We start from the raw sequence: 288,358 nt of genomic DNA on the forward strand, positions 1-288,358 counted from the left end.
TTGTTTCAGATATAAAGAGGACATGATGTCTGAAACGGCAGAAAGTCATCAGCATAGAGGTGGTACTGGAAACCAAATCTACTGATTGTTTTTCCAATAGGGGATGTGTAGAGTGAAAAGAGTAGAGGACCCAGGACTGATCCCTGGGGAACCCTGACAGCAGGTAGTGGGGCGGGCGGAGGAGAAGAGCCTGGAAACCTCATCCTCCGTTACAGGCTCAAAACCTGAGAGTGATGAAGAGGAGACGTGGCTGGGAATTGGATCAGAATTTTTAGGGGACTGGGAGAGGACTTCATCACGGAGTTGTAGTTTTGCAATAGCTGTAGGCACACTGGTGGGGAACTACTGAGTTAGGAAACAGACTCTAGTTCAGTGTCTCCCAACCAATGTGCCTACAGCTTTTGAAAAACTACAACTCCCAGCATGCACTGACAGCCGAAGGTATGCTAGGAGCTGTAGCTATGCAACAACTGGGGAAGAACAGTTTGGAATCCGTTAAGTAGTGGTTTCCATATTGTAGACCTCCAGATGTTGCAAACTACAAATCCAAGAATGCCCAGACTGTCCTGGCATGCTTGGAGTTGTAGTTCTGCAACATGTGAAGGGCCAGATATTGCAGAACTACACTGCCCAGTATATTTAGCTGTCTGGGCATGCTGGGAATTGTAGTTTTGCAACATCTGGAGGGCTACAGTTTGAAGACCACTGTATAGTGGTCTCCAAACTGTGCCACTTCAAATGTTGCAAAACTACAACTCCCAGCATGCCCAGACAATCAGTGCATGCTAAAAGTTGTAGTTTTGCAACATCTGGAGGACCACAGTTTGGAGACCACTACACAGTGTTGCCTTTGGCTGTCTGGGCATGCTGGGAGTTGTAGTTTTGTAACTTTTAGAAGGCCACAGTGAAGATCACTTACCGGCAATCTTCACTGCAGCCTCCTCCACCACCACACTTTCCGGCCGCACTCCTCCTGCCGCGCACGATGTCGCTGCTACCGCCGCTGCTCCGTGCCGCCGCTGCTCTGCCGGTAAGTCGGCAATGCTACCCCCTCACCGCACTTGTTCCCTCTGCTCTGCCCAAACTTCAATCAGTGGGCAGGGCGGGGGAAATTAACTTTAACCCCCCCGACCCGCCCCCAACTGCCATTGGCCGGTTAGTCCTGCCCGACCAATGGCAGGGGATAGGAGGAGGTGGCACCACTGCCACCTCACTCCTATCTTTTAGCATGGTCAGAGCTGTCTCTGACAGCTCCGATCACTGTTATTTTCCAGGCACCAGTGACCCGATTGGCCCGGAATTGCTGCAAAACGCTTGTCTGAATTGATCGACGATTTGCGGCGATCGCCAACATGGGGGGGTCACAGGACCCCCCTTGGCATTGCCACGGGATGCCTGCTGATAAATATCAGCAGTCATCCTAGTCCAATCACTTCCCGGCGAGCGGTGGTGATCGTAAATAAGTACAGGGACGCGAGGGCGTACCTGTACGCCCTCTGTCCCCAACAGGTTAAGATTTTTTTAATAGAAGTAATTTACAAATCTGTTTAACTTTCTGGCACCAGTTTATTTGAAAATATAATTGTCTTCCACCAGAGTACCCCTTTAAACTGCTACTTCGTGGCGCTATCAAAAAATTGCAGTGTAGCCCCACCTTTATGGCGTAACTTTATTTGTTATTCTTTCACATTTTATGCCACAATTGTGTTTAACTTAAATCAACGGACATCCGGTATATCATCCACCTACGCCGGGAATATTCACATTATATTCAGGGCTTGTTCTCCTCATTAGCCGAAAGTAAAACATCTATCAGCAATGCATTTGTAGTGTGTTGTTGCTTTTGCTCTAACCGTATTACCTTCAGTCTACTGGGACCATAAAGTGCTGGGCTTCTCCTCATTTTCACAATTTTCTTGTTATGATTAGGATTTTAATGCAGAAGTTTAATGTTCGGCGATATTGACAAAGGAAGATGTCTTGCCGCTAACTGCAGTAATTCAAAACACCATTTGATACACAAAGGAGTCGGATAATTAAGAAAACTTTCCACAGAACAGATGAGATAAATGCTGCCTCGTATAAAGTTAAATAAAAGTATTAGAATGTGGAACTGTAATAAAGTTACCTATCACCTTTGTTTCATAATCTGTAATCGTATCCTGCATTTTTATGGAATTTGCTAAAAGGATACAACAATCTGGTGAAACAATATTCAGAATAAATTTGTAATATAGCACAAAAGAAATGGCTTCAAGGGGATCTCTGGGAATATGTAAATATGGTTAAAACAAAAGGGCTCTGGAGCGCTCTCAGAATTCAGCCCCAACAGCTTATCTCAGGAATCACAAAGACGGTACAGGTAGAACTGTTTGTCTAAAGGGAATTAATCATCATGAAATGATATTTAAATCAGCTTTTTATTACGTACATTTATGGTTAAAATTTGTGGGGCTTTCACGTGATTATCTATATTTAAAAAAATTACTGATATATTCCACAATAGCCATACAATAGACAAACATTTCCTATGTTTGCAGTTCATTGTTGGGCTCTGCTGTGTAGATTTGGGCAAGGTCAGCAGAGTCACCTCATTATCATTAGAGAGCAGAGGATGTAATGACATTTCTTTTGCACTGTTGGAGTCCTAAATAAGGCAGGAGAGTAACACTATACACACAGATAATGTTCTGCTTGCCTCTGCCCTGTCCACTCCCGGGACTCAATGGGAGGAATAGTGATCCAGCTCACCCTGAAGACTATTGATACTTTTCTCACAATTAAACCTCATTTATTACCATAAAGCATACACAAACATGATGTACTATCTATACAGACAAGTTAGGGGGTATCCTCTTATCATGACTAGTGAAGTCCTCCAAAAAGTGTGCCTCCAGCTGTTGTAAAACTACAACCCCCCCAGCATGCTTGGACAGCCAAAGGCGGTCCAGGCATGCTAAGATTTGTAGTTTTGCAACAGCATGCTGTTTGGAAAACACTGTGTTTATAACAGGATTAGGTTGGGAAATAGTTCTGCAGAAATTATTTAAAAGGAGTGTTTGGGCCTTTAAAATATTAACTTTTACTTGCATACAAAATATCTTTTAGAAAAATATTCATACTTATGTTTAAATTTCCAATCACTCCAGCATCATAAATTCATTCACAGAAGTATGAAAAAAAATACACTGCTGGTACAACTGCAGATGTGACTGAAGTATATGGGCTACTGCACGGGCAGGACGGTGGCTTTGTGGTTGGCACTGTTGCCAGGGCTCAAGTCCTGCAGAAATGCATGGGAACAGAGTTCCTGCACTTTTTTCACAGCAGGAACACTGATCCCATTAGCAGGAGTCCTGCAGGACAAGTTCATGAGTGGAAATCTTGGGTGAGTTCCCACACTTTGGTTCCCACGACTTGACCACTGACTGTTGCCATTTAGTGTTGGGGTCCTAGGTTTTAATCCGGCTAAAGACATCTGTAAGTAGTTTGTATGTCATCCGCATGTTTGTATTGGATTCCTGTGAGTACTCCAGTGGTCTCCCACACTCCAATACGTACTGATTTGGAATTTAGATTTTGGGGAATCAGTTTGAGTAATTACAAGCCTTGTACAGAATGGCGGAATATGTGGGCGCTATATAAATAAAGGAACTACTGTACAATGAGGTACATTCATACAAACTTAGAAAATAGGTGAAGCATCACTATTGCTTTTCATGACCTCAAAATGGCCATTGTTTTTAAACATCCCCCTGGAGCGACTCAACTTGTCATTTAAGTCTGTAGAATTAAACTTGATGTTTTAACTTGGAGCCGGTGAGTGCCCTTCATCTTTCCTGCACCACTAATTCATTCATGCTTTTGCCAGTCTCTTTTAAAATGGGCTGAAGCTGTGTCATGCCATGACTGCATGTGACTACTCCAGCCGGTCACTAGGTGTTAGTAAGTATGGCACCTGATAAATGTAGCCAGTCACTGGCTGTTCATATAGACAAGCTAGATTCTTATTTCTAGTGGTATAATCCAGTCACTGAGATTGCCAGTGAACCTTCAATTAACGTAAAACATGTTAAAGGAAATCTGTCATCAGTTTCACCTGCACTAACCTGCCAGTAAAGACAAAAAGACAGGTAGTGCAGGTGACACTGATGACAACCATACTTACCTGGTCCTGTTCTATGCTCTGGTTCTCGCACAATATTCCACCATATCTTACTTTCTGGGGTGGACATGGGAGGAGCATGGGAGGAGCTTCGCTGTTTGCTAGCAGTGGGACCCAGCAGAGAAGCAGCAGCGGTGATGTCACAAAGCTCTGCCCATACTTCAAGTCGCCCCCCCCCCTCCCTGAACGGAAGATACGGCGGAGTATTGTGGGAGAATCAGGGCATGGAACAGAACCAGGTAAGTATGGTTGTCATCAGTGTCACCTGAACTACATGTCTGTATTGACAGGTTAGTGCAGGTGACACTGATGACAAATGTCCTTTAAGGTTATTTGACATAGTCTGGAACTGCAGACTTTTTTTTTTCTTTACTGAAACTCTACCAGCCTAGAAAGGCTGTAAGCTTGATAGTAGTTGATGGTAGTTGTAGTTGATAGTAGTGTTTTTGTTGCTATACCTTTGGACTTTTTTTTTCTACAGGAGTTATAAGTGGTAGTGTAAATCATATTTTCAAGTCTCCCCTGGTGCTTTATCTTAGAAATCAGCGAAGTGTCTTCTATGGTACAGCAGGACAGAGGCTGGCGACATTACTAAGCTGAGTCTGCCTGCCCCTGTCTGTAGTACTAGCAGGGAAGAGGATTAGTGGCTTAAAATACCTGGTACTTTATTAGTTTTTTTTTTTTTTTTGTGGGTAACAGGTGACTTGTAATTACCATATATATCAAACATTAACAAATGTCCAATCAGGGGAACTGGATATTCACTTTAAGTACAATCCATTGCTCAACTACTATTCTGCTTACATTGGCAATTGCATTACTGACACTGACCTTCAGCTTAATTACATTTCAGTAATTAAGAAGTAATTAAGTTTATGTGCAGGTAGAATGGTCATGGTGCTAAAACCCATCTGTAAGTGTAATGCACTTGGCTATTAGAATGTCATATAAGCACAAACTGAGGGCTTATTCTACCACATTTTTATTATTAGTGGACATTGAATGGTCATTGCCATTTTATTAAGTTATGTGTCCTATTAAGCACTTTGATCCAGAATGAGGAGGGAAGCCACTTTAGAATCATCGGTGGATAAGTTCTATACCTCTCTCAAAAACCGCAAACATAAACAGTTTGTACGTTATCTTACTGAATTTCGTGAAAAAAAAGAGCATTTATATTTCAGGAAAAGTCCAAAAGTGATTATTCTGGGACTGAGGCATCTACATCAGACCTTGAATTGTCAGACTCTGAGAGAAGGGGTGTTTCGGCACGTCCCTTTCCTTCCCCACAAGGTAGGCAGAACGAAGCCAGGGGTCAGGGAAGAGGAAGATGGGCAAATCGGAGAGGAGCGAGAGGAAGGAGAGGCGAAGGTTCAGTTCAGTTCAGTTCCTTCTCATACCTCCTCATCCTCTTCATCTTCCTCTTTTTATAGTGGAAGGGGACGGCATATAGCCTTCGGGAGAGAATGTATCCCGCAAATGTACAGAAAATCAAGTAATAAATCTGTCCTCTAGATTGCTGTCTTCATCCGAAATTTCTGTTTTATTTAAGGGCCTATGTTTTGTACCCACTACACAGTTTAAGGCATTTGATTGGGTTAAGGATGTAAATCTTTTCATTAGAAAACTTAAATGGAGGAAGTTCTTTAAGAACTGTGACCGGAAAAAATGACAATAGCTAGGAATTTCGGAGGAGGATTTACCACATAAGAATGATTACAGATTTACTTACGGAAAGTGAGAGGGATATGGGAGAGGGCCCATTTACCAAGCTAAAACCCAAAGGTGCAAGAATGCCCCCACCTATGGACTATTTCTAGAGGTGGTGACTTGGGAACTTGAGAAAATTCCCTGGTGGAATGATCAAATACCATCCAATCTTTCAGATAGCGAAATTACTTTATTGAGAACATTGGGGAAGGATTCAAATATAACCATTAAACCATCAGATAAAAGGTGGGAATCTGGTGGTTATGGACACATGTAAATATAGAGAGATGACATTATCACTACTTAGAGATCGTGAGTCATATGGAGTCATTCCTAGAGATCCTACTAGCAAATTTAAGGATGAATTAGAAAAACAATTCATGTGGGGTCTAGATCATGAATTGATCTCAGATCAAGAGTGTTAATTTATGTGTCCAGTTTGCCCCCAGATTCCCACCTTTTATGCACTCCCCAAAATTCTCAAAGGGGTGTCCCCTTTAAAGGGACGTCCCATTGTGTCGGGGGTGGATTGAATTACACCGAATGTTTATGCAATTATTTAGACCAGGTGCTTAGGGAATATGTGTCCTCATTGCCATCATACATTCATGATACTAGTGATCTCTTACAGAAGATAGATGGTATCCAGCTTGATAGTGACATTCTTCTAGCATCAATTGATGTTGAAGCTTTATATAGTTTCATTAGGCACGAGGATGGACTTAGAGCAGATTCATTTTTTCTATAAACAAGGGGAATTCACTTCCGGCCACACAGCGAATACGTCATCCAGCTGCTTGATTTTCTGTTGACCCACAATTATTTTATTTTTGATACTAGGTACTACCACCAGCTCAGGGAACCGCCATGGGGAGCCCAGTGGCTCCCTCATATGCAAATTTAACCCTGGGCTGGTGGGAGAGTACCATTGTTTTTGAGGAAGAGGAAAGCAGCTGGAACCCCCATATTATTTTTTGGGGCAGATGCATAGATGACGTGTTCATTGTGTGGTCCAGAAGCAAAGGCTTATTTAAGAAATTTGTTGATGGTCTTAACTGTAACATCTTGGGTCTGAAATTTACATTTGAAATTAATAAGAACGAATTACCTTTTCTGGATGTTCTTATTAGAAGGGAACTTGCATGTTTTTTTTGGAAAACATCACTTTCAGGAAGCCACAGCAAAGTTTGCTCAGATGGGATAGTTTCCACCCCCAACCCCTAAAAAGGGGAATACCTACGGGGCAATATTTATGGGTCCGTCACAACTGTTTGTCGCTGGAGGGCTTTAATAGACAAGCCCAAGATCTAAGGGATAGATTTACTGAAAGTAGGTACCCCGTAGAGACCCTTACAGCCTCATATAAAATACCCTAGCGTAGAACCCTACTGACCCATAAAAATGTCATTACAAAAGAGGGTGTGGTCAGATTAATTGGCACCTATGACAATCAGGTTGAGAGGGTCAAGAGTGTTTTGAGGAGGCACCGGACCATTTTATGTGGTGATCAGAACCTTACAGAACTCATTCCCCCATACCCAAAAATAACATTTAGGAGGGGGAGGTCAGTTGGAGATGGGTTGGTACACAGCCACTTCCAGGGACCTAAGAGAGAAGGTACCTGGTTAGAGAGGAAACTTGTGGGTACATTTCGGTGTGGTAGGTGTAGAGCGTGCACTAATGTCCAACAGAGCAAGACCTTCAGTAGTGTGGTTAAAGGTAGAGAATAAAGGACCCGTGACTTTGCCAATTGTGATACGGAGGGTGTAATTTGCCTAGGTACATGTCATTGCAGTATACAATATGTAAGCAAGACAAAGAGGGCCTTTAAGAAAAGAATTTGGGAACATATATGTGATATACAGAATAGAAGAGACACCCCTGTATCACAACATATGTGGGAAAGACATGGAGGAGACACTAGTTGTATATCTTTCTGTGTAATAGAGGTAATTTGGAAATCCCCTAGGGTGCGTGGGATAGACGTATCCTACAAAAAGAGTCAAAATGGATCTTTAGAATGCGTTCTATAGTACCTTTGGGCCAAAATGAATGCCTGACATATGGTTGTTTTGTATAGTGTTATCTCCCCTTTCATTATGCCTCTACTGTTTCTGAGTCTGAGTAAACTTTGGTATATGAGAATTAAAACTTTCAAGAACATCATTCTCTATGGCCTTTTTGACCATGACGCTTGATGTTATATCTATGTATAACTCATATGATATATATATATATATATATATATATATATATATATATATATATATATATATTGCGAGAAAACCTTTAATAAAATTTGCTCTAATTTATGTAGCAACTGTAATTATGTCATTTGACTTTTATGATGTCCTATTGGCACATACTGTAATTATAATGAACATTGATTTTTCCCTTTTATTCATTAGTATTTTGTATTTACTTTGCTTTTTTTTTATTTAGTTCATATTTTGATTTCTGTACTCCTGATTGATTGCTCTCCCTATTTCTTGGAATCTATTTTGTTATAACCTCACTATTTCCCCCTTTAGATCGAGACTTCTGTAACTTCTTTACTCACACTGTACTGGATTTGAATTGGTTACTATGGTAATTAGACATGCAGTTATTGAGTGACAGGGTACTGGAAATTACATTAAATAAGGGCAAATGACCAGGCTGCTAGTTCCCCAGAGTTTTTGTGCATGTTTCGATCACAATTGTGCAATTGTGAATGTATTGCGATCTGGCAATAGCATGATTGATCATGCGAGGGGTATTTAACGGAGAGTGAGTGGAATATTTGGCACCTACAGCCTGGATCGGCAGCTGCAATCTGCGATATCTGCATGAATACAGGATTGGGGGTAAGAAATCTTAGCGTTATGTTTTCATGTATACATTTCAGAGTGTTGGTACATTGTTGCCCTGAATCTGATTCTAGATCAGTATGATGGAATTATAATGACAAATGGGGACACCTCAAAACGTTTTTGTGGACGGTCTGTGAACTGGTCAACTGAGTCAACTGGTCAACTGAGACACAGGCACTTTTTTGTAGGTAAGACACACTAAGAGGTGGTGGTTGTAGTGGTTTATATAGAGAAGTTCTTACATAGCAATTATTATATTGTGATTGTTCATAGGTGGAATATGTGATATCTGGGCCATCTACATCTTGTGACTAGTATTAGGAGTATAAGCCATTTCTCTGGTTAAATAGCATCTATCCATTTTTCGAGGGAACATCTATATATCTGCAAACCTTTTTTGAAGTATTAGCGTGTGTCCTTTTATTATTTGGAGAGAGTTATGGTATTGTTATGGTTTTATTTTGGTAATGTATTTTGGTATTTATTTTAAACTAGCTGAATACCCGGCGTTGCCCGGTTTTTCCTTCCTAATCCTTGTTGGGGAGGAAAATAAACAAAGGAGCAAGCTTTTGACTTCATATCCCGTCCTCATATATTGTTGTCATATCCCAACCTCCTATCCCGACCTCCTTTCCCAATCTCCTATCCCGACCTCTTATCCCGACCTCCTATCCTGACCTCCAATCCCGATCTCCTATCCCATCCTCATATCCTGGCCTCCTATCCCGACCTCATATCTCGACCTCCTATCCCGACCTCCTATCCCTTCCTCCTATCCCGTCCTCCTATCCCGACCTCCTATCCCGACCTCCTATCCCATCCATCTATCCCGACCTCCTATCTCGACCTCCTATCCCATTTTCCTATCCCGTCCTCATATCCCGTCCTCCTATCTTTACCTCCTATGCCATCCATCTATCCCGACCTCCTATCTCAACCTCCTATCTTGACCTATTCTGTCCTCCTATCCTGACCTCCTATCCTGACCTCCTATCCCGACCTCCTATCCCGAACTCATATCCCGACCTGTAATATGTGTACCAGGTATTGAAATATCTCCAGCCGTACGGACGTTATGTGGGAACATATATTTTCCATTGATTTGTATGGGACTTTAAACAAAAAGCTTGACCCTCACAAATGGGGGTAGTTAAGGGTTTTAAATTAACTATCCTATATTTTAAGTGGACATATAAGTAACATGTGACCAAGTTTATGGAAATATCTCCAGCCGTTTGGAAGTTATGCAGTAACATGTATTTCCCATAGACTTGTATGGGACTTTTAAACATAAACGCCGCCCCTGGCAAATGGGGGTGAGTAAGGGTTAAGTCACCTATCCTATGTTTGTTGCTGACATATAAGTAACATGTGTGCCAAGTTTCATGTTAATATCTTTAGCCGTTTGGACGTGATGCTGGAACATACATACATACACACATACACACATTGGGGGACATTTATCAATGTTTGCTTATGTATTCCTTTTATCAGTTATTTTTTTCTTTCTATTTTTTTTGCTTATGTGCGACTTATTTATCAAACGCTTTCAGCCTGTTGATAAATTTATTTCACTTAAGCACTTTTTCTTTTTTTCTTTGGTAGTGGCTTTTTCTGCTCCATGTCTGAGCTGGAGTAAATTAAGTAGGTTTTTTCATGCGATGCGACTTTTTTTCGACTTTCGAACTTGATAAATCTCTGACCACTGCAAGTCAAAAATCACTTTTTGTTTTGGTAAGCAAGATTTTTATTTTTTGCTTAGGACACTGAACATGCAAAAAGTCGTAGAAAAAAGAGCGTAGTCGCACGTGCGACTTTTATGCGACAATTTTAAGCAAAAACATATATATATATACTAGCTGAGTACCCGGCGTTGCCCGGTTTTTCCTTCCTAATCCTTGTTGGGGAGGTAAATAAACAAAGTAGGAAGCTTTTGACTTCATATCCCATCCACATATATTGTTGTCATATCCCGTTTTCCTATCCCGACCTCCTATCCCATCCTCATATCCTGTCCTCCTATCCCAACCTCCTATCCCGACCTCCTATCCCATCCTCCTATCCCGTCCTCCTATCCCATCCTCCTATCCCGTCCTCCTATCTCGACCTCCTATCTCGACCTCCTATCCCGTCCTCCTATGTCGACCTCCTATCTCGACCTCCTATCTCGACCTCCTAACTCGACCACCTATCTCGACCACCTATCACGACCTCCTATCCTGACCTCCTATTCCATCCCCTTATCTCGACCTTCTATCTCGACCTCCTATCCCATCCTCCTATCCCGTCCTCCTATCTCGACCTCCTATCCCGACCTCCTATCCCGACCTCCTATCCCGACCTCCTTTCCCGGTCCTCCTATCCCGTCCTCATATCCAGACCTCCTATCCCTACCTCCTATCCCGTCCTCATATCCCTACCCGTAATATGTGTACCAGGTATTGAAATATGTCCAGCCGTACAGAAGTTATGTGGGAACATACATTTTCCATTGATTTGCATGGGACTTTAAACAAAAACCCAGACCCTCACAAATGGGGGTAGTTAAGGGTTAAATTAACTATCCTATATTTTAAGTGGACATATAAGTAACATGTGACCAAGTATTATCGAAATATCTCCAGCCGTTTGGAAGTTATGCAGTAACATATATTTCCCATAGACTTGTATGGGACTTTAAACATAAACCCCACCCCTGGCAAATGGGGGTGAGTAAGGGTTAAATCACCTATCCTATGTTTGTTGTTGACATATAAGTAACGTGTGCCAAGTTTCATGTTAATATCTTTAGCCGTTTGGACGCGATGCTGGAACATACACACAGACATACACACATTGAGTTTTATATATATAGATCACAGAGGAATACTGTTTATCTGGCCTTTATGGTGGGTTTTGCCTTTTTTGACTCCTCCTTTGATATCGTACACTAGTCCATTGATTGTTGGGTGGTAAATCCAAAATAATGTCTGTCTATAGTATACTCTATATTTATCTATTTGTTTAATTATATATTATTATTGTTTATTATTATTATTATTTTTATTTACTTTCTCTCTCTCTCTTGGCTCTCTCTTTATTTTTGTGCTTTGCTTGTTGTGCATATCTGTGCTCCCTCTTTTGCATCTGTCTCTGTATGCTACATGTCCACTACTAACCCACTTCAAGCAATATGTCCAGCTATGTACATGTGATTTGTGGTCAAATAAGTGTCATTTTGACATCTGTCTTGTGCTGATACCGTTGTCGCTTTTGCATTGTTTATTACTGCATGTATTTATTGCTGCTTTTCAATGTATTTCCCCCTCCTGTATATTTATTTTGTTTGTGTTCCCCTGATGAACCACTGTATAACATAAGATACACAGGGTAACGCGTTGGAATATATAGGGGTTCATTTCAGGAGAACTGCTGGTTAATTTATTTGAAGAGTAATTTTTCTATGTATTTGATACTTGATGTAATAGAGTTTTAATGATATTAATAAAGTTTTAGCTCAATGTGGATAGTGGTTTGGTCTAAGCACTTTGTTCCCTTAAAAGTTTTCCTGGCCTGGGCCTCAGCTGTGCTGCAGCTCACTGCTTGGTAGGTGGCCAGGATCGCCGCAGTGCAGGGATACACAGGGAATACTAAATGAGATCGGATCTCAAAGGCCAGATCAACAATCACTCTACATATGTTGGTGGTTACCTTGAGTTATGCTTCGTTGACATCACCATTTTAGCATCCAATTAAAAGACACTAAAATCAGACAAAAAACTGATTCCCTGAAATCAAATACAATCATATTCTAAATAATTGTTTGACATCTGATTTAAAATTGTATCAAAAAATTGTATGGTAGAAAATTGTAATCTTTTCCTACACTTCTTGTTATGTAGCAGGTGTACCAAAATGGTAACCAGGCTCCACAGACTGGTTCAGTGTGTGGGGGAAAGGTTGCTGGGATGCATTATATATAGGACATTGTCTTCTGGGAGGCAGAATCTTGAAGTTTCTGACACTTTCCAGAGTGTTCCAAGGCTACTGCTCATGAGTGAAAAAAAAAATGTGTGTGCGATAAATCTGATAAAATCGCATTCACACGATTCAATACAATTTATATAGACCATAATAGTCTGAAATCAGATACAATTTCAATCCGATTTTGATATCTGGGCAAAAAACGTGGTTAACCAAGATTTTACCCTTGACATAAAATTATGCAAAATTGGGTGTGGATGAAAACTTATGTATTTGTTGGATACGATTACTCAATGAAAGTCAAAGGATGCAACTTGGCATACAGTTTTGAATGATTTGAAGGTAAAAAATTGTGAGAAAAAGTAGGATGGTAAAATCAGGATGTGAACCCACCCTTGTGTAAAGTTTCAGTCTGCAATCTTCATTCCTTCATTTATTGTCAGATACCTGATATGCAGTCTTCAATTTACCCCTAGGTTCAGATTTTTCTCGTGTGTGTGTGTCCTCCCAGTAATACCTTCTGGATGAGAGGTCTGTTTGTTCAGTAGTGTAGATTTTGCTGTGGGTTCTCTGCTTTCTTTATACCCTGTACATAGCCCATGTGATTCTCTTCTGCAATCCACCTTGTATCTGCTTTTCTCCCTATCTACAGCCTGCTTGTGTGAGCGGCCCTCCATGTATTCTCTTTCAGCTCTCTGATCTGTTATGCACCTATTTCTCAACTCTTGTTACGCCTAGCGCTCCGGGTCCCCGCTCCTCCCCGGAGCGCGTACGGCGTCTCTCTCTCCGCAGCGCCCCGGTCGGTCCCGCTGACCGGGAGCGCTGCCCTGTCATGGCCGTTGGGGATGCGATTCGCACAGCGGGACGCGCCCGCTCGCGAATCGCATCCCAGGTCACTTACCCGTTCCCGTCTCCTGCTGTCATGTGCTGGCGCGCGCGGCTCCGCTCTCTAGGGCGCGCGCGCGCCAGCTCCCTGAGATTTAAAGGGCCAGTGCACCAATGATTGGTGCCTGGCCCAATTAGCTTATTGTGTTCACCTGTGCACTTCCCTATATCTAGTCACTTCCCTTGCACTCCCTGGCCGGATCTTGTTGCCTTAGTGCCTAGTGAAAGCGTTCCCTAGTCTGTTCCTAGTCCGTGTTCCTGACCTCCTGCCGTTGCCCCTGACTACGATCCTTGCCGCCTGCCCCCGACCTTCTGCTACGTCCGACCTTGCTTCTGCCTACTCCATTGTACCGCGCCTATCTTCAGCATCTTCAGCAGCCAGAGAGGTAAGCCGTTGCTAGTGGATACGACCTGGTCACTACCGCCGCAGCAAGACCATCCCGCTTTGCGGCGGGCTCTGGTGAAAACCTGTAGTGGCTTAGAACCGGTCCACTAGCGCGGTCCTCGCCATCCCTCTCTGGCACAGGGGATCCACTACCTGCCAGCCGGCATCGTGACAGTAGATCCGGCCATGGATCCCGCTGAAGTTCCTCTGTCAGTGGTCGCTGACCTCACCACGGTGGCCGCCCAGCAAGCCCGACTGATCGCCCTTCTAACCCGTCAGCTGTCGGAAATGTCCACCATTTCGCACCAACTTCAGTCGCAACTTCTCCAGCAATCTTCTCCTCCGCCAGCTCCTGCACCTCCTCCGCAGCGAGTGGCCACTCCTAGCCTCTGCCTGTCCTTGCCGGACAAATTTGATGGGGACTCTAAGTATTGCCGTGGCTTTCTTTCGCAATGTTCCCAGCACTTGGAGATGATGTCGGACCAGTTTCCTACTGAGAGGTCTATGGTGGCTTTCGTAGTCAGCCTTCTGTCTGGAAAAGCCCTGTCATGGGCCGCACCGCTCTGGGACCGCAATGACCCCGTCACTGCCTCTGTACACTCCTTCTTCTCGGAAATTCGAAGTGTCTTTGAGGAACCTGCCCGAGCTTCTTCAGCCGAGATTGCCCTGCTGAACCTGGCCCAGGGTGTTTCTTCCGTTGGCGAGTACGCCATTCAGTTCCGTGCTCTTGCTTACGAGTTGTCCTGGAATAGTGAGGTTCTCTGCGCGACCTTTAAAAAAGGCCTATCCAGCAACATTAAAGATGTTCTGGCCGCACGAGAGACTCCTGCTGACCTACATGAACTCATTCATCTTGCCACTCGCATTGACATGCGTTCTTCCGGATGGCGTCTGGAGCTTCGCCTGGATATGGACTTTGTTCGCACGAAGCGTTTTTTCTCCCCGGCTCCTCTCTCCTCTGGTCCTCTGCAATCTGTTCCTGTGCTTCCCGCCGCGGAGGCTATGCAAGTTGACCGGTCTCGCTTGACACCTCAAGAGAGGACACGATGCCGTATGGAGAACCTCTGCCTGTACTGTGCTAGTACCGAACACTTCCTAAGAGATTGTCCTATCCGTCCTCCCCGCCAGGAAAGACGTACGCTGACTCCGCACAAAGGTGAGACAGTCCTTGATGTCTACTCTGCTTCTCCACGTCTTACTGTGCCTGTGCGGATGTCTGCCTCTGCCTTCTCCTTCTCTACAGTGGCCTTCTTGGATTCCGGATCTGCAGGAAAATTTTTTTTGGCCTCTCTCATCAACAGGTTCTACGTTCCTGTGACCAGTCTCGCCAGACCCCTCTACATCTATTGTTTTTACAATAAAAGATTGGACTGTCTCGTTCGTTTCCACACAGAACCCCTCCTAATTTGCATCGGACCTCATCACGGAAAAATTGAATTTTTTTTCCTCAGGTTCTTTGGCCCCAAGAAGAGGGGGAGACCTAAGGGGGGGGGTACTGTTACGCCTAGCGCTCCGGGTCCCCGCTCCTCCCCGGAGCGCGTACGGCGTCTCTCTCTCCGCAGCGCCCCGGTCGGTCCCGCTGACCGGGAGCGCTGCCCTGTCATGGCCGTTGGGGATGCGATTCGCACAGCGGGACGCGCCCGCTCGCGAATCGCATCCCAGGTCACTTACCCGTTCCCGTCTCCTGCTGTCATGTGCTGGCGCGCGCGGCTCCGCTCTCTAGGGCGCGCGCGCGCCAGCTCCCTGAGATTTAAAGGGCCAGTGCACCAATGATTGGTGCCTGGCCCAATTAGCTTATTGTGTTCACCTGTGCACTTCCCTATATCTAGTCACTTCCCTTGCACTCCCTGGCCGGATCTTGTTGCCTTAGTGCCTAGTGAAAGCGTTCCCTAGTCTGTTCCTAGTCCGTGTTCCTGACCTCCTGCCGTTGCCCCTGACTACGATCCTTGCCGCCTGCCCCCGACCTTCTGCTACGTCCGACCTTGCTTCTGCCTACTCCATTGTACCGCGCCTATCTTCAGCATCTTCAGCAGCCAGAGAGGTAAGCCGTTGCTAGTGGATACGACCTGGTCACTACCGCCGCAGCAAGACCATCCCGCTTTGCGGCGGGCTCTGGTGAAAACCTGTAGTGGCTTAGAACCGGTCCACTAGCGCGGTCCTCGCCATCCCTCTCTGGCACAGGGGATCCACTACCTGCCAGCCGGCATCGTGACAACTCTCTTGTTCCACTCTAATAGGGGATTCCTGTACATTTTTATTTCATGGATTAAACATCATTTCATTATACATTTTACTCTTCCTTTGGATCTTCTTGGGACCTGCTCACTGTCAGGGGTCTTCTTTCATCTTACTGCTTTAGTATCAGATAGAGACATTGCAAAGAGGTAGAAAACATATACAACTCTGAAGGGTTTTAAATATGTCTTTCTTGGCTAAATTGTAGGAATTTTCTAATAAAGAATATTTAGAGAGTTACTTAATTTTATATTCAGGATACAAATAATTTAAACAAATGCAGTGCAGAAGTGTCCAAAGCCTTTAAACCTGCATAGATTTCCATAGCCCATATTGTAAACCTTTTTCTTAACAGCAAGACTTTACTATGTCACATTCTCCCTAGAATATCAATTACGCTACCTCACCTGTCTCCCTATGAACCCAATAACTGTACTGCCACAGATCTCCACTAGATCAATATTGCTAGTACCATAGTTAACAAATAAAACAATGTTTCTGGCTTCCTTCAAAGAAACTTTACTCCCCCAGCGCTGACTGACGGCCATTTCCAAACATTTTAGAAGATAAATAATGGTTTGAAGCTGGGCAAGCATTATACCTTTTTCGAAAAAAAAATATTTCTGCTTCCTCAGCTCTATGTCGGATCTGTCATTCACCCCGTAGTAAGTTTTTATGTTCTACTCTTTTTTTATTTTTCTACTTTTTATATGACAATAAATTCTGGAGCCTATTGTTGGCATCTGTCAGCTTGAAATATTTCAGCCATGCAACAAGACTGAGACCGTAAACACATTTGGCATTTAGAACAATAGGAAGACTATGAAAATATTGATCGTGACATAATATTTTGTGACTTTTTTTAGGAGAATTCGATGGCAGCCAAGGAGTTAACTTGGTTTTCAGTGTGCTACAGTGTGCCAAGACAGGTTTCTCCTGTAATCCTCCCCAGGAGACAAACATCAGATTTATGGAGAACAGCGGACTTGTTATTATTATGGGTTATGAGAAGTCTAGTAAAGGATGCCTTTAAAATCTAACATTTCCTGTTGGCCACTACGTTCACACCAATATTTCCCTTATCTGTCCTCTCACACACTGTCAATAAACTCTTTTCTATAGGAACTGGGGGGATTTCCTGGTAGAAATCGCTCAGGGCAATGGGAGTTTTATAGCTGATTATTCCTTCTTATTATTGACATTGTACAATAGACTTGGCCAGGGCCGGTGCAAAGATTTCTGCCTACACACAAGCGAAGCTCCATTTTGGCACCCCCCCCCCGACCCGGTCGAACTGCCCCCCCCCCTACCTGTGCATGCTGGTAGTTGTAGTTATGCAACAGCTGGAGGCACACTTTTTCATAGAAAAAATTTGCTGCCAGCTATTGCATAACTACAACCCTCAGCAGACACAGACAGCTAAAGGGCATGCTGGGATTTGTAGTTTTGAAGCTATTGGAGACACAGGATGTGGAAAAACTTCCCTATAGGACAAAAAAAAAATTGAAACAACAAAGGCAATAATTGTGAAAAAAAAAAAAAAAATGTCTCCTAATAAAAGCTTAAATCACTCCCCTTACTCCCCATTTAAAAATAAAAAAAAGTAAATGCAAATAAACCAACATATTTGGTATCACCGCATGCATAAATGTCCAATAAATGAAAATATAAGAATTCCCACGGTCAATGGCATAAACCTTTATTTAACCCCTTAAGGATTCAGGGTTTTTCCGTTTTAGCATCCTCAATTTTTCCTCTTTAAAAAATCATAACTCTTTCAATTTTGCACCTAAAAATCTGTATTGTGGCTTATTTTTTGCTCCGCCAATTCTACTTTGTAAGGACATCAGTCATTTTACCCAAAAATCTATGGCGAAATGGGGAATAAAATAATTGTGCCACAAAATTGAAGAAAAAACACTATTTTGTCACTTTTGGGGGCTTCCGTTTCTACGCAGTACATTATTCAGTAAAAATGACACCTTATGTTTATTCTGTATGTCCATGCAGTTAAAATGATACCCTACTTATATAGGTTTGATTTTGTCGTACTTCTGGAAAAAATCCTAACTAGAAAATGTATACGTTTAAAATCGTCATCTTCTGACCCCTATAACTTTTTTATTTTTCCGCGTTCAGGGCGGTATGAGGGCTCATTTTTTTTTGAAGTTTTTATCAGTTTTATCGTTTTTGTATTGATCTGACTTTTTGATAGCTTTTTTTTCATGATATAAAAAGTGACCAAAATTACGCTATTATGGACTTTGGATTTTTTTTGTGCATATGCCATTGACTGTGCAGTTTAATTAGAGGTATTATTTTTATAATATGGACATTTTCACACGTGGCAATACCACATGTTTATTTACACTTTTTTTTATTGCACTGGGGGAGAGGGGGGGTGGGGTGGCCACAGAAAGGTAACCGAGACATCCTTGTGTCCCGAAAAGATCTTTCAGGACACAGGGATGTCCTGCTGAATGTGAGGGGGGTGGGGAATTACAGTATTTATCTGCTTATAACACACACTGGCATATAACACACACCCTCATTTTCACAGGAAAATTTGAGGGGGAAAAAGTTAATGTAAAATAAATGACTATAGCTCTGAACTTTATGCCTCATCATCCCCACCAACTGATCCTCAGTTTGCCCCCCCTCCTTCCTCCCCCTTTTATCAGCCCCTGTGCCATATTTACCCCCCCCCCCGCCTCCTTTCCCGTGTTTTCCCCTGCTCATCATTCTCCCCCCTGCTCATCATTCCCCCCTGCTCATCATTCCCCCCTGCTCATCATTCCCCCCTGCTCATCATTACCCCCCTGCTCATCATTACCCCCCTGCTCATCATTCCCCCCTGCTCATCATTCCCCCCTGCTCATCATTCCCCCCTGCTCATCATTACCCCCTGCTCATCATTCTCCCTCCTGCTCATCATTCCCCCCTGCTCATCATTCCCCCCCTCATCATTCCTCCCCTGCTCATCATCCCCCCCCCTGCTCATCATTCCCCCCTGCTCATCATTCCCCCCTGCTCATCATTCCCCCCCTGCTCATCATTCCCCCCCTGCTCATCATTCCCCCCCTGCTCATCATTCCCCCTCTGCTCATCATTCCCCCTCTGCTCATCATTCCCCCTCTGCTCATCATTCTCCCCCTGCTCATCATTCCGCCCCTCATCATTCCCCCCCCTGCTCATCATTAATCCCCTGCTCATCATTAACCCCCCTGCTCATCATTACCCCCTTCTCATCATTCTCCCCCCCGCTCATCATTACCCCCCCCTTGCTCATCATTACCCCCCTGCTCATTATTACCCCCCTGCTCATTAATACCCCCCCTGCTTATTATTACCCCCCTGCTCATCATTACCCCCCCTGCTCATCATTAACCCCCTGCTCATCATTACCCCCCCTGCTCATCATTAACCCCCTCTGCTCATCATTCCCCCCATGCTCATCATTACCCCCCCTCTGCCTCTCCCCCAGCCCACTCATCATCCTCCCCTGCTCATTGCTCCCCCCTCCTCCTGCTTTTTCTATTTTTCATATTTGCTTACCTGGCCGCGCTCGGCAGGCTCAGGTGATGCGTCGGGTCTTGTGGGCTGTGATGAGTGACATCTCCTGCGGCTCCTCTGCACAGCGTCAGGGACGTCACTCATCATTTCCTGCAGGACACAGTTTTCTTCGTTACACCCCAGCGCTGCAGAAAATGATGAGTGACGTCCCTGACGCCGTGCAGAGGAGCCGCAGGAGACATCACAGCCCACAAGACCCGACGCATCACCTGAGCCTGCCGAGTGCGGCCAGGTAAGGAAATATGAAATATAGAAAAAGCAGGAGGAGTCCGGGCCCACAGGAGCCGCCGCTGGTCACTGTTTTAAAGTGGCCACGGCCGGGCTATCGGGGGGCCCCGATCCGCAACTCAGCAGCCCGCAGGGATGTCCAAAAAAAAAAAAAAGGTTAATTTTTCCGCCCCACCCCCGGCTGCGGACCTGCCCGCCCCTAAGCGGCCACTTGGTCCGCCCGGTGGTTCCGCCGGGCCTGGACTTGGCCAGTCTGCAGATCTGTGGCCTGTGTGTTACTGATCCATATACAAAATCTCTATATAAGCAGTTGTACAGAAGGGTGCCAGTGCAAAGTGGAAAGCTGGGCACCACGGATGGTTTGGCATCCTTGTATTGGGTATAGGGTATTTTAAATTTTTTTCCAATTTATGTTGTATATGTATTGTTACTTAGTCACCGTGCAGCATATTATATTTGCAGTATATATAGGCAGTGTTGCTGTATACCATTGTTTTTTAGCCAGCTCCATAGAAATGATATGTGGCCAACATACCCCAGCTACTGTATGGCATGGTTATTTAAGTTCTGTACAACAATAGGATGTCAACAGAAGGTACCGCATACGCATAGAGCATCATCAAACCTTACAACAACCCTAGCAAAAAAAATTTAGGCAGCACCCGGAGCAGATGGAATCTCCACCCAGAAAATCTCAGAGCAGAGATTCTATAGTGTGAATGGGCCCTAAGGGTATGTTCACACGTACTGTACAAACTTGCAAATTTTATTCTGTGTTCATATTGTTTATATCGATCTTGCAAAGCTGAAAATCTGCAACATAAAATCCAAAGCATAAAAACTGAAACATAAAAGCCAGATCATATAATTTCCGACATAAAATATGCTGTATGAATTCTGCAGCATAAAATCTGTAACAAATTATGCAGCATAATTGATTTTAAAAAAAAGTATGCAAATATTAAATATACAGTATCTAAAAACCTTACACTAGCAAAACCATGCCCGAAAGATCCCCCAGTAAGCAGAGGTGGCACTCCTATCAGGTGAGTTAAGTGACCGTCTTAGGCCTCACACTTGAGGGGGGGCCTCTCAACTGCCTAACTTGCCCCCTATGTAAGTGCCCCCTAAGCCATTCTGCAGTGTCAGTTCAGTCTGGGACACACCTATAGTTAAATACAGTATTATGCTGTTTGACAGAGTGAAAAACCATTGACTCCTCACTCAGTCAATCACTCTTGTGGCTGCGCGCATTATGCAGGCATCCAGAAGAGACCTGAGTGTCTTTCCTCTGCGCAGACCAGAGGAGAACATAGAAGAGAAGCCACGCTACGGACTACGCGGGAGCCAGGTGAGTATCTTTGTTTGTTTTTTGTTTTTGTCAATAGGGGCTGCCACTACTACTAATACTACTGCCTAAAGGGGGCTGCTATTGCTATCTTAAGGGGGTGGCTACTACTATAACTAAAGGGGACTGCTACTAAAGGGGGCTGCTGATACTACTACTACCTAAAAGGGGCTGCTGCTACTACTACTACCACTTATGAAAGAGGACTACTATTGCTATGAATACCACCTAAAGGGGGCTGCTGTTTTTACTACCAAAAGGGGGTGGCTATTACTCTCTAAAGGGAGCTGCTACTACTAATACCTAAAGGGGGCTACGACTTCGTAAAGGGGACTTATACTGCCTAAAGGGGCTGCTACTACTACCTAAAAGGGGCTGCTACTTCAACTAACTAAGGGAGGCTGATACTACTACTAGCTGAAGAAGGCCACTACTACTTGTACCTAAAGGGGGCCAATACTACTACTACTACCTAATGGGGGCTACAATTATTACTACCTACCGTAGTCTACTACTACTACTTCTACTACCATATATGGGGGGCTGCAACTATATACAGGGGACTGCAACTATATACAGGAGACCATTATCTATAGGGAGACCTACCTACTGGGAGTAAACCCTACTTATAGTGGGTTGCTACTTCCTACAGGGGTAAGTATCCACAGGGGACATACCTATAGGTGGTACCTAGCTACTTGGGAGACTTTTGTGTAATGGGAGAAAAAATGTTGAGGGACCTGCCTACCTACTGAAGGGACCTAATTAAGGTGGAGAATCTACCTACTCTTCCCCAATCCACTTATCTACCCACTCTACTGTGTAGGACACTAAGGGGGTTGTTATTATTTTATGGAGGGCTATGGGTGCTGGAAAACTGCCAGTAAGCAAAACAAGACCGCAAGGATCAACGACACCCAATAAGAGCGCAAACAAAATGGGCATTAAAAAATGGCACAAATGGCAAATAAATATAGATCAAGAAGCAACAAAAAAATCCCTTCAATGAAAAAAATAAATACATAATTTTTGTATAAAATATTTATGAACTAAAGACATAAAACATACACAGAAAACCCATTCGTAAATGGAATATATCTATTTTTGAAATAATTTTTTTATTTTTTTAAATAAAATAGCATGAAATAAAGCCCCAAATATTTGGTATATTCCATGAAAGAACACCAGCCTCATTATGCCGGCATAATCCTCCTTTCTTACAATTCCGAATAAGCCCGCGATCAGCGTAGCGATGATAAATTAAATGTGCCGTACTTTTCACGCAAGTCTTAGCATTTTTATTTTAATTTCAGAAACTTTTTTTTTTTTTTTTTTTCAATAAACGCTGCAATCTTCAAAGCGAAGGATTATAGGATGCTGGAGGCGCTATCCTGCTGTAGTAAAGATGGATTTGCTGAGTCTAAACCTATGGTATTTTCTTGCTTAGAAGATACATACAACATAATCATATTATGCATAATGGAGCATAAATGGAACACAGCCAATGTATTGTGCTAATATAAAACCTTCACAATCCCCAAATTGGGTGCTAAAAACATTCCTGCTTACCTTCTCTATCCATGGTACGGTTTTGTTTTGCTTATTGGTATACTTTTATAGCCAATGCTAATTAAAAATCCTCATATGCTATTTATCAGGGGGGTATAAAACTGGATCAGGTAAGAACAATCACATTTTCCATGGCAACCAATCAAAATCCAACCATCATTATATAAGTAACGGAAGCAAATATTTTGCTGTTTATCTGTCTCTTTGGACAAAGAGCAAATAAAGATTTTTCAGTGTATAATGCAAGGGTAGAACTTTTTCGGATATATATATATCCTATCAATTCCTTTTGGTTTTTGATACAAACATTCGGCAGAGATAATGTGCCTCAGCACCGCTTAAGAAGCCATTTAACTTGACAGTGAATAAAACACCTTCCGAACTCCCATTAATGCAGTCCCATGTAAGAAGTTCCAAGAAGTGGTGCATACGTAAGCAAAATAGAAAATCAAACAAATAACTCCATAGATAGAAGTAATGATGAAGCACTCACCGGAAATCTTCAGAATTGCAGTTTCTTTATTTCATGTTCAGGGATACAGCAAACAAGGAGGGAGCGGATGGGAACATGGAGGATGAGAGGCGGTCCGCCTCTCCCCCTCATTGTTCCCGTCCTCCCTCCCTGGTTGCTGTATCCCGGAACATTACATAAAGAAACTGCAATTCTGAAGATTCCCGTGAGTGCTTTGTCATTACTTCTATCTATGGAGCTGTCACGTATTGGCAGGGAACAGTGAAGCCCTAACTCACCCACAGCCACCATCCCTACCTATTCCTATCTGCTCTAAGTGACAAATTGACAACCACGATGACAAACCCTCCCTGCTAAGTGCTGGGGAAGCATTGCCAAAATAATAAAATACAAAAACAGATATAGTAAGATCCCAATCATAGAACAAAAAATACTTGGCAATCATATAATGCAAATGTGAGATTTATTTCATGTGCAATCCAAACTTAGAGATAACGTTTCGGTCAAACATTGACCTTCATCAGATCCAGGATTGCTGTGGAGTTAAGGTACACAGGATGGCCTATAGCCATGGCAATGGCATGTAGGTAAAGAAACCTAGTCGCTATAGTGATCAGACTATGGTTGCTTTACCTACATGCCATTGCCATGGCTATAGGCCATCCTGTGTACCTTAACTCCACAGCAACCCTGGATCTGATGAAGGTCAATGTTTGACCGAAACATTATCTCTACGTTTGGATTGCACATTAAATAAATTTCACATTTTCATTATCTGAGTGCCAAGTTTTTTTGTTTTCTAAAATGCAAAAACAGTAGGAGTCAGGGAACAGCCCGTGGCACACAAACTAACAGAGATACACTAAAACACACACACAGTCAAAGCAATGTCAGCCTGGCCAAGGTCGGTACCAGGAAATAGTGGAGTACAGGAACACAGTGCAAGAGAAGAGTCAAGGGAAAAGCCAAAGATAAATAAATAAGCAGGTATAGAGTAAGCAGGAGGTGTCAGCTAAGGTATAACCTTTCACAGACAATGAACTGATCACTGCTCCTAGCTTATCTACACCTTCCTGATAGGTAGCAGAACTGAGAACCACACCAAGACGACAAAGGTGAGCTCCCAGCAGCTCCAGCCAAACTAGAGTCATTTAACTCTTCATGTACGGCCAGAGCCAAATTTATTTTTTTACCCGTGGATGCAAAATCTGACCTATTCATGTATTTTTTTTTTTTTTTTTTTACACACAGTTTTGCAGCAATTTTTTCAATCGATTTTTGGTAAGACAATGGTCACAAAAACTAGTGGAAAAAGTATGCTGCTATTTTTTACGCAGTGTAAATATAGCCCAAGGTTGGTTTCACACAATGTAAAATTTTCGGCACAGATTTTAATTTATTATACCATTTTTGCAGGAATATGCAACTGCATTTTATTTTGTGGCCCCATTTTTTCTAGAAAAAAGCGGTCAGTAAAATAAAATACACACATTATTTTTGAACTGTGGGAACTCAGCCTAAGAATGAATTTGCATGTGTCAGATCAGTTGCAGAAATGTTTCCATTGAGATGATAGAAATTAAATCTGCCTTATGTGATTGCACCCTTTTAATGCTCACGAGCTGCGGATCTGCAGCAGGTCAGTTGCAGTGTTTCTGCACCAAAGCAATTAAAAGGGGTACTCTATAGAAAAGTTTTCACTTTTACGCCGAGCGCTCCGGGTCCCTGCTCCTCCCCGGAGCGCTCGCGGCGTTCCCCTCTCTGCAGCGCCCCGGTGAGACCCGCTGACCGGGAGCGCTGCACTGACACTGCCTGCAGGGATGCGATTCGCATAGCGGGGTGCGCCCACTCGCGAATCGCATCCCAAGCTACTCACCTGTCCCTGTCCCCGGCTGTCATGTCCTGGCGCGCGCGGCTCCGCTCCTTAGGGCGTGCGCGTCAGCTCTCTAAGATTTAAAGGGCCAGTGCACCAATGATTGGTGCCTGGCCCAATCAGTCTAATTAGCTTCCACCTGCTCCTTGTCCATATAACCTCACTTCCCCTTTCCAGCATTGCCGGATCTTGTTGCCCTTGTGCCTAGAGAAAGCGTTTACTGTGTTTGCCATACCAGTGTTTCCAGACCTCTTGCTATCACCATTGACTACGAACCTTGCCGCCTGCCCTGACCTTCTGCTACGTCTGACCTCGCCTCTGTCTAGTCCTTCTGTCCCACGCCTTCTCAGCAGTCAGCGAGGTTGAGCCGTTGCTGGTGGATACGACCTGGTTGCTACCGCCGCAGCAAGACCATCCCGCTTTGCAGCGGGCTCTGGTGAATACCAGTAGCAACCTAGAACCGGTCCACCGGTACGGTCCACGCCAATCCCTCGCTGACACAGAGGATCCACATCCAGCCTGGCGAATCCTAACATTCACAACAACTGGTGCCAAAAAGTTTTACAGGTTTGTAGATTATTTCTATTTAAAAATCCTAAGCCTTCCAATACATATCAGCTGCTGTATGCTGTATGGGGTAAAACAGTTTTGTACATTGAATTGCCATAATAGTATACACTGAGGTGATGCAAAAGCGACTCATGGATCACATAATGCTCCCCAGTTAAAGGGGTACTCTGCCCCTAGATGTCTGATCATGGGGGTCCAGCCGCTGGGACCCCTGCAATCTAGCCCTATGATCGTGATGTCATACCATGCCCTCTCGTCACGGCACACCCTCTCCATTCATGTTTATGGGAGGGGGCATGCTGCACAGAGTTCACGGTGTTCCCAGAGGCAGAACCCCCGCGATCAGGCATCTTAAGTCCCAAAGGATAGGGAATAAGATGTATAGGGGCAGAGTACCCCTTTAAGGGGTAAAAATTTTTAACATTTTTATAACCAAACAAGAAGCAACCTTATAACTTCTATAGCTGCATGGACTTTCCAGAAGGTTATGGGCAGATTCTCTAGTCCAACCCTTTCTCCCCAGAGGGATAGACCCAAACCAGTTTGTTCTATTCTAACTTTGGGCAGAGTAACATCTCTCCTGCTCTGGTTTGGTAGACATACACCTTGTCCAGAATGTTACTTCGAGTTTAACCCCTTAAGGACCCAACCCATTCTCACCTTAAGGACCAGGGGTTTTTCTGTTTTTGCCCTTTTGTTTTTTCCTCCTTACCTTTAAAAAATCATAACTCTTTCAACTTTGCACCTAAAAATCCATATGATGGCTTGTTTTTTGTGCCACTAATTCAACTTTGCATTGACTTCAGTCATTTTACCCAAAAATCTACAGCGAAACAGAAAAAAAATCATTGTGAGACAAAATTGAAAAAAAAGCCATTTTATAATTTTTGGGGGCTTCTGTTTCTACACCGTACATTTTTCGGTAAAAATGACACCTTATTTTTATTCTGTAGGTCCATAATATTAAAATGAAACCCTACTTAGGTTTGATTTTGTTTTTCTTCTGTAAAAAATCATAACTACATGCAGGAAAATTTATACGTTTAAAATTGTCATCTTCTGACCCCAATAACTTTTTTATTTTTCCACGTATGGGGTGGAGCAGGGTAGCTGATCGCCTGACTGAGCTGCAGGGAAGCGTTTACTTTCCTTTTTAGACGTGGTGATCAACTTTGATCGTCGCGTCTAAAGGGTTAATAACGCGCGGCACAACGATCGGTGCCGCATACTATCAGCCCAGGGTCCCGGCTACCGACCTGGTGTGATGCGGGGTCATGGTGTGACCCTGTTTTAAACACCGGGACCGGGCGAGGGGCATACAGGTTTGTCCTTTGTCCTGAGGGCGCACTACAATGCTCAAAAGAGAAGAAGTCACATTTAGCTTTTGGAAAGCAAATTTACCTGAAATGGTTTTTGGGGGGCATGCCCAATTTAGGAAGCCCCTATGGTGCCAGAACAGCAAAAGAAACACATGACATACTATTTTGGAAACGACACTCCTCAAGGAACGTAACAAGGGGTACAGTGAGCCTTAACACCCCAGAAGTGTTTGACGACTTTTGATGATTTTTTTTTCTCGCTAAAATGCTGCCTCAACACATTTTTGCAAGGGGTAATAGGAGAAAATGCCCCCCCCCCCATAATTTGTAACCTCATCTCTTCTGAGTATGGAAATACCCCATGTTTAGATGTCAATTGCTCTGCTGGCACACTACAATGCTCAGAAGAGGAGTCACATTTGCAAATTTTGCAGAAATGGGGGGATGTCGCATTTAGGAAGCGCCTATGGTGCCAGAACAGCCGTTTACACTGCCGATCACCATCTAACTCCCGGTCATCGGGTCACATGTGTCCCATATGACCGGAATTGCCGCAAATCGCAGATGTGAATTCACCGGAGATGAGGGGTTGTCTGAGGACCCCCCTGGGCATTGTCACGGGGTGCCTGCTGAATGATTTCAGCAGGCATCCCGGTCCGGTCCACGCCCGGAGTGCGGCAGGGACCTGAATTCCCATTGGCGTACAGGTAAGCCCTGGGTCCTTAATGGGCTAAGTTTATTTCAGCTCTATCCTGTCCTGTATACTGTGCATGTTAAACTTAAGTCACTAGTCATGTACCAGTTGCAATCTCCATCACCTGAGACACATCCGGGCCACGTTTGCAGTGATCACATCTCTACAAAGAGTTTGGAGGATTTTGCCTAAAAGGTTCCCTCCAGTCCACTCTGAAGGCATTGGGCACACGTTTTCAGCTCCAAGAACATAGTAACATAGTTCATAAGGTTGAAAAAAGACCAGAGTCCATCAAGTTCAACCTATATCCCTAATAAGTCCCTACTGAGTTGATCCAGAGGAAGGCAAAACATCCTCATATTACAGTAAAGAACCCCCGTCTGTGCTTATGTAGAAACCCTCTTTCCTCTAGACGTAGAGAATGCCCCCTTGTTATAGGTACAGTTCAGGGTATAAATAGATCATGGTAGAGATCTCTGTACTGCTATATTTATACATAGTTATTAAGTCTCCCCTAAGCCTTCTTCTTTTTTCTAAACTAAATTTTCTCTAGTACTGATAATCTTTCTGGGTACTGTAGTCCTCCCATTCCCTGTATTACCCTGGTTGCCCGTTTTTGAACCTTCTCCAGCTCCACTATATATATCCACTCTCCAGCTCCACTATATCTTTCTTGCACACTGGTGCCCAGTATTGTGGGAAGGAGTATTGTTTAGCCAGAGGAGAAGAAAAAGTGAACAAGGACCCCTTAGCATACACTAATCTCTTCAATGACCTTTAGTCAGAGTTAGTGCTGTGTGGCTCAACATGCCAAGTAGAGTTCAAACTATTTGGACTGTATCCTGTATCTAGAATTTCACTAGAAACCTCACTTACAAGTGCAAAAAGCCCACCAGAGACTTTATAGTCAGTACACCTGCTGTAAAAGCAACTCTTATAGAAACAGTAACCAACTTCTCACTCATCTGATTTTTACTCTGTGCAAAAAAAGACTGTATTTTACTTGGATTTGCACAAACTATTCAGTAAGTAGTTTTAACATTATCCAACCCCTTACCCACCCAATTTGGAGAAATGCCCCTATTGATGGACAAGTGATGTGTACAATACTGAGTGGTGCAGCTAGATATGTTTGGTGGCCTTCACCCCCCTGGATGTGTGCCCCTGGCAGGGGCTGGGTTTTCCAGACTGTAGGTAGGCGGTGTCTGCCTAGTGGCTGCACAGGCTGTGGCTGGAACTTACCCATATATTTATCCTACTGTCAACAGCACATAGGGGGAGGCTCCTGCTGCAGCCATTCGCCACACAGCAATGACAATGAGTGGCAGTAGTAGGGGAATTGCAATTTCAACATTTAGCATTTCTAAAATGTTTTACTTGACTTCCCTTTGCCTCGAGGTTGGTGTTTTAATAATTTCCATCAATAGCTAAAGATTCACAAATGTATTCCCGAACTAAGAGCAAAAAACGGGGCCATCAATCTGTTCATGAAATAGTTAAAGATTTACAAATGAATTTAGGAAATGCAAACTAGAATGTTTTCAGATAAGAGCGCTTATCCCTCAAAGAGACAAAAAAATATGCATTAACCTTTTATGGAGAAGATTTACGTGAAAGTCTGCCATGAAGGTGTTGATATACGACTGCGGATTTATTGAGTTGTTTAGTCGTTGTTTAATAAATATCCAGGGAAGTTTTGGTGGATAACTTGATTCTTGTGAGATATTTTGACCTTCTTTGTTTTGTTATCTATTACACAGGAACCATGGGGATTAAAATGTATAGATTTTTTTAAGCGCATTCATTATCAAAGAGCATCAATTTGGTAGTTGTGGCAGTTCTATTAACTGTTTAGAGAAGGGTCTATTTGTTCTTACGGTACAAGTCTTCAAGATGCCAAGATTTAGTTTTTTTTCTGGGATATACATGCAGGACATATTTACCTTGTCTGAACGTCCTTCTATATGTTACATTTAGAGCAAATTACAAAAGCAAGACACCATAAATGTGATCGGAAAGTTTAATATCTATTTACTTATCAGCTGTCACCTTTAGCTGAATTATACTGGAGTGTTACAGAAGCACTTCAGGTTTTTTTTTCTTTACATATATCATGCACACTAGTCATACAGTGCCATTTGTTTTATTCCAGCTCAGTTGTATTCATGTGTTTTATTACTCAAATGTGGTCATGTGATCACAAGTCTGACTCTCCAAATCTTCCAGTGCCTAATAGTTACAGCAGGATGTCGGACTCTGACTTCCTGTGGACTACAAGATGGCATCATCATCTACCAGATCCCTCCTTCTAGCTCCCAGACCCCTCTATCTGCTATCTCAATGGGTTCAGGCTATATACCTCTCCTGAGTTTGTATTTACACATAGCATTTCTTGCTGCTTTTTTTTCTTCATGGCAAAAATGCAGATTGATTTACAATTCTGCAAAACATGGTAAAAAAAACATGTAATTTTGGAAATTACTGCAAAGATCTGGTAAAATATAGTAAACATTTGTGGGGGGAAATGCAGTAAAATTCCAATGTGAGAACACAGCCTAAATGTCACGATGCCGGCTGGCAGGAGGTGGATCCTCTGTGCCAGAGAGGGATAGCGAGGACCGTGCTAGTGGACCGGTTCTAAGACACTACAGGTTTTCACCAGAGCCCGCCGCAAAGCGGGATGGTCTTGCTGCGGCGGTAGTGACCAGGTCGTATCCACTAGCAACGGCTCACCTCTCTGGCTGCTGAAGATACAGAAGATAGGCGAGGTACAAGGGAGTAGGCAGTAGCAAGGTCGGACGTAGCAGAAGGTCGGGGGCAGGCGGCAAGGTTCGTAGTCAAGGGAGATAGCAAGGTACTGGTACACAGGGTATAAACACACAAAGAACGCTTTCACTGGCACTAAGGCAACAAGATCCGGCAAGGGAGTGCAGGGGAAGTGACTAGATATAGGGAAGTGCACAGGAGGGAGCCAATTAAGCTAATTGGGAAGATTGGGCCAGGCACCATCATTGGTGCACTGGCCCTTTAAATCGCAGAGACCCGGCGCGCGCGCGCCCTAGGGAGCGGGGCCGCGCGCGCCGGGACAGGACCGAGGGAGAGCGAGTCAGGTACGGGGACCGGGGTGCGCATCGCGAGCGGGCGCTACCCGCATCGCGAATCGCACCCCGGCTGAAGGCGGGACCGCAGCGCACCCGGTCAGTGGATCTGACCGGGGCGCTGCAACAACGAAGATGAGGCGAGCGCTCCGGGGAGGAACGGGGACCCGGAGCGCTCGGCGTAACAGTACCCCCCCCCTTGGGTCTCCCCCTCTTCTTGGGGCCAAAGAACCTGAGAAGGAAAAACTCAATTTTTTCGTGATGAGGTCCGATGCAAATTAGGAGGGGTTCTGTGTGGAAACGTACGAGACAGTCCAATCTTTTATTGTAAAAACAATAGATGTAGAGGGGTCTGGCGAGACTGGTCACAGGAACGTAGAACCTGTTGATGAGAGAGGCCAAAAAAAATTTTCCTGCAGATCCGGAATCCAAGAAGAGCATAGTAGAGAAGGAGAAGGTAGAGGCAGATATCCGCACAGGCACAGTAAGGCGTGGAGAAGCAGAGTTGACATCAAGAACTGTGTCACCTTTGTGCGGAGTCAGCGTACGTCTTTCCAGGCGGGGAGGACGGATAGGACAATCCTTCAGGAAGAGTTCGGTACCGGCATAGTACAGGCAAAGATTCTCCATGCGGCGTAGTGTCCTCTCTTGAGGTGTCAAGCAAGACCGGTCAACTTGCATAGCCTCCGCGGCGGGAAGCACAGGAACAGATTGCAGAGGACCAGAGGGGAGAGGAGCCGGAGAGAAAAAACGCTTCGTGCGAACAAAGTCCATATCCAGGCGGAGCTCCAGACGCCATCCGGAAGAACGCATGTCAATGCGAGTGGCAAGGTGAATGAGTTCATGTAGGTCAGCAGGAGTCTCTCGTGCGGCCAGAACATCTTTAATGTTGCTGGATAGGCCTTTTTTAAAGGTCGCGCAGAGAACCTCACTATTCCAAGACAACTCGTAAGCAAGAGTACGGAACTGAATGGCGTACTCGCCAACGGAAGAAACACCCTGGGCCAGGTTCAGCAGGGCAATCTCGGCTGAAGAAGCTCGGGCAGGTTCCTCAAAGACACTTCGAATTTCCGAGAAGAAGGAGTGTACAGAGGCAGTGACGGGGTCATTGCGGTCCCAGAGCGGTGTGGCCCATGACAGGGCTTTTCCAGACAGAAGGCTGACTACGAAAGCCACCTTAGACCTTTCAGTAGGAAACAGGTCCGACATCATCTCCAAGTGCAGAGAACATTGCGAAAGGAAGCCACGACAAAACTTAGAGTCCCCATTAAATTTGTCCGGCAAAGACAGGCGGAGGCTAGGAGTGGCCACTCGCTGCGGAAGGGGTGCAGGAGCTGGCGGAGGAGATGATTGCTGGTGAAGTTGCGACTGAAGTTGGTGCACAATGGTGGACATTTCTGACATCTGGTGGGTTAGATGGGCGATCTGTCGGGCTTGCTGGGCGACCACCGTGGTGATATCAGAGGCAACTGGCAGGGGAACCTCAGCGGGATCCATGGCCGGATCTACTGTCACGATGCCGGCTGGCAGGAGGTGGATCCTCTGTGCCAGAGAGGGATAGCGAGGACCGTGCTAGTGGACCGGTTCTAAGACACTACAGGTTTTCACCAGAGCCCGCCGCAAAGCGGGATGGTCTTGCTGCGGCGGTAGTGACCAGGTCGTATCCACTAGCAACGGCTCACCTCTCTGGCTGCTGAAGATACAGAAGATAGGCGAGGTACAAGGGAGTAGGCAGTAGCAAGGTCGGACGTAGCAGAAGGTCGGGGGCAGGCGGCAAGGTTCGTAGTCAAGGGAGATAGCAAGGTACTGGTACACAGGGTATAAACACACAAAGAACGCTTTCACTGGCACTAAGGCAACAAGATCCGGCAAGGGAGTGCAGGGGAAGTGACTAGATATAGGGAAGTGCACAGGAGGGAGCCAATTAAGCTAATTGGGAAGATTGGGCCAGGCACCATCATTGGTGCACTGGCCCTTTAAATCGCAGAGACCCGGCGCGCGCGCGCCCTAGGGAGCGGGGCCGCGCGCGCCGGGACAGGACCGAGGGAGAGCGAGTCAGGTACGGGGACCGGGGTGCGCATCGCGAGCGGGCGCTACCCGCATCGCGAATCGCACCCCGGCTGAAGGCGGGACCGCAGCGCACCCGGTCAGTGGATCTGACCGGGGCGCTGCAACAACGAAGATGAGGCGAGCGCTCCGGGGAGGAACGGGGACCCGGAGCGCTCGGCGTAACACTAAAGACTTCAAATTTTCATAAAACACCTCAATTTTGATCATAGGCAAAAAATAAATTATTCGTGGCAATATTTGAAAAAAAAAAAAAAAAAACATGCAGTAAGAAAATGCATCAAAAATTTACAGTGTGAACCGATACCAACCCACTTATGAGTCTAATGAATTCACCAGTAGTGTTGAGCAGCATAGGCCATATTCGAATTCGCAATATTTCGCGAATATGTGGACGAATATTCGTTATATATTTGCTAAATTCGCATATTCGGAATATTCGCATTAAATTATCGCATATGTGAAAATTTGCATATGCGAACATTTGCATATGCAAAATTTTGCATAAATGAAAATTTGCATGTGCGAAAAGTTAGCATATGCGAACATTTTCATAAGCGAAATTCGCATATGCGAAAATTTGCATATGCTAATTTTCCCATATGCAAAAATTCATACGCCAGTCTCACACAGTAGTATTAGAGCCTTCCTTAGACCACACAAGCTGGAAGCAGAGAGGGATGATCACTGTGATGTGTACTGTGGAAAAAAAAATTAACTATATTCGTAATTACGAATATTTAGTGCTATTTTCGTGAATATTCGCGAATTCGCAAATATGCGATATTCGCAAATAAAATTTGCATTGCAAATATTCGTGAGCAACACTATTCACCAGGAGGATCTTTAGCACTAGCAGCTTGATGAGATGACCAGCGGCAGTAGTCAAAAGCCCCAGTCCCAAGACAGAGGACTCATGGGTAATGCAGGCTGCATTACAGAACCCACATCACTGAGCATTTGTAAACCAAAATGGAGCCTATCACGTGCATGCCACATGAGCAAAAAGAGGCAGGCAGAAGGCATACTCAAAAGTCCACATTATAACAATATTCTTTAATAAAAGCCTATGCTGTATTATAAAAGTGTGTATATGTGTGTGTGTATATATATATATATATATATATATATATATATATATATATATATATATATATATATATATAGAAGTTGTAGGAAAACAGCACATCCAAAAAAAATTATATTAAATGTATTATGGTGCTCGCAGGTCCAGACCCGGGTCAGGGATCCATTTTAGATAAAAAGAGAATATCCACAGCACACATCCAATGGTGAAAAAATCAAGAGTGGTTTATTCCATCAAACAGAGTGTCCAGAACAACGTTTCAACCAGCTCTCCTGGTCTTTTTCAAGCTCAGTATATCTAGTGTCACACACATCTTATATAGGGGCATTCATCAAATGCCATCAATAACAATAATCATACAATTAGTGTAAAATTATACAAAATTACTCATATAAAAAATAACAACGTGCATACATTGTGTATATAAATATTAAATATAGGAAAAACGTGCAAAAATTACATGGATATTATTCATGATCACAGCCAATAGTGCTACATTACTTAATTGGACATTATTATATAAAACATAACGCCCAGGTGATGGTTAAAAACAATTAAAAACAAAATATACAGTGTCTATGGGAGCGCTCACTCACCGGTACATGATTAGGTGTTCCTGGCTTGTAAACATTACAAATGCGCATGTCTGTCGCACTATCTAACAAATTCGTCTCATCGGCGTCACGTCACATCCGGCCGGGGCCACCAATGCCGGAAGTGCATCATCCATCGTCATGGCAACAAACCAACTGCATACTGCGCCTGCGTGCAGTGTAGTATACTAATCCGGCGCACGCGCACATCGCCTACATATGCGCGGCAGCCATTTAACTTAAGGGAAAAGTTTCCATATATGAATACCGTGCGTTCATGAGCGCACGGCGGGCATATTAGAGACTGGCAAATCTGCCCTTACTCCGCTGTTAGCCATAATCAGGGTATAGAAGCAACATGAGAAGGTAAGGTAAGTATATTGGCTCGGTACCCGGCACAATGAAGTGTCGGATGCCCAGACATATACCCGGCATCTCAACGGTCACCATCAATCAAGTGGATATCCGGAGAGGTCAGGTTTACACTACCTCAACCCAATGACCCTCACGGTCACTACAAATTCAAAGTATTAACCCCTAGGCATATGAGCAGAATTGTGCATGGACCAAATGAAAAAATAAATAAATAATAAATAAAATAAAAAAACATTCTAGTTGCCATGACACAGATGTGCACCACCCAGATTGAGGCTCATCCTCATGAATGTGACAACACCTCGATGATGTAAGTATCAACAATTTTATTAATGAGCAATATTACATCATAAATATATATCTTCCACTGTACTATCCGGTGAGTGAGGAAGTCTCCACATCAGTACACTATAAAAGGAACAAGAAAAAAATTGTTAATCAGAATATTAACACATTCATATTTATAAATCATACTGAGTATACTCAAACTGATGTACGAGGACATGGGCTACATCCTAAGGTACCTATTTCCCCACAATCCTAGAAGATATTTTAAAATCCACATTTAGACCCTTTGGTTTCAAACAATCCAGTTCAAAAATCCATTTCAGTTCACGGCGCTTCAATAATGCCTGTCTATCCCCTCCTCTCTTTAGTGGTGGGATATGATCCACAATCATGAATTTCAGTTCACTTTCACTATGTCCCAAGTTCAAAAAATGTTTTGGTACCGGGAGATCCATTTTCTTTTTTCGAATAGTGTACCGATGTTGGTTTATCCGAGTTTTTATGTCCCATGTGGTCTCACCTACATAGATAAGACCACATGGGCACCAAAGTACATAAATTACATATGAGGAGTTACAATTAAGATAGTACCTGATAGGATACTCAAGGTGTGTAATAGGGTGTTGGAATTTTTCACCTTTCACTAGATATTTACAGTTGACACACACTCTACACGGAAAGCAACCCTTTCTGTCCACCGAGATCTATTTTTGTGTTCCCCCAGTCTTTTTTGAAATATCAGCCACCACGAGTTTGTCTCTGAGATTTGTTGTCCTCCTATATGACATCAAAGGAGGAAGAACAAATTCAGGGACATTCTCATATCCACTTAGTAAATGCCAATGCTTGCGCAAAACTTTTGCTATCATTGGTGACAGGTCATTATATGTACTTACAAATGCTATCCGTCTGCTTTGTGTCCTTATAGGTCCTTGTCCGTCTCTGCCAATTGTCACTCTCCGTCTCTGTCTCTCTAAAAGTTCATGTGGATATCCTCTTTGTCTGAAATTAAAGGTCATCCGGTCAAGAGCTTTGTGCAATTTATCAGGGGTGTCAGTAATCCTTCTTGCCCGCAGCATTTGGCTGTAAGGCAAGGAGTTGACCATAGCCCTTGGGTGGCAACTATCATACCTGAGTATGGTATTCCTGTCTGTGTCCTTGGTAAATAAGTCAGTTGTTAAATGTCCATTTTCTACTGTCACCAAAACGTCTAGGAAGCTGACCGATTGAGATGAATGTGTCAGGGTGAAACTGATGTCCGATAGTCTGCTGTTTAAATAACCCTGAAAAGATAACAAATCTGTTAAATTACCAGTCCAGATAATAAAAATATCATCTATGTACCTCCACCACTCCAGTAAATATCTGGAGTGGGGAGATACATAGACGAACTGTTCCTCAAAATTCCTCATGTAAATATTGGCGTATGTGGGGGCAACATTGCTCCCCATAGCGGTTCCCTTCCGCTGTAAATACAGTTTACCGTCAAACGAAAAATAATTGTTATATAATACCAATTTTAACAATGAGATGACAAAGTCAATTTTCTCACCAGGAAAGCAGGCATCAATCAAACTCCTAGTCACTGCCTCCACACCCCCATCATGCTGGATGGAGGTGTAGAGGCTCACTACATCAAAAGATGCTATGATACAATTATCGGGTATCTCCAGACATTCAATTTTCTGTAGAAAGTCAGAGGTGTCTCTAATGTACGATTTAGCCCCAACTGCAAAGGGTCTCAGTAGTTTATCCAGAAACATCGAGATCTTTGAAGTGATAGAATTGCACCCCGATACTATGGGGCGACCCGGGGGATTAGTAAGATCTTTATGTACTTTAGGCAATAAATATAGTTGAGGTGTCACAGGAAACAACACTACCAGGTATTTGGCCAACTCCTCATCAATGAGCCCTGTACTGAGGCTCCTGTCTATAACCATATTAATTTTTTTCTCAATCTCATTTTTCGGATCTCTAGATAAACATTCATATACTGTCAGGTCCTGTAGCTGTCTCTCCGCTTCCCTAACGTACTGAGACCTGTCCATGACCACGACCGCACCGCCCTTGTCTGCCGGTTTTACGATGCGGTCGCGGTCACGGACAAGCTCAGTCAGGGAATCCATTTCTCCCCTAGTCATATTCGGATGTTTTAATTTGTTACAATTAGACCTTAACTTAAAGAAATCACGTTTCACACAATCAAGGTAAGTATCAATTGCATGAGTTTCAATGTTTGGTGAGAAATCACTCACGTTTTTTAACCCGAACTCCTGTAACTTCATGGTTCTGCTGGAGGGAAGAGGGAGAGATCCAGAGACATCATTGGCAGGGGCAGACAATTCAGATACATCAGACATTGGCAAATTTTTTGAAAACCACACTTTCAATTTAAGTTTACGTATAAACTGTAAAAAATCAAGTTCAAGCTGAAACCAATCAAAAGACACACTTGGGCAAAAACTTAAACCTTTTTGTAAAAGTCTAGTTTGGTCATCAGATAATGTTCTGGAAGAAATATTAATCACTGTGTTCATTTCTTCCGGGTTTGTCTGTTCTGGGGAGTCACTACATATCTCTTGTTCCTTGTTTTTAAATTTTCTGTTATGTTTTCTGCCACCCCGCCTACGGCATCTCCTTGGGGATTGCTCTGTCCTAAAAAATTAGGTGCCTGGGTTTCCTCGGTGTTGTTTCTACGTTCCTTAGGTGCACTATTACTCCTGTGCAGTGGTGTTTCTTCCGGATTTTTCCTCCTGAATCTTCTCTGATTAGTAAATGAGGAACCCCAGTTATAGACTTTACCCGATGTATAGTCCTGTTGGTCGCGGTGCCATTTACGTTTTTTAGTGTCCTCCAACTCAACTCGGTATTTAGACAAAAAGTCCTTTTGCTTCTCCAGAGTGCTAGCAAAGTCCATATCAGGTAAATTATCCCTAAGTGTCGATTCCAACTGTGACACAGATTCCTTGATTTTAACCACATCCTGGTGAAGAAACTCCATTTGTAGCAACATGAGGTCCAATGCATATTTATTTGATATGGCCTCAAATCGATTACGGTATTCATTCTCATGCACATATGCACTATATGCACTATATGCACTATATGGAACCTTTTCCCTTAAGTTAAATGGCTGCCGCGCATATGTAGGCGATGTGCGCGTGCGCCGGATTAGTATACTACACTGCACGCAGGCGCAGTATGCAGTTGGTTTGTTGCCATGACGATGGATGATGCACTTCCGGCATTGGTGGCCCCGGCCGGATGTGACGTGACGCCGATGAGACGAATTTGTTAGATAGTGCGACAGACATGCGCATTTGTAATGTTTACAAGCCAGGAACACCTAATCATGTACCGGTGAGTGAGCGCTCCCATAGACACTGTATATTTTGTTTTTAATTGTTTTTAACCATCACCTGGGCGTTATGTTTTATATAATAATGTCCAATTAAGTAATGTAGCACTATTGGCTGTGATCATGAATAATATCCATGTAATTTTTGCACGTTTTTCCTATATTTAATATTTATATACACAATGTATGCACGTTGTTATTTTTTATATGAGTAATTTTGTGCCCCCCAAATCACTGATGTAGCATTTGTTAGAAGCACATGGGGCAAAGCATAATATTGTACATTCCCCCAGCCTGTGAATATAAGAGAATCTAAAAATATAAGACAAAGCGCTCCATAGTGCAATTAAAAACAGGGGCATAAAGGTGAAGGAGATAATATCAAACCGCTCACCCTGAAATGTTGTGCAACCCCATACACAACAGTGGTAATGCGTGTAATAGAGAAGTCCGCTGCCCTCTGGCTAGATGAGATATATAAATCAAGGAGCGCAGAAACAACTCACAGTGTAGTCGATGGTGGAGATAAAACCTTTATTCCCAAAACGCAATGCATTTCACTGTGATTGCCCAGCTTCTTCAGGCATGACAAACAGGAGTAGGGTGCTCGTTTATAAAGGTAAGTATTAACCTCTTCAGTGCCAGAATATGGAACCGAAGGTAAAAATAACAAGTAAATCTCTCTCTCTCTCTCTCTCTCTCTCTCTCTCTCTAAAACACATAACATATAATACAAATACACAAAAAAAATAAAAATAAAATAAAAATACATAAAAAACGCATATTACAATGCACAAAATGAATATAGCCATATAGTCACAATTGTGCAGTATACAATTAACAAACATTCTCTATGGTCTCATTCGTGCCCTGCGGTGTCAATGTTGCTAGTTTGAATATCCAGAATGATTCACGGTTTATGAGCTGTTGATATCGATTCAGAGTCCCCTCATGTATATTTTCAAGAATGATAAGTTGTAAACAGGTAATATCATTTTTATGAATTTGCGAAATATGTCTCAAAACACTATGTAAGAAATAACTATTTTTAATATTTGACCTATTATGCTTACACATGCGTGAATGAACCGTGTGTCCAACATATTGTAGACCACCACACAAATATATACCACCACACAATAACTGGATAATACCGCCATACTGTACTGAATATAACCACTATATACAGACCAGTATACTATAAAGAGTCTGTATACAATAAAAGTGATTATATACAGGACCATATGGTGGTAGATATCAGCTGTACACAGGATGTATATACCATATAAGTGATTGCAGTTACATTTTGGGACTCACAAGTACGTCTTTTCTGATCAGCGGCGTCCTCTTTCCTTTTCTTCTTCGTCCGGTTAAGACCGCCATGCGGATCTCTTAACATCTGCAGGAAAAACATGTCAGACTTTGCATTTTTTCAGTGCCCTCCCCTCCTCTACAATCTTTCCATCTATAGATCCACAAACTGTAATAATACCCTCCTTGGTGTCCATGCACAGTAAAAGGGCAGGTAGGTAGTTAGCCAGGTAATCCCCTCTTTCCCATAGTTATATACAGAGTTACACCCCCTCTTTCCCATAGGCATATGCAGAGTTACACCCCCCTCTTTCCCATAGGTATATGCAGAGCTACACCCCCACCCCCTCTTTCCCATAAGTATATGCAGAGCTACCCCCCCCTCTTTCCCATAAGTATATGCAGGGCTACACCCCCTCTCCCTCCCTTTCCCATAGGTATATGCAGAGCACCCCCCTCTCCCTCCCTTTCCCATAGGTATATGCAGAGCATCCCCCCTCTCCCTCCCATTCCCATAGGTGTATGCAGAGCACCCCCTCTCCCTCCCTTTCCCATAGGTATATGCAGAGCACCCCCCTCTCCCTCCCTTTCCCATAGGTATATGCAGAGCATCCCCCCTCTCCCTCCCATTCCCATAGGTGTATGCAGAGCACCCCCCTCCCTCCCTTTCCCATAGGTATATGCAGAGCACCCCCCTCTCCCTCCCTTTCCCATAGGTATATGCAGAGCACCCCCCTCCCTCCCTTTCCCTAAGGTATATGTCGAGCACACCCCTCTCCCTCCTTTTCCCATAGGTATATGCAGAGCACCCCCCTCTCCCTCCCTTTCCCATAGGTATATGCAGAGCACCCCCCCTCTCCCTCCCTTTCCCATAGGTATATGCAGAGCACCCCCCCTCTCCCTCCCTTTCCCATAGGTATATGCAGAGCACCACCTCCTCTCCCTCCCTTTCCCATAGGTATATGCAGAGCACCCTCCCCCTCTCTCTCCCTTTCCCATAGGTATATGCAGAGCACTTCCCCCTCCCTTACCCATAGGTATATGCAGAGCACCCCCCCTCTCCCTCCCTTTCCCATAGGTATATGCAGAGCACTCCCCCTCCCTTTCCCATAGGTGTATGCAGAGCACCCCCCCTCTCCCTCCCTTTCCCATAGGTATATGCAGAGCACCCTCCCTCTCCCTCCCTTTCCCATAGGTATATGCAGAGCACCCCTCTCCCTTTCCCATAGATATATGCAGAGCACCCCCCCTTCCCTATAGGTATAGACAGGGTTAAGAAAAAAAAAAAGGATGCTCACCTGATTTCCCACGCAGCGATCTCCTCAGCTGGGGCCTTCTCCCCTCCACAGTACAGGCGCCGGATGAGTGACTACATCGGCGCCTGTACTGCATGCTGCGTGGGGGCGGAGGTCACGTCTCCTCTGTGTAGCTGCAGATGCGGCTCACACAGAGGAGACACCTTCTCCTGTATGTGCGTGTATCGCGCATACAGGAGAATGTAGCGCTGTCTGCTGGGGATCTGGGATGGGTGTCCCAGATCCTCAGTAGTTGCGGCGGAACACAGAACATGTGGTCACCCTAGCCTTCATTCACGTCTCTGGGAGCAGGCGTGATGGCTAGACATGAATGGAGGGGGCGTGGCGTGACATCACGAACAGACGCGGACGCTGCTGGCCAGGAGATCACAGGGGTCCCCATTGGTGGGACCCCAGCTATCTAACATCATATCCCCTATGCTTTGGATAGGGGATAAGATGTTTCAAACGGAGTACCCCTTTAAAATTGGTCTCAGCATACTTGGATTTTATTCCTTGTATACTGGTTTTAATTGTTAACTGTATGACTTTTATTTAAAGCAGTGTTTCCCAACCAGGGTGCCTCCAGCTGTTGTGAAACTACAACTCCCAGCATGCCCGGACAGACGAGGGCTGTCTGGGTATGCTGGGAGTTGTAGTTTCACAACAGCTGGAGGCACCCTGGTTAGGAAACACTGTTTTTGAGATTTTATACATAGAGAAATGTCTTATAGCTATGCTGCCTATAATATTTAGGCTACGTACTTAACCCACTGAAAAATAGTAAAAAAACGGATGCGGCTCAATTGATACTAAATGACACTGGCCAGACTGAGCAACCCAACACCTATACTCATTATGTAAAAATGCAAGGAAAATAAAATAATAATATGTTGGAGCTCAAAAGTCTATAGATATTGGGATAATAATTTATTTAATATGTATAAAATAAAATACATAACTAGGTGGTTCACAGGGCCCTTGTGAAACCACCCCTTAAAATAGCCACAAATAAAATCACATGAATATTGCACTGTGTAGGTATTAAATACAGCCAATGTCAGGATCCGGACTGGCAGGAGGTAGCAGTAGCTGGTGGTGAATCCGCTGTGTCAGAGAGGTGATGACATGGGCCGTACCAGGAGAACGGAGTCTAAGGGGTTACTGGTTTTCACCAGAGCCCGCGGCAAAGCGGGATGGTCTTGCTGCGGCATGTAACCCCCAGGTCGTTCCACCCAGTAGCGATTCAACCTCTCTGGCTGCTGAGATAAGGCAAAGTACAAGAGGATCAGGCACAGGCGAAGTCAGACATAGCAAATGGTCAGGGCAGGCAGCAACGGTTCACAGGCGGTAGTCAGTAGCAATGGGTTCGGCAACAGGCAGGGTAACACAGGAACAAGGAACGCTTTCACTCAGGCACAAGGCAACAAAGATCCGGCAGGAGGCTGTGGGAGGAGATGGGACTTATAGGCAGTGCACAGGTGCTGGCCTAATTAAGTCAAAGCAGAAACCTTTAACCCTAAATAAACCACTTTGGACCAGGCACCAATCACTGGTGCACTGGCCCTTTAAATTTAAGAGTCCCGGCACACGCGTGCCCTATAGAGCGGGGACGCGCTTGCCGAGACCGCGTGACCGGAGCGCTGCCTGGGGACATACGCTGTGAGCGCACCGAGGCAAGCAGGGTGCCCGGAGTGCTCAGCGTAACAGCCAATATTAGAATACCACCAATTATAGTCACTAGTTAGTGGAATTAGATACAATAGTCTATGATAGCTGAGCTGGTCTTATACGGAATGACTGGAGTAACTTTTATGATTCCACAATAAAGTGCATAACTCCAGATAATTGTATTAAATCCAAGTAAATGTCTGTAACAGTTCCAGGCTTGGAAATAAGGTGCAATGAGTGTCTATATATGTCTTATCCTTATATCGCACAATCTGGCATAGATAAATATCCAAACAGACAAGGTGTTGTACAGGGCGATATCTGCCTGATAATATTGTCCGACACAGCGCCAAGTAGATTATATTCAACTCACCCTCCGGAGGATCAATAGATCTAGTGCTGCGCACCTCTCACCTCGTGGGGGCTCCGTGTCTGTGAGTAGATAGTTCCAGGTGATTGACAACAGCTCAGTAGAGGTGGGTAATCGTGGTAGTGAGAAAATATCAAGATATAGGTGGTATTACTAGACTTAGTATACACTGCTAGAAACTGTACGCGTTTCAGAACCAGTCATAGGTTCCTTCTTCAGAAGTAGTTATAATAGTTATGGTATAACTACTGCTGAAGAAGGAACCTATGACTGGTTCTGAAAAGCGTCCAGTTTCTAGCAGTGTATACTAAGTCTAATAATACCACCTATAGCTTGATATTTTCTCGCTACCACGAATATCCACTTCTACTGAGCTGTTGTCAATCACCTGGAACCATCCTCTATCATCAGAGTGATCGGAGCGCATCATTGAGCATCATTCTGCATTATCCTCCGTCATCATAGTGATCCGAGCGCACGCTCGGCATGCACGAGGATGCTAGCCCAGTGCTGCTAGCGAAGTCTTCACGCTATCTACAACTGACATACACTGAGAACGCGAGCATACGGGGATCGCTAATCCAGCCGGCCGCACCGCCAACATCTACAGATACACAGCGCAACTATCTACTCACAGACACCCGGGGCCCCCATGAGGTGAGAGGTGCACAGCACCAGATCTATTGATCCTCCAGAGGGTGAGTTGAATACAATCTACATATCGCTGTGTCGGACAATATTATAACTAAGAGATATTGGGCAGATCTGTTTGGATATTTATCTGTGCCAGAATGTGCGATATAAGGATAAGACATATAAACAGATAGGGGGAGATTTATCAAAACTTGTGCAGAGAAAAATTTGACCAGATGCCCATAGAAACCAATCAGATCGCTTCTTTCATTTTTCACAAGCCTCTTTAACAATTAAAGAAGCGATCTGATTGGTTGCTATGGGCAACTGGTCAACTTTCCTCTGCACAGGTTTTGATAAATCTCCCTCATAGACACTCATTGCACCTTATTTCCAAGCCTGGAACTGTTACAGATATTTACTTGGATGTAATACAATTATCTGGAGTTATGCACTTTATTGTGGAATCATAAAAGTTACTCCAGTCATTTCGTATAAGACCAGCTCAGCTATCATAGACTGTTGTAGCTAATCCCACTATATGACTATAATTGGGGGTATTCTACGTATTGGCTGTATTTAATACCAACACAGTGCAATATTCATGTGATTTTATTTGAGGCTATTTTAAGGGGTGCTCTCACAAGGGCCCTGTGAACCACCTATTAATGTATGTTATTTTATACATATTAAAAACATTATTATCACAATATCTATAGACTTTAAGCTCCAACATATTATTATGTTACGTACTTTACCCACTACAGATTTGATTCTGTGCATTCAATCAGCATAAACCATACCCTTATACATTCACTTTCTTATGGGTGGGGGGCTGAAGGGTGGGTCCCAGAAATGATTTCCCAATGGTACATCAGTCTAACACTTCTTAGCCTTATTACCGCAATACCTGACAGCACCATAGACATTGGTGGCACTGTTTCTGGGGGGAAAAAATATAATTTTTTTTCTAATTCAGTGACTTTGAAAACGACAGCAAAAATGCACCAGCTAAACAGGCAGTGATGACTATAGCGCAAATGTAGCCCTAATAAAAGACATGAATGCTCCTTTAATTCCCTGGAAGGCTGGAATTGTATTTTTCTTTCAATACTGGATTTCAAAGCAATGCAATCCCGGGCCATGTGAGGTCAGCATTGACTGTCTCAGATCTTGTTCTTGGGGACAATGTATTACGCAGGTTAGGTCACAAAGACTCAAAATCGTTATGTTAAAACAATGTGAATTACCCAGAGGCCTGAAATCCAGCCAAACTGGTTCAATTATTCCTTAAACAACCAAGTCAATAAAACTTTAGTGAGTTATCACATTAAAGGGGTATGGTTAAATAGACTGTACACTATTGATCTCGCCTGGTCAGCTTTTTACATCCATAGTAGATTTTTGTTTGCTTGACTTAAACCTGATTTCCTGTAATAAGATACAACCTCAGCGGAAAGTCACTTTCTTGTGTCACTTGTAGTTCCCCTTTAATGCATTCATCAGCTTTCTTCCATTAGATGAGTTGGGGATGAAGTAACAAATGTCCTCCAGCCCTGTTGCCTGAGGCTATGTTCACACAGCGGAATTTCTGCAGCAGAGTCCAATTAATTTCAGGGGGATTCTGCTGCACAGTGCGCTTGGCGGAAATATCTGCCACTGAAATCCCGATTACAGCTTCTAAGAAACATTGAACTGGTTCATAGTTTACGTGGATTCCGCCCCAAAATGCATAGCCGTCTATGGAGACAGCACATTTCAGAGCAGTCCTAGCGCCGCCGAAACAAGCAAATGTGTGGAATTTCTGTCGGTGTTTTCCGGAGGGACATTCCACACATTTTCGGTTATGTGAACATAGCCTAAAGTGGATGGAATTCCTCTCTAACTCAGGCTATGTTTACTTGACAAAAAATGTGCGGAATGCACACGCAGAAAACCTCTGGGGACATTCCTCACATTTGAATAATCCGGCGGGGGCTAGGACCTATCTCATAGAAGGCAATGCATTTCCGAGCGAAATCCGGAAAATAAATAGACAAGTCTATTCTTGTGGCAGATGCCAGAATCGGCATTTCCACAGCAGAATCACAGGCCACAGAAAATTCCAATGTATGAGCAGTGGAGTAGAATCCCATAGAAATCAATGGGACTCTGCTGCAGCAGAATGTCCATGCGGAATATTCCTGTGTGAACATACCCTCATAAGAAGACTCCAGTATTATAAGTTGCACATGGTAGGTTGGTGCTAGCTGCAGGAAGTATGGCAATGCAGGTAAACACTGAAAAGGCTTCTGCACTCATTGCAGTTGATTAATGGGATTCCCGGAATATGACCCCTGTCGATCCTGTAATACTGAAGTGCATGCACTGACTGGTGTCTGGTAGCAACCCCTACAGTACAACTGGTTAACTTTTCCTCTACACAGGTTTTGATAAATCTCCCCCTGTGTGTACTGTACAGGACCCTGAAGAAGCTGTTGTCCTCTATATAGACAGTGATTCACAGCTCCCAGCATCTCTTTATTACTTTTATATATAAGAACTTGCTTTTTCTGTATTGGTTATCTATTTATTTGTCATTAATCCTGTTTTTCCATTTTTTGCATGACATTTTGGGGCTTCAGAACCAATTACCAGGTTTACATATAGTTATGGTTTCAACATACAATGATTTCAACATACAATGGTCATCCTGGAACCAATTAAAGGGGTATTCCAGGACTTTTTTTTATTTGACTATGCTACGGGGGCTGTAAAGTTAGTGTAGTTCATAATATAGTGTCTGTACCTGTGTGTGATGGTTTTCTCACAATTCTTCTGTGATTTTCACCCCAATATTTATTTTTAACAGCATACAAAATGACTGTTGTCTCAGATTTTTCCCAGGTTGCAATGTGGCCGAGACCTGACTCACTAGTCAGCAGTCGCACAAACATTGCAGCTGATTAATGGGATTCCGGGAATATGACCCCTGTCGATCCAATATTGGTGGGCTGTCCTGAGGCTAGATAATACCTTTACTGAATATTTTTATTCTTATACAATGATCCCTCAACTTACAAAGGCCTCAGGTTACAATATTTTCAGCATACAATGGTCTTTTTTGGACCGTCATAACTTGATACCAGACTTAACATACAATGCTACAGATCTGTGAAACGTGTCAATGGCTGGAAGATCTGACCAATCAGAATGGACATTTTACTGGTAAAACCCCTGTAATACTGAAGTGCATGCACTGACTGGTGTCTGGTAGCACCCCCTACAGTACAGGGAGGTATTACATGTTCTGTACTACTTTTTACCTGTGCCAGTGTTAGCTGCTCCATTTTCCTTTTTCGGGACACAGTGGGCGAGATTTATTTAAACCAGTAATGAGAAAAAGTTAACCAGTTGCCCATAGCAACAGGCCTCTTCAAAAATAAAAGAAGTGATCTGATTGGTTGCTATGGGCAACTGGTTAACTTTTCCTCAACACAGGTTTTGATAAATCTCCCCCTGTGTGTACTGTACAGGACCCTGAAGAAGCTGTTGTCCTCTATATAGACAGTGATTCAAAGCTCCCAGCATCTCTTTATTACTTTTATATATAAGAACTTGCTTTTTCTGTATTGGTTATCTATTTATTTGTCATTAATCCTGTTTTTCCACTTTTGCATGACATTTTGGGGCTTCAGAACCAATTGCCAGGTTTACATATAGTTATGGTTTCAACATACAATGATTTCAACATACAATGGTCATCCTGGAACCAATTAAAGGGGTATTCCAGGACTTTTTTTTATTTGACTATGCTACGGGGGCTGTAAAATTAGTGTAGTTCATAATATGGTGTCTGTACCTGTGTGTGATGGTTTTCTTACAATTCTTCTGTGATTTTCACCCCAATATTTATTTTTAACAGCATACAAAATGACTGTTGTCTCAGATTTTTCCCAGGTTGCAATGTGGCCGAGACCTGACTCACTAGTCAGCTGATGACAGGGAGCCTGTCTGCCTCAATGGGTGGAGGGATCGCTTGGTGGGAGAGAGATCAATCTGCAACTAATGCAACAGCTGTAGGCACCGTCACTGAAAACCACAGGTCTTTTGAATGGGTGCAGCTCATTTATGTTTCAATGGGTGGGATGGCTGATGTGTGGGAGGGTGGAAAATTTAATTATGGGATTTGTAGGCAAAAAGAAAGAAACTCAAACAGAAAATACCAATTCACAAAAAACTAGCCACAGTGTTATGGTAATCTCACAACATAGCCATTTAGATCCAAGACAAGTGCAGACCCTTCCTAAGCATGTCCATTACTGTCTGCCAGATACGTACTAAAATCACTTTATGGTGGATAACCCCTTTAATGTTGTAACTTGAGAGACCCCTGTATTAGGCCGAAATAATCTTTAATATAAATGTGCAGCATTGCATACCACATTGAATATTCTAGATAGGTTTTCTATTCTGGGCTAATTCACTTCCCAAAATATCTTTCTCATAGTCAGGGCTCTTTATTCATAATACAGAGCTCTAAACCTTCTGCGGAGACATAGCGTTAAATGATAAAACTCGCTCTGCCTGCAGCCACCACTAGGGGATTGTCCCTGCATAGCAGTTAAACATTGAACTCACTCACCTTCCTCTACAGGCAGCCAGAATTTTTTAAGGTGAAATATATCATGTATTTATTTCGTAGCCTTTTATTTTTACTTTTTGGTAGTGCGTAAAAAAAAGAAACAGTCCAGTGTTTCCTTAGAATAAAATATATACAAATGTTGAGATTTCTAGTCTGGAGCATAATGCAGGATTAATGCAAGTGAATTGTCTGAGAAATGTCAATAGACCAGTGTTTGCCCAACCAGGGTGCATCCAGCTGTTGCAAAACTAAAACTCCCAGCATGCCCTCACAGCCAAAGGCTGGGAGTTGTAGTTTTGATAGTTAAAGAGTAGTGTTGCTCGCGAATATTCGCAATTCGAATATTATTCGCGAATATCGCATATTCGCGAATTCGCGAATTTCGCGAATATAGCGCTATATATTCGTAATTACGAATATTCGTTTTTTTTTTTTTTTTTTCTTCACAGTACACATCACAGTGATCACCCCTCTCTGCTTCCAGCTTGTATGGTGTGAAGAAGGCTGTAATACTACTGTATGAGACTGGCGTGCAAAACTTCGCATATGCGCAAATTAGCATATGCTAATATTCGCATATGCGAAAATAAAACTAGAATGTAACGAATATGCGAATATTCGCGAATATATGACGAATATTCGTCCATATATTCGCGAATATTCGCGAATTCGAATATAGCCTATGCCGCTCAACACTATTAAAGAGTACCTGTCACCACAAAAACTTTTTATATTTTGTTAACCAAAGTATTAGAAACAACTTTGTAATAACATGTGATTAAGAAAAATGTATCTTTATGTGTTTTTTACTTTTAAAAACTGACCACTAGGGGTCTCCCTACATGTCCTGGCTCATAGAGTTCGCGGTCTCTCAGTGCACCCGGGACACTGAAGAGCACAGTGCAGCTACCTGCCTGTCATACATTGAACACTGCCCCCCCCCCCCCCCCCCTGAAGACTAGTGTTGCTCGCGAATATTCGCAATTCGAATATTATTCGCGAATATCGCATATTCGCGAAATCGCGAATTTCGCGAATATAGCGCTATATATTCGTAATTACGAATATTCGTTTTTTTTGTTTTTTTTTTCTTCACAGTACACATCACAGTGATCACCCCTCTCTGCTTCCAGCTTGTGTGGTGTAAAGAAGGCTGTAATACTACTGTGTGAGACTGGCGTTCGAAAATTTGCATACACGAAAATTAGCATATGCTAATTTTCGCATATGCGAATTTTTACATATGTTAATTTTCGCATACGTGTATTTTCGCATACGCGAAAATAAAACGGAAATATAACGAATATTCGCGAATATATGACGAATATTCGTCCATATATTCGCGAATATTCGCGAAATCCAATATGGCCTATGCCGCTCAACACTACTGAAGACAAGCCGGCAGCGCTGTGCACAGTAAATTGTAAATTACTTCCATTAAAAAATCTTAATCCTTCTAGTACTTATCAGCTGTTGTATACTACAGAGGAAGTTCTTTTCTTTTTTAATTTCCTTTCTGTCTGACCACATTGCTCTCTGCTGACACCTCTGTCTATTTTAAGAACTGTCCAGAGTAGGAGAAAATACCCATAGCAAACTTCTCCTGGTCCGGACAGTTCCTGACATGGACAGAGGTGTCAGCAGAGAGCACTGTGGTCAGACAGAAAGGAAATTCAAAAATGAAAGAATTTCCTCTGGAGCATTCAGCAGCTGATAAGTACTGGAAGGATTAAGATTTTTTAATATAAATCATTTACAAATCTGGTTAACTTTCTGACACTAGTTGATTTAAAAGAAAATGTTTTCCAGTGGAGTATCCTTTTAAATGTAACAAATTAGTAAAACTGGTTAAAAGGGGCAAATATTGTTTGACAGCACCGCAGGCACATGTTATTTAGCAAAGCTGAAAAAAGACACATTTCCATCAAGATCAAACAAGGAAGTGAAGGGAAGGGGTATGGGTGAACAAAACGTTTATTCTTTTTGTGATCTGACAGTCTGCATACAGTAGCTGGAATATTGGCTAGACGACTATAAGAATTATTTGGCAATGAATGGGTGCAAGTCTGTCCGTAGGCGACATTCTGCTTGAAAATGCAAAGACCGCAATACCGGCATCTGCAATTAATTTGAGATCCAGATTTAAATAGGAGCAGACAATAGCTGCTAATATGGGTTCCCCTCAGCTATCTGGCAGCAGCGCTAATTTATTGTTACCCAAGTGCTACAGCAGAAGTACAATCACCGCACGGATGTCTCACTCTTCTGTCGAATAGTATCTTCTTATTAATCTGAAAACTATTTTAGTTGTCGACTGATGTTGCGTCCCTTCCCCCCACAATGCTCGTAGTAATGCATATTTATCAAGGTGCTCCCAGTTGTAGAAATAGGTCACCGGTATTTGTTCATTTAAATAGTTTCGAAATAGGACACGTTTACTAAATATAACACAATCGTCTGTATATGTTTCAGATATATATCTCCAAAACAAAATGACTTTATTACAGTGATTTTCTAGGGAGGGTCCTCTGCATCTGTAACTGCTTAAGAACCCTGGACTTATGTATTAAATGTAGTGTGATAATGCAACAAGTTATTTAGGCTTAAATGGACACTGTCAGATTCAAAAACATTTTATATGTTGTACATCTTGGCAAAACATTCACCTTTCTAATATACTTCATAAGAATATGTTATCTCCTTTTTATAGAAATCATAGCTTATAAAAAAAGACCACTAGGGGTCCCCATACCATCCAGAATATAATCCTGTCTGGTTGCATCATTATCTTTGTCCCAGCTGAAGCACAGGCTGGGACAAAGTCGAGGAAGTACACTTCTCTGTGCTCACTCCTGTTCTATCAGACTGCAACATGAAAACAGAGAGGAGGGGTTACAGAGAAGCCTGCAGTGATTGGATTAAGATACCAAGCACAGCACAGCAGACTCATGGAGAAAGATGAGTCATTCACAGTGAGGACACACCCCCTCCAACTTAAAGAATGGCAAACCAAGTGAGCAACAGATAGAAGGTATTTATGAGAGAAATATAGGTGCTAGACACATAAAATATGTATATATGTTTTTCACACCAATTTTCTTTAGCCATAGGTTATTAGAAGGATCATTCACTTTTCGCCCATCACCTGAGCAAAGGGGTTCCTCCTAGGTTCCTATTTTATGTAAAGGTATACGTGTTCTAAGGGTATTTCGTTCCTGACAGTGTGTTATTCTCTGCTGCCTGTTCTGTTCTCCTGACCATGCTAAATATTGACAGAACTCTGTCTGCCCTGACCTTGGCCTCTTTATTGTCATGTAGGGCAGGGAAAAGGGCACCCTGAGCTTACCCTAAACCCCTTTCCCTTCCAATTGTGTAATCACAACTAGTCGACTCTCCCTATACTGAACTAAATGCAGTGGTGTAGCAAGTCAAAACAGCAAACGGAACAGTAAAAGGTCAGGGAAAATCAGGTCAGATAGCAAAGTGTAAAAGGCAAAAACTTAAGATAAAGTCAGAAAGGGATAGCACAAACAAACATGAAATCAAATCAACAGGCCGGTCTGAGCCTGAGATAGCATGACAGTACCAAATCAGATGACAAAAGTCAAATGGCATCTGGTCAAGTATACATTAAATAGCAAAGCTGGAAAAATACAAACGATGTTGCTGAATGAGACAAACAAACAAATACAAGCACTGAATAGCAGGCTGACTGGCAATTTATTTGCACCTGAGAAGGGTGTGAATGCAGGGAGCAGATGTGATAGGCTCAAAGCCACGCTCCCTGTTAGGACTGGGCATTGCCAGGTTGAACATGAGGCTATAATCAAACACCAGAAAACTTAACCCTTCGGGCAGAACCAGATAACCCATTTATTAAAGGGGTTATCCAGGAATTGAAAAAACAGATCTATTTTCTTTCAAAGACCGTTTCCTGTCTGTCTCCACTTTGGGTGGGGTATTAAAACTTGGCTCGATTCACATCAGTGGAACTGAGCTGCAGAACCACACTCAACCTTGAGACACACAGGGAGCGGTCTTTGAAAGAAATTATCTCTGTTTTTCGATTCCTGGATAACTTCTTTAAACTCCACCTGCCCAGACCTCCACTTGGCTACAATATTATCTACTCCTTTGGCAATATGCTTGGATAAAGATTGTTATTACTGTATCTGTGGTGTGCAGGTTTCCATATTTGAGTAGTCTGTTCTCTTATTTATTTTGTACTCTGAGGGTATCGACTCAGGTGTTCCCTGCAGCAAAGTCCAGATCCCTGTACCAGGGAACCCATTTTCCACCAGATAAACTTTGTGTCATGTTCTTCATAAAAATATCTTACTATTTTGTCTTCACAACATCTTTTTAGTATTATTTGTCACTATGATTACAGATTTCATACAGATCTTCAGTAGTTTTATCCTGTAGTTCCATCTGTCCCATAAACAACATCATGAAAAGTTAGACACAGTGGTATTTCATTAGGTCAAGAAACTTAAAGGGGCTGTCTGATGATGAAACCTACTTTCCACTGTCTAATAAATTACCCTATATTGGTAAATAAAGTTACTCTTCTATCTTTTTGTGGTCTTGTATGCCTTTCTTCTGCATGTAATGCAAACTGTCTGCTCTATTGTCTTCATTAGCTCAATGTTCTGTCTGCCATACATCCTGTAACCATTGGCCACCAGCACTTCCTCCTAGGGGATATCATGGCACTGCCACATAAAACACCAAGAAACTTATCCAAATGGTGTAAAATAATAACTAACAATTTGTAAGAATTACAGTACAACATGTTTCAAAGCAGGTCCAGCTTCTTCCTCAGGTCCCTGAGGAAGAAGTCAAGGGAGTGCCTGTGTTCTCTTTGTTGTCTGCAGTACATCCTGTAATGGACTTCCTTCCCTTTGTACACTCTAGCCAGGATGTCAGCAAACTCTGTTTCACTTACTTTATGTGGAAGGGGTTATAGTCTAGAAGGGGAAGTGTGAGGGTGCTAGAGTTGGCTGAATTCCTAACTGGGGTGTACTCAGGAACAGACAGTCTGTTACAGGATGTTCCTCAGACCAGAAGTTGGGCTTTAAAAGCAATTTGCATTAAAAGCAAAAGGAATGCATGAAAAACCAAAGAAAGGTAGTTGAATAATTTTATTCACCAATATATGTTAATTTATGAGACAGATGAAAATAGGTTTCATTGTCAGGCAACACCTTCTAATGCCCTAAATACTCTGCGATTCTGCAAGCATTCTGACAAGCTCATGCTACCTCTAAGCAGGAAATGGCATAGTTATTTTAAAGACCCCTTTTTTATTCTGTGAATTAGTTAATTAATAAGATAACATTGAATAACTAATACAATATTTGACTGTTTTTTTTTGGCAGTGTAGGTGTTAATATATTTTTTCCATTTAATCAATTCTGCCACCCTTGTAATTTGCCTTTCAGAGGATGCTAAAGTAATTTGTTTCTGTTGCCTTTGGGGCATAAACAATCTGTATTCATGAGTGGAGGGAACCAAAGCAAGAGAAAAGCAAGTAAAATAATTTTTTTAGGAAAAGTGTTGACAATTACAGAGTTTCAGACTGAAGCGAAGGCTCTGAGGGGTGGAATGTTTGTAATGGCTTTACATAGATGCCAGGGCATTTTTGGTCTTCAGCAAATACAGCAAAGAAATGTATCAAGTAGAGAATCTGTATGCTGTTACTCTCTCAAACACATTATTGATCTGTATTCAATTGATAGATATTATCTCTTGATTATTAGTATCGTGGTAGTACACCTGTCTTTATTGGAAGAGGTATTCCCATCATATAGTTATATGGCATAGCTTTAGAATAGTTCAAGTGAGCCCCCTGTTACATAGTTAGTACGGTTGAAAAAAGACATATGTCCATCAAGTTCAACCAGGGGATTGAAGGGTAGGGGTGTGGCGCGATATTGGGGAAGGGATGGGATTTTATATTTCTTCATAAGCATTAATGTTATTTTGTTCCAGGAATGTATCTAACCCTGTCTTAATGCTGTTAATTTTTCCTGCTGTGACCAGTTCCTGAGGTAGACTGTTCCATAAGTTCACAGTTCTGATGGTAAAGAAGGCGTGTCGCCCCTTGAGACTAAACCTTTTCTTTTCCAGACAGAGGGAGTGCCCCCTCGTCCTTTGGGGGGGGGGGGGGTTTAACCTGGAACAGTTTTTCTCCATATTTTTTGTATGGGCCACTAATATACTTATATACATTTATCATATCCCCCCTTAAACGTCTCTTCTCAAGACTAAACAATTGTAACTCCTTTAATCGCTCCTCATAACTAAGATGTTCCATGCCCCATATTAGTTTAGTCGCGCGTCTCTGCACCCTTTCCAGCTCCACAGTGTCCTTTTTATGGACAGGTGGCCAAAACTGAACAGCATATTCCAGGTGAGGCCGTACCAATGCTTTATAAAGGGGGAGTGTTATGTCCCTGTCCCTCGAGTCGATGCCTCTTTTTATACATGACAATATCCTGCCGGCTTTGGAAGCAGCAGCCTGACATTGCATGCTATTCTGAAGTCTGTGATCTACAAGTACACCCAGATCCTTCTCTACCAGTGACTCTGTCAGTTTAATCCCCCCTAAGAGATACGACGCATGCAGGCTATTAGTACCCAGATGCATAACTTTACATTTATCCACATTGAACCGCATTTACCAAGTGGATGCCCAGACACTTAGTCTATCCAAGTCATCTTGTAACCTATACACATCCTCTATAGACTGTACCGTGCTAGAAAGCTTGGTGTCATCTGCAAAGATAGAAACAGAGCTGTTAATGCCATCCTCTATATCATTGATAAATAAATTAAACAGCTGCCCAGTACTGAACCTTGGGGTACACCACTAATAACCGGGGACCAATCAGAGTACGAATCATTGACCACCACTCTCTGGGTATGATCAATGAGCCAGTGTTCAATCCAGTTACAAACTAAAATTTCCAAACCCAAAGACCTTAACTTACCTGTCAGACGTCTATGAGGGACAGTATCAAACGCTTTAGCAAAATCCAGAAGCACTATATCCACAGCCATTCCTCTGTCAAGGCTTCAACGCACATCTTCATAAAAGCAAATTAGATTGGTTTGACAACATCTATCCTTAGTAAACCCATGCTGGCTATCACTTATAATACAATTATCCCCTATGTATTCCTGTATGTAATCCCTTATAAGTCCTTCAAACAATTTACCCACAATGCACGATAAACTTACCGGTCTATAGTTTCCTGGTGAAGACCTAGAGCCCTTCTTGAAGATTGGCACCACATTAGCCTTGCGCCAGTCCCTTGGCACAATACCAGACACCAGTGAATCTCTAAATATCATGAACAGGGGTACAGATTTTACTGAACTTACCTCTCTAAGAACTCTTGGGTGTAGTCTATCCGGCACTGGAGATTTGCTTACATTTATATTACTTAACTTACCTTGTACCATCTCTACATTAAGCCAGTTCAGTACATTACATGATGTGTTACCAACACTGACCTGGCCAATGTCAGCTCCTTCTTCTTCCATAGTATATACAGAACTAAAGAACCCATTCAGTAGCTCTGCTTTCTCTTTATCGCCTGTGACAACCTCCCCATTATCATTATTAAGGGGTCCTACATGCTCTGTCCTTGTTTTTTTTTTGCATTTATATATCTAAAAAAATATTTAGGATTAGTTTTGCTTTCTTTTGCCACCTGTCTCTCATTTTGAATTTTTGCTGTTTTTATTACATTTTTAGAGATTTTATTAAGCTCATTGTACTGTTTAAATGTTAAAGCTGACCCATCAGATTTGTATTTTTTTAAAGCAATTTTTTGTTGTTTATTGCTCTTTTAACATCATTTATCAGCCATGTAGGATTTAGTTTTAATCGTTTATATTTGTTCCCCTTTGGTATATATTTAGCTGTATAGTTATTTAGAGTTGATTTAAAGATGTCCCATTTACCTTCTGTATCAGTATTTGACAACACCTCCCCCCAGTCTATGTCCTGTGGTGCAGCTCTCAGCCCAGGGAAGTTTGCCTTTTTAAAGTTATATGTTTTTGCTTTCACCGCCTGTCTTTGTTTTCTACATTTTAAGTCAAAAGTAACTATATTGTGGTCGCTATTACCAAGGTTTTTTTTCGCACAGTTACATTACCAACCAGCTCTGCGTTGTTGGAAATGATCAGAACCAACAAGGCATCACTTCTTGTTGGGTCCTTCACAAACTGGCCCATAAAATTATCCTGCAATAAATTTAGCAATTTTTGCCCCTTTGTAGTTTTAGCCAACCCCGGACCCCAATCTATATCTGGATAATTAACATCTCCCATTATTACCACTGTACCTGCCCGGGCGGCCCTCTCTATTTGTTTATGCAGCCGACCTTCTATCTCTTCAGTGATATTAGGGGGTCTGTAGATTACACCAAATATTATTTTTTCAGTATTACCCTCCTTTTGTAATTCTACCCACAATGATTCCACATCCTCAGAATCATCACACACTATGGCATCGTTCACACTGACTTTCATACCACTTGTTACATACAGACTCCACCACCTTTTCTGTGCATTCTATCTTTGCAAAACAATGTAAACCCCTGCAGATTGACAGCCCAGTCATGCGAGGAGTCCAGCCATGTCTCAATGACCCCAACTATATCAATATGTTCCTCCAGTATCAAGGCCTCAAGCTCCCCCATTTTATTTGCTAGGCTTCTGGCATTTGTGAACATACACTTTACATTTCCATCCTTTATGTTATTGGGGTTAATGGGATTCAAGGGTGCAAGTTTTATTTTCCTATGAAGCCTATTCCTATTAACTATTCTAACCCCTCCCTCCGCTCCACCCCAGGTACATTTATAATTCCCACCTCTCTATCTACACTATCTTCCCCCTCTTTATTGTAGGTTCCCTCCCCCCAAGTCCCTAGTTTAAACACTCCTCCACCCTTGTAGCCATCTTCTCCCCAAGCACAGCTGCACACTCCCCATTGAGGTGCAGCCTGTCCCTACGGTAGAGCCGGTAACCGACAGTGAAGTCGGCCCAGTTCTCCATGAACTCAAACCCCTCCTTCCTACACCAGCTTCTGAGCCACTTGTTTATCTCCCTAATCTCCCGCTGCCTCTCTGGTGTGGCTCGTGGTACTGGCAGTATTTCAGAAAATACTAGCTTGGAGGTCCTTGCCTTAACTTGCTGCCTAAGTCCCTGAAATTATTTTTAAGGACTCTCCATCTACCTCTTACTTTGTCATTGGTGCCAATATGTACCATGACTGCTGGGTCCTCTCCAGCCCCGCCCAGCAACCTGTCAACCCGATCCGTGATGTGCCAAACTCGAGCACCAGGAAGACAACACACTGTTCGGCGGTCTTTGTGACAGATCGCCCTGTCTGTCCACCTAATAATTGAGTCCCCCACCACTAGTACCTGTCTGGCCTGCCCTGCACTCCTCCCTCCCTCCTTACTGGAGCAGACACCCCCCTGGTGGTCAGAGGCAGTATCCTGTTGCAGTTCTGCTAGCTGCTCTGTAATGACATCCCTCTCATCTGCCAAGCGGCCAAACTTGTTGGGGTGTGCCAGTTCAGGACTATCCTCCCTGACACTTTTCCCCCCACCCCGCTTTCTAACTGTAGCCCAGCTAGCTGCCTGACTGTCCTGCACCTCTCTCCCACTATCCTCCCCCACCTCTACCCCAGAGAGTACTTGCTCAGTGAGTAGGAGACTCCTCTCTGGGTTGTCAATGCATTTCAGTATTGCCAGTTGCTCCTCTAGATCCAGGATCTGGGCTTCCAAATGAACAACTCGCTCACATCTCACACAGCAGTATGCACCCTCGAACTGCCTCTCAAGGATTGCATACATTGAACAGGATGTACACTGGACTGCATTTTCCAACATAGAGGCCATCTAGTTATGGGGATTTCACAAATGTATAGGCAAAAACAGACAGTCAAAATTATACTTCAAATTTTTTGTAGACCTTTTGGGTTCAGAAATTAACACTCACAGCGATCTCAACCTCCTGCTTTCAAACTCCTGTTTTTAAAACTCCTCTTTCAAGCCCCCTCTTACAAAGCAACACTCAGAAAGAGCAAGCTCAGTAAGAGTCCCAAGCTAAGATTTCTACACCTGTGCCCACTCTAAAAATAGATTTTTAAAAATAGATTTAAAAAAGGAACAGATGCCCCTTCAGCACTTATTCTGCACAGAGGCCTCCAACATAGTGAAGAAAAAGGGAATAAAAAGGGTACACCCAGTCAGGATATTAAATTGTCACTTTAAAGGGGTTATCCACCATTGGATGATTTTAGTATTTACCTGCCAGAAAGTAATGGGCATGGTAAGGAAGGATCTGTGCTTGTCTTGGTGCTAAATGACTGTGTTGTGAGTCCACTATAATGCTGCTGATTTATTGTTGTAAAATGGCTGTTTCCTGTTGGAGTTCCCCCCCTTCACCTACAAGTCCAAGGATCCCTTGTTTGTAAGTGTGAGGTCACTTTTCTCCCTCCTACATATCAGCCATCCCACCCATTGCAGTACAGCTGCAGCCCTGTGGAGAATAATCTCCCCACCCATCCAACAGTCGCTCCAGCCATTGAAGCAGACAGGCACCCTTTCAACACCTGACTAGTGATGTAAAGTCTCGGGCTGCACTGCAATCTGGGAAAAACCCAAGACAGTATTCATTTTGTATTCTGTTAATAAACATCGGGGCAAAGATTACATGATACACAGGTACAGACACTATATTATGAACTACACTAACTTTACAGTCCCTGTAGCATAGTCCTATAAAGAAAAAATCCATAAATTTCCCTTAAATAAAATTTTGATGTATCCTAGAGACATGTCAAAAGTTTTGACTAGAACAAGTAGGGAGCAAAGTGGTTGACTGAGAACCCCCTCTCTGTCTGTGGGACCAAGACGATCCCATAGACTTGCATTATGAGTCTCAGTCACATGGTGTAGAGCTGGGGCAGAACACACTTAGCGCACATTTCTACTGGCTCTAGCGATTGTCTTTACGACATATCAAAAGTTTTTTGAAATGACAGTGCCCATTTAAATGGGCACTGTCATGAAATATAATAATTGATATGTTGTAGTACTTAAGTACATATACTTTAATTTATGTAGTACTTTAATAATGTAGTACTTAAGTACATATACTTTAATTTAAAAAAAGTGATTTTAAATCAGTTTAAAATCACTTTTAAATTTGGCCACTAGGGGTCGAATGCATTCTGCAGTGACGTCACTACAGAATTTTGACTCATTGAAGACTGGCAACGAGTCGAAATTCAGTCACTGCGGTGCTCGCTCCCGCCTGTCAACAAGACAGGCGGGAGCGAGCGCTTTGCAGGAAGTGGATGTGCGCAGGCTCCCGGGGACAAGCTAAAGTATTATATGGGGGGGGGGGGGGGTTTGAGTGTTCACCTATACAGTATGCCTCCAGTTTCCCCACTACAACTCCCAGCATGCCCTGACAGCAGACAGATGTCAGGACAAGCTGGGAGTTGTAGTGGGGAAACAGCTGGAGGGACACAGAATAGGTGAACTAAGGGGGGTGGGGAGGGGGATTGGGTTGAGCGGAGCGGCGGGGCTGGGGGGTTGCGGGCTGCTGTCACTGTTCTTTTGCCGGGGGGGGGTTGTGGGCTGCTGTGACTGTTCTTCTGACGGGAAGTGGGTTGAGCAGCGCGACGGGGCCGGGGGGGGTTGCGGGCTGCTGTCACAGTTCTTTTGCTGGGGGGGGGGGGGGGGGTTGTGGGCTGCTGTGACTGTTCTTCTGCCGGGGAGTGGGTTGAGCGGTGCGACGGGCCGGGGGGGGTTGCGGGCTGTGCGGCGGGGAGCGGTATGTGCGGCCATCACAGATACGGTGTTCATCTATACAGGGTGCCTCCAGTTGTTTCCCCACTACAACTCCCAGCATGCCCTCACAGCCAATAGATGTCAGGGCAAGCTGGGAGTTGCAGTGGGGAAACAGCTGGAGGCACCCTGTATAGGTGAACTACGGGTGGAAGTGTCGGCCCCAGCAGGCATCAGTGACATGGTGCCTGCTGGGGAAGTCTACCTGGTAGTGAGCACACTGCCAGGCAGACAAAAGGCATTTTTAATATGTAAAAAAAAATAAAAATTTAAGGCAGGGAGGGGGTTAGGGATAGATGGGTAATAGGCAGGGACAGAAAAAGTGATGGTGGGAGCTACCCTTTAAGTAAAATGAAAAAAAGGAACTGTATACAGTCACAAGTGAAGAAAAGTCAATTTTTGGGGGTATAGCCAAGACATGATGCCCCAACTGAGCTTTTTAAATTCATAACTGGAGAAATAAAAATGGTTATTTAATAAGTTGCCAACCACCATCATCTCCAGGAAAGGTACAGTATGCACCTATCAGCTACTTTCAGCTGCTGTATCTAACAGTGTCTGCAGCTCTCACCATCCAAAATTCTGGTCACATTGCATTATAGACATAAAAGGAGTATTCCACGAAAAAACTATATATATATATATATATATATATATATATATATATATATATATATATATATATATGTATATATATCAACTGGCTCCAGAAAGTTAGACAGATTTGTAAATCACTTCTATTATAAAATCTTAATCCTTCCAATAATTATCAGCTGCTGAAGTTGTTGTTCTTTTCTGTCTGGCACAGTGCTCTCTGCTGACATCTCTGCACAGAGTAGAAGAAGTTTGCTATGGGGATTTGCTTCTACTCTGGACAGTTTCCGAGACAGGTGCCATCAGAGAGCACTTAGACAGAAAAGAACAACTCAACTTCAGCAGGTCATAATTACTGAAAGGATTAATATTTTGTAATAGAAGTAATTTATAAATCTGTTCAACTTTCTGGAGCCAGTTGAGATATATATATATATATATATATATATATATATATATATATATATATATACCGTATTTATCGGCGTATAACACGCACTTTTAAGGCAAAATTTTTTAGCCTAAAGTCTATGTGCGTGTTATACGCTGATACACCCACAGGAAAGGCAGGGGGAGAGAGGCCGTCGCTGCCTGCTTCTCTCCCCCTGCCTTCCCTGGGGTCTAGAGCCCTGCTGCCGGCCCTTCTCTCCCCCTGGCTATCGGCGCCGCTGCCCATTCTGTCCCCCTGACTATCGGTGCCGGCGTCCCACTGCCGGCGCCGATAGCCAGGGGGTGAGAAGCGGCGCCGACAGCCAGGGGGAGAGAAGGAGCAGCGGCACCCATTGCCGGCACCGCTGCCCCGTTGCCTCCCCCCATCCCCGGTGGCATAATTACCTGGGTCGGGTCCGCGCTGCTGCAGGCCTCCGGCGTGCGTCCCCTGCGTCATTGCTATGCACGGCACGGCGCACTGACGTCATGCGCCGCGCCGTGCAGCGCATAGCAACGACGCAGGGGACGCGCGCCGGAGGCCTGCAGCAGCGCGGACCCGACCCAGGTGATTATGCCACCGGGGATGGGGGGAGGCAACGGGGCAGCGGCGCCGGCAATGGGTGCCGCTGCCCCTTCTCTCCCCCTGGCTGTCGGCGCCGCTTCTCTCCCCCTGGCTATCGGCGCCGGGGCGCCGGCACCGATAGTCAGGGGACAGAACGGGCAGCGGCGCCGATAGCCAGGGGGAGAGAAGGGCCGGCAGCAGGGCTCTAGACCCCAGGAAAGGCAGGGGGAGAGAAGCGGGCAGCGACGGCCTCTCTCCCCCTGCCTTTCCTGGGGGTATATCGGGGTATACACGCGCAGACACGCACCCTCATTTTACCATGGATATTTGGGTAAAAAACTTTTTTTACCCAAATATCCTTGGTAAAATGAGGGTGCGTGTTATAGGCCGGTGCGTGGTATACCCTGATAAATACGGTATATATATTTTTATAACCATTTGTCTTTTTCTATTTGGGGTTGGTGTTTATTTGTAGGTTATGTAATTTTATATGTCAGGATAATAAGAAGCGTTTGTATTGATCTTCTGAAAAGCAGTGACAGGCTAACCAGATAATGGCTGCCACCATATAATGCAATATGTATGTGTTTGTGGTGGATCTCATTTATTCTTGTCAAATATTAAAACAGCCAAACACGTATAGAGAAAATAGAGAATAATACAGAAATATGCAGCTAAGATGGATGTTTATTTCAATGATTAGAGGGGTTATCCAGGAAAAAAAACTTATATATATATATATATATATATATATATATATATATATATATATATATTCTTTATTCTAATTATAATTTAATACAAAGCAATATAAAATATGATAAACGTAAGGAGGAGAAGCAGTTATACAGATACATTAACTGACACTGACATTACTGTCCATAAGGCCCAGGTAAGAACCCTAAGGATCACTTATAAAGCTTCTTAGTAGTGCATGGGCAGCTGAGATAATTTATTTAAGAATGCATGAGGTTGGTAGAACAGATACACTAATAAAGTGAACATAAAGTGCTAGTGCAATAAATAGTATATGTAGTGTATGTAAATAGTGTATATCAACCAAACAATTATATAAAGTACTAGTGCATGTCCATGTAAACAGTCAAATGCAGCATATAAAGTTAAAGGGGTACTCCGGTGTCAGGAACTGTCCAAAGCAGGAGAAAATCCCCATAGCAAACATATGCTGCTCTGTAGAGTTCCTAAAATGGACAGAGTGTCAGCAGAGAGCACTGTCATCATGACAGAAAAGAAATCCAAAAATAAAAGAATTTCCTCTGTAGTATACAGCCGCTAATAAGTACTGGAAGGAGTTAGAATTTTTTATAGAAGTAATTTACAAAGCTGTTTAACTTTCTGGCATCAGTTGATTTAAAAAAATTAAGTTTTCCACTGGAGTACCCCTTTAAAAGAGTAGTGTAGTGAAAAATAACTTATTCCCAATACAAAATATAGGGGATAAGTTATAGATCACGGGGCCCCTACCGTTGGGACCCCCCGCGATATTCTGAACAGGGCCCCGGCAGTCTGCTGGAAGGGGGTGTGCCGACCCCCTCACGGAGTGGCAGACGAAATATCCCCTCCATGTATCCCATAGAGATACATGAAGGGGGTGTGTCGGCTGCGGCTTTCTGCGGGGGTCAGAGCAGCCACTTCTGGCAGACTGCCAGGGCCCCGTTCAGGAGATTAAAGGAGTATCCAAAGAATAAGGGATAAGTTATAGGTTGCGGGGGTCTGACTGCTGGGACCCCTTGTGATCTATAACTTATCCTCTATGCTTTGGATAAGGTTTAAGTTATTTTTCACTGCACTACTCCTTTAATGCGACCCAGCTGACATGCTGCACATGCTATGCTTGTAAACAATATGTATCACAGGTACAAATAACATAAATGTATGCAACCAGATATGTGAAAAACTTTGGCACTACCACCTACTCATGAATGTAATACACACAAACCTACATGCCAAAAACTAAACCTTGATATCCCAACATACAGTAGACTAGGATAAGAATACAAGTCCAAAAATACAAAGTTTAGCACATGAACGGAGCACTCACCATACCCAGATAGTCTTGAGAATTTGTTGTCTTTATTTTAGTTCATGGTACTACTGACAAACAAACTGTCACGATGCCGGCTGGCAGGTAGTGGATCCTCTGTGCCAGAGAGGGATTGGCGTGGACCGTGCTAGAGGATCGGTTCTAAGTCACTACTGGTTTTCACCAGAGCCCGCCGCAAAGCGGGATGGTCTTGCTGCGGCGGTAGTGACCAGGTCGTATCCCCTAGCAACGGCTCAACCTCTCTGGCTGCTGAAGATAGGCGCGGTACAAGGGAGTAGACAGAAGCAAGGTCGGACGTAGCAGAAGGTCGGGGCAGGCAGCAAGGATCGTAGTCAGGGGCAACGGCAGGAGGTCTGGAACACAGGCTAGGAACACACAAGGAAACGCTTTCACTGGCACTAAGGCAACAAGATCCGGCGAGGGAGTGAAGGGGAAGTGAGGTGATATAGGGAAGTGCACAGGTGTAAACACTAATTGGAACCACTGCGCCAATCAGCGGCGCAGTGGCCCTTTAAATCGCAAAGACCCGGCGCGCGCGCGCCCTAGGGAGCGGGGCCGCGCGCGCCGGGACAGAACTGACGGAGAGCGAGTCAGGTACGGGAGCCGGGGTGCGCATCGCGAGCGGGCGCTACCCGCATCGCGAATCGCATCCCGGCCAGAGGCGGTATCGCAGCGCCCCGGGTCCGTGGAACCGACCGGAGCGCTGCAGTGAGAGGAGTGTAGCGAGCGCTCCGGGGAGGAGCGGGGACCCGGAGCGCTCGGCGTAACAGTACCCCCCCCCTTGGGTCTCCCCCTCTTCTTGGAGCCTGAGAACCTGAGGACCAGACTTTTGTCCAGGATATTGTCCTCAGGTTCCCAGGACCTCTCTTCTGGACCACAACCCTCCCAATCCACTAAAAAGAAGGTTTTCCCTCTGACCTTTTTAGATGCTAAAATTTCTTTGACGGAGAAGATGTCCGAGGAGCCGGAGACAGGAGTGGGGGGAACAGATTTGGGAGAGAAACGGTTAATGATAAGTGGTTTAAGAAGAGAAACATGAAAGGCATTAGGAATACGAAGAGAAGGAGGAAGAAGAAGTTTGTAAGAGACAGGATTAATCTGGCGCAAAATCTTGAAAGGACCAAGATAGCGTGGTCCCAACTTATAGCTAGGGACACGGAAGCGGACATATTTGGCGGAGAGCCATACCTTGTCTCCAGGGGAAAAAATGGGAGGAGCTCTTCTTTTCTTATCCGCGAATCTCTTCATGCGTGAAGAAGCCTGTAAGAGAGAATTTTGGGTCTCTCTCCATATGATGGAGAGATCACGAGAAATTTCATCCACAGCGGGCAGACCAGAGGGCAAGGGGGTAGGGAGGGGGGGAAGAGGGTGACGGCCGTACACCACGAAAAACGGGGATTTGGAGGAAGATTCAGAGATTCTGAAATTATACGAGAATTCGGCCCAAGGTAGAAGATCTGCCCAGTCATCCTGGCGGGAGGAAACAAAATGTCGTAAATAGTCACCCAAGATCTGGTTAATTCTTTCTACTTGTCCATTGGATTGAGGATGGTATGCAGAAGAAAAATTTAATTTAATCTTGAGTTGTTTACAGAGAGCCCTCCAGAATTTAGACACAAATTGGACGCCTCTATCCGAGACGATCTGCGTAGGCAACCCGTGAAGACGAAAAATGTGTACAAAAAATTGTTTAGCCAACTGAGGCGCTGAAGGAAGACCAGGAAGAGGGATGAAATGTGCCATTTTGGAGAATCGATCAACGACCACCCAAATAACAGTGTTGCCATGGGATGGGGGTAAGTCAGTAATAAAATCCATACCAATCAGAGACCAAGGTTGTTCGGGAACAGGCAGAGGAAGAAGAAAACCAGCGGGCTTCTGGCGAGGAGTCTTATCCCGGGCACAGATAGTGCAGGCTCGCACAAAGTCCACCACATCAGTCTCTAGAGTCGGCCACCAATAGAAGCCACAATGGTAGAAAAATGTGGAATAAATTGCCTGTAATAATTGGCGAACCCCAAAAAACGTTGGATGGCACGGAGTCCGGAGGGGCGTGGCCAATCTAAGACGGCAGAGAGTTTATCTGGATCCATTTGTAGTCCCTGGCCAGAGACCAAGTATCCTAGAAAAGGAAGAGATTGGCATTCAAACAGACATTTCTCAATTTTAGCATAGAGTTGATTGTCACGAAGTCTCTGAAGAACCATACGGACATGCTGGCGGTGTTCTTCTAGATTGGCCGAAAAAATTAGGATATCATCAAGATATACAACAACACAGGAGTATAACAGATCACGAAAAATTTCATTAACAAAGTCTTGGAAGACAGCAGGGGCGTTGCACAGGCCAAAGGGCATGACCAGATACTCAAAGTGTCCATCTCTGGTGTTAAATGCTGTTTTCCACTCATCCCCCTCTCTGATGCGGATGAGGTTATAGGCGCCTCTTAAGTCCAATTTAGTAAAGATGTGGGCACCTTGGAGGCGATCAAAGAGTTCAGAGATGAGGGGTAAGGGGTAGCGGTTCTTAACCGTGATTTTATTAAGTCCGCGGTAGTCAATGCAAGGACGTAGAGAGCCATCTTTTTTGGACACAAAGAAAAATCCGGCTCCGGCAGGAGAGGAGGATTTACGGATAAAGCCCTTTTTTAGATTCTCCTGGACGTATTCAGACATGGCAAGAGTCTCTGGGGCAGAGAGAGGATAAATTCTGCCCCGGGGTGGAGTAGTGCCCGGGAGGAGGTCGATAGGACAATCATAAGGCCTGTGAGGAGGTAGAGTCTCCGCTTGTTTTTTGCAGAAAACATCCGCGAAGTCCATATAGGCCTTAGGGAGACCGGTTACTGGAGGAAGCACAGAGTTACGGCAAGGGTTACTGGGAACCGGTTTTAGACAGTCCTTGGAACAAGAGGGCCCCCAACTCTTGATCTCCCCAGTGGACCAATCCAGGGTTGGGGAATGAAGTTGAAGCCAGGGAAGTCCAAGGAGAATTTCCGAGGTGCAATTGGGGAGGACCAAAAGTTCAATCCTCTCGTGATGAGATCCGATGCTCATTAGAAGGGGCTCCGTGCGGAAACGTATGGAACAGTCCAATCTTTCATTGTTTATACAATTGATGTAAAGGGGTCTGGTGAGACTGGTCACTGGGATGTTGAACCTGTTGACGAGAGAGGCCAAAATAAAATTTCCTGCAGATCCAGAGTCCAAGAAGGCCACAGAAGAGAAGGAGAAGGCAGAGGCAGACATCCGCACAGGCACAGTAAGACGTGGAGAAGCAGAGTGGACATCAAGGATTGTCTCACCTTTGTGCGGAGTCAGGGTACGTCTTTCCAGGCGGGGAGGGCGGATAGGACAATCCCTCAGGAAGTGTTCGGTACTAGCACAGTACAGGCAGAGGTTCTCCATGCGGCGTCGTGTCCTCTCTTGAGATGTCAGGCGAGACCGGTCGACCTGCATAGCCTCCACGGCGGGAGGCACAGGAACAGATTGCAGGGAACCAGAGGAGAGAGGAGCCGAGGAGAAGAAACGCCTCGTGCGAACAGAGTCCATATCTTGGCGGAGCTCCTGACGCCTTTCGGAAAAACGCATGTCAATGCGAGTGGCTAGGTGAATAAGTTCATGAAGATTAGCAGGCATTTCTCGTGCGGCCAGAACATCTTTAATGTTGCTGGATAGGCCTTTTTTAAAGGTCGCGCAGAGGGCCTCATTGTTCCAGGATAATTCAGAAGCAAGAGTACGGAATTGTACGGCATACTCGCCAACGGAAGAATTACCCTGGACCAGGTTCAACAGGGCAGTCTCAGCAGAAGAGGCTCGGGCAGGTTCCTCAAAGACACTTCGAATTTCCGAGAAGAAGGAGTGTACAGAGGCAGTGACGGGGTCATTGCGGTCCCAGAGCGGTGTGGCCCAAGCCAGGGCTTTTCCAGACAGCAGGCTGACTACGAAAGCCACCTTAGACCTTTCAGTGGGGAACTGGTCCGACATCATCTCCAAGTGTAATGAACATTGGGAAAGGAAGCCACGGCAAAGCTTAGAGTCCCCATCAAATTTATCCGGCAAGGATAGTCGTAGTCCAGAAGCGGCCACTCGCTGCGGAGGAGGTACAGGAGCTGGCGGAGGAGATGGTTGCTGGAGCTGTGGTAGTAACTGTTGTAGCATAACAGTCAGTTGAGACAGCTGTTGGCCTTGTTGCGCAATCTGTTGTGACTGCTGGGCGACCACCGTGGTGAGGTCAGCGACAACTGGCAGAGGAACTTCAGCGGGATCCATGGCCGGATCTACTGTCACGATGCCGGCTGGCAGGTAGTGGATCCTCTGTGCCAGAGAGGGATTGGCGTGGACCGTGCTAGAGGATCGGTTCTAAGTCACTACTGGTTTTCACCAGAGCCCGCCGCAAAGCGGGATGGTCTTGCTGCGGCGGTAGTGACCAGGTCGTATCCCCTAGCAACGGCTCAACCTCTCTGGCTGCTGAAGATAGGCGCGGTACAAGGGAGTAGACAGAAGCAAGGTCGGACGTAGCAGAAGGTCGGGGCAGGCAGCAAGGATCGTAGTCAGGGGCAACGGCAGGAGGTCTGGAACACAGGCTAGGAACACACAAGGAAACGCTTTCACTGGCACTAAGGCAACAAGATCCGGCGAGGGAGTGAAGGGGAAGTGAGGTGATATAGGGAAGTGCACAGGTGTAAACACTAATTGGAACCACTGCGCCAATCAGCGGCGCAGTGGCCCTTTAAATCGCAAAGACCCGGCGCGCGCGCGCCCTAGGGAGCGGGGCCGCGCGCGCCGGGACAGAACTGACGGAGAGCGAGTCAGGTACGGGAGCCGGGGTGCGCATCGCGAGCGGGCGCTACCCGCATCGCGAATCGCATCCCGGCCAGAGGCGGTATCGCAGCGCCCCGGGTCCGTGGAACCGACCGGAGCGCTGCAGTGAGAGGAGTGTAGCGAGCGCTCCGGGGAGGAGCGGGGACCCGGAGCGCTCGGCGTAACACAAACAGTGGAGGTTCATGTATGGGAGTGATGATACAGTGGAGGTGTGGGAGGCCTTCACAAGGGCAACAGGCCTGAGGAGGCGCTGTGAGGCATGAAACATTAAAGAGGTACTTCCCTGGCCAGCATTCGGAACTAAATGTCCCGAATGCTGTTTGCGTACTGCGGGGGTCGGCCACACACCCTCAATGCAAGTCTAAGGGAGGGAACGTGACGTTTGTCATGCCCCCTCCCCTAGACTTGCATTGAGGGGGAGGGGCCGTGACATCATGAGGAGCGTGGCCAACCCCCGCAGCGCGAAAACAGCGTTTGGAACATTTAGTTCCTAATGCTGGCCAGTGGAGTACCCTTTTAAGGTGATCTAACATAAAGGTGATCTAAAATGTAAACAGAGTACAAATATATCAGGACCCTGCACATTTCAGAGACCCTTCATCACGGAGGTGGAGTCATGCATGCTCACAAACATTTATATATATGGATCCAGCCAATGACCAAACTAAACAGCTTCTGTGAAGTGGCAAGCTTGTGGCTGTGTAGAGTTGGAAATATCATGGGGGTAAACCAACGTTCGGAAAATGGGTGATCTGAGTACTTTGTGCATGCGCTAGAGAATCCATTGGCGAACAAACAGAAAATAAGAGTGCTGGTGACTGAACCAACCAATAAGGGTGGCTGAGCATGTCATTACTGACATGATGGATGGGAAGAGATCTTGACTATCTGAGCCTGCATACAGTAAGTGTCTAGTCTCACACACACTTTTTGACTGTACGAGCACAAATTTACACAAACACTATACAAGTCAATATACAGTGGAAAGTCTTCCCAGCAGAGGAGACACAACAGTAATTAATTTACTGAGTCTGTAAAGTACTAAAAAAAAAACACACAAGTAAAAAAAAAATTATAGCAAAAACACTCCCCCACAACCCTGGTTAACCATTTTATAAACGAAAAAAAAAAAAACACTTATCATCATTGTAGTCCATCGAATCAGAAGTAGTTCTCCACATTTCTGCATCTGAACTGAGAAGAGAAAAAAAACACAAAAAATGGGTTAGTACATTCAGCCGTTGCTAAACTAAGACCCCTAGCATTCACAGACAGTCAAAGGCTGAGTTGTAGTTTTACAACAGGTGGTGGCTCCCTGTTTGGGAAACACTGGCATAAGGGCTCTGTTCAAATTTTTAACATGCTTTTTTTTTTTTATATGTAAAAGACATTCTTAAAATGCAAGATATGAATGGAGCCTGACTTAACACCTCCTTTCCTGTCCAACATCTTCCTGTGTAGCTCCATCTCTAGTGATGTTATCACTAAAAGCGGGGCTACATAGGACTAGGCCAGAGCAGAAACAGGGGTGGGCAAGTGGACTTCTGATCACAGTATACAACCATTTATATTAATAGTTGTATACTGCATACCCCCAAGGAGTTAATTGGCTGGTCTAGTTAATTGCCGGGCCCGGGCATAGTGCTCAGCTCAGAAATTGGTTACAGTAAAATGGCGATCTATGGAAATCTCTGGTTTACTGTATGTTATCCAAAAAGTTAAGTTGTGCTGCATAGCAGCACAACTTATCTCTTTCATCGCTGAGCCTGCGCATAGCGCTCAGCCCAGCAAGCAGTTACAGTATGTTCCTATTAGACAAGAGTATAAATCCTACAAAAACCTGTGGCATTATATTATTTTGATATCAAGTTTTACCATTCTGTTTATTTTTTAGGATGTATACTATTAGGCAAGAGGTATTCAATGTAATTCCTGCCAAGCCTGACCTTTACCTGCAGCTGTATATCCCCTGGCACAGTTCAGCTCCACTAGGAGCCGGAACTCCCATCAGTATACTGACAGACGTCCAGGCTCCAGTATACAGCGGCGCGCTATGCATGGCTGTATATTGTACAGCCCGGCGGAGGTAAGTAGTTATGCTACTCCTTCCTACTTAACTCTGTAGATACTGCCACCTGGTGTTTCTTGCAGCAAAGTCCCAGCATGTTGCATTTTTTGGAAATGTCCTGTGATCCCAAAGGAAGGCAAAAAACATACAAGCTTAAAACATAAAGTAGGCTTGGCATTTCATAATTCCCTATTGACTTTCTATTGACGGCAACAGTTTTGCTTTGTTTATTTTTTTATATTTTTTTTTTCAAAGGCTTGAATATCCTTTTAATAAAAGTTACTCAATAAATTATGTGTCCCAAAAAAGTGCCATTAAAAATACAACTCATCCTGCAAAAAAACAAAAAAAAAACTAAAAACTAAGGACAAGCCCTTATCCAGCTACTTCAATGAATGGATATTAGCATAGAGGAAATTTGACATCTAAGCAGCTTTGTCCTTCCACCAATTATTCGTCCAAATCCTTTACCCGTCAATCAGATTTAAGCAAATCCACAACAAGGATTTGTACTGAATTAATACGAGTCCATTCTGATTTCTAAAAAAGTTGGTTGATGCCCCTTGTTCCCAACCTTCCCCTGAGTGTTCTACATTATTACTTTTTATAACACTTGAGAGGAAATTTCCAAGATAATATTGCTGCTCCGGCCATAACTAAACACTGTATATTAGTCTTTGAAAGAAAAGCAATATGTTGTCTGTTTCCTAAGAAGCATCATTATTTTCTTTTTCTGTTAATATATTTAGCAATGATAACACCTTTGTGACTAATATAAAAAAGAAGTTTGTACCTTAAAGCAAAAGCCGAAAGACTATCATATAATAGTGGAATGGAGGAGCTGACAGCAGATATATCTCCGGACTTGCCTTGAGCTATTGATTTAATTTGACTTCTTAGGAACACTGTGGTTATCTCTACTGGAGTTTCATTGCAGAAGGTTCTCGGCTAAACATTGGTGTTCCATCTGAATATTGCAATGTCAGAGAGATCTGCTGGATACATAGGTGGGAGTTTGGGAACTTTCCTGTTGATGTTAAAATGTCTATAAAAGGAGCAAAAGTTTGAGCAGTAAATATATCTGCACAAATATGAGTTAATTGAGTTCCTATAGCTCTATACCAGTAGTCTCCAAACTATGGCCCTCCAGCTGTTGTAAAACTCCAACTTCCAACATGTCAAGATAGCCAACTGACCTGTCCATGCCGACCGGTATGGTGCTGTTATTTGGAAAAAGTTAGTTCTGTCTTTCTATTCCTAGATAACCCCTTTAAAGGGGCACTCTAGCATTTAAAGGGGTGGAAAAACTTTTTTTTTTTTTTTTTTATTCAACTGGTGCCAGAAAGTTAAACCAATTTGTAAATTACTTCTATTACTTCTATTAAAAATTCTTATTCCTTCCAGTACTTATTAGCTGCTGAATACTACAGAGGAAATTATTTTCTTTTTGGAACACAGTGCTCTCTGCTGACATCACGAGCACAGTGCTCTCTGCTGACATCACTGTCCATTTTAGGAACTGTCATGAGCAGCATATGTTTCCTATGGGGATTTTCTCCTACTCTGGACAGTTCTTAAAATGGACAGAGATGTCAGCAGAGAGTACTGTGTTCCAAAAAGAAAAGAATTTCCTCTGTAGTATTCAGCAGCTAAAAAGTACTGGAAGGATTAAGATTTTTTAATAGAAGTAATTTACAAATCTGTTTAACTTTCTGGCTCCAGTTGATTTAAAAGAAGAAAAAAAGTTTTCCACCGGAGTACCCCTTTAACCTCTTAAGGACCCAGGGCGTATGGATATGCCTTCACACCCTGGGCCTTAAGGACCCAGGGCGTATCCATACGCCCTGGTGTTTTCCGGTCCCTGCCGCGCACCGGGCAGAGATCGGAAGTGGATGCCTGCTGAAATGCTTCAGCAGGCATCCAGGGCAAACGCCGAGGGGGGCCATGTAGGCCCCCCATGTCGGCGATCGCCACAAATCGCAAGGGAAATCACCCTTGCGATCTGCGGCGATACAGGGCTGATCGGCCGACTGCCCAGTAATTTAGCATGATCCCGGTTGTCACAGACAGCCAGGACCATGCTGGAGGCTAGGAGCGATGTGGCAAGCCTTCCACCTCCTCCTATCCCCTGCGATCTGTCGGTTAGCTAACCGACCAATCGCAAGGGGGGGGGGGGCGGTTACTTCCTCCCGCCCTGCCCGGTCCCTGGAAGTACGGAGAGGACGGGAGGAAGACCGGAGGATGCGGCGGGGGACGGGGGAGTGCTGGGGCCCGGCCCCGGTACTTACCTTGTCCCTGAAGACCCGGATCCCGGCGATGAAGGCGGCAGCGGCGGCGACAGGTGAGTTCCTCTTCAGCCGCGGTAGGGCCCTTTACAGCAATGCACTTCGCCGTAAAGCGACATGCATTGCTGTAATGGGACCCTGTATACTACAACTCCCAGCATGCTCAGACAGCCCTTGGTGTATGCTGGGAGTTGCAGTTTTACAACATCTGGATGTCCACAGTTTGGAGACCACTGTGCCCTTCCAGATGTTGCAAAACTACACATCCTCAGCATGCCCTTACTGTCCAGGCATGCTGGGAGTTGTAGTTCTGTAACATCTGGCCCTTCAGATGTTGCAGAATTACAACTCCCAGCATGCCTGGACAATTTTGGCATACTGGAAGTTGTAGTTTTGCAACATTTGGAAGGGCACAGATTGGGAACCACTGTATTAGTGGTCTGCAAACTGTAGTCCTCCAGGTGTTGCAAAACTACAACTCAAAGCATGCTGGGAGTTGTATTTCGGCAACATCTGGCTCTAAAGATTTTGCCGAACTACTACTTCCAGCATGCCTGAGAATGCTTGGGATTAGTGGTTTTGCAACAACTGGAGGCACACTGGTTGGGAAACATTGTCTGTTTCCTAACTCAGTGTTTCCCAACCCATGCGCCTCCAGCTGTTGCAAAACTATAACTACCAGCATGCACTGATAGACTGTGCATGCTGGGAGTTGTAGTTTTGCAACAGCAGGAGGTCCCCCCCCCTGTGAATGTACAGGGTACATTCACATGGGCAGGGGGCTTACAGTGAGTATCAGGCTGCAAGTGTGCGATGCAGCAAATTTTGCGCGGCAGCTCAAACTCGCAGCTGGAAACTCGCTGTAATTCCCCGCCCGTGTGACTGTACCCTAAAAACACTACACTACACTAACACAAAATAAAATAAAAAGTAAAAAACACTACATATACACATACCCCTACACAGCCCCCCTCCCCTCCCCAATAAAAATGAAAAACGTCTGGTACGCCACTGTTTCCAAAATGGAGCCTCCAGCTGTTGCAAAACAACAACTCCCAGTATTGCCGGACAGCCGTTGACTGTCCAAGCATGCTGGGAGTTTTGCAACAGCTGGAGGCACCCTGTTTGGGAATCACTGGCGTAGAAAACCCCTACGTCCACCCCTATGCAAATCCCTAATTCAGGCCTCAAATGCACATGGCGCTCTCAATTTGGAGCCCTGTCGTATTTCAAGGCAACAGTTTAGGGCCACATATGGGGTATCGCCGTACTCGGGAGAAATTGCCTAACAAATTTTGGGGGGCTTTTTCTCCTTTCACTCCTTATGAAAATGTGAAGTTGGGGTCTACACCAGCATGTTAGTGTAAAAAAAAAATTGTTTACACTAACATACTGGTGTTGCCCTATACTTTTCATTTTGACAAGAGGTAAAAGGGAAAAAAGCCCCCCAAAATTTGTAATGCAATTTCTCCCGAGTACGGAGATACCCCATATGTGGCCACAGAGTGCTCTGGGGGCGCACAACAAGGCCCAGAAGGGAGAGTGCACCATGTACATTTGAGGTGATTTGCACAGGGGTGGCTGATTGTTACAGCGGTTTTGACAAACGCAAAAAAAACAAAACCCCACATGTGACCCCATTTTGGAAACTACACCCCTCACGGAATGTAAGGAGGGGTGCAGTGAGAATTTACACCCCACTGGTGTCTGATAGATCTTGGGAACAGTGGGCTGTGCAAACTAAAAATGTCGTTCAGCCCACTGTTCCAAAGATCTGACAGACACCAGTGGGGGTAAATGCTCACTGTACCCGTTGTACGTTCCTCAAGGGGTCTAGTTTCCAAAATGGTTTGCCATGTGGGTGTTATTTTGCTGTCCTGGTACCATAGGGGCTTCCTAAATGCGACATGCCCCCCTAAGCAAAATTTGCTCTCAAAAAGCCAAATATGACTCCTTCTTTTCTGAGCATTGTAGTTCGCCCATAGTGCACTTCAGGTCAACTTATGGGGTACCTCCATACTCAGAAGAGATGGGGTTTCAAATTTTGGGGGGTATTTTTTGCTATTAACCCTTGCAAAAATGTAAAATTTGGGGGGAAACACACTTTTTAGTGATTTTTTTTTTTTTATGTATGCAAAAGTCGTGAAACCCCTGTGGGGTATTAAGGCTCACTTTATTCATTGTTACGTTCCTCAAGGGGTCTAGTTTCCAAAATGGTATGCCATGTGTTTTTTTTTGCTGTTCTGGCACCGTAGGGGCTTCCTAAATGCGACACGCCCCCGAGCAAAATTTGCTCTCAAAAAGCCAAATATGACTCCTTCTCTTCTGAGCATTGTAGTTCGCCCGTAGTGCACTTCAGGTCAACTTATGTGGTACCTCCATACTCAGAAGAGATGGGGTTACAAATTTTGGGGGGTATTTTCTGCTATTAACCCTTGCAAAAATGTGAAATTTGGGAGGAAACACACATTTTAGTGAAATTTTATTTTATTTTTTTACATATGCAAAAGTCGTGAAACACATGTGGGGTATTAAGGCTCACTTAATTCCTTGTTAAGTTCCTCAAGGGGTCTTGTTTCCAAAATGGTATGGCATGTGGTTTATTTTTGCTGTTCTGGCACCATAGGGGCTTCCTAAATGCAACATGCCCCCGAAAAACCATTTCAGAGAAACGTACTCTACAAAATCCCCTTGTCACTCCTTCCCTTCTGAGCCCTCTACTGCGCCCGCCGAACACTTTACATAGACATATGAGGTATGTGCTTACTCGAGAGAAATTGGGCTACAAACATAAGTATATATTTCCTCCTTTTACCCCTTGTAAAAATTCAAAATTGGGTCTACAAAACATGCGAGTGTAAAAAATGAAGATTGTGAATTTTCTCCTTCATTTTGCTGCTATTCCTGTGAAACACCTAAAGGGTTAAAAGGTGAAAGAATGTCATTTTGAATACTTTGGTGGGTCGCAGTTTTTATTATGGGGTCATTTGTGGGATATTTCTAAGATGAAGACCCTTCAAATCCACTTCAAACCTGAACTGGTCCCTGAAAAATTGTGAGTTTGGAAATTTTGTGAAAAATTGGAAAATTGCTGCTGAACTTTGAAGCCCTCTGGTGTCTTCCAAAAGTAAAAACATGTCAATTTTATGATGCAAACATAACGTAGACATATTGTATATGTGAATGAAAAAAATATTTTGAATATCCATTTTCCTTACAAGCAGAGAGCTTCAAAGTTAGAAAAATGCAACATTTTCAAATTTTTCATAAAATTTGGGGATTTTTCACCAAGAAAGGATGCAAGTTACCAAAAAAATTTACCACTATGTTAAAGTAGAATATGTCACGAAAAAACAGTCTCGCAATCAGAATGATAACTAAAAGCATTCCAGAGTTATTAATGTTTAAAGTGACAGTGGTCAGATGTTCAAAAAATGGCCGGGTCCTAAGGTGTAAAATGGCTGGGTCCTTAAGAGGTTAAAAATAGAAAAGAGCTTTCAGCTTGTCCTCAGTGTAAAGAGCCCGCCTTGTCCTCGGTGTACAGAGCCCTGCTTGTCCTCAATGTACAGAGCCCTGCTTGTCCTCAGTGTACAGAGCCCTGCTTGTCCTCAGTGCACAGAGCCCTGCTTGTCCTCAGTACACAGACCCCTGCTTGTCCTCAGTGCACAGAGCCCTGCTTGTCCTCAGTGTACAGAGCCCTGCTTGTCCTCAGTGCTCACAGCCCTGCTTGTCCTCAGTGTACAGAGCTCTGCTTGTCCTCAGTGTACAGAGCCCTGCTTGTCCTCAGTGCACAGAGCCCTGCTTGTCCTCAGTGCACCAAGCCCTGCTTGTCCTCAGTGTACAGAGCCCTGCTTGTCCTCCGTGTACAGGGCCCTGCTTGTACTCAGTGTACAGAGCCCTGCTTGTCCTCAGTGTGTGGAGCCCTGCTTGTCCTCAATGTACAGAGCCCCGCTTGTCCTCAGTGTACAGAGCCCCGCTTGTCCTCAGTGTACAGAGCCCTGCTTGTCCTCAGTGTACAGAGCCCTGCTTGTCCTCAGTGTACAGATCCCTGCTTGCCCTCAGTGTACAGAGCCCTGCTTGACCTCGGTGTACAGAGCCCTGCCTGTCCTCGGTGTACAGAGCCCTGCTTGTCCTCGGTGTACAGATCCTGGCTTGTCCTATGTGCCCAGAGCCCTGCTTGTCCTCAGTGTACAGAGCCCTGCTTGTCCTCAGTGTATAGAGCCTTACTTGTTCTCGCTGTACAGAGCCCTGCTTGTCCTCGGTGTACAGAAAAGTGTGCTTATATAGCACTGTTTCTCAACCAGTGTGCAAATCTACAACTCCCAGCCTTTGGCTGTCTGGGCATGCTGGGAGTTGTAGTTTTGCAACAGCTGGAGGAAAACTGGTTGGGTAACATGGGCATATAATGTGAGTGTGAATGTCCCCCTTGTGTGTTGGCCCCATTTCCAAGTTAGTGATTGTGTATTATCCGGGCTGGTCTTGAAACCAGAAAGATGATTATGACCATGTGACTGCGGTCCTGACCGCGTGATGTGACCGTCAATGCTAGGGTTAATGCGCATGTTGCTCTGGCTCAGCTTGAGTATCGGAGCTGGACCAATGCGATAGGAGGGAGGACATGACGTCAACACTATGTTTGTCCAGACAGGATATGTCCTGTGTCCTATGCCCTGTGTGTCCAGACAGGATATGACCGCAGACGCCACTGCCAAGTCCCCATGTGCGATAGAGCCTGCATGAATGTACGACTCTTTGTCACTCTGGTTGAACATACAGAGGACCGGACGCATCATCGGTAAGTACCATCCTCTCCCTCTCCATTAAAGAGTACCTGTCTCCAAACTAAGCTTTTACTATATTGTTCCTTATGTAATTATAGGACATTTGCTCTTTACTTGCTGTTAAAATAGTCAACCTTTATATGTTTTAATGTGATTGAAAAAATGGCCAATAGGCCCTGTGCAAGTCAAACTGTTAGTTTGGTCTCCTCCTGGCCTGGCAGGAGACCAAACTCAGGAAGTGCGTGCGAGGCATGGTGAGGCACAGCTCTTGCTGGCTTCAGAGACATTGCGCCTGCTGGGGAACGCCCACTTTTTCTTGCCGGGAGCACACACTATGTGAGCAAAGGGAAAGGTATGATACAGAGCTTTTTAAAGCTTGGAAAAAACTTTTTAAGGGCAGGAGGGGTGTTAGGAGTAGTTAGGGAATATAATCTGAGTAAGTTTAGAAAATATGGTTTGATGACAGGTTCTCTTTAATGGTGCATGCAAGTATTGGCCACACTACCTATGTATTATTTGTTTTTGGCGCTGTGAGCGTACTGAGCTGTGAGCGTTTACTGACTAATAAAAGTTATGTTTTATGCACTCCCCTTTGATAGTTCATACTTTTATATGTCCTGATCTCTCTGAATCCCCACCACTTTTCCAATCCCCCTTCACCTCTCCAAACACCTAACACCTTTTTCAACACACACACATATACAGTATATGTGTGCATATTGTTTTCATGTATTTACTAGATAGACACAGGTGAGTGCAGTAGGGCTATTATAGGTAGACACAGGTGAGTTAGATAGACACAGGTAAGTGCAGTAGGGCTAAAGTATATATTTTGGTTTTTAAAAGTATTTAGTGTTTAGATTCTGCTTTTTGAATCAACTCCTTAACGACACACTATGTACATTTATGATGTGATCTCGCTAACAGACTTTGATGTGAGCTCAGGAGCTGAGCTTGCTTCAAAGCTGGTGAGTAATTGCTGATATCAGTATCCAGGACTCACCGCTAATGCTGGACATCAGCAATCACCCCGATGTCCAGCATTAACACTTTTAGGGTAGGGTCACATGTAACGAATCCACAGTATATTTTGTGCTGCGGATCTGGCGATGACGCCCATAGAGTGAGCCCTATGCCTGTTCCCATGTGCCCTCTTGTAGCAGCAAAGAGTACACACACAGGGATCTGTGTGACTGTTGTAAACGCATGAGCAGTTTACTCACAGACATCGCAGCTGCTCTTCGGCTCCCTGAGCTAGGCAAAGAGTGGTGGCGATGTCTGAGTGTAAACTGTTCATGTGGCAGTTTACTACAATCGCACAGATCCCTGTGTGTGCACTCATTGCAGCGGTTTGTTCCTACGAGCGGACACAAGGCAGGGTGCTTACTCTAGGGTTGGTCATCAGCGGATCCGTTACATGTGACCCTTCCCTAAATTCTGCAATCAAAGTTGATGGTAGCAACTAAAAGTGCAAAATGAGAATTCAGGTAGAAGAAACAGACATGGTCGCACATCTACAATCTTGTTGTTACGCCGAGCGCTCCGGGTCCCCGCTCCTCCCCGGAGCGCTCGCTACACTCCTCTCACTGCAGCGCTCCGGTCGGTTCCACGGACCCGGGGCGCTGCGATACCGCCTCTGGCCGGGATGCGATTCGCGATGCGGGTAGCGCCCGCTCGCGATGCGCACCCCGGCTCCCGTACCTGACTCGCTCTCCGTCAGTTCTGTCCCGGCGCGCGCGGCCCCGCTCCCTAGGGCGCGCGCGCGCCGGGTCTTTGCGATTTAAAGGGCCACTGCGCCGCTGATTGGCGCAGTGGTTCCAATTAGTGTTTACACCTGTGCACTTCCCTATATCACCTCACTTCCCCTTCACTCCCTCGCCGGATCTTGTTGCCATCGTGCCAGTGAAAGCGTTTCCTTGTGTGTTCCTAGCCTGTGTTCCAGACCTCCTGCCGTTGCCCCTGACTACGATCCTTGCTGCCTGCCCCGACCTTCTGCTACGTCCGACCTTGCTTCTGTCTACTCCCTTGTACCGCGCCTATCTTCAGCAGCCAGAGAGGTTGAGCCGTTGCTAGGGGATACGACCTGGTCACTACCGCCGCAGCAAGACCATCCCGCTTTGCGGCGGGCTCTGGTGAAAACCAGTAGTGACTTAGAACCGATCCTCTAGCACGGTCCACGCCAATCCCTCTCTGGCACAGAGGATCCACTACCTGCCAGCCGGCATCGTGACAGTAGATCCGGCCATGGATCCCGCTGAAGTTCCTCTGCCAGTTGTCGCTGACCTCACCACGGTGGTCGCCCAGCAGTCACAACAGATAGCGCAACAAGGCCAACAGCTGTCTCAACTGACTGTTATGCTACAACAGTTACTACCACAGCTCCAGCAATCATCTCCTCCGCCAGCTCCTGCACCTCCTCCGCAGCGAGTGGCCGCTTCTGGACTACGACTATCCTTGCCGGATAAATTTGATGGGGACTCAAAGTTTTGCCGTGGCTTTCTTTCCCAATGTTCATTACACTTGGAGATGATGTCGGACCAGTTCCCCACTGAAAGGTCTAAGGTGGCTTTCGTAGTCAGCCTGCTGTCTGGAAAAGCCCTGTCTTGGGCCACACCGCTCTGGGACCGCAATGACCCCGTCACTGCCTCCGTACACTCCTTCTTCTCGGAAATCCGAAGTGTCTTTGAGGAACCTGCCCGAGCCTCCTCTGCTGAGACTGCCCTGTTGAACCTGGTCCAGGGTAATTCTTCCGTTGGCGAGTATGCCGTACAATTCCGTACTCTTGCTTCTGAATTATCCTGGAACAATGAGGCCCTCTGCGCGACCTTTAAAAAAGGCCTATCCAGCAACATTAAAGATGTTCTGGCCGCACGAGAAATGCCTGCTAATCTTCATGAACTTATTCACCTTGCCACTCGCATTGACATGCGTTTTTCCGAAAGGCGTCAGGAGCTCCGCCAAGATATGGACTCTGTTCGCACGAGGCGTTTCTTCTCCTCGGCTCCTCTCTCCTCTGGTTCCCTGCAATCTGTTCCTGTGCCTCCCGCCGTGGAGGCTATGCAGGTCGACCGGTCTCGCCTGACACCTCAAGAGAGGACACGACGCCGCATGGAGAACCTCTGCCTGTACTGTGCTAGTACCGAACACTTCCTGAGGGATTGTCCTATCCGCCCTCCCCGCCTGGAAAGACGTACGCTGACTCCGCACAAAGGTGAGACAATCCTTGATGTCTACTCTGCTTCTCCACGTCTTACTGTGCCTGTGCGGATGTCTGCCCCTGCCTTCTCCTTCTCTTCTGTGGCCTTCTTGGACTCTGGATCTGCAGGAAATTTTATTTTGGCCTCTCTCGTCAACAGGTTCAACATCCCAGTGACCAGTCTCGCCAGACCCCTTTACATCAATTGTATAAACAATGAAAGATTGGACTGTTCCATACGTTTCCGCACGGAGCCCCTTCTAATGAGCATCGGATCTCATCACGAGAGGATTGAACTTTTGGTCCTCCCCAATTGCACCTCGGAAATTCTCCTTGGACTTCCCTGGCTTCAACTTCACTCCCCAACCCTGGATTGGTCCACTGGGGAGATCAAGAGTTGGGGGCCCTCTTGTTCCAAGGACTGTCTAAAACCGGTTCCCAGTAACCCTTGCCGTGACTCTGTGGTTCCTCCAGTAACCGGTCTCCCTAAGGCCTATATGGACTTCGCGGATGTTTTCTGCAAAAAACAAGCGGAGACTCTACCTCCTCACAGGCCTTATGATTGTCCTATCGACCTCCTCCCGGGCACTACTCCACCCCGGGGCAGAATTTATCCTCTCTCTGCCCCAGAGACTCTTGCCATGTCTGAATACGTCCAGGAGAATCTAAAAAAGGGCTTTATCCGTAAATCCTCCTCTCCTGCCGGAGCCGGATTTTTCTTTGTGTCCAAAAAAGATGGCTCCCTACGTCCTTGCATTGACTACCGCGGTCTTAATAAAATCACGGTTAAGAACCGCTACCCCTTACCCCTCATCTCTGAACTCTTTGATCGCCTCCAAGGTGCCCACATCTTTACTAAATTGGACTTAAGAGGCGCCTATAACCTCATCCGCATCAGAGAGGGGGATGAGTGGAAAACAGCATTTAACACCAGAGATGGACACTTTGAGTATCTGGTCATGCCCTTTGGCCTGTGCAACGCCCCTGCTGTCTTCCAAGACTTTGTTAATGAAATTTTTCGTGATCTGTTATACTCCTGTGTTGTTGTATATCTAGATGATATCCTAATTTTTTCGGCCAATCTAGAAGAACACCGCCAGCATGTCCGTATGGTTCTTCAGAGACTTCGTGACAATCAACTCTATGCTAAAATTGAGAAATGTCTGTTTGAATGCCAATCTCTTCCTTTTTTAGGATACTTGGTCTCTGGCCAGGGACTACAAATGGACCCAGATAAACTCTCAGCCGTCTTAGATTGGCCACGCCCCTCCGGACTCCGTGCCATCCAACGTTTTTTGGGGTTCGCCAATTATTACAGGCAATTTATTCCACATTTTTCTACCATTGTGGCTCCTATTGTGGCTTTAACCAAAAAAAATGCCGATCCCAAGTCTTGGCCTCCTCTAGCGGAAGACACCTTTAAACGACTCAAGTCTGCCTTTTCTTCGGCTCCCGTGCTCTCCAGACCTGACCCATCTAAACCCTTCCTATTGGAGGTTGATGCCTCCTCAGTGGGAGCTGGAGCTGTCCTTCTACAAAAAAACTCTTCCGGGCATGCTGTTACTTGTGGTTTTTTTTCTAGGACCTTCTCTCCGGCGGAGAGGAACTACTCCATCGGGGATCGAGAGCTTCTAGCCATTAAATTAGCACTTGAGGAATGGAGGCATCTGCTGGAGGGATCAAGATTTCCAGTTATTATTTACACCGATCACAAGAACCTCTCCTACCTCCAGTCTGCCCAACGGCTGAATCCTCGTCAGGCCAGGTGGTCTCTGTTCTTTGCCCGATTTAATTTTGAAATTCACTTTCGGCCTGCTGATAAGAACATTAGGGCCGATGCTCTCTCTCGTTCCTCAGATGTTTCTGAAATTGAACTCTCTCCTCAACACATCATTCCTCCTGACTGCCTGATTTCCACTTCTCCAGCCTCCATCAGGCAAACTCCTCCAGGAAAGACCTTTGTTTCTCCACGCCAACGCCTCGGAATCCTCAAATGGGGTCACTCCTCCCATCTCGCAGGTCATGCGGGCATCAAGAAATCTGTGCAACTCATCTCTCGCTTCTATTGGTGGCCGACTCTAGAGACTGATGTGGTGGACTTTGTGCGAGCCTGTACTATCTGTGCCCGGGATAAGACTCCTCGCCAGAAGCCCGCTGGTTTTCTTCTTCCTCTGCCTGTCCCCGAACAACCTTGGTCTCTGATTGGTATGGATTTTATTACTGACTTACCCCCATCCCATGGCAACACTGTTATTTGGGTGGTCGTTGATCGATTCTCCAAAATGGCACATTTCATCCCTCTTCCTGGTCTTCCTTCAGCGCCTCAGTTGGCTAAACAATTTTTTGTACACATTTTTCGTCTTCACGGGTTGCCTACGCAGATCGTCTCGGATAGAGGCGTCCAATTTGTGTCTAAATTCTGGAGGGCTCTCTGTAAACAACTCAAGATTAAATTAAATTTTTCTTCTGCATACCATCCTCAATCCAATGGACAAGTAGAAAGAATTAACCAGATCTTGGGTGACTATTTACGACATTTTGTTTCCTCCCGCCAGGATGACTGGGCAGATCTTCTACCTTGGGCCGAATTCTCGTATAATTTCAGAATCTCTGAATCTTCCTCCAAATCCCCGTTTTTCGTGGTGTACGGCCGTCACCCTCTTCCCCCCCTCCCTACCCCCTTGCCCTCTGGTCTGCCCGCTGTGGATGAAATTTCTCGTGATCTTTCCTTCATATGGAGAGAGACCCAAAATTCTCTCTTACAGGCTTCTTCACGCATGAAGAGATTCGCGGATAAGAAAAGAAGAGCTCCTCCCATTTTTTCCCCTGGAGACAAGGTATGGCTCTCCGCTAAATATGTCCGCTTCCGTGTCCCTAGCTATAAGTTGGGACCACGCTATCTTGGTCCTTTCAAGATTTTGCGCCAGATTAATCCTGTCTCTTACAAACTTCTTCTTCCTCCTTCTCTTCGTATTCCTAATGCCTTTCATGTTTCTCTTCTTAAACCACTTATCATTAACCGTTTCTCTCCCAAATCTGTTCCCCCCACTCCTGTCTCCGGCTCCTCGGACATCTTCTCCGTCAAAGAAATCTTAGCATCTAAAAAGGTCAGAGGGAAAACCTTCTTTTTAGTGGATTGGGAGGGTTGTGGTCCAGAAGAGAGGTCCTGGGAACCTGAGGACAATATCCTGGACAAAAGTCTGGTCCTCAGGTTCTCAGGCTCCAAGAAGAGGGGGAGACCCAAGGGGGGGGGTACTGTTACGCCGAGCGCTCCGGGTCCCCGCTCCTCCCCGGAGCGCTCGCTACACTCCTCTCACTGCAGCGCTCCGGTCGGTTCCACGGACCCGGGGCGCTGCGATACCGCCTCTGGCCGGGATGCGATTCGCGATGCGGGTAGCGCCCGCTCGCGATGCGCACCCCGGCTCCCGTACCTGACTCGCTCTCCGTCAGTTCTGTCCCGGCGCGCGCGGCCCCGCTCCCTAGGGCGCGCGCGCGCCGGGTCTTTGCGATTTAAAGGGCCACTGCGCCGCTGATTGGCGCAGTGGTTCCAATTAGTGTTTACACCTGTGCACTTCCCTATATCACCTCACTTCCCCTTCACTCCCTCGCCGGATCTTGTTGCCATCGTGCCAGTGAAAGCGTTTCCTTGTGTGTTCCTAGCCTGTGTTCCAGACCTCCTGCCGTTGCCCCTGACTACGATCCTTGCTGCCTGCCCCGACCTTCTGCTACGTCCGACCTTGCTTCTGTCTACTCCCTTGTACCGCGCCTATCTTCAGCAGCCAGAGAGGTTGAGCCGTTGCTAGGGGATACGACCTGGTCACTACCGCCGCAGCAAGACCATCCCGCTTTGCGGCGGGCTCTGGTGAAAACCAGTAGTGACTTAGAACCGATCCTCTAGCACGGTCCACGCCAATCCCTCTCTGGCACAGAGGATCCACTACCTGCCAGCCGGCATCGTGACACTTGTATAATGATCTTATTGCTTCTCAGCATAATTTCAAAAACTAACAGGTTGTTAGTATACGTTTTGATCAAAAAGTACAAAGCCCACTCGCCACGTCAAGGCCACCTAATTAGAGTGGGTCCCTAACATCCCTAGCATAAAATGGTGTAGCACTGGGCAGCGACCACCACCGCCGCGACACCAGTGCCCACAGGGGGAACAACCCACTGGCAGAGCGGCCCCAACACCACTCAAACCAGTCTATGGGTCGCACCTCCCCACAGACACGGCGCCACGGCAGCAACAGAGGCCGCACAGCACCACACCAGTGTGAACAGGGTGCTACAGCTCACTTACCGTGCTCTCCCAGTCAGACTGGGAGGCTGCTAGGAAAGAAACGGGCCTTGTGTAGCTAACTACTACTTATATAGGGTTGGGCTGAGGGGGTGGGGAAGAGTGCAGACACATGTTCAAACAAAAAAAAAGAGGGGATAGAAAACACAATGTGAATTCAGGTAGAAGAAACAGACATGGTCGCACATCTACAATCTTGTATAATGATCTAATTGCTTCTCAGCATAATTTCAAAAACTAACAGGTTGTTAGTATGCATTTTGATCAAAAAGTACAAAGCCCATTCGCCACGTCAAGGCCACCTATTTAGAGTGGGTCCCTAATGTCCCTAGCATAAAATGGCGTAGCACTGGGTGGCGACCACCACCGCCGCGAAGCCAGTGCCCACAGGGGGAACGACCCACTGGCAGAGCGTCCCCAATGCCACTCCAACCATTCTATGGGTCGCACCTCCCCACAGACACGGCGCCACGGCAGCAACAGACCCCGCACAGCACCACACCAGTGTGAACAGGGTGCTACAGCTAACTTACCATGCTCTCCTAGTCAGACTGGGAGGCTGCTAGGAAACAAATGGGCCTTGTGTAGCTAACTACTACTTATATAGGGTTGGGCTAAGGGGGTGGGGAAGAGTGCAGACACATGTTCAAACAAAAAAAAAGAGGGGATAGAAAACACAATGTGAATTCAGGTAGAAGAAACAGACATGGTCGCACATCTACAATCTTGTATAATGATCGTTCCACCTGTGGGCACTGGTGTCGCGGCAGTGGTGGTCATTGCCCAGTGTTACGCCATTTTATGCTAGGGACGTTGGGGACCCACTCTAATTAGGTGGCCTTGACGTGGCGAGTGGGCTTGTAACATTTGATCAAAATGTATACTAACGACCTGTTAGTTTTTGAATTTATGCTAAGAAGCAATTAGATCAAATTACAATTTGTAGATGTGCGACCATGTCTGTTTCTTCTACCTAAATTCACATTGTGTTTTCTATCCCCTCCTTTTTTTTTTGTTTTACCATGTGTCTGCACTCTGCCCCGCCCCCTCAGCCCAACCCTATATAAGTAGTAGTTAGCTACACAAGGGCCTTTTCTTTCCTAGCAGCCTCCCAGTCTGACTGGGAGTGCATGGTAAGTGATCTTTTACACCCTGTTCACACTGGTGTGGTGCTCTGCGGCGTCCGTTGCTGCCGTGGCACCGTGTCTGTGGGGAGGTGCGACCCATGGACTGGTTTGAGTGGCATTGGGGCCGCTCTGCCAGTGGGTCGTTCCCCCTGTGGGCACTGGTGTCACGGGGGTGTTGGTCGTTGCCCAGTGCTACGCCATTTTATGCTAGGGACGTTAGGGACCCACTCTAATTAGTTGACCTTGACATGGTGAGCGGGCTTGTACCTTTTGATCAAAATGTATACTAGCAACCTGTTAGTTTTTGAATTTATGCTGAGAAGCAATTAGATCAAATTACAATATGTAGATGTGTGACCATGTCTGTTTCTTCTACCTGAATATAAAAGTGCAAAATATTGGTGCTGGTGGGTTGTGGGGGTTGATTTGGACCTCCATGGGGGGATGCGGGTCCCATTCAGGTGACATGACTGCCAGAGTATATTATCTCAGGAATTGTATGGTGTTTACAAAAAAAAAAATGTTAATAATGGGAAGTGCCTTTTTTTTTTTTTTTACTTGACCCCCTGCCCCAAAAAAAGGTCTGTGCACGACGCTGCAGGGCTTTCTGGACTGAGGTTCAGTGACACACCCCTGGCTCACAAAGCAGGCTGATTGACAGCCCAGGAGCATGCACAGAGCCCTGCTTGTCTGTCTACACTTCCTGTATTTTGTCTCTGCACAGAGACACACAGGCAATAGTTGTAGGGACATGATAACAAAGTTTTTTAACCAATGTACAAAAATTCATATAATGCTATTATCTACATTATATAAAAAGTTTTTACAAATGACAAGTACACTTTTTATGGTAACATGTGAAATTACTGAAAATGCTATGAATTTATATATTCTGGTTCAATACTTTTTTATTGAAATTTTCACATTGTATGATAATAAACAACAAGCATAAGATACATGTAAAGAATGGCACATGACATGCATATTGTCTAACAAGGATATGTCCAGCTCTGGACGGACATGTGAAATGCCATCAAGAGAGATCATGAAATCTATGATCACATAGTATGGTGCCAATCAAGTATCTTCGCTGGAAATCAAAGAACAATAACTAGAAAACTGTCATGTAACTGAATGGGGGATGGGTGGTTGGGTAAAGTAGGAGGAGGGTGGGAAGGGAAGGAGCAGAGAGGAAATGTACAGGTAAGGCGAGCATCTGCACAATTTTGCTATGCTAAATATGTCAAGGAGCGTATGAAGTATATGGTGTCGGACTCTTCAATGTTGTGGGTTACTACAAAACAAGGACGTGTAGTTCCGAGGATCATTATGGCACAGGCTGGGCGAAAGTAGACCGCACCCAAGGCTCCCACATTTTTTCCATAGAGGGGATTGCCCCAGTGTTATAGGCCATTGCTCTCTCGCAAGCGTAAGAATGATTTAACGTTGAGCTAAGTTCTTTGATAGTCGGGGGTACAGGAGATTTCCAGTGGCGAGTTATAATTAATTTGGCTAAGACTAAGATTTTACAGACTATGTTTCTAAATTGAGGTGGAATGGAATGGAGATCCAACAACAGCAATGCTGTGGCTGAGGTCAGGGAGAAATCGGAGCCCAGTATACTACCCACCATCGCCCGAACCTGTTGCCAGTACCTTTCCAGTATGGGGCAAGCCCACAATACATGCAATATAGTTCCTTTGATGCCACATCCCCTCCAGCACTCCTGTGGGGAGTCCGGATATATGAGATGTAGCCTATCAGGAGTAAGATACCATCTATATTGTGATTTAAGATAGGCTTCTTGATGAAGTACCGATGGAAGGGCCCTTTTTGCCCATTTTCCAGCAGTTAACCATTCCTGATCTGTGATTGACCTGGATAAATCTTTTTCCCAAGACTTAAAGGGGGTGTAGGTATTCATTGGTTTATCGGATTCTAGTATATGCATTAGTGAGCGAAGTCCTTTTTGTTGGACCCCCAGTATGGAAAAGGCCTCCATGGAGTAAAGCCATGTGTAATCATTTCTGGTATGTAAAAAATGCCTTATTTGTAGGAATTTGTAAAAGTCAGATTGAGGGAGGTTGTAAGTTCGTGTGAGGTCTGTGAAGGACAGTAAAGTTTTATTACGATATAGCTGATGTATTGTAGTGATGCCAGCTGAGTCCCAATTGCGTATGTCTAGATCTTTTATGGCAATTGATAAAAGACGCAATGGCGTTGTGTGGGGGCTAGTAGATCGACGTTTCCCAGCCGTACTATGTAAGTATTCCCAACAATGTAAGCCTGCCTTAGTTACTGGAGAGATGTTGTTTGGTAAGGCTAAGTTCCATACCCTGAGATACAGTAATGAGGCTGCAACTCCCTGGCCAAAGAAAGAGCTCTCCACCTGCATCCAAGGAGTGTCTGGTATACCCCTGAGGAAGGGTCTAAGCTGTGATATCAGAGTAGCTACATAATAGTGATATATGTGCGGAAGTCCCGCCCCACCCCGGTCTCTGTGTTTTGTCATTAGGGTCATTGAGACTCTTTTCCGCTTGTTTGCCCATATAAATGTAAGTAACATGCTGTTAAGGCGGCGAAAAAATGCACGTGGAATGGGAATGGGTAGGGAACGGTATAGATAGAGCAGTTTGGGCAATGTGAGCATTTTAAAAGCGGCTATTCTACCAAGCCAGGACATCTCTATTTTATTCAGGGCATCCAGTTCCTCCCCGAAGGTTTTTATAAATGGGAGATAGTTGTGTGAGTACAAAGAGTTAAAGGTAGGTGTAATCTGTACTCCCAAATAATTGATGCTGTCTGTTCTCCAGTCCAATGGATATGCACCCCTAAGAGAGAGCGCTAGTGTTGTGTCAAGCCGGAGTGGTAGAACTTGGGTCTTGCTCGCATTCAATTTATAATAAGATACTGTGCTGTAGCGTGATATGATGTCCATTATTGCTGGTATAGATGTGGATGGGTCAGTTACTGATAATAGGACATCATCCGCATACATAGACACTAAATGTTGTCGTCCCTGTATGTCAATGCCTGAAATCAATGGGTTAGCTTTTAGCGCCAGGGCCAGGGGCTCAATACATAGAATAAACATTAGTGGCGACAGTGGGCATCCCTGGCGAGTACCGTTCCCCAATGAGAAACTAGCTGACAGTGTGCCGTTTGTAAATACTTTGGCGTTCGGTTGTGAATACAGTGCCCGTATAGCGGACAGTATAAGTCCACTGAAACCCATTCGTCCCAGATCCGAGAAGGAGAAAGACCAGTTCAGGCGGTCAAACGCCTTCTCGGCATCTAACGCCAAAAGGACCGCTGGAGTCGATGTATTTGTTACGCCTAGCGCTCCGGGTCCCCGCTCCTCCCCGGAGCGCGTACGGCGTCTCTCTCTCCGCAGCGCCCCGGTCGGTCCCGCTGACCGGGAGCGCTGCCCTGTCATGGCCGTTGGGGATGCGATTCGCACAGCGGGACGCGCCCGCTCGCGAATCGCATCCCAGGTCACTTACCCGTTCCCGTCTCCTGCTGTCATGTGCTGGCACGCGCGGCTCCGCTCTCTAGGGCGCGCGCGCGCCAGCTCCCTGAGATTTAAAGGGCCAGTGCACCAATGATTGGTGCCTGGCCCAATTAGCGTAATTGGCTCCCACCTGGTCCCTGACTATATCTAACCTCCTCCCTTGCACTTCCTTGCCGGATCTTGTTGCACTTGTGCCTAGTGAAAGCGTTCCCTTGTCTGTTCCTAGTCCGTGTTCCTGACCTCCTGCCGTTGCCCCTGACTACGATCCTTGCCGCCTGCCCCCGACCTTCTGCTACGTCCGACCTTGCTTCTGCCTACTCCCTTGTACCTCGCCTATCTTCAGCATCTTCAGCAGCCAGAGAGGTAAGCCGTTGCTAGTGGATACGACCTGGTCACTACCGCCGCAGCAAGACCATCCCGCTTTGCGGCGGGCTCTGGTGAAAACCTGTAGTGGCTTAGAACCGGTCCACTAGCGCGGTCCTCTCCATCCCTCTCTGGCACAGAGGATCCACTACCTGCCAGCCGGCATCGTGACAGTAGATCCGGCCATGGATCCCGCTGAAGTTCCTCTGTCAGTTGTCGCTGACCTAACCACGGTGGCCGCCCAGCAAGCCCGACAGATCGCCCTTCTAACCCGTCAGCTGTCGGAAATGTCCACCATTTCGCACCAACTTCAGTCGCAACTTCTCCAGCAATCTTCTCCTCCGCCAGCTCCTGCACCTCCTCCGCAGCGAGTGGCCACTCCTAGCCTCTGCCTGTCCTTGCCGGACAAATTTGATGGGGACTCTAAGTATTGCCGTGGCTTTCTTTCGCAATGTTCCCAGCACTTGGAGATGATGTCGGACCAGTTTCCTACTGAAAGGTCTAAGGTGGCTTTCGTGTTCTGCCTTCTGTCTGGAAAAGCCCTGTCATGGGCCGCACCGCTCTGGGACCGCAATGACCCCGTCACTGCCTCTGTACACTCCTTCTTCTCGGAAATTCGAAGTGTCTTTGAGGAACCTGCCCGAGCTTCTTCAGCCGAGATTGCCCTGCTGAACCTGGCCCAGGGTGTTTCTTCCGTTGGCGAGTACGCCATTCAGTTCCGTGCTCTTGCTTACGAGTTGTCCTGGAATAGTGAGGTTCTCTGCGCGACCTTTAAAAAAGGCCTACCCAGCAACATTAAAGATGTTCTGGCCGCACGAGAGACTCCTGCTGACCTACATGAACTCATTCATCTTGCCACTCGCATTGACATGCGTTCTTCCGGATGGCGTCTGGAGCTTCGCCTGGATATGGACTTTGTTCGCACGAAGCGTTTTTTCTCCCCGGCTCCTCTCTCCTCTGGTCCTCTGCAATCTGTTCCTGTGCTTCCCGCCGCGGAGGCTATGCAAGTTGACCGGTCTCTCTTGACACCTCAAGAGAGGACACGACGCCGCATGGAGAATCTTTGCCTGTACTATGCCGGTACCGAACACTTCCTGAAGGATTGTCCTATCCGTCCTCCCCGCCTGGAAAGACGTACGCTGACTCCGCACAAAGGTGACACAGTTCTTGATGTCAACTCTGCTTCTCCACGCCTTACTGTGCCTGTGCGGATATCTGCCTCTACCTTCTCCTTCTCTACTATGCTCTTCTTGGATTCCGGATCTGCAGGAAAATTTTTTTTGGCCTCTCTCATCAACAGGTTCTACGTTCCTGTGACCAGTCTCGCCAGACCCCTCTACATCTATTGTTTTTACAATAAAAGATTGGACTGTCTCGTACGTTTCCACACAGAACCCCTCCTAATTTGCATCGGACCTCATCACGGAAAAATTGAGTTTTTTTTCCTCAGGTTCTTTGGCCCCAAGAAGAGGGGGAGACCTAAGGGGGGGGGTACTGTTACGCCTAGCGCTCCGGGTCCCCGCTCCTCCCCGGAGCGCGTACGGCGTCTCTCTCTCCGCAGCGCCCCGGTCGGTCCCGCTGACCGGGAGCGCTGCCCTGTCATGGCCGTTGGGGATGCGATTCGCACAGCGGGACGCGCCCGCTCGCGAATCGCATCCCAGGTCACTTACCCGTTCCCGTCTCCTGCTGTCATGTGCTGGCGCGCGCGGCTCCGCTCTCTAGGGCGCGCGCGCGCCAGCTCCCTGAGATTTAAAGGGCCAGTGCACCAATGATTGGTGCCTGGCCCAATTAGCGTAATTGGCTCCCACCTGGTCCCTGACTATATCTAACCTCCTCCCTTGCACTTCCTTGCCGGATCTTGTTGCACTTGTGCCTAGTGAAAGCGTTCCCTTGTCTGTTCCTAGTCCGTGTTCCTGACCTCCTGCCGTTGCCCCTGACTACGATCCTTGCCGCCTGCCCCCGACCTTCTGCTACGTCCGACCTTGCTTCTGCCTACTCCCTTGTACCTCGCCTATCTTCAGCATCTTCAGCAGCCAGAGAGGTAAGCCGTTGCTAGTGGATACGACCTGGTCACTACCGCCGCAGCAAGACCATCCCGCTTTGCGGCGGGCTCTGGTGAAAACCTGTAGTGGCTTAGAACCGGTCCACTAGCGCGGTCCTCTCCATCCCTCTCTGGCACAGAGGATCCACTACCTGCCAGCCGGCATCGTGACAGTATTGTCTAGATGATGTAAGATGTTGATCAGGCGTCTTGTGTTGTCATAGGCCTGACGGCCTCTAATGAAGCCTACCTGATCTGAAGAGACCAAGACAGGCAGCAAGGGAGCTATTCGGGACGCTGGGATAGAAGCATAAAGTTTTATGTCCACATTTAACAGCGAAATTGGGCGAAAATTACAGGGTTTATCTGGTGGCTTCCCCGGTTTTGGAAGGGTAATTATTAACGCCTCCTGGTTTTCCCTGGGCATGTGGCCCAGCGTCATGCTATCATTAAAAAAAGGGGTCGCAAACGGCACCAGAGTGGGAGAAAAGGTTTTGTAGTAAAGGGCTGTCAACCCGTCTGGACCGGGGGATTTTCCGGAAGGCAGGTTCTTAATGGCCATAGTAAGTTCCCCTTCTGAGATGGGTTGGTTTAGTTTAGCAAGTTGGGTGTGGGATAGAGCAGGTAGTTGGAGAACATCTAAGAAGGCATCAATTTCTTCAGATGTGGGGGTGTGCGTATCAGAATCTAGTGTAAGATTATATAAGTTTGCATAATACTCCATAAAGCCCTGCGCAATTTCATGTGGGGAGTATATTTTATGGGACGAGGAAGGGTTCCAAATGTAATGAATTCTAGATTTAGCATGCTTTTTTTTAAGTTTATTAGCAAAGACTTTCCCTGTTTTATTGTCGAAGGTATAAAATTGCGCTTTTAGTTTTTGGGATTGTCTGGCATATGAGTCAAACAATAGGGTATGGATAGCTATTCTAATCTGTTTAAGTTCATTTGCCAACTCCGTCGTCGGAGAAAGCATATTTTTAGTTTCTACCTGTTTTTGTTTCTCCAGCAGGGTGTTTAGTTGCTCATTTCTGTCTTTTTTAACCATATGTCCTAATTTGATAAAGGAGCCTCTTATTACTGCTTTGTGGGCGTTCCATATTGTGCTGTGTGAAACATCAGTAGTGGCATTTAACGAAAAATATTGGTTTAAATCTGTTTCTAATGTGGCTTTATGCGCTGGGTGTCTCATCAGAAATTCATTGCTACGCCACAAATATGTGGGCGAGCTTGTGACATGTTCCTCTATAGAAAGAGTTATGGGAGTGTGATCAGACCACTTCATACATTCAATAGTAGAGGATTTAATACAGTCTAAAATAGATCTGCTGACTAGAAACAGGTCTATTCTCGAATAACTATTAGTAGGTGTGGAATGGAACGTGAAGTCCCGTTCGCCAGGGTGTAGGAGTCGCCATACATCATAGAGATGTTCGGTGTGTATCATATCCCGAATGGAGAATGGGCGCTCTCTACCCAAGGAGGACACATCTTCATGGACATCAGGCACAGCATTAAAATCTCCTGCGACTACCACGTGACCCTGAGCATGTGTGTAGACTATGCGAAATAGCTTCCGCAAGAATTTCAGCTGACCTCTGTTGGGTGCATATAAGGATACAATGGTATATAGTACATTGTTAATGCGACATGTCAGAATAATATATCTTCCCTGCGGGTCTATTATTTCCTTCAAAGGAGTGAAGGCTAGAGTGTCTCTAATTGCTATAAAGGTGCCCCTAGACTTAGAATGAAAGTGTGAGAAATAGGTATGAGGGAAAGATCTATGTTTCAGCCTAAAAGCATCTTCCCTTAACAAATGCGTCTCTTGAACACACAGTATATCACAAGACTGAGCCTTAGCTTCCGACCACAAGTAACTACGTTTCTGTGGGACATTAAGACCATTCACATTAATGGACAAAACCTTAACAGTCATGTCGAGTTCATGGTCTGCTTGTAAACAAAGTCCATCAGTCCTCCACGCCTTGTCATATTTGATTGAAGAGTCTTCTGCAATTTGAAGAAAGAGCCGTACCTGTAAAAGAAAAGGTGAAAGGGGAAAGGGGGAAAAAGAGGGAAGGGGGTAACAAACAAGGAGAACAAACACATCCCAGGTCGTGTAGTGCCTGAGAGACGGTCCATTACAGGAAAAGGAGATGAACTACAGCTGTCATCCAGTGGTGGGGTGAAAGAAAAAGTTCACTGTAAGCAGAACTCGATGGGTGAGACCGAACCATTCCGTGCAGTCTTCAAGTGCGACCCTTTTTGTTGGAATCTGCGGATTGCCAAGGAGGGTGGGCTTTAGATGGAGATGGGCGCTCCATTTGTCGTGGCAGTTGTACTTCTATGTTCCAGGTTGCCAGTTGTTTAACTCCTTCCTCTACAGAGCAGATAACATGAAGTTTTCCATTCTTGTGGATCAAGAGGCGTGTGGGAAAACCCCATTTGTAGAGGATGCGATTGTCTCGTAGCGCTGAAGTTATCGGGGCCAGGTTACGTCGAATCTGTAAAGTGGCAGCTGACAGATCCGTAAACAGCGCAATTTTCCGGTATTGCTCAGGTATGTTGTTGCGGTCTCTGGATTTCACCATCAGGGCTTCCTTTACATGGAAGAAATGCACCCGAGCAAGTACGTCCCTCGGGACTTCCACAGCCAGGTGGCTGGGCTTTGGGACTCTGTGGGCCCTATCTAGTAGCAGTTCTGTGGTGGGTATATCAGGCAGATAGGCTTTCATTAAGGACAACAGATAATTAGAGATGTCTTTGGGTGCAATGTCCTCTGGCACACCCCGGAACTTTATGTTATTCCTTCTCGATCTATCTTCAATGTCCGCTATTTTAGCCCGGAGCGCAGTCACATCAGCCTCCAAATCATAATGGGAGTCTATGAGATCATTGTGCGATTTCACCAGAACCGCCATTTTTGATTCTGTGTGTTCTACCCTGTTCTCAACTTCTGTGATAGCAGAGCGTATGGGTTGTAAAGTATGGAGGAGGTTATTAGATATAGAGGTGTTCAGCAGGAGTAACATGCGTTTCAGCGACAGCTCCGTGACTGGAACATCCGACGCTGGGACAGTATTAAAGAAAGTCTCACCTTCTATGCGGAAGGCCTCCATCAGGGGGTTTTGGTCCTCTTCGCCTCCCGAAGCCTCCAGGCGCGGTCTCTGCTTGAGTGGGCTGTTAGATGCAGAGGACGGAGAGGAGGGAGCCGAGGCGCCATGTCGGTGTGGCAGGTCTGCCTGTGATGAGGGAAGGGCTCCGGAGGAAGTGCGTTTTTTCTGCTCCCCTTCGTCTGCCACCGGAGGCAGAGAGGAACTACGCCTGAGAGAAGCTGGTGAGTTGTGTAGATCTGCTCTCGTAAGCGGTCCCCTGTGTGGGCGGCCGCGTGGAGGGAGCGAGCCATCGCCATCTTGCAAAGCCTCTGGCTGAGGCGGTGCATAAAAGTCAGTCAGTTTGCGAGGTTTGTGATTCATTCTACCCTTCTTCCTTGTAGACATCCTGTACATCAGATGTTTAGGGACCCGAGAGTAGAAATTGGGTGTTGATTCTCCCACCTTGTCGGGTATAAGTCGCTTTTTCCGTCGCTTACTGCCGGAGCTCTTAGTTCAGGCAGCCACCATGCTCTGCGGCCAGACCACGCCCCCTGAATTTATATATTCATTTTGTCAGATACTGTACTTCAATATACTATAAGGGCTTATTACAAAAAGTTTACTTCCTTTCGGTGGACAGGAATCTTGGCGCGTCACCAGGACCAGAAGTCACCGAAGATTGCCAGAGAGCTGTCGTGTAATTGTAATTAATTAATGTCATTTATTAATAAGCTTCCTTATATGTGCAATTTGGCTGCAAATGTACAAACAACATTGCTTCCAGACTTGTCAAGAATGTCTAGGAATAAACTTTATATGAAGTGTTATTTTAGAGTGCCAGTGTATATGTAATACTAGATATTCATCAGGTTAACAATATTTGTTTAGAATTTTCTTACTGTTGATCTTATTAGCTCCCCAAATTATATACAGTGAATATTACTAGATAATAATATACCCAAAATGCACACTTTATTAGAGATATCCGCAGCTTTTCTAAATAGAAATTGGACACAGACCTTATGACAAAGTGTTTTACTTACTATGTGTATGTAAATTCATCAGTGACACAGCCAAGCTCACAACAATGCTCAGTGTGAACTCTGTCCATCCCATTGGTGGTGGTTTTGAAAACACAACTGTCTACTGAAATTCTCCCATTGGTCCCAATGATATAATTACATCCAAAATATAAAGAGGAACACAAAGGGGAGAGCACACCTATCAATAGCTAATATTCATAGAGAAAATAGGTAGAATACATACAAGCCATCACGATCCGGGATCCAGCAATGTACCAACCAACAACACCTGCTGGGTGCACGCAATTCAGATTGAAGAATCAATGTAATATAAACATAAGAAAACGACAGCATTCACTCACCGCTCAGTATGTGTCTATGAATCTAGAAGTCTGGGGTCACAGAGAGGCATCCAGAGATGTGCCGAAGCGCTCAGAGGCCTCTGAGTGCTTCGGCACGTCTCTGAATGCCTCTCTGTGCCTCCGGACTTCTGGATTCATAGACATGTTGTTATGGAGCTGGATGTGGATCCTCTAACCTGTGGGACTGATGACTCATACTGTATCGGGGAGCGGAGTCTAAGGTGCCGCCGGTCTTCACCAGAGCCCGTAACAAGGCAGGATGGGCTTGCTGTGGCCCGCGACACCCAGGTCGCTACCCCGGCTCGACCACACAGGTAGCTGGGCAAGGCAAGGTACCGAAGGATAAGGCAGTAGCCTAGTCAAACGTAGCAGAAGGTCAAGGTAGGCGGCAAAGGTGCATAGGGTGAAGTCATAGTAACGTAGGGTGAAGGTCTGGATACACGGGTAAGGCAAACAGGCAATATGGAACGCTCATCTCAGTCTAGGGGCACTGAAGATCCGGCAGGGAAGTGTGGGAGGTGCAGGGACTTTATAATGTAGTGCCAGGTACAACAACTAATTATGGGCACACTGGCGATTTAAATTTCAGAGCTCTGGGGTGCGCGCCCTAGGAGACAGAGATGGGCGCGCCGGAGCTCAGATACAGAGGAGGAGGCGGCAGGGGAGCGTAGTGAGTGACTGGCTGGGATGCGAATCCCAGCCCCGCCAGCATACGTGGACACGAGAACATTGCGCTCACGGCCGGAGCTTGCTGCCGGAGCACAGAGTGTAACAGTACCCCTTTTGGTCTCCCCTCCTCTTGTGGTTCAGAAATGTTTTGAAAAGGTCTTGGTCCAAAATATTGTCCTGTGGTTTCCAAGACCTCTCCTCCGGACCGAATACTTCCCTATCGACAAGAAAGACGCATTTTCCTCTGACCAGCTTGGAGTCTACGATTTCCTGAACAGCAAAAACATCAGAGGTACCAGAGATGGAGGAAGGCGAGATGTCCTTTTGAAAAAAACGATTGTGGATCAAGAGGGAGACATGGAAGGAATTTGGGATCCAGAGAGAGGAGGACAGATGGAGGGAATAAGCCACAGGATTAAGTAGTTTTTTTAATTTTTTATAGGGACCCAAAAAGCATGGACCCAGTTCATAAGAGGGTACCTTAAAGTGGATATTTGGAGGATATCCACACTTTGTCCCCAGGAGAGAACTCGGGAGGAGGGTGTTTTTTCCTGTCCACTTGCGACTTCATACGAGTCGTGGCATAAAGAAGGGAGTGACGAGTCTTCTGCCAGATGGAGGCAAAATTCTGCACCAGTTCGTCAGCCATAGGTATTCCGGAAGAAGAAGAAGACAAGGAAAGAGGAGAACGAGAATGAAGTGCATAGACCACAAAAGAAGGGTGAAGTCCACGTGGATTCTGAATCCCTATGGTTGTAAGAAAATTCGGCCCAGGGTAGTAAATCGGCCCAGTCGTCCTGGCGAGCAGAGACAAAATGGCGAAGATAGTCCTCCAGGACCTGGTTCATCCTTTCGACCTGACCATTGGATTAAGGGAGTAAGCCGAGGAGAAGTCCAATTTAACTTGGAGACGAGAGCAGAAAGCCCTCCAGAACTTGGAGACGAACTGGACACCCCAAACCAAGACAATATGAGTAGGCAATCCATGTAGATGGAAGATATGACCAAGGAATAGCTTGGCAAGCTGTGGTGCATATGGTAAACCTAGCAAGGGCACAAAATGAGCCATTTTAGAAAATCGGTCCACAACAACCCAGATGACCGTATTGCCGCCAGAAGAAGGAAGGTCAGTAATAAAGTCCATTGCTATGCCGGTCCAGGGCAGCTCAGGAACTGGCAAAGGATGTAGTAGACCAGCAGGCTTGGCATGAGGGGTCTTTTCCAGGGCACAGACTGAACAGGAACGAACGAAGTTAATGACATCTTGTTTTAGAGTTGGCCACCAATACTGTCGGGAGATGAGTTGCAAGGACTTACAAATACCGGCATGACCGGCCAACAGAGAGGAATGACCCCATTTCAAGTCTCGAATAGTGTTGCTCACGAATATTCGCAATTCGAATATTATTTGCGAATATGGCATATTCGCGAATTCGCGAATTTCGCGAATATAGCGCTATATATTCGTAATTACGAATATTCGTTGTTTTGTTGTTTTTTTTTTTCACAGTACACATCACAGTGATCACCCCTCTCTGCTTCCAGCTTGTGTGGTGTAAAGAAGGCTGTAATACTACTGTGTGAGACTGGCGTGCGAAAATTCGCATATGCTAATTTTCGCATATGCGAATTTTCGCGTATGCTGATTTTGTATATTCTAATATTCACATATCTTCATTTTCGCATACGCGAAGTTTCACATATGCGAAAATAAAACGAGAATATAACGAATATGCGAATATTCGCGAATATATGACGAATATTCGTCCATATATTCGCGAATATTCGCGAATTCGAATATGGCCTATGCCGCTCAACACTAGTCTCGAAGTCTTAGGTGGCGAGTAGCGTAGGTCTTCCCAGGAGGCAGATGTTGAAGACTTGCTGGTGCTGCGGTCGATAGCCTGTCTTCTTTCTTCACTAGAAAAAGATTGCTCATATAACCTGGGGTTTGGGTATGAACTTGAATAATTGCAGATAGTTCCTTGATTTCTTTGTCCACAAGAATTTTGTCTTGAAAAGAAAAATGCATTGGTTGAGGAGGATGAGATTGAATTGGAGGAAGAACCAAATCTATCTTAAAACCTAGAACAGTATTTAAAATCCAGGAATCTGAAGTTGTCATAGCCCAAGCTTGGAAAAAATTAGCTATCCTTCCTTCTAATTGATTATGTGAAAAAAACAACTGTATACTTACCTGTTGGAGGTCTGGATCTAGTGTATCCTTGATGTCCATGAGCCCTCCAGGGTCTTCCTCTGGTAGGGAACAAGGGGGAGGGTTGGAGGGGAAAGGAAGTAGTGGGAAATCTATAGAGACGGGGAGGGGCACGGGAATGATTTCCTTCTTGAAGCTGACGGCTGGGAAATTTGCCCCTTCTTTTCCCAGCCCTGGAAAAAGCATGTGGTTGAAAAACTTTTTCCAACGAGGACTGCACCTTTTCCAAAGACGGGAATAACCCCACATATTTGTTTATCTCCTTGATAAACACCTCTCCAAAAAGAAGTCTGTCTGTAGGGGGATTAACATCTGTAGATGCCAAATGTACCAACTGGGGGTCAAGTTTTAGTACTGTTTTCTCTCGGTACAAATGGAAGCGTTAATACTTTCAAATATACAAACGGCTCTTTGAGCCCAACCTCTTAATATGGAAATATCAACTGGAGTGCCTGAGGCGATGGATTTCTTTGAAAGGTCCAAAATCTTTGTAATCGGACCTAGAAGATCCAAAAAACAATCTTGTATAGTTTTAAAGGAGCGATCAACCCTTTTCTTTGGGTTTTTCCCAGATTTGTTTAAAGGGGTATTCCGGGCAAAAACATCTTATCCCCTATGCAAAGGATAGGGGATAAGATGTCTGATCGCGGGGGGCCCACCGCTGGGACCCCCGCAAGCTCCCTGCAGCAGGCCGGAATACCCCTTTAAATACTTCACTAATGTAGGATCAACTTTAGGTGTTTGGGCAATTTTATTAGGTAAAGTTGTCCTAGGGCATTCAGCGTGGAGTTTACTCCTAGTAGCCCTGTCTAAAGGTTTTTTTTTACTATAGAGACACATATTTTGTTACCTGAGGGTGGGGTACCCACTCCCCTGATCTAGGATGCTTTATGTGTCCAGGATCGAAATATGATACCCCAGAACTGTCAAGAATAACCGATCTTTGATCCTCAGAATCCATAACGAAATCATTGATATATCCTCATATTCTGAACTGTCTCCTTGATCAATCTACTCCGAAGAGGAATGGCTTGGGGATTCAATGAAAGAGTCTGGTTTTGCCCTATGGGAGACATATTTTGCTATGGTGTCAGATATTGAGGACATAGTGGTCCGAACTGCAGATTGGACTGACTTATTAACTGATTCATCACCATTGACTGGATGAGAGATTCATCCACATATCCAAACTGAGGGGTATCAGTCATTTTAGTGGTATTTTCATCTGCCATTTTTTGTATATATATGTATATACAATATATGCAAATAGTAATGTAAATGAATTAAGTAGCCAAAATATTTATTAATTATTGAAAATATCACCCAATGAGGTAATAAAATAAGTATGTATGCCCAATAAGGTGAATATAAGGTAAGGAAGGTACAGATAGGAAAACTGTAGAGAGAAATAAAAAATGTTTATGAGAATAAAGATATCACAAAGGTTCAGTAGATGCTTCACAATCCCTAGATTCTAATCTAATAGATCATCTCAGAGGTAGAACATGCTATTTAGAGAGCGGCCCAGTAGCTCCATGTAATTCTAGGCAACTGCAAAGGGATCATGTCCGCCAGGGCCAATATTCCTTCAAAATAATTTTAACAACAATAATTTTAAAATGACAATTTGCTGTGGTTCCGAAGGCCAAAGGAGGTCTATTGTGCTGCTTGATTAATGTCTTTAAGATGACTGTTCACTGTACAATAATAATCATACTAAAATCATTTGTATGGCAGGGCTTAAACATGAATGTTATTTATCTATTAAGGGGAATGGAGAAGTAGAGATAAGGGAACAGAACTTGACGAACCTAGGTTCGGTCCAAACTTTGCCAAAAGTTCAGTTTGGCACAAACTCAAACCTCAAGCTGTTAATTTCATGGGCCAAAATAGTGTCAGTCACTTGGCAGTGTTAGAGGTTACGCCGTGGCCAGACTTGCTGGCCACGAGCGCAACCCTGTTCTGTCTCCCGGTACCGGCGGCGCTGCTGTCCACATGTCGGGATACAGTCGCGGGTGTCCACGGGCCCGTAACTTACCTTTCCATGCTCCTAATCCCTCTGTCTGCTGGTGTGCGCTTCCTAGGGCTCGTGCGCCAGCTCTCAGAAATTTTAAGGGCCAGTACGCCCTTAATTGGTTGCTAATTACTGAAATTATAAGTGTCAGCACTTCCTCTATTGCCTTGCCGGATCTCTGTACCATCATTGCCTTAGAGAAAGTGTTCACTTGTGTCTTGCCTTGCCATGTATCTGACCCCATTGCTTCGTATCCGGTCCTTGCTCCTGTGCCGCCTGCCTTCTGACCTTTTGCTACATAACCCGACCTTGCTACAGTGCCGCTAGCCCTGACCTCCTGCCTCTCCTGTCTACGAGTTGTCTCATCCTTTCTGTGCCACGTTGGACGTTTCGGCAGCCTGTGTGGATGAGTTGTATCAGGGGAAGTGACCTGGGTGCCACTTGCTGCAGCAAGTCCATCCCTCTTTGCGTCGGGCTTTGGTGAATACCAGCGGCACCTTAGACTCCGCTCCCTGGTACAGCCCACGCCATCATCCACAGAGGTCCAGCGGATCCCCTTCTCCACCTCCAGCTGTTACAGGCAGAAAGTAAAAGTCGGAAGGATCACATTATATATACTGTATATTAGTGTGAGCGAAAATTTGCTTCCATATTGGTTTTCAGTTTTGAATAAAGGCCTAGCGGTGCTTGTAATTGTTGTTGTGTCATGCTGTCTAAAAGGGCTTCTAACCACATAATGTTGCTTTTTTAGTGTCTCTTTATCCATTTTTTTTGATCATGTTATAAAATATGTGCAACTATTCCTCTGTTCTCAGGACTTTATAAGCTGGCATGGTCCTTCGAGAGACACTGACAGCTCTTAATTTCCTATTTAGGTTAGGATGGAGCTATCTTAGCTTTATCTAAGCTATCTACACTGCTCAAAAAATAAAGGGAACACTTAGATAACACAAGATGTGAATGAATGAATGAATGAACTAACCGTATGAAATATTTTCATCTTTACATAGTTGAATGTGCTGGCAACAAAATCACACACATCAATTGAAATCAAATGTATCTGAGTATGGAGTTACACTCAAAATCAAAGTGGAAAACCACACTACAGGCTAATCCAACTTTGATGTAATGTCCTTAAAACAAGTCAAAATGAGGCTTAGTAGTGTGTGTGGCATCCACTTGCCCGTATCACCTTCCTACAACACCTGGGCATGCTCCTGATGATTTGGTGGATGGTCTCCTGAGGGATGTCTTCCCAGACCTGGACTAAAGCATCCGTCAACTCCTGGACAGTCTGTGGTGCAACGTGGCGTTGGTGGATGTAGCAAGACACGATGTCCCAGATGTGCTCAATCGGGTTCAGGTCTGGATACGGGCGGGCCAGTCCATAGCATCAATGCCTTCCTCTTGCAGGAACTGCTGACACACTCCAGTCACATGAGGTCTAGCATTGTCTTGCATTAGGAGGAACCCAGGGCCAACCACACCAGCATATGATCTCACAAGGGGTCTGAGGAGCTCATCTCGGTACCTAATGGCAGTCAGGGTACCTCTGGCAAGCACATGGGGTGGCATTTCTTTCGCCCCCCAAAGAAATGCCACCCCACGCCATTACTGACCTATCACCAAACCAGTGAAGCTGGAGGATGTTGTAGGCAGCAGAATGTTCTCCACGGCGTCTCCAGACTCTGTCACGTCTGTCACATGTGCTCAGTGTGAATCTGCTTTCATCTGTGAAGAGCACAGGGCGCCAGTGGCGAATTTGCCAATTCTCTGGCAAATGCTAAACGTCCTGCACGGTGTTGGGCTGTAAGCACAACCCCCACCTGTGGACGTTGGGCCCTCATACAACCCACATGGAGTCTGTTTTTCACAGTTTAAGTGGACACATGCACATTTGTGGCCTGCTGGAGGTCATTTTGCAGGGCTCTGGCAGTGCTCCTCCTGCTCCTGGTCCTGCTGCTGGGTTGTTGCCCTCCTACGCCCTCCTCCACGTCTCCTGATGTACTGGCCTGTCTCCTGGTAGCGCCTCTATGCTCTGGACACTACGTTGACAAACACAGCAAACCTTCTTGCCCCAGCTCGCATTGATGTGCCATCCTGGATGAGCTGCACTACCTGAGCCACTTGTGGGGGTTGTAGACTCTGTCTTGGGCTACCACTAGAGAGAAAGCACCACCAGCATTCAAAAGTGACCAAAACATCAGCCAGGAAGCATAGGAACTGAGAAGTGGTCTGTGGTCATCGTCTGCAGAACCACTCCTTTATTGGGGGTGTCTTGCTGTTGTCTGTTCCATTTGCACAACAGCATGTGAAATTGATTGTCAATCAGTGTTGCTTCCTGTGTGGACAGTGTGATTTCACAGACGTATGATTGACTTGGAGTTACATTTTGTATTTTAAGTTTCCCCTTTATTTTTTTGAGCAGTGTATCTATGCATCTATTTTTCTCTCAGCAGGGAGGAAGTAAAGGGCTGCAGTAATTTAAGTATTTTCCTACTTTGACCTATACTGAAATAAATTAAGTATACAGCTTGCAAGTAAATAAAGCTACCAAGGACCAAAATGCAGTTATACTTGGTTTTCCACTATTCCAAACTCCTGGGCCCGCACTGTGAAGGAAACTTGAACAGAACCATGTTGCAGTACACTCTTCTGAAATACGCTTCAACTGTTTTTGGGTTCTGTTCTAACTTTTAATAAGTCACCTTTTTAAAAGGGATGTAGGGGATTACAAAAACATAACTATTGCATCAACAGTGACACACCTGTCCACAGGCTCTGTATGGTATTGCAATTCACTTGATTCACTTCAGCTGAATGGAATTTCAGTACCAAACAAAACCTGGGCAGTCCAGTGCACTTTCACTACTATTACATCATCACAGAAAAGCAAGTGCTGCGCTGTAACTTATCAGAGAAGTAAAGGAAAGGAAGCCCTGAGTGTACTACTGGTAACCAGCCGATATTCTGCTTCCTGAAATGGAGACCGTGAAAAACAGCTGTGCACCATGGTGGGGAGGGACTATCAGAGGCTCAAAAACAGCAGTCTATCACATTGGACAGTAAATGTAAGAAAACTATTCTTTTTTTTTAATCAACATGTACACTTTTAAAGGAAAGCGGTCATCCTGTTTACCCACATTAAGCCCAATACACTGGGTTATAATGCGGGTGAACAGGAGACCGCAGGGTCAGTGAGTTAACCATATACCTTCAGTCCGGCACGGTGTCCCTCCAAAGGTCCACTTCAATCTTCAGTGAATTGCACCCTTGGGGTGGGCGCGCTCGGTGAATTTGAATATTCATGATCACTGGTCATGTGAGCGCTCAGTGGGCGGCGGGCCCGCCTCGAGTGCACAAATTACCGAAGATAGAACAGACCTTCACAGGGACACCGCGCCAGACTTAAGGTATGTATTTGACTCACTGACCCTGCATCGGTCTCCTGTTGACCCACACTATAACGCAGTGTATTAGATTTAGTGTAGGTGAACAGGATGACCGTTTTCCTTAAATTTTTGGGCAGAACGATGACCCTGCTTATCGCTGTTTCTTGTGCCTCCAGGGTCCAGCTTTCAAATCTGACCAATCACAACATCTGTATGGACTTTGCGTGTTCTCCCTGTGTTTGTATAGGTTTCCTACCACACTCGCATACTGATAGGTTAAAGAAGTACTGACAGGTTAAAGAAGTACTCCGGGATAGAGTTTTTTTTTTTTTTTTCTTACCAACATTTCCATTCTGTCAAGTGTAAAAAAAATAAACATCTACTTACCTCTTGCTGCTCCCCCGGTGCCTTTGTTTTCCTTCTGCAGGCCCTAAGTGCACTCCCCTCGCGGGTTCCCTGTGCTTAATACATCATGATGCGGCTTAACGAATCGTGTTGTTTTGTTTTAGCCAGTGACTGGCTGAGTAGCAATTCAATGTATTGAGCCCAGGCACGTCTTCTTTCTGGTGGCAGAGCTCAATACGTTACTATGCTGCTTAGTCAATCACTGGCCGGTACAGGTTTTTGCTACATCCAGCGAATAGCTGAGCCACAGAGTGACCTATTGACCACAGGGAACCTGTAACAGGAGCGCAGCGGTCTCACAGCAAAATAATGGAGGCACTGGAGGCACCGGCAGGGGGTAATTAGATGTTTATTTTTTTTTTTTATACCTGACAGAATGGGCATGTTGGTAAAAAAATAAAAAATAAAACATATCCCGATGAAATCCCTTAATTTGAAACTTAGACTCTCAATACGGACAGGGAACAATGTGAGTAATGATACTCTCTGTACAGTGCTGTGGAGTATGTTGGTGATAAACAAATAAAATAAATTGCTCTATAACCGTAGTGCGATACAAACCAGTGATACATATTTTGGCTGCTTTGTTCTCCATTATGAGCCGTCTGCATTTTTACGCCCTAACAGTATCTAAAGCTAACTTTATTCTAGAATATAATTTTCCTCTAAATCATAACACCATAGAAATCTGAAGCTGTGCTTATCATAGCCTCCGCTTCAAAAATAATTTCCTTCCCTCAGTTATCTGATTTATAATACATTTGTTCCTTTCCCAAAAGTAATGCTTTCTCTTTTAAGACAAATAACCAAATTTCTACCCTGGGCTCCACAAGTGTAACATTTTTCAAGCAATTTCATTCAATCTGATTCAGCTTCGCTGCTTCTATCAGATTTGATTGAACCTACAATATTCTTTGACTTGCAGATATACATGTAAATATTTATTGGAAGACATTGAGGGGGCGATTTATTGCAATGACTGGAATGAGAGCAAAAAGAGACTCATGGAGCTGCCATTGTCAGGAATTATTTCTGTTTATAGTCATAAACTCCAAATACCAAACAGGTGGGATCTTTTTTCTTCCTTTTTTTCCATTAGACATATGTATGTTTGTTTATACTTTGAATTACAAAGTGCTCAGGTAGTTCCAGTAGGATGAACTAAACTCCAATTATTATTCGACATGCTGTGCATTGAAACAAATTTGTTTAGTAATATTATTTTCCGCTTTTTGTGTTTGTACAGCAACTCAGCCTTGAATTGTCATTTGTATTTGCACATTTATTATATATTAAACGATAGTAATTTGAAGCAAATCGTACATGTAAATTTCCTTTGTGCCAGCTTGGGAAACATGTTGGACTTCATGTACTAAGACCGTCACAGTAGCTTTGTTTTTCAGTCTATTCTAATCATAGTTTAGCTTTAATTTTCAAAACTCCACTAATAGAATAAACCATAGAAAATTCCGTAGTATGTATAAAATGAAAACAATAGGAGGCTGCTGCATTGTATTTTCAACTCATAGTGTGAATAAATCCTTAATCTGTTCAGGACATTGGGCATTGGGCAATTAAATTTGCCGGTAGCTCAGTGGAGCTCATGGAACCTGCGGCATGATTGCAGGTGTACCATGGGCTTAAATGGCGGAGGAAGGTCCCCTTACCTGCCTCCTGCCACCGATTGCCGTTCCACTGATGTAGCTTGGTTTAGTCAGGCTATATCAGTGGATCACCGATCATAGACATAACATTGTACAGTGAATGCAATCTAATGATTACATGTAAAAGCCCCCTATGGGGACTTTAAAAAGTGTAAAAATAAAAAATGTTTGTTAAATTACATTAAAAAAATTATAAAAAATAAACATATTTTATATTATGAAAGTGTGTATAATTGTCCAAACTATTAAAATATATTGTTTCTGATCCTGAACGGTAAACGGCATAAATGTTAAAAAAAAATACCAAACCCCAAAACTCCTGATTTTTAATCACATGATTGAGAAAAAAAATTAATCAAAAAGTCCCATCAAAACAGAAATGGTACTGCTAAAAACTACAGATCAAGGCACAAATGAGCCCTCATACATCCCATGCATCCTATTTTTTTTAAAGTAGTACAATAATTCATAAAACTATGTAAATTGAGCATCATTATGATCGCATTGACCTACAGAATAAAGATAATGAATCATTTTTACATAAAGAGTGCTGCGTAAAAATCAATCCCCCAAAAGTAGCAAAATTGCAGTTTTCTTAAAAATTTTCTCTCACACATAATAGTTTTTGGGTTGTGCGGTACATTTTATGGTAAAATTAAAGATTGTATCACAAAGAGCAATGGGTTGTGTAAAAAAACAAGTCCTCATATGGGTCTGTAGGTGAAAAAAGAGTTATGGATTTTAAAAGGGGGGGGGGGATAAAAAAACAAATGAAAATTGGCTATATCCTTAAGGCCAAAATGGGCTATATCCTTAAGGCGTTAAAGGGGTTGAGTCATGAAGATGACCTCTCTCAGAAGCAAGCAACCCCAATCAGCTGATTGCCAAAGGTCTGGCTCCCACAATCCCTGGTGATCAGCCGTCATTGCTGAAAAAGCTAAGGCTGGCTAAGTGGCTGTCCACTTCAGGGAAAATCTACAGTACAGTCTAGAATGGCTGACCTTGTAGCACAAAACCAATTAAGTTCTTTAGTTTCATGTACATATGAAAAGGGCATTTGAACAGAGGTTAACCTCTCCTTTAAAGGGGTATTCTGGTGCTGTACAAAAATGTTTTATTGCCTTGGCCCTGGAAAAAAAAAACTATACTTGCCTACCCCCAGTCCTCCACAGGTCCAGTCCAGTCCCCCACAGGTCCAGTCGACACTACATTTTTTTTTTTTACAGTGCCATAATACCCCTTTAACCTCTTGGAGAAGCAGGGCATATGCATACACACGCCATCCACGAACCTTAAGGACTCAGGGCATACCTGTACTCTCTGAGCATTTCCAGTCCCCGCCACTCGCCGGGCAGGGACCGGACTGGGATGCCTGCTGAAATCATTCAATAGGCATCCCGGCACATTGCTGAGGGGGATCTTGAGGACCGGCGATTTGCTGCAATTCAGTTCCCCGCCGGGCAGAGATTGGAGCCGGATGCCTGCTGAAATCATTCTGCGGCTATTCCGGGTCATGGGAGTCACATGAGACCCCATGACCCGGAAAAGGATGTTGATCAGTGGTGTAATATACACCACTAATCATCATCTGTACTGTACTGGGAGGTGGCAATGTTGCCACTCCCCATCCCCTCCATACAGATGTGATTGGACGGTCGTATTGACCGAACCAATCACAATGTATGAGAAGGGGGAGGAAAGCAGGAGCATGTTGCTCTGCTCGGATCAGCACCATTTTATATCTGGTGCTGATCAGGATGGACCCCCGTGCTGCATCTTCCCCCCTAAGAGTGTTCTTAGTGCCCCCTGGGCAGGGACAGAGTTAGGTGGTAAAAAATAGATGTATTTTTTTATTTATTTTTTTAAGTGTACCATACTGTAGGTGCATGTGTGCTGTGTGACCCGGGCCCTACTGGGTTGCTGCAGTCTGCGCCAGGGATTTCTTTTTTTTTTTTTTTTTTTTACTAAACGTGTGGCTGGGCCCTCTTAGCTATAAAAAAGCTGTCCACCACCATTAGCTAAAGCCCACCCGCCGCTGATCAGTCCCATAGTACTGATCAGTGTTTTTTTTGTGTGTGTGTGTGTGTGGTGCAGGCGCTTTTTCGGGTTATAGCAGCTTTTTTTTTGTAAATTTTTTTTTTCCACCTATAGGCGGTCTGTACCATCAGCAGCAGGCCTGTGCTGTGTGGACAGACTGTACCTCTGTGTGTGGCCTGCCCCATCGCTGTCACTGATTTATCACTGATCAGCATTTTTGGGGGGTTCAGGCGGGTTCCGTTTTTTTCAGGGTTAAGCATTTTTTCATTTTATTTTTGGGTTATTTTGTGTGGCGGTCTGTACGTGCCACCAGCCACTGTTCTGGGCTGAGTGTGCGGAGCCCCCACTGACGCTCCCTGCCGCCACCAAGCACTAATCAGTGTGTACACCACTGATTAGGCAAACGCTTTTTTTTGGCGCAGGGCTTTTTTTTGCGCTAAAAGTCTATTTTTTTTTTAAAGATTTTTTTCCTTTTTAGTTTATATTTTTTCTGTTAGAGCAGGTTTAATTAAGTAAGGGAGGGTTAGGGAGGTAGTCTCGCACCACACACACACATACACAAATAAAGTTTTCCCCACACACACATACACACACCCCATCCCCATTAGAACAGGGAATTGGCCCACAGGGCATTTTCAGCGGAGGAGGTATATGCCATACTTGCCTATGACACTGAAAGCACCACAGAGAACTAGGAAGACCCCAGCTTCCTTGTTTCTTCCACATCCTCCTCATCATCTTCTGATGATGATCCACCAAGGCAGCAGAGATGCCGCCACGCGGGGCAGCAAACCTCCTCTGCTCTTGACCCTGTGCCCCATGCTAGCATTAGACCCCCTGGCGCTCATACTAGTCAAGCACCCCAGCTAAGTTTACTGGCTCCTTGTAGCGGTGAATTTGTCTGGACTGAGCCAGCGGACCACAAGCCTGTGATTCCTGAGTTTGTTGGCAACTCAGGAATCAAGATTGACATCATTGGGTTTACTGAAATGGACTATTTTAATTTTTTTCAGTGACGACTTTGTCAATCTGATGATTGACCAGATGAACCTGTACGCCCAACAGTTCGTCACCGCAAACCCGGGCTCCTTTTTAGCTAGGCCCAGTGGCTGGTTCCCATTCAGTGCAGCCGAAATGAGGACCTTTTGGTACCTCGTGCAGCAAATGGGCCTAGTTAAAAAAAAAACAAAGGTCAGTCAGTACTGGAGTGGGGACGTCCTCTACCAGACCCCACTCTACAGTATGTCCATGACCCATCCCCGGTTCAAGGCCATTCGGAAATGTTTGCATTATGTCCCCCCCCCCCCCCCCCGAACTGATCCCGAGTATGACCGCCTGTATAAAATCAGGCCAGTCATCAATCACTTCTGGGCTAAAGTTTGGTAGCTATTGATGAGTCTCTAATCAGCTTTAAGGGGAGACTCAGCTTCCGGCAATACATCCGAACCAAGGGAGCGTGGTATGGCGTGATGATGTATAAACTTTGCGAGAGTACCTCAGGGTACACTTGCAAGTTTATAGTGTATGAGGGACAAGATTCCTGTTTTGAACCACCAGAATGTCCCCCCTCTTCACCCTCGCCACCAGATCCACAGTCGCTTGTGGGACAGTCCGGAAGAATCAAAGGCCTACCTTCCTATCCACTGCAGACTCCAATCCCCCATGCCTTTTCCCATGAAAACCTATTGCTGGTCCGGTATAAGGACAAGAGGGATGCCCTTATGCTGTCCACAATTCATGGGAACGGTAGCACCCCTTCCTCTGTGCAAGGTACCGTGGGACTGGTCCTCAAGCCCCATTGTATTCTGGACTACAATCAGTATATGGGAGGAGTTGATCTTTCTGATCAAGTCCTCAAGCCATATAATGACATGTGCAAAACACGGGCATGGTACAAAAAAGTTGCGGTCTACATGGTACAGGTTGCCATGTATAACTCTTTTGTACTGTCCCAGCATGGTGGCAACATAGAGACATTCCTGGAGTTCCAAGAGGAAGTTCTAAAGGCCCTCATATTTGGTGACCTCCAAGGAGCGGGTCAGAGCATCTCTGGAACTTCGGTTCCGCGGATCGTCCCCAGCAAACAATTTTCAGGTGAGGTCCCCCACAATTGGGAAGAAGGAACCATGTGTCGCAAGAGGGGGATTCGGAAGGACACCACCACTCAATGCAACACTTGCCCCGATCATCCGGGCCTCTGCATTAAGGATTGCTTTAGGGAGTATCACACTTCCATGAAGCACTATATTTTAATCCTTTTTCCCTGATTTTAATTCCCCAGAATTAGACTCCAATGTACCAGCCCAGAGTACATTGTATTCCAAATTTTAAAACCAACCCCCCCCCCCAAACAAAAAAACTATTTCCCAATACCCCTGATAATGTCTTCCCCTGTCTCCCCCCCCCCCCCCCCAAAAAAAAAAAAAAGAGTCATGGAACACAGAGTCAACAGCATTGGGGATTTGCAGTTGCCTCAATTGCGCAGCGTTCTCTCTGCACCTGAGTGGGGTGCGCATTTGAGGTAACAGAATAGGGACGTCCACACACATCACATTCCAAGAATGATGATTCAGAGCAAAGGGTTTGGGGCGGGCATCATTTTCACTTTTGGCTATACTCTGGGTCATCATTCTGGGAATATAATTGGCATATCAGTACTAAAATTGCAATGTATGTACTGTTAGGTCCAGAAGAAACATCATCCCCAAATGCCAAGAGTTCTCTCATGAGCTCTGTCGTATTTCCAGGTGACAATTCGGAGCCATATGTTAGTTGTTCACAGAATGATGAAGCAGAGCATAGGTTGAAAGTTGCAATTTTCAAAAGCTACCCTTCATCCATTCCTGGCAAATAAATTTAGGAAATACCCGTGCGTTCAAAATGTTCTCTTTACCCCTATACTCATTTCTCGGGTGGTGTACTTTTTGTAATGGTGTCTCATGTGGGTGTTTCATTTTTGTATTTTCCTCTGTATGTAACTATCAGCTACTGATATGCCATAGGCCTCAAATGCAAACAGACCTCTATGACTTCTGGGCCTTTTTGTGCACCCACCTAGCATGTTAAGCCCTATGCGGATTTATTTCCAAAAAAGCGCTCCAAAATTTGTAACCCAATTTCTCCCATTACCCCTTGTGAAAACATTAAAAATTGGGTAACCCCAGAATTTTGGTGTAAAAATATAAAATTTTTCAATTTACAGACCACTGTTCAAAAAACCTGTGAGGTGTAAGTACTCACTGTACCTCTTGTTACCTTCCTTGAGGGGTGAAGTTTCAAAATAGTTTTTTTTAGATTTTATGTCAGAACCTCAACCATTGCAGTGCAAAGCACCACAATAGGCCTCAAATCTCATCGGTGCTGTCTTATTCCTAAGCCCTGTTTTGCACCCACATAGTGCTTTTCCACCTTGTATTCCTTATTCCCTTATTCTGGAGAAATTGGGTTACAAATTTTGTGGAGCTTTTTTTCCCCTAATACTTGTGAAACTAAACTAAACCAGCAATTTGGTGTTAAAAATGCCTTAAATTTTGCTTACCTGAAAATTTCAATTCCTGGAGTCCGTAGGCAGCACAGTATGGGTTAAACTTGTTTCAACGAACTTGTCAGAAGAGATAAACAGCATATATTTAAAGCATTAGCATAATTAACAACCCCCTCCTTACCCAATAAATAGCCTCTAGAAACCACAGACCACAGAATAGTTTTATAGCATGCTTTATTAGGGTGGGAAGCCTGTGTTGCCTACGGACTCCAGGAATTGAAATTTTCAGGTAAGCAAAATTTAAGGCATTCCTGGACGACCTACAGCAGCACAGTATGGGACCTAAGTAGCAAAAAAAATAAAGGGAGGGTATTACTTCTTGAACGCTTCTTCCAACACTGTTTTACCTAGGGCTGGACAACTGGAGAAATCCAACCGATAGTGTTGCATGGAGTTGCCCAGGTTGCCGCTCTGCATATCTCCTATAGTGACACATAAGACACCTCCGCCCAGGAAGCTGCGACTGCTCTTGTAGAATGCACCTTTATGTCCTTTTGAGGATCCAGCCCCTCCAACTGGAAACAGAAATTGATTGTCTTCTTTATCCAGTTGGTAATAGTAGACTTGGCTGCTTTGGCACCCCTTGATTTCTTCCCAAACTGCACAAACAGGTGCTCAAAACACCTAAATGCCTGTGTTCTAGCGATGTAAACTAAGACTGATCTCCTTACATCTAGTTTGGATATTCCTTCATCCTCCAAGAGGGCCGGTAGGATGATCTCCTGTTGTAGGTCATTCACTGAATGCACTTTAGGCACAAACCCTGGTAACATGCGTAGCACCAAAGCGTCCCCCAAGTCTCTAAAATAAAGTTCCCGATATGATAATGCCTGACGCAATGGCAACTAAGAAACATGCATTCCAGGTAAGAAACTTTAAATCGATGCTCTCCACAGGCTCAAACGGGTCTGACGCCAAACATTTTAATACTTTAGAGAGATCCCAAGATGGAATAGGTTTATCCATCTTTGGGCACAGGTTCTTGACTCGCTTAAAAAATCTCTTAACCAACGGATCACTAGAGAATTTTACCTTCAGTGTAGATTGCTTGAGGCCTTTGTGTATTCCTTGCTGAAGAAAGTTCAGGATCATTGGCACCGTGATCTCCTGATCTGAGTACATAGATTTGAATAACCTCCAGACTCTAGTATAACACTTCTTCGTACCTGGCTTACTGGAACTAGCCAAAGTCGCAATAACTTCTTTAGTAAGCCCTTTCTCTTTTTGTGAATTGAATTCACCTTCCATGCCGTTAGATTGAGGAATTCTAGATCTTCGGCAGATGAGTTCCCTGATTATTGAAAACCAGGCCCTCCTTGGCCAGAAGGGTAGAATCAGTATTGCTTGAGGCTTTTCTTTCTTGTCCTTCCACAATGTTCTTTGAATCAGCGCTGGAGGAGGAAATGCATATATGAACATCTTTCCCCAAGATATTGATAGGCCGTCTATGTGAAGTGGCTTGTCCATTGGTGACAGGGAACAAAAGTCTGGACCTTTGTGTTCTGCCTTGTGGCAAACACATTCAGTTCTGGTACTCCAAACCTCTTTGTTATCTCCCAGAACACCTCCTGACTCAGCTCCCATTCTCCCGGATGCAAGGTCCTTCTGCTCAACATATCCGCTTTCACATTCAGAGATCCCTTTAGATTAATGGCTGACAGATTCCTGACATTGTTTTCTGCTGACAGGAAAATCCTTGAACATTGCCTCATGAGACCTCGTGCCTCCCTGCTTGTTTAAGTAAAAAACTGTAGGGAGGTTGTCTGATCTCACTAAAACCTCCTTGAAAAAAAAACATAACATATTAAGTGTACAAATCCAGCACACCTTACCTCGTCCTGCAAGTCAGAAGAGAAAAACTCTGTGGTCTGTGGTTTCTAGAGGCTATTTATGGGGTAAGGAGGGGCTTGTTAATTATGCTAATGCTTTAATTATATGCTGTTTATCTCTTCTGACAAGTTCGGGGAAACAAGTTTAACCCATACTGTGCTGCCGAAGGATGTCCAGGAATTAATTATTTAACATTTTCGGCCAACTGTTCAAACTGTCCAACTATTCAAAAAACATGTGGGGGGTTTCTGCTGTTCTTGCACAATGGGGGCTTTGTAAACACACATGTCCCCCCGACTTCAATTCCAACAAACTTTTTACTCCAAAAGCCCTATGGTGCTCCTTCTATTCTGACCATTACAATGCGCCAGAGCACAGAGCACATTACATCCGCATATGGGGTATTTTCTTTCTCAGGCAAAATTGCACTACAAATTTTGGGGGTCTTTTGCCCTATTACCACATGTGAAAATGAAGCATTTGGAGTAACACTGTCAATATTGTGCGAAAAATCTAATTTTTCACTTTTACAGCCCACTGTTCAAAGGTACTCACTGTAACCCTTGTTATGTTCCTGAAGGGGTGTAGTTTCCAAAATAGTGTAATATGCTGGGGGTTTCTTCTGTTCTGGCTCCATGGGAGGTTCATAAATGCACATGGCTCCGACATTAATTCTAGCAAAATTCTCTCTTCAAAAGTCCAATGACTTCCTTCTGTCCTGAGACCTGTAGTGCGCCAGAAGAGGACTTAACGTCCACATATGGGGCCTTTTCTTAAACGGAAGAAATTGTGCTTCAAATTTTGGGGTCCATTTTCTCCTATTACACCATGTGAAAATGAAAAATTTGGAGTAACACCATCATTTTATTGTTAAAAATCAAAATTTTCACTTATACGGCCGCTGTTCAAAAAACCTGTGAGGTGTGAGGTGTGAGGCATATACCTCTTTTATATATTAGTAGTCAAGTAGAAGCAGTGGCACTCCAAGCTGGTGAAATAAAGTGATGTCTTTATTTACTCCAAAGTGAGCTCACTTTGGAGTAAATAAAGACATCACTTTATTTCACCAGCTTGGAGTGCCACTGCTTCTACTTGACTACTTCACTTTCGATCTCTGACCCAGATCAACAGCAGTCAGGCACCCGTTCACTTTTATCGCAGGAGTGCTGCTTCCCTCCTCTACTACCTCTATTATATATTAACTATACTTATTTTATTTTATTTATTTTTGTATTTATTTTTATTTACTTTATTTGATCTTGTCTACTATTTTTTGCCTTCTGCAATATTTATGCTATTACCTTGATTTTATTGTATAATTGCTAACTCACAAGGGCCCTGTGAGATTGGCATACACTATATATATTTAATAAATTTATAAATTATTTTAACCAAATATTCAAGACCCTGAGCCTCAATATCTATTTTCATGGTTTATTAAATCAGTTATGGTTCCTTTGATTGCTCCACAGTGTAGGGGTTGGCACTCCGTCTCGGTAGGTGTGTATAGCAACGTGTCCGATGTTCATTATGTAACAGTGATTTGTGTTTTTTCCTTTTGCGGGACATCTTGGAGGGTCTTAGACTTCAATTTTAGAAAAATTCTCTCTCCAAAAGTCCAATGGCATTCTGTTCCGAGACCTGTAGTGCACCAGCAGAGCACTTAACGTCCACATATGAGGTGTTTTCTTAATCGGGAGAAATTGGGCTTCAAATTTTGGGGTCCATTTTCTCCTACTACCACTTGTGAAAAAGAAAAATTTGGGGTAGCACCATCATTTTAGTGTTAAAAATCAAATTTTCACGTCCAACTTCAACGCAAAGTTGTCAAACACCTGTGAGGTGTTAAGGCTCACTATACCCCTTGTTACATTCCTTGAGGGATGTAGTTTCCCAAATAGTGTGCCATGTGTTTTTTTTTCCCGCTGTTCTGGTACCCTGGGAACTTGCAAAATGCAACATGCCCCCAAAAAAACATTTCAGCAAAATTCTCGTTCAAAAAGCCGAATTTTGCTCCTTGTCTTCTGAGCATTGTAGTGTGCCAGCCGAGCAATAAACGTCTACATATGGGGCATTTTCTTAAGCAGGAGAAGTAGGGCTTAAAATTTTGGGGTCCATTTTCTCCTATTATCCCTTGTGAAAAAGAAAAATTTGGGGTAACACCATCATTTTAGTGTTAAAAATCAAATTTCCATTTTCACGTCTACCTTCAACGCAAAGTCGTTAAACACCTGTGAGGTGTTAAGGCTCATTATACCCCTTGTTACGTTCCTTGAGGGATATAGTTTCCAAAATAGTATGCCATGTGTTTTTTTTTTTTTGCTTTTCTGACACCATGGTTCATAAATGCAACATGGCCCCCAAAACCCATGACAGCAAAATTTGTTTAAAAAAATCCCACAGTTGCTCTTTCCCTCTTGAGCCATGTTCTGAGCCCACAGAGCACTTTATGTCAACATATGAGGTATTTCCACACTCGATAGAAATTGGGCTACAAATTTTGGGGGGGCTTTTTCTCCTTATACCACTTTCAAAAATGGGGCTACATGAACATGTTAGTGTAAAAAATGCAGATTTAGATTTTTCACCTCCACTTTGATGCTATTCTTGTGAAACATCTAAAGTGTTAATAAACTTTCTAAATATCATTTTGAATACTTTTAGGGGTGTAGTTTCTATAATGTGGTCATTTATGGGGGATTTCTCACAGAAAGGCCCTTCAAATGCACTTCAAACTTAACTGGCCCCTGAAAAATTCAGATTTTGAAATTTTTGTGAAAATTTGGAAAATTGCTGCTATATCTTGAAGCCCTCTAATGTCTTCAAAAAGTAAAAACATGTCAACTTTATGATGCCAACATAAAGTAGACATATTGTATTTGTGAATCAATATAAAATGTACCGTATATACTCGAGTATAAGCCGAGTTTTTCAGCACGATTTTTCGTGCTGAAAACACCCCCCTCGGCTTATACTCGAGTGAACTCCCCCACCCGCAGTGGTCTTCAACCTGCGGACTTCCAGAGGTTTCAAAACTACAACTCCCAGCAAGCCAGGGCAGCCATCGGCTGTCCGGGCTTGCTGGGAGTTGTAGTTTTGAAACCTCCGGAGGTCCGCAGGTTGAAGACCACTGCGGCCTTCAACATCATCCAGCCCCCTCTCACCCCCTTTAGTTCTGAGTACTCACCTCCGCTCGGCGCTGGTCCGGTCCTGCAGGGCTGTCCGGTAAGGAGGTGGTCCGGTGAGGAGGTGGTCCGGGCTGCTATCTTCACCGGGGAGGCCTCTTCTAAGCGCTTCGGGCCCGGCCTCAGAATAGTCACGTTGCCTTGACAACCACGCAGATGCGTCGTTGTCAAGGCAACGGCTCTATTCCGGGCCGGAAGCGCGGAGAAGAGGCGCCCCCGGTGAAGATAGCAGCCCGGACCACCTCCTCACCGGACCACCTCCTTACCGGACAGCCCTGCAGGACCGGACCAGCGCCGAGCGGAGGTGAGTACTCAGAACTAAAGGGGGTGAGAGGGGGCTGGATGATGTTGAAGGCCGCAGTGGTCTTCAACCTGCGGACCTCCGGAGGTTTCAAAACTACAACTCCCAGCAAGCCCGGACAGCCGATGGCTGCCCGGGCTTGCTGGGAGTTGTAGTTTTGAAACCTCTGGAGGTCCGCATGTTGAAGGCCGCAGTGGTCTTCAACCTGCAGACCTCCGGAGGTTTCAAAACTACAACTCCCAGCAAGCCCGGACAGCCGATGGCTGCCCGGGCTTGCTGGGAGTTGTAGTTTTGAAACCTCTGGAGGTCCGCATGTTGAAGGCCGCAGTGGTCTTCAACCTGCGGACCTCCGGAGGTTTCAAAACTACAACTCCCAGCAAGCCCGGACAGCCGATGGCTGCCCGGGCTTGCTGGGAGTTGTAGTTTTGAAACCTCTGGAGGTCCGCAGGTTGAAGACCACTGAGGGCGAATGATGAGAAGAGGATGATGAAGGGGGGGGGGGGGTGTGGGGATGATGAAGGGGGGTGGGGATGATGAAGGGGGGGGGTGTGGGATGATTACAAGGGGATGATGAAGGGGGGATGTGTGGGATGATAAGGGGATGTGTGGGATGATGACAAGGGGATGATGAAGGGGGGATGTGTGGGATGATAAGGGGATGTGTGGGATGATGACAAGGGGATGATGAAGGGGGGATGTGTGGGATGATGACAAGGGGATGATGAAGGGGGGATGTGTGGGATAAGGGGATGTGTGGGATGATGACAAGGGGATGATGAAGGGGGGATGTGTGGGATAAGGGGATGTGTGGGATGATGACAAGGGGATGATGAAGGGGGGATGTGTGGGATAAGGGGATGTGTGGGATGATGACAAGGGGATGATGAAGGGGGGATGTGTGGGATAAGGGGATGTGTGGGATGATGACAAGGGGATGATGAAGGGGGGATGTGTGGGATAAGGGGATGTGTGGGATGATGACAAGGGGATGATGAAGGGGGGATGTGTGGGATGATGACAAGGGGATGATGAAAGGGGGATGTGTGGGATGATAAGGGGATGTGTGGGATGATGACAAGGGGATGATGAAGGGGGGATGTGTGGGATGATAAGGGGATGTGTGGGATGATGACAAGGGGATGATGAAGGGGGGATGTGTGGGATGATGACAAGGGGATGATGAGGATGTTAATGACGGGTCTGGATGATGACAGGGGGGGATGAGGTATTTCCCACCCTAGGCTTATACTCGAGTCAATAACTTTTCCTGGGATTTTGGGTTGAAATTAGGGGTCTCGGCTTATACTCGGGTCGGCTTATACTCGAGTATATACGGTATTTGGAATATCCATTTTCAAAGTTATAAAAATGCAAAATTTTCAAAATTTTCATGAAATTTGGGATTTTTCACCAAGAAAGGATGCAATGAGAACGAAAATTTACCACTATGTTAAAGTAGAATATGTCACGAAACAGAGTTATTAATGCATAAAGTGACAGTGGTCAGAATTGCAAAAAAGGGCTGAGTCCTTGAGGTGAAAATAGGAATCCCTAAGGGGTTAAAGGGGTAATCCAGTTGTGAAAAACGTATCCCCTATCCTATGGATAGGGGATATGTTTCAGATAGTGGGGGTCCGACCGCTGTGGCCCCCCGCGATCTCTCTGTACGGGGCCCCAGCTTGTTGGACAGACAGCGCGTGTTGACCACCGCATAAAGAGGACACCAACACGCCCCCTCAATACAACTCTATGGCAGAGCCAGAGATTGCCGAAGGCAGCGCTCCGGCTCTGCCATAGAGTTGTATTGAGGGGGCGTGTCAGCCGCCTCTTCATGCGGTGGTACACACGCCCCCTTCCCGCGGGCTGTCGAGGCCCCGTACAGGAGATCGTGGGAGCCTCAGCGGTCGGACCCCCCGCGATCTGAAACTTATCCCCTATCCTTAGGATAGGGATACGTTTTTCTACACTGGATATCTCCTTTAAGCAGTATTTATAGGACATGTGTCTATTTTTTAGTGCTTTTTGTAGGGAACCAGGAAGCAAGCTGGCATTATGCCAGCATATGTAATTTAATTTAATATGTAAGTTAATTCAATTAACTTTTTTTACCTTTCCCTGAACCCTTTTCGGAGATTTTGTGACCTGTAGACATTTTTTTCAGAGTAAACCTAACTCTTTGAACAACATCTCTGAACAAGAGAAAAGGCCCCCGACTTCTGTCAATGATTTACCTGAAGCAAAAAAGGACATGTCTAACTTTTTGGAAATCTCTTAGTGAACTGATTCCCTCCTGTCTAGTTATCATAGACTTGCATTTAGGGGGCATGGCAGTGACGTCACAAGGGGGCATGCCGTGACATCACGAGCCTCCAACCCGCATCGCCAGTCATCTGGCAGGGATCATAGTTTGCTCCGTGCACCGGATATTTGGGGTGCCGCAGCTGAGATCGCGAGGGTCCCTAGCAGCGCCGATCAGACATCTTATCCCCTATCCTTTGAATAGGGAATAAGATGTCTAGGGACAGAGTACCCCTTTAAGTACTAGTAGAACGAAAATAAGTTTCATGGTTTATTTGGGGTGCTGTAGGGAACAAATATGCTAAGCTTTTATTCCTAGCTGTAATCAAGAAGAGGCAGAAGTGCATGTAGCGGTCAACATACAGGGTTATAATCTATTCAGGAAGGATGGGACAAAACGGAAAGGGGGAGGAGTTTGTGTTTATGTAAAGTCCAGTCTGAAGGCCGCACTGCGGGAGGATATACTGTATGGGAGGGAAATGATGTGAAGTCATTATGGGTAGAAATATTTGGAGATAAAAAAAAATCTGATAGGGGTTTGCTATAAGCCACCAAACATAATGGAAGAGGCAGAAGATCAATTACTGAGGCAAATAAACAAGGCAGCAAATCAGAATGAGGTGGTAATAATGGGGGACTTTAACTATCCTGATATAAACTGGGAGACTGAGACCTGTGAATCTCATAAAGGAAACAGGTTTCTGACTATAGCTAAAGACAATTATCTGTCCAAAATGGTGCAGGGCCTGACCAGAGGGGGCAGCCTATTAGACTTATTATTAACCAACAGACCTGACAGAGTAACTAATGTGCAAGTAGAAGGACACCTGGGAAATAGTGATCATAATATAATACATTATAACTTGTTCTTCAATAAGGGAATCTCTCGAGGGGCCATAAAAACAATGAACTTTAGTAAGGTAAAGTTTGATCAACTCAGATAAGCCCTTAACAATATAAAATGGGATAATGTCCTCAAAAATACTGACACTAAATGACAAAAATAAAGCATTTAAACTACTAAAACAAGAGAGCAGTGAAGGAAAATGTAAAATATGTAAAAAAAAAAACTGATAAAAGCCGCAAAAAATAGAGACAGAAAGACTCTTTGCCAAAGAGAGTAAAACTAACCCCAAAATGTTCTTTAACTATATAAATAGGGAAAAGGTCAAAAAAGAAAGTGTTGGCCTTTTAACCCCTTAACGACCAAGGACGTATATTCACGTCCTTGCCCGGCTCCCGCGATATAACGCGAGGTCACGCATGTCATATCGGGTTGGTCCCGGCATGTAACTGAAGCTGGGACCCGGGGCTAATACCCCACGGCTGCGATCGCAGTGCCGCGCGCTATTAACCCTTTAGACACGGCGTTCAACTTTTAGCTTTCACTAAAACAAAAGTGAAAGCTTCCCGGCTGCTCAGTGGGGCTGATCGGGACCATTAGTGCGCCCATTAGTAAAGTAACACCTGTGGCTCATTGATAAATTCCTCCACCTCCCACACTTCCCTGCCGGATATTTGTTGCCCTAATGCCTGAGAGAAAGTGTTCCTGTGTATTGCCTTGCCTTGTATCATACCCTTTGCTCTGTGACCTAACCTTGCTCCTTTGCCACCTGCCTACTGACCATTTGCCCCTGACCTTCTGCTATCCTGACCACGAGTTGCCATATCCTACCTTTGCCTCGAATTTTTTAGCCACCTGTGCAGTCGAGCCTGGCCAGAGGTAGCGACCTGCGTGCCGCCTGCCCCAGCAAGTCCATCCCGCTTTGCGACGGGCTCTGGTGAAAACCAGCGGCACCTTAGACTCCACTCGCTGGTACGGTCCGTGTCATCCGCCACACAGGTCCAGCGGATCCACATCCACCGGTGTTCCTGTCTGCTGAAACGTGAGTGTTACACAGAGTAGGTTCAACACTGATGAATGTAAGGTTATGCACATAGGGAGGAAAAATCAGGGCTAGGATTATGTATTAAATGGGAGAACACTTGGGACGAACTTAGGGGTCATAGTTAAAAATAACTTAGGGGTCATAGTTAAGAGTAAATTTAGCTGTAGTGACCAGTGTCGGGCAGCTGCTGCCATGGCAAATAAAATCATGGGGTGCATCAATAGGGGCATAGATGCCCACGACAAGGAAATAATTCTACCACTGTACAAATCACTAGTCAGACCACACATGAAATATTGTGTACAGTACTGGGCACCATTGTAACAAGAAAGATATAGTGGAGCTGGAGAGGGTTCAAAGATGGGCAACCAGATTAATGAGGGGGAAGGGAGGACTACAGTACCCAGAAAGATTATCAGAATTAAGGTTATTTAGTATATAAAAAAGAAGCCCTAGGGGCGACCTAATAACTATGTATAAATATATCAGGGGACCGTGCAGAGATCTCTCCCATGATCTATTGATACCCAGGACTGTATCTTTAACTAGGGGCATCCTCTACATCTTGAGGAAAGAAGGTTTCTACATCAGCACAGACAGGGGTTCTTAACTGTAAGAGCAGTGAGACTGTGGGATTCTCTGGCTGAGGAGGTGGCCATGGTGAACTCTGTAAAAGAGTTCAAAAGGGGTCTGGATGCATTTTTGGAGAGTAATAACATTGCTGGTTATGTATACTAGATTTATAGGGACAGAACATTGATCCAGGGATTTATTCTGATGCCATATTTGGAGTCGGGAAGGAATTGTTACCTCTAGTATGAGGGGTTTTTGCCTTCCTCTGGATCAACTCAGTAGGGACTCATTAGGGATATAGGTTGAACTTGATGGACTCTGCTCTTTTTTCAACCTTATGAACTAGGTTACTATGTACTATGTAGATTAATAACATGCTGCCCTTTAATACATAATACATAAGTGACAAAGTCTGGAATATATATAGAAATTATTTATCATTGATTAGGCACAATACCAAAATCAGGCACAGACCTGATTCAAGTTCTATCAGCTCTGTGTTTTACTGGGCCCAATATGTTCTTAAAAAATTGCAAAAAAAAATCTGTGCATCTTATAGGATGCCGATTAGCGCAACAAAAAGTGAGACCCAGGTAGTATGGGGGTAGTCATGATAGTATAGTTACAAGTTTTTTTTTACCAAAGTGGTCTTCTCCTCAGTCTGACCTGTGAAGTTTCAAAAAGTAAACTTGTTCCTCTTACTGCTTGGAAACTTACTGGTGCCTCTGTCAAAGAGTGTACGTACCATAGTGGCAGACCATGAGTCTACTATGGGGCCCTTTTAGAGAGAGAGGGGCCCTATCCTGGTTGGTCCGATTCATTTTTCTATCAATAACAAACTGCAGAACTCCTCTCTCCAGGAAACTGCTTGTCACCAAATTAATGGAGGGGGTCATTAAATACAGACAAGGCCTTTCTGTCCTGGGGAAAACGCAGACCCCATAACAGGTGGACCATTTAGATTTTTGTTATGTGGCCCCCATTTCTTCCATGTAGGCCGCTGCTCCAACCAGTCAAGCTGTCATCTTCCTTATATTTATGTTTGATTTATGTCTTTCCTTGAAGAATCCTGGAAATCTGTCATGACAGACTTTATCCCATGTCCACCTTTGACCATGAATACTTCATCTTATTCTGAAGCCTCTGTTCTTTAGAGAATTAAGAATTTATTACAACGGGCCGATTTTTCAGATGACACACTACACAGTCTCAAAAGGCTCCAAGAGAATTACTAAGATATACACGACTTGCATATCATAGTGGTCATCTCCACTGGAGACCACAATAAGCAGACTAGCAAGTGAAGAAATGAAGCCAGGGAAGTTAGATTATATATATATATATATATATATATATATATATATATATATATATGATACACTGCACACAGTAATATCCTGACCCCTGAAGATATAGAAAGTAAAACATACATCAACCTTAAAAGTTATGGCCGTTTAGCAATATTTGTTACCTTCTGTTATTGCTTTCCATTATAAAAGATAAAATTTGGCTTTCTAACTCAAAAGATGCAATTTCTGATAGGGCACGAAAGCTATTACATGGTGTCACTTCTAACTAAGTAACAAAACTACTCTTATTCTCACTTTCCCAGACTTCTACAGGAAAGAATAGGAATAGTCTTATTTCACCAGCTGAAGAATCTGCCATCCCTCCTCAACAGATCTCTTTTTCAGCACCGAACTATTAATCCATTTCACTTCAAGATGGAGGAGTATTAAACACACAAGGATGCTGCCAGCCAAGAGCAAACATTTTTGGCTGCAGACAATTGTCTGGGAAAAATAGTCCCATAATAGCGGAAAGATAAAACAAAATCCACTCCATGGCACCTGATATTGGTTAGACCTCTCCAGAATATTTATTAACCCGGCCTTGGTACGTGTTTCCAACTTTTGTTGCACAACAACAGATTAAAGAGATTTGTCTAAATATCCGACTTGTGTCAGGACACGATATACCTCCAGTGATTGTATCCCGTGAGAAGATGTAAAAGGGTTGTAGGAGATAGTCGGTGCGTCTGACTGCTTAAAACTAGATAATATCTCTTTTTATGTAACAAGGTTCATATCTACAGTGTCCACTATCTTGGAATGGTGCCCAGGAAAGACAGATGCTCATACAATGATGGGACAGCCTGTGGATCATGTTAAAAACATCACTGAATTTATCTTACCCAGGCTGAGCTATGTCATTGGCCCTCATTTACTAATGCAAACCCGACATGTTTTGTCTGGCTGTGCGCCAGATTCTGTCGCATTGCGCCAGAAATTCTGTCTGTGCCAAATTGTGCGCCAGAATTTGTGCCAGAATTGAAAAAACCCCGACTAACTGTTACGCCGAGCGCTCCGGGTCCCCGCTCCTCCCCGGAGCGCTCGCTACACTCTCCTCACTGCAGCGCTCCGGTCAGATCCACTGACCCGGGGCGCTGCGATACCGCCTCCAGCCGGGATGCGATTCGCGATGCGGGTAGCGCCCGCTCGCGATGCGCACCCCGGCTCCCGTACCTGACTCGCTCTCCGTCGGTCCTGTCCCGGCGCGCGCGGCCCCGCTCCCTAGGGCGCGCGCGCGCCGGGTCTTTGCGATTTAAAGGGCCACTGCGCCGCTGATTGGCGCAGTGGTTCCAATTAGTGTGTTCACCTGTGCACTTCCCTATATCACCTCACTTCCCCTGCACTCCCTTGCCGGATCTTGTTGCCATCGTGCCAGTGAAAGCGTTTCCTTGTGTGTTCCTAGCCTGTGTTCCAGACCTCCTGCCGTTGCCCCTGACTACGATCCTTGCTGCCTGCCCCGACCTTCTGCTACGTCCGACCTTGCTTCTGTCTACTCCCTTGTACCGCGCCTATCTTCAGCAGCCAGAGAGGTTGAGCCGTTGCTAGTGGATACGACCTGGTCACTACCGCCGCAGCAAGACCATCCCGCTTTGCGGCGGGCTCTGGTGAAAACCAGTAGTGACTTAGAACCGATCCGCTAGCACGGTCCACGCCAATCCCTCTCCGGCACAGAGGATCCACTACCTGCCAGCCGGCATCGTGACAGTAGATCCGGCCATGGATCCCGCTGAAGTTCCTCTGCCAGTTGTCGCTGACCTCACCACGGTGGTCGCCCAGCAGTCACAACAGATAGCGCAACAAGGCCAACAGCTGTCTCAACTGACCGTGATGCTACAGCAGCTACTACCACAGCTTCAGCAATCATCTCCTCCGCCAGCTCCTGCACCTCCTCCGCAGCGAGTGGCCGCTTCTGGTCTACGACTATCCTTGCCGGATAAATTTGATGGGGACTCTAAGTTTTGCCGTGGCTTTCTTTCCCAATGTTCCCTGCACTTGGAGATGATGTCGGACCAGTTTCCCACTGAAAGGTCTAAGGTGGCTTTCGTAGTCAGCCTTCTGTCTGGAAAAGCCCTGTCTTGGGCCACACCGCTCTGGGACCGCAATGACCCCGTCACTGCCTCTGTACACTCCTTCTTCTCGGAAATTCGAAGTGTCTTTGAGGAACCTGCCCGAGCCTCTTCTGCTGAGACTGCCCTGTTGAACCTGGTCCAGGGTAATTCTTCCGTTGGCGAGTATGCCGTACAATTCCGTACTCTTGCTTCAGAATTATCCTGGAATAATGAGGCCCTCTGCGCGACCTTTAAAAAAGGCCTATCCAGCAACATTAAAGATGTTCTGGCCGCACGAGAAATCCCTGCTAATCTACATGAACTCATTCACCTAGCCACTCGCATTGACATGCGTTTTTCCGAAAGGCGTCAGGAGCTCCGCCAGGATATGGACTCTGTTCGCACGAGGCGTTTTTTCTCCCCGGCTCCTCTCTCCTCTGGTCCCCTGCAATCTGTTCCTGTGCCTCCCGCCGTGGAGGCTATGCAGGTCGACCGGTCTTGCCTGACACCTCAAGAGAGGACACGACGCCGCATGGAGAATCTCTGCCTGTACTGTGCCAGTACCGAACACTTCCTGAAGGATTGTCCTATCCGTCCTCCCCGCCTGGAAAGACGTACGCTGACTCCGCACAAAGGTGAGACAGTCCTTGATGTCTATTCTGCTTCTCCACGTCTTACTGTGCCTGTGCGGATATCTGCCTCTGCCTTCTCCTTCTCTACTATGGCCTTCTTGGACTCCGGATCTGCAGGAAATTTTATTTTGGCCTCTCTCGTCAACAGGTTCAACATCCCGGTGACCAGTCTCCCCAGACCCCTCTACATCAATTGTGTAAACAATGAAAGATTGGACTGTACCATACGTTTCCGCACGGAGCCCCTTCTAATGTGCATTGGATCTCATCACGAGAGGATTGAACTTTTGGTCCTCCCCAATTGCACTTCCGAAATTCTCCTTGGACTTCCCTGGCTTCAACTTCATTCCCCAACCCTGGATTGGTCCACTGGGGAGATCAAGAGTTGGGGGCCCTCTTGTTCCAAGGACTGCCTAAAACCGGTTCCCAGTAACCCTTGCCGTGACTCTGTGGTTCCTCCTGTAACCGGTCTCCCTAAGGCCTATATGGACTTTGCGGATGTTTTTTGCAAAAAACAAGCTGAGACTCTACCTCCTCACAGGCCTTATGATTGTCCCATCGACCTCCTCCCGGGCACTACTCCACCCCGGGGCAGAATTTATCCTCTGTCCGCCCCAGAGACTCTTGCCATGTCTGAATACGTCCAGGAAAATTTAAAAAAGGGCTTTATCCGTAAATCCTCCTCTCCTGCCGGAGCCGGATTTTTCTTTGTGTCCAAAAAAGATGGCTCTCTACGTCCTTGCATTGACTACCGCGGTCTTAATAAAATCACGGTTAAGAACCGCTACCCCCTACCCCTCATCTCTGAACTCTTTGATCGCCTCCAAGGTGCCCACATCTTTACCAAACTGGACTTAAGAGGTGCTTATAATCTCATCCGCATCAGAGAGGGGGATGAATGGAAAACGGCATTTAACACTAGAGATGGACACTTTGAGTATTTGGTCATGCCCTTTGGCCTGTGCAACGCCCCTGCCGTCTTCCAAGACTTTGTTAATGAAATTTTTCGTGATCTCCTATACTCCTGTGTTGTTGTATATCTGGACGATATCCTGATTTTTTCTGCCAATCTAGAAGAACACCGCCAGCATGTCCGTATGGTTCTTCAGAGACTTCGTGACAATCAACTCTATGCCAAAATAGAGAAATGTCTGTTTGAATGCCAATCTCTTCCTTTCCTAGGATACTTGGTCTCTGGCCAGGGACTACAAATGGATCCAGACAAACTCTCTGCCGTCTTAGATTGGCCACGCCCCTCCGGACTCCGTGCTATCCAACGTTTTTTGGGGTTCGCCAATTATTACAGGCAATTTATTCCACATTTTTCTACCGTTGTGGCTCCTATCGTGGCTTTAACCAAAAAAAATGCCGATCCCAAGTCTTGGCCTCCTCAAGCGGAAGACGCCTTTAAACGGCTCAAGTCTGCCTTTTCTTCGGCTCCTGTGCTCTCCAGACCTGACCCATCTAAACCCTTCCTATTGGAGGTTGATGCCTCCTCGGTGGGAGCTGGAGCTGTCCTTCTACAAAAAAATTCTTCCGGGCATGCTGTTACTTGTGGTTTTTTTTCTAGGACCTTCTCTCCGGCGGAGAGGAACTACTCCATCGGGGATCGAGAGCTTCTAGCCATTAAATTAGCACTTGAGGAATGGAGGCATCTGCTGGAGGGATCAAGATTTCCAGTTATTATTTACACCGATCACAAGAACCTCTCCTACCTCCAGTCTGCCCAACGGCTGAATCCTCGCCAGGCCAGGTGGTCTCTGTTCTTTGCCCGATTTAATTTTGAAATTCACTTTCGGCCTGCCGATAAGAACATTAGGGCCGATGCTCTCTCTCGTTCCTCGGATGCTTCTGAAGTTGAACTCTCTCCGCAACACATCATTCCTTCTGACTGCCTGATTTCCACTTCTCCAGCCTCCATCAGGCAAACTCCTCCAGGAAAGACCTTCGTTTCTCCACGCCAACGCCTCGGAATCCTCAAATGGGGTCACTCCTCCCATCTCGCAGGTCATGCAGGCATCAAGAAATCTGTGCAACTCATCTCTCGCTTCTATTGGTGGCCGACTCTGGAGACGGATGTTGTGGACTTTGTGCGAGCCTGCACTATCTGTGCCCGGGATAAGACTCCTCGCCAGAAGCCCGCTGGTTTTCTTCATCCTCTGCCTCTCCCCGAACAGCCTTGGTCTCTGATTGGTATGGATTTTATTACTGACTTACCCCCTTCCCGTGGCAACACTGTTATTTGGGTGGTCGTTGATCGATTCTCCAAAATGGCACATTTCATCCCTCTTCCTGGTCTTCCTTCAGCGCCTCAGTTGGCTAAACAATTTTTTGTACACATTTTTCGTCTTCACGGGTTGCCTACGCAGATCGTCTCGGATAGAGGCGTCCAATTCGTGTCTAAATTCTGGAGGGCTCTCTGTAAACAACTCAAGATTAAATTAAACTTTTCTTCTGCATATCATCCTCAATCCAATGGACAAGTAGAAAGAATTAACCAGGTCTTGGGTGATTATTTACGACATTTTGTTTCCTCCCGCCAGGATGACTGGGCAGATCTTCTACCATGGGCTGAATTCTCGTATAACTTCAGAGTCTCTGAATCTTCCTCCAAATCCCCATTTTTCGTGGTGTACGGCCGTCACGCTCTTCCCCCCCTCCCTACCCCCTTGCCCTCTGGTCTGCCCGCTGTGGATGAAATTTCTCGTGATCTTTCCATCATATGGAGAGAGACCCAAAATTCTCTCTTACAGGCTTCATCACGCATGAAGAAGTTCGCGGATAAGAAAAGAAGAGCTCCTCCCATTTTTTCTCCTGGAGACAAGGTATGGCTCTCCGCTAAATATGTCCGCTTCCGTGTCCCTAGCTACAAGTTGGGACCACGCTATCTTGGTCCTTTCAAAATTTTGTGCCAGATTAATCCTGTCTCTTACAAACTTCTTCTTCCTCCTTCTCTTCGTATTCCTAATGCCTTTCACGTTTCTCTTCTTAAACCACTTATCATCAACCGTTTCTCTCCCAAATCTGTTCCCCCCACTCCTGTTTCCGGCTCCTCGGACATCTTCTCCGTCAAAGAGATTCTGGCATCCAAAAAGGTCAGAGGGAAAACTTTTTTTTTAGTTGATTGGGAGGGTTGTGGTCCAGAAGAGAGATCCTGGGAACCTGAGGACAATATCCTAGACAAAAGTCTGCTCCTCAGGTTCTCAGGCTCTAAGAAGAGGGGGAGACCCAAGGGGGGGGGTACTGTTACGCCGAGCGCTCCGGGTCCCCGCTCCTCCCCGGAGCGCTCGCTACACTCTCCTCACTGCAGCGCTCCGGTCAGATCCACTGACCCGGGGCGCTGCGATACCGCCTCCAGCCGGGATGCGATTCGCGATGCGCACCCCGGCTCCCGTACCTGACTCGCTCTCCGTCGGTCCTGTCCCGGCGCGTGCGGCCCCGCTCCCTAGGGCGCGCGCGCGCCGGGTCTTTGCGATTTAAAGGGCCACTGCGCCGCTGATTGGCGCAGTGGTTCCAATTAGTGTGTTCACCTGTGCACTTCCCTATATCACCTCACTTCCCCTGCACTCCCTTGCCGGATCTTGTTGCCATCGTGCCAGTGAAAGCGTTTCCTTGTGTGTTCCTAGCCTGTGTTCCAGACCTCCTGCCGTTGCCCCTGACTACGATCCTTGCTGCCTGCCCCGACCTTCTGCTACGTCCGACCTTGCTTCTGTCTACTCCCTTGTACCGCGCCTATCTTCAGCAGCCAGAGAGGTTGAGCCGTTGCTAGTGGATACGACCTGGTCACTACCGCCGCAGCAAGACCATCCCGCTTTGCGGCGGGCTCTGGTGAAAACCAGTAGTGACTTAGAACCGATCCACTAGCACGGTCCACGCCAATCCCTCTCCGGCACAGAGGATCCACTACCTGCCAGCCGGCATCGTGACAGTAACTCTCCATTTTGCTAAGAAAACCTGAAAAAGGGCATGGCTGCCATGAAAAGGGGGTGTGGTCTGAGAAAAGGGGCGTGTTCACGACATTTTCCCGAAAACCCAACATATTTACTAAGGTTTCCACAGAAAGCAGAAAGCAAAGTGTAGGGAAAGGGGAAAATGTAGGGAAACCTTAGTAATTACCATGGAAAAAATTTTTTAGGAAATTAAAACCCACAAAGAAACCTACACTCCATTGTCTAGAAACAGTTTCTATTGTCTAGCAGCAAATTTTTGGTAATTGTCTAACAACACATTTCAACCATAAAACTCAAGGTTTTTGCGTAGCAACTGGTTTCAGATCACTATCAATGCACAAAGTATAGGTTATAGCCTAGCAACAGTTTCTGGACAATTGTCTAGCAACAAATCCAGGCCATTGTCTAGCAACATATTCCAGGTTATTGCCTAGCAACTAGTTCCAGATTATTGTTTAGCAACAGATTCCAGGTTATTACCTAGCAACAGATTCCCAGTTATTGCCTAGAAACAGATTCCATGTTATTGCCTACTAACTACTGACAACAGGTTCCAGACAATAGGAGCAAGAAAAGATTTGTGTAAAATAATTCATGTGTGTCACAGAAGAATATAGGATGGCACCACTAGGCATTCAACGACAATCAGCTCATGGGTTGGACAACGGTTTATAGCCCGGCAGAAGTTCAACGTAATATTAGAGTCTTCGGTGGTTCTAGGACGTAAAAGAGGATAGACCTGAGCGCATATAGTGTAGTGAAGCAATACAATGTCTCCTGCACTTACCGCTCAACTGCTGACTCGAAGCTCCTAAATGGAGGATACCAGTGGACCAGGTATGCAGGCATTCATGGATGCTTAGAGGCAACCTGCACCTCTGAGCGTCCACGAATGCCTGCATACCTGGTCCACCGGTATCCTCCATATAGGAGCTTCGAGTCAGCAGTTGAGCGGTAAGTGCAGGAAACATTGTATTGCTTCACTACACTATATGCATAAAATATTTAATTTTTTCATACAATTGTTGACTGACAACTCATGTGGGGCACAATCACATACAAAACCAAAGTTTAATATTATTGATACAGGACATATACAACGTAAAATCATATGACAAGGCTATATACATAAGCTCAAAAACCGCAGGAATCTCAGATTTTTGTACTGGAAAAGAAAAATGCCCAAAACATCAGTAACTTGCAAATGAAGAATTCTAAAGCTTTCCTATTACTTAGAAAAACAATTGACAGGTGAGATAGAAACATCAAAAGTTATAATTGCATAGGGTCTGAGTGTTCAGACTGCAATCAATCCACGGCTAAATGCAATCTCTGTCCAGCTGTCCAGTGGCTAGCCAGGAAGTGAAGTGTGCTACGGCGCTAATGTATTTGACCTTGTTCTTCATTCTCATGTTGTACCTGTTCTATGTAGTGGCAGAGGGAATTTGGCTTTGTGCTCCACAGGAGCTGTCACCCATTGTGTAGGAATGCAACATTTTGCTCACATATATTTTTTTAGCACCTGTTGCTATGCAGTTGGCTAGAAACCGTTGCTAGGCAATGACTTGGAACTTGTTGCTAGCCAATGATCTGCACTCAGTTGCTCGGCAATACCCTCAAATATGTTCCTAGGCAATAACTGGAAATCTGCGAGATAGAGCCGTCCGGCACTGCGGCAAGCAGGAAGAACAAAGTTCAGGGATGCTATAGTATATTGCTCATGAAGGTTGTGGCAGTACTCTGGCACAAAGTAAAGTTCATATTTCAAATGCAGCTTCAAGAGAAGAATAGGCAACTCATCACTCAGTATCTTCAGTCTTCTTTATTATAAAAAATACATGTGTGGTGAGCCACTGGGTGTGATGTGAGGTGTAAGGGGCAGATGGTGTTGCCCAGGGGTAAATGGTATGAAAGGACAACTGCAGCACAATATACACTTATCCCCTATCTACAAGATAGGGGATAAGTGTTTGATTGCGGGGGGTCCAACCGCTGGGACCCCCCTCGATCTCCCTAACGGGGCGCCGCCATTAGAGCTCATAGTGAGCGCTAAGGCGCGTAGCGTCGACCTAGAGGTCGACGGTGACGCCCCGTCTCCTCCCCGTCCCAATACAGTTCTATGGGGGAGACGGGGAGGCAGGAACACTGCCTCCCCGCCTCTCCCATAGAGATGTATGGAGGGGGCGTGCTGGCCGCAACATCATGCTGCGGCTGGCATGCCCCCTGCACGGGAGAGCCACGGCATAGCCGCGGCCCCGTACAGGAGATCACAGGGGGTCTCAGCGGTCAGACCCCCCCCCGATCAAACACTTATCCCCTATCCTGTGGATAGGGGATAAGTGTTAATTATGCTGCAGATGTCCTTTAACCCCTTTGTGTTTGTGACGCCAGGGCGTAGTTTGCCTATGTAACCACCTAAAGGTAATACCAATAGTCCTAGGTTAGGCAGGGGCAAATACTAGTCCAAGGCCAGGTTAATGGTAGCTTTTACTGGGGTTAGACAGGTGTTATAGTCTATACAGTTCAGCCAGGATCCCAGAGAGGTGACCAGTAGTGTTGGGCGCGAATATTCGCTTGTTGAATTTTTATCGCGAATATCGCAAATTTGCGAATTCGTGAATATTGCTAATATATTCGCTATATATTCAAAATTGCGAATATTTGCTTTTTTTCACTCATTCGCATTTTCACATATGCGCATTTTCGCATATTCCTTCTTGTAACTTGTGGGCCAATTAGAATGATGCAAATACACTAGTTAGAGGTTATCAACAACATCCCTAGGAACCAATAGTAAAGTTGCCCACCCCCTCACTGTTTTCTTCCTCGAATATGCGAATATAACGAATATGCGAAATTCGCAAATATAGGACGAATATTCGTCTATATATTCATGAAATATCGCAAATTCGAATATAGCCAATGCAGTTCATCACTGGTGACCAGTAACACAGGGGACCTCGCAGCTTGCTGGGACTTGCAGTGACTGGAGAGACTATAGGTGCAGGCCACGCTGACTACAATTGACTTGACTTGACTGAAGATGATGAGAGCAGATAAAGATGACTTGACTTACTGCAATTTAGGTTGAGGCCTCCAGATGTGCTGGACACTGGCTCTGAGACGTCTGGACTGGATTTGACCTCAGCAGAACGTGAAACACAAGAGAGAGATTGTAGTACCTCCCCCTCTTATGAAGGGGGGCTGAGCAAGGAGCCCATAGGCCAACTGCAGGTCACCTGGTCAACTGGTGCTCTCTGGGTAACAAAACATATGACTTAAACATGTGACAAACATTATCATGTGACTAACAATCATTTGACCCACTTCAAAGGTCCTTTGCACTTAATATACAACCTATACACATTATGGGGGAACACAGCAGGAGAGCCCTGAGGGCGTACAGGGACTCAACCTGACAGGACTGTAGGAACATATCCCGTACTGAGACATCACACATGCATGGGAGAGGGATAAGTGCCGGGGGGTACAGACAAGGCAACAGGCTCTGTTTCACACTGGCAAGGGCTTTTTCCGGCCAATAGTGCTGTTCCGCATTAGTGTTACAGATATACAGGTAAGTGAACTAGGAAAACCATCACAAACAATTACACCTACACACGTGATATCTGACATCAAGTATGGGCATTGTTGGAAGCTAAAAACATACTGCTATGCCCGTTCTGTCGTTAAACCCTAAATGGCCTGTAGCATAGGTTCTAATAATCCAATGCGTTTCTCTCTGTAGAAGTTTTTTTTATCTACGCGTTCACCGACTTTTGCTTCTTCTTTTTCTAATCCTATGAACTGCAGGACCTCCAGGTTATTATCATGTGCATTATTTACGTGGGACATTAGGCGAGGTGCTCCATGTTTCTTAGTGTGAATGGAAATAAAATGCACCCTGATTCACACAAATAAATGGTGGCTAGTCTTTCCCACGTAATAGAAACCCCATGGATAGAATATAACATAAACAATATTCTTAGAACGGCATGTAATTCATTCATTCACTGTGTGATAAATGGGTCCTATTCTTAAGTTTCTTGTTGCCATATTGTATTTACAAAAATTACAGTTTTTACATTAGAAATTTTCTTTAGGTATTAAGTCACCTAACCATTTGAGTTCAGAGTTTAGGTTTCTTTATGTCCTGTTCTCTTGAGCATGGCGCCCATGGTCTTATTGCGTTTGTATGTTATCAGCGGTTTTCTACTGGCAATGTTTTTGAGGTCTTCATCGGCTTCAATTATATACCAATTCTGTCTGATGGCTACTTCTATAGTCTATAGTTCTATTCATTGGGGAATTTTCAAAGACAAAGGTAAAATGTCTTTCATAGCCCTTTGTTTAGGTTTTGAACTTAGAAGATCATTTATCTCTTTCTTATTGGCCCTCTGTCTACTTTTTTGATTAGTGTCTAGGTATGATCTCTTTTTTTTTTTTTAGCACCTATTTCATAGTTACATAGTTACATAGTTAGTACGGTCGAAAAAAGACATATGGCAAGAAACCGTTGCTAGGTCATGACTTGAAACCTGTTGCTAGGCAATGATCTGCACTCAGTCGCTCAGCAATACCCTGAAATATGTTGCAACCGTATGGACCTACAGAATAAAGATAAGGTGTCAATTTTACCGAAAACTGCACTTCGTAGAAACAGAAGCCTCTAAAAATTACAAAATGGCGTGTTTTTTTTCAATTTTGCCCCACAAATAATTGTTTTCTGATTTTGCCGTAGATTTTGTGGTGAAATGATTAATGGTGGTACAAAGTAAAATTGTTATGCAAAAAAACAGAAGAGTTGGGTTCAGCTCTTGAAGCATAAAATGACTTACTTGTGTTCCTCTGTGTCATGTCGGAATACACTAAGTCATTTTATACTTCAAGAGCTGGATCCGACTCTTCTGTTTTTCTGCATTGCTATGCTGGTGCCATCCAGCACCTGGATCCATGCTCCATCTGTCCTGGGCGGGGAGGGCTGGACTCACTTCCTTTGTCTTAAAGTCAGTATTGGGAGAGATAAAAAGAGAAAACAGGGGGCGCTCCCTTGTAGTGTATATCAGCTTTGGTGTGACCCTCCACCACACCAAAATGATATACTCACCTAATTTGGTGTTTTAGCTCTGTGCCATGGCTCGTAGGGGTCATGGCTCACAGAGGTAGGTATGAGTAAGAGTCGGGTAGGTATAAAGATGGCTGCCGCACTCAGACTGGTGGTCTTAAAACGGATAGACTCAGACCAACGCAGGACAATTAAAAAAATTTTTTTGACAATACAGATGACGCGTTTCGGCACACATAAAGTGCCTTCGTCAGGTCCAAATAGCACTTCTCATGGATGATAGAATTTTAGGGTGTCGGTAGGGATCTTGTGTGTACGCAGTGTGGCGCCAAAATGCATCGTCCGTAATGTCAAAAAATCATTGGCTGAGGCAGGTCACCCCTGTGGTCAGTGATTTGCTGAAAAGGAAGATCTGAGCAGCAAAGACAGCACTGTCAGAATGGCATTGGCAAGGGAACAGCAGCAAGTGAGTATATGTGTATTTAAATTCCCCCCAACTACCATACTAATCACTAATACCCTCTGCCACTCTCCACTGCTTCCAGAATGCTAAAGTTAGGCATCACTTATCACTATATCCATGGTTATAAGTCTTGCTGCTAGAGGGGCTGGTTAACTATTCATAGCATCAGGAAGCCCAACCTATCAAGTCTGGCCTAGGTCTTATGCTTGTTTAGCCATTATACAGCATATTTGAGTGTGTCAGAGGCATGTCAGGGTTCTTAGTGTACCACAAGCCCCGAGCTTGATTATATGTACCGTTACTGGCAATAAAGTGAAGATGTTATGCATCGGGTGAGTATTCCTTTATTTGTGGGTGGTCTTCAGTTTATGCCTCTGTTTGCTGATTCTGTACTTCATTGTCTCCTGGATCATACCTTGGATCATACACTGTTAGTTCTTTGACTGCTAATTCTGCTCATACATGACCTCCTGACTTCTGACTCTTGGATAGTTCCCAGTTAACCCTCTGGCTGCCAATCAACTAATTTGTGACCTCCAGGTATTGACCCGGTTAGTCAACTACACTTGTCCTTTTCTTTTAATTTCTGTCCTCCCTGCCCCATGGTTGGGGTGGGTACTCCAAGAAGGAGAGACAAGTGCTATGTGAACAAAAAACAGTTAAAACTAATTATAGCATCCTTGGGGTTGTTGTAGTGATAAAAGGAAAAAGGTGTGAGCCTGGTAATATGTTGCCTTCAGGAGACACATCACAGCCAGTGTGCACAGCGCTTGGAGCATCAGGGTTTTCTGAATCCATGCACTTGGAACTAAGTATTGTGGGAAATAAAACACTTGACACTTTCAAGAAAAGCTCCAGAAGTGTAAGACATCTCGTGAACATCCCCGGAATGTAATTACATTGATTGCAGTTTGTGCTCTTAGGCAATGGCTTGATTACCAATATGACATAACAGTGACAAATGTGTCTGCGACTAAAGTACAAAGTACAAATGAAGATCACATATCTGCAACTCTGAGACAAAGGAAATTCTCTGCACACATTACCCTGCAAATCAGTGGAAGAATAGCACAGTAATTGGCTGATGAGAAAAAGAATGTATATACTTGATGCCCAGGCAATGCTACCTTTACAGAAGCAAAACTGGAACAAATCCATAGATTTTCTGAAACTATGCACCCTGCATAAATGTAAAAGGTGCTACTACTTGGGATATTTCTTACCTTCATAATATGAAACAACAGTGATCATGTGCTCGTTTAAATAACCACTCTGGGTTTGTTCTTTTTTTTCCCATATCATTCACACTCACCATTATTATTCCTACAGTGCCATTTTTTTTATTCCAGCACATCTGCATCCATGTGTTATACTATTCTAATTTGGTCACCAGTCTCACTCTCCAAATCTTTCAGTGCCTAATGGTAATAACAGGATGTCAGACTCTGACTTATTGTGGACTACAGGATGACATCATCCCCTACCAGATTCCTTCTACTAGCTCACAGAACCCTCCTCATCCCTCCAAGCTCCATCTGCTCTCTCTCTGTTAGATCAAGATATATAGTACACTCCCCCTAAGGCTATGTTCCCACATTGCGTTTCTTGCTCCTGTTCTTCTGTTTCTGTTGTGATTTTTCCCAAATCATGGGAAAAATTGTACTGCAGTTGTGCAAAATATGGTATAAATGTGTAATGTTTACCATGTCCAGCCATGCTGGGAGTTGCACGTTTGCAATAGCTTGAGGCACCCTGGTTAGGAAACAATGTTTTTGACATTGAAAGAGTGTCAAGCAGTTGCAGGATGGGATTAGTCAGGACAACTATTCCTAACAGCCTGTGCTGTCCAGACTGTATGGAATAGTTAAAGGGGTATTCCGGCCAAATACATCTTATCCCCTATCCAAAGGATAGGGGATAAGATGTGTGATCGTGGGGGGCCTGCCGCTGGGACCTCCCGCGATCCCCGTGCAGCCCCCGCATTCTATATTGGGCTGCTGCTCTAGTCTCGGAAACATTGTGCTTCCGGGACTGGAGACATGATGGCCATCACGACCCCTCCCATTGACATGAATGGAGGGGTAGTGGTGTGAGGTCATGATGGGTCGTGGCGTGACGTCATGTCTCCAGTCCCGGAAACACAGAGGTTTCCGAAACTGGAGCAGCAGCCAGGCATAGAATGTGGGTGCTGCACGGAGATTGTGGGGGGTTCCAGCAGTGGGCCCCCCCGTGATCAGACATCTTATGCCCATCCTTTTGATAGGGGATAAGATGTCTTTGGCTGGAATTCCCCTTTAACCAGTACTCTCCAAACCTTTCTACAGAGTTTACCCAAGACTAACAGTAAGACAGAATGTAAGTGAGAGATCAGAATACACTGGCTTTAATGAACGCCTTGAGTCAATTGAGTCTTTAAAAGATGTTGCCTTAATGTATAATGTTTTCGAAGAACTGTCCATCCTTTCATTACAGCTACAAATAAGAGCTCACACAGTTCCTCAACCAGACAAATGTATTAGTCTATCTGTTCCCATTCCACTCACGATGATGGACAAACCAGCCCTAGACTAGCCTTGCCAATAATTTGGAAGCTAGGTGCTTTTTAACAAAGTAGCATCAAAAAACATTCAGCTTCCCGTGACTGTTCTGATATGATAAAACACTAACAGCCTCTCAGGATACAGAAGCATTGACAGAAGAGATGGAAAATAGAACAGACCAAAAAAAAAAAAAGAAAAAAGAAAGCACAAACTGCACCAATATATCCAATATTACAATACATATTTTATTCATAAATAGCAAAGTAGCTTAGATCAACACAATATGTAGACAAATTATGGGACACACAAAGACATGATAGGCTATGTTTATGTTCATACAGCAGAAATTCCATTGTAACAGAATGCTTTTGTTTTCAATGGGATTCAGCTGCACCGTGCAAACTGCAGATACATCTGCCGAGGAAATTCGGATTTCGGCCTCCACAGAAAGAATTAATATGTCAATTTATCTCTGTGGAATTTACATTGCCGTCTATGGAGACAGCACATTTCTGAGCTCGAAAATGCATTGCCATCTATGGAGACAGTACATTTCTGAGCGGTCCTAGCACCAGCATGCCCTGTCCGTGTACGCTGTCTCCGGAATGTCTGCCCAGAAATTTACCATGGAGTTTTACCTTAGAGTTAGTGTCCCATCCCTCCCGCTGAGTCATGAACAGTAGGGTAAAAGTATCAAACAAATACTCACCATAACACAAGTAAATAAATATCACGAGGAAGAGCGTATGAAGTAAAAAAATATATACAATAAAAAATATACAATGCACCATGAAGACTAGACCATAGAAACCCCATCAGGTTGTTATGGTCTATTCTGATACACACCTAATAGGGCAAGTGGTATCTAAATATATTTAGACCAATCACAATACAAAAATGCTCATCTAGAAAAAAAATCAAGCGACCTGTGTACCTCTTAAATAGTGTTGAGCGGCATAGGCCATATTCGAATTCGCGAATATTCGCGAATATATGGACGAATATTCGTCATATTCGCGAATATTCGCATATTCGTAATGTTCTCGTTTTATTTTCGCATATGCGAATATTCACGTGTGCGAAAATTAACATATACGAAAATTTGCATATACAAAAATTAACATAAGCTACAATTCGCATATGCGAAAATTCGCACACCAGTCTCACACAGTAGTATTAGAGCCTTCTTACACCAGCTTATAAGCTTATAAGCAGAGAGGGATGATCACTGTGATGTGTACTGTGAAGAAAAAAAAAACGAATATTCGTAATTACGAATATATAGCGCTATATTCGCGAATATTCGCGAATTCGCGAATATGCGATATTCGCGAATAAAATTCGAATTGCGAATATTCGCGAGCAACACTACTCTTAAACCATACAAGAGGCATGGTGTGCGAAAACATAGGAACCCCTGTAAATGATATGCGTCCTCATGGTGGCCGCACCTAATATAATTAATCACCAAGTGGTGCCTGCACATATACACACCCCTACAAGGGATCCAATGCGTACATGCTGTCACCACATAGTGGTGCAGATGCGTCAGCATTCAGGAGATATAGCTTTTCATCACTCTCTGGCACATTCACACAAAGGCGCATAGAAGACATTGGTATTCCTGGTCTCACCGCCACATTTCTGCTATAATACATGGAAACTATGGAGATGACTTGGCTTAAAGGAGTACTGCAGCCATAGACACTTATCCCTCAGGAGAGGGGATATGTGTCTTATCGCAAGTAGTCCGATCACTGCGAACTCTTGTACGGGGACCCCGCATTACTGTGGTTCTGTGCGGCTAATGCGCATGTCCTCGACCTCACTGTCACTGTTGACTACAAGCCCCCACCGTACAGCAATATGGGAGAGGAGGGGATGCACGAATGCTGCATCTCCGCCTCTCTCATAGAGATACTACATGGAAGAGCCATGTGTCCCCTCCCCTCCCCCCCCTCCCCCCCCGCAAGGGGATATGTTTCTAAGTTTCTATGGCTGCAGATCTCTTTTAATGGTGGGGAGGGATCAAAGATCCTAGTCTTCAATTTCACATAGAGGAGTAAGGGGATGTTCCTTCTGCAACCATCTGTTTTACAGCCAGACATGAAACGACTGAGCCCTTGAAACACATAGAACAGATTTCTTAATAAACTATAGAGACAAAGGGTTATCCAACCTTTTAAAATGGATGGCCTACCCACAGGATAGGTCATCAGTTTTAGATAGGCAGGGGTCCACCTCCCAGTACTCTGGCTGCAGCCTCCTTAATATTTACCCACTTGTAAATATTCTATTCTATTCTGTTCTTTTAGTAGTGGTGTGCAAGGTACTGCAACATTATCCCAATCAAAAAGCTCATCGGTGGGGGTGTCAGGAGTCAGATCTTCACAGATATATGGGCTCCTTCCCACCACTGTTGTGCTCCAGTAAATGGAGCTCCATTGACCAGTGCATGTCCTATTTTGTTTCTCCACTCAACACCGATAAAATACCAAATTTCGGACAGACCCCATTCAGGTCAATGGGATCAGTCAGGACCCAGTGGTATCAGTTGTGCTCTGACCCACTCTGGGTCCATGTTACATTTGTCAGAATCCTTGGACCATTCTCGGTTTTGGCCATGGTTTTTGTATGCCCCAACAAGAATGAAAAAAATGGACATGTTTGTCCTCACTGTGTTACAGAGCTGGATGTGGATCCTCAAACCTGTGTGGCTGATGACTCGGACTGTATTGGGGAGCGGAGTCCAAGGTGCCACTGGTCTTCACCAGAGCCTGCCGCAAGGCAGGATGGGCTTGCTGTGGTAAGTAACGCCCAGGTCGCTACCCCCGACACGGCTCGACCACACAGGAAGCTGGACAAGGTGAGGTACCGAAGGATAAGGCAGTAGCATAGTCAGACGTAGCAGAAGGTCAAGGCAGGAGGCAAAGGTGCAAAGTCTATAACGTAGCGGGAAGGTCTGGATACACGGATAAGGCAAACAGGCAATATGGAACGCTTAATTTCAGGCTAGGGGCAATGAAGATTCGGTAGGGAAGTGGGGGAGGTGCAGGAATTTTAAAATGTAGTTGTTGGTGCAACAGTAATTATGGGCATACTGGCCCTTTAAATTTCAGCTGAGACACAGAGGAGGAGGCGGCAGCGGAGCGTGGTGAATGTCGGGCTGGTATTCGCATGCGTCCGCGCTCCGCTATGCAAATCCCAGCCCCGCTGGCAGACGGGGACACAGGGACTTGCGGCTGGAGTGCAGAGTGTAACACACTGGAATCCTCTATGTTTGGTATATATGTGATAGTCTGGGGATGTAGGGTATACGGGGTGTTGCGGTTCTGTATAATAAAGGGCACTGTTAACCCTTGTCACTCTGGACGCCAGGGTGAGGGTTAAAACTCTGAAGTGATGCTGGGCCTATCGCCACCCTTCCCAAGAGCGATAGGTGAGTGTAAAATAAATGGATTGTCCACAACAGTGCTGAATTTAAAACTTGCAGGAACTTTACTGAAGATTTTCTGTACATGCAGTAACGGTAACAGTCCAGATAACAGAGTCTATATAGACAGCACAGCAGTGACTGACAGTTGCTTAGGACCGGAAAGTTCTCTTAAGATTAGGAGGATTGTACTTGAATAGATCCGCTGGATTTAGGGGTTGGATTAGGTCCAGAGGTGTTGGGGAATTGTAAGAACTATCCATCTCTAGCACAAGCCTAGGCCGCAAGGCTTTGGCCTAGTAATTGTCTTGTAAGCTGCGGAGGTCCTACCTCGTCCATAGTCAGCAACCCAAGAGAGATGCTGCTTGCTTGGCAGCACAGGAATAAGAGAGCGATTAATGGCTGCAGCTCCCTTATATGGGCAGGGGCTGAGCCGTTTTTGGATTGGTCCATACAGCTGTCACTCACCGTTACAATGGATTGTGGGTGATCACCTGACTAGAACCACCAAAGGTCCTTTAGAAAAACCATAGAGTTCTGTGACCCGGTCACATGACCCGCAGGTCCTGCGACGCTACAACAAGTGAGTAACACATATACATATATTTGCATAGATAATTTTTATAAATATGAAGTTACTAAGGGGTGACTAGGGGTTAGTTCCGGAAGCGAACCCCGACAGTCCTAGGGACTCTAACTTTGGGGACTAATAACTAAGGCACAGTATGAAATACGGTGCCGGGACGCCACATATACTATGGATTCCATATACTCTGTCTTTATGGAATAAAATACCAGGCACCAACACAATAGTAGACTGAACCCAGGAAATAATTGAGCACATAAATCAAGTGATAATCTAAGCATCAATGATATGATGTATCTTCTTCATTTTTCATTAGTCAGATGATTCATCTTTACCTGTAAGAGTTCCTGATCGCCCCAGCTCAGGATGACAGCAGAGAAGACATAGCACAGTTTGGAAATTGAATGTCAGAAGCACTTACAATGTAGATGTCTCATTGTTGTAATTGCTTTCTGTCATCATTTTATGAGTTACACATTTCATAAACAATAAAACTGGAAAGGTAAAAATTTCCAGTGATTGCTGCTTTAATTTATCATAGTATTAAAAAATCTCAAAATCTCAGTTGTTTTATATGTTGAGTTGCTGGGAGGCATTGTGAAGTTTCCATGTAAAGGCGACCAAATTCTGTGTTTGTTCAGCACAAGGGTTCAAGAACCCAAAGGACACTGGTAGGAGAAATGTTATGAGGTGTTAGAGTTGTATGCTCCAATATTGCAAAAGTTTCTACTGTTTTGAAGAATAAGGAGGGAAATAAGCGGCCATTACTAGAACGTAACAAAGTCAGAAATGGGGATCCCATCTGGATGGCAGTAAACTAAATTACTATAATGCCAATGGCAGTATTACTAATTTTACTTGAGCAAAAACCAAAGGATACATAGTCAGGCCATATATCAGATCTTCAACACATAGGAATCCATGTAGTTCAGCTACACAGCAAAACTATATGTTTTTTCCCATCAAACAAAATATTTTTAAACTAAAGAAGCTCTGTGCTTCGATAACTGCTGCTATTACTGTGGTTGTGGTTACACCCATAGTTATGGCTTTACTGTAAAGGTACCTGTAAAGGTACCGTCCCACATGGGACAAATATTTGTTCAGCCAACAGCTATCTCTCCCAATCCCCCCATGAGCACATGAATATCCTGCTCGACCAAGTGTTCCTGTGCTCTGAATGGAGAGGGAGAGGTAAGTCACTGCCAGACAGCACACGCAACGGTTTATCCTTTCACACACAAAACAATTGTGCGGTTGACATCCAACATGCCCGATCCTTCTTACCCCCAACATAATATGCTAGGAGAGAGTTTTGGGGATCCCATTCTCATTAGACAGTTGTTCAATGCCACCAAAATTTGCAAGTTCAGCTGAATTTTTACTGTTGGGCTTGGTAAAGGCTCTATAGGGCATTTGCAACATTGGGGAGAAGCTCAAAACAGAGGGGAACAGCTCTTCATAGAGTACAATTGTTTATGGTAAAAAATAAATAAAAGCAATAATATAAATGTGGTGTTGATTACACTCACCTTATAATGTTGTACTAAGAGCACAATACCTATATATGCATAAAAATCATCAGCTGCTGGCAGCCATCTGCCCCTCCAGGCACTTGGTTATGCTCCACTTGTGACGTTACAGCCATGCCCCCTAAATGCAAGTCTATAGGAGGTGGCACTGCCCCCGATGCTCTAAACAAATGCCAGGTGCACCAGGGAGCTCAGACATCTTATCCCCTATCCTTTGGATAGGGGATAAGATGTCCAGGGGTGGAGTACCGCTTTAAGGCTATAATGCCCAGTTAGGTAGTTCCCACATTATGCAGGTATATCACACCAGTATTCAGCTAGTACCTACAATACTCCAGTAGCCCCCACAATAGGCAAATAGTACCTACCCAGTAGGCAGCCCCCCCCCCCCCATTAGGCAAACAGTCCCCATAGTGGGCAGGTAGCCCTCCCACACAAAATAGCAGCCAGCTGGGTCTTTCATCCTTTGCTCTGGTGCTGGTGGAGTAACATCACTGCCTGTGCCAGAGAACATGTAATTCTCTACATCCAGCATAGATCACAGTCAAAGCTGTCTTCAGCCTACACCATCAGCTTGGAGGAGCTCGTTGAGGTGGAGATTCGGGACAAGACTTCTGAATTCCCCAGCTAGTAAGCGGGGATTATAAAGTGGGCGGTTTGAATGACTACCCAATCCACTCCCATTATATTCTGTGGTGTCAGCTGGACTGGGAGGGGGGGACTATTTGATTCCTTACTGCCCCCCCCCCCCCCCCCAAATTCCCTGAGCCCTATATTAGTGGTGTAACCTGCCTATGTGATACACCACTGGTTTTGGGGGGAAAGTAAAGTTCCAGGACAACTTATATGAATGTCTGCTCTTTCTGGGGATTTTGCATCCAACTGACAACAGGTCTGATTGATGACTTATGGAATATGGATGCAGAGATGTGGCTGTAATATGTTATGTATGGAGGAGCATTTAGTACAGTTAAAAGGATGTTGGCATATACATTATTGTACAGCCCAGGTGTTATAAAGGATGCTTTGCCTATTCACCAAACCTTTACATATACAGTATTAGTAGGCATTTCAGTAGTAATTTGAGCTACTTTATGGGGGTAGTTGGAGTATATTTTGCCATGCTTGTCTCTAGATAGAGACTTTGCTAAGCCTCTATGGTTGATGTACAGAGTTGAAAAGCATCCATACTTCATTAAAGGGGTACTCTGGTGGAAAACATTTATTTATTTTTAAAGAGTTCCTATCATCAACTAAACTTTCCCAAACCCCCCCCCCCCCCCCCTCCCACCAGCTGTCCCTGACTCTCTGACACTATCCTTGTTTTTTTTTCTGCTCAAAACACCCTATAAATACCTTATTTCCTTTGAGCACTGCTGCTCATTCTGCCAGCTGTCTGTGAGAGAGGAAGGGGGAGGAGCCTGGCAGGCATGACGTCACATGAAGCCTGACTGGGCTATCTTCCGCCCTTCCTCCTCCATGCTGTGTTCCCTCTCGGGAGCACGCATAGAGGCTCAGCAGAAAGCAGGCATGGCAGCTCTGAATCTCCTCCTCTCCGTTATGAACTGCACGTGCCATATAGAGAATAGGAAGATCTTTCCGACTAGCAGAACAGCGATACACTGACTCAGGGCCAGCACGCACCGGCTCTCCTTGTAAGGGGGCGGAGCCTGAAGACGCGGCTGGCTGGCCGTGTCAGGAGCGTGCCCTGCTGTAGCACGAGCACAACGCTCCCTCCCGCCTGTCGGATTGACAGGCAGGGAGCTGCGCTGAGCTCGTCACGTGTCTAGGCTGCAGTCTGAGATTTCGGACTCATGCCAGAAACCTATACAAAGGCTTGCGGCCAGGACTGGTAGGGAGTAGTGTTGAACGGCATAGGCCATATTCGAATTTGCGATATTTCGCGAATATATGGATGAATATTCATCATATATTCGCTAAATTCGCCTATTCGTAATATTCGCATGTTTATTTTCGCATATGCGAAGATTCGCATATGTGAAGATTCATAAATGCGAAGATTCGCATATATACGAAAATTTATGAACTTTATAGCAAATATACTAGTGTAATTTGATAGAAGCAGCAGAAGGGAGGGATCAATATTCGTACATGCGAATATTCGCATATGCAAATATTTGCCCAGGGGTCTCACACAGTAGTATTAGAGCCTTCTTTAGACCACACAAGCTGGAAGCAGAGAGGGGTGATCACTGTGATGTGTACTGTGAAGAAGAAAAAAAAAAGCGAATATTCGTAATTTCGAATATATAGTGCTATATTCGCGAATATTCGCAAATTCGCGCATATGCGATATTCGCGAATAAAATTCAAACTGCGTATATTCGCGAGCAACACTAGTAGGGAGACAATTTTATTAAACAGTAAAAATAAATAAAAGAAGCATATTTTTTTTATGACAACCAATTGGAAACTTATTCATAATGCATTCATCTATAATAGTGTATATAAAAAGTTTGTTTGATAAAAGGTACTCTTTAATCAACTGGTGCCAGAAAGTAAAACGGGCGCCTCTTGAGAAAGGAATCATCCGAAACACGTGTCGAGGTGCAGGATTATCACTGGGAAGCCGTCAGCATGTCACAATTAGGTATTGTATTGATTTGAGTCATTATAATCATGTGCTGACTAGACTTAATACTGCTAGATTTCAATTGGCATTACTGATCACTATATATATCCTGGTGATATCCTGCTTAGCTTTGTGTTGGGGGGTTTTTTAAGGGTGGGTTATTTTATGGGTGTTTTTCTACCTATTTTTGTATATGTAATAAAGAATTATATTTTTGACTATATCTTTGGGCTAATTTTGTAGGTTATTGATTAAATTATTAGCCGCGTTGGGCTTGTAGGTAATATAGATTTGTAAATTACTTCTATTTAAAAATCTTAATCCTTCCAGTACTTGTCAGCTGCTGTATTCTACAGAGGAAGTTGTGTAATTCTTTTCTGTCTGACCACATTGCTCTCTGCTGACACCTCTGTCCATGTCAGGAACTGTCCAGAGTAGGAGCAAATCCCCATAGCAAGCCTATCCTGTCGACCATATATCTTTTTGGTAAGTTGATACTTCACAAAGGTCATCATGACATTTAAGCAAATGAAAAATGTATATATATATATATATATATATATATATATAGATAGATAGATAGATAGATAGATAGATATTTTTTTTCTTTGTAAATTAAATTCCACATTCAGTAAATTTGTCATATGTGCCAACTCTCAGCAGCCAGTGCGTTTTCGTTTGCCTTACTTTACATTCAATATTTGCATTCCTTATTTTACATTAATGATTGCTTATGCTTGCCAAGAATGCCTCAGATCCTAAGTATGCGTCATGCTGACAGCCAGCTATACGCGGTGTATGTGATCTCCCTTTATTATAATGTTGTTGTAAGCACTTGATACAGAATGCTCATTCAATCTCTATTTGATCTGGCTCACGCTGTTCCGAGAATGGACAATTCCCCGTTCTTTATGTTTACTATTGCAAAGGTACTAACTTCAATGCTTCATGTTCTGCAGGTGGGTAAATTAACAAACTCACAAAGGGAAGCGTGCCCGCGAAATGATGGATGTGCTTTTTTCTGTAATATCAGGGCTTGAGAATATAAAAGGTTCTTTATCGTTTTGTCTTTAAATGCTTTCAAGATGCTGTCTCTTACATAAACAATACATGAACAATTGTGGTGTGGCAGTACCCGTGTTCCAGCTGCAATCTATAAGATACTGTTGTGTGGCTGTGAGAGAAACTTTCTGCAAACCACATAAACATGTTTGGGGTACTGAAGGTTTATATGCAAAGGTTTTTGTGTGCATTTAAACACATTATTTGCATACAGTGAGATATTACAAGAGGTGTACGGGTTAAAGGGGTACTCGGCCCCTAGACATCTTATCCCCTTTGCAAAGGATAGGGGATAAGATGTCTGATCTCGGGGATCCCACCACTGGAACCCCCGTGATCTCTGTGCAGAACCTGACGTTTCTTTAGAATGCTGGGTGCGAGCGACGGGGGGTTGTGATGTCACGGCTACGCCCCTCGTGATGTCACACCACGCCCCCTCAGTGCAAGTCCCATAGGGCCGTGGTCATGATGTCACGGCCGCCCGCTCCAAGCGTTCAGAACTAAATGTTCCGAACGCTGTGGCAGCGGAGTACCCCATTAAAAGTAGCATTTTTGTATCAGATGAATGATGCCTTGGTCACAGAAGTCCCTAGTTTGGCCTCCGCTCCCAGACGAGGTGGACCCAAACCACTAAGTGCCTGTTCTAGGTCTGGCTTTTGCCAGAACAACATCTTTTAGCCCTGCTCTTGCTAGACATACTGTACCCACTGCAAGATTTTCACCAGGGTTAGCTCCGGCATCGTCCTTTGCCGCAGCCAAAAGGACACATTTTTCTTCATTTACCAGGAAAGCAACAGTTTCTTCATGCCAGTCTGGATCCTCGCCAGCTTTATTAGACAGGTTGCAGGACATAAAAACCAATCCAGAACAAGCATGTCCCATGCAACCTTAGTTGCTGTTCAGACACATTTGCCTTTGCCCAAAGCCTTATCACAGTCCTCCTATGCTTTACTCCTCAGGTGACCTCTCCACCTGTCCCTTGCACTGGACACAAGGCTTTATGCAGGCGTGGGCACCACACACACCAATCACAGACTAGACTAGGGCATTCCATGCTGATCCTAGTTCTCTGATTGGATAATTACATTGCGTCCAAGGGTGGACTACCAAGGTTCCATATTGCCAAACTGCACAGTAACTGCAGCAATCAATATGATGCTTGCAAAAATAATAAAAGTACAGTAAAGCACTCTGCAGGGACCCCACAGACAAAAGACACAGAATGCACCATATAACACTTGTTAGTTCTAGTCTTTTAAGGAGGTGACAGTGGGTAAAGTGGGCATTCTACACTTGTCCACTTATACTAAGGACCATGACCTGCTCATCTTTAAGATCAGTAGAGTACTAGGAGATTTAGGGGGGACACAGACAACAGAGGGACCCAGTTTTCTGTGAAGGCAAGCTTTTTAATATGAGGCACGGTCTGCAGTAAAAAATAACAAAGAGGCCCTATCCTCCACTACTGCTGGTTTCCCAATGCGGTCCTATACATACTAGTTCCAGTTCTGGCCACTTACATTGTGAAGAAGTCTGAGGAGGCCTAAGGAAAAGAAAACTTTTTTTTTTTTTTTTTTTTTTTCTTAAAAACTTTATTTATAAATTTTCATATAACAAGAACAACAGCAAGGTCCTCAATGTATGATGTATAAAACAAGGAATGAGAGACCACCAAAACAGTCATAATCATAATACACATATCATAATACACAAATCAGAGTGAGATACATCGTGCATATACGATTAGCTAATCCACGACCCTAATTGAGGTCGAAGTCGGAAAAGAAAACTTTTAACTCTACAGCCATGGAAATTTCAGGAATCTCGCTCAGGTGAAGTTCAAGCCTTGGGGTAAGCAAAATGCTCAGGGGAAATGTGTTCTTCCGACAGTCAGTGTAGAGTCTCTAGTTCAGCGTGGGTAAAAGTAGATCCCGGCACAGATGCACTGTTCCGGGATCTACTTTTACCTACATTGATCTACTTCGATCCAGGAGCACCCCTAGTACCAGTGCCGACCTCCTCTTTACTCTTCTAGTTCAGCGTGGACTGTCATTAATCTCAAGTTTGAAGTTTCAGCAACTACAAGTCCCTGCAGGGCGAAAGGTTTCCTGGGCTCATTCTGCACTTCCCTCTGCATAAATCTGTACTGTGAAGGCTGTAACAACATCTCTGCCTCGGTAAAGATAGTCTTCCTTAACCTTGCATCGCGCCTTGCCCAAGAGAACTATCTTAAACTCGGAACGTGTAGGTTAACATTGCCCTGGCGTCAAATTTTGCATCTCAACCACATTCCACCCGTGGCACCAAAGTAATACTGACCAAAATATAGAACAGAAATACTCTGTGTGCACATAGCCTCAAGGTGACATTGGGGCTCCTTATTTGTGGGAGCCCCTGTGTAATTGCACAGGTTGCACATATGGTTTGTTCTTGTCTCATAGCAGTCCTTGACTAACAAAACACTTTCTCACTTATGTTTCCAAATTTTCAGAAAGACACTTCACCAGCTCTTATTTAGGATGTTTTTTTTGTTGAGAACACTTTAGTGCAGGAACGAGGGAAAGTTATGCTAATTCAGAACATTTTGCATACGAAAATATTACTGGCATGAATTAAAATAGAGGGGCTGACTGAATAATCACTTGGCATTTGAGCTTTCTGATTTATCGCCACTTCTTTTATAGGGCATAATAAAATATGAACGATGGATGGTTTAGGGAAACCAATTTAAATTCCAAACTGAAATGTAAGTAGTACAAAAGTTAAAAGGCGTTCGGTGATATTATAAAGAAGGCATGGTAGTTCAGCACATAGGATTTTTTCCTTAAAGGGGCCATATGACTTGTGCTGCGCTACAGGATTAGAAATGGTTTTCTGTCTCCCTAAGGGTATGTTCACAAAACGGAATTCCTAGGGAATTTCTTCACACAGAAATGCACTCCGGAAATCTAGTGAACATTTGCGCGAATAAGTCTTCCACAGACCCATTCACACTGTGGAATTTGAGAGGCAGAGAATTCCTACTGATAGAGGATTTCGGCGTGGGCCACCAGATGGAATCTCTGCTTTTTTCCATCAAATGTCAAAAATCAATCGCAACATTTCTGTTCTCTCATGGAACCGTTCTCAAGAGAACAGACATATTTCTTTTTTTATTTCAAAATTGATGGATTAAACGCACTGTAATAATTTTACATATTTTTACAGTTCTATCTCCTATCTAGCTATCCATTTATCTATCTATCTATCTATCTCATATCTATCTATCTCATATCTATCTATCCATAGGCGTGCGCACGGGGTGTGCCAGGTATGCACAGGCACACCCTAATCACAGTGGCCGCGGCCCGCTGCTGCAGGACTTTTTTTTTTTTCTCACTACTAAACCCCAGCCCCACCGGACATCCCCAGACCGAAATCCCCCATGTGTGATCTGTCTGATAAAATATGTATCTAATCCCCCAGTGTGTGATCTTTCTAATGAGCTGTGTATCTAATCCCCCCATGTGTGATCTGTCTGCTAACCTGTGTATCTAAACCCTCCATGTGTGATACTGTTTGCTGAGCTGTGTATCTAATCTTCCATGTGTGATCTGTCTGCTAAACTGTGTATCTAAACCCCCCATAAGTGATACTGTTTGAGCTGTTTATCTAATCCCCCTTGTGTGCTCTGTCTGATGAGCTGTGTGTCTAATCCTCCCATGTGTGATACTGTTTGTTGAGCCCCTATATCTAATTCCCCCATGTGTGATCTGTCTCATGAGCTGTGTATCTAATCCTCCCATGTGTGATCTGTCTGATGAGCAGTGTATCTTATCCTCCCATGTGTGATACTGTTTGCTGAGACCTTGTATCTAATCCCCCCCATGTGTGATACTGTTTGCTGAGACCTTGTATCTAATCCCCCCCATGTGTTATACTGTTTGCTGAGCCCCTGTATCTAATCCCCATGTGTGATTTGAGCTGTGTATTTAATCCCTTTATGTTTGATATTGTCTGCTGAGCTGTGTATCTAATCCCCCTATGTCTGATACTGGTTGCTTAGCCCCTGTATCTAATCCTATAATGTGTGATACTGTCTCTATCTAATACTGTTACACTGTCTGCTGAACAGTGTGTCACCCCAGTAGTAAGGAGATTACATGAGGAGGAGGTTTGTTACAGTGTGTCACCCCAGTAGTAAGGAGATTACATGAGGAGGTTTGTTACAGTGTGTCACCCCAGTAGTAAGGTGATTACATGAGGAGGAGTTTGTTACACTGTGTCACCCCAGTAGTAAGGAGATTACATGAGGAGGGGGTTTGTTACAGTGTCACCCCAGTAGTAAGGAAATTACATGAGGATGAGGTTTGTTACAGTGTGTCACCCCAGTAGTAAGGAGATTATATGAGGAGGGGGTTTGTTACAGTGTCACCCCAGTAGTAAGGAGATTACATGAGGAGAAGGTTTGTTACAGTGTGTCACCCCAGTAGTAAGGAGATTACATGAGATGGAGGTTTGTTACAGTGTGTCACCCCAGTAGTAAGGAGATTACATAAGGAGGAGGTTTGTTACAGTGTGTCACCCCAGTAGCAAAGAGATTACATGAGATGGAGGTTTGTTACAGTGTGTCACCCCAGTAGTAAGGAGATTACATGAGGAGGAGGTTTGTTGCAGTGTATCACCCCAGTGGTAAGGAGATTACATGAGATGGAGGTTTGTTACAGTGTGTCACCCCAGTAGTAAGGAGATTACATAAGGAGGAGGTTTGTTACAGTATGTCACCCCAGTAGTAAAGAGATTGCATGAGATGGAGGTTTGTTACAGTGTGTCACCCCAGTAGTAAGGTGATTACATGAGGAGGAGGTTTGTTACAGTGTGTCACCCCAGTAGTAAGGAGATTACATGAGGAGGAGGTTTGTTACAGTGTGTCACCCCAGTAGTAAGGAGATTACATGAGGAGGAGGTTTGTTACAGTGTGTCACCCCAGTAGTAAGGAGATTACATGAGGAGGAGGTTTTTTACAGTGTGTCACCCCAGTAGTAAGGAGATTACATGAGGAGGTTTGTTACAGTGTGTCACCCCAGTAGTAAGGAGATTACATGAGGAGGGGGTTTGTTACAGTGTGTCACCCCAGTAGTAAGGTTGGGCGTGTCAAAGGGCGGAGCCAATGTGTGGAGTCAAGGGGGCGGCAATATTAGCTTTCGCCTAGGGTGCCAAAAGCCCTTGCACCAGCCCTGATCATGTATGGTTGTGACTGTCTATTATATGTAGGCTCACAGCTAAGGACTACATCCCCATCATGTGTGATTGTCTATTATATGTAGGCTACATATAATAGACAGCCACAATCATACATGATTGGAATGTAGTCCTGAGCTGTGAGCCTACATATAATAGACAGTCACAATCATACATGGCAAAACCTAATTTTGACAACACTTTGGCTCCACCCATTGAACCCCTTGGCAAATATAAGATCAGGGGTAGAATTAGTCCCGTAAGCCTCATGGTAAATTCTAGACTTGTCCTCCTCCCTACAATTATAACTATACTGCACCTAATGTGGGGGAACTATATTGCACCTAATGTGGGGGAACTGTACTGCACCTTATGTGGGGGAACTATATTGCACCTAATGTGGGGGAACTGTACTGCACCTAATGTGGGGAACTATACTGCACCTAATGTGGGGGAACTATACTGCCAACCTAATGTGGGGGAACTGTACTGCACCTAATGTGGGGGAACTGTACTGCACCTAATGTGGGGTAACTATACTGCCAACCTAATGTGGGGGAACTGTACTACTAACCTAATGTGGGGGAACTATACTGCCAACCTAATGTGGGGGAACTGTACTACTAACCTAATGTGGGGATACTATACTGCACCTAATGTGGGGGAACTATACTGCTAACCTAATGTGGGGAAACTATGCTGCCAACCTAATGTAAATACAAAAATATAAAATTGTACTATTCTGATCCCTATAGCACTTTTATTTTTCTGTATATGGGGATGTATGAGGGTTATTTTTAGCGCTGTGATTAGATATTTTTTATGGTATTTGGAGTGACCAAAAATGTGCTATATCTGATTAGTGCACTATTACGACTTTTGGGACCCCACTTCTGATTTTGCCCAGGGCCATGCTAAGCCTAAAACTGGCCCTGGATCCAATCCTCCTACACTATGCAAGCAGGAGTGTGTGTGTGTGTATGTATGTATATATATATATATATATATATATATATATATACACACACACATACATAAACACACACGCGTGCGCGGAGTGAGTTTGTGCTTTAGGGTGCACATGCTAATGCAATAGGCTGCGCACGCCTATGTATCTATCTATCTATCTCCTATCTATCCATTTGTCTATCTATCTATCTCATATCTATCTCCTATCTATCTATCTCATATCTATCTATCTATCTATCTGCATAAGTAATCTTGCCACAGCACACAAAAATTGGTGAAAAAAAAGTCCAAGTGTTTATTCCACGGCAATAAACACAGTAGCGCTGATTTACTAAGCGTGTTGTGCAGTTTTCTTTGTGGGTTTTAATTCTCTACAATAATTTTGTTGAATCTGTTGGTTTTTTCTCAGCTGAAATCCACCACGTTTTCTGAGAAAACCGTAGTAAATCTGTTGAATTTTTGTGAAAAATGTCTGGGACACGCCCCCTTTTCTTGATAATCACGCCCCTTTTCAGGTTTTCCCAGTAAAATGGAGAGTTGGTCGAGTTTTTTTTTTTCATTTCTGGCGCAATGAGAAAGAATTCTTGGCGCAATTGTCGCAAAACTTGACAAAACATGTCAGGTTTCCAGGGCCAGTGTCTCACAGCAAGCTATGTTTCGACCGGCTCACCCAGTCTTTTTCAGGACTGCTTGAAAAAGACTGGATTAGCCGGTCAAATTTTTTCACCAATTTTTGTGTGCTGTGGGAAGATTCCTTTTGCTGTGTGAAGTAGAAGGGCCCTAACCCTGGCTCTAGAACCAATGTGTACCAATTACACCTAGTCAAAGGAAAATGGATATGCTGTTTTTCTACTATCTATCTCCTATCCTTTATCTAGTGAGCTCCTATCCACAGTACCTATCTTCTATTTATCTATCATCTATTGCATACATATCTATCTATGTATCTCTCTATCATCTATCTATCTCATATCTTTCTAGTCACAGTATTTATCTATCTGCAGTATTTATTTATTTGTTTATTTATTTATCTATATAAATAGACATAAATTTATCTATAAATAAATAAATGCAGCACACCAAGCAGATAAAATCAAAGGTGGTGGTTTATTCCATAATGTGAAGACAATGTTTCAGTAGCCTCACGCTACTTATTTCAATCTAGATACCTATTTATCTATTTTTCTTTCTTTCTCTCCCTCCATCCTTTCTTCTTCTTTCCTTCTTCACTCTTTATGTTCTGTCTTTCTTCCTTCCTTCCAAGAAAGCATTTACATAAAAATATAATGACAAACAGAGGAAGATGAAGAGGTTAATATGATTGATGATGAAGAGTAATTCCTTTTTGGTTCCATGACTCTTCAACTCAGCTAAATTTAGCCGGGACTGGATCACATAAAGTTCCATTGAATATTTTCGCTTGAAGTTTACATTTATTAAACTTGACACCGTTACTAAAGAACCAATTTTCCATAATTAACAGTTACACATTGTTCCAGCCATCTGCTTGATACATTTTCCCTCTTATTGAGCTTTCACCTTTAGTAGATGGCACCAAAGCCGTTTTAAGTTCATAAAATTCTTTTTGTGGTAAGTAGCTTGGGAATTGTTTGATGTCACCGAATGAAAGCTGTGGAAGCTTTTATATATTATGCATGTGCAGATAATTTTGGTTGTATAAACTAGACTATTTCATTTTTATCTTTTTCATCTCTTTGATACTGAACTTCGCAGAGACTTTTTGCCTTTAAAAGGGCACTATAACAACAAAATAAAATGCAAAAATGACTAGCACCATTAACCGTGATAGCCTTCTCTATCTGGAATGAAAAGCTAGGTGTGTACATCTTATTCCTATAACTCTATGCTAGCACTTTCTGCTTTGGTAGATAAAATACCACTTTTTGGGTGGTCCTGTAAAAGAGGTTTTACTGTGTATAATATGGACATATTATAGAAAACGATAAAAAAAAGTAAAATTAAATGATAATAATAATAGTTCTGAAAACGATAAAAAAAGTAAAATAAAATGATAATAGTTCCTGTTGTAATTATGCTAATCATAATAATAATAACCCACTTATGAGTCTAATGAGTTCACCTGTGTAATCTACAGCACCAGCAGCAGCCTATTTAGGTTATCAGGTGCAGTAATCAAACTCCACACCCTCAGCCAGAGGATTTATAAGAAATAAGACACAGGAGATTCAATTAAAGCTGGCACTACTAGGATGCAGGTTGAGTGAGCAGGTAGCATCCACAATGCAGTCTTATCAACAGTTGGAAGCCGCATATAGGTAGAGTGGTGCTACGCTTCTCAAATAGACAGAACAGTCCCAAACATACACGGTGTGCAGTAGAATAGATGAGAGGCACTCAATACTAACTTTAATTACCTTTATTTGTGGCAAAACAGGGGAGGAGCAAGCAGACACGTTCCATAGAAACAGCAAAGACGTTTCACAAAGGCTTCTTCCGGCTCTCTGTGGAGAGCGGGAAGAAGCCGTTGTGAAACGTTGTTGCTCTTTCTATGAAACGTACCTGCTCGTTCTCCCCCTGTTTTGTCACAAATAAAGTTAATTAAAGTGAGTATTGAGTGCCTCTCATCTATTCTACTGCACACCATGATTTATAGGAAATGTATACAGCATTAAGCTGAAAATGAAATCACTTCAGTGATGGAATTGCATACCAACATGGAGACAATCTTGTGCCTGCTGCATCGGTTAAAACACGTAAGCGGAAGGCATACACATTATTATCTACTAATAGCCTATGCTGAACTATATAAGTAAAGAATATAAAAAATAATACAAATTCGAAATGCTTCTATAAGTATATGGAAATCCTGGAAATCTCATGTGATCATTGCAGATGGACAGAGCTGTGAAGTAAAATAAAAGTCCAACTTGTCTCCGTGTCATCTACAGGATGAAAACCAACGTGCTTTATTTTGTTGATCGCTGGGATCTATACATAAAATTTTATTATTTCCGGATTTATTTTCTTAATCTTTCTCTGAAACCTCAGCGCACCCTTCATTTTCCGGTACAATGAATTGAGTAAATCTTAGACCATGTATAGCGGCTGCGTGACTCTCCTGGAAATGTCACAAGCCTGTAGGAATAAATATGTTTCTGACATTTCATGCTTTATTGTCTTATTAGAAAACGTTCAAGATGAATAATGTGCTATCCGTTTTTGAATATCTTTGTTACGCTTCAGTAGTAAAGGGTCCAATAAGACGTTGCAGTAAGGCAGAGAGCTTGGAGTCATTACAACATCCTCATCACAAACACACACAACGGAGGGGGACATATTCCGGCATGATGGCAAATTAAAAATGCTATATGAACTGGTAAAATCATAATGTCTCATAAATCCTAAGCAAGAGCATAATAAAGTTATCTCGGGCGCTTTTGGAAAATGTATGATACCCCCTTATTCTGTGGAAGCAAAGACATGTATAGGAAGATAATAACACACATGATACCCATATACACACACCAATATTTATTTCCCAATGCCGCCATATACAGAGATCTCAGACACTAGGGGTAATTTCATAGGAAACCAATTAAAGAGTTTTTTTTTTTTCAGGCATAGCAAAAAATTTAAAGGGGCAGGCACTCAAATGTCAGAGTCCCAGTGACTGGACCAAGCATTCAACCAATCACTGACCTAAACAGTCAAACAATCAATGGCCTCCTCAACAGTCAACCAATCACTGACCTCAACAGTCAACCAATCACTGACTTCAACAGTCAACCAATCACTGGCCTCAACAGTCCACCAATCACTGGCCTCAAAAGTCAACCAATCACTGACCTCAATGGTCAACCAATCAATGACCTCAACAGTCAATCAATCTATGGCCTCAACAGTCAACCGATCACTAGCCTCAAGAGTCAACCAATCACTGGCCTCAATGGTCAATCAATCAATGGCCTCAACAGTCAACCAATAACTGGCCTCAACAGTCAATCAATCAATGGCCTCAACAGTCAAAAAATCACTGACCTCAGCAGTCAATCAATCAATGGCCTCAACAGTCAACCAATCACTGACCTCAATGGTCAACCAATCACTGACCTCAAGAAATTCCCAACACAGATAAGCATGACTGGTCACTGTCACAGATATAATACTGCCAAGGGTTCTCCTGTAGTACCCAGGATCAGCACAGCCTGTATTACCTTGGTGTCCTGCTATGGTGCTCACAAGTGAATCACAGAATGAATATGTGCTTGCATAAAGAACTTGGATTGGAGCACTCAATCAACCAATCAGTCAACCAATCACTGACCTCAACAGTCAACCAATCACTGGCCTCAACTGTCAATTAATCAATGGCCTCAACAGTCAACCAATCACTGACCTCAACAGTCAGCAATTCATTGGCCTCAACAGTCAACCAATCACTGACCTCAACAGTCAACCAAATCACTGACCTCAACATTCAACCAATCACTGGCCTCAACAGTCAACCAATCACTGACCTCAACTGTCAACCAATCACTGACCTCAACAGTCAACCAATCACTGACCTCAACAGTCAACCGATCACTGACCTCAACAGTCAGTCAATCAATAGTTTCAACAGTCAACCAATCACTGGTCTCAATGGTCATGTGCAACAAAAAATACATGTAACTGCTGACTGGCTGCAGCATCCCTTGTACAGTGACATCACCAGGGCACTTCCGCAGGGTTCTTTGGAGTAGCTCCCTACCCCCTAGCAATTCTTTGTTAAATTCTAAAAAACCCTTTAAAGTATATGCTGCTTGTCACAAACTCTGATTCTTCCATCAGCATGGTATAATGGATATTTGGTTTTGGAGGAAAGCAACTGTGGCTTCAGCTATGCACACAGATGTAAACATTGCCTTAGTGAATCTGTATATATAAAACTCAATGGGACTCATTTACTAAGAGTGTCGGGTTTTTACTAGTGGGAAAAGTTGTTTCAGACTTGCAGGATCCCTCTCTATTTACTATTGGGAAAAGTCGGGAACATTTTCTGACCAGCTTTTTCTAAGTTGATATTTCCAGCCATTTACCTACCGGATTTTCTGGTCGGGTTGTGAAACTACGCCCCTTTTTCGGGTCGACAACGCCCCCTTTGTGACAGACCACCCCACTTTTTGGCTTTTCACAGTGCAATGTCGGGTTTGTTGGATTTTCCAAGCGCACACTGTCGCACACTGGCGCAGACATGTCTCAGATACTCTGTGCCAAAATAACCAGGCAAAAACTGGTCAGTTTCAGCTCAGTAAATGAGGCCCAATGTGTGTGTATGACTGTGTGTGTGTGTGTATGTTCCAGCATCACATCCAAACGGCTAAAGATATTAACATAAAACTTGGCACACATGTTACCTATATGTCAACAACAAACATAGGATAGGTGATTTAACCCTTACTCACTCCTATTTGCCAGGGTCTGGGTTTTTGTTTAAAGTCCCATACAAGTCTATGGGAAATATATGTTACTACATAACTTCCAAACGGCTGGAAATATCAATAATACTTGGTCACGTGTTACTTATATGTCCACTTAAAATAGAGGATAGTTAATTTAACCCTTAACTACCCCCATTTGTGAGGGTCGGGTTTTTGTATAAAGTCCCATGCAAATCAATGGGAAATGTATGTTCCTACATAACTTCCGTATCCTATATTTCAATAATACCTGGTACACATATTACTTATATGTCAAATAAAAAGATATGATAGTTAAATTAACCCCTACCTACACCCTTACATAAAAGATGGGTTTTTGTTTCAATTCTCATGCGAGTATATGGGACTTCCAGTACCTTACTCCACAAGCACCGCTCTGCATCTCCTGGTGAATGTGTTAATCTGGTTTGAAAGCAACACCCCATCTCACAAAGAGAGGAGGCCGGGATAGGAGGTCGAGATAGGAGGATGGGATATGAGGTTGGGATATGAGGATGGGATATGAGGTCAAGATAGGACAACGGGATAAGAGGTCAGCATATGAGGACGGGATATGAGGTCGCGATAGGAGGTTGGAATAGGAGGTCGGGATAGGAGGTCGAGATATGAGGTTAGGATATGAGGACAGGATATGAGGTCGAGATAGGAGGACGGGATATGAGGTCGAGATAAGAGGTTGAGATATGAGGTCGGGATATGTGGACGGGATATGAGGTCAAGATATGAGGAGGGGATATGAGGACGGGATAGGAGGTCGGGATAGGAGGTCAGGATATGAGGTTGCGATATGAGGACAGGATATGAGGACACGATAGGAGGTCGGGATATGAAGTCGAGATATGAGGACAGGATATGAGGAAGGGATATGAGGACAGGATAGGAGGTGGAGATATGAGGTCGGGATATGAGGACAGGATATGAGGTCAAGATATGAGGAGGGGATATGAGGACGGGATAGGAGGTCGGGATAGGAGGTCAGGATATGAGGTTGAGATATGAGGACAGGATATGAGGACACGATAGGAGGTCGGGATATGAGGTCGAGATATGAGTACAGATATGAGGAAGGGATATGAGGACAGGATAGGAGGTTGGGATATGATGTTGAGATATGAGGACAGGATATGGGGACAGGATGTGGGGTTGGGATATGACAACAATATATGGGGATGGGATATGAAGTCAAAAACTTCCTCCTTTGTTGATTTTCCACCCCAACAAGGATGAGGAAGGAAAAACTCGGCAACGCCGGGTACTCAGCTAGTATATTAATAAATAAACCAGGAGCTGCATTATTATCCCTCTTTTTCATCACTCAGCTATGTAAATCCCCATTGTACAACACTTGATCAATGTTATTAGCTCATTTACACAAACGTCTGTTGACTCCTGGTTAAACTTTCCCTTCTGATCATTTATCACATGCATTTACCTTGTATGCTCATGCATATCTTATAATATACAAATACATAACATTTACATAATGGATGCTGTGAAAATATGTATTATTTACCCATTCTTCAACATGCACCATGACTAAGGCGGGTCATACAGCTCCTATCATCTGTCAGGAAACACTCAGGAGGCCCCTATTCACCCCCATAGTTGGCCACTCCAGAATAAGCAGGTGGCTGGCATTAAGTTAATATATATGTCCAACTTATCCTGCTTATATTGCAACTTATATTGCTTTTTTTTACGTTCACGCCGTTCACCGTACAGTATCATTAGCATTTTCATTTAATAGTTGGGATATTTATGCATGCGGCGATACCAAATATGTATATAAAATATATTATTTACACTTTTTGGGGGTGAAATAGGGAAAATGGGACAATTTAAATTTTTATTGGGGGAGGGGGTTTTTCATTTTTTTTTACTTTTATTTTTACACTTTAATAGTCCCCATAGGGGACTATTTATAGCAATCATTCGATTGCTAATACTGTTAAGTGCTATGTACAGGACATAGCACTGATCAACATTATCGGTGATCTTCTGCTCTGGTCTGCTCGATGGCAGACCAGAGCAGAAGACCACGGGAGACGGCCGGAGCAAGGTGAGGGGACGTCCGCCATGCTGGATGATCGGATCGCTGCGGCAGCGCTGCGGGCGATCCGATCATCCATTTAAAGAACTGCGATGCTGCAGATGCCGTGATCTGTATTGATCACGGCAATCGCGGATGTCCACCATTACGGGCGGGTCCCTGGCTGCTATCAGCAGCCGGGACCTGCTGCGCATGACGCGAGCATCGCTCTGATGCTCGCGGTTATGCATAGGATGCAAATGTAGATCCTGGTGCGTTAAGTACCAGCTCACCAGGACGTACATTTACATCCTGCGTCATTAAGGGGTTAAAAACAGCCGAAACTCTTGTATTTTCCATAAAATAATTTTTTTTAGAATTAACTATTCTTCTGTTATCCTTCTTGGAAATGTATGCATGAGTTGATAACAGGGCGCTACCATTCCTCCCAGTCAGTGGGGTATCAAAATCGGTGTATTAATTTCCTGTCTGGTTTGCGACAATTTCATCTTCCAGATGTCTGTAAACATAAGGCGCCTCCACAGTTCATCCCCAATCGTTGCTGTACACAATCCTGGTTCACTGAGTTTCCTCATTCACTCTTGCTTAGCACCATAGCAGTGCACAGTGAGCTGCAAGCTCTGCCAGTACGGGGAGGATCAGAAGAAGAAGTCTTATTTGGATATTACTTTCTACGACTCATTGAGATTTCTCCTGATTACAAAACAAAGGTTTTCAAGCATACAGAAAGAGAGGATTGGAAAATGAAAATGTTCCTACTTAAAATGTGTGGGATGAAATGCAGACACACTAATACATGGTTCTGACTTACTGAAGCAGCAAGTTGGCAAATAGATAATTTAGTAGCATGTAAATGAGGCATGGTGTAATCTAATCAGAAAAATGCATTATCACTTATTACAGACATCAGCTCAGGGGACGCACCTTAGTGTGCTCCATATACCGTTTTTAGTTGTAGGTATTGAATTTTGCATGTGGTGAAGTTAATGCTACACCCTGTTTCAAATTATTATGCAAAATCTATTTAAGTGTCACAAAGATTAAACATTTTGTTTTTCAGTTTAACTCATGGATGGCATTGTGTCTCAGGGCTCTTTTGATGACTGAAAACAATCTCGGACACCTGTGATAGTTAGATTGCCAGGTGAGCCCAATTTAAGGAAAAACTACTAAAGGTGGGTGTTCCACATTATTAAGCAGAGCACAATTTTCAAGCAATATGGGGAAGAAAAAGGCTCTCTCTGCTGCCGAAAAGAGTGAAATAGTTCAATGCCTTGGACGAGGTATGGAAACATTAGACATTTAACAAAAACTTAAGCATGATCATCACACTATTAAGAGATTTGTGGCTGATTCAGAGCACAGATGGGTTTTTGCAGATAGAGGCACATTGAGGAAGATTTCTGCCAGATCCATGCATCGGATCAAGAGAGCAGCTGTCATGTCTGCATTGGCCTGTGTTCACACACAGTATTAGTTTGCTTGTGTGTGAACAGTTTTATGTTCCCTGGTCAGGGAAAAGTTAGTAGCCTTTCACTTGCTAGCCAATAGCTCCTAGGGTGTGTCTATTTAAAGTCAGCCCAGCCTAGCCTCAGGCTGGTGATACTTCATTATATCCTGACTTGCTAAGATGCTGGACATGCTGCATGGAGCTCTTGGTAAAACACTCTTTGTTTTTGAGCTTTTAATCTACTATCTTTGTTTTAGCATGCACTTTGTATTTTCTGGTTTTAGCCATGGTTAGGTGGCATGCTTATAGTAGATTTTAATCTGTGTTTGTATAGTTGGTTTTAGGATTTGTATATCTTTTCTGCTATGTGTCTGTTCACAGTGTTTTCTCTTGTATCCGTTTATATGAAGTTTTGTGTTTTATATTTCTATTTTCCTACTGGGTCAGCTTCTGACCACACTGTGGAGTGTGCCGCTGGCCAGTAGTCTATTTGGATTTATTATTAATGGCTACTCCTCAAGTGGAGAGGAGTTTCCAGTTTGTGTGTCCAGTGTGAACAGTGTCCTATGTTAGATCCCTGTTACCGCTCCATGGGGACTCCGTGTCTACTGGAGGTGTTCGGAGGGATTGCTATTCCTGTCTTGTGTTCAGTGTGAACAGTGTTCTATAATTATATCCTGTTGTATCCGTTTTTCTGAGTTGTAACATGGCATCCCTGTTACCTGTCCATGGGGACTCCATGTCTACTGGTGGTGTTTGGAGAGGTTGCGATAATTCCTGTTTACCTGTCCATGGAGACTCAGAGGGTATTGTTATTCCTGTGTCTACCGGAGGTTTTTCTTGGAGATTAAGCTTATTCCTGTTTTGTTCTGGAGTATGTTCAGATTTATCCATTTTCCTGTCTGGTGTTTGGAACTCTATATGTTTATTAGTTCTTTATTCAGATCTTTGGAGTTCTGTTCATGACCGCTTATCTATAGTGTCCTCTGTTTATGACCACTGAGTCCTCTGTTCATGTCCACTGATATAGTGTTCTCTGTGCTAACTCTCAGATCTATGTCCTCTGAACTTTATACTATAGAGTGCTATGTTCCTGTTATTTTTCTGGTTTGTGACTGACTATTTATTAGTATGTGTTTTTATTAGGCCCCTGCACTTTAGTTCAGGGAGGGACCGGTGCCCAGTTGTTGATCCACTGGTTAGGGTGGATGGGCAAGTAGGCAGGGAGAGCGGTTTTAGGGTCAGTTTAGGGCTCACTCTCCCTGTCCCCTGGTTGGTCCCTGACAGCAGCTGCTAAAATACCATTACATAGCAGCAAACAGATATTTGATGCTGCTGGTGCCTCTGGAGTCCTACTGACATCAAGGTATAGAGTCCTCCACAGTCTTGCATCTATGTATAAACCTTCTATTCAGCCACCACCAACCAGATGGAGGGAGTAGGGGATTGTTGGCGGACGGCCACTCTGTTACAACAAGGCTGGGACATCAGCAAGGCGGTGGTGGAGTCTTGTTTTGGACCGGAATCAAGGATAGGGAGCTGGTCGGCACCTTTAGGGTTCCCTAAGGTGTAAAGATGACCTCTGCAAAATATGTGGAGTTTCTGACTCACCACTTTCTTCCCTGGTACAGAAGGAGGAACTATGCTTTCCGTAATAAAGTCATCTTCATGCATGACAATGCCCCATTTCATGCTGCAAAGAATACTTTTGCATCAATGGCTGCTATGGGGATAAAAGGAAAGAAAGTCATGGTGTGGCCTCCATCCTTCCCTGACCTCAATCCTATTGAGAACCTTTGGAGCATCCTTAAGCAAAAAATCTATGAGGGTGGGAGGCAGTTTACATCCAAACAGCAGCTCTGGGAGGATATTCTGACATCTTGCAAACAAATTCATGCAGAAACTGTTCAAAAACTCACAAGTTCAATGGATGCAAGACTTGTGAATTTGCTATCAAATAAGGGGTCCTATGTTAAAATGTAACATGACCTGTTAAAATGTTGTTAAAAGTTTGATTGAAATTGCTTTTGATTTCAGTAAATATGCTGCAAACACGACAAAAATGAAAATTTTCAGTTCTTTACAACCTATAACGTGTTTTGAAACTTACTGTGCGTCATAATTTGGAACAGGTTGATAACATGAGAATTATGCTGAGTTTTACCGTATTTATCGGCGTATAACACGCACTTTAAAAACTTAAATTTAAGGCAAAAAGCCTGCCTGCATGTTATACGCTGATAAATCTTCTGGTCACTGATTTAAAGCGGTCACAGCAGCTTGTTAAGTATTAGCAGCATGGCCGCGGCCACTTTATAAATCAGTGATCAGCGGCGTCTCCTCCCCGCTCTGGAAAACTTTCACTTGTTTTCTCTCGCACTATCCACAGGTACTGGTCCGGATGTGCCCTACCTTTTAATCAGCGCCTCCCGCACTATCCACCACACCAGTACCTGTGGATAGTGCGGGAGAAAACAAGTGACCGTTTTACTCTTCATTTTCCCTACCTCCCCCCTCCCTCATCATTCCTTTTCCTGCTTTTCATAGTTTTTTTTATTTTCCTTACCTGGCTGCACTTTGGCAGGTCAGGTCAGGCAGGGGGGGGGGACGGGGGGGGTCTTGCGGGCTGCGGTCAGTGAAGCAGATGAGTGACGTCCTCTGCCGGCTTCTCTGCGCGGCATCAGTGACGTCACTTTTAATTTCCTGTAGTCGCCGCCGAAAATTGACACCCCTGATACCGTGCCGGGAGAGGACGTCACTTATCTGCTTCACTGACTGCAGCCCGCAAGACCCCCCGCCTGACCCCACCTGCTTAAGTGCAGCCAGGTAAGGAAAGGGGAAGAGTGGTCTTCAAAATGCGGACCTCCAGATGTTGCAAAACTACAACTCCCAGCATGCTGGGAGTTGTAGTTTTGCAACATCTGGAGGTCTGCAGGTTGAAGACCACTCATAGAAGGAACATGATGGGGGGATGATGAGACAGGGAGAAATGATGAGAGGGGGGGATGATGGGGGACAAGATGAGACAGGGGGAAATGATGAGGGAGCGAATGATGGGGGACATGATGAGACAGGGGGAAATGATGAGGGAGGGAATGATGGGGGACATGATGAGACAGGGGGAAATGATGAGGGGGGAATGATGGGGGGATGATGAGACAGGGGGGAATGATGGGGGACATGATGAGACAGGGGGAAATGATGAGGGAGGAATTATGGGGGACATGATAAGACAGGGGGAAATGATGAGGGGGAAAATGATGGGGGCATGATGAGACAGGGTTGGGGATGATGAGGGGGGAATGATGGGGGACATGATGAGACAGGGTGGGGGGATGATGAGACAGGGTGGGGAATGATGGGGGACATGATGAGACAGGGTGGGGGGATAATGATGGGGGACATGATGAGACAGGGTGGGGGGGGGGTTAATGAGACAGGGGGAAATGATGCCGGGGAAATGATGGGGGGCATGATGAGACAGGGTGGGGGATGATGAGACGGGGGGAAATGATGGTGGGGGAGGCACTAAATGCTTAATGTCTGTATGGCTAGTGGTGGTCTATGACAGGGGGAAATGATGAGTCATGGGGGGTGGCGATGAGAGGGGTAAATGTGGCATAGGGACTGATAAAAGGGAAGGAATGATGTGGCACTGGAGGGGACAGGACCAAACTGAGGTGCAGAGGAAAACGAAGTTCGGGGGATGATGTGGCATTTAGTCCAAGTCATTTATTTTACATTTAATTTTTTTTACTTAAATTTCCCTGTTAAAATGGGGGTGCGTGTTATACGCCAGTGCGTGTTATATGCCAATAAATACGGTATTTACATCAATTATTTAGGTAAATGATAAAAATAATAATTTGCATAATAATTTGGAACAGGGTGTATCATTGTACTAGTCCCTCTGGTACTATTGAACAGTATGGAGAACTTTGAAAACTGAAATACAAAACTGATATAAAACATGTATGGAAAAATCTACTCTGAGAATTAGTGCTGAATAGAAACAAAACTAAGACCGATGCAATATGGTGACTGCAGACAAAAGAGGACGCCTTGTTTCCAAAGTTGTGATTATAAGAAGCCATTTTATGCATACAAAATAAAAATTTACAACAAAGCATATTTGCTAAGGACACACTATGGACACACTATTTTTTCAGCGGAATACACTCGGAAATGCATTGTTATCTATAGACATTGCATTTCTGAGCTGTTCTTGTGCTGGCTTGTTTTGCCCATTCCAGATGAAATCGCCGCTCAGAATGTCTCCAGGCAAAGATTCTGAAGTATGAATGAGTCCTAATAGTCTTCATTAAAAATCCCCTATTTTCAGTATGCAGCTCTCATGTAGAATCATGTTTCTCCATAGTAACAGACTACAAACTCTAAGTTGTCTGATCTTGCACTCATGTGTAAATCTCTTCAATCTGCCATCTCTCCTTCTTCAGTCTATAAACAGGAGAAGATAAAGTGATGAAAGAAATATATAGCTGCAAAACCAGACTCCAAAAATTAAAGGTTACTGTCACCATCCTGCACCTTTCCACCTGAGAATGTGTCAGTATCCTGCTGTATCCAGACAGAGAATAGAAGGCCATGAATAGGTGAAGCACCAGCTTGTCAGATGAAAAAAAAAAAAGTTGGGAAACCTATATTGGACCTGCATCTATCAGACACATAGGGAATATACTTTGGCTACACCTAGAGATGAATAAATTAATTCAGAACTCATTAAATTTGTCCCAAATTTCCCTCAAAATGTTTGGAATTAATGTTGAGCAAATTACACAGAGGTAATCCAGTCAAAGGCCAAGAGGTAAGCGACAATGCTGTCTGCATAGCCACCTGACCCAGCGAATGTGTACAGCTGCTCACTGTACTGTACAGGAGCAGAGCCTTTGATAGGAGTCAATGGTTCTGTACATACTTTCCATGCCACCCTATGCCAATAGAGCATTGCATCATAAAAAGTGCTACAGGAGCAGGGACTCCTTTCAATTGAGAGTCCCTGTTCCTGTAGAGTGAGTCACCTGGAGGTAAGGAGTGATGCTGTATGCATCATTACTTATACTCACTACTACATTTGCTGGGTCACTCAGTACAGGAAGGACTCCTGACCCTGTATTCAAATTGAAATTAAAACCAACAATCGGATTCAGAATGAATTCCAGAAGAGTCACTGATCTCTAGACACGCCATAAGCGTCTGAGATGGAAAAATGCATTACCTTTGGATTTTGTAAGGTCATCTCTGACTTTTATATGTGTAGCCGAATGATGGTTGGTGTAAAATGCAAGATGTCTTCTTGTGTGTGACCAATTCAAATGACACAAGCCAGAGCCAAAGGTATACAGGTGAATACGAATCTGACTGCCAAAATTACATATCAGAAAATTGTGAAGCTAGAGAACCCCTTGAAAATCTTGGTAATTTATTTTGTGAATCCTGTTTACTTGTAGAGATATAGAAGGTGTAAAGTATTGGTTGTAATCATTTATTTATTACACTACATATTCCCTGTGACTACCCCATGGTCTGACAGACAGTGATCAGATATCTGCCCAGACTGATTACCACTTGACAGATCCATTTTGCTGTAATGAAATACTATTTGGCCCATGAGAAATTGTGAAATCAGTGGAAAAGGACATTGAATTGTACCAATGAACATTAGTAGCTAAAATCTCAACAACTCAGAAATTCAATTTTCCAACAATTGAGTTATATGACATAATAAGAGTGGAAGCATTCCTTCAAGAATGAATGAACGACATAGAGTGCCTTAAACTGTGGCTCTTCAGCTTCTGCACAACTACAACTCCCATCATGTTCAGACAGCCTTTGGCCTTTGATTGTGAGGACATGATGAGATTGCAGTTTTACAACAAGTAGAGGAGTGTACATGGGTGGCAGAGGGGTGTAGAGGAGTGTACATGGGTGACAGAGGGGTGTAAAGGGGTGTACATGGGTGGCAGAGGGGTGTACATGGGTGACAGTGGGGTGTAGAAGACTGTACATGGATGATAGGGGGCGTCGGGGGTGACAGGGGTGGACAGGAGTGACAAGGCGGTAACAGGGGTGAAAAAGGCACAGCGGGGTGAACATGGGTGACAAGTATGTGGTCAGAGGGGTGGACAATGGGGGGCTGAACATGGGTGACAAAGGGATGGACAGGGATGACAGAGGGGTGGACATGGGAGACGGGGTCAGAGGGGTGGACAAGAGTGACAAGCGGTTAAAAGAGTGACAAAGAAGGGTGGACTGGGGTGACAGAGGGATGAATAGACATAGGTGACAGAGGTGCAGACTGAGGGGTTGTCAGAGAGGTGGACAGGGGGGGTGAAAATGAGTGACAGGGGGATGGACAGGGGTGACAGAGGGGTAGCCAAGGTGGACATGGATGACAGGAGGGTGGACAAATATGACAAGGGGGATAAATGAGGGGGGACAGAGGGGTGAATAGGGGGGTGGGCATGGGTGACAGGGGGTAGGCTGTGGGGTGAACATGGGTGACAGGGATGGACAGGGGGTGGACAAGGTGGACATGGATGACAGAAGGATAAACAAGGGTGGGGGGAGGATGGACATGGGTGAGAGGGGGGAGGGACATGGGTGAGAGGGGGGATGGACAAGGGTGAGAGGTGCTGATGGACATGGGTTAGAGGGAGGGGACGGACATGGGTGAGAGGGGGGCTGGACACGGGTGAGGGGGGATGGACATGGGTGGAAGTGGGGATGGACATGGGTAGGAGGGGGGATGGACATGGGTGAGAGGGTGATGGACATGGGGACATGGGTAAGAGGGGAGTATGGACATGGGTGAGAGGGGGGATGGACATGGGTGGGAGGGGGGATGGACATGCTACAGTACCTTAAGCAAGCCATTTTTCTTCCCCGTTCTTCCCCTCTCTGTCAGGGCACCGATTCACTACACCGCAGGGGGGAGGGGGACGCTGGGGCAGGGGTCACTACACCGGCCTGGCGCAGCTTCCGCATACTTGCCCTCTCTGGCAGGCTACTCACTGGGACACAAAGGGGAGGGGAAGCTAAGGGAAGCTGGGGTACGTTGGGGGACGAACGCACTGCGCACACAAATTTCCCTCCCCCTGCGGCACCGGGGAGGGAAATAAAAAAAGAACCCAGTTGGGAATCACTGAACTTCAGACTTACAGCTTGGGGAACCCTCTGCAATGTCCAGGAACATTACTACAGGAGTGCAAAGTGCAATAGCATTTAGGCCCTGGTGCCTCAGAATGTCCAAATGTCAGTCACTTAGTCCCAATAATGTCAATGGACTGGAACTGCAATGTAACATTTAACTTGTGGAAGGGGTGTGACACAGTTTTTGGGAAAAAGCTGAAATTGTTTTTTTTAAACCCAATTTAAGGGTGTCTGAATTCTGATCTGCTTTATCTGTGCCTTACCTAAACCTATTTCCTGACTCTGCCTCTCTTTGTTTTTCCTTTGTACCTTGCTGACCTCCTGTGTCTGACCTAGACTGTTGACAACCCCTGTACTCTGATCAAGCCTGCACCACCTGGCTACATCTAAGCTATTCAGATTTGCTATAACAAAAACCCAGCTCTGCTACTCTGAATTCTGCATTGTTGCACTATTACTATGTTCCGTTTGCTCCTCCTGCCTGTATCCCCAGTGCTTGGTACCGGAGTGTTCTGGCCTGCATGCCAGCGGCCATTTAACCATGACTACTCTTGCATTTGCAACTTGGCATCTTCCCTGCAGCTAAATTCCAGCCTCCTCATTCTGAAGCGGGATAGAGGGGAAAAAATATAGGAATACTTAGGGCCCATTCACATTATGGAATAGCCAGGCAGACATTGAAAGCGCAGCAGGTCCATCTAATTCAATAATTGATAGCAGACATGGTCCATCTCTTTCTTTTGGAGTACAGAATTAAAATTTCTGCAGCGGGAAAGGAAGTTCAGCAGAGTGCACTATGCAGCAGAATCTCATAGAAAACAATGGAAGGTTACTGCCCCAGAATTTCCAAGAGGAAATGCACAGAAATTACATAGTGTGAACACTCCCAAGTTTGACGTAAAGCCAAACCAGTAGGCGGCATAGCAGGTCCACACTGGTTGGGGCACTATAAACACAAAGGCATCGCTGCTACATACAAAGACACCAGAATTATAAACAGCACGTGGGTAGGGGACCCTATTGCAGACTTTGCATTTGGGCCAAGTCATCATGTCTTACAATAACTTCTGACAACAATGTGTGTCACTCTAGTAACTGGATAGCGTTGTTATGACTTAATCGTAGACATCTGACAATGCAATGAAAAGCCACCTAAAACCTCCATCAGGTTTTCACTTCTGTTCATTGGTTAAATGTCTACAAGTTTTGTCATAAAGCAGTCTCCTGCCTAAGGGTAACCTAAGGGAAGATAAAAGTGAACACTTCACATACTCATTTACATGCCCAAAACCATCAATGTAAAAGCCTTCAGTGCTGCACAGTGTGTGATTTCAGGTGTCTGAGAGCAGGCTCTGCGGGGCATACCAATGAGCCCTGAAGAGATTCCACTCTCTTCAGGGCTCTTCACACTCTTCCCTTTAATCTTAACCTGACAGAGGACAGCTGCTATCCTTCTTTTGAGAATGCAACTAGATGCACTGAAAGATACCTCCAGGTTTTGCTAGGATATTAAAAACTATTCCACCATTAAGTTGGTTCTGGACACATCATTACAGCTGGCAGCTGCTTGGATCTGATCAATACTGTTCTTACTTTTGCAGTGATTCTAATTGTTATATTTGTTCCCTGAATGCAAAATAAAGCAGCTTTTTAAATAGTCTTCATTAAAAATGTCCTACCATTTTGCAGCTGTAGAGTCTGTGTAAGTCATTATCTATGTCTCATGCAAAGGTAAAAGAAAAAAAAAACATTAGAAGGATATTCTGCCATCTGCTTATTAGTGTAGAGGGTTACACTCAGCAGTGTGGAGAGTTGGGAGAGCATACATGGAGGGCAGCTCACACAGGCTGTACATAGGGAAGAAAGCACACAAAAGGCAGTTTACAGGCAGAGGGTTACATGGGCTGCACTCTGATTATTAGGGAAGGGGGTTGTACACAGCAGTGTGAAGAGTTGGAAGAGCTTATATGGAGGGCAGCTCATGAAGATTGTAGATAGGGAAAGCTCACAAAAGGCAGTTTACAGGAGGAAATTTACATGGGCTGTTCTCTGATTATTAGGGGAGGGGGTTGTAAACAATAGTGAGGGGAGATGGGAGAGCATACATATAGTACAGCTCATGCAAGCTGTAGATGAGGAAGAAAGCACACAAAAGGCAGTTTACAATGAAAATTTTACATGGGCTGTCCTCTGATTATTAGAGGAGGGAGTTGTACACAATAGTGTGAAGAGTTGGGAGAGAATACATGTTGTCATGACCGACTAGGTAGACAGAAAGAGTGAGCCCTAAGCTGTCCCTAGTAACACTTTCCCTGCATACTTGCCCAAACACCCTAAGTGGTGAATCGACAACTTGGAGCTGGTCCTTACCTGCACTACAGTGCAGTGGCGTAAAAACAAATAATATACATAGTTGGTAACAGGCCAGAACAGAAACAGAAAACTACCAGACAACCAGATATAAAAGACAGGATACTAATACTAACAAGGCAGAATATAGTGTATTAACAAACAGTTCATAAACCAGATACTAGATAAACGGCAGACATGATAAAATGAACAAGACAAGGTATGCAACAAGAATACAGCAGAAACCAGGAATTGCAGGGGATGAGCAGATGAACTGAAAGCTAGAACACTAAAGAGATCATAAACATAGGACACTGTTCACACTGGGTCAAGAACAAACAAACTGGACACCCCACTCCACAAATGGAGTAGCCATTATTAACCCCTCAACGACGCAGGACGTAAATGTACATCCTAGTGAGGTGGTACTTAACGCACCAGGACGTACATTTACGTCCTAGGCATAACCGCGAGCATCGGAGCAATGCCCGGATCATGCGCATCAGGTCCCGGCTGCTGATCGCAGCCAGGGACCCGCCCGTAATGGCGGACATCCCCGATCCCGCGGATGTCCGCCATTAACCCCTCAGATGCCGTGATCAATACAGATCGCGGTCACTAAAATGGATGATTGGATCGCCCGCAGCGCTGCCGTGGTGATCCGATCATCCCACACGGCAGACGAAGGTCTCCTCACCTGGCTCTGCTGCCTTCCCGGTGTCTTCTGGTCTGATCTGCCTTCCCGCAGACCAGAGCAGAAGATGACCGATAACAATGATCAGTGCTATGTCCTATACATAGCACTGAACAGGATTAGCAATCAAATCATTGCTATAAATAGTCCCCTATGGGGACTATTAAAGTGTAAAAGTAAAAGTAAAAAAAAGTAAAAAACTAAAGTAAAAAAATGTGAAAAACCCCCTCCCCCCAATAAAAACGTAAATTGTCCCATTTTCCCTATTTGACCCCCAAAAATTGTTACAAAAATATTTTCTATACATATTTGGTATCGCCGCGTGCGTAAATATCTTATCTATTAAAATAAAATGTTAATGATACCATACGGTGAACGGCGTGAATATAAAAATAAAAAAAGTCCAAAATAGATGCATTTTTATAACATTTTATAAAAAAAATTATAAAAAAATGAATTAAAAGTTCTATATAAGCAAATATGGTATCAATAAAAATTACAGATCACGGCGCAAAAAATGAGCCCTCATACCGCCGCTTATATGGAAAAATGAAAAAGTTATAGGTCTTTAAAATAGGGGGATTTTAAACGTACTAATTTGGTTAAAAAGTTTGCGAGTTTTTTTAAGTGCAACAGTAATAGAAAAGTATGTTATCATGGATATCATTTTAATCGTACTGACCCAAAGAATAAAGAATACATGTCATTTTTACCGTAAATTGTACGGCATGAAAACGAGACCTTCCAAAATTTGCTAAATTGTGGTTTTCTTTTTAATTTCACCACACAAATAGTATTTTTTTGGTTGCGCCATATATTTTATGGTAAAGTGAGTGATGGCATTACAATGGACAAATGGTTATGCAAAAAACAAGCCCTCATACTAGTCTGTGGATGAAAATATAAGAGTTATGAATTTTTGAAGGCGAGGAGGAAAAAACTAAAACGTAAAAATAAAATTGTCTGCCTCCTTAAGGCCCAAATGGGCTGCGTCCTTAAGGGGTTAATGAAGCCAAAAAGACTACTGGCCAGTGGGAACACTCCACCTTGGAATCAGGATGCTGACCCAGTAGGAAACAGAAATATAATACATGAAACACTAGACCAGAACCAGATGAGTCTAAATAGACTCCAGGATACCATACAGGAATTATACATACAGAGCACAGGTAAAACTAGACTAACACAGTGTGAACACAGATTAACCAGAACGGACATACTAATCCTGAAACCGACAAATGTAACAGACTAAAATCTATAATAAACAAAACTATTTAACCATGGTTAAAATTCAGACAAAATCACAAGATAAATAACGTATATACTCAAGTATAAGCCGACCCGAATATAAGCCGAGGCCCCTAATTTCACCCCAAAATCCCTGGAAAAGTTATTGTCTCAAGTATAAGCCTAGGGTGGGAAATACATCATCCCCCCTGTCATCATCCAGACCCCCGTCATTAACACTCTCATCATCATCATCCCCACTTCATCATCACCACCTGTCATAATCCCCCCTTCATCATTACCCTGTCATCATCCCACACCCCCCTTCATCATCCCCTTGTCATCATCCCACACCCCCCTTCTTCATCCCACACCCCCCTTCATCATCCCCTTGTCATCATCCCACACCCCCCTTCATCATCCCACACCCCCCTTCATCATCCCCTTGTCATCATCCCACACCCCCCTTCATCATCCCCTTGTCATCATCCCACACCCCCCTTCATCATCCCCTTGTCATCATCCCCTCCCCCCCTTCATCATCCCCTTGTCATCACCCCACACCCCCCTTCATCATCCCCTTGTCATCATCCCCTTGTCATCATCCCCACCCCCCTTCATCATCCCCTTGTCATCATCCCACCCCCCCTTCATCATCCCCTTGTCATAATCCCACAGCCCCCCTTCATCATCCCCTTGTCATAATCCCACACCCCCCCTTCATCATCCCCTTGTCATCATCCCACACCCCCCCTTCATCATCACCACATGTCATCAGCCACCCCCCCCCCTTCATCATCACCGCTTGTCAATGTCTGATACAGTGGTCTTCAACCTGCGGACCTCCAGATGTTTCAAAACTTCGGGCCCGGAATAGAGGTGTTGCCATGACGACGACGCAGAGGGACGTTGGTAATGAACGTCCCTCTGCGTCGTCATCAAGGCAACGTGACTATTCCGGGGCCGGGCCCGAAGCGCGGAGAAGAGGCCCCCAGTGAAGATGGCAGCCCGGAACCACTATCCCACTGGACGACCTCCCCACCGGACAGTCCTGCAGCACCGGACCAGCGTACCCTAACGTCCCACCGAGCGGAGGTGAGTACAGAACTAAAGAGGGTGAGAGGGGGGGGGCTGGATGATGTCCAAGGCCGCAGTGGTCTTCAATCTGCGGACCTCCAGAGGTTTCAAAACTACAACTCCCAGCAAGCCCGGACAGCCGATGGCTGCCCGGGCTTGCTGGGAGTTGTAGTTTTGAAACATCTGGAGGTCCGCAGGTTGAAGACCACTGAGGGCGGAGAGTTCACTCGAGTATAAGCCAAGGGGGGTGTTTTCAGCACGAAAAATCGTGCTGAAAAACTCGGCTTATACTCGAGTATATACAGTACATGGTGAATGCTCAAGCAGACATAGTCAGAGTATTGCACAAACAGACATCATAGTAGCATTGTTGCACAAAATAACCAGCAGCTAGAATGCAGGAAAACTCTGGTTAAAATAGACACACCCGGAATCTCATTCGTTCAGAGCATTAACTATTCCCTATCCAGGGAGAATAGCAAACTGCTCTGAACATCCTAGTGTGTGAATACACACCTAAACAGAAAAATACTAAAGTAAATAAACAGACATTACACATGTAGTGCAACTCTCGCAGGCTACAGATAGGGAAGAAAGCACACAAAAGGCAATTAAAAGAGGGAGGCTTACATGGCTGCTCTCTGATTTTTAGAGGAGGGGATTGTACTCAGCAGTGTGGAGAGTTGGGAGAGCATACATAGATGTAGATAGGGAAGAAAGCACACAAAAGGCAGTTTACAGGGGAGGGTTTACAAGGGCTGTGTACAACTATAGAAACAAAGCAGAGCACTCTCAGCAAACTGTAGATACAGACCGTACATCCAGCATGTATTACCGGGAGGAAACGTCCATATGAAAAGAATCTGAACCTTAAGGGTTTCAAATTGAATTAAACAATGAGGATTGCAGACACAAGTTAAGTTCAAGATTTTTAACTAACCTCTAAGACGGAGCAGTGGCGTAGCGACCAGGGTGCGAGGGGGGGGGGTGCAGGCAGCACCGGGTGACACCAGCTTGATGGGGTGACACCATGATGCTAAGCCCCGCCCCCGGTCTTCAGATAGCTGCGTTCACGCTACAACACCCTCCCCCCAGTCTTTCGCTGCACCCGTCCGCCTGTCCGGTTTGCTGATAGCAAACCACCCCCATCTTCAGCTGCGCCCGGCCGCCAGCACCCCATTACCACCCCACCACAGGACGTCAGTGATGTCACTTGTCAGGCCGCCGCCGGAGAGAGGAGGCGTTGCACAGTCCAGGTAAGTGTGTCTGTGTGTCTGTCTGTGTCTCTGTTTCTGTCTTTGTGTTACTGTGTGTGTGTGTGTTTGTGTCTGTGTGTCGGGGGGTGACTATGCTACCCAATGTGGGGAAACTGCTACCTAATGTGGGAAAACTGCTACCTAAAGTGGGAAAACTGCCACCTAATGTGGGGAAACTGCTGCCTAATGTGGGGAAACTGCAACCTAATGTGGAGAAACTGCTATCTAATGTGGGGAAACTATGCTACCTAATCTGGGGATTCTACGCTACCTAATGTGGGGAATCTATGCTACCTAATGTGGTGAAACGATGCTATCTAATTTGAGGAATCTACGCTACCTAATGTGGGGAAACTGCTACCTACCTAATATGGGGGAACTGCTACCTTATGTGGGGAAACTGCTACCTAATGTGGGGAAACTGCAACCTAATGTGGAGAAACTGCTATCTAATGTGGGGAAACTATGCTACCTAATGTGGGGATTCTACGCTACCTAATGTGGGGAATCTATGCTACCTAATGTGGTGAAACGCTGCTATCTAATTTGAGGAATCTACGCTACCTAATGTGGGGAAACTGCTACCTACCTAATATGGGGGAACTGCTGCCTACCTAATGCTACCCCCAAACCCCCGACAGTGGCACCCTCATCATCCACCAGCAACCTCCCCAGCAGTAGCACCCCCATCAGCAGATCCTACTAGTGGATGATGGGGTTGCTACTGCCAAGAGGATGATCCTGCTGATGGAAGATGGGGTGCTACTTCCACCAGCAACTTCCCCCTGGCAGAAGCACCCCCATCATCCACCAGCAACACCATTAATCCCCACCTCCCGTGGTAATAGCAACAGCCAACGGAGGATGAGGGGTGCTACTGCTGTTTTGGTATTGTACTCAGAGGGTGCACTGTATGGCAAGGTTATATTTTGAGATGAGCGAATCGAAGCTGATGAACCCGAATTTGTTACGAATTTCATGAAATATTCTATTTGCAGCGAATGCGAATATCGCCATGATTCGATCGCATGAAACTCCATTTACTGTGGTCCAGGCTCCAGGGCATATAAAAAGGCGGATCCACATGTCAGTACATGGGGCAAGGAACGCTAGGAAGGCTGGAAGGCAAGGTGGGAAGGGAAGTAGGCGGGATGACCCTGAATCACATGAAGGATGCAGCCTATCAGCAGCCAGTCACCACAGTGATGTCACAGCCCTATATATTCGGCAGCCATTTTGCAGCTCGTCATATCATTCATTACAATGCATAGAGATAGGACGGACATCGCTGTGTGTGTTACACAGAAAAGCTCAGCGTTTCATATCCTAGTCACATCAGCGTTCTGGTGGACAGAGAGCAGAGTTTTTTCACTGAAAAGGATTTTGACTGCAGCGATAAGCCTCCCAGTTACTTTCTTCAGCATTGTATTACAGAGAGGGACAGAGAGCTGTGCCTCATACATTTCAACAAGCTGCTTCAACTTCATAAACCTTAGCAGAGGAGGCAGGAATAATTTTTCAGCCCAATTCCGTATCTTTGTTCCACAACAAATCATCTGCTGGTTATACTAGTCTGTAGACAGTATAATACCCAGCAGTCCATTCCTAATAGTCTTTGACAGAGTGAAATGTTGTGTTTAGTACACACCTTTTTTGTGCTGCAGCACTGTTTGGTGTTGTGCAAAAAGACTTTTTTTTTGCGTACTGCATCACATTTTTCAACCCTCATAAGTGCATATCACATATGTATATCTAAGTTGTGTTCTATTTTGTACCTGTTAATCTGTCAAGGGCCTACATACTGTGAAAGTCCAGGCAAAAGTAATCCCCAGCTGGTGTTTTACTAAAATATGTTTTTTTAAGCATACTGTACCACATTTTTCTGCCCTCATAAGTGCATACCACATACCTACAATCTAAGTGGTGTACTATTTTATGCCTGTTAATCTGTCAAGGGCATACATACTGTGAAAGGACAGCCAAAAGTATTCACTGGCTGGTGGTTTACTCAAATTATTTTTGAAGCGTACAGTAGTGCATTTTTCTGCCCTCAAAAGTGCATACCACATACCTACATCTAAGTAGTTTACTATTTTGTACCTGTTAATCTATCAAGAGCCTAGATATTGTGAAAGTCCAGGCAAAAGTAATCACCAGCTGGTGTTTTACTAAAATATGTTTTTTTAAGCATAATGTACCGCATTTTTCTGCCCTCATAAGCGCATACCACATACCTACATCTAATTGGTGTACTATTTTATGCCTGTTAATCTGTCAAGGGCATACATACTGTGAAAGGACAGCCACAAGTAATCACCGGCTGGTGTATTACTGCAATACGTTTATTAAGAGAACTGTAGTGCATTTTTTTGCCCTCATAAGTGCATACCACATACCTACATCTAAATAGTGTACTATTTTAAACATGTTAATCTGTCAAGGGCCTAGATACTGTGAAAAGACTTCCAAAAGTGCACACCTGCTGCTGTTCTAGACAAATACTGTTTTAAGAGTAGTGAAGAGTATTGTATTCCGTGAACCCTATGTCAGGCAGAGAAGTGCCATAATGCACAGAGGAGTGAAAGAGGCCTAAATTCATCAGGCAGAGGTCGCAACTAGTGGCAGCAGGAGTCGCAGCGAGAGGCCTGAGCTCTCGGTATCAGCTAGCGATCGTGTCTCGACCGGCAACCCATCTGCCATCATCGATTGATTAACACGGTCATCCACTTCATCACAAGTGACATCTGATACCCCTAGTCAACAGTCAATGAGTTTCTCAGACATAACCCTCAATTGGCATGGCCCAGGAGCAGTCCCTGCCCTCCCATTGCCTCTGTCCTATGCTGTGCCCTCCCCTACAGAAGTATCTTATGCTGTGGGTTCAGCTCCACTATTCACTGAGCACAATCTAATAGAGGACAGTCAGCAGCTACTGCCCAGCCAACAAGTAAAGGAGAAATCCGCCGCTTCTTCTGCTAGGCGGGAAAGTAGTCATGAGGAGAGTGACGTGGGAGGCGGTGTTGCCAGGGTTCAGGGTCCTGAAGCAGACACTATTGAGGAACCTGAGGAGGATATCAGTGAGGTGCAAACACTTGTTGATGATAATGAAGCCGATCAAAATTGGGAGCAGGGTCCAGAAGGGGCTTCATCATCATCAGGAGAAGAGAGTTGAAGGTTGCCCATGGGGCAGCAAGGTGGTAGCATGGTTGGCAGTCAGCATGGGTGCAGAAGTGGAAATTCTGGAGCCAAAAGTGCCCAGGGGAGACCACCTTTTTCACAGCAGCCTACCTTCTGGGGAGGTAGTGGAACACAGGTTCCTGGAGACAGCGGCAGTATCAGTCAAGTGGTGCAGACTGTTGGTGGGAAAATAAGCTACTCGGCGGTGTGGCAGTTTTTCATCAAGTATCCACAGTAGGTTCACATAGCCACATGCAAGATATGTCGGCAGAATGTGAAGCATCACCAGGGTCAAAATGTTGGCACCACAGCTGTTAGGAATCAAGGCAGGTGGACAGCAGGAGGTGGATCCTCAGGGCCTGTGTGGATGTAGACATGAGCCGTGCCAGGGAGCGGAGTCTAAGGTGACGCTGGTTTTCACCAGAGCCCGCCACAAAGCGGCATGGTCTTGCTGAGGCAGGCGGCATTCCAGGTCGCTATCCCCGGCATGACTCGTCCACACAGGTATCTGGGGGGTGGCGTGGCACGGAAGGACACTGGCAGGACGTGACAGATGGCAGAAGGTCAGGGCAGGTACACAGGTACAGGTTAGGTAGGGAAACGGAACAGGTACACAGTAGCGAGACACAGGACTTCACTATGGCATAAACAACCAAAGATCCAGTAGGGAAGCAAGGGAGGAGCAGGAATATATGGACCATGGGACAGGTGTAAACACTTTAATTAATTGGGCACTGGTCCTTTAAGAAACAGAGCTCCAGAAGGCGGAGGCACGCGCACCGGAGTTACGAGGACAGGGACACAGTGAGGCAGTGGCTGAGGGAGGTGAGTGATGGGCTGGGATTCGCATGCGGGCACGTCCCGCGATGTGGATCCCAGCCCCGCCGGCAACAGAGACATGACAGCGCGATCATGGCCAGCGTGTCAGAGCGGCTTTTACAATGGCCCTGCGTCAAAATATGCTTCACCACCAAAAAGCGGCCTGGGAGAACAGTGGCTCCGATGTAGTGGTCCAGCCTGCTGCATCACCCAGTGACATGCCGCTCCCTCTTTCAGCAAGCCAAGGCTCCACCACCTCAGCAGAAGGCAGCTGTGTGTCATACTCTCCTTCTGTTGCTCCAGATGCTCCTGCTCCTCCTACTTTTAGTCAGCCATTTCGCCAACAAGCCATCAGCGAAGCCATGTCCAAGAGACAACAGTATGCGCCCACACAGTATGGCACAGAAGCTGAATGTGCTCCTGTCTAAGTTGCTGGTGCTGCAGTCCCTCCCTTTTCAAGTGGTGGACTCTGCACCTTTCAGAGAACTGATGGCTTGTGTCAAGCTGAGGTGGAGAGTGCCAAGCCATCATTTCTTTGTGAAGAAGGCAGTACCAGCCCTGCACAATTTTGTAGAAGAGAAGGTAGTCCAGTCCTTGAGCCTGTCGGTGTGTACCAAAGTGCACAGCAGCGCCAATATCTGGAGCTGTAACTATAGTCAGGGACAATACATGTCCTTTACAGCTCACTGGGTGAATGTGGTTCCTGCAGTGGCGTAGCGTGGGTTGTCAGCACCCGGGCAAGGCAAGTAATTTGCGCCCCCTAACCCGTTGATTTTAGCACTCGAGTCTCTTCCACTAGATTAGTTAAAGAAACCCTTACCCCCTAAGCACATGTATTGTTTACCTCTGAATTACTATACCTCTGAAATGCAAAACACTCTGTGCCCCTCACTTATAGTAATAATGCCCCATTCTGTGCCTCCACATATAATAATTATAACCCGTCTTGTTCCCCCCACATAATAATAATAATGTCCTCTGTCCTGTGCCCCTCACATATAATGCCCCCTGTCCAGCCCCCTCAGGGGGCATTATATGTGAGGGGCACAGGACATTGGGCATTATATGTGGAGGCACAGGACAGCCCCCCTGTTATGTGCCCATATAATGCACATATAATGCCCCCCTGACATATGTGCCTGACTTATAATGCCCCCTGTCCTTTGCCCCTCACATATAATGCCCCATGTCCTGTGCCCCTCACATATAATGCCCCCTGAGGGGGCAGGACAGGGGGCATTATATGTGAGGGGCACAGGACATGGGGTATTATATATGAGGGGCACATGACAGGGGGGCATTATATGTGAGGGGCACAGGACATGGGGCATTATAAGAGGGGCATTGTATGTGAGGGGCACATGTCAGGGGGCATTATATGTGGGGGCACATGACGGGGGGATTATATGTGGGGGGCACATGACAGGGGGGCATTATATGTGAGGGGCACATGACAGGGGGCATTATATGTGAGGGGCACAGGACAGCGGGTATAATAAGTGATGGGCACATGACTTTGGGTATTATAAGTAAGCGGCAAATGTCAGGGGGGCATTATATGCGCATTATATGGGCACATGACAGGGGGCCCCTGTCATGTGCCCCCACATATATTGCCCCCTGACATGTGGCCCTCACATATAATGCCCCCCTGTCATGTGACCTCACATATAATGCCCCATGTCCTGTGCTCCTCACATATAATGCCCCCCTGACATGTGCCCCTCACATATAATGCCCCCTGATGGGGCAGGACAGGGGGCATTATATGTGAATGGCACATGTCAGGGGGGGGCATTATATGTGATGGGCACAGGACATGGGGTATTATATATGAGGGGAACATGACAGGGGGGGTCCTGTCATGTGCCCCCACATATAATGCTCCCCTGACATGTGCCCCTTACTCATCATTTGCCCCTCTCACTTATAATTTGCTCCCCCCTCCCCTTTCTCACGCCCGTCACCTTTCTCCCACGCTGTGGCTGCTCCATTCCTGCAGTCAGTGAGAGCCACGGGGATGTGATCTATGGTCACCACCGCGATGATGTGATGTCATCGCGCCGGCCAGCCGTGATTGGCTCTCACTGACTGCAGGAATGGAGCAGCTGCAGCGTGTGATAGCAAGGTGACAGGCGTGAGAAAGGTTTGGTGGAGCGGGACAGCCGACAGCTCCCGCTCCACCATGCAATAGTTCAGGAAGAGGGGCAACAATCTCGGGGGGGGGTGAGGGAATTTCCCCGTTGCGCCCCCCCCCCCCCCCCCCCTGGATCCACCACTGCCTCCACAGTGGGCGGCGACCCGGCGGAGCGGATCGGATTAGCACAGCCAGCACTGCAGAGAGAGTGAGTGAGCCAGGCAGGGGCAGAGAGCTGTGAGTGCGAGCGCGCCCCCCCAGATGTTGCGCCCGATGCGGCCGGCCCCCCCTGCACCCCCCACGCTACGCCTCTGAGTTCCTGCACAGCCACAACACCAACTTGGACAGGTCACGCCGCGTCCTCCTCCACGCTCTCAGGCCATTGGTCCTGTGACAGTGTGCGACTCTGCCTCCTCATCCTCCACCGTGTCCTCAGCTTCCACTGCCCAGACAAGACTCAGTGGCCCTTCAGCATACCATGTGTGCAGGGCACAGCGGTATCACACTGTTCTTCACATGGTTTGCCTTGGCGAAAAAGTCACACTGGGGAAGAACTGCTAAAAGTAATTCCTAAAGAAATCAGATCACTCCATGAAAACTGGAAATGGGAACCATGGTGACTGACAACAGGACGAACATCTTGCATGCATTGCGACTGGGAAGGCTGAGCCATGTGTCCTGCATAGCACACGTGTTCAATCTGGTTGTGAAGCAGTTCCTGAAGTGTTCCCCTCATTTGCAAGACATGCTAACAATGGGAAGGAAACTTTGCATGCACTTCAGCCACTCTTACACCGCAAAGCACACCCTCCTTGAGCTGCAGCGTCAGAACGCTATCCACACGTTGGAATTCCACCCTCCATATGTTGGACCAACTGTACAAACAGAGAAAAGCCATCACCGATATCTTGATGATCCAAGCAGATAGGGGTACTCCCCTGTGTAACTTCAATGTGAACCAGTGGCAGCTCATACATGACACCTGCCGTTTGCTCAGTCCCTTTGAGGAAGCCACATTATTAGTGAGTTGCCAGGATTACGGGATGAATAACATCATTCCACTGCTTCATTTCTTACAACATGTGTTGGAAATGATGGCTGGTCAGGGCACTGGAGACGTGGCACCTACATCTCACGGCCACATGAGCCCTGGAGGAGGAGGGGAGGGGCACAGTGGAGCACAGTTTAGGTGGAGATGGAGGCAGGGAGTTCCTCCCAGTCACTTGCACAAATGGCACGATGCATGCTCGCTTGCGTAGTGACAGCCGAATTGTCACCATTCGGCAGCGGGATGACTTCTGGATCACCACCTTATTGAACCCTCGCTACCGCCACAAAATAGGGGCCTTTTTTACACCCACTGAGAGGAAGGACAAAGTGACCTACTACAGAGGCATCCTATGTAGTCAGTTGGCCAATGCCTATCGGCGCCATCGTCCATCCTATCGCAGGTCTGAATCGGGGGGCCCCCTGCACTCACCTTCCACTGCCATGGCTGCTGGGGAGGGGTGGGGTGGCAGGAGCAGTACCAGTTCTATCAATAGCAGCCTGAGTCTACAGTCACTGATGAGTAGCTTTCTTCCCCGCATGGTGAAGCAACTCATCAGCAGCAGGTACACCTGGAGCAGGACCTGAACCAGCAGGCGGTTGCATACCTTGACATGCCCATGCCAACACACCTTGAAGATCCGCTGGACTTCTGGGCAGCCAAACTTGATTTGTGGTCGCAACTAGCAGAGTTTGCCCTGGAAAAGCTTTCCTGCCCGGCCAGTAGTGTGCCATCAGAGCTGGTGTTTAGTGCGGCAGGAGCCATAGTCACCCCAAGAAGAACTCGTCTGTCCAAGAAAAATGTTGAGAGACTGACCTTTGTGAAGATAAGTCAGGCATGGATCAGCCAGGATTTCCAACCACCAATGCCTCAGATGCATCAAAATAGATTGACCATGGTGCCACACCAACACTTCACAAATATGGATAGTGCCAAACAGATTTAAGGCAGTTAAGGCGCTGTTCCCCAGTAACAAACATTCCTCCGCATCAGACCTTTATTCATCCACCTTCGTCAACGGGTGCTGGTATTGCCACCCACCGCACCACTCTGTCACCGGGTCACTTTCAGGACTCCTGATGTTGCTGCTGCCACCTCCAGGCTGTCTCATTCAACCACTATATGGTCTCTTCTCATGCTTCAGCCAACTCCAGGCTGTGTCATTCAGCCACTATATGGTCTCCTCATGCTTGAGCCACCTTCAGGCTGTGCCATTCATCCAATATATGGTTTACTGATGCTTCAGTCAGCTCCAGTCTGTGTTATTAAGCAACTACATGGTTTAGTGATGCTGCTGGGCCTAGGACATTACCTAAATATGTTTATGGTAGCACTAGGTACCATACATCTTCAAAGGAAATTTCAAAATTCATATTTTATTCTTAGACATTGTGAGGCCCTATTGTCTCCTCATCTGCTGCCAACTCCAGGCTGTGCTATTCAGCCACTATATGATCTCCTCATGCTTCAGCCAACTCCAGGCTGTGCCATTCAGCCATTACAGTGGTCCCTCAACATACGATGGCAATTCGTTCCAAACGACCCATCATTTGTCGAATCCATCGTATGTTGAGGGATCCGTGCAATGTAAAGTATAGGAAGTTATACTCACCTGTCCCCGCCGCTCCAGACCGCGTCCCCACAGCTTCCTATGCTGTCCCAGGGGCTCCCGATGCTGTCCCGCTGCTCCAGTGTCTTCTTCGGGATCCTCCGGCTTCTTCCGCATCTTCTGCAGGGTTCGAGCCTCGCTTTCTGGTGACGTTATTACGCTGCTGTGCCGGCACAGCGTGCGCACTGACGTAATAACGACGCCGGAAAGCGAGGCATGGACCCTGGAGAAGATACAGAAGATGCCGGAGGATCGCGAAGTGGACCCGGAGCAGCGGGGATATGTAAGTGAACCTGTCCGGGATGCTTAAACTGCTATCCGACAGCAGCTTAAGCATTTTGCGCTGTCGGATAGCAGATAATGCGAAGGCCCCGACATATAAAAGCATTGTATGTCATGCTGACATCGACATGCGATGGCCTCTGAGAGGCCATCATATGTCGATTTTATCATATGTCGGGGCCATCGCATGTCGGGGGGTTACTGTATATGGTCTCTTCTCATGCTTCAGCAAACTCCAGGCTTTGTCATTCAGCCAATATATGGTTTACTGATAATGAAAAAAGAAGGGGGGGGGGGTATCCAGCTCCCAAGAAAAAAATAGTAAAAAATTTTAAGTCCAAAATGTATTGATCCATGTTAAAAGCGTTAGAAAAACACCCAGTGAAGGTAAAAACCCCTACTCCAATATACTATGGTTTACTGATGCTGCTTGGCCCGGGTCTGACTAGCTACCCTGAATCCTCAAATTGAATTTCAGAATTCATCTTTTAATCTTAGGGATTGTGAAGCCCTAGTGTCTGCTCATGCTGCTACCAACTCCAGGCTTTGCCATTAAGACACTATATGGTCTCCTCATGCTTCAGTAAACTCCAGGCTGTGTCATTCAGCCAATATATGGTTTACTGATGCTGCTGGGCCTGGGTCTGGGCCTAAAAGTTTTTTATGGTAGCACTAGCTACCCTAAATCTTCAATTTAAATTTAAAAATTCATCTTTTAAGCTTAGGGACTGTGAAGCCCTAGTGTCTACTCATGCTGCTGCCAACTCCAGGCTGTGCTATTCAGACACTATATGGTCTCCTCATGCTGCCAACACCTCCATGCTGTGTCATTCAGCCACTATATGGTCTCCTCATGCTTCAGCCACATCAAAGCTGTGTCATTCAGCCACTATATGGTCTCCTCATTCTGCCAACACCTCCACGCTGTGTCATTCAGCCACTATATGGTCTCCTCATGCTTCCAACACCTCCACGTTGTGTCATTAAGCCACTGTATGGTCTCCTCATGCTGCAAACACCTCCACGCTGTGTCATTCAGCCACTATATGGTCTCCTCATGCTTCCAACACCTCCACGTTGTGTCATTAAGCCACTGTATGGTCTCCTCATGCTGCAAACACCTCCACGCTGTGTCATTCAGCCACTATATGGTCTCCTCATGCTGCCAACACCTCTACGCTGTGTCATTCAGCCACTATATGGTCTCCTCATGCTTCAGCCACATCAAAGCTGTGTCATTCAGCCACTATATGGTCTCCTTATGCTGCCAACACCTCCGCGCTGTGTCATTCAGCCAATATATTGTCTCCTCATTCTGCCAACAGCTCCACGCTGTGTCATTCAGCCACTATATGGTCTTCTCATGCTACATCCACATCGAAGCTGTGCCATTCAGCCACTATATGGTCTCCTCATGCTTCCAACACCTCCACGTTGTGTCATTTAGCCACTGTATGGTCTCCTCATGCTGCAAACACCTCCACGCTGTGTCATTCAGCCACTATATGGTCTCCTCATGCTGCCAACACCTCCACGCTGTGTCATTCAACCACTATATGGTCTCCTCATACTGATGCCACCTCCAGGCTCTGTCATTGTCCCACTCTGCGGCAGTGATTCTAAAAGCGATACCTGTAATCTGCATGTCATTCTGAATAACAGTATCATTTCACTACCCCAGCACACTTCATATATGTGTTAGAACAAAGCAAAGTTTTCTACACCCCTATTGAGGCTCTCTGTAGGCCAGAAATAGTCGTTTTTAATATAGATTCGCCGCAAATAAATTTGTATCAAACCAAATTTTTTTGAAAAATTTGGAGAATTGGACGAATCAAATTTTTCTAACATTCGCTCATCTCTAGTTATATTCAGAGGGCGGAGTGTGAGGTAATATATTCAGAAGGTACAGTGTGTGGTAGTATTATATTTGGAGAGCACAGTGTATGGTAGTGTTGTATTTAGAGGGTATGGTGTGTGGCACGTTAATTTTCAGAGAGTTCAGTGTGTGTTGGTATTATATTCAGAAGGTACAGTGTGTGGTAGTATTATATTCAAAATGTATAGTGTGTAGTAGTATTATATTCAGAAGGTACAGTGTGCTGTAGTATTGTATTCAGAGGTTACAGTGTGTCATAGTATTATATTCAGTGGATTCAGTGTGTGGTAGTATTATATTCAGTGGGTACGGCGTGTAACAGTATTATATTTAATGGGTACAGTATGTGGCAGATTTATATTCAGAGGGTACAGTATGTGGCAGATTTATATTCAGAGGGTACAGTTTGGGGAAGGTTTATATTCAAAGAGTGCAGTGTATAGTAGTATTATATTTAGAGGATACAGTGTCTGGCAGGTTTATAATAATAATTGTTTTCACATAGAGGATCAGAGAGAAGATTTAGCAGGAACAAGTCCTGGCGGTATGTTCCATCTGAATTAGATAAGGAAAGACTATAGAGAAGACGTCACCTGTTGTCTTTGATATAATGGTGTATTCTCCTCACTGTGTCATATCAGAGCTGGAATCACTTGTAAGTACTGCAATTATGATGAGTGAAACTACAGCACCCCGAATAACCTTACCACTGCTTAAATGGGTACTCTGCTGAAAAACATATTTTTTTTATCAACTGGTGCCAGAAAGTTAAACAGACTTGTAAATTACTTCTATTTAAAAATCTTAATCCTTTCATTCCTTATCAGCAGCTGTATGCTCCACAGGAAGTTCTTTTCTTTTTTAATGTCCTCTCTCTGACCACAGTGCTCTCTGCTGACACTTCTGTCCATTTTAGGAGCTGTAGATAGTCGGAGCAAATTCCCATAGCAAACCTCTCCTGCTCTGGACAGTTCCTGACATGGACAGAGGTGTCAGCAGAGAGCACTGTGGTCAGACTAGAAAGAAAATTCAAAAAGAAAAGAACTTCCTGTGGAGCATGCAGAAGCTGATAAATACTGGAAGGATTAAGATTTTTAAATAGAAGTAATTTACAAATTGTTTAACTTTCTGGCACCAGTTGATTTAAAAGAAACTGTTTTCAAGTGGAGTTCCCCTTTAAGGCATCCTGGGAACTGTAGTTTTTAATGGTGAAAACTTCTTTAGCACTTTCCCATTCTGTGACAATTGGTATATTTGTATATTAGATTATTATACTGGAGTTTTTCACAATGCGCTTCACCAGTGGCGTCTGTCACAACAGGCTAAAAACCTACTTTGGGGGAGGGGGGGGGGGTGAGAGGTAGGTATGGGGTGACATCATTTTCCACTGCATCGGGTGACACCAACCATAGCAACACCACTGATTGGGAGTTCAGAAATTGATTTTTCTGTAAAATAATCTTAGCAATTTCGACAAACAATTGTTTAATCTGAATAGATCTGAAATTCTGTGCAGAATTACTTTAAAACCATATATCAATATAGTTGTTTTCCAACCAGTGTGCCTCTAGCTGTTGCCAAACTACAACTCCCAGCATGCCCGGACAGCCAAAGGCTGTTTGGGCATGCTGTGAGTTGTAGTTTGGCAACAGCTGGAGGCACACTGGTTGGAAAACACTAGTTTACAGTCTCTCACCTCTTGCCATGGGTATTTCTCTGCTTGTGCATGCTGGTTATACTTCTGCCCCCTTGTGTACTTTGATGAACAAACACATACATCTTTATGTGCACAAAGAGGGACATTTATCAATGTTTGCTTATGTATTCTTTTTTTTTTTTTGTTTTTTTTGTCATTTTTTCCTTACTTTTTTTTTTTAGCTTATATGTGACTTATTTATCAACTGGTTTCAGCCTCTTGATAATTTTCTTTCACGTAAGCAATTTTTCCTTTTTTACTTTGGTAGTAGCTTTTTCTGCTCCATGTTTGAGCTGGAGTAAATTTAGTAAATTTTTAACTCTGTTGCGACTTTTTTTTGCGCAGTTGCGACTGTCGCAGTTAATAAATACCTGACTACCCGTAGTCCATTTTAAAATTATTACTACGTAGTAAATTTTTGGAAAACTTGCTTTTCTCACTTTCCAGTCAAAATGTCGCACGAAAAATCGCGTAGTTGCAGTTGCGACAATTTTGCGACAATTATAGTAAAGAAAACCTGACTAAACCCGTTGATAAATGTCCATAAAAGTGAATATTATGCAGTTTGTGTGATCTTTTTCAATATTTTATCAGCTTTTATACAAAAAATGTTTGTTTTAATTCCTGATTTTTCACAGACAATATAGGTAATTAAACATTTTGGGTGAAATATTTTTAACAATACAGTATACACACAGTATGGTCTTTTTTTCTTTCAGATACACTGAGGCAATATATAAATATCACCTAAGTGCACAAAAAGGCAATATATAGAGATGCACTGTTTGCAGCCAGTCTCTGCTCTTGCTAATAGATAAGGATTTTAAAGGGGTTATCCAGGAAAAAACTTATATATATATATATATATATATATATATATATATATATATATATATATATATATATATATAGATATCTCAACTGGCTCCAGAAAGTTAAACAGATTTGTAAATTTCTTCTATTAAAAATCTTAATCCTTTCAGTACTTATGAGCTGCGGAAGTTGAGTTGTTCTTTTCTGTCTAAGTGCTCTCTGATGACACATGTCTCGGGAACCACCCGGTTTAGAAGCAAATCCCCATAGCAAACCACTTCTACTCTGTGCAGTTCCTGAGACAAGCAGAGATGTCAGCAGAGAGCATTGTTGCCAGACAGAAAACAACAACTTAACTTCAGCAGCTAATATTTATTGAAAGGATTAAGATTTTTTTAATGGAAGTAATTTACAAATCTTATAGCAAAAATATTTACCTAAAACCTCAAGTAAAGTGGACTGGGCACTGGTGTCGCGGCGGTGGTGGTCGCCGGCCAGTGCTACGTCATTTTATGCTAGGGACGTTAGGGACCCACTCTAAATAGGTGGCCTTGACGTGGTGAGTGGGCTTGTACTTTTTGATCAAAAATGTATACTAACAACCTGTTAGTTTTTGATATTATGCTGAGAAGCAATCAGATCATTATACAAGATTGTAGATGTGCGACCATGTCTGTTTCTTGTACCCGAATTCACAAAGTGTATAATATTTTTTTTAATTAATGGAACAGACCGTGCTTCAATTAACAGTTATATTTATTAAAATATCACAATAATAATAAAAAATGGTAATAGTAACAAGATCCCCTCACAGGGCCCTATGGGGGGGATCTAACAATGTAATAAAAATTATCTAAAATAATTTCTGATGCCACTAATAGATTATACTGTGCTATCTCAAAGAAGATAGAAAAGATGGCAACTCACTGGAAAATCGTGCGGCTTTATTCTCAAGACACAGGGTACAGCAGGTACACAAAGAGCAACGTTTCACCGATTGGCTTCTTCCGGCTCACTGGTATGACGTGGTGCCGACACGCTAGATATACATCCGCAGCAGTCGGCACCATGACAACCAAGATACACAAACCTACGGCGCATGCGCCAGCAGGCGCTGAGACCGTAGTGTCTAATTGGCGCGTGCGTATTAAAGACACTCATGTCATTCTTATCATTAAGTCCAGCCGGACCGATGGCGTCAGTTCTCAGGATCCAGGTGGATTCTCTCTGGAGCAAGCGTTTGTGGCGATCGAAACCATCTTTAGTTGCTTTAATCACCTCCAGTCCTGAGAAAGACAATACATCAGTATTACCTGCGTGCATTGTTCTCACATGCTCAATTAGTCTGGTACACCCTTTACCTGTGCGAACGGAGCGAAAATGCTCCTGAATCCTGGTGTACATACATCGGATGATTTTATCGATGTAAAACCTCCCACAGATACATTCGAGCAAATACACTACAAAATTAGTTTTACAGGTAATAAATTGTGTGACATTCCACTCAATACCTCCTACTCTACAACATTTACTCTCCTTATTATATTGGCACATAGAACAGTGTTTGCATCTAAAATTAAGTCTGGGTAAAGTCCTTTCTAGCCAATTCTTATCGTCTTCTACCAATCGGGTGCAGCTAAGCTGGTTACACGTGCACGTCCGACGGTAGGAGAAAAGAGGCTGTCTCTTCGCTATTAAACCCAAATCGGTATCATTTTCAATTAAGTGCCAATGCCTCCTGATAGCAGTTTGGATTGTATCATTCATCGAGGAATGCTGAAATGAAAAAATAAACTTCTTATGGCGCTTTTCTAATCTCTTCTTAGAGGATAGAAGTTGGTTTTGACTGAGGGCCCTAGCTTTGTTTAGTGCCTTATCTATCTCTTTAGGGGGATAACCTCTCTGAACTAGGCGTATAGATAATTTGCGTGCCTGTAATTCAAAACCCTGGTCTTCACTATTAAGTCGTCTAAGACGAACAAATTGCCCATATGGTAGAGCTTTCTTGACGTGAGGGGGGTGGTGACTCTCGTAATGGAGCAACGAATTGGTTGCGGTTATTTTCCTAAAACCTGTAGTGGTAAGTCCATTCGGTGTCACCATCACCCTCACGTCAAGGAAGTCCAGGGACTGATCTCCAAATACAGAAGTAAATCTCATATTCATTTTTAAATCACTGTTCAAGTATTCCACAAATTCTGTAAATTGCAATGGGGATCCCGACCAAACAATGAACATATCGTCTATATAGCGGAGAAGAGTCACTATCTGACCAGAAAAAGGATTACGGCCAGAAAAAATATATCTCCTCTCAAATGCTGCCAAAAAAAGGCTAGCGAAAGAAACTGCGGCCGGAGTCCACATTGCAACAACAGAATCCTGGCGGTACCACACATCCTGGAATCTAAATGCATTATGTGATAGAATATACTGCATTCCCTCACAAATAAAGTCCACTAGCGCCTGAGGCTTGTTCAATTCTTGTAGAAATTGACCCAACACCCGGACCCCCTCTTCTTCTTCATCCGGGTGTAGAGACTCTCCACATCTATAGATGCTAGATGGAAACCATCCTGCCAATTGATATTCTGTACTGCTCTAAGAAATTCACTTGAGTCTTTTAAATATGTAGGCATTTGTTTAAGCATTGGGGAGATAAGCCAGTCTATATACCTGGACAGGTTCTCGGTCACTGAGCCAACCCCCGAGACGATCGGACGGCCCGGGGGGTGGCTCAGCGACTTGTGAACCTTAGGGAGGTAATACCAATATGGCTTGCGTGGATACCTAGGCGAAAGCTTATCAGCTGTATTAAAAGAAATAGCTCCCTTTTCCACAAATTTACGCAGGAAAGACTGAAGTAGACCTTGATATTTCACTGTCGGATCTGACTTAAGAGGTGTATAGACCTCTTGATCGTGGAGCTGGCGAAGGGCCTCAGTAATATACTGATCCCTCGCCAGCACCACGATATTACCTCCTTTGTCTGCTCTAAGAAAAACCAATTGTCTTTGGTTTTTGAGCCATTTCAAGGCTTGTTGCTCACTCGTTGATATATTCTTGGCAGTAGCAGGATAAATAAGGGAGCGCACTTCATTAGTGACTAATTTAGAAAATATTTCTGTAACACCACCCATAACCTGGGGGGGACAGAAAGTAGATGGATTACCCCCTACAAATGGCTCTACCCCTGTAATATCATCTGGATTTTCGTCAAACAGGTATGGATCATTCAGGCTACACAATAACATGGCATTATCCTCTATATCTTGTGTTAAACCAGTAAAGATACTAAAGCCCAGTGGGCCAATAGTGATGGGAACCTCACGAAGTCTTTTAGAAGGAGCATATGTCTCTTTTTTTGCAAAATGTTTGAACAGGTCTATTTTACGTATTGACTTAAATAAGTCCACTTGGAAATCAGAAAAATCAAAGTCTTCAGGCAAGCAAAAATTAAGTCCCCGAGATAATAGGCATAGACAGTCAGTGGATAACTCAGTCCCGGATAGATTAATTACATTTTCAATATTAGGCTTACCCGGCAGCGTCATTGCCTCCAGGTCACTTGCTTCCTCTTGAAACCTCCCCGTCCTTGATGTTGGTTTCTTGCGGCGCCCCAGCCTTGTCCTCCGCCTAAAGGGGAGGTACCTGATGCTTGGGGTCTCGCGGAAGCACTGTGATCATCGGAGATGCTGGAATCTGAATCTGTAGTCCAGAAGTCCTGTGGCTTTCTACGGGGCTGGCGGGTGCGTCTCCTCTGTTGTCTACGACTGCCCCAGTCGAAAATCTGTCTGCATTCATAATCTGACTTGTCCCTGATAAATGTATCGCGTTTGCGATCTTTAATTTCCACCTGTGCTACCAGGAGTTTTTTATCAAATTTTTTAGAAAAGTTAGAGTATTGTTCATCATTAAACCGAGTACGTAACTCGTTTTTCGCTTTGTTTAGTAGAGTGGTAGTAGTATCGTGTTCCACAATATTACGTTTTAAAATCAGCCGGACTAGGTTCAGAGAATGTTGCTGATGGGCTTCCTTCCATTCCAGGAGAAAGGCCTCGTCCTCCAAGAACTGTGAGGGCTCTTTATAAACGCGCAGGCCTCTTGGAACTCTCTGGCAGTCAGTATAGGATTTCAAGGAGTTAACTGACCAAAAGAGGCAGACCTCCTTTTCAGCCAGCAAGATGACCCGGGCTTCCAGTGCCTTTGTACTCAGCAATTGTAATTCATCCTTACTGTCCACTGACATAAAAAATGCACCTGCATCAGTACGTCCTAATTGAAGTGCTGTATCAGTGTCCTGTGTATCAGTCCCTTCCATCTTTGTGGGACTAGATTGCATAACACACAGTGTGCGCTCCGCGGTGTGCTCAAGCTTCAGCAAACAAGCAGAATCAGGCAATAGAGAATACAGCTGGCACTAATACCGCTAATGAGCGGAACAACTGTCATACAGATGCTGATCCACTTCTTAGGGACGATAAATGCACTGTCTTGAATCCCGCATCCAGTGGTGCTCCGTCCAACAGACCAACAGGCAGTAATATCACAAAGAAGATAGAAAAGACGGCAACTCACTGGAAAATCGTGCGGCTTTATTCTCAAGACACAGGGTACAACAGGTACACAAAGAGCAACGTTTCACCGATTGGCTTCTTCCGGCTCACTGGTATGACGTGGTGCCGACGCGCTAGATATACGTCCGCAGCAGTCGCCACCATCTTTAGTTGCTTTAATCACCTCCAGTCCTGAGAAAGACAATACATCAGTATTACCTGCGTGCATTGTTCTCACATGCTCAATTAATCTGGTACACCCTTTACCTGTGCGAACGGAGCGAAAATGCTCCTGAATCCTGGTGTACATACATCAGATGGTTTTACCGATGTAAAACCTCCCACAGATACATTCGAGCAAATACACTACAAAATTAGTTTTACAGGTAATAAATTGTGTGACATTCCACTCAATACCTCCTACTCTACAAAATTTACTCTCCTTATTATATTGGCACATAGAACAGTGTTTGCATCTAAAATTACCTCTGGGTAAAGTCCTTTCTAGCCAATTCTTATCGTCTTCTACCAATCGGGTGCAGCTAAGCTGGTTACCCAGCGTGCACGTCCGACGGTAGGAGAAAAGAGGCTGTCTCTTGGCTATTAAACCCAAATCGGTATCATTTTCAATTAAGTGCCAATGCCTCCTGATAGCAGTTTGGATTGTATCATTCATCGAGGAATGCTGAAATGAAAAAATAAACTTCTTATGGCACTTTTCTAATCTCTTCTTAGAGGATAGAAGTTGGTTTTGACTGTGGGCCCCAGCTTTGTTTAGTGCCTTATCTATCTCTTTAGGGGGATAACCTCTCTGAACTAGGCGTATAGATAATTTGCGTGCCTGTAATTCAAAACCCTGGTCTTCACTATTAAGTCGTCTAAGACGAACAAATTGCCCATATGGTAGAGCTTTCTTGACGTGAGGGGGGTGGTGACTCTCGTAATGGAGCAACGAATGTTTTAATGTTTTGTATTCTGTTTCATTTCACCTTACTATATTTATATTTTTATTGATATCACTTATTTTTTATCTTGGACGCAGTAGCGTTAATACGCACGCGCCAATTAGACACTACGGTGTCAGTAGGTTTGTGTATCTTGGTTGTCATGGTGCCGACTGCTGCGGACGTATATCTAGCGCGTCGGCACCACGTCATACCAGTGAGCCGGAAGAAGCCAATCGGTGAAACGTTGCTCTTTGTGTACCTGCTGTACAGTGAGTTGCCGTCTTTTCTATCTTCTTTGTGATATTACTGCCTGTTGGTCTGTTGGACGGAGCACCGCTGGATGCGGGATTCAAGACAGTGCATTTATCGTCCCTAAGAAGTGGATCAGCATCTGTATGACAGTTGTTCCGCTCATTAGCGGTATAAGTGCCAGCTGTGTTCTCTATTGCCAGATTATACTGTGCGTTCACTTAATAGATATCATATGTATATATCCGACAATAGATAATTCACTGTACAATGATGAAGGATAACAGTTAATGTATAACAATGCTGCAGTGCTATTTTTAAATGAAGATAGAAATATGAAATAATGTTGCAATATTGTCCTCTAATAAAGGAAATATAGCAGAGTTGCGGTATCCTCTGAACAAACATTGTTGTTAGTCCCAGCAGAGTATATAAAGAATAAATAAAAGTTTATAGGCTGTTTGCGCTGATAGTTGGACTGACTGTGATTATGGAAGTTAAATGTTGCCGGTGTTGATGGCAGCTGGTCCAGACTGCCCCGGATCTGTTGTAAAAGCTGCCCGTCTGTATGCAGAGGATTTAAACAGCGCTCTCGATGTAAAAGTTATGCGCTCACCGGTATTCTGATGGAAATCAGTCCACGTTTGTGCCGGGTCTGATGGAAGACTGTGAGCCGGTTCACCGACACGCTGTAGCGCCTCAGCCTCGGGAATTCAGCGTGTGACATCATTGGAAACATTGGAAACATTGGAGCAAAGGCCTCACTGGAATAGAGATGGAGCAGGGGCCGTGGATATTGTCAACCGCATATGGATCGTCTGAGAGGTACAACTGCAACTGCCGGATTAGATGTTGGTACAACAATCGCACATGTAGGTGGCATCAATCACCTAGACGCCTTTCAGGGTGCTTAAATGTCGACCCTTTCTTCAGTAGGAATATAAGTTTCTGGGAATCGACTGCCTTTTATTTAGCACGGAATCAAATTGAAAAGGAAACTTGGAAAGCATGTAATGGATTAAATCAAATATGGCAAATAGAAGACTGTTCACATATCTTAGAACTACAACAATAGTTGTCTCTAGTGACTTTAGTGACTACAGAGAATACATATAATCATCATAAAGAATATATAAATATTAATGGAAAAAATAAGGGGAATATAGATGAATCATAAATACACCAAATAAGAATAGAAAAAATAAAATTAAAATAATGATATAAGGAATGTATGGAGATAAATAGGAAATACTGATAATACTAGATATAGAAAAAATGAAAATAAAAATATGAGTAGAGAATAAAAATAAAAATGAAAATAAAAATAAAATAATGTAAAGATAAAAAATAATAAATAATAGTAATAATACAAATAGAATTAAAAATAAAAATGAAAATAAAAATAAAATAAAGAATAATAAAAAATAAAGAATAAAAGATAGAAATAAGAATAATAATAAATGAAAATAGTAAATGAAAACAGAAAATTAAAAAAATTGTGGAACGTAATAAAGTGTGCGGAAAGTGGATGTTTAAAGTTTTTATTTTTAATGTTGTTAAGATGTTCTGTGATTGTCATTTCTAATGGTCTTTTGGTGCGCCCTATGTAATGTTTTTTACAACCGCATTCAATCAGGTAGATAGCCCCCTTCATACTACACGTGATTAACTCATTTATTCTCCACTTAAATGAATTTGTGTGTGAATGTACTACATTAAGTTTTTTCTGAGTTGGTGGTTTAACTGTAGGAGCTATTGTTATCCCCAAATTTGGGGCTCTAGTGAAAACTATAGGTGGGTGAATTGGTAAGGCCCAGCCTATGTCACGGTCTTGTTTGATTATCCGCCAATGCTTGTTGAATATTTTTTCTACCTTTTTATGAGAGTTGTTGTATGGGATTACTATTCTAATATTGGATTGATCACTGGCCTCTTTTTCTTTTACTTCAAAAAAATATTTTCTATCCAATTGTTTAACATAGTCTAATGACTCTTTTAAAAGCGAATCAGGGTAGTCCTTTTCTTTAAATTGATTAATCAGAGATGTCACTTGCTCTAAAAAATTCTCATTAAGCGTGCAATTTCTTTTCAGTCGGCAGAATTGTCCACTAGGGACATTGGCTAAACATCTTGATAGATGTAACTGTTCTTTGCAGTAGGTTTTTGATAAGTATTACAGATTAGTCTACCCTGGTCCACCTTTATTTCTAAATCCAGAAAGTTAATAGATTCCTGACTGATAGTGGACGTGAAGTGAAGAATAACAAAATTAGTGTTAAGGTGAGAAATAAAAGATTGTAATTCAACAGTGCTCTCATCTCAAATCAAAATAATGTCGTCTATGTACCGCTTCCAAAGCATCAGGCTTGCGCCAAGATGGGGTAAGATTTTTAGCTCCTCCCATGCTGCCATAAATAAATTGGCGTAGCTTGGCGCAAACCTGGTGCCCATGGCGGTACCAACTAACTGTAAATAAAAATCCCCCTCAAAATTAAAATAGTTGTGCATCAAAATAAAATAAATAGCCTCCGTGATAAAAATTATTTGTGATGGTTTAATGTGACCTTTTTTCAATTTTTTTTTAACTGATTTAATCCCTACATCATGCTGTATAATCGTGTAAAGTGAAGAAACATCAAGTGTTGCTGATACATAATTTTCAGACCAAGTAAATCCCTCAATTAGTGATATGACTTGTGTGGTATCTCTCAAATAGGAGTGAGTCTTTTTTACAAAGGGCTGCAAAAACCTATCCACATACTGGGATAGGTTCGAGGTTATTGAACCTGTCCCTGACACAATTGGACGCCCAGGGGGTTTATTAAGACATTTGGGTGTTTTAGGGAGACAGTAGAAGACGGGAAGGCGCTCAGGAGTACCAATGATGAATTTATGTTCTCCCTCATTGATAATCCCGTCCTCCACTGCCCCCCTACATAGTGTTTGTAATTGTTCACTATATGTAACAGTGGGGTCCTGTTTTAATTTTTAATAAGTTACTGTATCTTCTAATTGCCGCAAACACTCTGTATTATAATCTATCGTGTTAAGGATCACCACCCCACCCCCCTTATCAGCGGGGCGGATCGTGATCCCCTCCACTGTTTGGAGTTCTATGATGGCCTGTCTTTTTCTGTATGTTAAGTTATCTTTTTGATGAGATGGATTTTTGATTTTTCTAAGGTCTTCTTCTACTATTTTTTTGAAAGTAGTAACTTCTGAACAACACAGAAAGAAAAACATTATATATATATAATGACTTAAAGAAGTGCAAAATAATATTTTCACTGAAAAACACCCTTTATATTAAAATTTAACTTTTATTCTCTACTATTAAAATTGTTCAAAGAAAAAAGCCCCGTGTATATATAATCAATTATGATACTCAAGATAAAGGTAACATATCTCCATCAAATGTACAAAGAGTGTGTGGAGTCCCCAGTCCAACATAAATGGAGCAATGGACTGGTAGGAACCCAACACACAATTTCCAGCTATACACCAAAAACCATTCAAATGCACCCACAAATAATAAATGCTATTTGAAGAAAAATCAACTCTCAACGCGTTTCACCCCTCTATTATCGGGGATCCTCAGGAGAGACACCGGACATATACAGTATATTAATGCAAAATGACAGATTAAAACGTAAGCGTCAGTGGGGACAGTACCCCAAACATGTATTAGCTGCGCTCGGTGCAAATAAAGATAAACGGACGCTCCCATAATGGAGCACTCACGAGACCCCGCGTCTATGATGATCGGATGGAGCCTCCATTCTGGAGGATTTAACTCTAGTTTTGAATTGTTTGGATTTTTGTAGGGAGCGGATTTGACCATGACTACCGCCTTGTACAATTCAGAGGCGCTGGCCACGGTCGACCCCGCTACCACAATCAGCACCATTGTTCTGTTATGTTGCTTGATTTTGATATCTTTTGTTACTGTTGTTTTTATTTACTGTTTTTATTTACTATTTTCATTTATTATTATTATTATCTTTTATTATTTATTTTTTATTATTCTTTGTTTTATTTTTATTTTTTATTTCTATTTTTATTATTACTATTATTTACTATTTTTTATCTTTATTTTTTTTAGTTTTATTTTCATTTTTATTTTCTACTCATGTTTTTATTTAAATTTTTTCTATATCTAGTATTATCAGTATTTCCTATTTATCTCCATACATTCCTTATATCATTATTTTAATTAAATTTTTTCTATTCTTATTTGGTGTGTTTATGATTCATCTATATTCCTCTTATTTTTTCCATTAATATTTATATATTCTTTATGATGATTATATGTATTCTCTGTAGTCACTAGAGACAACCGTTATTGTTGTAGTTCTAAGAGATGTGAACAGTCTTCTATTTGCCATATTTGATTTAATCCATTACATGTTTTCCAAGTTTCCTTTTCAATTTCATTCCGTGCTAAATAAAAGGCAGTCGATTCCCAGAAACTTATATTCCTACTGAAGAAAGGGTCGACATTTAAGCACCCTGAAACACGTCTAGGTGATTGATGCCACCTACCTGTGCGGTTGTGACCGAAAAAGACTTTCCTCAAGGGCTCAAAATAGAATAATATTATATAGGTAGGATAGGGGATTTATTATTCACTAAAAGAGCAACTAAGACAACAACCTACAGGTGTGGAAGACCACACAACAAAAGGGTGAATATACCCCAGTTAGAAGTAACTTATGACAAGTATGATCATGTATAAAAATTATTTTATTGAAATATATAGTTTAAAAAATACATATATGTATATCTGAAATCACAGAATCAATTCATAAAAGGTAGTATAAAAATAAAGAATATATATATACATATATATATATATATATATATATATATATATATATATATATATATATAAAAGAATAAAGTATAAGGTGGATACTGGGGTGAGAAAGCCTGTATGCCAATAGAATAGGTGAAGAGATAAAAAAGTTTCTTGGGAAGTCACGATGCTAGTAGTGAGCTGCAATTAATGATTATAAATAAGTAAATTGATGATAATAAATAAATTAATATCTACAGGGGTTGCATGCACAAGGTGAGGGAAAGAAAGGGGGGAAGGGCGTAGTGCAGGATATGCGCAAACAAAATGTGCGATACTTGTGGAATTAAATACCACACAGTGGCCGGTGAGGACAAAAAAATATATGTGATAAAATTATTAATTAATAACCAAGGCAGAAAACAAATAAGTAAAGCATAACACTCAAGTGAGTTACAACAAGTGCAAAAAATTAACCGTGCAAATAAAGTGGGCAAGGACCTGAACATGCAACCCAAAGAAAAGAATAGTATTACCTGGGTCACACAGTATGGTGCTAACAATAAGCAATAACAACCAACAGGCAAATAGCAGCAATAATATGGATAGCAGCAGATAGATAGCAGCAAGTTTGAGTAGTGACTAGCAGCAAAGAGTGATATACAAAGAAAAAAACGTTTGGTATAGGCTGGCACAGGACTCACCCCAGTCCACCTCCACAACTCCGACGCATTTCGCTGGAAGCGGCTTTGTCAAGGAGTGAGGTGGACTGGGATAGCCTCGCTATAAGTAGTATATGTGTGCCAATGGGGAGTGAGGAACGCACCTGTTACGAGACACTAGGTGATGTAAACCGGAAGTGGCGTCAGGTCATGAGCGGATCAGCTCATGTAAATGAGACCGGGATCTCGCGAGAGGAGGGCCGTGTAAGCCGTCCTCGCCTGGGGTACACTACTGCGCATGTTTGCCGGCTCAACTCCCATACAGGGAGCCGAAAACGCGCAAGGATGGAGCTATTGGCGCAGTCCACACAAACATGGCCGTATGCTATGATATTGCGCATGTGCGCCGGACCCGGTCCCTAGAGGCAAAAATGCCTGTGGCCTCACTAAGATGGCTGAATGCCGACAATGAAATAAGGGAATGAAGTGATGTGTAAAAAATAATTAAAAAATAATACTTACTGAGGGGAAATGGTAGGATCTAAATTGGATCGACCATATGGGATATATGTAATACAGAAAATGTGTAAGGATATGTGTGTGCGTGGGAATAAACAACATTGTGCAAAGTGGTGAAAGGGCAGGAAGAAAATGAAGGGAAGGAGAAGGAGGGGAGGTGTGAATGGGAATTATATAATGTGATAAACCAGGTGTGCGGATATGCAATAGGATTTAAAATTAATAATTTTATCACATATATTTGTTTGTCCTCACCGGCCACTGTGTGGTATTTAATTCCACAAGTATCGCACATTTTTTTGCGCATATTCTGCACGACGCCCTTCCCCCCCTTTCTTGCCCTCACCTTGTGCATACAACACCTGTAGATATTAATTTATTTATTATCATCAATTTACTTATTTATAATCATTAATTGCAGCTCACTACTAGCATCGTGACTTCCCAAGAAACTTTTTTATCTCTTCACCTATTCTATTGGCATACAGGCTTTCTCACCCCAGTATCCACCTTATACTTTATTCATATATATATATATATATATATATATATATATATATATATATATATATATATATATATTCTTTATTTTTATACTACCTTTTATGAATTGATTCTGTGATTTCAGATATACATATATGTATTTTTTAAACTATATATTTCAATAAAATCATTTTTAAACATGATCATACTTGTCATAAGTTACTTCTAACTGGGGTATATTCACCATTTTGTTGTGTGGTCTTCCACACCTGTAGGTTGCTACCTGTGCGGTTGTTGTACCAACATCTAATCCGGCAGTTGCAGTTGTACCTCTCAGACGATCCATATGCGGTTGACAATATCCACGGCCCCTGCTTCATCTCTATTCCAGTGAGGCCTTTGCTCCAGCAGAGTTTCCAGTCACACGTCACACGCTGAATTCACGAGGCTGAGGCGCTACAGCGTGTCGGTGAACCGGCTCACAGTCTTCCATCAGACCTGGCACAAATGTGGACTGATTTCCATCAGAATACAGGTGAGCGCATAACTTTTACATCGAGAGCGCTGTTTAAATCCTGTGCATACAGACGGGCAGCTTTTTCAACAGGTCCGGGGCAGTCCGGACCAGCTGCCATCACCACCGGCAACATTTAACTTCCATAACCACAGTCAGTGCTTGCCAGCGCAGACATCTATCAGCGCAAACAGCCTATAAACTTTTATTTATTCTTTATATACTCTGCTGGGACTAACAACACTGTTTGTTCAGAGGATACCGCAACTCTGCTATATTTCCTTCATTTAAAAATAGCACTGCAGCATTGTTATACATTAACTGTTATCCTTCATCATTTTACAGTGAATTATCTATTGTCGGATATATACATATGATATCTATTAAGTGAACGCACAGTATAATCTATTAGTGGCATCAGAAATTATTTTAGATAATTTTTATTACATTGTTAGATCCCCCCATAGGGCCCTGTGAGGGGATCTTGTTACTATTACCATTTTCTATTATTATTGTGATATTTTAATAAATATAACTGTTAATTGAAGCACGGTCTGTTCCATTAGTTTTAAAAAAATGTATACACTTTCCTTGAGGTTTTGGGTAAATATTTTTGCTATAAAATACTTTTCCTTTGCACCTAGGGTATAGGTGCTCACCCAAGTCAACCTCGGATTAGTGTATTAATTGTGAGCTGCACTTATCCTCCTTTTTCTTTAATTTACAAATCTGTTTAACTTTCTGGAGCCAGTTAATATAAAAATAAAAGTTTTTTTCCTGGAATTCCCCTTTAAATTCCAACAAGTGCTTAAAGCGCAACGGTCATGCACCAGCGCTGGGACCGCTGTGTGATTGACACACAGGTCCCAGCGTATGAGCCCCTTATCTTTCATATGTAAGCGCCAACATTTCTTTACAGAGTGTGAGCATTCACTTCAACTGTCTGTCGCCTCTGTGCGTATGGACAGTGCCCATCCATCTTCTCTTACTTCATCCCGTGCGGGAGACACGCTGGGCGCTTTTGTATTCCCATGAGGAAGAGAGTACTCACTCTCTGCCTCCAGTATTGCCCGGGCGCATGGAGGTGTCAGACAGAGCACTTGCTCTGTAATGTCGGTCGGCACTCACATAGGAACTGTCATGAGGTTTGGGGCATATAACCTAACCACAGTGTGTGTATGGTGTGTAAAATATGTCTCCAGCCTTACTTTGATCCCTCTTATTATGGCTTTTATTAGCTCAAAAAACACTTTTATGTGCAGCCACTGAAAGTCTGATAGGAGTGGCGGCCGCAGGGCATAGTGAACCCCTGGCCACGCCTATCAGACTGTTAGTGGCTGTAGATAAAAGTGTTTTTTGAGCTCATAAAAGCCGTAATAATTGGGATCAAAGTAAGCCTGGAGACATATTTTACACACCATACACACACTGTGGTTAGGTTACATGCCCCAAACCACATAACAGTTGTTCTTTAACCCCTTAAGGACTCAGCGTTTTTCCGTTTTTGCATTTTTATTTTTTCCTCATCACCTTCTAAAAATCATAAAGCTTTCAATTTTGCACCTAAAAATCCATATGATGGCTTATGTTTGCGCCACCAATTCTAATTTGCAATTACATTAGTCATTTTACCCAAAAATCCACGGCGAAACTGAAAAAAAATCATTGTGCGACAAAATTGAAGAAAAAATTTCATTTTGCAACTTTTGGGGGTTTCCGTTTCTACGCAGTACATTTTTCGGTAAAAAAATCACCTTATCTTTATTCTGTAGGTCCATACGGTTAAAATGATACCCTACTTATATAGGTTGGATAATGTCGTACTTCGGAAAAAAAAATCATAACTACATGCAGGAAAATTCTCATCTTCTAACCCCTATAACTTTTTTATTTTTCCGCATACGGGCTGATATGAGGACTAATTTTTTGCGCCGTGTTCTGAAGTTTTTATGGGTACCATTTTTATATTGAACAGACTTTTTGATCGCTTTTTATTCATTTTTTCATGATATAAAAAGTGACCAAAAATACACTATTTTTTTGTGCGCACACCATTGACCGTGCAATTTAATTAATGATATATTTTTATAGTTCGGACATTTTCGTGATACCACATATGTTTATTTTTATTTACACAGTTCTTTTTTATGGGAAAAGGGGGGTGATTCTAACTTTTAATAGGGAAGGGGTTAAATGACCTTTGTTAACTTTTTTTTTCATTTTTTTTTTTGCAGTGTTATAGCTCCCATAGGGAGCTATAACACTGCACACACTGATCTCCTATGCTGATCCCTGCAAAGCCATAGCTTTGCAGGGATCAGTCAGATAGGGGCTTGATTGCTCAAGCCTGTAGCTCAGGCTTGGAGCAATCCCCGATCGGACGCCGCGGAGAAAGATAAGGAGACCTCTGCCTGCGTCCCAGCTGATCGGAACATCGCGATTTTATCGTGATGTCCCGATCAGCCCGACTGAGCTGCCGGAAACCGTTTACTTTCGTTTTCAGACGCGGCAGTCAACTTTGATCGCCGCATCTGAAGGGTTAACAGCACGCGGCACAACGATCGATGCCGCTCGCTGTTAGCCCAGGGTCCCGGCTATCGCTAGCAGCCGGGACCGACCCGGTGTGATGCAGGGTCACGGCGTGAACCAGTTTTTCACACCGGGACCGGGCTTAGGGTGTACAGGTACGCCCTAAGTCCTTAAGAGGTTAAAGGAACTGTCCAGAGTAGTAACAAATCCCCATAGCAGTACCTGACATGGACAGAGGTGACAGCAGAGAGCACTGTGGTCAGAATGGAAAGAACTACACAACTTCCTATGGAGCATACAGCAGCTGATGCGTACTGGAAGGATTAAGATTTTTTTACAGAAATCATTTTCAAATCTGTTTAATTTTCTGCCACCAGTTGATTTGAAAAAAAAAAAAAAAAAATGGTTTTCCACTGGAGTACCCCATTAACCCCTTATCCTGGCATGTCTTCATGCCAGGATGCCCAAGCAATTTTATTTTATTTTTTCCATTGTAGCCTTCTAGGTCCTGTAACTTTTTATTTTTCAGTCCATAAGGGCCTTGTTTTTTGAGATACAAATTGCAATTTTTAATACCAACCTTTTAGGGTTCATATATCTTTTTGGTTAATTTTTATTAACTCTTTTTTTTGTGCTGGTGAAATGACAAAAAAATGGTTTTGTCATTCATATTTTGCATTTTTAATTTAGGCTGTTCACCATACGGTAATAAAATAAATACCATTATAGCTTTAGTCTGTGGGTCAGTACAATTACAATAGTACCATATTTACACAGGTTTTTTGTTGTTGTTGTTTTTTTCATCCTACGGTACTATTTTACATAGTTACATGGTACGGCTGAAAACAGACAGGTCGATCAAGTTTAAGGCAAGAGGGTTTAGTGAATGAGATTAAATATTTTTGCATATGCATTAATGTTATTTTGTTCTAGGAATGTATCTAAGCCAGTTTTGATGCTTTCAACTGTTCCTGCTGTGACCAGTTCCTGAGGTAGACTATTCCATAAATTCACAGTTCTCATGGTAAAGAAGACTTGTCACCCTTGGAGACTAAATCTTTTTTTCTCCAGATGGATGGAGTGCCCTTTTGTATGGGCCATTTATATACTTAAATAAGTTGATCATATCTCCACTTAAATGTCTCTTCTCAAAATTAAACAAAATGTAATTAATTTATGTTGCCATCTAGTTTTACACACTCAGTATCAGTAATGGTATTCATTGAGTTATTGAGGCTACTAGGGAAGAGCGAATCGAATCTGAAGAATTCAAATTCTTTATGCATTTCAAGACCAATATATTCATAACGAATGGGAATATCGCTGCAATTTGATCGTGCAAATCTCTTCATTGAACTCCATTTAGTGCGGTCCAGGCTCCAGGTGCCAGGCATCAAAAATGGTGGATCCACATGTGAGGACATAAGGCAAGGAATCCTTCAGCCACTATATGGTCTCCTCATGCTGCCGCCACCTCCACTCTGTGTTATTCAGCCAATATATGGTCTCCTCATGCTGCTGCCACCTCCAGGCTGGATCATTCAGCCACTATATGGTCTCCTCATGCTGCCGCCACCTCCACACTGTGTCATTCAGCCTCTATATGGTCTCCTCATGCTGCCGTTAACGCCAGGCTGTGTCATTCAGCCACTATATGGTCTCCTCATGCTGCCGCCAACTCGAGGCTGTGTCATTCAGCCACTATATGGTCTCCTCATGCTTCCACCACCTCCAGGCTGCATCACTGTTCCACCATGTGGTCTCCTTATGCTGCTGGCAGATTAAATAGAACTTTTAGGTTCATCTATTTAAAATCTTCAATTTAAATATTAAAAAATATATTTATCTTTTCAATTGTGACGCCCTATGGTCTTGTCAGGCTGTTGCCACCTTCTGGCTGGGTCATTCAGCCACTATATGGTCTCCTCATGCAGCCGCCACCTCCACGCTGTGTCATTAAGCCAATTTATGGTCTCCTCATGCTACTGCCACCTCCAGGCTGGATCATTCAGCCACTATATGGTCTCCTCATGCTGCCGCCAACTCCAGGCTGTGTCATTAAGTCACTATATGGTCTCCTCTTGCTTCCACCAATTCCAGTCTGTGTCATTCAGCCACTATATGGTCTCCTCATGCTGCAGCCACCTCCAGGCTGTGTCATCGTGCCGCCATGTGGTCTCCTCATGCTGCTTGCACATTAAATAAAACTTTTTAGGTTCATCTATTTGAAATCTTCAATCTAAATGTAAAAAAATATCTTTAATCTTTTCAATCATGAGGCCCTATGGTCTCGACAGGCTGTTGCCACCTCCAGGCTAGGTCATTCAGCCACTTTTTGGTCTCCTCATGCTGCCGCCACCTCCACGCTGTGTCATTCAGCCACTATATGGTCTCCTCATGCTTCCGCCACCTCTACGCTGTGTCTTTCAGCCACTATATGGTCTCCTCATGCTGCCGCCACCTCCATGCTGTGTCATTCAGCCACTATATGGTCTCCTCATACTGATGCCACCTTCAGGCTCTGTCATTGTGCCGCTCTGCGACAGAGATTCTAATAGTGATGCATCTAATATGCATGTCATACTGAATAACAGTGTTATTTCACTAACCCAAAGAGTGTTACAGCAAGGCAAAGTATATTACACCCCTATTGAGGCTCTCTGTAGTCCAGAAATAGCCGTTTTTAATATAGATTCACCGCAAATAAATTCAGACCACACCAAATTTTTTGGGAAAATTCAGCGAATCGGGCGAATCAAATTTTTCAAAAATGTGCTCATCTCTAGAGGCTACATTTGTTTTCCCACTGGTTTGTAACACATGGATCTCCTTATCCCCTGCTCTTTACCACCCCCCACAGGTCTCCTCTTCACCCACCATTATACCCTGACAACTCTCTAACCTATCAATCCTCTGTCTGTTTAATTGGCTTCTTTGCCATCCCTTTACTTTCCTAGTTTAAATTTAATTATCTGCAGAATACATCTTGTACCCCAATGAAAAGACAGACCAGTGCTCTAAAAACCCAAAACCTTCTCCCTTACACCAAGTCATACCTGTAACTCCCTAAACTCCCACTGTCTTTCCTGCAATGCGTATGACAAAGGTAGTATTCTAGAGAATATGACCTTAGAGGTCCCTTCAGCTTGGCACCTAATACTTTAAAATTATTATTTAAGGACCTCCACCCACCATGTATTATGTTGTTGGTTCCCACATTGACCAAGACCGATGGGTCATCCCCAGCCCAACCCCCCCCCCCCCCAAAGTAATTGGTGTACCAGTTCCACCACATGCTGAACCCTGGCAACAGGGAGACATCAAAACAATTGGTTGAGGCTGTCTGCGCAATAAATTATTCTATCCGTCTTCCTGATTATAGAATCCCCTACAACTAGTAGCTGTCTCTGCCTACCTGCATTACCAACCCCCACAGTACTTGTTGGAATATTTGCTCTGGCTGTTAGAGAGACCAGTATCTACTAGGGTTGCCATTTCTGATACTAACCCCTTAAGGACCAAGCCAATTTCAACGTTAAGGACCAGGCCAATTTTATTTTTGAGTTTTCATTCTTTCCTCCTTGCCTTCTAAAATAAAATAACTCTTTTATATTTCCATATACAGACCCATATAAGGGCTTGTTTTTTGTGTGACCAATTGTTCTTTGTAATGACACCTCATTTTACCATAAAATGTGCGGCAATCCCCAAAAATTATTTTTTTTAGGGAGGAAATTTTAATGAAAACCACAATTTTGCACATTTTGGAGGGTTTTGTTTTCACACTGTATACTTTACGGTAAAAAATGACGTTTTCTTTATTCTGTGGATCAATACAATTAAAATGATTTTTTTTTTAAATGATAAAAGAAATCTCAAGCTTTTTGTACAAAATAAGTATGTTTAAAATCATGATCTGTACTTTTTATTGATACCACATTCGCATATATGAAGCTTTTAAATCACTTTTCTTTTTTTTTTTATAAAATGTGACAAAAAAGCAGCAATTTTTGACATTTTTTTTTTCACCGTTCACCATCTGGGATCATTTACATTATATTTGGTATTACAATTACGAATGCGGCAATACCAAATATGTTTATTACATTTTTTTTTACACTTTTTGGGGTAAAATGGGAAAAAGGGACAACTTCCATCTATAGCAATCACTTGATTGCTAATACTATTCATTGTTATGCATAGGGCATAGCACTGATCAGTATTATCAGCAATCTTCTGCTCTGGTCTGCTCAATCTCAGACCAGGGCAGAAGACCCCTGGAGACGGCCGGAGGCAGGTGAGGGGACCTCCAGCCACAACTTTAGGTAATAGGATCCCCGCGGCAATGTGTGCATTGCCGCAGATGCCACAATCTGTATTGATTATGGCATCTGAGGGGTTAATGGCAGACATCAGCGCAATCACTGATGTCTGCCATTACCAGCGGGTCCCCGGCTGCTGATAGCAGCCGGGACCTGCAGTGCATGACGCGAGCACCACTCCGATGCTCCAGGTTATGTACAGCATGTAAATGTACGTCCTGGTGTGCAAAGTACCTCCGCACCAGGACATACATTTACGTCCGTGGTCGTTAAGGGGCTAAGGCCCTTGCATCATCATCCAACTTGGCAATTTTTCATGGGAGTGCAGAAGTGGCCTTATTTTTCTTTGAACCCTTTTAAGTCCCTCTTACTACATTAACCCAGCTCCTTACTTTGTCCTTTTGATTAATTTATCTACCTTACATGTATACCCCCTAACTGCTTGCTCTGTAAGCAGTATGCTCTTTTCAAGATTGTCAATAGTGTTGCTTTTGCTTCTTCCGATCTCTAATAAGAGCTTCCAGGTGGGCAACATGCCACAGACCACTGTGCTGCTGCTCCAGTGGTGTATACATAGGTAATACATTGATCTGTATGAGCCATCTAATAATGGCCCATATATGTCCCCCATGAGGACTAATGAACTGTAAAAAAAAATAAATAAATACATAAGGATAGTGTTAAACCCTATATAAATTAAACCATTTCATATTTAAAAGAAAACTCATAACATATATATATATATATATATATATATATATATATATATATTATAATTGCCCCTGCTACTTTTGTCCTTGGCCCCAGTGTGCCCCCCCAATATGAAAGCCAGAGACGTCTCTGCCCCACTAATTTCTTATCCTATCAAAACTAGCCAGCCCGATTACACAGAGTGATGTCGGCCTGTTGGGCAGATAGTCAGTGTTGGGCAGATAGCCCTAACACTGGACAAGCCTTGTAAAGGGTTAATGAAATGTATGTGTGCAGATACTTTCCAATTCAGCCTCACCCAATACACCCAGAAGAGTACATTGCTTTCCCGAGCTCCCTCCTCACGCCGTACATGTTTACAAATTTAATCAAATCTCTTTTACAAAATGTGCAAAGAGCAGATTTGTATTAAAATAGTATTTTCAGATCAGCATGTTAGTAATTCCTTTGAATTACCGCAGTGTGTTATCTGTCTCATTTGAAGGCTGCACAGAAGGAAGATTTAACACTTGTTTCTATTCATATAGTAAATTTAATGGAGGATATAATGATGCCCCTAAAGATGTATCAGAGAAGTTTGGCATCCAATATTTGCTTGGAATCTGCTCACTCACCATATGCTGAAACTATGTAAAGCTGGAATTATCCTGGGGTTAATTTAAATCTATTTGCATTACTTCTTAATAAGGGGAAAATAACTGGTGAATTGTCAGCCTTTTCATAGGCAGTCTGGTCTAGAATGATGAAAAGATTTTCATACTTGCTCAGTGCACCTTTGTACAAGCAGAACGTTGGACCTGCTGCTTTCATAGTTCCACATGAAACATTGCTACGAGATAAAAGACTGCCAAGATTGAAAGATTGGGTGATGTTCCTCTTTTCAGCCTTCGATTCCAAAATGACCATGAAAATAAGTAACAACAAATGCGCCAAGAAGGGCAGAGGACACAAGATGTTTGTGATCAGGAAAATTGTGAAGGCCTTTGATTCCTATGCTCTGCCCAAACTGTATGTGAAGCTGCCCTACTCAGTTAGCTGCGGCATTGACAGCAAGGTGGACATAAACGGCTCCCGTCATGCTTGTAAAGATTTTATGACATCTTAAAGGTTAAGGCCTGCAGGTGCACCTCAAAAGTTTCCCCCAAAAATATAGGAAGATATATCTCGTCCGATAAACTGGCTAAGTTGGGTGTCCATTGATTTCAAAAGTGGCCCCTGTCATACAGTATAATTGTCATGTATGGACAGGGAAGAGGGAAGCCCTAAACTCACCCGCTCCCACTTGCCCTGCCTACTTGAACACACGCCATCGGCAAGGGGTCCACAACCACGGTGACAGTCCCTGTGTCATGTCTGTCACAGCTATTCGTTTGGTTGTGTGTGAACAGTTTTATGTTCCCTGGTCAAGGAATAGTTAATAGCCTTTTGCTTGCTAGCCAAAAGCTCCTTGGGTGTGTCTATTTAAAGAAAAGCCTAGCCTCTCGGCTGGTGATTTACTTCATTCTGACTTGCTAAGATGCTGGACATGCTGCATGGAGCTCTTTGTGACAGACTCTTTATTTGAGCTTTTATTCTACAGGGTGGGCAATTTATATGGATACACCTTAATAAAATGGGAATGGTTGGTGATATTAACTTTCTGTTTGTGGCACATTAGTATATGTGAAGCTGGCATGTTCCCTGAGTTTTTCCAGCAAGATGGTGCACCACCACATTATGGGTGTCAGGTCCAAGCATTTCTAGATGAACAGTTACCTGGAAAGTGGATTGGTATTCGTGGGCCAGTTGAATGGCCCCCAAGGTCTCCCGATCTGACCCCCTTAGACTTTTATCTTTTGGGTCATCTGAAGGCAATTGTCTATGCTGTGAAGATACGAGATGTGCAGCATCTGAAACAATGGATACTCGAAGCCTGTGCTAGCATCCTGCGTTGTTGCTATCAATGTGTGAAGAGTGGGAGAAGAGGGTTGCATTGACAATCCAACACAATGGGCAGCACATTGAACACATTTTATAAGTGATCAGAAACTTGTAAATAACTCATGAAAGAATAATGTTACGTTAAAACCAAGCACATCATTGTTTTTCTTGTGAAATTCCCAATAAGTTTGATGTGTCACATGACCCTCTTCCTATTGAAAAAACAAAAGTTGGATTCAAAATGGCCGACTTCAAAATGGCCGCCATGGTCATCACACATCTTGAAAAGCCCCCCTCCCCTACCTATACTAATTTGACAGAGAGAGGAAGTTAATATCACCAACCATTCCCATTTTATTAAGGTATATCCATATAAATGGCCCACCCTGTACTATTTTGCTTTAGCATGCACTTTGTATTTTCTAGTTTTTAGCCTATGTTATGGGGCATGCTCTTAGTAGATTTTAAGCTGTGTTTGTTTAGGATTTGTATGTTCTTTTTGGTATGTGTCTCTTCACACTGTGTTTTCTCTTGTATCCATTCATATGAAGTTCTGTGTTTTATATTTCTGTTTTCCTACTGGGTCAGCTTCTGACCACACTGTGAGTGTGCCGCTGTCCATTAGTATATTTGGATTTATTATTAATGGCTACTTCCTTAGTGGACTGGAGTGTCCAGTCTTGTGTCAAGTGTGAACAGTGTTCTATGTTAGATCCCTGTTACCGCTCCATGGGGACTCTACTGGAGGTGTATGGAGGGATTGCTATTCCTGTCTTGTGTTCAGTGTGAATAGTGCTCTATATTTATATCCTGTGTATTTAGGCATCCCTGTTACTTGTCCATAGGGTCTCAGAGGGCATTGTTATTCCTGCGTCTACTAGAGGTGTTCTGAAGGGATTGTGATTATTCCCATCTTGTGTTCAGTGTGAACCGTGTTCTACAAATATATGCTGTGTATCTAGACATCCCTGTTACCTGTCCATAGGGACTTCGTGTCTACTGGAGGTTTTATGTGGGATTGCAAATATTCCTGTTTAGCGATAGATCCTGTTTACTTGTCTGTGGGGACTCAGAGGGTATTGTTATTCCTGTGTCTACCGGAGGTTTTTCTTGGGGATAAAGCTTATTCCTGTTTTGTTCTGGAGTATGTTCAGACTTATCCATTTTCCTGTCTGGTGTTTTGAACTCTATATGTTTATTAGTTCTTTATTCAGATCTTTGGAGTTCTTACCGCTTATCTATAGTGTCCTCTGTTCATGACCACTGAGTCCTCTGTTCATGTCCACTGATATAGTGTTCTCTGTACAAACTCACTGATCTGTGTCCTCTGAACTTTATACTATAGAGTTCTATGTTCCTGTTGTGTTTCTGGTTTGTGACCGACTATTTATTAGTATGTGTTTTTAGTAGGCCCCTGCACTTTAGCTCAGGGTGGAACCGTCACCCAGTTGTCGATCCACTGTTTAGGGTGGATCGGCAAGTAGGCAGAGAGAGCGGTTTTAGGGTCAGTTTAGGGCTCACTCTCCCTGTCCCCTGGTTGGTCCCTGACACCCTACCTGAATAAGTGCAGAGAGTCAAACATCAACAAAATAAACTATAATACAGATAGAGGTTGGGACACTGTATGGAAACAAACACACTAACAGAAATAATAACTAAACATACACACACAATAAGTCACAGTCCACACGCCGAGTCAGTACCAAGAGATAACAGAAATGCAAAATCGCAGAAACAGGAGAGGAGTCAGAGAGAGGAGCCAAAGGGCCAAATATGCCAGAAATTAAATACAATACAAACGCTAGCTAGGAGTATGAGCTGTATCGCAGGCTAGGCCTGGATGAATACTGAGGGTTTAAAAGCCAACGAGGTCACCTGACCATTCAAAGAAAAAGGCGTTTACACAATAAACAAAAAAGAAGGTTGCAGCAGCACTCTTGGTCAAAAAATGGAGGCTCTTAGCACACTTTTTGATCAAAACGTGTCCCCCATCCACCACGCGGAGGTGGCCCCTTGTCGGCTGGGACCATAACATGCTTTTCCACAGTAACCAGAATAACAAAAGACCTCAGTGCAAATTAACCCTTCAAGTTCTTACAGTTCCCCCCCCCCCCCCTTTAAAAGGGGCCACTGGACCCTTAACCACCTGAGAATACAAAGGTCTTGACTTGGAGATAGATGGACCATCAATGTCCTCATCTGTATCCTCATCCTCCAAACCACACCACTCATTAGTGTCCTCACAGTCATTTTCCAGAATCTCACTTCTTCCCTCTGACCGCAAGTCCGCATGAGTGCTTTTGACAATCTCATTGCCCATGGTGCCACACGTGGACTCAGCCAGAGGTTGATGCAAAACAGGCTTTACAATACTTTTAAATGTTAAATCAGGTTGTATACTAGATGGAACAATGCTCCCCAGAAGAACTTTGCCAGACGTAGCCCTCTGAGAGGCATGACATACCTGTGCGCCCAAGTGGCCTCCACGATTACCACTTGGGCGTGGACGCTTGACACAGGAGGCGATGAAGAGTGTATTCTCCCCACAGTAAAAACACAGGCCATTTAGTTGGCGAAATCTTCTGCGCTTCTCCGAGGTACGAATAGACCCTAGGTTCCTCCTCAAGCACAAGTTGGTTATTAGTCAGGAAAAGAATCAAGCAAAAGAGGAGGATTAGAGGAAAATGACGGACGGACAGCTAACGTCAAGGGTGTTAGGGGAGGGGTAAGTCACCAGCATGTCTTTTAAGGTGTCAGATAATTCCAGTCTAAACTGACAAACCAAAGCTGGGGTGTTCCACCGAGAAGCCACACACCACTTTCTAAAGTCTATACAATACTTCTCATCAGGTTTTGATTTATTGTATGCAGCTGAGATTCAGCATATGCAGCACAGTCTTTATATAAGTGGTGAATATTTTTGTTGACATATACTTTTTAACTCCAAAATATTGTGAAAAAATTGAAAATTTCTGACTTTTTTAAATTATTTTTTTATGGTGTTCACTGTGGGGTAAAAGTGATGTTTTATTTATTCTGTGGGTCGGTACGATTATGGCAATACCCATTTTTATATACCTTTTTATGTTCTTTTTCCACTTTTTTCCCTTTTTTGTGTTATCATTTTCCCACAGCTGTAACTTTTTTACTTTTCATCCAACGCCATTGAGTAAGGGCTTATTTTATGTGGGACAAGCTGTACTTTTTATTGGTATCATTTTTGCGATATATGCTATCTTTTCATCTTTTTTATTCCGCTATTTGTACCAAAATTCATGAATTCTGCGCTTTAATAGTAAATGTCATTATGGACATGGCAATACCTAGTATGTATATGTTTTGTGTATTTTTTATGATAATACAGGGCTTTTATTGGGAAAGGGGCATTTTTTTTTTTTTACACTTTATACTTTTATTGAACTTTTTATTATTATTTTTCACTTTTTAAAGGTTATACTATGCTGCAATACAGTTTTACTGCAGCACAGTATGACCTGATTAGCTGTACAGACAACAGCCTGTGGCTGGATCTCGCAGACTTCCGTAGCAGGCAGACAGGATGTCATCATCTGACCTCCTGCTGCCATAGAAACCAATGGCGACCCGTGATCGTATCGCGGTGCAACTGTTGGTGAACAGGGGGAGCACCCTCCCCCAGTCAACACCATAGATGCTGTGATCAAGATTGATCACAGCATCTATGGGGTTAATGCTGCCGGGACCGGCCCAATCGCGGCTCTGGCAGCTTTGGCGGACCCCAGCTGTGATTGACAGCCATGTCCTACTGCTGATCTCCTGAGCTGCACGCAGCAAAGCAGGAGATTTTCAGGTGGCATGTATACATCCCAGCGTGCAAACATGTCAGATGCTGGGACATATGCATACGTCCTATAGTGGGAAGAGGTTAAAAGAGTTGTCCAAGCTCGTCATCTTGCTTTTTTTGGCCATCTCCTGCCTCCTACTCCTATCTCCTATTCATTCTCCTACCGAGCTGCACCTTTGCCTCTATAGCCATGACACAACTAGTACAAAGCAGGAAATTCAGTCATTAGAGTAATAAGCGTTTGGGTTCCAATAGAGTATATAGCAGGGCGCTATGCATCACTGTTTACTATACTGCAGATACAGGTGAGCATTGATGTTGGGCATCACTACTTAACTACTTACACTTTTGGGCCGGGCACGCTGCATCTGACCAATAAAAATAAAAAAATAAAAACTAGAAAAATGAAGCCTAATTTAAAGGGGAACTCCGGTGAAAAACTTTTTTTTTTTTTTAAATCAACTGGTGCCAGAAAGTTAAACAGATTTGTAAATTACTTCTATTAAAAAAATATTAATCCTTCCTGTACTTATTAGCTGCTGAATACTACAGTGGGAATTATTTTCCGTTTGAAACACAGAGCTGTCTGCTGACATCATGATCACAGTGCTCTCTGCTGACATCTCTGTCCATTTTATGAACTGTCCAGGTTAGAAGAAAATCCCCATAGCAAAAATATGCTGGTCAAGACAGTTCCTAAAATGGACAGAGATGTCAGCAGAGAGCACTGTGCATGTGATGTCAGCAGACAGTTCTGTGTTTCAAAAAGAAAAGAATTTCCGCTGTAGTATTCAGCCAAACGCTTATTACTCTAATGACTGAATTTCCTGCTTTGTACTAGTTGTGTCATGGCTAGAGAAGTAATTAACAAATCTGTTTAACTTAATGGCACCAGTTGTTTTTCACCGGAGTACCCCTTTAACCCCTTAAGGACCAGGGTTTTTCCGTTTTTGCATTTTCGTTTTTTTCCTCCTTGCCTTTAAAAAATCATAACTCTTTCAATTTTGCACCTAAAAATCCATATTATCGCTTATTTTTTGCGCTACCAATTCTACTTTGTAATGACATCAGTAATTTTGCCCAAAAATCTACGGTGAAACGGAAAAAAAAAAAATCATTGTGAGACAAAATTGAAAACAAAAACGCCATTTTGTAATTTTGGGGGCTTCCGTTTCTACGTAGTACATTTTTCGGTAGAAATGACACCTTATAATTATTCTGTAGGTCCATACGATTAAAATGATACCCTACTTGTATAGGTTTGATTTTGTCGTACTTCTGGAAAAAATCATTACTACATGCAGGAAAATTAATACGTTTAAAATTGTCATCTTCTGACCCCTATAACTTTTTTATTTTTCCGTGTATGGGGCGGTATGAGGGCTAATTTTTTGCGCCGTGATCTGAAGTTTTTAGCGGTACTATTTTTGCATTGATAGGACTTATTGATCGCTTTTTATTCATTTTTTCATGATATAAAAAGTGACCAAAAATGCACTATTTTGGAATTTGGAATTTTTTTGCGCGCACGCCATTGACCGAGCGGTTTAATTAATGATATATCTTTATAATTTGGACATTTCTGCATGCGGCGATACCATATATGTTTATTTTTATTCACACTGTGTTTTTTTATGGGAAAAGGGGGGTGATTCAAACTTTTAACAGGGGAGGAGTTAAATGATCTTTATTCACTTTTTTTTCACTTTTTTTTTTTGCAATGTTATAGCTCCCATAGAGACCTATAACGCTGCACACACTGATCTTTTACATTGATCACTGGTTTTTCATAGGAAACCAGTGATCGATGATTCTGCCGCTTGACTGCTCATGCCTGGATCTCAGGCACTCAGCAGTCATTCGGCGATCGGACAGCGAGGAGGCAGGTAGAGATCCTCCAGCTGTCTTGTAAGCTGTTCGGGATGCCGCGATTTCGCAGCGGCTATCCCGAACAGCTTCCTGAGCTAACCGGCATGCTTTCACTTTCACTTTAGACGCGGCGTTCAACTTTGAACGCCGCGTCTAAAGGGTTAATTGCGTGCGGCACTGCGATCAATGCCGCGCGCTATTAGCCGTGGGTCCCGGCTGTGGCCCCGCGTTATAGATCGAGAGCGGACTCATGACGTAAGGTTACGTTATTGGTTCTGAACAGGTTAAAATGTAGCCTAAGGGTAGGGTCACACATGCCTTTTTTGCTGCCTATTTTCTGCAGCTGATTTTGATACCAGTTGACTTCAATGGGTAGGAAAATACACAGCAACATAAGGCACGTGTGACCTGAGCCTTAGTCTGTCACATAGAATTTGCTTGGAGAATGGTGCAGTTTTTGTGTCAGTTTTTCATTTATTATTTTGAGCCAGAAGTGCATTGAAAACGAATGGTAAATATAAAGGAAGGATTTGCTTGATCCAATTCTAACTTTGGCTCAAATGGGTTATCCACCATCAGGTGATTTTAGTACATAGTACAGTAGTGGACATGCTCAGGAAGGATCTGTGCTTGTCTTGGGGCTATATTGCTAAGATTAACATAACACTGTGGCTATTTTTTTGTGAACTGGCTGTTGGAGTTTGTTCCCTCAAACTGCAAGTCCCATGTTTTCTTGTTTGTAAATGTGAGGTCACCTTTCTCCCTCCCACACATTAGCCACCCCACCAATTGAAACACACCTGTGATCCTTTCCATGCAATAGACCAGTGTTTTCTGACCAAGTTGCCTCCAGCTGTTGAAAAACTACAATTCTTGCAGAATGATCTTCCTCCCACCCAGCGGTTGCTCCACCCATTGAAGCAAAGACAGGCTCCCTCTGAACACCTGACTAGTGATGTAATGTCTCAGGCCGCACTGCAACCTGGAAAACCTGAGACTACACTCATTTCGTATATTGCTAAAAATAAACATTGGGGCAAAAATCACAGAAGAATTGCGAGACCACCATGAAACACAGGTACAGACACTATATTATGAACTTAACTAACTTTACTGCCCCTGTAGCATAGTCAAATAAAAAAAATCCTGGAATACCCCTTTAGGGGAAGGTTTTCACATTTGTATTTTGCTGCCAATTTTCTGCTGATGATTTTCCAACCTACTGAAGTCAATGAGTAGGAAAATTATCAGCACAAAATATGCAGCAAAATACACACATGTGAATGTACCTTAAAAAAAAAAAGAAGAAAAAAAGAAAAAATCTTATACACTGTATTGTGTGACACCAGCTATAATATTGTATATGAAAACTGCCTTAAGATGTTCTTATGTTTGGCAGCACAATTAGGGAAGGAATGGCATGCTGTGTAGATCAGGGTCCTCGCTACAATTGTTTCCAAATAAAAAGGGTTGTTAAGGCTTAATTGGAAATAAAAAAAGAAAACTGTTCAAATAGACTAAAGAATCATGCAGAGCGAGAAGGGTCAGAGTCCCCCAATGTGAATGGCTCCTTGAAATATAAGAATGCCGGTCCTGAAGTGGCCGTCATCTCCCTGTCACATAATTAAAGATACATCAAGGTTTACAAGCCGCTGCTTCCAAACAGCATGATTTAATATCAGCGCACTGCTTCTGTCTCCCTGTCTCATAAAATATGGCAAACTTGCAATTCCTCTGTGAAAAAAAAAGAATCCAAGACAATGTGACTGTAACATAATACAAAACATGTAGTATTGCCACTTTTTCTTCTTCTAGATAACAGATAAGTTAATAAGGGGAATTTTTACATGAAATAATAACTAGCAAGAAATGTATTAAAGGGGTTATTTTATTTTAGAAAACCCATTTTGAAACACTTTTGTGTTTAAAGGGGTATTCTGTTTTTTTTTTTTTTTTTTTTTATTTGACTATGCTACAGGGACTGTAAAGTTAGTGTAGTTCACAATATAGTGTCTATACCTGGGTTTGATGGCTGGTCTCGCAAATCTTATGTGTTCATCTTTAACCGCATACAAAATGAGTATTGTCTCTGGCTTTTCCAGGTTGCAGTGGGGCCCTAGACATTACATCACTAGTCAGGTTTTAATGGCAGTGCTTCAATGGGTGGAGCGACCGCAGGGTGGGAGGGAGATCATTCTCCACATGCTGCATGGAACTGTAGTCTCAAGCACGGCACACATGGACGGGAGCCTAGCTGTGCTGCAATGGGTGGGGTGGCTGATGTGTGGGAAGTACAAAAGTAACCTCACACTTACAAACAAGGGATTCTTGGAGTTGGAGGGAGAGAACTCCAATAGGAAATAAAGAATATAGTGGTATACAGACCTCGAGGTATATATTGGTATACAGACCACAAGGTATATACTAAATATATTAACAACGGATTGTGCAAAAACAGTTAAAATAATATTACGTTGTGCAAATAATAATAATAATAAAAAAAAAAATAATAATAATGTGGCAGTCACCAATGGTGTAGGAAATTGTGGACAGTTATAACGTTTTGTAATCCATAGAAATGCTTTGTAATCCACAGAGATACTTTTACAAATGTCGGGTATACTTCAAGTATATTGGTAGTGTTGCAGTCCACTGAAGTCTAGCAAAATAGTAGCAAATAAAATGCAAGTATGTACCAGCTCACCTTCAGCTGGCGTGAACTACGCCCAAGTAAGATGCAGGAAAGAAAGGAATGTCCAGCGCTTGACTCGGGGAACAGGAACTTTTAATTAGAATCCACAGGAGAACATACAAGAACACAAATGCGTGTGACGCGTTTCGGCTTGTTGTCACCAAGCCTTAGTGTATGACTAAGGCTTGGTGACAACAAGCCGAAACGCGTCACACGCATTTGTATTCCTGTATGTTCTCCTGTGTATTATAATTAAAAGTTCCTGTTCCCCGAGTCAAGCGCTGGACATTCCTTTCTTTCCAGTAGCAAATAAAGTATCAAATACATGCCGATGCTTCTGCACCACTCACCGCTCCGCTGTGTGCAGGAAACCTGGGATGGAAGCCCCTATTTCGCTGGGCTCCGTATCGCAGACTGGCTCGGCTTGGCGGCCGGCTCAGTGTGGATGTCTGCGTGGCAAGTCCAAGGATTTCCCAATTCTGATGGCAAGAACGATGAGGTGTTTGGCTGGTGAGTGGAAGCAGGTGCAGATTAGCAGTGCTGAAGGCGTCGTCCTTGTGTTGGAGAGCGCACGTATGCACAGTGGTCCCGAAAGCAACTGTTGCAAATGTTAGGATGGTGTTAGGCTTCCAATGGTGATCTGAATGCTGGGGGTGGATAAGCTAGACGTGTTTCGGGAGTGACCCCTTTTTCAATGGCTGAAAAACAGCTATTGAAAAAGGGGTCACTCCCGAAACGCATCTAGATTATCCACCCCCAGCATTCAGATCACCACTGGAAGCCTAACACCATCCTACCATTTGTAACAGCTGAAATCCCTTGCTTTCGGGACCACCGTGCATACGTGCGCTTTCCAACACAAGGACGACGCCTTCAGCATTGCTAATCTGCACCTGCATCCACTCACCAGCCACACACCGCATCCTTGTTGCCATCAGAATTGGGAAATCCTTGGACTTGACACGCAGACATCCACACTGAGCCGGCCGCCAAGCCGAGCCAGTCTGCGATACGGAGCCCAGCGAAATAGGAGCTTCCATCCCAGGTTTCCTGCACACAGCGGAGCGGTGAGTGGCGCAGAAGCACCGGCATATATTTGATACTTTATTTGCTACTATTTTGCTAAACTTCAGTGGACTGCAACACTACCAATACACTTGAAGTATACCCGACATTTGTAAAAGTATCTGTGGATTACAAAGCATTTCTATGGATTACAAAATGTTATAACTGTCCACAATTTCCTACACCATTGGTGACTGCCACATTATTATTTTTTATTTATTTACTTATTTTATTTTATTATTCTTTGCACAACGTAATATTATTTTAACTGTTTTTGCACAATCCATTGTTAATATATTTAGTAGATCCATAGCAAGGGCCCTGCTAGGAATACTATATTTTACATTAATTTTACTCATATCATCTACTGCTAGTCTATTTGCACATACACACCTACCTCACATCTCAATTCTAATATTCATCTAATACAATTTTATTTAATATATACCTAGAGGTCTGTATACCACTATATTCTTTATTCCCTTTCTGGCACGTAGGGTTATGTGTAACACGGAAACCTCGGTACATATTAGCACAGTGTGAGCCCCCCAAACTTTTGTTTTCTTCCAATAGGAAATAGCCATTTCGTTCAGCAAACAAAATGTTCCAAATGCTTAGTGCCGGCGCCGGGAGCTTGTGACGTCATAGCCCCACCCCTCATGATGTCATGCCACGCCCCCTCAATGCAAGTCTATCTGAGGGGGCGTTACAGCCGGCATGGCCCCTCCCATAGACTTGCATTGAAGGGGAGAGGCGAGATTTGATGTCATGAGGGGGCGGGGCTATGACATCATGAGCACCCAGCGCCGGTGCTGGGGGTAAAATAGGAAAAAACGGACGATTTACTTTTTTATTGGGGGAGGGGATTTTTCACTTTTTTTTTACTTTTACTTTTACATTCTTTTACATTTTTTTTTACACTTGAATAGTCCCCATAGGGGACTATTCATAGCAATACCATGATTGCTAATACTGATCTGTTCTATGTATAGGACATAGAACAGATCAGTGTTTTCGGTCATCTTCTGCTCTGGTCTGCTCGATCACAGACCAGAGCAGGAGACACCGGGAGCCGCACGGAGGAAGGAGAGGGGACCTCCGTGCGGCGTTATGAATGATCGGATCCCCGCAGCAGCGCTGCGGGCGATCCGATCATTCATTCAAATCGCGCACTGCCGCAGATGCCGGGATCTGTATTGATCCCGGCACCTGAGGGGTTAATGGCGGACGCCCGCGAGATCACGGGCGTCGGCCATTGCCGGCGGGTCCCTGGCTGCGATCAGCAGCCGGGATCAGCCGCGCATGACACGGGCATCGCTCCGATGCCCGCGGTTATGCTTAGGACGTAAATGTACGTCCTGGTGTGTTAAGTACCACCGCACCAGGACGTACATTTACGTCCTGCGTCCTTAAGGGGTTAAGAGATTCTTTCTGTCTGAAGGACCCAACATGTCCAACAATACAGCAGTTCATTCATTTAACCTGTGGTGGCACTGTAGAGAAACTAAACACTTTCGGTTACATTTCATCACAGATAACTCATTCATAAAGCGGCAGCAGTGAGATTTTCTGTGATCAGCTTTGTGGACTATTCTAACTAAAATTGATTCAAAAGCAGTGGTCTCCAAACTGTGGCCCTTCAGATGTTGCAAAACTATAACGCTCAGTGCTGGGAGTTGTAGTTTTGCAATATCTGATGGACCAGTTTGGAGACAACTGATCTAAAGTGTAGAAAGGAGAAAGTTTCCAAAAACAACATTAAATGATGAAAATGTTTACAACTTTGTATATCATATAATTATTTGAGATAAAGTAGAGATGTAGACTAATGGAAGGCATGAATAAAGGTGGAGTTCACATTACACCAGGTTCTTTTCCTTTTGAAATGCACCTTATTGTTTGTTATCTGACTTTCCAGTATCAAATCCTCCATGTCACCTATAGGTATCTTCACCTGTAGAGAATGAGCAGAATATACTTTTTATGAATTTTATGAAATATATTAGAAAGGATAACGTTTTTCCAAGATATCTAACATATAAAAAGTTTTTTAATCTGACAATGCCCATTTAACTCCTTACATGCCTCACAGTGCCCATTAAAATCAACATAATGTAGGCAAAAATAAACCTAATGAATTGTAGAAATACTCCTGGAGTATACCTCAGCTTTTCCTTAGGCATTGATAAAAACTACTCAACACAAAGAGTTGCAGCCGGCACTGCTCCATACAGACCCCCCAGGGGACGACAACAGCAAAAGTATACACACCGAACCTCCGGGGGTCTGCGGCAATGACCTCCGGTGCTCTCAGCCAGATAAGGACAGACTTCAACAAGCGGCGTGGAAGAAACACAGCACTGAGGCACACGGACTCAGGTCAAACGATTTATTGCAGATGAAAACGCTTGGCAACAATTGTTTCGCTACTCGCAGGTAGTTAAAAAAGTTCCAGCTTTCCCATTCAAACTTTATTAACCAGGAACAAACAAGGACATACGTAGAAAAATTTGAAAGTGAAAAAAACCACTTTTTCTACTAAAACCATCTAAAATAAACAAGAAAGTAGGTAGTGTGGTGAGGTGGGGTGTTGCAATAGTGTAGCAGGGTCTGGTGGTATTAGCCCTGTGGGGTAAGGTGTTATTAACCCCTGATTATTCGTGACACGGGGATGTGGTTCTTCCGGTATGGTAACCGTCGTCAACCAACCCAAAAACGGTTTTGTAATAACAGAATGTCCACAGCAGTAATTATGCAAGAACTGGAACTTTTACTTGTAATTCTTAAGAAACGGTCTTTACAGTTATGCAGTTTCTCTAGAGGCAACCGGGATACAGGATACCTCAGAGGCTCGCTGGGACTTGTAGTATTGAGAATATCTATGCAGGCCACTGTGCTACTAATTGTATACTTGAGTTGAGTAGTAGTCACTAGAATTGTAGATAGAGTTTGATTACTCACGCTTTGAAGTGGCTGCAGGTTCTTTAAGCTTTGGCCTAGCTGAGATGAATTTAGATAGTACAGGTATTGTGCTTGGCAGAAATCCAGGAGATAAGAGAGCAAGTTTAGAGACTACAGCCCCTTATATACTTAGGGGGTTGAACTAAAGCCCATTGGTTGCACAGCCTGTGGATTCTGTACTCAAGGAACTCTGGGTATATCACCTGACAGTGCTTCACATGACTAACACTTCTGTACACATTTGTATAAACTTTATACATATTGACAATGCATACACAATATATACAATGCATGTATATGAGACAATAGAAGGTGAGCAAAGGGTCGAACCCTGCAGGAGAGCCCTATGGACTGCAGGGACTCTTCCTGAGGGGGACTTAGGGAGGGTACAGGACCATGCCCTGTACCGGGACACCACAGTAGTAATATATGCAATATATGCAACAACAAGAAGGTCTTCCATAAATTCTTTTACAATATACTGTTCAAATCGCTTCTTTCGTTCATACCCATGGGGCCCAATGCTTCTGTTCTAAGAATAATTTCCGTCTCTTTTCTTAGTAGCTCTTGGTTACGGTCACCTCCCGTGGGTAGCGGATCAACTCGTCTTAATCCACAAAAGCGCATGCAATTGGCATCCCCCGCATGACATTGTCTCATGTGTTCAATTAATCTGGGTCGGATGGTTTTCCCAATATAATAGCGACCACAGTCACAAATAACGGCATACACGACAAAGTTTGTGCGGCATGTGAAGAACTGTTCAGTCCTAAACTCATATTGACCTAGTCGGACAAATGATATGTTTTGAAATTGGCTGCAGAAGCAGTAGCTACTACATGGGTGGTTGCCCTTAGGAACCGAACTCTGCAGACAATTGTCCCTTCGGGTTCTCTCTATTCTCCCCTTTACTAACAAATCCTTCAGGTTATGACATCTTTTGAAGGAGACAATAGGTTTGTGGCAGGCTATCTCTGCGAATACAGGTTTGTTGGCAATAATATGCCAATTTCTCTGTATGGCAGATCTAATAATATTAGACATGGTACTGTGCCAGAAAATAAATAAGAAACCTTCTCTTTTTTCTTCCTCAGTTTGGGGGGTGCAATAGTTGTTCACGTTTTTCTGTTAAGTGCTTTATTGACAAAAACTACGCCTATAGAAAAGCCGAGGTATATACTCCAGGAGTATTTCTATGACTCATTAATAAATAATCAAAACTGAGCAACTTTTAATTATAGATTTCCTTTGAAATGTAAAATCAAAGTGGAGCAGAAAACATAACCCTTAATCAAAGCCGTGTTGACTATAAAGGAAGCAAGCAGATAGCTACCGGATTATGCCTAAAATCATTATGACAGAACCAATTTCCTCCCAAGGACAAGATTCGCAATACGTTTTCATACTGGTCGGGAAACGTATTTTGTTCTTTTTCACTGGATTCCGAGCTCATTATAGAAAACTTCACATCATTCAAATACAAGGCATTACGGGTATGAGCGTGCTCTTGAACACATTGAGAGGGGGTACTCTTTTGGCAGGTTAACAACCCAAAAAAAACAGGTTTTACAATACAATATTTTGGATGCCGTAGTGTTTGCCAGCTTCATAAGTGAATTACCTTACGGCTTTAAATCCCGAAAACATTTACTTCCCGAAAGTGAATGTCTAATAAAATCCATGAAGCGCCTTGGGAAAGGAGTTGTTCTCGTGAGACAGAACACAAATATTTGCTCATTATTTTGCAATTACAATGTGTGCAGACAATGCGCTTCAAAGAATCCTGAACAATCGGAATTGACTGGTAGACACTACAGCGGCGGTAATATTAGTAAAGGCATTCTATTTGTTACACTTGATTGTACAATTTACGATGCGGTTACAAGCTAAATTTGTAGAGCAATTTATTGATTTACAATACAGATGCTTTTAAATTTGGAGACATTTTATGGAGTATGCTAGGAAATTACATAAAGAGAACCAATCCTTTTAACCCTTTGGGCCTTGTGGCCACTTTTTTGTTTTTGTCTTTTTCTTTTTGAAGTCATAACTTTAGGTTTCCATCCACAGAGGACTTTTTTTTGTGAGACCAATTGTAATTAGCAAATAAAACCTTTCATTTGAATCATAGACTGACAAAATAAAAAATTACTAGGGGAAAAAAGAAAAAACACTGGTATTTTTTTTCTTTTTTTTGGGGGGGGGGGGGGGTCCTACGCAGTGCTATTCACTACTGTTCTTAACAATAAAACTATCTAGTTATCTTTCTTCTGTGGGTCAATGCAATAACAATGATACCCATATTTACATACATTTCAGAAGACTTTTTAAAAGGTCAAAATTAATTGCCTTATTCTGACCCATTAAACTTTTTAACCTCTTAAGAGCGCATCGGTATTTCATTTTTGCATTTTCATTTTTTACTCTTTGCCTTCTAATAGCCATAATGCTTTTAATTTTCCATCTAAAGAGCCATATGAGGGCTTATTATCTCAGGTGTATTTTGTAGTGAGATCACTTATTTTTGTGAAACAAAAAAAAATTGGGGGGCAACATTGAAATAATAAATGCAATTTTGCAACTTTTTGGGGTAGGTTTGGGCTAGGTTTACATTACAGAATTTCCAAGCGGAATTCCATTTTGAAATTCTGTTCGGAAATTCTGATCCAGCATTTGTATTGCTGTCAATAAGATTCCACTGCACAGTGCATACTATGGAATTTCAACAACTGAGCTTCCGCTGGTCATTCTTTTAGCAGAATCCACACAGAATACATTGCCATCTATGGGGATGGCAATGTCTGGGCAGTCCTAGCCCCGAATGATTCAGTCTATGCCTTTGGTAGTCTGCCCAAAAAAATCCTCAATGGTAACAAAGCCTAAGACTCTCTATGAAGGAGGAGGAAATCGGAAGCTGAGATCGCGCTGTTGCAGAAAAGGTTCAAGGATACTGGTAGAAGTCTTAATTTCTTTTATTCTATTCACACAACGCGTTTCTGGATATTAATAATCCTTTCTTCAGGCGTGATACAAGACACAGAATGCAGGAGATATATATAAGGGAAGTGACGTATCGCACATGTAGGGCCCGACACAGGCTGGCATCACCCCCGTACACTGCCGCATACACTATATACAATATATAGAAGTGTATGCGGCAGTGTACGGGGGTGATGCCGGCCTGTGTTGGGCCCTACATGTGCGATACGTCACTTCCCTTATATATATCTCCTGCATTCTGTGTCTTGTATCACGCCTGAAGAAAGGATTATTAATATCCAGAAACGCGTTGTGTGAATAGAATAAAAGAAATTAAGACTTCTACCAGTATCCTTGAACCTTTTCTGCAACAGCGCAATCTCAGCTTCCGATTTCCTCCTCCTTCACTGTCTCTCACACGCCGGTGGATCCATCGTGGGAAGCCGCAGCAGTTGTTACATTAAGCCCACATCAGCGTTGTGCCTGGAATATGCACAACATGACCAGGTGAGTGCGTTCCTCACTCACCCACATAATCCTACCTGGTCTGGAAAATCGCACACAGAAGCGCTCTGTTGTCTTTTGTCTTATAAGACTCTCTATGTCATCTTGGTGATTTCCTAAAAGTGGCTTATTGCCTTCTCAGGCCCTTGTACATAAATGGTAGTTCTCAAAAATCTAATCCATAAATTAATATACCTAAAATATATGCTGTTGCTCTCTAACATAGAAATACGACATTGTGTAAGGCATCTTAAATGCTGTACATTTATATTATTTACTATGACACTTGTATATGAAAACATTTGATTAGATAATATTTGTTTATTTAACAAAATTGCTCTCCTGATGACGTAAGTGCTCTCACTGCTGCGAGCGCTCTGCATGGTTTCAGTGTGCATGCGCCAATTCTCACTAAATACAGAAGTCATCAGGATGTGAGAGCTGGACATAATCTGCCAACAGAGTACAGCTCTCACGTGACATCACTAGGACATGGAGTCAAAGACAATGAATATGCAAATTGCGGGGGAGGTATTATGAGCTGACAGACGGAGGCAGGGTCCTGCCTCCAGCGTCTAATTCACTGGATTAAGCAAAGGATCTTCTCAAGCCCATATCTCCATAACCAGTGGACGAAATCTATAACCCAGTGTTCTGGGTTTAGGGTGGGTGATCAGACTGATATTTTTCCTTTAAACACATTATTTTTTAATTTAATGAAAAAAAAAACCATAAATAAAAAAAAATTAAAATAAATTTGACTCTATAAGGGCACATCCAATTTAATTTTTGCATTTTCGTTCTTTCTTGTTCGCATAAACTCTTTTATATTTCCATCCACAGACCCATATGGGGTCTTGTTTTGAGTAGGATCTATTGTACTTTCTAATAACATCACTCATTTTACCATAAAATGTATGGCAAAACCCCCCAAAATATTATTTGTGTGCGGAAATTGAAAAGAAAATGGCAATTTTGCAAACTTTGGAGGGTTTCTTTTTCACACTGTACTCTTTACCATAAAAAATGACTATTTTCTTTGTTCTGTGAGTCAATTCTACTAAGATGATACCCGTGTTTAGATGCTTTGCTATTATTGTACTGCTTTTAAAAAACAACAACTCACCTTTTTTTTTAATAAAATAAGTATTTTTAAAATTGCCATATTTTGATCCCCTACAACATTCTCACTTTTCTGTATACGACACTGTATGAGGGTAATTTTTTGCAATGCGATTTGTAGGGTTTTTCTTTTGTACCTTTGCATATATGTGACTTTTAATCACTTTTATTCTTTTTTTGTTTTTTCCTTGGGGGGGGGACGTGAATGTGATGTGTCAAAAAGTAGCGATTTTGAACTTTTCTTTATGTTTATTTATTTACATTTTTATTGTGGGAAGGGAATATTTATAGCAATAATTAGATTGTTAATATTGTTCAGTGCTGTGCATATGCATAGCACTGATTAGTATTCTGGGTGTGAAGGCAGACCAGAGAAGAAGACTCCGAGATGATGGCCGGAAGTAAGTTGGGGGACCTCCGGCTGTCAATATTAATCACAGTATCTCAGGGTTTAATAGCAAATATCAGAGCGATCACTGATGTCTGCCATTACTGGCAGGTCCCTGGCAGCTGATAGCAGCTGGGACCTGCCGTTCATGTAGTGAGCACAGACCAGCGAAGAAGACCCCATGATGATGGCCAGAGGTAGGTTAGAGGACCTCCAGATGCCATCTTGGCTGATCTCATCCCGGCTGTCATGCCACGGGTGATCCGATTAGCGATCTGAACGGCTGCATTGCTGCAGATGCGGTGATCAACATTGATCACAGCATCTGAGGGGTTAATAACAGATATGAGGGCAATCACTGATGTCCTCCAGTGCTGATAGCAGCTGGGACCTGCCGTGCAGAACGCAGCTAGTACGCTCGCTCCAAATACAGAAGGGGTACAGGGGGCACTGGAGGTAGAAGCTGGGTGAGGCTGGACTGTATGCGCCCCTCACATATAATGCCCCCATCATGCGCCCCTCACATATAATTCCCCCATCATGCACCCCTCACATATAATGCCCCCATCATGCGCCCCTCACTTATAATGCCCCATCATGCACTCCTCACGTATAATGCCCCAATCATGCACCCCTCACATACAATGCCCCCATCATGCACCCCTCACATATAATGCCCACAGCATGCACCCCTCACATATAATGCCCCATCATGCGCCCATCACATATGATGCCCCCATCATGCGCCCCTCACATATAATGCCCCCATCCTGCACCCCTCACATATAATGCCCCATCATGCACCCCTCACATATAATGCCCCCATCCTGCACCCCTCACATATATAATGCCCCCATCATGCGCCCCTCTTCCCCTCCATTACTGTGCCTCCTGCCTGCACCTCCTTCATAACTGTGCCTCATGCCTGCATCCCCCCTTCCCCTCCATTACAGTTCCTCAATCTTGCACTGCTTTCACACCCTTTCACTGTGCCTTATTCCTGCACTCCCTCACCCCATTCTCTATATTACTGTTCCCCTTGCCCCATCCACCCTAAAACAACCACTATGTAACGTACCGAGCAGGCTCCTGTGGCTCCACTGCTGCTGTGTTTGCTAACACTCCTCAATGCAGCGACATACAAGCATAGAGTCTTCTATGATGTGCGGCAGAGGTCACAGCACTACAAGCTTGCACTGCATCTGCCGTTGGGACCGCAGTCACAGAACACAGACTGCGGTCGTGAGTGGTGTTAATAGAGTCTATAAACACCACTCGAAACCGTGGTCAGTGTTCTTTGACTGAGGTCGCAACGGCACAATGGCAGACACAGTGCAAGCACCTGGCAGCCTATGCAGCAGGCCGCCACTGTGCGGCGGGCCGCAAAATTTTGTTCCAGGGCCGGGAGTTTGAGACCCCTGATGTACAGGATGTAATTTTCATTCTGGTGCTCAAATTACCAGCACATCAGGACATACATTTACAGCCAATGTCCTTAAAGGGTTAAAGGTAGAATGTCAATACAAAGCAAATTAGATAAGTCTAAAGTGGAAAATCAGCATGACAACTGTATAGAAGGGGGATATATCCCATCCCTTTATAACCTTGATAGGTACAATTTCCCCCAGATAATAATGTCCTTCTCTTCACCTGTCAGTGATTCTAAGGCTAAGTCTGATTGCAGTGAACACGTTACTTTCTGACAAAGTTGCCAGAGTCAATACCAACAAATTCATCCTAAACAGAACCAAATGATAGTGCATACAAAGCAGCTCTCTGATGCCTCCTTTTGGATTAAGCTTTTCCTTGAAGCCAGTCTTACTCTGATGAGAAGTCTTAGGACATGACTGGGAATGTTAGCCAAGTCAGACAATTCCCCAGAAGGAATGTTGCCTTGGCTAGCAATCCCAGTCATGTCCTAAGGCTGCTTGTCTGAGTCAGAAGCTGACTTCAAGGGAAAATTACCTCTAAAAGGAGGCATCAAAGAGCAGTTTTAAATATTTTCTTCCTAGAATTTCTAGTGAAGCACAAATAACCTATAAGTCTACTCATCTCCAAAATACCCTTCTCAAGGAGAAACATTATCCCTTTGAAGTGAATGATATAACTCACATCTTGCAAGCCCTTCATAATACTCTCATATAGTGATCAAATTGTGTTATTATATAGGGTGCAACAACCACTGCTTTATCACACTAAAATAATGCCATAGATAGATTAAAAAAATCATCTTTGTAACGACCGAATATGCAACTAGCTAATCTCTGCTTCCACTTTAATGAAATACACTGGTTCAGCCAGAGCAGTCTAGCACAGAAGAGTATAGGGTGAAATTACAAATAAGGGGCACCGGCTGAATTAAACAAACTTAGTTTTTAATGCATAGATAATGATATGGACAACCTGGAGCCATTTTCACATTAAATAGAGGCTTATAATGAGTTAACCCCAGGCAGCAGTCTCATGCAGTTTGCCTCTTGCACTACTAATGGAGTAATTTTCTAGGCCACATGCTAGATACCTAATTTCACAAGTCTATGCAATAAGAACTTTGGATAAAAAACAGCTATACTTTTCAATTCCTCCCAACAATGTTGTATGCACTGACTGTGCTGCAAGTTAAAGGATAAGTATTGCACAGAAAAATGTATCCCCTATCCAAAGGATAGGCGGTAAGTCTTAGATTGCGGGAGTCTGACCGCTGGGACCCCTTGCGATCTTCTGTACAGGGCCCCGGCTCTCCCCAGGATTGGGGTGTGTTGACCCACACACGAAGCAGTGGCTGACACACACCCTCTATGTATATTTATGGGAGAGCTGGAGATACAGCAATCGGCTATCTCTGGCTTTCCCATAGAGATGCATGAAGGGGGCGCATCGGCTGTCACTTTGAGCCGAGGTCCTGTGCAGGAGATCACAGGGGGTCCGGGGAATACATTTTTCTGCGTAATACTTCTCCTTTAAGATCTACATAAACCTTGAAGTTCAACTATATATGTCATATATTGTAAGCTGCCAAGAGCAAGGCCCTCTTATATAGGGGGCATAATAAATCTAGCAGCCTGGCTGCAAAATATAGTATTATGGGCATTGTGGCACTTGTAGCAGGACGTTTGTGCACACTAATGGAAAAGATTGCTGTCCACCAGGTGTGATTACAGCACATAATAGCAAGTTAGCAGGCTTTTATAGATGGTGTTCCGTGCACCACATGGCTGCTGTTGGTGGAACTACAGGGGTGGTAGTCTAAGAGGAAATGGGTGCAGCATTTTCACCTACTGTTACCGCATATGTATACCCCTTTGGCATCTATAATCCCTATATATGTCTGTTTTGGTTATGTTCAGACACGGCCATTGGATTTAGGTTGTGTCTGAACAGTTTGATGTTTCCTGGCTAGGGAATACTTAAAGCTATTATCCTTTCACCCAATGGCTGTGCAGGTGTGTCTAGATATCTCCAGCTCAGTCTAGGTTCTGGGCTGGTGATTTGACTTGCTGCTATGAAGTTGTTAGTGCAATACTCCTTGTCTGTTTGTGCTTTAATGCTACTATTTCTGCCTTAGCATGCACTTAGTATTTATCTTTGAGATGTTCTGGGTTTTTACCCATGGTTATGTATCATGGTCAAAGTAGATTTTTATCTGTGTTTGATTAGTCGGTTTTTAGGATTAGTATGTCCTTTCTGCTGTTCACACTGTGTATTTTTGTGTATCTGTTTTCCAAGTTTTTGTACAAGACATCCCTTTGACCCTTCATGGGGACTCTGGGGAATTGAGATTTAGTACAAGATATCTCCGTGCTCCATGCTGGACTCTGGGAGATTGAGTTTTAGTATCAAAACATTCCTATGTCTACTGGAGGTTTTCTGGGGGATTGAGTTCATTCCTGTTTGTTCCTGGAGTCTATTCTGACTCATCCCGTTCTGGTCTAGTGTTACCTGTGCTCTGTATGTTATAATTCCTGTTTGTTCCTGGAGTCTATGCTGACTCATCCGTTTCTAAGTCTTGTGTTCTGGACCTAATCTGTTTGCAAGTTATCTGTGTTCAGGTGAACAGTGTTCAATATTTATATCCTGTTTAGTTTATCTGATCTTACACTGATCATAGAGTTCATGATCACTGAATTAGTGTTTCCTCAGTGCTTTACCATTGGTCTATAGTGCCCGCTGTGCTTACTCACTGATCTGTATCCTCTGAACTTTATGTGTTTATGTCAGTTATCTGAGTCCAGTATTTATAGTGTTCCATTTTCCTGTAATGTTTCTGGCTCGTGAACGACTGTGCATTATTATGTGTTATTATGCTAATGCACTTTAGCACAGGGAGGGACCGGAGCCCAGTTGTCAATCCATCATTTAGGATGGATGGGCAAGTAGGCAGGGAGAGTTTTTTTTAGAGTCAGTTTAGGGCTCACTCTCTCTGTCTCCCACAGTCGGTCCTGAAACCCTCTAGTAGGATTTTTTTTCTCTCCTTCCTATCTTAGATTTTTGATATTTGTTTCCTTAAAGTGGGATCCCCACAATTATATTCCATTTATCACTGAATTTTTTTGGATGTGATAATGGGAGGTATTGAAGAAAGAGCAGAGAAAGACACAGTAAAAGGATTATTATTGTCCTCCTCAACCTATTTCTTGTTTTCTAATTTCCTCAGACACTGCTTCTGGTTTATGTCAGGATCTGGACTGGTATGCAGCAAGGACACTGGAGTTGGATCCTCTGTGCCAGTGGGGTGATGGCATGGGCTGTACCAGGGGAACGGAATCTAAGGGGTTACTGGTGAGTGGGGCCGCGCGCACCGGGACCCAGCAGGAGATCGGGACAGGTGAGTGGGACGGGGTGCGATCCGCAAGCGGGCACATCCCGCTAGGCGGATCGCATCCCCGCCGGGCACAACAGAGCAGCGTCTCCGGTCAGCGCTGCCGACCGGAGTGCTGCAGGGCAGGAGACGCCGCGAGCGCTCCGGAGGAGGAGGAGGAGCCGGAGCGCTCGGCGTAACAGTTTAAACCTCTAATTCTTTCTGAGGCTCCTTCAATTAGAGAAGAGGGATAAACCTTCTCATGAAAACACTTACCTAAAAAGGATATTTGTTTTTTACATCTCTTATTAGAAGTGCAATTATGTCTAATTCTTTTCTAATTGCACCCATAAGGTATATTATTTTACCAACTTTTTAGGTGACATCTATTAAAGTTTAAGCAGCTATTAGGGTCTAATTCTTTAAAGTGTATAGTCATACATATCTTGTTTCATTCTGTGTAGAGATTAAAATGTAGGGATACTATTTCTTGAGAACTAATGTGATAGGTGAACCTTAGTCCCCAAATAGTATAATTTAGACCAGCAATAAAGTCTTAGAGAGAATCCTCGCATCCATTCCAAATAATGATTAAATTAACTATGACATGTTTATGGACAATGATCCGAGATCAGAGATCATATTTTCAAATTATCCCATGAATAGATTTGCATAGCAAGGGGCAAACTTAGTCTCCATTGCAATTCCAAAAATCTGTACATAGTGATAGTGATTATATGAAAGATAATAATGATTAAGAAAAAATCTAATGGCATCCAATATGCAAGTCTGCTGCTTACATGGCATAAAGGGATCTTCTTTTAAAAATTATTTAACAGCTTAAACTCCTAACTCATCCCGATTTTTTTCTCTTAATTGATTTTTTTTTTTAATGCAAGACTGTCGCCTAATGGAGACTCCAGAAAGCTATTAGCTTAGATCACGTGATAATTGCTTTGGGATATCCTGTGGTTTGCAGGAAAATATGAATGAAGGAACTGCTCTTTCCTTCATAAACAGAAGTTTAAAAAGTAAACATTTCACTTTTCTTTTGTGTTGTAAATGTTCAGTAAACAGTTGTTTAGCTCTCCACCGCAGAACAGCTGTAGACTGTACAGTAATAAAGCTTCCCTACCTTGTGGTTAGTTCTCAAAGGAACCTGAATGCCCCTTAAAGGAATAATTCCAATCCAAAATCTGTAATAAGCCTGCTCCTGAGATGTACATACTGAAGAAGACAAGGCATTTTATACACGCAATTATCTATCTATTGGAAGCATTTTTACTTGTGCCTTTGGCTATTTATACAAACACAAGTAAAACAACTGCTGGTTCCAATTAGTAGTAAAATACTGCGCTTTAGAAAGAACCTTGAGTGTTTAACATGCACCATTCATCTGATAGAAAGTAATGAATTAAACTAGGGATGAGTGAATCGAATCTGACGAATCCGAATTTGTTCCGAATTTCATGAAAAATTTGCTTTGCAAGAAATACAAATATTACCGCGATTCAATCATATGAATCACTTCATTAAACTCCATTAAGTGCGGTTCAGGCTCCAGGGCATCTAAGATGGTGGCTCCACATGTCAGGACATTGGGCAAGGAACGCTGGGAAGGCAGGAACATGGGTAGGCGTGATGACCCTAAATTACATGCAGCATGCAGCCTATCAGCAGCCAGCCACCCCTGTGATGTCACAGCCCAATATAATCGGCAGCCATCTTGCAGGCCAGCTATTCCAGCGTACTACTGCAGAGAGAGAGAGAGAGAGAGAGAGAGAGGGAGGAACAGAGAGCAGTGTGTGTTGCACAGAAAAGCATTTTTACAGCAGCGACTCACCTCAAGCCCAAATCCAGCCTAGAAGCACTGATAGGGAAGGGAGAGAGATTCAGAGAGAATGTGCAATTTTGGGTGTAGTACACAGCGACTGTGTGCTGCAGCACTGGTGTGTACAACAACTGAAAAGCTAATACTAGCCAGCCAGTTAGGGTGAGCAGAGCACTAAAAGCCATAATCACCTGCTATTAGTGCCTAATACAGGCTGCTTAGCAGAACGTTTTGTCCTCTATTAAGTGTAACCTGTGCGTACATAGGTTGTGTACCATTTTATTCCTGTTAAAGTCTTAATAGCCTAGTTACTGTGAAAGGCCAGCCAAAAGTGCACACCTGCTGCTGTTCTAGACAAATTGTTTTAAGCGTAGTGGAGCGTACTGTACTCTCCTCATAAGTGCATACAACGTACATACATCTACATGGTGTACCATTTGTTCATGTTATATATAATTCTGCCACCATTTGTTTTCCTCATGCTGATGCCAGCTCCAGGCTGTCTCATACTGACACCATTTGTTTTCCTCATGCTGATGCCAGCCCCAGGCTGTCTCATACTGCCACCATATATTCTCGTCATGCTGATGCCAGCTCCAGGCTGTCTCATACTGCCACCATATGTTCTCCTCATGCTGATGCCACCTCCAGGCTGTCTCATTCAGCCACCATATGTTCTACTCTTGCTGCCGCCACCTCTAGGCTGTGTCATTAAGCCCCTATATGGTCTCCTTATGCATCTGCCACCTCGAGGCTGTGTCATTAAGTCACTATATGGTCTCTTCTTGCTTCCACCAATTCCAGTCTGTCATTCAGCCACTATATGGTCTCTTCATGCTGCAGCCACCTCCAGGCTGTGTCATCGTGCCGCCATGTGGTCCCCTCATGCTGCTGGCACATTAAATAAAACTTTTTAGGTTCATCTATTTGAAATGAACCTTAAACCATTAAAAAATATCTTTAATCTTTTCAATTGTGAGGCCCTATGGTCTCGTCAGGCTGTTGCCACCTCCAGGCTGTGTCATTCAGCCACTATATGGTCTCCTCATGCTGCCGCCACCTCAACACTGTGTCATTCAGGCACTATATGGTCTCCTAATGTTGCCGCCACCTCCAGACTGTGTCATTCAGCCACTATATGGTCTCCTCTTGCTGCCACCAACTCCAGGCTGTGTCATTCTGCCAGATTATGGTCTCCTCATGCTTCCGCCACCTCCAGGCTGTGTCATTCAGCCACTATATAGACTACTCATGCTTCCACCACCTCCAGGCTGTGTCATTCAGCCACTATATGGTCTCCTCATGCTGTCGCCACATCCACGCTGTGTCATTCAGCCACTATATGGTCTCCTCATCCTGATGCCACCTCCAGGCTCTATCATTGTGCCACTCTGCGACAGTGATTCTAATAGCAACCCCTCTAATCTGCATGTCATACTGAATAGCAGTATTATTTCACTAATACAGCACACTCCCTATGTGTGTTACAGCAAGGCAAAGTGTTCTACACCCCTATTGAGGCTCTCTGTAGCCCAGAAATAGCTGTTTTTAATAGTGATTTGCCACAAATAAATTAGGACCGAACCGTATTTCTTCGAAAAATTTGTTGAATCGACCAAATCAAATTTTTTTTAAATTCGCTCATCAATTAAACATTAAAATCATGAGAAAATGTGGATATTGAACTGGAGGCAGCAAACAAAACTAGACTTACATGGCACACCATTGAGATATAACATAAAGTATACAGGAAGCTGATGATACGATCATCAGCGAGTTCAAAGGGTCATTGAATATGAGCCTACGCTGCGGGGGCTGGGTTTTGAGTAGAGATCTCCCATAGGTTGCCAATTGGTCTCATGTAGAGTTAAGTGAAGCAAGCCCCTTGTGTGTAGCTCCACCCCTTGTGACATCATTGCTAGGGGCAGGAAGAGGCCTGGACCAACGACAAGATGGTAAGTATCCCTCTCTTCACTGTACACATTATACAGCCATATAGATGGCAGCGCTAATTAACTCCTTCCTTGCTGGGCAGGCGCATAGCATTCAGTCCAGCAAGAAGTTATAGTAAACCAGCAGATTTGTTGGCGTACTTTGACAAAAGAGCTAACAGTATATGAACACTTTCTGAAAGTTCGGTGAGCCCTACTAGCCAGCTTTCAAAAAGCTCACTCAACTCTAGTCACATAGTTTTAACATGCTAATTTAAAATTCCAAAGTAGAAAATGGAAATAGAATACTGCACTCACCACTCATGATCAGACTTTTCTTTATTCAAATAAGCTCAGTAGGTACATTGGTCAGATGGATAGGAGTGCCTCCATGGGATGGTATCCGTTTCGTGTCCAGCACACTTTGTCTTCCAACGATTTCTTGTATGTAGTTTAAAACTCCACCTGTTCTGCAAGTGGTGTCAACAATGTGGGAATTTACCTCATATGTGCTCTATAAAATCCTGTTACTGTCCTCCAACAATATAAAAAGAGCCCTATGTGTATGTCAGTCCTAAGTAGTTTGGATTGCAAGAAGAAGCTCTGTCCATGGCAACTCTTGAGTGTAGAAACCCTATATTGCTCTTGGGTAATAAACAGACAGGGGACACAGTTCCAACCTTTCATATCATGTGATGCTTTTTCAAGGAATGTCAGGAGTAGGTGGAAACCACACCTATCACTAATGTGACAGCCAATGAGAATGACACTAAGACACAATATACCAAATTCACAAATAAAATCCAAAACATGCTTTTAAAACATAAGATGCACACTTATACAGAAAAAAAACATTTTCTTAATAAACAGGAGGACAAATCATTTTGATCATTTAGACCTAATGATTCCATCGCTCCCTTGCAGATAATTCATTTAGCTTCCACCTGCAACAATCGAGTATGGCAATTTGTAGTATACAATAAGTTGTCCAGCTCACCTTGACCCCGTAGACGGTGCACAGATCTGTACTCAGCCCAGTCCAAACATCCAATAAAAGAACAAAATGAGTGATCCAGCACTTGAAAAATGAAATCCAGTTCTATTAAATAACAAGAACAAACAGGTACAGCTCTCCTTAGCAATGTGGATATAGGGGGAGATTTATCAAAACCTGTCCAGAGGAAAAGTTGCCCAATTGCCTATAGCAACCAATCAGCTTGTTTCTTTCATTTTTAAGACCTCTGATAAATGAAAGAAGCAATCCGATTGGTTTCTATGAGCAACTGGGAAATTATTCCACTGCACAGTTTTTGATAAATCTCGCCCATAGTGTTATTGGATTTGCAAAAGCGTCTGATACTGTCCCTCATAGACGTCGAGAAAACAAAAACAGACGAGCGCTCCAATGTGCAGTGATTCCCAGACAAATGAATGGATCCACAGGTAGGATAAAACTCACCAATTTTCATTGTGCAACAACCGAGGCACAACGCTCAAAGAATTCAATAAACACTCACGTCCTACAGGCTCAGATGATAATGGTGGAGAATCTGTCTTGGCTGCAGCTTCAACCCTTCACTCACATATTCAGAGATAAGGTGCAAAAATTAGAAAAAGTGCAAATGTATTATAAACATGTAACACGTTTCAGGGATGGTCCGTCCCTTTCATCAGACTCATAGATGTCTGATAGGTAAGTTAAGGTCTTTGGGTTTGGAAACTTTAGTTTGTAACTGGATTGAAAATTGGCTTAAGGATCATACCAAGAGTAGTGGTCAATGATTTGTACTCTGATTGGTCCCGGTTATTAGTGGTGTACCCCAAGGTTCTGTACTGGCCCGCTCTTGTTTAAAGGGGTTCTCCGGTGTTTAGACATCTTATCCCCTATCCCTACCCCTATCCGTGATCTTGCACGCGGCACCCCGTTTGTAATCAGTCCTCGGAGCGTGTTTGCTCCGGGTCTGATTACCGGCGACCAAAGGGCCGGCGGCGTGTGATGTCACGCCTCCGCCCCCGTGTGACGTCATGCTCCGCCCCTCAATGCAAGCCTATTGGAGGGGGCGTGATAGCTGTCACGCCCCCTCTCATAGGCTTGCATTGAGGGGCGGAGCGTGAAGTCACACGGGGGGCGGAGGCATGACGTCACACACAGTCAGCCCTGTGGTCGCCGGTAATCAGACCCGGAGAGAACACGCTCCGGGGACTGATTACAAACGGGGTGCCACGTGCAAGATCACAGGGGTCCCCAGCGGCGGGACTCCCGCGATCAGGCATCTTATCCCCTATCCTTTGGATAGGGGATAAGATGTCTAAGCACCGGAGAACCTCTTTAATTTATTTATTAATGATGTAGAGGATGGGATAAACAGATCTGTTTCTATCTTTGCAGATGACACCAAGCTTTGTAGCACGGCATCCACTTGGCATTTGAGGTTCAATGTGGATAAATGTAAAGTTATGCATCTGGGTACTAAAAGTCTGCATGCATGGTATGGTAGAGAAGGATCTGGGTGTACTTGTAGATCATAGACTACAGAATAGCATGCAGCGTCAGGCAGCTGCTTCTAAGGCCAGCAGGATATTGTCATGTATCAAAAGAGGCATGGATTTAAAGGGAAAGGGACATAATACTACCACTTTATAAAGCATTGGTACAGCCTCACCTGGAATATGCTGTCCAGTTTTGGTCACCAATTCATAAAAGGGACGTTGTGGAGCTGGAGAAGGTGCAGATATGAATAACTAAACTAATATGGGGCATGTAACATTTTAGCTATGAGGAAAGATTAAAATAATTACATTTGTTTAGTCTTGAGAAGAGACGTTTAGAGAGGGGATATGATCAATGTATATAAATATATAAATGGTCCATACAAAAAATGCGGGGAACCAAAATATGGGGAAAAACTGTTCCAGGTTAAACCCCCTCAAAGGACAAGGGGGCACTCCCTCTGTCTGGAGAAAGAAAGGTTTGGTCTCAAGGGGCAAAATGCCTTCTTTACTGTAAGAATTGTGAATTTATGGAACAGTCTACCTCAGGAACTGGTCATAGTAGAGACAGTTGAAAGCTTTACAGGGTTAGATACATTCCTAGAACAAAATAACATTAATGCTTATGCAGAAATATATTCACATCCCTTCCCCTTCATCCCACCATACCCCTTCTCTTCAATTCCTTGGTTGAATTTGATGGACTTTTGTCTTTTTTCTCAACCATACTAACTATGTAGCTATGTAACTATCAAACGTGTTTCAGGCACATGCGTGCCCTCTTCGCTGACGAAGGGCGTGCATGTGCCGGAAAAGCGTCTGATGGATTGCTAAGGTGTGCTGTACCTGTGTGTTCTTACACTTGCCCTTTAACAGAACTGGATTTCATTTCTCAAGTACTGGATCACTCGTTCTGTTCTTCTATGGGAATCTGTACCTGAATCAGAACAAAATATTCTCTGTAATCCACAGAATGTTAATTAAGATATATAATTTTTATGATGTTCCTCCATGTGAGAGATGAACCTGGAGCTTTCCCTTGCCCATTCACAATGAATAGATATGTATTCTAAACCTGTTGAACATGGGTCTAATAGTTTTTCCAATATAATAACGGTGACAGGAACAAAAGAGAGCATACTGTACACTACATAATAAGACCGACATGTACTAAAATGTGTAATGATGTGTTGTATAGATCCTATTTGAATGGTGATTTATGTATTCAAATAATTACAAAATGGGTGATTAACCCATGGCAGACATAGGGCATACAGGTACACCCTGGCTACCTGAGACAACACACCAGGGCGTACCTGTATTCGCTTGAGCGTTAAGTGACCTTGAAGCAAGCACAGTGTAAGTAGCCAGACACTCACTGCTAATGACAGGCAGTGGCGATCCCGTTGGGTCGCAGCAGCTGGACCCCCATGATCAGACATCTTGTTCAGAATGCTGGGTTCAGGCAGCTGTGGTCATTCATGTCTATGGGAGGGGGTGTGATGGCTGTAATGTTCAGAATGCCGGGGTCCATGCAAGGAGATTGCAGGGGGTCGCAGCGGCTGGATCACCGCAATGAAATTTCTTTTTCCATATCTTTTGGACAGGGGATAAGATGTCTAGGTGAGGAGGAAAAAAACGGATAATGCAAAAATTACAATCGCTGCGTCCTTAAGGGATTAAGATCGCGGGGAGCCCCTATGGTTGCACCTGCTGTAACCATACATACCCCTGTCCTGTTAATAGGGATTAGGTGTGGCAAAACTACTTTATCTCAGAAGCAAAACATTTGCACTGTTTAGTGAATCTAACTCTTTTATTTATTTATTTATTTTTTTGCTTTTACTGCATTTTTTAAGCAAGTTCTGTGGTTTTCTCCTGCTTTTCCTGATTTCCACTTCACTACCCTCAAGGCTGAACTGGTGACCAGACGTCCCCCCAGAACGGCCCAGCTCCGCTTTATAGTAAACCACATGCCAATCTCATACCCACATATTCATCTTTCATGCTCTTCACACCAGCTCAATACTCTCAGGATACATGCACTAAATAATCCCAATAAGCATTACATAATATACTGTATCAGTCTGCATCTGACTATATTTTCTATTATTTTGGTACTATATAGTAGACAATAGAATAAGGGGGTGTATATGTAAGTTATTGAATACAACCTTTCATCACTGAAACCTGCCAATTACCATAAAAAAATATTTACACATATATATTTTTTTTTATCTCTTTTTTTCCTGTAAGTTAAACACATGTAAGCAGACATTTCCAGCCCAGTTGTATGTATAATTGGAAGTGAAATATGAAGTCAGTGGTGCGATCCTTGGTAAGATGCCCTGCGAGAGTTACACAGCCAGCAGTATGTAATCTTTGAAACTACTTAACCATGCATTGCTCAGCAATGTTCTGCTGCCCCTTCCTAATGTCTCTAGTTACAGTAAATGCATGCTTATTTGAAGGGTTATGGCTGGAAAAAGCCGCAGGATATGATGTGGTCCTAATATCTGTTAAAAACAAAAATGTGTGTTATTTATTATTAGTCTTTTATTTATTTTTTAAAATATTATTCAAAAGTAAATCATTTGAAATGGTTTTGATATGTTTTACAACATGCAGCAAGTAATTCACATTAGTCCAGTGTCAGACGAATATAATGCAGCCATATTTTGGCATCAGTTTCACACAATACCTAGATCTTTCAAAATTCTGGTGAACTGAACTTAGCCTATCATAAAACCCTACAGCGATTAAGTCTGGGTCAGGAGCCGAAATTCAGCCATATTACAACCATTCAACGCCAACTTTCTACTAGTGCCAAATTGCTTGGTTGCCTACTAGTCATGGTTAAAGATGAGCAAATTTTTTAAAATATATTTTGGATCAGATTTGTTGGAAACAGCCATCATTTTGGTCTTAATCGAAAGTATCCCGATTGTCCAGAAAAGTTACACTCTGAGCTCTAGTTGGTTTCAGGTTTTCATAGTTATCCTATGCTCTGTAAGGTCCCCAGCAGCAGCAACACAGTATGAAACCTGGTGGACATAGCAGGAGATATGCGGTTGTGTAGGACAAGAACTACAGACCATCATTTTAGGAAATGTTTCCAAAAAGAATCAAAAAAGCTTTGGATTTGCTCAATCAATATATTTTTAGGAAATTCCAGACGAATTCATGTCTATTTGATTTTATTCATAATGATTAAACTACCACAATATTTCCCTATGGATAGCAAGACCACAGTTAACTTTGCAACCATTAACAAATGTCTAACCTGACCAGATTTTATGTGATGGTCAGAAGGTCAACCATGTGTATGTTTACAGTCATGTTTAAAACGGTTTTTCCTTAGTAGAATCAGGATACTGATTCATGAGCTGTTTAATTTTAATTTTTTTCATTTTTTTTTTCATTTTTTTGCACATTATTAAGGAGGCAGCTATATTGCCTGATAAGTATTTAACAGCATTCAGAGATATGCTCTGACATGATAGGGAAACTTATTTAAACCATTATAAAGGAAAAATCGACCAGTTGCCCATAGCAACCAGATTGCTTCTTTTATTTTTCCTATGATTGGTTGCTATGGGCAACTGGTCAACTTTTCCTCTGTGCAGGTTTTGATCAATTTCCCTTAATGGCCTCAGGCTGGCCTGAAGACATGAAGAGGAGAGGTTCCTGGGCATGCTCTTTGACCTGTGCAGAGGTAATTCCACAAGGAGGGGGAGACTGATCTTCAAGCTTCAGCCATTGTGAATAATGTCTATCTACTGGTGTCGCCATTTATTGTAATACTGTTTGTGATTAAAAGGAGGATACTGCTGAGAAGTGATCTGTACAGAACAAAAAGTGTCAACTTTGTCTTAGGCTTTGGTCAGAATGAGAACTGATTCCAGGGTTATTTTCAAAATGTAGACATTAAAATGTAAACTGAAAGAAATTGAAAATTCTTAATATTTATGAAAACTCGATTTACACAATTGACATTCTCTTTAATGGGTGCATCAAGTATCCAACAGGGCGGGCAATATTCTTTCTTAATATGAGGTGTACAAAAACACCTCTGTGTAAACTTGTATTTGTATGGCAACCTTTATTGGATAATATTTCCACCAAAGTTGTATGGCTGAGCCATTATGTATCCCCTGATCTAGAGGACACACAAGCCTCTGACTACACATTGTACGTTTCTATATTCTAGAATCTTAATATGCTTATTAATTCAGGCAGTTCCACTTTGTTCTTCATTAGTTGGCATAAAGTTACATTTTCGAATGGAAGTGCCATTATCTAATATTATAAAGCTATCCGAAATGAAATTCAGTAAACACAGAAGAAATACTTAGAAAATATCTCCATAATATCATTAATTTGTAGCGCTTTGTAAAATGAAACATAATTGAATTTCACTGTTAAATGACAGAGCGATAAAGATTTGCAAATTCACACAAGTACCCAAAGAGCTGAAAGAACCGCCTAGCATTATCTCACTGCCATATTAAAATGTATGCAAGCAGTGACATTAGTTTATGAACCAGAAATTATTATTCTGAAGTTGTACAGGAGCAGTTGCATTCAAACAAATCTGCAGATTAGCGGTGACAGAACACAGCACAATAGCCAAATTTGATACTATTGAGACTGAGGAGGGAGGGCTGCAGATGTAAAATTAAAAAACCTAGTATAGCCGGGGACATATAAACATCAAGTACACACAAATATGCACCATTATGACTGGAAAGTCACTGCTTAAATTACGGGCTTAACATGCCAATCCCTTCATTCAGCCAGAGGCGAAGGAACCGATTTAATTAGACAACCCTGTCCACTGGATAGATGATAACTGCTAGTTAGGTGGGGGGTCCTCCGCTGATTGCAAGAATACGGGACCTAGTCTTCCATCCCCTCCCCCCCAAGCCATAACACAGTTTGGATTGAATATTTGTTAAGCATGTGCCCTGCCACTTCATTGAAAGTTTGTGATAAAATAGCCAAGTGCTGTGTAGGTTGCAATATGGAGTTTTGCAAGGTGAGGCACTAGACATAATAAATGGGGAGAATGGGGAGGGTGGGAATATTTTTTTTCTTCATTATGTCTATTTAATGCACTACCTTGCATTCAGTCTCCACATTCTGACTCCTGGGAACCTTAAAGGGGTACTCCCCTGGATAAAACATTTTTTTTAAATCAACTGGTGCCAGAAAGTTAAACAGATTTGTAAATTACTACTATTTAAAAATCTTAACTCTTCCAGTGCTTATCAGTTGCTGTATGTTACAGAGGAAGTTCTTTTCTTTTTGAATTTCCTTTCTGTCTGACCACAGTGCTCTCTGTGACACCTCTGTCCATTTTAGGAACTGTCCAGAGCAGGAGAGGTTTGCTATGGGGATTTGCTCTTACTCTGAACGGTTCCTAAAATGGACAGGGGTGTCAGCAGAGAGCAATGTGGTCAGGCAGAAAGGAGAGTCAAAAAGAAAAGAACTTCCTGTGGAGTATACAGCAGTTGACAAGTACTGGAAGGGTTAAGATTTTTAAATAGAAGTAATTTACAAATATGTTTAACTTTCTGCCACCAGATGATTAAAAAACAATGTTTTTCAGTGGAGTACCCCTTTAAGAATGCATTTTTGGCTCATTGTAACAATGCATGCAAAATAAAATCTTGGTGCATCCTGCAACAAAAAAAAAAAAAAAACACTTGTATAGTTTTATTGCAAATGGAACTTACATATGTCAGAATGTGCATGAGTACACATTGTGCACATGTCTATGTGGGGTGCATAAGGCTGGGCAGGTAATGATAGTAAATAAGACCTTGTCCCCTAATTGTTACCATCATGATGGCAGCAAATTTCCAACACAAGTGAATAAGGCAGATGTGTAAGGGTATGTTCACACTGAGGAATTGGAGAGGAATTTCCACGAGTAATTCTGCTCGCTTTTTCCTCTCCAATTCATTCAGCAGTGAAAACCCCATAGAGCTGTACATAATTTCTGCCCCTTAGCTCACACTGAGGAATTTCCTCAAGCAGAATTCTGACGAGGAAGTCTGTTCCACTTGAAGAAAGAACATGTTCTTTCTTTCAGGCGGAATCAGCGTTGTTCTCCCATAGAGATCAAAGTGTGGTGTCCCAGTACCGCATTCTATACGGTACTTGTTTATTTATGGGTCCCCATAGCCAGAGTCCCTAGGACGTAGGGATTCCTATTAATCCAGTCTACCCCTAGTCGCCTCTATTCTAGTATATAATTAGTAATTTATGCATAGATTAATGTAAATAGCATAATATATGTAAATAAATGGTTAATTACTTGTTTCCATGGTGTCGCAGGGCCTTCGGGTCATGTGATGCGTTCCAAGACTCACTCTGGATGCGTTCCAGGCCTCACTTGGTATTTCTAGCCTCGCTTTGGTTTTATTATGTGTATAGGAAGTCAGATGATCACCCAGAAGCCTGTGTGACAGTGAGTGACAGCTGACCTTGGACCTATCAAATTAGGCTCCGCCCCCTGTCCATATAAGGGACGCGTCAGCCATTTTAGTTCTCTTGCTCCTGTGCTCTTGATGAGAGAAGACCTGTACAGCAGTAATCGCACTGAGTTAGGCCTGAGCCTTGCGGCAACGGCTGAACAATTATAGTTATAGAGTGTATCAATCCCCAAACACTCTGCGGGACTACCGGACCTAATCTACCCCTAAATCCGGACGGATCCACTCACCAATTACCTTGTTTCTATTAACCGGCAAAAGACGCAAGGTCCACAGCAACTGTCAGTCATTGAAGTCTATACAAGTGTATTACTGTATTCTGAATGTACCGCAAGTTCAAGAGTAAAGTTTACTTCAGTTCAAGTTTAACTCCAGCGTGGACCTTCAGTCATTATCTGCATACGCCTGTCGTTTCTGGGAAAGCCGACGATAGGCCGAAGCTATACCTCAATAATACCAGCTCTCACCCTGGCGTAACGAGTGACAGGGTTAATATTAACCCCTCATATACCGTTACCATACCACCACTACCATACACCCCCCAAGGGCTACCACAAATGTTTTTGGTTTTTTTTTGAGTCAAAAGCATTTCCAGGTGGAATCCGTGCAGAATTGGTGCGGAATTTCACGCATAATCAGAGCGGAATTCCATGCCAATTCCGCGCGAAATCTCTGTGAGTTCTTGTGGAAAAGTAACAATATTTTGAGGCAGAAAAAATCTGCTTGATTTCCGCCCCAATTCCTAAGTGTGAACATACCCTAACACAAGTTGTGATGTTCCCCATCAGGTGTTTCTGAGGTTAAAGAGGTACTCCCATCTCCTTAACCCCTTAAAGGGTACCTCTCATCAAATAAACTTTTGATATATTTTAGATTAATGAATGTTGAATAACTTTCCAATAGCAAGTTAATGAAAAATATGCTTCTTTCTATTGTATTTTTCCCGATCAGTCCTGTCAGCAAGCATTTCTGACTCATGCTGGAGTCCTAAACACTCAGAGCTGCCAGCCTGCTTTGTTCACAGCCAAACAGGCTGTGAACAAAGCAGGCTGGCAGCTCTGAGTGTTCTTCAAAGTGGAAAATTAAATAGAAAGAAGCATATTTTTTAATAACATGCAATTTTAAAGTTATTCTGCATACATTAATCTATAATATATCAAAAGTTTTTTTGATGAGAGGTACCTTTTAAGGACCAGGCCATTTTTCACTGTAGGACCAGAGCGTTTTTTGAACATCTGACCACTTTCACTTTAAGCATTAATAACTCTGGGATGCTTTTACCTTTCATTCTGATTCCGAGATAGTTTTTTTGTGACATATTCTACTTTATGTTAGTGGTAAAATTTTGTTGATACTTGCATCATTTCTTGGTGAAAAATTCCAAAATTTTATGAAAAAATAGAAAATTTTGCATTTTTCCAACTTTGAAGCTCTCTGCTTGTAAGGAAAATAGACATTCCAAATAAATTATATATTGATTAACAAATACAATATGTCTACTTTATGTTTGCATCATAAAGTTGGCATGTTTTTACTTTTGGAACATATCAGAGGGCTTCAAAGTACAGCAGAAATTTTCCAATTTTTCACAAAATTTTCAAAATCAGAATTTTTCATGGACCAGTTTAGGTTAGAAGTGGATTTGAAGGGCTTTCTTATTAGAAATACCCCACAAATGACCCCATTATAAAAACTGCACCCCTCAAAGTATTCAAAATGACATTCAGTAAGTGTGTTAACCCTTTAGGTGTTTTACAGGAATAGCAGCAAAGTGAAGGAGAAAATTCAAAATCTTCATTTTTTTACACTGGCATGTTCTTGTAGACCCAGTTTTTGAATTTTTACAAGTGGTAAAAGGAGAAAAATCCTCTCAAAATTTGTAACCCAATTTCTCTTGAGTAAGGAAATACCTCATATGTGTATGTCAAGTGTTCGACGAGCGCAGTAGAGGGTTCAGAAGGGAAGGAGCGACAGTGGGATTTTGGAGAGTGAGTTTTTCTGAAATGGTTTTTGGGGGTCGTGTCACATTTAGGAAGTCCCTATGGTGCCAGAACAGCAGAAAAACCCCCACATGGAATACCATTTTTTTAAACTACGCCCCACAAGGCACGTAACAAGGGGTCCAGTGAGCCTTAATACCCCACAGGTGTTTACGACTTTTCGTTAAAGTCAGATGTGTAAATTAAAAAAAAGATTTTTTCACTAAAGTGCAGTTTTTTCCCCCAAATTTACCATTTTTATAAAGGGTAATGGGAGAAAATGCCCCCCAAAATTTGGAACCCCATCTCTTCTGAGTATGGAAATACCCCATGTTAGGACGTAAAATGCTCTGCGGGCGAACTACAATGCTCACAAGAGAAGGAATCACATATGGCCTTTGGAAAGTAAATTTTGCTGACATAGTTTTGGGGGGGCATGTTGCATTTTGGAAACCCCTATGGTGTCAGAACAGCAAGAATACCCACATGGCATACTATTTTGGAAACTACACCCCTCAAGGAACGTAAGAAGGGGTACAGTGAGCCTTAACACCTCACAGGTATTTCACAACTTTTTGTTAAAGTTGGATGTGTAAATGAAGAAAACATGGCAGGCTGCTTCGCTTAGACGTGAGGTCACGTCCCCCCCACCCCCAAGCTTTAACCACATGCTGGTGGCAGTCTCGATTTTTTTACCCATTTATGTTTATGCAAAGAAAGCTCAACCTCTGCATCGTAATGAAATATTTTTCACTACTATAATTATATATTTAGCAATAAATATGCACAGAATTACCTAGGTGTCATTAATAGCTGGAAATTCACTAAAATGCATCTAAACAAATGCTGGAAACTCATTCAGAGACAATATGGGCTCAGACTGGCTGCTTTGTAAGGCTCTCTCGTAGACTACACAAGGCCGAAATGGACATTGATCCTGCAGCCTGGTGGTTTATGGACCCTTTCAAATGTATAGATAAAATCTATGTAGTATTAAAGATAGTGAGGTTTATAAGTAAGTGCAGGAAGTTTGTAGTGCTGGGGAGCCGCTACATTTAGCTGTTTTGTGGCTCTAATTGAAGCGGATTGCTCAGACATTTGTTAATTTGCTGGCGTGGGTGGGTGAGAAATATCTCATTGTCTAGCAATAACGCTGGTTTAATCCGATTATACCCATAACCTAGGCTGCATGAACGTGTTTGTTTAAGGATAATGTAATTGCAAGGCTGAAGTTGCTTTCATCCGGCTCTTAATGTCCTTAATGTTTTAATGGGGATTTCAAGCTCGATCCGGTTTCGTTAGCAAAGATTTATCCAAACGTTATTATCTGTTTGCAGGATTTTCAATGAGATGTACAAAGAAGAATCCATAAAGACTACTTGTGCTGTCTCCTTAATGATAAAAACTAACAAAAATAGACTTCTCTGGGATTACTAGGAATGGAATTGTAAAAGCTATTTAGATGGCGGGGGATATTGAATTTTTTTTCATATGCCGTGATATTTACGGTTGGATTAACATACAAATGACACACTGATGCTACTGCAAATGGGCTCTCAAGACTGGATAATTACCGCTATCAGGTAAGGCTGAAAGTGATATAAATGGACCAGAGAGGTTTTCAGAATCCCTGTACAATGAAGCTGCTATGTAGTAATGTATGGTAGTAGTCATACTTCAGTACAAAGCTGATATCCCACAGGATCCATGCAAAGAATTTTACAATACATGATGTGCAAAAAAGAAAAAAGTCTGTAGGGACTAGTGGATAAAATGTGTTGGTGGTAGGAAATTACATTGTTCACTTTTTTTTAAATTGTGAATATACGGTACTGGTCCATATGTGTAAGGGCTAAGGGAAAATCTATGCGGCTCCTCTACAGCCTCCAAGTTTTGCCGTAAAGAATTCAACAGGATTCATGTGTGTGGAAATATAAAATACACTTTGAAAGAAACAATGCTTCAAGGTGAGACTATCTCTATACACATACTGTCCCTAAAGGCATGCTGTTTTTTTTTATTTATTTTTTTATTTCTATGGAATCCAATAAAGAAAATGTCCACATGCCTCCAGGCCCAACAGTCAGCTAAGGTCAGCCAGACAAGGAAATACCTTTGTTTTTTTATCTCAGTACAAAGATATATATATATATATATATATATATATATATATATATATATATATATATATATATATATTGTGATAAGGTGGCAAGGGAAGGGTGTATTTCCTTTGCTCACCCTGAAGAATCTCACCTGCTTCTTAAGTAATGAGGCAGCAGGGAAGGGGGTGTATATAAGATGGAGAGTCAGACTAATCTGTGCTCTCCCTGGTAAACAGCATGTTGCTGTAGGGGGAAATACTCGGACCTTGTTGAGGAAGTACAAAGGTGAAGTTGTGAGTGGTCCAAGAAGTGGTGTGAACTGTGAGTAGCAGGTTGCAGGAGTCACATGCTTGACTGGCTGAGGGTAGCTCACCAGATAGTAGTCAGGGCATGCTGATATGTGTAATAAGTGACAAGATGGTCTAGGATTTTATTTTGTTCCTGTGTTATGTTTGTTTTTCCCCTGCAACCTGTCTAAATAAAGTTGGCAAGGTGCCAGACTTGCATGAATAACCTTTGTCTGTGGGTTTATTGAGAGAAACCAGGACGGTCCCAGAGCTAATCACTGAGAAGGAATGTCACATTTTGGTGGAGGATGCGGGCACACGTCGCTAAGGACAGCACGTTGACAAGGGCAACCAACGAGCGAGTTGGAGAGGAGCCGTTGCTAGGAGCAACCCCCTGCAAGATTGCAAGTCGGAGGAGCCCAGCAGAGGAGTTCAAGCACAGTTTGGTGTCTGTGGAGGAGCGTTGCTAGGGGCAACAGATCGAGATTTTTTTTCTGGAAAAAGGACATCGGCAGGCCGTTGCTGGGGTAACCGATGTGGGCCACAACAGGTGGTCGCCAGGATGAAGCCGAGGTCCCGTGAGTTGTTGGTGGGCGGAATCCCACTGTGGGTGGACTTGGATTGTTGCCAGACTGTATCTCGGATTATGCCAGAAATAATTATCTTTGTGAAGTCCCACCCGGAGCCCGGTAAGACTGTTCAAATTACCTTTGATACATGTTTTGGGACAGTAAGCCATATGACGGAGGTATGTGCAGAACTTACAGTTGAAATTGTACTGGGCAGAGACTTCCCGTATTTCTGGCTGTGGGATGCCGAGAGTGCACCTGAGAGTTCGCACCCAAAGGTTCCGGAAGAAGTGAGGACTGGGGGGTCTCTACTGGACTGTGTGAATGGTGCTGTATATTGTGAACCCATGCAGGCTGATAATGTTTTTCTTGAAACACTTATGTTAATGTGTTTTGATGTAAAGAGTTCTATTCCCACCTCTAGCAGGACAAAAGAAAACCTGTGTGAGTTGGAAATAGAAGGTAAAAAGATGACGTTTTTGATAGATCCAAAATGTGTAATAAGTCTGGTAAAGACCCGCGGCAGAAAGCCAGACCCTGCTGTAGTGTCTATACAAGCCGGTAAATGGGGTTATAAAACAGTTAATGTGTGTATTTCTACTCCCTATGGTACCATAAGTCATAAGGTTGCAATTGAGCCTACCTTAGAGTATGAATTAGTGCTGGGGAAGGATCTTCCGTTTTTTCAGCAGTTTTAGGAAGATAGTCAGGTGACTAGAGCAGGAACACCTGATAGGCTCACAACACTTAATTTGGACCACATAGCAGGGGACAATAACTCAGCAGAGGATGAGGACGGGGAGTGTCAGCAGACCCTAGGTATATGTCAGGTGGGAGTGTGCCAGACCACTAGGGGAGCTGAAGCACAGTCCGCGAGTCAAGTTAAAGAGGTGACTGGAATAGAAGCAACAGAGATGGCTGTGGAAAAACAAAAACTCCAGAAGAGAGTACCAGTGGAGCTGGGGTCTGCGCTTACGGTCACAGACAGAGTCCTAAGTGAAGGAGATGTGGCGTCTGGACCAGAGAGGGGTTGTAACCAGGAAGGTCGAACCACTGGACCAGATATTATTGCAGACCCAGGAGCCCTAGTCGTTTTTGCCAGGCCGTGGAGAGACTGTGACAAGACAAAAGAAAAGTCTGCCAAGGAGCCGAGAGACAGTTCAGAGGAACTGTTCGGGAATTACCCTGACTCGCTGGTGCAAAGAGCCATTGAAGTTGTTGCTAGGGGCAGAAAGCTTACCACCAAGGAATTTCCGGTCCGACGGGAGTGTTTAGCGAGAGTCTCCAGAGTTGCCAAAGTGGTGGGAGAGGAAGTGTGCCAGGTGTCGGTGGCACCTGTTGTTGATGATGATAACGAAGTAAAAGTGTCTGCAACCCCCAAAAGGGGGAGACTTCACCTAGAGATGGAGAAGAGCTGGGTCGAGTGTCTGACAGAGGACCAGAGGATGTCTCAAGGTCTAACAGCGAGAGTGAGGAGACCGCTGTCAGTAAAAGGTCTCGGAAAAGACGAGCTGGCCTTGGGAAAAAACTGGAGCAGATCCAGAATCTGGAAGAAACCCTGCAGATGGTTTCTGTGAAGTTGATGGAGAAAGAAAAAGAGGTACATCGCTTGACAGAGGAAATGACAAATCGCTTGCTGACTTCAAGAAAAAGCAAGAAGCGAGGCTTCAGCTGGAAAAAGTCATGGAGCACCATAGAAGTGAGTTTGTGGCTCTGCAGGATGAACTGTCCCGCTCCCAGGGTATGGTGACCAGCAAGGAGAGTGAAGTGGAGAGTCTGGCCAAGCAGATGTCATACCAGGAAGAAGAAGTGAGTCTTCTACATGGTGCATATCAGGCTCTGCGTAGTGATCACAAGGCTAGGCTCGTAGCCATGGAAAAAATTGAAAAAGAGAAGAATGAAATGAAGATGGAAGTTGATGATCTTGCCAGCAATCTGGAGAGTGTTTCTAAAGCTAAGAGACAACTTGAGGAAGAAGTCACGGCGAAGAATGCCCTTGCATATGCTCTTCAATCTGCTCGTCATGACAATGACTTGCTCCGTGAGCAGTATGAGGAGGCCCTGGAACAAGTTGAGACTCTGAAACATGAAAACAAGAACTTGCAAAAGGAGATCTCAGATCTATCTGAACAGATTGGTGAGAGTGGAAAATGTATCAATGAGTTAGAGAAGACCAAGAAACAGTTGCTGGACAGTGAGAAGATGATCTCTGCACAACTCAAGAGCAGCTGAAATATATAAAGCTGGAAGATGACATGAAGATCTTAAAAGAGTGCCTGGAAGCACAGAAGGAAACGCGCAGAAGGTCCCACGTAGCTGCCTTGGTTTTGCTGGGAAAGCAACTCTACGAGCAGATGGCTGTGTTGGCGGACTATGAACAGTTGAGGAAACAATTGCTGTCTTCGGCAGATACTGTCAGGGACTTGACAGAGTTACTTGACAGTGACAGGATGAAGTCCGCTAAGCTCCAGTGTAAGCAGCGAAAATATGAGAAAAAGGAAGAGGACCAGGAAGTTCTAAAAGAGAGCAGAGACCAAGATATGGTGGAATTGGCTCAAGAAAGGCTTCTGGGGCAGAAGTTACGGGATACAGGTATGCTTTCTCTGAAGCCCGGTAAAAAGTCCTCTAATGCTAAGATTGAGGTGAAGCCCTGTAAGAAGTCCCCTGATGCTAGGACTGAGATGAAACCTGGTGGGAAATCCTCTGAACCTGAGCAGACCAAAAATTCTGAAGGTAATGCTGAGGCAGAGAAATCCTCTGAAGCAGAAGCTAAACCAGAGTCAACCTCAAAAGCTATGAGTAAAGAGAATGGCACAACTGAAGCTACAGGTGAAGAGAAGAGTAAGCCCGAAGAAGCTGCAGAGCAGAGCCAAACAGTAGTAGAAGCTGATTCCACACAAGAATCTGAAGGAGCCAAAGACTCTGAAGCCAAACCTGAGGAAGCTGGTGCCCCTGAAGAGAAAGCTGGAAGGGATGAGGTGAAACCATGTGAGAAATCCACTGAAGTCAAAACTGTGGTGAAACCAGGTGGGAAGTCCTCTAAAGTTGAAACTGAGATGGACCCGTGTCGGAGGACCTCCGAAGCTACAGAAAACAAGACAGTGGTTGGTGAAGCCACTGAGGCCGAAAGATTCTCTGAAGCAGAGGCAGAGGTCCGGCAAGCCAGAAGAAGACAAAGGTTAGAAGCATCGGTCCTCTCTGTCCTTAATTTCAAGAACCCTGCCCACACCAGGGTGAAGAACCTGGTACTGGAGAGGTGTGACCGAGAGACTTGCAATTGGTGGCTGGTAAAAGTCCGGAAGAAAAAAGTAAAGGACTTCAGGGACTGTGGGACAAAAGTTGTCCAAGAGAAAGGAAAGGCAGATGGTTTCTTTTCTGTAATTTTCATCATAGGAATACCTCAACTATGAGAGACAGAGTAGGGGGAAAGAATACAGGAAATTAAATCAAATTGTAGGATTTCTAATGAATTAATTGGTAAATTCCTTAGCAAAATAAGTATTTGGTCACCTACAAACAAGCAAGATTTCTGGCTCTCACAGACCTGTAACTTCTTCTTTAAGAGTCTCCTCTGTCCTCCACTCGTTACCTGTATTAATGGCACCTGTTTGAACTTTTTATCAGTAAAAAAAGACACCTGTCCACAACCTCAAACAGTCACTCTAAACTCCACTATGGCCAAGGCCAAAGAAGAACACCAGAAACAAAATTGTAGACCTGCACCAGGGTGGGAAGACTGAATCTGCAGAAGGCAAGCAGCTTGGTGTGAAGAAATCAACTGTGGGAGCAATTATTAGAAAATGGAAGACATACAAGACCACTGGTAATCTCCCTCGATCTGGGGCTCCACGCAAGACTCCAGGCTTGTCTGAAGTTTGCTAGAGAGCATTTGGATAATCCAGAAGAGATTTGGGAGAATGTCATATGGTCAGATGAAACCAAAGTAGAACTTTATGGTAAAAACTCAACTCATTGTGTTTGGAGGAGGAAGAATGCTGAGTTACATCCAAAGAACACCATACCTACTGTGAAGCATGGGGGTGGAAACATCATGCTTTAGGGATGTTTTTAAGCAAAGGGACTAGGACAACTGATTCGTGTAAAGGAAAGAATGAATGGGGCCATGTATCATAAGATTTTTATTGAAAACCTCCTTCCATCAGCAAGGGCATTAAAGATGAAACGTGGCTGGGTCTTTTAGCATGACACTGATACCAAACACACCACCTGGGCAACAAAGGAGTGGCTTGATAAGAAGCATTTCAAGGTCCTGGAGTGGCCTATCCAGTTTCCAGATCTCAAGCCCATAGAAAACCTTTGGAGGGAGTTAAAAGTCCTTGTTGCCCAGCGACAGCCCCAAAACATCACTGCTCTAGAGGAGATCTGCATGGAGGAATGTTCCAAAATACCAGCAACAGTGTGTGAAAACCTTGTGAAGACTCACATAAAAAGGTTTGACCTCTGTCATTGCCAACAAAGGGTATATAACAAAGTATTGAGATTAACTGTTGTTATTGACCAAATATTTATTTTCCACTATAATTTGCAAATAAATTCTTAAAAAACCAGACAATGTGATTTTATGGATTTTTTTCCCTCATCATGTCTCTCATAGTTGAGGTATACCTATTATGAAAAGTACAGGTCTCTCATCTTTTTAAGTGGGAGAACTTGCACAATTGGTGGCTGGCTTAATACTTCCCTCCCCCCCCCCCCCACTGTGTATGTGTATATATATATATATATATATATATATATATATATATATATATCGCCAACATATTCCACAGTTACCCTATTTTTCGTTGTAGAAGATGCACTTTTTCTTCCCCAAAACTGGGGGGGGGGAAAGTTGGTGCGTCTTATACGGCGAATACACATTAAAACCCTGTCCTATCGCGGCGGTCCCTGCGGCCATCAATGGCCGGGACCCGCGGCAAATACAGGACACCACCGATCGCGGTGATGTCCTGTATTAACCCCTCAGACGCGGCGATCAAAGCTGAACGCCGTGTCTGAAGCGAAAGTGACACTAACCCGGCTGCCTTACCTGCCTCCTCGGTGTCTGCTCCGTCCTGGGATCACCTGCATGGCCAGCTCTCTCCTTTGCTGTTATCACGCCGTCCTGTCATCCAATAGGAGCGGTGTGCGTGGCAACGTGATGGCGGCGACAGAGAGCGAGGATACCGGGCAGCAGAGACGTTCCGGAGCGACGGGGACACCCTGGGGACGCGGCGACAGCGATGGAGGGCGACATCAAGGGTAGCGGTGACGGGTCTGGAGCAGCGGGGACAGGTGAGTATTACCTCCTATACCAGTGGTCTTCAACCTGCGGACCTCCAGATGTTGCAAAACTACAACTCCTGGCATGCCCGGACAGCTAACGGCTCTCCGGGCATGCTGGGAGTTGTAGTTTTGCAACATCTGGAGGTCCGCTGGTTGAAGATCACTGTCCTATACTTTACATTGTATTCTAGATTTTCCTCCTTTAAAATTGGGTGCGTCTTATATGCCAGAGAGTCCTATATGCTGAAAAATACGGTATTTATATACACATGGGCCTTAAACCACTGGCAGGTCATAGTTATACAGTAACATAGTTTGTAAGGTAGAAAAAAAGTCCATTGTGTAATGGGTAAACCTAAAACTCTACTGTATCCAGAGGAAGGCAACCCCCACCCATAAGTCTGATGCCAATTGCCCCATAACAGAGAAAAAAATCCTTCCCAACTTCAATATGGCAGAATAAATCCCTGGATCAATGTTCTATCCAGATAAATCTAATATCCATACATTTTAATATTACATTTTTCCAGAAAAACATCCAGGCCCCCCTTGAACTTGTCAGACATTACAACATCATGTGGCAGAGTTCCATAGTCTCACTTCTCTTACAGTAAAGAATCAGTGTCTGTGATGATGGTCATACATACAATGGAGAGTTTAAAAAAACAAAATCCATTCCGCTAAATAGAGACAAAGAATTTAAAGCGCAACTGTCATGGAAATTATACCCCCCCCAGACTAATAACATGATAGTATAGATGATGATACGTGTAATGCAGCTGTACTTTTGGCTGCTGTTTATCAGTCTTTATCAGCAGGAAAATAGTTTTATCATGCGGTCAGCAATAGTCGGATAGGCGTGGCTGGGCATCGTAATGCCCCACCTCTGCCACGCCTATCCCCTGTAAATGAGCCTGGACCACTGTGTGATTGACACACAGGTCCCCACCCCCCGATGTCCATGATGTGCGGGCCAGCGTGACTCCACTGAGCCAATACATATAATGTGCACCTTTATGTTATATGAAATACAGTGCCCGTACTCCTCTTCTTTCTTCTCATGGTGCCGGAGACGTGCTGCTTCTGCTTTCACTATAGGCAGAGAGCTCGCTCCCTGCCTCTAGCACTGCGCAGGCGCAGTGAGCTGGCGGCAGACAATGGGAGCAAGCTTTCTGCCTATAGTGAAAGTAGAAGCAGCGCGTCTCCGGCACCATGAGAAGAAAGAAGAGGAGTACGGGCACTGTATTTCATATAACATAAAGGTGCACATTATATGTATAGGCTCAGTGGAGTCACGCCGGCCCACACATCATGGACATCGGGGGTGGTGGGGACCTGTGTGTCAATCACACAGTGGTCCAGCACTCACTTACAGGGGATAGGTGTGGCGGAGGTGGGGCATTACGATCCCCAGCCACGCCTATCCGACTGTTGCTGACCGCACGATAAAACTATTTTCATGCTGATAAAGAGTGATAAACAGCAGCCAAAAGTACAGCTGCATTACAGGTATCATCATCTATACTATCATGTTATTAGTCTGGGGGGGTATAATTTCCATGACAGTTGCGCTTTAAAGTTCTCTTCAATCCGGTTCCAAATGTGGCAACCTTTTATGCACTCCCAAAGGTGCACAAGCAACGTTGCCCGGTCCCTGGCCTCCCAATAGTTTTGGGAAATGACTGAAATGAATGACTGAATGACTGAAATGAATGTGAATGAGGGTATCAGTAAATACAATACTTGCTCCGTTTGTACAAACCTTGCTTTTATTTGTACACCAAGACCACTGTCACTTGATACCAAGAACATTGTCACCAGGCTCCAAGACATTCAGGTTCCCCCCAATATGCTTTTTGCCAGTCTCAGTATTGGGGCCCTATATACCAGTATATCTTATGAATTAGTTATCACAGCAGCATCTTTTTATTTCAGCATAAATGGGACTTCCTTTCACCCATAATTTTTTCCCTTTTGTGAACCATTATTATTTAAAGACCACTAGCACAGCTATGGGCACGAAATGTGTGCCCAATTACGCAAATTCATTCTTGGAGTTTTGGGAAGCCAAACACGTTTTTACAGAACACTTTACTAACTTCACTGATCACATTTTGTTTTTGCGGCGATTCATCAGCAACATTTTAATTCTATGGGATGATGCGGAATCCCTTTTTCACAATTTGGTTGGTCCCACCCTAAACATCTTATCCCCTATCCAAAGGCACAGCGGCACACCATAATCTGATGCACGGAGCAAACTCTGCTCAGTGCTGGATGTTGGGCGACCACCGCCGTCATGCCCCCTCCATTTATGTTTATAGGAGGGGCTGTGATGGCTGTGTATGTCACGATTCGGCTTACAGGTTGTGGATCCACTGTGTCAGCGAGGGATTGGCGTGGACCGTGCTGGTGGACCGGTTCTAAGAGGCTACTGGTGTTCACCAGAGCCCGCCGCAAAGCGGGATGGTCTTGCTGCGGCAGTAGCAACCAGGTCGTATCCACTAGCAACGGCTCAACCTCGCTGACTGCTGAGAAGGCGTGGGACAGAAGGACTAGGCAGAGGCAAGGTCAGACGTAGCAGAAGGTCGGGGCAGGCGGCAAGGTTCGTAGTCAATATGGATAGCAGGAGATCAGGTAACACAGGCTTGGACAACACTAAACGCTTTCACTGGCACAAGGCAACAAGATCCGGCAAGGGAGTGCAGGGGAAGTGATGTGATATAGCCAGGGAACAGGTGGAAGCTAATCAAGCTAATTGGGCCAGGCACCAATCATTGGTGCACTGGCCCTTTAAGTCTCAGAGAGCTGGCGTGCGCGCGCCCTAGAGAGCGGAGCCGCGCGCGCCAGCAGATGACAGCCGGGGACCGGGACGGGTAAGTGACTTGGGATGCGATTCGCGAGCGGGCGCGTCCCTCTATGCGAATCGCATCCACGCCGGCAATGTCAGTGCAGCGCTCCCGGTCAGCGGGTCTGACCGGGGCGCTGCAGGGAGAGAGACGCCGTGAGCGCTCCGGAGAGGAGCAGGGACCCGGAGCGCTCGGCGTAACAGTACCCCCCCCCCTTAGGTCTCCCCCTTTTTTTGTCCGACAACTGCTTTACCTGGGACGAGGACACCGGGAGTGAATGGAGGGTTTCCTCAAAGGCAGGCAGTACAGCAGGAGTGGGAATGGGGAGGGAGGGCAGAGGGTGAAGCTTGGCACGGGGCAGTGTGTCACCAGGACGGGGGCCATGAGGAGGCACTGAGGCTTGCCTGACGGGACTGGGAGGGGGGGAGAGGCATTTCTTATGGCAAGCAGAGTCCCAGTTCTTGATCTCCCCGGTGGTCCAGTCAAGGGTGGGAGAATGAAGCCGGAGCCATGGCAGACCGAGGAGGACCTCAGAGGTGCAGTTAGGAAGGACAAAAAATTCAATCAATTCGTGATGGGGTCCAATGCACATTAACCCCTTAAGGACAATGGACGTACTCCTACGCCCCCGTTTCCGAGTCCTTAAGGACCGAGGACGTAGGAGTACGTCCTGTCCATTCCCAGCCCCCCACCGCTAGCCGGAGGGGAGCCGGTGCCCGATGCCTGCTGAAATCGTTCAGCAGGCATCGCGGCATAACGCCGAGGGGGGTCATTATGCCCCCCCATGTCGGCGATCGCAGCGCATCGCTCGTCAATTCAGACGAGCGATGCGCTGCGATTCCGTTCCCCGCCGCTCGCCGGGCGGGGATCGGCGCCGGATGTCTGCTGATTTCTATCAGCAGACATCCCGGCAGTGTGCAGGAGGAGGTCCGGAGGACCTCCTATACCTGCGATCGCTGCAGGACGCCGGTAACTACTTACCGGCGTTCTGCAGCGGTTCCGGGTCATCAGGGTCACGTGTGACCCTGTGACCCGGATACAGATGGTGACTGGTGGTGTAGTATACACCACCAATCACCATCCATGCTGTACTGGGGGCTGGCATTGTGGCCACCCCCTCAGTACAGTTGTGATTGGGTGGCCAAAGTGGCCACACCAATCACATAGTAATGGGAGGGGATGGTGGGGGCTAGGAGCACGTTGCTCCGTTCTGCCCACCATTCCACAGAGATCTGGTGTGCAGGACGGAGCCCCGTGCTGCCCACCATCCCCTGAGTCCAAAAAAAGTGCCCCTTGCCCCCTTTCTGTGGCCCCTTGGCACAGAAATCGCCAGGGATAGCTTTAGATTAGGTAGGGACAGGTTAGGGTTAAAAAAAAAAAAGTTTTTTTTTGTCTTTTTTTCAGCGTACCTCAGTGGGTGTCCGTGGGTCCGTAGCACCTTTAGCTGCGTGACCCCGGCCCTGCTGGGTCGCTGCGGTCTGCCGCCAGCCTTTTTTTTTTGGTGCAGATCTTTTTTTTTTTTTTTTTTCACTAAGCGTGTGTGCGGACCCTCTTAGTTATAAAAGAGCGGTCCGCCACCGTTTGTTAAAGCCCACCCGCCGCTGATCAGTCCCGTAGTACTGATCAGCGTTTTTTTTTGTGGTGCCGGCGCTTTTTTTCGGGTTTTCTAGCGTGTTTTTGCACCCATAGGCGGTCCGTGCCATCAGTAGCAGGCGTGTACTGTGTGGCCGGACCTTACCTGTGTGTGTGCGGCGTGCCTCACCGCTGTCGGTGATTTATCACTGATCAGCGTTTTTTTTGTGGTACAGGCACTTTTTTCGGTTAACGCGGTTTATTTTTTGCACCCATAGGCGGTCTGTGCCACCAGTAGCAGGCGTGTACTGTGCGGACGGACCGTACCTGTGTGTGCAGCCAGTCCCGCCGCTGTCTGTGATTTATCACTGATCAGCGTTTTTTTGGGGGTTCAGGTGGGTGCATTTTTTTCGGGGTAAAGCGTTTTTTTTTTTTTTTCCCAGTTTTTTTTTGTGTGGGGGTCAGTGGCCAGACCCCCCACTGACTTCTGCGCCCCCTGCCGCCACAAGCGCTAATCAGTGCGCACACCACTGATTAGATAAACGCTTTTTTTGGCGCAGGGCTTTTTTGCGCTAGAAGTCCCCCCTTTTTTTTTTAAAAAGGCTCCTTTTTATTTTATATTTTTTTCTGTTAGGGCGGGTTAGTTTAGTTAGGTTAGGTTAGGGAGGGTTAGGGCGGGTTAGGGAGGTAATATCGCACCACACCACACGCAGCACACACACCAATAAAGTTTTCCCCCCCACACACACACACACACACCCCCCGTATCCACATTAGAGTAGGGAAATGGCCCGCAGAGTGTTTTCGGCGGAGGAGGCATATGACCTAATTGCCTCCGACACCGAGAGCGGCTCAGAGGACGATGAAGACCCCACCTTCCTTATTTCATCGTCCTCCTCATCATCTAGTTCTGATGATGAGCCACCAAGGCGGCGGAGACGCCGCCGTGCGGTGCCGCAAACCTCCTCTGCCCTTGACCCTGTGCCCCATGCTAGTATGAGTCCCCCTGGCGCTCATACTAGTGAAGCCCCCCTGCCAAGATCACTGGTACATCGTACCGGAGAACTTGACTGGGCTGAGCCAGCGGACCACGAGCCCGTGATTCCTGAGTTTGTTGGCGACTCAGGAATCAAAATTAACATCGCCGGGTTCACTGAAAAGGACTTTTTCGGTCATTTTTTCAGTGACGACTTTGTTAATTTGATGGTTACACAGACGAATCTGTACGCCCAACAGTTCGTCGCCGCTAACCCGGGCTCACTTTTAGCTAGACCCGGCGGCTGGACTCCAGTCGATGCAGCCGAAATGAGGACCTTTTGGGGCCTTGCGCTGCATATGGGTATAGTTAAAAAACCCTGTGTCAGGCAATATTGGAGTGGGGACGTCTTTTACCAGACACCCCTCTACAGTATGGCCATGGCACGCTCCCGGTTCGAGGCCATTCGGAGATGTTTGCATTATGCTGATAATGCGGCATGTCCCCCCCGAACTGATCCCGCGTATGACCGCCTGTATAAAATCAGGCCGGTCATCAATCACTTCGGGGCCAGATTTTGGGAGGCCTATGTCCCGGGGCGGGAGGTCTCTATTGATGAGTCTCTCATCAGCTTCAAAGGGAGACTCAGCTTCCGGCAATACATCCCGACCAAGCGGGCGCGGTATGGCGTGAAGATGTATAAACTTTGCGAGAGTACCTCCGGGTACACTTGCAAGTTTATAGTGTATGAGGGACGAGATTCCCGTTTTGAACCCCCAGAATGTCCCCCCACTCTGGGTGTTAGCGGGAAAATCGTTTGGGGCCTTTTGCACCCATTGCTAGATAAAGGTTACCACCTTTACGTGGATAACTTTTATACTAGTATCCCTCTCTTCACGTCCCTCGCCGCCAGATCCACGGTCGCTTGTGGGACAGTCCGGAAGAATCAAAGAGGCCTTCCGCCCCATCCCCTACATGCTCCTATCCCCCGGGGTGAGTCCCGTGCCTTTTCCCATGAGAACCTGTTGTTGGTCCGGTATAAGGACAAGAGGGATGTCCTTATGCTCACCACAATTCATGGGAATGGCAGCACCCCTGTCCCTGTGCGAGGTACCGTGGGACCGGTCCTCAAGCCCGATTGTATTCTGGACTACAATCGGTATATGGGGGGAGTTGATCTTTCTGATCAAGTCCTCAAGCCATATAATGCCATGCGGAAAACACGCGTATGGTATAAAAAGGTTGCGGTCTACATGGTACAGGTTGCCATGTACAACTCTTTTATACTGTACCAGAACGCTGGCAACACAGGGACATACCTGGAGTTCCAAGAGGTAGTTCTAAAGGCCCTCATCTATGGTGACCGCCAAAGAGCGGGTCAGAGCACCTCTGGAACTTTAGGTCCCCGGATCGTCCCCGGCCAACACTTTCCAGGTGTGATCCCCAACACTGGAAGGACGGGACGAACCCAGAAGAAATGCAGAGTGTGTCACAAGAAGGGGAGACGGAGGGACACCACCACTCAATGTGACACTTGCCCCGATCATCCGGGCCTCTGCATAGGCTGCTTCAGGGAGTATCACACTTCCATGGAGTACTAAATTTTCCATCCTTTGCCCTAATTTTCATTCCCCAGAATTCGGCTCCAATGTACCAGTCCAGGGTACATTGACTTCCAAATTTTAAACCAAAACACACCCCCAAAAAACAAAACCTTTTTCCCAATAGCCCAATATTTTTTTTTTCTTCCCCCTAAAAAATGGGTCATGGGACACAGAGTCAACAGCATTGGAGGTTTGCAGTTGCCTCAAATGCGCAACGCTCTCTCTCCCCACCTGAGCGGGTTGCGCATTTGAGGTAACAGAATAGGGACGGCCCCACACATCCCCTTCCCAGAATGATGATTCAGAGTATAGGGTTTGGGGCGGGCATCATTTTTACTTTTGGCTGTACTCTGGATCATCATTCTGGGAAAATAATTGGCATATCAGTACTAAAATTGCAATTTTCTTCCCCCCATAGTACACTTCATCCATTCCTGGAAAATAAATGAAGGGAACACCCGTCTGTTCCAAATCTCCACTTCACCCTATACACCTTCCCTAGGGGGTGTACTGTTTGTAATAGGTTCACATGTGGGTGTTCCTTTCTTGTATTTTCCTCTGAATGTATGTAACTGTTAGGTCCGTAACAAACATCCGCCTCAAATGCGAAGAGTTCTCACTGAGCTCTGTCGTATTTTCAGGCGACAATTCGGAGTCACATGTTAGTTGTTCCCAGAAAGATGAAGCAGAACATAGGTTGAAAATTGCAATTTTCAAAAGCTACCCTTCATCCATTCCTGGAAAATAAATTTAGGAAACACCTGTGCATTAAAAATTACCCCTATACCCATTCCCCAGGGTGGGTACTTTCTGTAATGGTGTCACATGTGGGTGTTTCATTTTTGTATTTTCCTCGGAATGTATGTAACCGTCAGCTACTGATATGCCAAAGGCCACAAATACAAAGTGACCTCTATGACTTCTGAGCCTTGTTGTGCGCCCGCCCAGCATGTTACCCCATATGTGGATGTATTTTTATAGTCAGGGGGAAAAGCCCTCCAAAATTTGTAACCCAATTTCTCATATTATGTTAATAATTGGGTAACCCCAGCATTTTACTGTAAAAAAATCAAATTTTTCAATTTATCGCCCACTTTTCAAAAAAAACCTGTGAGGTGTTATTTCCCGCTGTACCCCTTGTTACGTTCATTGAGGGGTGAAGTTTCTAAAATGGTGTCACATGTGTTTTTTTTTTCCTGTTGGGGGCTTTATAAATGCACATGACCCCCGACTTCAATTACAACAAAATTTTCACTCCTTCTATTCTGAGCATTGTAGTGCGTCCACAGAGCAATTTACATCCACATATGGGGTATTTTTTTTCTCAGACAAAATTGTTCTACAAATTTTGGGGGCCTTTTGCCCTATTACCCAATGTGAAATTGAAACATTTGGGGTAACACTGTCAATATAGTGCAAAAAAATCAATTTTTTCACTTTTACGGCCCACTGTTCAAAAAACCTGTGAGGTGTAACACTGTTACGCTCCCCAAGGGGTCTAGTTTCCAAAATGGTATGCCATGTGTTTTTTTTTTACTGTCCTGGCCCCATAGGGGCTTCCTAAATGTGGCATGCCCCCAGAGCAAAATTTGTAACTCCTTCTCTTCTGAGACCAGTAGTGCACCAGCAGAGCGCTTTTCACCCCCATATGGGGTGTTTTCTGAATCGGGAGAAATTGGGCTTCAAATTTTGGGGGGTATTTTCTGCTTTAACCCTTTGTAAAAATGTAAAATTTTTGGGAAACCAAGCATTTTAGGTAAAATGTATTATTTTTTTTTTTACATATGCCAAAGTCGTGAAACCCCTGTGGGGTATTAAGGTTCACTTTACCCCCTGTTACCTTCCCCGAGGGGTCTAGTTTCCAAAATGGTATGCCATGTGTTTTTTTTTAGCTGTCCTGGCACCATAGGGGCTTCCTAAATGCAGCATGCCCCCAGAGCAAAATTTGCTTCAAAAAAGCCAAATGTGACTCCTTCTCTTCTGAGACCTGTAGTGCGCCAGCAGAGCACTTTTCACCCCCATATGGGGTGTTTTCTGAATCGGGAGAAATTGGGCTTCAAATTTTGGGGGGTATTTTCTGCTTTAACCCTTTGTAAAAATGTAAAATTTTTGGGAAACCAAGCATTTTAGGTAAAATTTAATATTTTTTTTTACATATGCCAAAGTCGTGAAACCCCTGTGGGGTATTAAGGTTCACTTTACCCCCTGTTACGTTCCCCGAGGGGTCTAGTTTCCAAAATGGTATGCCATGTGTTTTTTTTTAGCTGTCCTGGCACCATAGGGGCTTCCTAAATGCAGCATACCCCCAGAGCAAAATTTGCTTCAAAAAAGCCAAATGTGACTCCTTCTCTTCTGAGACCTGTAGTGCGCCAGCAGAGCACTTTTCACCCCCATATGGGGTGTTTTCTGAATCGGGAGAAATTGGGCTTCAAATTTTGGGGGGTATTTTCTGCTTTAACCCTTTGTAAAAATGTAAAATTTTTGGGAAACCAAGCATTTTAGGTAAAATGTATTATTTTTTTTTTTACATATGCCAAAGTCGTGAAACCCCTGTGGGGTATTAAGGTTCACTTTACCCCTTGTTACATTCCCCGAGGGGTCTAGTTTCCAAAATGGTATGCCATGTGGGGTTTTTTAGCTGTCCTGGCACCATAGGGGCTTCCTAAATGCGGCATGCCCCCAGAGCAAAATTTGCTTCAAAAAAGCCAAATGTGTCTCCTTCTCTTCTGAGACCTGTAGTGCGCCAGCAGAGCACTTTTCACCCCCATATGGGGTGTTTTCTGAATCGGGAGAAATTGGGCTTCAAATTTTGGGGGGTATTTTCTGCTTTAACCCTTTGTAAAAATGTAAAATTTTTGGGAAACCAAGCATTTTAGGTAAAATTTAATATTTTTTTTTACATATGCCAAAGTCGTGAAACCCCTGTGGGGTATTAAGGTTCACTTTACCCCCTGTTACGTTCCCCGAGGGGTCTAGTTTCCAAAATGGTATGCCATGTGTTTTTTTTAGCTGTCCTGGCACCATAGGGGCTTCCTAAATGCAGCATGCCCCCAGAGCAAAATTTGCTTCAAAAAAGCCAAATGTGACTCCTTCTCTTCTGAGACCTGTAGTGCGCCAGCAGAGCACTTTTCACCCCCATATGGGGTGTTTTCTGAATCGGGAGAAATTGGGCTTCAAATTTTGGGGGGTATTTTCTGCTTTAACCCTTTGTAAAAATGTAAAATTTTTGGGAAACCAAGCATTTTAGGTAAAATTTAATATTTTTTTTTACATATGCCTAAGTCGTGAAACCCCTGTGGGGTATTAAGGTTCACTTTACCCCCTGTTACGTTCCCCGAGGGGTCTAGTTTCCAAAATGGTATGCCATGTGTTTTTTTTTAGCTGTCCTGGCACCATAGGGGCTTCCTAAATGCAGCATGCCCCCAGAGCAAAATTTGCTTCAAAAAAGCCAAATGTGACTCCTTCTCTTCTGAGACCTGTAGTGCGCCAGCAGAGCACTTTTCACCCCCATATGGGGTGTTTTCTGAATCGGGAGAAATTGGGCTTCAAATTTTGGGGGGTATTTTCTGCTTTAACCCTTTGTAAAAATGTAAAATTTTTGGGAAACCAAGCACTTTAGATAATTTTTTTTTTTTTTTTTTACATTTGCAAAAGTCGTGAAACCCCTGTGAGGTATTGAGGCTCACTTAATTCCTTGTTACGTTCCTCAAGGGGTCTAGTTTCCAAAATGGTATGGCATGTGGGGGGTTTTAGCTGTTCTGGCACCATAGGGGCTTCCTAAATGCAACATGCCTTCGCTTCTGAGCCCTCTACTGCGCCTGCCGAACACTTCACATAGACATATGAGGTATGTGCTTACTCGAGAGGAATTGGGCTACAAACACAAGTAAAATTTTTCTCCTTTTACCCCTTGCAAACATTCAAAAATAGGGTCTACAAGAACATGCAAGTGAAAAAAATGAAGATTTTGATTTTTCTCCTTCACTTTGCTGCTATTCCTGTGAAACATCTAAAGGGTTAAAACGCTTACTGAATGTAATTTTGAATACTTTGGGGGGTGTAGTTTTTATAATGGGGTCATTTATGGGGTATTTCTAATATGAAGACTCTTCAAATCCACTCCAAACCTGAACTGGTCCCTGAAAAATATTGAGTTTGAAAATTTTGTGAAAATTTGGAAAATTGCTGCTGAACTTTGAAGCCCTCTGGTGTCTTCCAAAAGTAAAAACACGTAAATTTTATGATTCAATCATAAAGTAGACTTATTGTATATGTGAATCAAATTTTTTTTTATTTTGAATATCAATTTTCCTTACAAGCAGAGAGCTTCAAAGTTAGAAAAATGCAAAATTTTCAATTTTTTCGTCAAATTTTGGGATTTTTCACCAAGAAAGGATGCAAGTTACCATAAAATTTTACCACTATGTTAAAGTAGAATATGTCACGAAAAAACAATCTCGGAATCAGAATAATAACTAAAAGCGTTCCAGAGTTATTAATGTTTAAAGTGACAGTGGTCAGAATTGCAAAAAACGCTCCGGTCCTTAAGGTATAAAATGGCCTGGTCCTTAAGGGGTTAAGAGGGGTTTAGTGCGGTAACGCACGGTGCAATCCAATCTAACTCCGTTGACCGCGGAAATGTAGAGCGGCTTGACGAGACGGGTCACCGGGATGCAGAATTTATTCACCAACGAATCCAGAATAAAATTCCCAGAGGCACCAGAGTCCAAGCAGGCCACGGCTCAGAGGGAGGAGTTGGCAGAAGGAGAAATCCGCACGGGCACCGAGAGACGTGGAGAAGCAGACTTTGAACCAAGAGACGCCACACCCACGTGAGCTGGGTGCGTGCGTTTCCTAGACGTGGAGGACGAATAGGGCAATCCACCAAGAAATGCTCGGTACTGGCACAGTACAGACAAAGATTTTCTTCCCTACGGCGATTCCTCTCTTCCTGGGTCAGGCGAGACCGATCCACTTGCATGGCCTCCTCGGCGGGAGGCCCAGGCGTAGATTGCAAAGGATACTTTGGGAGAGGTGCCCAGAGATCTAAGTCTTTTTCCTGGCGGAGCTCCTGATGTCTCTCAGAAAAACGCATGTCAATGCGGGTGACCAAATGGATAAGTTCTTGCAGGTTGGCAGGAATCTCTCGTGCGGCCAGCACATCCTTGATGCTACTGGATAGGCCTTTTTTAAAGGTCGCGCAGAGAGCCTCGTTATTCCAAGATAATTCGGAAGCAAGAGTACGAAATTGGATGGCGTACTAGCCTACTGAAGAATTACCCTGGACCAGGTTCAACAGGGCAGTCTCGGCAAAAGAAGCTCGGGCTGGTTCCTCGAAGACACTACGGACTTCAGCGAAGAAGGACTGGACTGTGGCTGTGGCAGGATCATTGCGGTCCCAGAGCGGTGTGGCCCAAGACAAGGCCTTTCCTGAAAGAAGGCTCACTACGAACGCCACCTTAGACCGTTCTGTAGGAAACAAGTCTGACAACATCTCCATATGCAGGGAACATTGAGACAAAAATCCACGGCAGAGTCTAGAGTCCCCATCAAATTTGTCCGGCAGGGACAAGCGGAGGCTAGGAGCGGCCACTCGCTGCGGAGGAGGTGCAGGAGCTGGCGGAGGAGATGGTTGCTGCTGTAGCAGAGGCAGAAGTTGCTGTAACGTGGCGGTCAACTGCGACAGCTGCTGTCCTTGTTGGGCAATTTGCTGCGATTGCTGAGCGACCACTGTGGTAAGGTCAGCAAGACTTGGCAGCGGCACCTCAGCGGGATCCATGGCCGGATCTACTGTCATGATTCGGCTTACAGGTTGTGGATCCACTGTGTCAGCGAGGGATTGGCGTGGACCGTGCTGGTGGACCGGTTCTAAGAGGCTACTGGTGTTCACCAGAGCCCGCCGCAAAGCGGGATGGTCTTGTTGCGGCAGTAGCAACCAGGTCGTATCCACTAGCAACGGCTCAACCTCGCTGACTGCTGAGAAGGCGTGGGACAGAAGGACTAGGCAGAGGCAAGGTCAGACGTAGCAGAAGGTCGGGGCAGGCGGCAAGGTTCGTAGTCAATATGGATAGCAGGAGATCAGGTAACACAGGCTTGGACAACACTAAACGCTTTCACTGGCACAAGGCAACAAGATCCAGCAAGGGAGTGCAGGGGAAGTGATGTGATATAGCCAGGGAACAGGTGGAAGCTAATCAAGCTAATTGGGCCAGGCACCAATCATTGGTGCACTGGCCCTTTAAGTCTCAGAGAGCTGGCGCGCGCGCGCGCCCTAGAGAGCGGAGCCGCGCGCGCCAGCAGATGACAGCCGGGGACCGGGACGGGTAAGTGACTTGGGATGCGATTCGCGAGCGGGCGCGTCCCGCTATGCGAATCGCATCCCCGCCGGCAATGTCAGTGCAGCGCTCCTGGTCAGCGGGTCTGACCGGAGCGCTGCAGGGAGAGAGACGCCGTGAGCGCTCCGGGGAGGAGCAGGGGCCCGGAGCGCTCGGCGTAACAGTACCCCCCCCCCCCTTAGGTCTCCCCCTTTTTTTGTCCGACAACTGCTTTACCTGGGACGAGGACACCGGGAGTGAATGGAGGGTTTCCTCAAAGGCAGGCAGTACAGCAGGAGTGGGAATGGGGAGGGAGGGCAGAGGGTGAAGCTTGGCACGGGGCAGTGTGTCACCAGGACGGGGGCCATGAGGAGGCACTGAGGCTTGCCTGACGGGACTGGGAGGGGGGGAGAGGCATTTCTTATGGCAAGCAGAGTCCCAGTTCTTGATCTCCCCGGTGGTCCAGTCAAGGGTGGGAGAATGAAGCCGGAGCCATGGCAGACCGAGGAGGACCTCAGAGGTGCAGTTAGGAAGGACAAAAAATTCAATCAATTCGTGATGGGGTCCAATGCACATTAAGAGGGGTTTAGTGCGGTAACGCACGGTGCAATCCAATCTAACTCCGTTGACCGCGGAAATGTAGAGCGGCTTGACGAGACGGGTCACCGGGATGCAGAATTTATTCACCAACGAATCCAGAATAAAATTCCCAGAGGCACCAGAGTCCAAGCAGGCCACGGCTCAGAGGGAGGAGTTGGCAGAAGGAGAAATCCGCATGGGCACCGAGAGACGTGGAGAAGCAGACTTTGAACCAAGAGACGCCACACCCACGTGAGCTGGGTGCGTGCGTGCGTTTCCTAGACGTGGAGGACGAATAGGGCAATCCACCAAGAAATGCTCGGTACTGGCACAGTACAGACAAAGATTTTCTTCCCTACGGCGATTCCTCTCTTCCTGGGTCAGGCGAGACCGATCCACTTGCATGGCCTCCTCGGCGGGAGGCCCAGGCGTAGATTGCAAAGGATACTTTGGGAGAGGTGCACAGAGATCTAAGTCTTTTTCCTGGCGGAGCTCCTGATGTCTCTCAGAAAAACGCATGTCAATGCGGGTGACCAAATGGATAAGTTCTTGCAGGTTGGCAGGAATCTCTCGTGCGGCCAGCACATCCTTGATGCTACTGGATAGGCCTTTTTTAAAGGTCGCGCAGAGAGCCTCGTTATTCCAAGATAATTCGGAAGCAAGAGTACGAAATTGGATGGCGTACTCGCCTACTGAAGAATTACCCTGGACCAGGTTCAACAGGGCAGTCTCGGCAAAAGAAGCTCGGGCTGGTTCCTCGAAGACACTACGGACTTCAGCGAAGAAGGACTGGACTGTGGCTGTGGCAGGATCATTGTGGTCCCAGAGCGGTGTGGCCCAAGACAAGGCCTTTCCTGAAAGAAGGCTCACTACGAACGCCACCTTAGACCGTTCTGTAGGAAACAAGTCTGACAACATCTCCATATGCAGGGAACATTGAGACAAAAATCCACGGCAGAGTCTAGAGTCCCCATCAAATTTGTCCGGCAGGGACAAGCGGAGGCTAGGAGCGGCCACTCGCTGCGGAGGAGGTGCAGGAGCTGGCGGAGGAGATGGTTGCTGCTGTAGCAGAGGCAGAAGTTGCTGTAACGTGGCGGTCAACTGCGACAGCTGCTGTCCTTGTTGGGCAATTTGCTGCGATTGCTGAGCGACCACCGTGGTAAGGTCAGCAAGACTTGGCAGCGGCACCTCAGCGGGATCCATGGCCGGATCTACTGTCATGATTCGGCTTACAGGTTGTGGATCCACTGTGTCAGCGAGGGATTGGCGTGGACCGTGCTGGTGGACCGGTTCTAAGAGGCTACTGGTGTTCACCAGAGCCCGCCGCAAAGCGGGATGGTCTTGCTGCGGCAGTAGCAACCCTGGCCACCTGTCCGGGAGTTGAGAGAGGTTGTGGAGACAACAGCTAAGTACTGCTGCAAGGGTGTCCATAACAGAACCAAAGGGTAACAAGAGAGAGAAGTCTGTACGAAGGCTGTCTTTGCAACAAGGAACTGGATGCTGTTTGCCATCACGCCCCCTCCCATAGGCTTGCATTGAGGGGTCGGAGCGTGATGTCACACGGGCCGGAGCTGGGATGTCACAATACTCCGGCCCCGTGATCGGCAGTCTTCAGACCCAGAGCGAATATGCTCCGGGGGCTGATGGTAACGGAGTGCTGCATGAAACATCACGGGGGTTCCAAGTGGTGGGACCCCTGAGATCAGGCATTTTATCCCCTATCCTTTGGATAGGGGATAAGATATTTTAGAGCTGGAGTACCCCTTTAAGGTCCTGTTCCAGCTAGCAGACTAATTTACGGGGGGGAAAGACAGTTGGATGCGCCAGAAGGAAGCGTTTTAGCAGGGCCATTGTCGGTATGGGATCCTGTGCCATTTATACAGAAAGTCCCCTCAGTTGTACCCCTGAGAAGATCCTGGTCAGTGAGTACAATATGACTTGTACTAGAGAACCCACAAGTTATAGTCACATTTTGCAGAGTCAAGGGACAGGTCAGGCTATACTCTAAACAGAAACAAGAAACCTCCTGGGATAGACTTAGTCCAGAACTCCTAAACAAATAACATTTCCAAGCAAAATTTTTCTTTACTGACACATGAAAGCAGCAACCTCTCCTCTGCACACACTAGTAACCCTTGCAGTGCCTACAGCCTGGGAGTTGTTGTATGAACAAATAGTGAACAATACAAGAAGTCTGGCAATGCGTGATAAGGGCTAGTTCACACCGAGTCTGGCACTTGACCCGCACCGATAAGCCAACTCTTGTGGTGCTGATGCTGACAGAAGCACAAATAAGTATAAGTAGAATGAACGTGGCACTCACCCCAGCAATGGCAATATTTATCTTTATTTATCCACAAACAGTGCGTGTGTGATGATGCACTTCCTCTGGTCGATGCTCCCAGCGCGGGAAAGTGTCACTTTCATTCTACTTATACTTAGTTGTTATATGAATTGTTTGCTGTATTGTACTATATTAAGTTAGTTCAAGTAAAATTGCTGTGCGCCATCTCTTCGCCTCTGAATATTTGCGTATCCTGCACCAACACACACCGAGAGCATTCCCGACCACCATCACTAGCGCACAGTAAACCGGGACACACCCTAAGAATCCAGCTACATTACCCCCCAGTGGCAGGCCCTGCATTGACACAAGCTTGTGCATACTGGGAAGGGTTACATGGGATTGCAAGACCATTTGTAGCACTGTTGGCACAACCACCATGAGTAGCATTACAGGTCCCAGCATATACCCCCTAATGGCTAGATCTAATAGAAGGTGTGAAAATGACGTGGCACCCGCAAGGCAGATTGTTTATGTTACTCATTACAAACAAGCTGGAGGTGGCAGGGAAACCAAAATGACAAGGTGGGAAGACCACTTTATACAATGTGCTATTTTCTTATGGAATATTCCCTTTAAGTCTAGACAACTTCTTTAAATATTTCACTCATGACAAATGCTCAGAGGCTTATATTTACAAGCCATTTCTTATTTCTGTATCTCCTATTTTAATGCTGGTTTTAAGTGGAAATAAGTGAAAGCCATAGAACATATATTTTATTTACTTGACAGAATATCATCAATGATTGACGTAATCTTTAGAGCGAAGCCTAATCTATTGTAACTATATAGAGCGGATTGATTAACTGTCCATCAGGCTCTAAAGAAGAAAAATGATACACATCATAACTATGCAAACCATAGCCGAGAACTTCACCCGTCCAAATATATAGGAATAAATATGGCTGTATATATATACTTTATATAGTAATAAATATGGATGTATACACATTTTATTTAGTAATGACTATGGCTGTATAGATATACTTTGTATAGGAATAAATATGGCTGTATACACATCTTATCTAATAATGACTATGGCTGTATATATATACTGTACTTTATATAGGAATAAATATGGCTGTATACACATCTTATCTAGTAATGACTATGGCTGTTTATACATTTTATATAGTAATAAATATGGCTGTATACACATATTATATAGCAATGATAACTATGGCTCTGTACACATTTTATATAATACCTAATGATGATGGCTGCACACACATTTTATATAGTAATGGTTATGGCTGTATACATATCTTATGTAGGAATAAATATGGCTGTATACACACCTTATATAGTAATGACTATGGCTGTATATACATTTTATATAGGAATAAATATGTCTGTATACACATCCTATATAGTAATGATGACTAAGGCTCTATACACATATTATATAGTAATAATAATGGCTTTATACGCATGGTAATAGTAATGGTTATGACTGTATGCACATCACATATAGTAATGATTCTAACTGTATATACATATTATATAGTAAGGATCATGGCTTTATATACATCTTATATAGTAATAATCATGGTTTTATATGCATCATAATAGTATTGGTCATCATGGCTGCATACACATCTTATCTAGTAATGAAAATGGTTTAATACACATTATATAGGAATGGTCAAGGCTGTATGGAGGAATTACCTGCCTACTGGGGGGAATTACCTAAGGACTATCTGCCTACCCAGAGAGGGAGGCTAATCTGGGATGGGGGACGGTACTGGTTGTCTAATCTGGGGACATTGGCTAATCTGGCGGGAAATCTTTGCCTACAGGGGGACTATCTTATTGCTATATAACCTACTTACATACCCACTTTTACTGTGCCGGGTGCCAAGAGGGACATTTTTACCATTGGGGGACTATAGATAGGAGATTGCACAGAGGTGGGATGCATATTGCAAAAGGAAGGAGTCTAAGATGTTTTCCTAGCACATTCTGTAAAAAAAGAGCCATGGCTGGAAGAAGTCTTCATGATTAGGGATGAGCGAATCGAATCTGACGAATCCGAATTTGTTACGAATTTCAGGAAAAACTCGATTCGTAACTAATGCGAACATCGCTTCATTAAACTCCATTTAGTGCAGTCCAGGCTCCAGGGGCCGGGCATCTAAAATGGCAGATCCACATGTGAGAACATGGGGCAAGGAAATTCTGGGAAGGTGGGAACAAGGGTCGGCGGGATGACCCTGAATCACTTGCAGCATGCAGCCTATCAGCAGCCAGTCACCCCCATGTCACAGCCCTATAGAATCAGCAGCCATCTTGCGGCCAGTCACTTCAGCGTTCTATTACAGAGAGAGAGAGAGAGAAAGAGAGCAGTGTATGTTGCACAGAAAAGCATTTTTACAGCAGCGATTCACCTCCCAGTCACATCAGCGTTCTATAGCAGAGAGAGGGACAGAGATCAGTGTGTTGCACAGAAAAGCTTTTTTACAGCAGCAATTCACCTCAAACCCAAATCCTGTCTAGAAGCACTGATAGGGAAGGGAGTGAGATTGAGAGAGAGAGTGCAAATTTGGGTGTAGTACACAGGAACTGTGTGCTGCAGCACTGGAGTGTACAACAACTGAAAAGCTAATAGAAGCCAGCCAGTTCGAGTGAGCAGAGCACTAAAAGCGTATTGTCCGCTATTAAGTGTAACCTGTGAGTACATCTAAGTGGTTTAACATTCTGTTCCTGTTAAAGTCTTAAGGGCCTAGATACTGTAAAAAAAAAAACCTGCCAAAAGTACACACTTGCTGGTGTTGTAGACCAATACTGTTTTAAGCGTACTGGAGTGCATTGTCCTCCCATCATAAGTGCATACCACATACATACATCTAAGTGGTGTACCATTTTGTTGAAGTCTCCAGCAACCTCCAGGCTGTCTCATTCTGCAACTATATTGTCTCCTCATGCTGCCGCCAACTCCAGACTGTGTCATTCAGCCAGTATATGATCTCCGCTTGCTGCCGCCAACTTCAGGCTGTGTCATTCAGCCACTATATGGTCTCCTCATGCTGCCGCCATTTACAGGCTGTGTCATTCAGACACTATATGGTCTCCTCATGGTTCTGCCACCTCCAGGCTGTGTCACTGTACCATCATGTGGTCTAGTCATGCTGCTGGCACATTAAATAAAACTATTTAGGTTCATCTATTTGAAATCTTCAAATTAGATGTAAAAAATATCTTTAATCTTTTCAATTGTGAGGCCCATGGTCTCGTCAGGCTGTTGCCACCTCCAGGCTGTGTCATTCAGCCACTATATGGTCTCCTCATGCTGCCGCCATTTACAGGCTGTGTCATTCAGACACTATATGGTCTCCTCATGCTTCTGCCACCTCCAGGCTGTGTCACTGTACCACCATGTGGTCTAGTCATGCTGCTGGCACATTAAATAAAACTATTTAGGTTCATCTATTTGAAATCTTCAAATTAGATGTAAAAAATATCTTTATTCTTTTCAATTGTGAGGCCTATGGTCTCGTCAGGCTGTTGCCACCTCCAGGCTGAGTCATTCAGCCACTATATGGTCTCCTCATGCTGCTGCCACCTCCATGCTGTGTCATTCAGCCACTATATGGTCTCCTCTTGCTGCCGCCACCTCCACGCTGTGTCATTCAACCACTACATGGTCTCCTCATACTGATGCCACCTCCAGGTTCTGTCATTGTGCCTCTCTGCGACATTGATTCTAATAGCGACGTATCACTGTAGGCCAGAAATACCCATTTTTAATATAGATTCACCGTGAATAAATTCGGACCGAACCAATTTTTGGGGGCAAATTCGGCAAATTGCCCTAATCAAATTTTTCAAAAATTCACTCATCTCTATTCATGATGGTTTATAGAAAAAAAAGGGAAGAGAACAACTCCAAGAAGACGTCTCCTGTGAGTCACTGCTGGCTTCTGCTGCTATATTGTTACTATGTGGTGAAATATTAGTATGGAGGCATCAGACTAATATATGAGGGGGGAAGGGAGGGCAGGTCCAAAAGCTGCCCCGGAGCCCATGAGATTCCATAGTTATGCCATCCCATAGTTATGCCCTGGCTGAAAGCCTATAAAATTCTTGCAGGCTGACTTGGTACTACCTGCAATCAGTGGGTAGGAGTGGGGCCTGGCATTTGCCACACTTCCATAAAAGAGCTATGTGTAGGCTGCAGCCTAAGGTCAAAGGGCACAACCGCATTATACACATTGGATGCCTGGTAAATCAAATACCAGGATTCCACTATACAGGACTATAGCCTGTGAGGGAAGCCTGACATTTGATTTGCCAGGCTTCCTTTCTGCTGTGTTACGAGCTTGATGCTGTGCCCTTTGGCTCAAACTTTAAGTTGTGTATGTTGCAGCTGTTCCCATTGACTTCAGGGTGCAGCCTGCACATACTGTGGGGCTGATATGCAATAATTTAAGGGGTGGTTTTATTCCCAGTCTGGCCCTGGGTGTATGGCAATCCTTCACTGGCTGCTTCTGGGAAAAATGTTGGCGTGACAGCATTAGGGGTCAAAGGTTCTATGCTATGTTCAACTGGGCTCTGGCCCTGTATGTCTGCCTATGCTCACAAAATTGGGATGTAGCACAACTCTGATGGCTTCACAGTACACAGAATTATTAATAAAGACAACTCAATCTGTGGTAATAGCCAAGGAACATAAAGACGGTGAAATGGATTTATTGATCTACTACAGAGCCCTATGTAACATGCTGAATCACTGTCAATGATAATACAGACTTGTATATTCTTCATCTAGTATTTGTCCCATTATAGGAAAGGATAGCGCTTTAAAAAAAAGGCTGAGGTGGAATTAGAGTCCAGACATCACGATACTAAGGTTTTTTTTTTTTAGTTCATTTTTTCAAAGAATGAATAAAATAGCTTATATCTCACAATAAAGTGACCGATCAGAATTTCACTTTAAAGATCAAGAAATAAAACAAAGGTAAAATCCTTACTGGTTACAATAATAAAACCTTCATTTTTCTGTCATCAATCCATAAGAGTAGATTTACTATTGAAAATGTGACAGAATTCTGGTAAGGAGTTTTAGTAAAAGGGGGCAAGACTCCTGAAAAGGGGCGCAATTTACATGGTGCAGAATGACATATAGTAAGTCTTTTTGTTGCCAATAGAAACCAATAAGCCTGAACTTTAATTCCTCATAGTGTGCTGGTAAAATGAAAGCAGAGATCTGATTGGTTACTATGGGCAATAAAGAGAATCTAACCATAAGGCCGGGTTCACACTATGGAATTTTTGCCTGGAATTTCCGCTAGAAAATTGTGGATGGATTCCACTTGCAGCAGCCTCTTCAGGAATTGGCACTAAATGGCTGTGCAGATATTAAAGGGGTATTCCAGAAATATTTTTTTATTTGACTATGCTACAGGGGCTGTAAAGTTAGTGTAGTTCATAATATAGTGTCTGTACCTGTGTGTGACGGTTTTCTCACAATTCTTCTGTGATTTTCACCCCAATATTTATTTTTAACAGCATACAAAATGACTGTTGTCTCAGATTTCTCCCAGGTTGCAATGCGGCCGAGACCTGACTCACTAGCCAGCTGATGACAGGAAGCCTGTCTGCTTCAATGGGTGGAGTGATCGCTTGGTGGGAGAGAGATCAATCTGCAACTAATGCAACAGCTGTAGGCACCCTGATTGAAAATCACAGGTCTTTGAATGGATGCAGCTCATTTATTTTTCAATGGGTGGGGTGGCTGATGTGTGGCTGATGGAATTGTGGGATTTGTAGTAAAAAAAAAAAAAAAGTCAAAAAGGAAATACCAGTTAACAAAAAGCTAGCCACAGTGTTATGGTAATCTCACAACATAGCCATTTAGTCCCAAGACAAGCGAAGATCTTTGCTAAGCATGTCCATTACTGCCTGTCAGGTACATACTAAAATCACCTTATGGTGTATAACCCCTTTAAGCCCCATCCTATTCACTGCAGCACAGCCCCTTGTATTCTCCGACGGATTCCGCTGGAAGCCTGAACATGTTCAAGATGGTGGTGCAGAATTTGTTTGTGTAGAAGCAACGCACAATAGCGGCCACAGCGGATAGGCGATTAGACCCAACTATTTTTAGTTGTCCTGCCATGTTTCTGGTGCTGTAATGTCTCTCTGTGCTGTTGGTACTTATTATTCCTTCACAGAGAAATGTCAAACGTTTTGATAGGTCAGGGTCTCAATGTTGTAATCCCACCAATCAGGAGAACGAACATGGGGAAGCATGTGGTTGCTCTCAGAAATCTTTACCTTGACCTAGACTTGCCATAGACTTTAAATGGGAAAACAAGACAAAAAGAGTTGATAGCCGCTGCGTGCTTCTCCCTGCATGTTTTCCTGATGGGTGGGGTTTCAACAAAACTTTTTACATGTCCGAAGGTTTTTTTATTTTTTTATATGGCAGGAACATTTGTAATATCAGCATCACAGCTACTTACCACAGTGATATAGCAGCACAGCAGGATTACAGCCCTAGTATCACCCAGAGGCGTAACTTGTACTTTCTGGGCCCTGATGTAAAATCTGCAACAGGGCCCTATGTGCCAATTATAATACTGGTTTCTTATGGGGCAGATGTGCTTTAGGGTTCCCTCAGGCACCAGGGCCCCGGTGCGACTTCTACCTCTGCATCCCCTATAGCTATACCCCTGGTATCACTGAACCAGCACAATATCACCATTAGTCACTATTTCAGTAAGAATAGAGACCTACATGTGCAGCATAAAGCATCAAACAAAGCTATTTGGCTCCTACCTTATTTTAACCTAGGGGCCAAATTTATCCTGGTAAAAACAGAATATATCGAGAAAATAGTCAATGTAAAAAAGTGATTGTACATTAAAGTTAAAAAGTATTTATGCAAGTAGTCTGTCTTTTCCCCCTGAGTTCATACCACTAGACACATTCTTCCACGGAATCTTTACATGCCGTATGTCCTGGAATTATGTTGTTCTCGTTTTCTACAAAATCAATGTAACAAGCAGTCGGCAGGACTCGAAAACCTGGGGGGGGGAGCAAGGCAAAGGAAGTCGGTGGAGAATACAATAGTCAAAAATATTATTGACCTAACTCTTGTTAGAAAAAAGCCCTTAAACTCCTCATCTCTTCATAAAACCTACTGGGGAACACATCTCCCTATGAGCATCTACAGATCACTGTCCAAGGATCAGGCATCCAGTTCTTTCCATCATGTAACAGACACAAAGAGGAGCAGTGATGTACGTTAACCTTAGTTTTTAAGAAGCCAAAAAGAGGTCGGCCTTTTTGGGGTGGTTGTTCCACATAGGAGTGGGAGGAGTAGAGATATAAAGAAGTACTCTTGCATTTAAAAATGTATTACCTATCCACAGGATAGGGATAAGTGTCTGATCACAAGGGTCTGACCTCTGGGAGCCCCCTGTGATCTTCAGAATGAGCCCTGATTCTCCCTGTTGCATGGAGTGTGGGGTCGGCATATACTCCATGCATTCCCTACGGTAATACAAGAGATACATGAATGTACTCTCCGCAATCTCAAAGAGAATGCATAATGTGCATGCCGACCCCGATCAACAGGGAAAAACGGAGCCCATTCTGGAGATCATGGGGGCACCCAGTGGTCAGACTCTCCCCGTGATCAGACACTTATTCCCTAACTTGTTTATAGATGCTGGAGAACCTCTTTAATATGGTCACAGTAGATCCTTCTTTTACCATAGTCTTGACATTTTTTATTATAAAAGGGAACCTGTCAGTGCTCTCACAGTGATGACACCTCTGTCCATATCAGGTACTGTCTGGAGCAGGAGAGGTTTGCTATGGGAATTTGCTCCTACTTTGGACAGTTCCTGATACAGACAGAGGTGTCAGCAGAGAGCACTGTGGTCAGACTGAAAAGAAAACTAAAAGAACTACACAACTTCCTCTAGAGCATACAGCAGCTGATAAGTACTGGGAGGATTACAATTTTTAATAGAAGTAATATACACATCTGTTTCACTTTCTGGAGCCAGTTGATATGAATTTTTTTTTTCCACTGGAGTACCCCTTTAAGTTTTCAGTTGGACATGCGGCTGCTTAAGTAGTCATGGCTCCCAGGTTATAGTCATACCTTTACAGGCTCAAATAATGCCTATCTAGGTATGATTGAGCAGCTCAGTCAGGGAGTGATGTCATTGCTCACAGCTAGGCTGTCAATAATGTCTGGATAGGCGTGATTGGGACCTAAGTAGGCGTGAATCCAGCCCGGGATGCTGTGACCATTTTAGCAAGCCGCATGCTTGGTGACTACTTAAGCCTCATTTACATACTGCATGTGACATTTATAAAAGTTGTTTTCTCCACATTTACAGACATGCCAGCAGACATTCAGGCCAGGTAGGACAGATGATTTAAAACCTCTATTAAGTGTTGCCACTCATTATATAGGGTAAAACTTAGTGACAGATTCCCTTTAAAGTACACATACACTGCTATCTCTTTCAATCCCTCCATGTCCAATTTTGGCTCAGCTGACCATTCGTCAGTTCTGAATGGAGAGAGGAAAAGTAGGGACTTTTTTGGTGGTGTCTTATCTCTCTAAGAACAAAAAGATCAGACAGCATGCCCAAGCTTTGTCTCCTCTCATCTACCAGGGGAGAGTGGGGAGGCCCTAATAAACATTAGTTTAGTCTTACCGAAATCAATGTACAGTATTTGAATTTGACTAATGTATGGGGTTTCTAGTTTCATGAGTTTTTCATAAAAATTTATATTTTAGCTGTAAGGGGGTCTAGTATTCTTCTGTGGGATTACAATATAATTATTATGTCAGTAATTAATACCATTACTAACCTAACGTTTGGCTACTGTGCTGAATGTGAAATATCCAGAGCGTATACAATCCAAGTTACATTTTTCAACATTTCAAAGTGATGCTGCGCTCTGTGGCTGAGCCCAAGCAATTTTCTAAGACTCTAATGAGAACCCATCTGTTTCTCCACTATTAGATGTGCAGATGTATGCCTCCTTTTACTGTCAGATGATCCAGCGATAACATTTGTTATAATACTCTGATGGCTGATAACAGCGCAGGGGTTAAAGACAATGGCTCACAATGGCTGCAATAATAATAATAACTTTTATAGGGGTTGTCTTGAATTATAAAGACTAGAATATTCCTCCCTTTGCAGTCATGTACCTCACGGGCGCTCTGAAGTTTCGTGCTTGCGGCCATGAGTAACATCACTGCAGAGGATAAATATTCACCAGCAGGCTTTGTTATAGGAACAGGCAGGCGGGTAAGCGATTGTATTGGTGCACTGGGGTAAAAGAACACCGCCAGTGCACTGACAGCCTAATTCGTATATTCATAAAAATCAATTTTAAAGAAAAATTGAACATCTGAGACAAATAATAAAAGTGTTGTGTTACATATTGTACCATTTTAAACCATATTGTACCCTATAAGCCCATATAGGTTAGGATGGTCAAATTGGCTAAATGCTGGAAATGGTATAAAAAAGAAAAAACAACAATTACCGTAGTTACCAATGAATTCTTGCCATGTCAATGTTGCTACTGCTCTGGTTGCCCCTGCCAGTCTTTTTATTTTTAAATTGGATAAATATTTATTAACCATTTTACAACCATTACCATAAAAAAATGAAATTACCACTCAACTTCCCCCCTCCCCAGTACAGGTACCATAAAAATGCAGAGCACAAAATACAGACAAAATAAACATAAGATAAGTTCCTCAGGCAACTCTAGATTAGAACTCTAGCTACAGAGAAGAAGAGTCCATATGATGTTGTAAGTGTCACAGTTTCAAAAGCAAGTAGCTCTACTTAAATCACATGCTAGACCTTTCAACCCCTGCAAAAAATTGCCTCAGCGGAGTGTACCACATACCAAGATTGCTTAAAAACGTCCACTTGGCAATGCCAAACCAGGGATATCAAGCCATGGAGCCTAAAGGGCCTCAAGTTTCTTTAAGACATCCCTCGTTTGTGCTCCAAACCAAGTCCCAACATTTACCCAAATTTTATATATTCCAACAAGGATGAAGGAGTAGCATCCTTCCAGTGTAGAGCTATTCATTTATGGGCCTGGTATAGTAGCGTAAGGACAGCAAGTTGGTGGCTTTCCATTACAGACAAATGTACTAATATATATATATATATATATATATATATATATATATATATATATATATATAATTATACCCTGCTCTATTTCTGGTGCTTTAGTTCCAACAGTGTTTTTATTTTCATGCTAGCCCCCCTAACCTTATACCTGCTCCTGAGATATAGGGATTTTACTGTTTGGTTGACTGTATGTATTTTTCACTGAATAGTCAGTTTGGCTTTACTGCAAAATGGGGAGTGAATGCCACTTCTGTTCTGTAGAGAAAACCATTTGGCACTGTTCTCATTATCATCTCAGGTTAGATAACAAGAAATGTTAACACCTGTTTATAGATAACACAATAGGTGATAGTTCACAATTCCCTTTCTTCCCCTCCCTGCACATTGGGGGAGATTTATCAAAACCTGTCCAGAGGAAAAGTTGCCCATAGCAACCAATCAGATCGCTTCTTTCATTTTTAACAAGGCCTCTGCAAAATGAAAGAAGCAATCTGATTGGTTGCTATAGGCAACTGGGCAACTTTTCCTTTGCACAGGTTTTGATAAATCTCCCCCATTGACCTCTGCAAAGGTCACTGAGCATGCACAAAACACTGTTCCAAAGAAGCGGATGAATCATTTCTAGACTATGGTCCCTGTTGCCTTCTACAAATCACATTTCTAAATAATGTTAACAAAGAAGAGCAGATGGTAAGGCAATATGGCTGTCCAGATAATACCGGCCAAACAAATAAAATAAAATACAAAAAAATTCTAATCAGCAAATAAAACAGATAAAAAAAAAATACTTTCAGTATCTGGTTCTGATCAATAAAAAAAACATAGGTGACAATTTCCCTTTCAAGAGAAATTTTACTTTTGAAATAAATCCCTTTAAGAAAAGGAAAGATGCAGACTGCATTGATGCAGAAGTAATCTACGCCCCATGAAACCCCACTAACAAATTGAATGATATGGATCTGCAAGCATCTGCATGTTGAATTATTTTTAAACAAAGTTCATGATAATCCGGGTGGCACTAGGTATCATTTATAAGATGGAAGATGCTAAGCATGACTCTATAATGGCCATAAAATGGCAGTTTAGCCATAGTAAATGAGATCATTTGGTAAATTGCCAAAATCGCAAATGGAACCTGTCTAGACAAAAGCACTGAGCTCTTGATATCCACATTTTTCAGGAAAAATATTTCATTGGAATTTACTTGAGATATCTGTGCGGAAACACAAAGGCACAGATCAGTCTTACAATCATTAGCTTCCAGCTACTTCTTCGAGGCTCCAGTTCATTAGAGTTTTACGCTTCCTTTCATCTAGATTTATAGCACCGGTAAATTAGGAATAATCGCGCAGGAAACTCAACCAGTGATTTTCGTATGAGATTAGAATTCATTAGGTCTCTTCTCTCATTCATTTTTTTCACCTTAACCAAATATCATCAGGTGTGTCAGTTTCCACTACCACTTGCATTATTTACAGGGTTCACCTCTCCAAACTGATGCTTACTGTTTAGGAAGGGCACGAAAACACTCAGACTGCACTGCATAGTTCAAAACCAAAAATGCTGCATAACTGCTCCCATATAGAAGGCAAATTTAAAGTTTGTTTCCTACCCCTAAAACTAAACCTGGAAGGGCTTCTTATAAGTCGGTACAATAATAACATGGTGGAATTTTATTCTGTAAATTTTGTTCTGTGCTTTACCAATGCCATGGTTTATCCGTGTATCCAACCATGTGAAACAAATGTTTGGCTTCAAAAAAATCTTACTCTCTTCCCACAACATGTGGCCATCCTGCATTATGTACTGTATTTCTGCTCAAATGTTCCTTCCTGTCATCTTCCATCCTATCTAACTACGGCAAAAAAAGAAAAGAAAACTCAGCTCAGATCACCAGACAGATGTGAACAGGTATTTAGGACATCAATGGCACATCCAGGTGGTTGAGCTCGGACTGAGTGGGCCGTCTCGTGTATCACGCAACTTGTCGAGGATAGGAAGGGGTGCCAAGCTCTCTAATTGTCAGTGCAGATTAAAACTTCACTTTTAATACATGCCGATTAAAAACATGGAACAGAAACAAAAATCAATATAAGGCGTTTCGTCTTATATTTTATTGATCTTTGTTTTTGTTCCATGTTTTTAATCGGCATGTATTAAAAGTGAAGTTTTAATCTGCACTGACAATTAGAGAGCTGGATACCCCTTTCTTTCCTATCAAACTACCCCGATTGCTATATTGGGTTCTACCAAACTGTCCCCCCCTTTGTAATATTGGGAAATGTCAAACTGTCTCCTTTGTGTCCCTACCTGCCATACTGATAGTTGTATAATTGTGCCCCCATGTCATAAGGGACAAATGCTTTATAATATGTCCTTCCAAATGTCTGTTCAGTTGTCCCTTTGGGTCTAATCCAACTGTCCCCACTTGCCATTTTGGGTAGTATCCAAATGACACCCTTCCATTCTTTGATATTTTGGGATTAACCCCTTAAGGACTCAGCCCATTTTGGCCTTAAGGACTCAGACAATTTAATTTTTATGTTTTCATTTTTTCCTCCTCGCCTTCTAAAAATCATAACTCTTTTATATTTTCATCCACAGACTAGTATGAAGGCTTGTTTTTTGCGCGACCAGTTGTCCTTTGTAATGACATTACTCATTATATCATAAAATGTATGGCGCAACCAAAAAACACTATTTTTGTGGGGAAATTAAAACGAAAAACGCAATTTTGCTAATTTTAGAAGGTTTCATTTTCACGCCGTACAATTTATGGTAAAAATTACATGTGTTCTTTATTCTGAGGGTCAATACGATTAAAATGATACCCATTATTACATACTTTTCTATTATTGTTGTGCTTAAAAAAAAATCACAAACTTTTTAACCAAATTAGTACGTTTATAATCCCTTTATTTGATGACCTATAACTTTTTTATTTTTCCGTATAAGCGGCGGTATGGGGCCTCATTTTTTGCGCCATGATCTGTAATTTTTTTTTATACCACATTTGCATATAAAAAACTTTTAATACATTTTTTATAATTTTTTTTAATAAAATGTATTAAAAAAGTAGGAATTTTGGATGTCTATAAAATTTATTTTTTTACGCTTTTTGGGGGTAAAATAGGAAAAAACGGACGTTTTACTTTTTAATTGGGGGATGGAATTTTTCACTTTTTTTTTACTTTTACTTTTACATTTCTTTACATTTTTTTTACACTTGAATAGTCCCCATAGGGGACTATTCATAGCAATACCATGATTGCTAATACTGATCTGCTCTATGTATAGGACATAGAACAGATCAGTGTTATCGTCGATCTTCTGCTCTGGTCTGCTCGATCTCAAACCAGAGCAGGAGACGCCGGGAGCCGGAAGGAGGAAGGTGAGGGGAACTCCGTGCGGCGTTCTGAATGATCGGATCCCCGCAGCAGCGCTGCGGGCGATCCGATCATTCATTGAAATCGCGCAATGCCGCAGATGCCGGGATCTGTATTGATCCCGGCACCTGAGGGGTTAATGGCGGATGTGATCAGAAAAGGAAGAGTAAGATGAAAATTAACATGAAAGGGAGAGACGGTAGGTCAGGTATTAATATGGCAGGAGAAAATATAGAATTAAACATTAATATGGATATGTAGCGGGTAGTTAGACAGATATTGACCACATCCTAAAATCATCAAGATGTATTGTGGCACAAAGGGGTTACTGTCAGGATCACTTGTTAATGCCTGATAGAGCATGCCTGTGGTATGTCATATTTCCATGCACAGGTGCAATATGATTTTTTTAGTCTCTCTATGGAACAAAAAAATAAATATATCA

This window comes from Hyla sarda, chromosome 7 (genome assembly GCF_029499605.1).
Source record: "Hyla sarda isolate aHylSar1 chromosome 7, aHylSar1.hap1, whole genome shotgun sequence".
Classification (NCBI taxonomy): Eukaryota; Metazoa; Chordata; class Amphibia; order Anura; family Hylidae; genus Hyla; species Hyla sarda.